This window comes from Neovison vison, chromosome 1 (assembly GCF_020171115.1).
Source record: "Neovison vison isolate M4711 chromosome 1, ASM_NN_V1, whole genome shotgun sequence".
NCBI lineage: Eukaryota > Metazoa > Chordata > Mammalia > Carnivora > Mustelidae > Neogale > Neogale vison.
The window spans coordinates 240,611,468-240,895,535 of record NC_058091.1 but is presented as its reverse complement, the minus strand read 5'-3'; the positions used below and the strand labels follow the sequence as shown (position 1 = coordinate 240,895,535).

The following is a 284,068-nucleotide window of genomic DNA, read 5'->3' as shown; positions in this document are numbered from 1 at the left end:
TCTATCCCCCAATTACAAAACTTGTCCTGAAAAGTAACCAGATCCTCGTAGGACAGTTGAGAATGTGAGGAAGTTCCGCATGGCTGCTTCATAATAAAAAGCTGAACAGGGAGAGAGTAATAGGAGAGACTAATAATAGAAAGTTTAAAGAAGGATCTAGAAATTGTAGTTCAGATTGACACATTGTTGTTAATCTGTGTCTTTCAAGGGCCTTGTCTGTTTCATCTAGTTTGTCGAATTTATTGGCATAAAATTACTCATAATAATTACCCCTATTGCCCTTTTTTTTAAATTTTTTTTTTTTTTAAATTTGAGAGAGAGAGAGAGCATGAGAGAGCACAAGTGGGGGGAGAAACAAAAGAGAGGGAGAAGCAGACTCCCTATTGAGCAGGGAGCCTGACATGGGACTTGATCCCAGGACCCAGAGATCATGACCTGAGTCTAAATCAGACACTTAAGCAACTGAGGCATCTGGGCGCCCTGTCCTTTTAATATCTGTAAGGTCTGTAGTGATCTGATGATATTGGGCCCAATAAACAGAATTGGTTTAAGAAACAAAAAGGGTGAAAAAAAAATTGAGGCTGATTTGACAGACCATACTGAAGCCATAATTCTTCCAAGGAACATTCCACCACCTCAGCTAAGAAATGCAGATGAGACAAGGGGTTGGGGGAGGAAGTTTTTTATGGTTCTAGTGATGGGGCTGTTGGTCAGATTAGCTGCCCATTTGTCTGCAAGCTGCTTTCTCCTCCTATTCCCTGCTCCTTGCCACCACAGTACAGCTGCTGGCCAGGAAGCCTGAGGAAGAGGCTCCCTCTGGAGCTGATGGCAGTGGCACTTTGGAAAGTGCTGGCAGGGGGTAGGCTATAAAAAACAATTTGGTTTGGGAACAAAAGGCATCAATCAAAGCAGTGTCATCAACCCTTGATTTGGATGGGAGAGAATTTTGGGGTCACCTTGGAAGCAGGAAAGGAATAGACAATATCATTTTATCTAGTCATCTTAGTCCAATGGACTCAAGAGTCTAATTTTTAAAAAATATTTTATTTATTTATTTGACAGACAGATCACAAGTAGGCAGAGAGGCAGGCAGAGAGAGACAAGGAAGCAGGCTCCCTGCTGAGCAAAGAGACTGATGCGGGCTCAATCACAGGACCCTGGGATCATGACCCAAGCCCAAGGCAGAGGCTTTAACCCACTGAGCCACCTAGATGCCCCTCAAGGGTCTAATTTAATAGGAAAGCTAAGCATGACTGCTACACAGAGATCTTTTCCTTTAGTCATGTCCTTTGGTGAGGTGGGCGAAAGCTATCTCACTTGCACTTTCTATCTGAAATTGCCAGAAATCCCTGGATTCTACCTTTAGAAGTAAACTCTGTTAAAGGCTCTCATAAGACCAAGAGTTTGTTTTTTGTTTTTCTTTTAAATTTTATTTATTCATTTGAGAGAAAGAGCAGGAGCAGGAGGAGTGAGAGGCAGAGGGAGAGGGAGAAGCCGGTTCCCCGCTGAGCAAGGACCCCCCCCCACAACGTGGGACTCAATCCCAGAACCCCAAGATCATGACCTGAGCCCAAGGCAGCCACTTAACTGGCTGAGCCAGCCAGGTGCTCCAGTTTCTGAGATTTAATTACCTTTTGGAAAGCAAGTAGGGATCTAAAAGGAAAGGCTTAAAATTAGGATAGGGACTGTTGTTAGTGAGGGGACTAACAAAAATAATCCAGGAAAAGCATCTGAAGTCAGAGAAAGAGCAAACAAAGAATTGAGCCATCTCTGAATCAAAAGTCAAAACTTAATGTAAATAGTTCTTAGGAAGAGTTAACTGCATAAAACTCTTAGGAAGAGTTAACTGCATAAAAGAAGTAGCAGTATTTCTGAGCTGGGTAAGTTCTTGTCCAAAGTATCTGCGACACTTTCAGATCATGCTCATATATGTAGCACCCTTCTGCCAGGACCAACACACAACTGCCCTGGACTCTCTCCTTCAAGCAATATTCTGCACTTCAGAATCCCCCAAACAAAGCTGAGGTAGGTACGCCCAGGTGAGACATTATGTACCATGTTTCCTGGCTAAGTGTAAGAGCAGTAACAGGCATGGGGAGCTTCTAGATACCATCCCAGATCTACATGTGTACAGAAGTAAAGAAATAGCTGAACTGTTTAGTTCCAAGTCATTACAGAATTGCATGCTTGCTTGTTTTTTTCTTTGGTCTCTTTGAGTCCTGGAGAAAGGAAATAAATTAAGTGATCTATCTTGGTTAATAAGGATACCACACTATCATTCAGTGTGAAAGACATGCATGAAATCACTAGTACTTAACAAGGACAAATGTGTGCATAATAGTACTTTGGTACTACCTTTTAGTACATCAGAAAATGGTCTTCTCCCCTCTCCAGTTACCCAGGAAGTAAACAAGAAGGCAGTCTTCCTGTTTTCCTTTGCAGTTGTGACCCATAAAATAATTACCTCAAATGTGTCTAAAATTAAAGAATGCAATAGCTAACTATAAATCTTTCCATGTGCATGTATTTTTGTCCATTCCATCTCCAAAATGTATCTCAAATGAGTCTGTTTTCTCTTTCCCCCTCCATTTTTTAAAAGACTTTATTTATTTGAGAGAGAGTGTGTGTGTGCATCCACAAGCACGAGTGGAGGGAGGGGTAGAGGGATAGGGAGAATGAGAGAAACAGATTCTGCTGTGGAGCCCAACATGGGGCTCTATCTCCAGACCCTGAGATCATGACCTGAGTGGAAATCAAAGAGACTGACGCTAACCAACTGAGCCACCAAGGCGCCACCCCCTCCCCACTCCATTTTTAAAAAACAAATGGTAGGTTTGGAAACTGGAACTGATTTCCGGTGTGGAATTTTTCTGCCATACACAATGCTGTCTCTTTTTTAGGCAAGAGTGTACCTCTTGGGGAGGAAATGACCACCTGAACCTCTCACACCTAAATCTCATTGTAAAAACTATTTGCTTTTTCCTACGTGCTCTTGGCCACTGCTCAAAATATAACAATCTACAACTTATCTTTGTTACTAAGATTTTGGTTTGTCTTCCCAATACTGATGCCAAAGCTGTTTTGAAATATAGCAAGCATATCAGTCTCAGGAGGAATACGTCCAGAAATTGGATGGCCTGGGTGGCTCAGTTGATTAAGCGCCTGGCCTGACTTTTTTTTTTTTTTAAAGATTTATTTATTTCAGAAAGAGAGAGAGAGAGAAAGGGAGAACAGTGGCAGGGGCAGAAGGAGAAGGAGAGAAATCCTCAAGCAGACTTGATCCCAAGACCCTCAGAGCGTGACCTGAGATGAAATCCAGAGTTGGATGCTTGAATGGATCTTTTTAAACCTTAGAAAAAATCGCAAAAGCAGTTGAACATGAACACTGCAGAAAAATTTTAAATACAGCTAAGTAAAAATTTATTTTTTAAAAGATTTTTGAGAGAGAGCAAGTGCTAGCAAGAAGGCACAAGCAGTGGGGAGCAGCAGAGGGAGAGAGAGAAGCAGACTGCCCATTGAGCAGGGAGCCTGAAAATGTGGGGCTTAATCTCAGGACCCTAGGATCCTGACCTGAGCTGAAGGCAGATTCTTAACCAACTGAACCACCCAGGTGCCCTGCTAAGCAAAAATTAAAACAAAAGAGCAGGGGCACCTGGGTGGTTCAGGGTCAGATCATGATCCCAGGGTCCTGGGATCTAGCCGCATGGGGCTCTCTGCTCAGCGGGTAGCCTGTTTCCCCTCCACTCTCTCTGCCTACCTGTGATGTCTGTCAAATAAATAAATAAAATCTTAAAAAAAAAACAAACCCAAAAAACAAAAGAGCATATTCCCACCTTCCAGAGATTATATAATAATTATGTAACAGATGGGTATCCTTCCATATCATACCCTACATATATACATATATGTATTTTTTTCATCAAGGAGATCATGCTGTGCATATTGCTTCATAACGTGTTTTTTCCAGTTAACAATCTTTACTTACCAAGACAATACATTTTCATCTCATCTAATACTCAACCTGGATTAAAATTTTCCCAGTTCTCTCAGAAAGGTCCTTTGCAGCTTCTCCTTCTAAACCAGGGTCTAGGGGCGCCTGGGTGGCTCAGTCATTAAGCGTCTGCCTTCGGCTCAGGTCATGATCCCAGGGCCCTGGGATGGAGCCCCGTATCAGGCTCTCTGCTTGGCAGGAAGCCTTCTTTCCCTCTCCTAGGCCCCCTGCATGTGTTCCCTCCCTTGCTGTGTCTCCCTCTGTCAAACAAATAAATAAAGTTTTTTAAAAAAATAAAGTAAAATAAACCAGGGTCCAATTGAGAAACTAGTATTGGTTCTGATTATGTATCTTAAGTCTCTTTAAGTCTAAAGTGGTCCCTTTTTTTCAAGACACCAGTATGTTGAGAAGATGGGATCTCTCCTGCAGATCATACCATTTTCTAAATTTTTCTAGTTGCTTCTTAAACTTATATATACTTAAACTTTTAAACTAAACTGTCTGAACTGTGTATTATAAATGCATCTAGATATATAATATATGCTTAGGAAAACATCAAAACTAAAATTCTCTGTCTTGGAGTGCTTGGCTGGCTCATTTGGTAGAACATGTGACTTGGGATCATGAGTTCAAGCCCCATGTAGGACTTAAAAAAAAAAAAATCCATGTCTTACTTTGCTAACTTAAAAAAAATAATACAGCAACATCTTTTATCAGTCTTCTATTTCTTTATGTTACATCACTGTTAAAGTCATACCCTAAGCTAACAACAACTGTTACAGTATACTGAGCTCCAAAGAGGCAGGACTAGGGCAGGTGAGAGCCAGATGTGCACTGGGTAACTCTGTGTCACACTGAAAAAAATAACTATACACAGGCAAAGAAGATCCTAAGAGAGCAAGAAGCAAAATGCCATTATAGGCACTCTTTGTGCAAACTTTCCAGGAGGACCACAAGAAGCAACAAGATGCTTTAGTCACCTTCTCAGAGTTCTACCAAAAGAGCTCAGAGAGGTAAAAGATCATGTCTACAGAAGAGAAAGGTAATTTTGAAGACATGGCAAATGCAGACAAGGAAACCTACATTCCTCCTAAAGGGGAAATAAAAACAAAGTCCAAGAATCCTGATGTACCGCAGAGGCTACCTTGAGTCTTTTTCTTGTTGATTATTGCCCCCAGATCCAAGGAGAAGATCCTGGCTTATGCACTGGTGATGTACTGGGAGAGACGTGGAGTAACACTGCTGTAGATGACAAGCAGCCTTAGGAAGAGAAGGCTGCTAAGCCAAGGAAAAACAGGTAAAATAGATAAATTGCTGAAATACCAAAATATGAAAATAAGTCTATGTGGCAAGAAAAAAAAAAAAGTCCTCAAAGCTGAAAACAAGAAAAAGAGGATGAGAAGATGGAGAAGTAGAGGAGGATGATAAAGATGAAGATGATGATGATAAAGAGGTGGGTTCTAATTTTTTTCTCATCTCTAAGATATTTAACCTCCCTATACACAACTCACTCCTTTTGAAGAAAAAAAACTGAAATGGAACACTGTGTGAGACTTGTTTTTCAACTGTAGTGTCTTTTTCTATATAGTAAACATACCATCAAATGTGTCTTCAGCTACCCTGTCCTAGTGGCATTTTTAGTGGCCACTACCCTTGCCTGTGTGTCAAGAGGCCCAGGAATTGAAAGCAGGTTTTTCTTGGCACATAGTCTTTTCATCTTCAGTTGTTTCTAACATGTCTTATATAAATTAAACATTCTCCTAACTGCAGTCAAATGCTCTACCCCTGAGCTATACCCCCATCCGTTCTCCTAACTGGATGCCCATTTATGATCACCAAAAAAACATACATTTGTTTCATTAACATTTTAAATACTTCTAAATAAAATCAATTTTCTTATTAGAGAACAAAAATTACACCCTAAAGCTATATTTTACCTTAGGTAATGCTATCTTATGCATAAAACACAGTCATTTGTTTAAAACATCTCTAAAAACAACTCATTTCACACATAGTTATTTAAACCCCTTAGGAAGGTTTGTTTTAAAGTAGAAGCATGTCTTTCACAGTAAGATAGTGATTCGTTCTTTGAGGAACTTCAAGGTTCTTCTGCAGACAGATTGTGACACAGCTTGGGCTTGTTGGGATTATTTTTCAGTAGCCAATCAGCTAGCCAAATCTACGGAAAACAGAGGAAAAAAAAACTTGTAATAAACATTTAAATACATATATTATAAATTATAAATATATATTATGAATGATATAAATAATACACTGTATATACAAACTCACACTATAAGTAGTATAAATATATATCAATTTAAAACTCAGTTTACAGGGGCGCCTGGGTGGCTCAGTGGGTTAAAGCCTCTGCCTTCAGCTCAGGTCATGATCCCAGGGGCCTGGAATCCAGCCCAGCATAGGGCTCTCTGCTCCGCAGGGAGCCTGCTTCCTCCTCTCTCTCTTTGCCTGCCTCTCTGCCTACTTGTGATCTCTGCCTGTCAAATAAATAAATAAAATCTTAAAAAAAAAAAAAAAAAACAACTTAGTTTACAAAATCACTCTGAGAATGAGAAAATAACCATTAAAAAACTGAAACACTTGGGGCACCTGGGTGGCTCAGTGGCTTAAAGCCTCTGCCTTCAGCTCAGGTCATGATCCCAGGGTCCTGGAATCCAGCCCAGCATAGGGCTCTCTGCTCAGCGGGGAGACTGCTTCCTCCTCTCTCTCTCTCTCTCTCTCTCTCTCTGCCTGCCTCTCTTCCTACTTGTGATCTCCATCTGTCAAATAAATAAACTCTAAAAAACAAAAAACTGAAACACTAAGTTTTACATTATGCAAGATTGTCAAGTATAGATCCAAATTGGAAAAGAAGTCAAACTATCTCCTTTTACAGTTGACATGATCCTATTTTAAAGAAAATCCCAAGGAAAGCTATTATAACTAATGAATTCAGCAAAGCTGTAGGTTAAAAGATTAACATAAAATCCTTTGTGTTTCTAAACCATAAGAGACTCTTAATCTCACAAAACAAACAGGGTTGAGGGGAGGGTAGGGAGAGAGTGGTTGGGTTATGGACATTGGGGAAGGTAAGTGCTATGGTGAGTGCTGTGAAGTGTGTAAACCCGGCGATTCACAGACCTGTACCCCTGGGGCTAATAATACATGTTAAAAAAATAACAAAAAAATTTAAAAAATCTTTTGTGTTTCTATATATCAGCAATAAACAACCCAAAAGGAAAATAAGAAATCATTTCCATCCCAGTAGCATTAAAAAACAATTTAGGAGTACATTTAACTAACTTGCATACTGAAAACTATAAAATGTTGCTGAAAGAAATTTAAAGTCCCGAGTAAATGTGAAGATAACCGGTGTTCATGGATACAAAGACTTAATACTAATTTTTGCTTTTTTAAAAGATTTTATTTTTTAAGTAATCTCTACACCCAACGTGGGGGTCAAACCCACAAACCTGAGATCAAACATCCCATGCTCCACCGACCAAGTCAGCTAGGTGCCCTGGAAGACTTAATACTGTTAACATGTCATTACTACCTAAAGTGAGCTACAGATTCAATCTAATCCTTACGAAATTCCCAAAAATGTTTTTGCAAAAATGTTAAAGTCAATCCTCAAATTTAATGGAATATCAAGAGGCTCTGAATATACAAAACAATCATGAAAATGAAAAATAATTTGGAGAATTTTCTGACTTTCTTCTTCCTTTTTTTTTTTTTAAGTTTTTCATTTATTTACATAATTTCTATGCCCAAGGTAGGGCTCACACTTATGACCTCAAGATCAAGAGTCACATGCTCTTCTGACTGAGCCAGCCAGGCACCCCACCTTTTTTTTTTTAAGTAAACTCTACACTCAATGTGGGGCTTGAAGTTGTGACCTGGAGCTCAAGAGTCACATATTCCACTGACTGAGACTTCCAGGAGTGCCCTCTCAGCTACTTTTAATCAGAGTATAAAATGGTATAACCACTACAAAATTTGGCAATACTTACCCAAATTTAAATTTTTTTTAAAGATTTTTTATTTATTTATTTGACAGAGAGAAATCACAAGTAGGCAGAGCAGCAGGCAGAGAGAGAGGAGGTAGCAGGCTCCCTGCTGAGCAGAGAGCCCAATGTGGGGCTCGATCTCAGAACCCTGAGATCATGACCTGAGCAGAAGGCAGAGGCTTAACCCACTGAGCCACCCAGGCACCCCCTTACCCAAATTTAAAACGCACACATCAAACACATCAAAACATTCTTTTATAAAAAACAACATTATTTTTTTACTAGTATTTCCATTTGTAGGAATTTATTCATAGATATATGGTATACAGACATATGAATGAAGATATTCACTGTTGGCAGTTCATGTAATAAAAGCGTAGAAACAACATAAACTACCTTCTATATGTGACTAATTAATAAACTGTAAAACATCAATTCAAGAGAATGCCATGACCTGTTCTTTTAAAACAGGGCAATTTTGGTTGTGGTGTTATTTAATAATTCATAATATATATTGTGTAAATAAGGTAAAAGGAATTAAATGGCATATTTACTAGCTAGCATTTGTAAATGTACATGTTTTTAAGTAAAAATATATATGCTTATATATGTACAGATTTTCTCTAGTGAAAGGATATACAGAGACTGCTAAGAGTGAATGACTCCAGGAAGTATAACTGAATGACTGAGGAACAGAAATAAGAATGAGAGTTATTTTCATGATATATCTTCTTGTAACTTTTGAATTTCATACTATATTTAAATATTGCTTACTAAAAAAACTGTTCTAAATATTACCTACTCAAAAAACTAATTAGAAAAGAAAGTTAAGGGCAACATGTTTTTAAAAGATTTTATTTATTTATTTGTCAGAGAGATAGAGAGAACACAAGCAGAGGGAGCGGCAGGCAGAGGGAGAAGAAGGCTCCCCACCGAGCAAGGAGCGCAATGTGGGACTCAACTCCAGGGCCCTGGGATCATGACCTGAGCCAAAGGCAGATAGATGCCCAACCAACTGAGCCACCCAGGGGTCCCAAGGGCAACTTTTTTTAGATTTTCATCTGTTTTGAATTATAATTCTACCTTTTAAATTTTTTTTTAATTTCTTTTTTTTTTTTTAAAGATTTTATTTATTTATTAGAGAGAGAGAGGGAGAGAGAGCAAGCACAGGCAGACAGAATGGCAGGCAAAGGCAGAGGGAGAAGCAGGCTCCCTGCCAAGCAAGGAGCCCGATGCGGGACTCGATCCCAGGAGGCTGGGATCATGACCTGAGCCGAAGGCAGCTGCTTAACCAACTGAGCCACCCAGTTAGGCTCCATGCCCAAGCTGAGACTTCAACTCACAACCCTGAGATTAAGTCATGTGCTCTAGTAGTAAGCCAGTCAGGTACCCCTGTACTTTTTTATCTCTTTCCAAATGTTATAATCTCTGTGTGAAAAGCCTTATACTCAAAGATGTTTCTGTTACACTATTTATGATAGCAAATAACTCAAATAACAAAAGAAGTATGATAAGGGTAATAAAAGAAATCACTTAACTATTAAAATAATCTCTATAAAATATATATTTAAATATAGTGATATTTATGGGATATATGTTTATGTATAGTAATAGAAATAAAAAAATAAAACCTGAGCCAAGAAAAAACAGGACCAGAAAAGACAAAATAATAGCAGTTAATATTTGAGCACATATGCAACAGACACTCTAAGAATTTTACATGCATTCATATCTCTTGGTGTGTGTGTGTTTTTTTAAGTAGGCTCCAGAGGTGTTTGAACTCACAACCCTGAGATGAAGAGCGGAGTTATTATCAAGAGTCAGATGCCTAAACAACTAAGCCACCCAAGTGCCCTCACATAAATTTATACATTTAATCCTAACAATACTCCTACTACATAGGCAGGTACTAATCTATTTGCATTTTACTGGTGAGAAAAACTCAGAGGTTAGATGTCTGGAGTCAGAGTTGAATCTAGGCAAGATGACTTCAAAGACCATGTTTAGAAATGGAACCAGGGGTATCTTTTTATCATCTTTATATATATATTTTAAAGATTTTATTTATTTATTTGAGTGAGAGAGAGCATGAGCGAGGAGGTCAGAGGGAGAAGCAGACTCCCCATGGAGCGGGGAACCCGATGCGGGACTCGGTCCCGGGACTCCAGGATCATGACCTGAGCTGAAGGCAGTCGTCCAACCAACTGAGCCACCCAGGCGCACCTATCATCTTTATATTTTTCAGTAATATCAGGTTTCCTACTAAGTAAACTATGTTATTGTCACAATGAAAAGGAGTTATTAAAGAAATAATCTGCCTAGGGGCACCTAGCTGGCTCAAGTCAGTAGAGTGTGTGACTCTTTGTCTCAGGGATCATGAGTTCAAGCTGCACATTGGCCGTAGAGATTACATAATATAAAAATAATAATAATAACCTTATCTTTTGTTTTTGGTAAAAGTGACAAAGTTAGTATGAGAGATTAAATCTTTTGTCTTCCAAAGGGGATTCCCTTTCAGAATGGGAACACAGGCTGGAGATACTATTTTGTCAGGGCTGATATTAAAATAACCTTCCCTGAGGTGACTGGCTGGCTCAGTGGGAAAAATATGCCACTCTCAATCTTGGGGGTTGTGAGTTCAAGCCCCATGGTGGGCATATAGATTACTTTAAAAAAAAAATGAATGAAATAACCTTCCTTGATTATCTCTGAGTCTTCAAATGAGTGGGAGTACCTATAAGGAAGAAACAAGGAAGACATTTGGCCCTAGATACCATCCTCGTTCTTCCCACCCAACTATTCTTCCACCTGACTGAGCAATATTGAAGTATCTAGGGATGTAAATAAATACAATGTTTTAAATATGAAAACTATAGACAATTTCTTTATTGTGAATAAAAAGATTTCTTACAAAAGGATCTGCTGGTTTCTCCTTACAAAGTGCTGTGAGTCCTTCAAGCAGAGTTGGTGTTACATATAAATTTAAATAATCCTTAGCAGCTTGTCCAACTGGAATGGGTTCAATAATCACTGCAAATACAAATGTATTCCCTTTAAGACTAACACAAATAATGAAATATAATCATTACAAAGAAAGAAATTTTAGTGGCATGATACTTATAAAGGTTTGTGTTTTGTTTTTTTAACAAAAGGAAAACAGAACTAGATACATAGCATACACAGTGTGTTCAAAAACACACAAGCACACACAGAGAAATAATAAGACCACATAAGACTGGCAAAAAAATATATATCAAAATGCTAAGGCTGGGGCGCCTGGGTGGCTCAGTGGGTTAAGCCTCTGCCTTCAGCTCAGGTTATGATCTCAGGGTCCTGGAATCCAGCCCCACATCGGGCTCTCTGCTCAGTGGGGAGCCTGCTTCCCCACCCCTCTACGCCTGCCTTTCTCTCTGCCTACTTGTGATCTCTGTCTGTCAAATAAATAAATAAAATCTTCTAAAAAAAGCAAAAAAAAAAAAAAAACCTAAAAAACCCCGCTAAGGTTGATCATGTATAGGATTCTGATTATGTTTTCTACTACATCCTTGTCTGCATTTGCATTTCCATATTTTTTACAGTAAATATTACAATGGACAATGTCGTGAAAAAGAAAAATATGAATGAAGAATTTGAGAGGCAGAGCATACCCTCCCCATAAGAGATGCTTAATCTCAGGAAACAAACTGAGGATTGCTGGGGGTAGGAGAAGGAGGATAGGGTAGCTGGGTTACGGACATTGGGGAGAACATGTGCTATGGTGAGCACTGTGAATTTGTAAGACCAATGATTCACAGACCTGTACCCCTGAAACAAAGAATACATTATATGTTAACTTAATAAATAAATAAATAAATAAGTAAATCTATCTACTTTTAGTGGATCTCTGATCCTTGCCACTTACAAATAAATATATACATATATATATGAAGAACATGTAAAATCTAGGCAATTAATTCATTTCAACAATTAATTCTTCCCGACATAATGGCAGGCACTTTACAAAGTGGCATAGATACAACAGTGAATAACACATAGTCCTTGCTCCCTTATAAACTACTGAATATACACATAAAAACTGTTTTTGTGTGCCACATTCCTACTCTTATTTTTCAGGTTTTTTTTTTTTAAAGATTTTATTTATTTATTTGACAGAGAGTGATGACAAGTAGGCAGAGAGGCAGGCAGAGAGAGGAGGAAGCAGGCTCCCTGCTGAACAGAGAGCCCGATGTGGGACTCGATCCCAGGACCCTGAGATCATGACCCGAGCTGAAGGCAGCGGCTTAACCCACTGAGCCACCCAGGCGCCCTATTTTTCAGGTTTTTAAATAAATTTTTTAAGATCGAGGAAAATTTTAGTCTTATTCAAATTTTAGTCTTATTCAAATACTAATGTGTGTCAACCAGACTTGCAGTACAACAAAGAATTTATTTATACCAAGAAGAATGTATTTTATAAGTAAGTCTTTTGAGGTTGACCTCATTCAATGGGCAACTTTTTTTTTTTCCTTTAAATAGCTTTATTAATGGATGAGTTTTCCAGGGGATAGGGACTGATCTTGGGAAGAAAGAGGTACTTCCATGGAAGGCAGGGAAATAGACCACTTGCTCATGGGTCAAGGGGCCCAAGTGGGATAGAAGGGAGAAGGACAAAAGGAGTGATCGGGACCTAGCTGACAGACTATTTTCATTTTTATATGTCATCAATGGGCAACTTTTGATAAAGATGAGAATGTGAAGCTGCTGGTCTCATGTCTTCAGATATAAATCATCACTGGCCCAAGGAAACAGAGCTGGGAAGACAGATTTCTGTGTGATTAGTGTATGGGCTCAGTCCCAATGAGACAACTAACAATGCGAGAGTCCTTCATCAGGATGCCAGGAAAAGTTAGATGTCTTAAAGGACTTGAGTAAGTTTCCCTTCCTATTAGTTTCATTACAGCACTCTTTTTTTTACTGATCACTGTAATAATTTTGTTTTATTTTGGTTACACAAATATTTGTCATGTGTCTCTTTTACTCTGTAAGTTCCTTGAAAGTTAAGACCACACTGACCATGTTTACTGTACCCTGGACCCGGGCTCTTTGTAATATTTAAAAATGAAAATTGAGGGGTGTCTGGCTAGCTCAGTAGGTTAAGCATCTACCTTCAGCTCAGGTCATGATGCCAGGGTTCTGGAACTAAGCCCCCTGTCAAGCAGTGTTGGGTTTTCCACTTATCAGGGAATCTGCTTCTCTCCCTCCCTTTGCCCCTCCCCTCACTTGTGCTCTCTCCCTCTCTCAAATAAATACAATCTTTAAAAAAAATAAAGATGAGGGGCACCTGGGTGGCTCAGTGGGTTAAAGCCTCTGCCTTCAGCTCAGGTCATGATCCCAGGGTCCTGGGATTGAGCCCCACATCGGGCTCTCTGCTCGACAGGGAGCCTGCTTCCTCCTCTCTCTCTCTGCCTGCCTCTCTGCCTACTTGTGATCTCTGTCTGTCAAATAAATAAATAAAATCTTTTAAAAAAATAAAAATAAAGGGGTGCCTGGGTGGCTCAGTGGGTTAAAGCCTCTGCCTTCAGCTCAGGTCATGTTCCCAGGGTCCTGGGATCAAGTCCCACATCGGCCTCTCTGCTCAGCAGGGAGCCTGCTTCCTCCTCTCTCTTTCTGCCTGCCTCTCCTTCTACTTGTGATCTCTGTCAAATAAATAAATAACATATTTTTAAAAAATAATAAAAATAAAAATGAAAATTGATTATTGCCATTCCCATCCTTAAAAAGTCATTGGTTCCTCATTGCGTTTACAGTCCCACAGGAATCTATACCATGTAATTTCTACTTACATCTCCAACCTCATATTTATCTTCCCCTGATCTTTGTTTATACAACGTGTCACATTCTCTCTTGCTCATGACTTGAGAGAGACATGCTGTTCAATATGTTAGAATGTTCTTCCCTGGATCTCATGTCACTTCGTCAGTTGGGCCTTTCTTATCATAGTTTCTTATAATACCCTAAAATTGCTTTGTATAGCACTTACCATATAGTAACTAATTATACAGTCATTACAACTGTGCAATTATTTGGGTAATTATTGTTTAATGGCTATCTTCTGAACATTAGATGTAAACTCCAAGGGAGAAGGGACCTCATCTATTTTTTGTAATTTTACTAAGAAAATTTATTGAGGCCTATTCACATATAATAAAATTTACCCACTGAAGTATACAATAAATTTTTAGTGTATGTGTGTGTATGTGCAATCCAGTTTTAGAACACTTCACTACCCCAAAATGTTCCCTTGTGCCTATTTGCAATTTCCCATTCCCATCCCAGCCCTTGGCAAGCACTGAGCTTCTATTTCTAAAAATTTGCCTTTCCTGGACATTTCATATAAACAGATCATGTATGTTGTCTTTTGTGCCTGGACTCTTTCAGCATTATGTTTTGAGTTTCGTCCATGCTGTAGCGCATGTATCAGTATTTTTTTTTTAATTGCTGAATAGTATTCTATAGTATGGCTATCCAAGATTTTGTTTAAGCATTAATAGATAGTTGAGTTGTTTCCAGTTTTTGGCTATACTAAATAATGTTGCTATAAACATTCACATGTGTCTTTATGTAGATTTATGTCATCATTTCTCTTGGATGGGTAAATTCTAAGAGGAGCGGAAATGCAACAGAGTTACATGGTAAGCATGTTTAACATTCTAAGAAACCACGAACTGTTTTCCAAAGTGGCTTTATCATTTTACAATAATGTGTGAGGATCCCAGTATGTCTTTATCCTTGCCATTGATTATAATCCATTGGAGTGGGTATGCAGTGGTATTTCACTGTGATTTTAATTTGCATTTCCCCAGTGATTATGTTTTAATACTTTTTCATGTGCTCATTAGCCATTTGTGTATCTTTTATGAAATGCTTATTCAAATCTTTTGCCTGCTTTTTAATTGTTTGCCTTTTTAAAATTGAATTAATTATAAGAGTTCTTTATAAATCCTATAAAAGTCCTTTATTTTATATGATTTGCAAATATTTCCTACCAGTCTGTGGCTAATATTTTCAATATTTTTAATGATGGCTTTTGAAACATAAAAACTTTTTATTTTGATGTAGTCTAACATACCAATATTATCTTTTATTCATCGTGCTTTTGATATCATATGCATACCCTTTGTCCAACTCAAGATCATGAAGATTTTCCATGTTTTCTTCTAGCTATTTTTAGCTCTCATGTTTAGGTCTATGATCCATTGTTGCTACGTTTTGTATGGGGGTGTGAAACAAGGATCTATGTTCTTTCTCTCTTTTTACATGTGGACATTCAGTTGTCCTAGCACCATTTGTTGACAAGACCACCCTTTCTCCATCAAATTGTCTAGGTACTTTTGTTGAAAGTCAACTGACTATAAATTTAAGGATTTATTTCTAGATTCTCAATTGTGTTTCATTGATCTATATGTCTAGTACTATACTGTCTTAATTACTGTGGTCTCATAGTAAATTTTGAAATAAGATTAATGGAAGTTCTCCAACCTATTTCTTCATTTTAAAAATTGTTTTACCTTGCCTAAATCTTTTGCAATTTCAGATAAATTTTAGAATCAGCTTGCCAACTTCTACATAAAAGAATGTATGGATTTTGATAGGAAGTGCATTAGATTAATTGATCAATTTGGAGAGAACCACCATCCTGATAATACTGACTGTTCTGATCCATCAACATGGGACTGGCACAACTATTTTATTTTATATTATTTTATTTTATTTTTAATTTTATTTATTTATTTGAGAGAGTGACAGTGAGAGAGAGCATAAGCGAGGAGAAGGTGAGAAAAGAAGCAGACTCCCCATGGAGCTGGGAGCCAGGACTCCAGGATCATGACCTGAGCTGAAGGCAGTCACTTAACTGACTGAGACACCCAGGCGCCCCTGGAACAACTATTTATTTTAGATAGCCTTTCAGTTTTCTCAGTAATGTTTTATGCCTTTCAGTGTATAAGAATTGTACTTCTTTTGTTAAAATATTCATCTTTGTATTTCTGGCACATAGAAGGCAATTCAATAAATTTGTTGAAGGAATAAAATATAGCAAAGCTTTGAATTAGCCATCTCTTTTGAAAGGGAGAGGTAAGGGTGCTACATTTTTCAAGGGTTAGGAACTCTGAATATCTTTGTGACTTTTTTGAGTGAAACATCCTATAGGGTTTTGCACTTAGTTCTTGACTGACCTCTAAGCAAGAGAGAGCTCATATCCTAAACTCTGAGAATTTACTCAAAGAACTTCGTATTATCATAGCAGAAGATCTGCAGTGTGGTAGGTAATTAATCATTTATATTTATCCCACAACTTCTGCTTCTCAAATGTCTAATTATGTCTCTTAAACTCATGTCTAGAAGACAAATCAATAGGTAAAACCAAAGGTAATCTAAGAGAATAGCTTAGGTATATAACCCTATGAGTAAGAAAAGCTTCTAAAACAAAACAAAACAAATGAACAAAAACTAGAGAAAATAAAACAGTAATAGCAGTTAATAGTGGAGCACATATGCACCAAACACTCTAAGAATTTTACATGCATTTATATATTCAATTAAAATTAAAAATTAAAATTAAAATTAAAAATTAATTTAAAAATTTAAATTAAAATATAAAAATTAAAAATTAAAAAAAAGAAATTAGATCAGTCAGAATAAAATATTTAAGTAGGTAAATCCTTTTGTGTACAAATAGCTATAAAACAGTTTTTGTGGGGTACCTGGCTAGCTAGGTGGGTGGAGCATGCAACTCTTTTCTTCTTTTTTTTTTTTTAAAGATTTTATCCATGTATTTGACAGACAGAGATCACAAGTAGGCAGAGAGGCAGGCAGAGAGAGAGAGGGAAGCAGGCTCCCCGCTGAGCAGAAAGCCCGACGCGGAACTTGATCCCAGGACCCTGAGATCACGGCCCGAGCCGAAGGCAGCGGCCCAACCCACTGAGCCACCCAGGCACCCAGCATGCAACTCTTGATCTTAGGGTCATGACTTCAAGCCCCACGCTGGGTACAGAGATTACTTAAAAATTTAAAAATAAAAATAAGAAAAAAAAAAACCCCTTTAAATCAGTTTTTTAAAAAACAAAACAAAACTCAGTTTTTATTTAAGAATCAGGACTTTTGGGGCGCCTGAGTGGGTTAAAGCCTCTGCCTTCAGCTGGGGTCATGATCCCAGGGTCCTGGGATCGAGCCCTGTGTCAGGCTCTCTGCTCCGTAGGCAGTCTGCTTCCCCCCAACCTCTCTCTGCCTGCCTCTCTTCCTGCTTGTGATCTGTCTGTCAAATAAATAAATAAAATCTTAAAAAAAAAAAAAAAAAAAGAATCAGGACTTTTAGGGGTGCCTCGGTGGCTCAGTCTGTTAATCATCTGCCTTCAGCTCAGGTCATGATCTGGGAGTCCTGGGATAAGCCCCACGTTGGCAGGCTTCCCACTCAGCGGGGAGTCTGCTTCTCCCTCTTTCTCCGCTCTTGCTCTCTCTCTGTCCTCCCCTCTCTTCCTCCAGGCTCATGCTCTCTCTCTCAATAAATAAAATCTTAAAAAAAAAAAAAAATCAGGACTTTAAAATCTCCAAGACAGATTTCAGTTTTCTTTGAATAAGTATCAGTAGAAAATACTGAAGAATAGGCCTAAATGACTCAAAAGAAAAATAACAGGCCAAAAAAAAAAAAAAAAAAAAAAGAAATTCAAAGCTTCCCAATGCTTTACATCTTTTTCTTTACATCAGAAATCACCAAATTTTCTTCTGGATCTAAAAATATTGATAACAAACTAAAAACCTCAATGTTGTTCCTTACTATGCCCAGTTCTAAAAGGTTTATGACTTCCATAACAGGATGGAAACAAAAAACCAGTCTGAGACCTACGAATTTCATAAATGCGTAAGCATTCATTAGGCAAACAGTAAAGTATTAGAAAAAGTGGGAAATTTATCACAATTTCCAAGGGAGAGTCTTTTTTTCATGGGTAACAAACTTTACTGGTGCATTAGGGAGCACCTAAGGAATTGCAACAAAGGAGAAGAGAAACCCTAAACATGGCTAGTCTAAGAGAAAAGAAAGAAAAAAGTAAACTCTCAACAGATGCCCTACAGGACACAAGTTAGTTCTAAGGAAAATAATGAATTTTCCATTCTTGGCCTCAAGTTTGTAAGTAACTGTAACTTCAAAATATGACAAAATATACTGGAGAAAAACCCTGTTATCTTCCTTCCCAGGTGCATCACCCAAATAAAAGAAAAAGCAAACAATAGTGAGAAGCACTTGACTAAATTACTCATCAGCAACTCACCTTCAGGAAACATGAATCGAATTTCTCTTTCTGCTGCAGCAAAATCATTGCTCCCATGAAGTGCATTCCTTAGGTCATCTGTGCCATAAATTGCCCTTAGACTAAAAGTAAGTTAGAGATGATGACCATCCAGTGTGATATCCTTTCCTTACTCTTTACATATGCATTCTACTTAGGAATTTTACAAAAGCATTGCCACTTCTCACATGTGGAGGTTTTAATCTATTTTGAATTTTAGCTTAAATCTACCTAGGTGAGGGTCAAATATATTTAAATCTGCAATAGGATACACCGGGAAATAGGAGTTCTCTGGGTGAAGAAGAGGTGTTGTTTTGTGAGAAGTGAAAAGGCAAAGTATATTAAAAAATGCAAGAATTCAATGTCCTTGCATTTCCAAACTTTAATGATAATGCTAAAAATCTGTTTCTCTGGCCTTCTATAAACAATATTATTTTAAAAAGCCATGCCAATATTCTTATGAAAAATCCTACTTAGGTGGCAGTTTAATTCAAGGAGGAGAAGAATTAGTCTAATCAAACACAAATCAACATTCCCTGAGACCTTTTGGTGTATTTGCTATTAAGATGGACACTTAAATAGCTAAAATGTAAAACTGACCCCACCCCATCCCAACCAAAAAACACAAAAAAGTTGTCTTAGGAAAATTTCAACTGAAAAGATATTCTTATTACAATGAAATCACTTTTGGTTTTGTTGTTGTTGTTGTTTTCTTCTCATTTTTATACTTGGATTCCACTTTTCCCCCTAGGAAAGTTACCTGTCTGGGTGAGTCTCTTTAGCTACTAAGGTATTACTTGGTCCCAAAAGTTCTTTCCAGTAAGAGATGGCTTTATGTCTAGCTAATATCATGACAACAAGTGGTCCAGAACTCATGTAAGCTGTTAAATTGGGGAAAAACATCTTCCCATACTGTTCCACATAAAAGTTACTACAGTGCTCAGGGCTGAGATGCAGTTTTCTTCTCTATAAGAGAAACAAAGTCAACAAAAGTATTTCAAATGACAGTTCAATAATAACTCATTAAATAATTAATAACTTGAAATTAATACAAATTTGATTATAAAATTGAGATTTTTTTATTATGAAGAAATGGAAAGATAAAGTTAAATGTAGACTATAAAACTTCTCAAAGGTATTTAACCAACTGTCATGTGCTGTTGATGTGAATACAGACTCATGCAGCCACTGTGGAAACCAGTATGGAGTTTTATCAAAAAACTAAAAATAGAAATACCAAATGATCCAGTAATTCCACTACTGGGTATTTACCCAAAGAAACAAAAGCACTAATTCAAAAAGATATATGCACCCCTACATTTATTGTACCATTATTAACAATAGCTGAGGGGAGCCTGGGTGGCTCAGTCATTGAACAACTGCTTTCAGCTCAGGGCATGATCCTCAGGTCCTGGGATCGAGCCCCATGTTGGGTTACCTGCTCAGTGGGAGGCCTGCTTCTCCCTCTTCCAATCCCTCTGCTTGTGTTCCCTCTCTCACTGTCTCTCTCTTCTGTCAAATAAATAAAATCTTGAATAAAAAAAAAAAAACTAGTAGCTGAGACATGGAAGCAACCCAAGGATCAATCTACAGATAAGTGGATAAAGATGTGGTATATATATACACAATGGAATATTACCCAGCCATAGAAAGGAATGAGATTTTGCCATTTGTGACACTATGGACAGACCTAGGGGGCATTACAGCAAATGAAATAAGTCAGACAGAGAAAGATAATTACCATGATTTCACTGATATGTGGAATCTAACAAAACGAATGAACAAACTCTTAAACAGAAAACAGTTGGCAGAGGGAATGTTAGGAGGAGGCAGGGGTGAAAAGATGAAGGGAATTAAGAGGTAGGAACTTTTACTTACAAAATAAGTAGTAAGTCAGAGAGATTAAAAGTACAGCATAGAGAAAAGTGTTAATAATATTGCAATAATGTCATGGTGCCTGGGTGGCTCAGAGGGTTAAAGCCTCTGCTTTCAGCTCAGGTCATGATCTCAGGGTACTGGGATCAGGCCCCGCATCAGGCTCTCTGCTCCTCTCTCTGCCTGCTTCTCTGTCTACTTGTGATCTCTCTCTCTCTGTCAGATAAACAAAATCTTTGAAAAAAAATAAAATAAAAATAAAAATTTCATCTGTTATAATGTAAGCCCTTATCACATGCCCCTTAACAAGGAAAGGAAGCCACCTGCTACAGATATGCTGTCTAATGGAGCATAATTATAAAAATTAAGAGCTCCTTTTACACTAAAATTGATGAGGGGTACCTGGGTGGCTCAGTCCCTTAGGTACCCTTAAGGGTACTTAAAAATAAAATCTTTTTAAAAATTAGATCAAGTAGGGATGCCTGGGTGGCTAAATGGGTTAGGCCGCTGCCTTCAGCTGGGGTCATGGTCTTAGGGTCCTGGGATAGAGCCCCGCATCCGGCTCCCTGCTCAGTGCTGGGACTGCTTCTCTCTCTGCCTCTGCCTGCCTCTCTGCCTGCTTGTGATCTCTGTCTCTCTCTCTCTGTCAAATAAATAAATAAATAAAATCTTTAAAAAAATTAGATCAAGTAAAATTTTTTGGAATTCAGGTGAATATTTTCACAAAGCTAACCTGTATTAAATAATATCAGAAAGGCAACCATTAGTTTGTAACAAAGGAAATACTGCCACCTATTGAAAGGATGCATCATTTTTCAGGTTTTCTCTAGATGCAACAAGAAAGCCTAAGGAATAGACTTCCAACTACAAAAAGGCCATTTTAAAAGTTTATGATACAAAGAATATTGTACAATTCCACTTACATGAGATATCTGGAATAGTTAAAGTCAGAGAGACAGAAAAAGCAGAATAGTGGTTCCCAGAGACGGGGAAGAGGGGTAAACAGTTAGTGAGTACTAAGTACAGAGTTTCAGTTCCAGATGATGAAAACGTTCTAGAGATGGATGGTGGTGATGGCTGCACAATAAAAGGAATGTTAATACTGTTCAACTATACCCTTAAAAATGGTAAAATTTATGTTGTGTATATTTTTATCACAATTAAAACAAAAAAGAGGGCGCCTGGGTGGCTCAGTGGGTTAAGCCCCTGCCTTCGGCTAGGGTCATGATCTCAGGGTCCTCGGATCGAGTCCCGCATCGGGCACTCTGCTCAGCAGGGAGCCTGCTTCCTTCTCTCTCTCTCTCTCTCTGCCTATTTGTGATCTCTCTCTGTCAAATAAATAAATAAAATCTTAAAAAAAAAATAAAAAAAAAAAACAAAAACAAAAAAGAAGCATGCAACATACCAAAACTTTCTTTGGTACGAAATTTACTGCTGACTTGGGAAAGTGTTAAGCATTAGTATTTTTTTTTTAAGATTTTATTTATTTATTTGACAGACAGAGATCACAAGTAGGCAGAGAGGCAGGCAGAGAGAGAGGAGGAAGCAGGCTCCCTGCTGAGCAGAGAGCCTGATGCGGGGCTCGATCCCAGAACTCTGGGATCATGACCTGAGCCAAAGGCAGAGGCTTTAACCCACTGAGCTACCCAGGTGCCCCTAAACATTAGGATTGATGCTAATTAACATTCAAGGACCAGCTACTGCAAAACAGTGCTTGTATCTGTTCTTATACTGAAATTCATATAATCAAGAAAAAGAAATTTGAGAAGTTACAAAACCATCCGATTCGGTATTATCCTATTTTTCTATTATTTAAAATTAAGATGTGTCAGTATTTGTGATTCTTAGGCATATTTAACATGAACTACTTAAGGTTTTCACTAATTATTTTAAAAAGATGGACTTCTAAAAAAATTTAAGTAGAATAGCTTTGTCTTTTTTTTTAATTTTTAAAAAGATTTTATTTATTTATTTATTTGACAGAGAGAGAGAGAGATCACAAGTAGGCAGAGAGGCAGGCAGAGAGAGAAGGAAGCGGGCTCCCTGCTGAACAGAGAGCCTGATGCAGGACTCAATCCCAGGACCCTGAGATCATGACCTGCGCTAAAGGCAGTGGCTTAACCCACTGAGCCACCCAGGCGTCCGAATAGCTTTGTCTTATTTGTATACTTCATTTAATTGTTTTTTTCCCCCAAACGTAATAGGTTGTATACTTACAGGGATAAAATATTCAAAGCACTATAAAAAAGTATATACTGTGGGGGCACCTAGGTGGCTCAGTAGGTTGGGCCTCTGTCTTTGGCTCAGGTTGTGATCTCAGGGTCCTGGGATTGAGCCCCGAATGGGGCGCTCTGCTCAGCGGGGAGTCTGCTTCCCCTCTATCTCTCTGCCTACTTGTGATCTCTGTCAAATAAATAAATAAAATCTTTTTTTTTAATCTTTTTTTTTAAGTATATACTGAACAATTACATTCCTATCCCTGTCCTAATCCACCCTGATTTTCCTTGCTCTCCAATAGGCAACCATTTTTTAATCTCCCAGTGTTTCATTTGCAAATATTGGCAAACATGAATATGAATATGTTGCTTTTCTCTACCATAAAAGATTGCTGTACACAGTTCTGTCACCTTTTTTTCCCATAACAGGACATGGAGAAGTTCCTCTTTTTTCATTTTACAATTAGTTGCAGAGTATTCAATTTTATAGCTTCATCAGTCTATTTAACTAATCCTTTTCTTAAGGTTTTTTAAAAAAATATTTATGTATTTATTTTTGTGAGAGAGAGAAAGAGACCACAAGCAGGGGGAGAGGCAGACAGAGGGAGAAACAGGCTTCTTACTCGGCAAGGAGTCAGATGTGAGACTTGATCCCAGGACCTCACCATCATGACCCAAGCTGAAACTTAACTGACTGAGCCACCCAGGTATCCCAAGATTTTTTTCTCAAGTAATCTTTGCACCCAAGGTGGGACTTGAACTTACAACCCCAAGATCAAGAGATACATGCTCTACCAACTGAGCCACCCAGGAGTCCTTATTCAAACCATCTCTGAATGCTAGGTTGTTTTCAATCTTTTGCTCAAAAATGAATAATGCTCTGGGTGACAGACATTAAGAAGGGCATATGATATAATGAACACTGGGTATTACATAAAAGTGATGAATCACTGACCTCTACCTCCTCTGAAACCAGTAATACATTCTATGTTAATTAATTGAATTTAAATTTTTAAAAGTGGAAAAAAATGCTGCAAAAAATAATCTGTATATATGACACTTCATATTAATACATGGGTCACAGGAGGAATTCCATCATTAGAATTGCTGAGTCAGGGGCACCTGGGTGGCTCAGTGGGTTAAAGCTTCTGCCTTTGGCTCAGGTCATGATCCCAGAGTCCTGTGATGGAGCCTGCATCGGGCTCTCTGCTCAGCAGGGAGCCTGCTTCCCCCACCCTCCTCTCTGCCTACTTGTGATCTCTACCTGATAAATAAATAAAATCTTAAAAAAAAATTGCTGAGTCAAAGGGTAGATGCATTTATAATACTGTTTGATAACTGCAAGATTCCCTTCCATAGGGGTTTACCTTTATGATTTTGCTAGATGGTATTTTAGTTATTGGGTTTTTTTTTAAGATTTTATGTTTAAGTAATCTCTACACCAAATGTGGGGCTTGAACTCACAACCCTAAGATCAGGAGTTGCATGCTCCACCAACTGAGCCAGCCAGGCACACCTCAGTGTTGTTTCATTTTCTTTAAATTTTTCTTTTTTCTTTTTTTTTTTTTTTAATTTTTAATTTTTATTTATTTTTTTAAATTTTTTATTTTTTATAAACATATATTTTTATCCCCAGGGGTACAGGTCTGTGAATTGCCAGGTTTACATACTTCACAGCACTCACCAAAGTATATACCCTCCCCAATGTCCATAACCCCACCCCTTTCTCCCCACCCCCGTCCCCCCCCTTTTTTTTTTTAAAGATAGATGTACGTATGTATGTATGTATTTCTATGACAGAGACAGACAGAGAGAGAGGGATTATATGACAGAAACAGGCAGAGAGAGAGGGAACACAAGCAGGCCTCCCCCTCAGCTGGGAAGGAGTCCAATGGAGGATGGGGGCAGGTAATCCCAGGACCCTGGGATCATGACCCCAGCCAAAGACAGATGCCCTACCAACTGTGCCACCCAAGCAACCCTGCTCTACCCATTTTCAATGGATTTTTAAAATCTTTTTCTAGGAACTCTTTATATATTTAAAGATTAGCCCTTTGTGTTATGAATTGAGAATCTTTCTTTCCATGTTTGTCATGTGCTTTCACATTTTGACTTTATGATATTTACTTGGCTATGTTAAGTTTTTTATGTTTACAGACTTGTCAATCTTTTCTTTTATGGCTCCGAGATGATAAGTCACAGTAAAAAACGGCTGTCCCACTCCAAGAATAAAAGAAATTCATGCACCTTTTCTTCTAGAATTTATATCATTTTTCCCTTTTTTTAAGTATTAAAGATTTTATTTATTTATTTGCCAGAGCAAGAGAGAGTGTGTGAGCACACAAGCAGGCAGAGTGGCAGGCAGAGGCAGAGAGAGAAGCAGGCTCTTCTCTAAATTCCCTAGAATTTATATCATTTAATTTAAAAATATTTAAATCTTAGATCTGCTTGGAGTTTACCCTGATTAAGGGTAAAAATCCTAGCAATATTAATTAAAGGGGCACCTGAGTGGCTCAGTTGGTTAGGCATCTGCCTTCAGCTCAGGTCATGAGGCTCAGGTCCTGGGGCTCTAGCCTCGAATTGGGCTCTCTGCTGAGCAGGAAGCCTGCTTCTCCCTCTCCCACTTCCCTGCTGTGTTCCCTCTCTCGCTGTCTCTCTCCCTCTGTCAAATAAATAAATATAATCTTTTTAAAATCTTATAATCTTTTTAAAAACTTATTAAAATGTTCTTTATCTAAGTCTTTTAAATATTTCATTATACATTCCTGCACTACTTCCTTACACTTTCTTGTTATCATTCTTACTCTGAGCCTTTACCTATCCTTCTAAGATCAGCTGAAATCCCTTATTTTTCCTGAAGACAAAGTTTTTTTTTCCTTTTTATTTATTTTTGAGAGAGAGAGGAAGAGAGGGAGAGAGAAAATGTGAGCAGGAGGAAGGGGCAGAGGGAGAGGGAGAAGCAGACTCCCTGCTGAGCAGGGAGCCCAATTCTGTACTTGATCCCAGGACCCTGAGACCATGATACTTAACCAACTGACCCACCCAGGCACCCCCGTTTTCTTTTTAAAAACACTGACAAAATAGATAATATGAAACTATACAAATATGAGAATGAAAAACCCTATAATTTCAAATAGGGATGATATAAAAAGTATTTAAAATATTTTCATTATATTTGATAATCTTTAACAAGGCTCTTTTTACATACATTTTCAAACCTCTACCAACTGAAGAATAAGGCTTAAAACATTAAATGTTTTTAGTAATTGAAAAATAATACCAACAGTCTAAAGTCCATCAGTTGAGGAACAAGTAAATAAATTGTCATTCATTCAGAGGGGAATATTACACAGAACCGAAGAAGAATGAGAGCAATTCAGCCATACATACTAACATGGAATGCTATCAGAGCAACTCTGTAAAGAATCAAGGGAAGAGGACTGTCCTGTTTCATGGGGGAGGAAATGTTTGTAAATGCTTAGAAAAATCCTGCAAAGGGGCGCCTGGGTGGCTCAGAGGGTTAAAGACTCTGCCTTCCACCTGGGTCATGATCCTAGGGTCCTGGGATCAAGCGCTACATCAGGCTCTCTGCTCAGTAGGGAGCCTGCTTCCCCCAACCCCCGCCCCCCGCCCGCCTCTGCCTACTTGTGATCTCTGTCTGTCAAGTAAATAAATAAAATCTTAAAAAAAAATCCTGCAAGAACAGAAAGCATTAAGAAGATGCCTTTCCTTGGAGACTGAGACTTGGGTGTTAGAGCAGAGGGGGAAAAGGAATTTTAATTCTCATTTTATATCCTTTTGAAGTATGAAAAAAATTAAAACTAACACATATAACTTTTACACTTTAAAGTTAAAATAAGGGATGCCTGGATGGTTCAATGGGTTAAGCAGCTGCCCGTGGCTCAGGTCATGATCCTGGGGTCCTGGGATAGAGTCCCACATCTGGCTCCCTATTCTGCAGGAAGCCCGCTTCCTGAGCCTGCTTCCTGTCTGGGGCTCACCCTGCTTATTCTCACCCTGACACATAAATAAAATCTTAAAAAATAAATACATAAAGTTAAAATAAACCTAAGTTTAGTACTCAGTTCTAAGACACTAAATAGGTTAACATATTTAAGCATTTAAAAAAAATTTTTTAAGAGATTTATTTGACAGAGACAGTGAGAGAGAGAGAACACAAGCAGAGGGAGTGGGAAAGGGAGAAACAAGCTCCCTGCTTAGCAGGGAGCCCCAATGCAGCCAGATCCCAAGACCTGGGATCACTACCTGAGCCTAAGGCAGATGCCCAACCGCTAAACTACCCAAGCGCCCCCATTTTTTTTTCTTAATGAGCAAAGAGAGAAAAAGAAACATGATCACCATGCCCTGAGTTACCTGAACAATAGTGAATCCAGATCTGAGAATGATATCTTGTATCTCCTCCTCTTTGTCCACAATATCCGGTTTGATAATAGCCAGAGTTTTTTCTACATATATCTGAGGTGGGGGCATTGATATCTCCATTCTGTCTTTTCAGGGTACAACTTAGTAGATTCTCCACAGGTATCAACTGCAACGACATGCATCGTCCCACCCCAAATTTAATGTAACCGTGATTAAAAACAATATTACTAGGCGCTTGGGGCGCCTGAGTGGCTCAGTGGGTTAAAGCCTCTGCCTTCGGCTCAGGTCGTGATCCCAGAGTCCTGGGATGGAGCCCTGCGTCGGGCTCTCTGCTCAGTAGGGAGCCTGGTTTCCCCTTTCTCTCTCTGCCTGCCTCTCTGCCTACTTGTGATCTCTGTCAAATGAATAAATAAAATATTTTAAAAATATATATTACTAGGCGCTTGATGTTATTAACTTATAGTTACAAACTGCCGAATCTTTTTCTGTGAGCAGTGTCTCAGTAATATCAGTCTGAGCGCCTGGCTGGCTCAGTCCAAGGAGCACGTGACTCTTGATCTCTGGGTCTCCTGGGTTTGAGCCCCAGGTTAGGGGTTAGGTTTTAGGTTCATAAATGAACTTTAAGAACAACATAATTTCTACTCTATGTCTTTTTTTTTTTTTTTAAGATTTTATTTATTTGATAGGCAGAGATCACAAGCAGGCAAAGAGAGAGGAGGAAGCAGGCTTCCTGTGGAACAGAGAGCCCGATGTGGGGCTTGATCCCTATGTCTTTTTTTTTTTTTTTTTTTTTCCTTAAGATATTTATTTATTTGCCAGAGAGACACACAGTGAGACACGGAACACAAGCATGGGTGTGGGAGAAGGAGAAACGGACTCTCCCCTGGGCCCAGAGCCTGGGATTGTTAACTGAACTGAAGGCAGATGCTTAAGGACTGAGCCACCCAGGCGCCCCTCTACTCTACCTCTAATTCGTGCCCTTGGTTTTCCTAAGCGCTTTCACTGAGGTCCAGAGGCCAAGGGGTAGTCTGAAGGTCTTGGAAGACCGGACGGGCCTCTCTGCAGCAACTCTCCACCCAGGGCAGGTAAGCCGCCTCCGGTCCCCGCCCCTCCTGGAAGTCCACACACAGGATCAGGTCTGGTTAGAAAGCAGGAACCCCAGGTCCCAGGGCCTTTCCAGGCTCACTCGCAGTCCCGAGTACAGCCCTCATTTGCGCACTCACCCCAAGCCAACTCCTGCCCGGCTACCGCCGCTTGTTGCTAGGAGACCCAAAGCACAGTTCAGGGACGGCAGCTGCAGAGGGCCAATCCCAGCACAGTGCGTAACAGACTGGGTGGTTCTTTTTAATCAAGGGAAGGAGCAAGCCTACACCTGTCTTTATTCCCCCTGCCAATCTTCGAGCACTAGACATTTTCCAACATTTTCCTCATCTCATTTTACCCTCCTAGCCATTTAAAGGACGCTTAAATTATATCTTTATAAATAATGAGACAAATTGTAGACACTTTCCCCTCATCCCCCACCATCCCGTTTCAGATAGCATATATAAGAAACCCACGTCAAATACCTTACGGTCATTACACGAGATGTTGTCCCCTTTATTCCCAGATTCTGTAATCATTAAAAAAGCAATCTTCAACTTGTGAAATAACATTTATTTATAGAGCAGTTATAAGAGGCTTAATTTAGTTACATCTAAATCAAGCCTTTGGAACAAAGAAGTGAGGAACATTTATGGCATAACCCCAGATCTCAGCTTTCCCCGTTTTATATTATGTCCACGACACCTTTGACTCTTTGGTTGTGAGTTAACACATTTTTCTTACTAGAAAAGCAACAGAAAACTGGTAAACAAGTACTGGGATCTTCTCTGAGTCTCAGTAAAAGGTCCCAAATCCAGAAAAGGTCAGGACAGCAGCTCCTGGTTATCCAGACGTTTTCCATCATCCACATAGCTGGCTGGTTCTCATTCCAAACTATTTAAGTCTCTTCTTTTGTCTAACCAAATACTCAGCACCTACAGAGTCAAGGCAGATAGCAAGCTATGAATCTTAAAAACTATGGAGATTTGAACGCAATTTTCTTTTTCTGCAATGAGGTTTGACTATGCTTTTTTTCCTTTTAAATATGCTCCTTCCTAGAAAAGAAACTCCCAAATGTCTTCTGCCTACCATGTCTTACCCCTGTAGATGGGACAGTGTGAACATACATTAATATCAACAGGTATAGCTTTGGTCTGCATGTTTAACCCTCTGACTTGAGGCCCTGGAAACAGGAGCTCCAGTTACTTATCTATCCCCATCTCTCTTGAGACTCTTCCACTGCTGCCTATCTTCCTATACTAGTTTACTTCACTATTTATGAAAGCTGGAGGCTTGGAGTTTTCCAAAGCAGTAGGTACAATGTCAATACCTCAGGGCCTTTAACCATGTCTAAACATAAACTCTGAGGGTGCCTGGGTGGCTCAGTGTGTTAAGCCTCTGCCTTCAGCTCAGGTCATGATCTCAGGGTCCTGGGATTGAGCCCCACATTGGGTTCTCTGCTCAGCAGGGAACCTGCTTCCCCCTCTCTCTGCCTGCCTCTCTGCCTACTTGTGATCTCTGTCAAATAAATAAATAATTTTTAAAAATAAACAAAACAAAACATAAACTCTGAGAACACAAGGTCACCTTAACATCGCTCTTATTCTCACAGACTTTCTGAAATCAGATTCCAGAGGTTGTACTCCTTTTTCTTACAGCTCGCTACATACAGTACCTGAATCTGCTCTAAGACTTCTCGCTGCATCTCCACAGCCATATGGTACACATGATGATCAGAGTCATTGTACATCACAGCATTCTGAAACATCAGCATCAGGTCCCGCTGGAACTGAGCCATGGTACGAATACGTCCCTTAGACAGATTCCTTTTCAGGCTAGTTAGGTCCATGGGTCTGCAGATGGCCAAAAGAAACCAAAGGAAATCAAAACCTTTATGTGGGACCTAACATGCTCTCTTAGAGAACCAGCTCTTAATTCCCACCAAATAATAAAATAGCAACAGCAGCTAACATTTGGTTTTTTACAATAGGCCAAGTGCTTACCTTGCCAAGTACAAGGTACTTTGTATATTAATTCACTTGACCCTCTCAGTAAACTTAAAAAAGCTAGGTACTTTTATTATCACCAACTGGCAGTGGGGAACCAATGCTAAAGAGGTTAAGTACTTGCTCAAAGTCACACAGCTTGAATTCCAATTTAGAAGCAGCCTGACTCCAGAGGCCACAAGCTCTGGAGGCCAGAGGCCACTATACTCTACCCCTTTAGGAGGGGTACTGGCCCCACATACCAAAGTTGTAAGGAGACCCATGATTAGTCTGTCACAGAGGAGTTACTGACTATTCAATGTGTAGTCCTATATAAGTTGTTTAATCTGCTGCTCTTACTATATACTCAAAAGCTAAGAATTTTTTTCTTCTTTTTTAGAAAAGAGTGTGAATCAAGTGAATGTTTAGATAAATAACTAATGAGACACAGAAGAGTCCGTATATAAGGGAAGACATAACAGTGTAGAAAGAGGACTGAACTAGTAGGTTAAGAATCTAGGGTTTAGTTCTAGCTCTGCTCTTCACTGTTGATCACCCCAAGTCATGAGCACCTCTGAGCCTTACTTTCCTCATGTATAGAATGAGTCTTTCATTGTCCAAAGGTGCTTTCCTGATCTTTTATACTCTATTAAAACACTGGTTTATGACAGCATTTTTAATGAATTATGCTATAAAAATCCAAAATAGTGCTATCAATGTTTATAATAGCCATTTGTATTACCATCTTTGCCTTAGCATACTTATAACGGCTTGATGAATATAATAGTATTCTTTTTAAAGCTTTGGTCCAAAAGATTGTACCAAAAGCTATCAAAGGCTATGGGAGATTACAATGAGTGGATGTTACTTAAAAATCAATACTAAGGGGCGCCTGGGTGGCTCAGTGGGTTAAGCCTTTGTCTTCGGCTCAGGTCATGATCTCAGGGTCTTGGGATTGAGCACCGCATCGGGCTCTCTGTTCAGTGGGGAACCTGCTTCCCCCTCTCTCTCTGCCTGCGTCTCTGTGCACTTGTGATCTCTCTCTCTCTCTGTCAAATAAATAAATAAAATGTTTTTTAAAAATCAATATTAGGGGCGCCTGGGTGGCTCAGTGGGTTGGGCCGCTGCCTTCGGCTCGGGTCATGATCTCAGGGTCCTGGGATCGAGTCCTGCATCGGGCTCTCTGCTCAGCGGGGAGCCTGCTTCCCTCTCTCTCTCTCTCTGTCTGCCTCTCCATCTACTTGTGATTTCTCTCTGTCAAATAAATAAATAAATAAAATCTTTAACCAAAAAAAAAAAAAGAACATATTAAAAAAGAAAAAAGCCTATTATTATCCTTTTGTTCCCTGCATTCTTTCTCAAATGAAGACCAAGATTACCATTACTTTATAAACTTGTTCAGATATAAAATATATCTTGAGTTTGTAAGTAATCTAAATGAAATAAAGAAATGATCAGGGCACCTAGCTGACTCAATTGGTAGACCATGTGACTCTTGACCTTGGGGTTGTGAGTTTGAGCCTTATGTTGGGTATAGAGATTACTTAAAAATAAAGTCGAAAGGAAGGAAGGAAGGAAAGAATGAATGAAGGGAGGAAGGAAGAAAGAAAGAAGGATGGATGGATCAGAAATAAAGTTTGAAAGACAGATAAAGAAGCAACCAACTGTTCTTGACCCCTTTTCCACTGACCTTTTCACCACGTCCTTGTATCCTGGGGCCTGCCTTTCTGACACAGGCTTCAGAAAAGGACTGCTGAACCTGTTAAAGAACAAACTCTGAGAGAATGAAGAAACTCTGGAAAGTCATTCAAATGAGAAGAGGGACTGTGAAGGCCAAGAGTGGCTTGGAGACCTACCTGTGACTGGCAATCATCTTCCAGACTGGCAGGAGAGTCTTCTTAAATAACAAGTGATCCTGAATAGGGTCACTCTGGCCTATATCAGACCTATACGATAAAACAGGACAGAAAGGAAACAGTAACTTCACATACGGTATTCTGTCTCTCCCAGGTAGGTAAAAAGATTTCCTCATTATATAGTGCTCCTACTTAATATGGGAAGGAACTAACACCAGAAATTAAAACATATTTAATCCTTCCATAAGAGAACCCAAACACTACAAATATTCTCTTACCGGTCACTATTACCTAATGAAATAGTTATTTTCTACTATCAATCCACAGTTGCTTCTGTCTTTTGGACTCTTGCTGATTTGCTCTTCAGCACTTGTGACTCTAAAAAACTGGTGTATGAAAGTAGTCTTTGTTCACTGATGCTCCCCAAGTGTGGGGTACATAGTAAGTGCTCACATATTTCATAGTATTAAGTATTTTGGAAATGAATCTGGTCCTATGTTTATGCAGAAACATGCCACAGTAATAAGTATTTTTCCTACATTTCCTGAGAAGGAAATACTTGGTTATACATCTTAGGGAATTCCCTTATGTTTCATCTGAATTCTATACAATTTACATATTTCTCCTTTTCACTAACAAAATACCTAAAAAAAAATTCATTTTTCCTCATGGTTCTTCCTTCTCTGTGCTAAATGGTCTAGTTATTTTTTCTTCTAGGTGCTACTGTCCAATGTTTTATTTCATCTTATAATCTTCCCAGTTGACAAGTTTTCTCTTTATTCTAAAGTTTAACATTATGTTATACTTCTTACTTAATATATTGCATTAATCTCTCAAAATGGGTTCTTCTTACACCTAAAGTTTCACACCCTCTTTGTGTTTTATATACCATACGGTGTGTGTCCATTCAAGCACAACTCACATCTCATTTTATCTTTCTCCAAGTTGAACAATTCCAAACAACTATCCAGTTTCAGGATATGGTATCTCATCTGCATCTAAATTATATACACAAAAATCAACTGTCCTTAAATCCAGAACCCTATCAGAACAAGGCATTTAAAGACCAAAACAAACCTCTTCCTTTGTTTTTGGTCAGTTGACCAGAATGAGTAACAGTTCCTTGGTACCAGGGCATTTTTGTTCATATATCCACACAAACAGTATTAAGTTTCCATTATATGAAAGGTACTGCCTTATAACTTTCCATTATATGATCATAATTGATCACCTTTGCAATATTTTAAGAAATAATCCCTAGCTTACCTGTATTTCCACCTATTTGGAAATGCATGCCAGGCAACAAGTAAAAACATGGGAACGGAAAGCACCTGCAGGCTTAGAGTGGTGCTCCACAGGTTCTACTTCTATTTTTTCCTGAGAGTTAGAACCAACTAAGGGGAACCAAGAAAAGAGGAGCCTGGAGAACGTCTATCTTTCAAAGTAGTTTTAAGCTTGCCTGATTATAACACAAAATCTCAGCTTTCTATTTCCCTTAAGTCATCTGGCCAAGGAGACTCAATTTCTATTATCTATTGCTTTCTAATAAATATTCCATGTTTATCCTAAATCCTAAAATAAGAACGTGGATTTTGCCATTCAAGGTACTAAAATGTCATGAGATAAAATGTCCCAGATTAGAGATTTCCCATTTTCTGGAAAGTCATCATATATGCCCTCTGTTCATACTTACACAGGGCATTACAGAAAAGCAAAGGAAGCAATTCTTCAACAACGTAGGTATTAAGCTATGTTCTACTTGCATAACAGAATTTTGAAATCTGCTACTTAAAAAAACAATACTTCATGCTATCTTCTCTCAGTATATAGTTACAAGACCAGGCCCAGAAAAGGAACTATTTATAACCATAACAAAACATTTTTTTCCCTCTGATTTAAAGAGAAATTCCTGGGCACCTGGGTGGCTCAGTGGGTTAAGCCTCTGCCTTCGGCTCAGGTCATGATCTCAAGGTCCTGGGATTGAGTCCCACATCAGGCTCTCTGCTTGGCAGGGAGCCTGCTTCCTCGTCTCTCTCTGCCTGCCTCTCTGCCTACTTGTGATCTCTATCTATCAAATAAATAAATAAAATCTTTAAAAAAAAATTCCCTTTACTAAAAAAAAAAAAAAAAAAATAAGTTTCCACAGTTTACTCTTTAGCTTCATAATTATTTATAAGAAGACAATTATACAAACAATTTCCCAGGATCTGTGAAAAAGAAACAAAGGAGGGGCGCCTGGGTGGCTCAGTGGGTTAAGCCGCTGCCTTCGGCTCAGGTCATGATCTCAGGGTCCTGGGATCGAGCCCCACATCGGGCTCTCTGCTTGGTGGGAAGTCTGCTTTCCACTCTCTCTCTGCCTACTTGTGATCTTTCTCTCTCTGTCAAATAAATAAATAAAATCTTTAAAAAAAAAAAAGAAACAAAGGAGATCAATACTTCAAAATAATTTTTAATTACAAGTTACAAGGAATTGTTTAAGTATTTTTGAAAGAAGTACAGTTTCAGTATTAGACTTGAGGGACAATCTGAATGGCAATGTTTCCTGAATAAATACAGTAATTAAAGAGAAAGTTTATTGAGGCACCTGGGTGGCACAGTCGGTTAAGTGTCCAACTCTTGGTTTTGGCTCTGGTCATGATCTCAGGATTGTGAGACCAGGCCCCACATCAGGCTCTGTGCTGAGCGCAGTCTGCTAAGGTTTCTCTCTTCCTCTCCCTTTGACCCTCCCTGCCTCACACACACGCATGCTCTCTCTCTCTCGAATAAATAAATAAAATCTTTTAAAAAAAATAGAGAAAGGTTATTTATGAACGAGATTCTCAATGTCAATGAAACTTTTTTTTTTTAAAGTAGGCTCTTTGCCTAACATGGGGCTTATACTTACAACCCCAAGATCAAGAGTCACACACTCTACTGACTGAGTCAGCCAGACGCCTGAAACAGATTTGTTTCATAAGAGGAAAACATAGACTTCTATTTATACAATAAAGTTATATTTATTCTATTCCTAGTGTTCTCCAAATTTTAATTTTTTTATTAATTTACAAAAGTAATCCATGTTCGTGGTAATGAATTCAAGTAGGCATAAACAGAAGTAAAAGTGTGAATCTTAACAATCTTGGTAAAAATCCATACTTACAACTTTGAAGAGGTAGCACGGCTGAAAAGGATATCCACCAGAGGAGTCTCCTGAATGCTGAAGCCATCATCACACTCACCTGAAGAGGGCTGGTCTTCCACCCCTGACACATACCCTTCACCCTGGTCCTCCTCTTTGGATTCTTCCTGAACCTCCCCAGGGAATGCCAAGAAACAAAGAAATCTTCAGAAAGAGATTTACTATCTGCAAGGTAATTTTACTTGCATGGGGTAAATGAAGGCTGACTTTAAGGTGGAAAGGGTCAATTACATAAAGCTATACAAGAGATTGGAGAAAGATGACTTAACCAGACCTTAGTCAATGAATTCTTGTTAACAGTTTGGCCAGAGAACTATGATTCTGTATCCCAAGAAAAAATAAAAGACCAATATACTAATTTCTAGATGGATGTTGTATCCTTTTAAAACTGTCAGTATGACTTGTGGCCCTGGAGTTGCTAGACTAATATTCAACATAATGACATTCTAAAGTGTATCGATTGCTCACTGTGAGCCAGGCACTAAGCGAAGTGTTTTACATGAAAGGTCTCACTTCAACTTCACAGCAAATCTAAGGTAGAGAGAGCACCACTATTCCATTTACAGTGAAAAAACATTTATAGTTAAGGGTGCTGAAACCTGGATTTGCCCCCAGGAACCCAAACTTTCTGGGGTTATCCTGCATGCAGTAACTATGTGTTCTGCCTCCCTGGGTAGAGGACCAATAAGCAAGCTGGTTTAAGTTACTCACTCACCTCTTCACTCTCCGTGGTTAGTGGCTGAATTACACAAATATCTGAGGGTGCTGAAGCCACCTCTGGCCTTCCATTTTCTCCCAGTGACTTCTCAAATACCAAGGGGTCTACTCTTGCTGAAGGCTGTTCAGGCTCTCTGCATGACTCTTCTTTCTCAATAGCTTCCATTTCCCTTCCCCTTTGTTGTCTGGTACCAGATGAAAGACAGCAACCTTCACTTGATTCTTTGCTGCTAATGCACAATGGCTCCATTAAATAAGCTACCTGTAATCATAGTATGCATAAGAACACCACTGGAAACCATTATCTATATATCAATAACGTTACATGATTACATTGCCACTATGACTCAGTTTGAGATGCAAACAGATTAATTCATTCCATCAATTAAAATGTATAAAAAAGGGGTTCCTGGGTAGCTCAGTGGATTGGGCATCTGCCTTCAGCTCAGGTCATGATCCCAGGGTTTTAAGATTGAGCCCCACATCAGGCTCCCTGTTTAGTGGGGAGCCTGCTTCTCCCTCTCTGACACACCCCCAACTTGTGCTCTCTCTCAAATAAATAAATAAAATCTTAAAAAAAAATAAATAAGATGTATAAAATAACTCAGATACCCAGACACTGAACTAGTTGCTAGGAACCTAATAGTAAACAAGATAGATATATTTCTTGCCTCTTCAAAGAGCTTGTGCTCTAATTTTTCATGTCAAGTGTCAACTCTGATCAACTGGGAGTGGTAGTCAAGAAAACTGTTGAAAATTTTTCCTCCACAGACTTTGCGGAAAGAAGTAGCAACACATAATATGGATTTATCTTAACCTAGGTTCTCCTGAATGTGTGAAGTTGCCACATAAATATAAACTATCCAATTCGGTTTATCTCTGGCCTTCAGCCCTAAACCAGGGTAATAAGGACACTGTAAAATATTGCCTTGAAGTCATAATGTTATAACCTTCCAAGAGCTCGGGTGTCACCTCCCATGACTCTGAAAAATGAATTGCAACAGATATTCATAGGGCAGTCCACTTCCTATGACCTTGGGCTCCTTAAGACTGGGATCTTAGGGCGCCTGGGTGGCTCAGTGGGTTAAGCCGCTGCCTTCGGCTCAGGTCATGATCTCAGGGTCCTGGGATCGAGTCCCGCATCGGGCTCTCTGCTCAGCGGGGAGCCTGCTTCCTCCTCTCTCTCTGCCTGCCTCTCTGCCTACTTGTAATCTCTCTCTGTCAAATAAATAAATAAAATCTTTAAAAAAAAAACAAAAAAGACTGGGATCTTAGAACATTCAGTCAAAAAGTACATATTCAGCACATATTGTGTATTAGCATGAAGTCCTAGAGACGTAACAATTAACTTAGTTCCTGCCACTGTGGAGCTTGCATTTTAGTAAACAATATTAAGAGTGGTAGAAATGTATGTATGGGCAAGCATTCTCTTAGGAAGCTGAGACTCTCCCAACTTTGGAAATAACGGTTCCCCATTACCTCAGACAGAAAGTGGAGGAGATTCTGACGGCTGACTTCCTCTGCCTCTTCCTGAGATTCCTCACTGCCTCCGTCCCCCATAAGCAGCTCACTAGGTTCTCTCCCTGGGCTGCTTTCCTCTAGTTCCTCAGCCCCTGGCTCCTCAGTTTCTCTCCAGCTGCCCACATCGAGATCCAGACTGGAATCCCATGAGCTGAAGAGGGACCTGCAGTCGTTGCTCAGCTCAGAGTCATTGGGATAGTCTTGCTCCGAATCGAACCAAACCCACTCACGCCCCATCTGTAAATACACAGAAGAATGCATTAAATTCACTCATACCGCTATTTCTAAGGCATTTTCATCTCCAATCTTCAGTACAAAGTTGAGGGATCAGAAACTTCTTTCTACTCACCATTACAAAGAATAAAAGCTAACTGAAGGGAGACATCAGGAGACGAAATGTTTGTCATTAGGAATAAAATGAAAAAGCCTCATGTCAAACAGGGTAACAGAGGTATTACCCAGTAATTTCTTCTTGAGTTTCCTCATACTCCAGAAGGAATAGGAACATAGCTAGTTGAACAAAATTCTTCTATCCCCAATCACCCCTAAACTCAACTGGAAGACAATACATTTGAGGGATAAGAGATATTTTGCTAAGTGTATAGACATTTTTAATCAACCACTGAATCCTCAAAACATACTTTAATATCATCTGTGGCATTCTTCCAGTCATAGCCAACTCACTTCTCAGAATGAGTACAGTATCAAGTTTTAAAAGTATCTTCCCCTCCTCTCATTACACTACACTATCCTGGTTTTCTTACCCCTTTCTCTTCTCCATTTTTAAGTAGGCTCCACACACAGCATGCAGCTCAGTGTGGGACTCAAACTCATGACCCTGAGATCAAGACCTGAGCTGACATCAAGAATCAGACTCAACTGATTGAGCCACCCTGGCACCCCTCCCTCCTCTCTTTCACCAGCTGCAAGAAATCCTTCTTTTATGTTCTTGTCTGGCCTTTGCTTCCTTATTAATACTTAAAATAATGTCGCATTTTGAGGTTTCAACTTTGATCTCTACTCAAATAGCTCCTGTATCTCCACCTTTACTTCTTATGTGCATTCTGGTCTCATTTTTCCATGTATGCAAAGGTGCTATACCATCTGCTTTAACATTTCTAACTAAAATCACTTCTCTTCCTGAATATCTCCAAAATCATTTTCTTTCCCAAACTCCCTTTTCCCTCTTATCAACACTATTTTCCTAATCCTCTTTACTTCTCTTATATTCAGTCAACAAGCCCACTTATCAATTTCCATCCATGGTAACTTTTCTCAATGCCCATCCTCTGTTCTAAATAAGTGCCAAAACCTCCTCGTCAGTTTCTTGAGCTTTAATCCAATGTGCTGTAAAGCACATCTGTCACCTTCTCTACCAACCCAAAGTCTATATCCTTTAATGGATCTCCTCTACAATTTTCTCTCATTTTTAGGGCTTCATGGCTTGTACCACATGCAAGTTTATAGACTGCTTTGGGAATATACTTTCTCTTTTTTTTTTTTTTTAAGTAGGCTCCATACCTAGCATGGTGCCCAATGAGGGACTTGAACCTGAGATCAAGGCCTAAGCTGATATCAAGTCAGATGCTTAACCGACTGAGCTATGTAGGCACCCCTGTATTACAATTACTGATCTTCTAATTCTTAGATTGACTGACTTCCCTTCTGTCACCCCACAAGACTGTGTCTTCTACTTCCTTAGCATCCTAACAAGCTTCACAGTTTAAGCCAGAAAGATCAGTAACTTCTATTATCTTTCTTAAACACATCTTTTTCAAGAAAACTCAATGTACTAGACAATACCCTATTAATGTCCATTTCTGTATAATATAAGGCTCCTAACTGGTTTACCTCATGGAGTTAATTTTTACTTAGTAACAAAAATTGGAATAAACTCAGATGATAAATTTCCCCTTAAACTGATTTTAGCCTTCAAATAGCAATGAGTTATAAAATACACAAGAACCCTACATATAGAATCAGGAAGGAAATAGTATCATACTGTCCTAGAAATGCCACCTGCTAAGATAGTACACTAAGTAGGACCAATGTCTGAGATAAAGGTCAGTGCTACCTCTGTCTATGCTCTAATATTCATTAAAAGCAATACCATAAACAGAACTCTGAAAACCTTAAGTTTTCCCAAAACATTCAAGAAAAGCTAAATAAGATTATCCTCAATACACAATGCAACACTTTGTAACAATTATAAATTCAATCTTGATTACTTACCTTCTCTAGGCGGTTGAATAGTTCATATTATAATACCACTTCCCCCCCCAATCATCTCATTTCCACAGATGATATAACAACTATCATGCAGAAAAAAACTCAAGCCTCTCACACACACACATACACATAGAACACACCAAAGGCTAGAGTTTTCTTTTCTTTCACTTTATTGTGTACACACACACTTCACAGGTGTTTTGTTTTAAAAAGTCTGTACACTTCACCAGACAGTACAAACTAGCTACAATCTGCTAGCTACACACTAGGACATTAACATAGCCCATGATTTTTGCCCTACAACAGGCAATTGTACTACTCCAACTCTCTGAGAGAGTTTCCCCAGCTCATGTCACATGGCCCAGGTGCCTCCTCTTCTGTAACTTCCACTTCTGGAACTGGGCCGACCAGCCCAAGCTCTATCTTGTTTACTTCTACTTCAGGTTCAGCTCAAGGAGGATACTCTGAAGCTTCACTTTTTCATCTTCATATCTGCTTCAATGGCACAGCGGCGCCCCCTGGTGCCCCCATCCTAGATGACAGGCAGACAAAGAAAGGGAGCATGAGTGAGTTGATCAGGAGGTTAAGAAAAAAGTTGCAACAATGCTGGGGATGTGGTATCTTGGGGAAGAAGGAAGAGAAATCAGCAGAAAAATCCAGGAAATGAGAGGTACAGATCTGTCTTCCCACAGAGTGGGCTAAAAAACTCCTGGCAGTAGTTTGTGAGAAGAAAAGCAGGACAGACTATTTTGCTCCTGCCCACCACACAGGTCACTGGGGTTTCACCTGGGGTCCCAAAGAATGACTATCAGTCATCCCACCCAGGCCCCAAGCTGTGTTCAAAGAACAGGTAGAGTAAAAGAAAGGTGGGAGGGTCAGAAAGGGGAGTGGATAGTGAGATTCTTGGCTAACATACCTGTCCAGCTGTTGGTCCCTATAAGAAAGGCCTTTCCTGCAGACTGACCCTGGCACTAGTTCCCTAGCACCTCCTGACAGTTGTTTTCCATGAGATCAGGACAATCAGAAGGCTTCTTTCCATTTGCTGCTCTCTCCCTGCAGCCCAGCTCCTTCCTCTTGTGCAATACTTTGCTGTCTTCAATAGATAAATCATCCTATTAACCAGCTTTGCAACAGCCAGCCAATTGCTTGGGGATCCAGAGTCACTGTTGCAGGCCAGTAAGAAAGAAGGGAGATTACAGTGTTCCGTCCGTGGTACAGGCTGATGCCTGTAGGCAAGATGAATTAGTGAACACTTGTGCTGGGCTAGGCCATATTTTTACATTTCTAACATGCAAGGACTCAAACTTTTCAGACCTCATGAACATAAGCTGCCTTTGAGGCGACATTAACAATAAAAATACCACCTTGCATTTGTTTAACACTTTAATTTTTTTCAAAGCCAGTTCCATACCTTGATCTCATTTTATCCTCACAACATCCCTGTGAGGTAGGCTGGACAGGTATCTCATTATATTAGCGCCATCATACAGATGAGGAAAACAAGGTTACAAGAGATAATCCAGTGAGTTTAAGATCATGTGGTTTTCGAGCTGACGCTCTTCCATTACATCATGCCTTAGGGCCCCATAATGAACAGAGTCAGAGGGTCATTCAATCCACAGAGGAAAACAGTAAGTCTTTAGGACTAGCTTTACTAAGTATATCGCTAATTCTACCAGCCACTACTGTATGCAGTACTCATCGTTACTAATATCCTTAAATTTACTGAGTATTTGTGTATCAGGCATCAGTCTTGCAACTCAACATTAGGGGAAGAGGAAAAATAATAATGTGCTGAGTATCTGCTGTATGAGGAACACTTATAAAAAGCCAGCTAGCAGCTGCTGTTCTGAGCAATCTTATTTGCAAGAAAGGAATTGGCAAAAGGTGGAGTCAAAAATGAGGAGCAGGTGTATCCTAGATCCTTACCAAGAATACCTCATTTCAGTCCAATGAACTCATAAATAGTCCCTACCCAGCCCACACACACACACATGCAGAAAGACAGGAATGCAGAAAATGAGACAGATTCTTATTCAATGACCTGAATAAAGAGAAGTTCAAGACATTGCCACAGTCTGCATGTTGGATTTCCCTCTGCCACCCACCCCCAGCAGGAGCTGAGAATCTCTGTGGCAACACCACCCCTTGCAGCCATTCAATACTTACAAAGAGAGAGAGAAGGAAGGCAGGAGAGCCCATGGGGACACTGTCCTGTTAGAGGACAAACAAACACTGATCAGGTTCCACAGAAACTCTCAGCCGCAAGCACCCCAAACCTCAGGACAGAGACACAAGCACCACACACACGAAGACAAAATTTAAAAACTCAAGAACAAGAGGAAAGAGATCCAAAAGCAGTCTAGCCATTATGCTTTCTGGAGCAGGAAATGATGGTCCCCAACTGCTGCAAAAGTCATTTCTCCCACCTTGTAAGCACTCACCCAGAGATATTAATAATCCACTCATTCAGCTCACAATTTCTCAAGTGACTGACTGGACCTTTCAGTCACAGCCAAGTGTTTTCGACGCTTGGATGAGTACATCCAAAGATTTATATGTCTATACACCACTGGAATATAGAAGCCCAGCAGTCACCAAGTACCAAGTAGTAATCTACTGCTCCTTGGATGCTTCAGACTTCTAGCTCTGGAACACTGGAATACAGGCTTTTTCTTGGTCTCCTCACCTTCTCTGAAGAATCTTGTTTCCGGGTAGAATCTCTCCCTCGAAGACTTTTAGCACTGATCCCAGATTCAGACGTCTGCATAATCAACTGTGTGGCAAGGAATTGCTACAGGGAAAGAAAGACAGTTGGCCCCTGAGACCTGATCCAGTAGGAAGAATTAAGACACCTTTGGCTTTGTAAATAGGACTTCACTTAATATCTGTTTGCAAACAGCATTCAAATAGTTCTCGACTAATTGAAAGTTTAGCGTATTAGGGTTTCATTCTAGTGAAAGGATCTAAATACCAAAATATCTCTTTTTTGGCTTTTTGGATAGAATACAGAATAAATCTCTCTTAAGAATGAGAAAGAGAAAAAAACCAAATGAACCAAAGGCTATTAGGTAATTTAATTTAGCAGACTAAGCAGATACAGACAACATCCCTTGAAGTTCAATATCCCAAAGGGTGCCAGACAGTGCAACTATAAGACAGAAGTAGATTATCTGTGATAAAAAGGAAGAATAAACCATTTGTTGAAGGTCAACTATGTATATACTTAATGTAATTTAAAAATATGCATTCACAGGGCACCTGGGTAGCTCAGTGGGCTAAGCCTCTGCCTTCGGCTCAGGGCATGATCCCAGGGTACTGGGATCCAGCCCTGCATCTGGCTCTCAGCTCAGCAGGGAGCCTGCTTCCCCCTTATCTCTCTCTGCCTGACCCTCTGCCCACTTGAGAGCTCTGTCAAATAAATAAATAAATAAATAAATAAATATATGTATATATATATACACACACTTATGGAATCACCATTCTATAAAAAAAATTATTCCCCCCAAATATTTAAAAGCTTCTGGAAACTGAAGTATTTACCCAAGAAAGGAAGAATATTCTCATAACTCTTTTACCAATTCAACCTGAGAAAACCAACATGAATCCATCAAGAACAAAATGTTCCTGTGTCCCTGAAGACTATTCCAATTAAAAGTCACCAGCATCCTTCCCCAACATCAGTATGAATCCTTCCCCTGAGTATTTTCATTTCATCCTTGTTAAAACACTAAAGATCCTCAAAGTACCTGAATCTGCTCTAAGACATCTCGCTGCATTTCTACTGCCATATGATAGACATCATGGTCCGAGCTATTATACATTACAGCATTCTGGAACATCAGCATAATATCACGCTGAAATTCAGCTGTGCTGCGGATCAGTCCATTTTCAATGTTTTTCTTAATAGTTGACAAATCCATAGGCCTAAAAACAAAACAACAGCAGCAACAGTTAAGTGGAGGGGAAGAGGACTCAAATGGATCCAAATATATTATTATCACACAGATCTTCTCATATATACTCTTAGTCTTAGCTGTCAAGACTGAAATGCCAACCGCTCATCCCACAACATGCACTTAATCCAAAAACCAAAGTCAATCTTTATAGTAAGTATTGGCTAGGAAAGGTAATAAAGAGGGTTAATTCTTGTAGACTATCTTTGGTGATCCAGCCACTGAAATGATCAACTTACCACTTGGTCACCTTTACTCACATCAAAAATGCTTGATTTAAACATATCGTCTATAGTAAAAATCCACTAAGACTGAACAACTTACAATTCAGGCAAGTCAGCATGCTGAAAGGATAATGGCTTACCTCTGTACAATGCTATGGTAGCCAGGTGCTATATCATCTGTAACAGGCTGCAGGAAGACATTGGCATATCTGTCCAGAAAGAATAAGGTGCAATTACTGACTTACTCTTCAGAAGCACAGGTGAGGGAATCTGATTTAAGTAGGTGAAGACTTTAAAAGTCAAAGCCACCAATCGCATATAAATCCACCCAGACTTCTTTCTAGTCACTGAGGAGGAGCAGGAGAAAAACTCCTAGGTGACTGGTAAAACTCACCTATGATTAGCTGCAGCTCTCCATACAAGCATGATAGCTTTCTTCCAGATTTTCTGTGCCTGAATAGCTTCCTGATCTTCACTACAGACAGAGCTGAAATAAAGAAACAAAGGGGTCCTACTAGGCATTAAGTCCAAAAAAATTAAAATAAAAAAATTAAAAAAAAAATAAAATTCCTAATCATTTCTTGCCAACTATTAGCTCCAGGCCGGGAGGAAAGAGAACAAGATAAAGTAAGAGCAAAGGAAAAGATCCTCTCCTACTATCTTGACCTCAAAGAAGAATCTCAGATACTCACAACTGTGAAGATGCAGGGCTGCTGGGAATGGAGTCTGCCAGTGTATGGGACTGCAACGTAGCATTGTGAATGCTAAAGCCATCATCACTCTCGCTCACAGGGGGTTCATTATCCATTTCTGACAAATAGCCTTCTCCTTGATCTTCTTCCTTAGCCTCCTCTAGGCTGGCCGCTTCACTGACTCCATCTTCCTCCTCATCCTCACCTGGGGCATCCTTAGACACAGTGTGTTCCGGTCAACAAAAGCAAGCAAAGCTATCCAGCAAAGCATCTTTAAACATGATCTTTTGGGTTAGATCAGTTCTAGAAAACGGCCTCACACTGCTTCCTGACTGAGCCCTCTATCACTTATACTACCATCTACGTACACTCACTGATCAAGTAATACAGAACCTGGACAAAGAATAAGACCCAGGATCTTTTTAAAAGGAAGAAAAAAAAAGCTACTTACTTAAGACTAAGCTAAGAGGCGTTCCTTCTTTCCCCTTGCTCTTGAGAGGAATTCTGACCCTGGATACAAAGTTATCAAAAATAGTTTTTATTTTGTGTCTCCTCTGATGGAGCAAGCTCACATCGCATTACTTTAAATCTGTTTGTTACTACCACTTTAGTAATTCTAAAAAGAAAATTCTGGGTAATTTTCTTTGGACACTGTAACTAATAATCTGATTTCTTACATGTTCTCCCTGACTCTGGCATCCCTATTTACTCCAAATCACTCTGGAAGTATCAAAGCTTCATTATGCATTATGTGCAAAAGAAAGCTCTGTGTGATGTTCACAAACTCTTTCAGATGGGAAGCACATGTGGCCACAGTACTGCCAGTATGCCCAACTATCCACTGCAACTTTTCCCCATGCAACTCCTTAACCAGTCTCATCTCAGAGAGTAAGATGTATGTTTACTGTAATTTCATTAAAAAGGTAGTGCTATCGGGAAATCTAGTCACACAGCAAGAGGAATAAAGAAAAGTCTGAAATACCTTTATCTGGCTTCCAAAAATAGTCCCTGATTCTTCTTTCAATGAGTCTGCAGAGGAGAGAAAGACTACCTGAAGATTTTTCCACCTTAGCCTTCCCCTTCCTATGGACAATAATCCCCTGCAGCTCTCCTTTCCATGCTGACCTATTCTACCTCCTCTACTTGCCCACAACCCACAATCCCTCAGAAGCCAAAGCAAAGGATTTCAAGTTAGTTACAGAGTACAGAATTCCTGGCCTTACTATTTACCTGACATTTCAAACTTGTGCTGAGTCTCTGCCTCTAAAGGATCTTCGATGGGATTGGAGCCATGTGATGGAGACAACATGCTTTCAGGAGATGCCTGAAGACCAAAAAGAATAAATACTCTAATTACTGATACATCACTTCAGCTGACACAAGTTTATTTTTCAATGATGAGACTACAGAAGAAATTCTAAGTCCTACTCATGTAACAGGAATCTAATGGTCACCTTACAAGGAACAGGATAAGCATATGTAGCAATAATCATACCTGTGGGCTATGGACACATCAACCATGTGAAAATTCAGGAACTCAAGAGGAAAACCAAAGGCCTGAACAGTCACTTCTTACCTAAGGTATAGCCCTCCATCCTCCCAGCCTCTGATTTTAAATACCTCTGTCTTCACAGTTGTAAGTGGAGTCTCATCGCCTTTCCCACTGGGAACATCAGCTTCAACAATCTCTCCAGTGGCAATACTTCTGGGTTCCTCATCTAAGTCCTGACTCCTGAGTTCTGGTGGCTCCATACTTGTGGCTGGAACAACTCCAGCTACTATTTCTGGACCTGAGATGCCTTGTTCTGATTCTGCAGGTTCCATTTTAATCTCAACACTGGGCTCCCTGATGTCTACCAGTTCGTGGATTCCTTTGTTTTCCGTTTCCTCAAAGTCCAGCCTTTCCTGCTTTACTGTCATCTCTGGTGCAGGCAGAGATACTGGCTTTTCCCGCTCCTGCTGGATAGGGTGCTCCCAGGGGCCAGGCAGGGACTGGGGATCATCATTCTCTTCACAGAACGACAGCGCCGCTTCTACTGCTGCCACATCCAGCACTTCAGGATGATCATCCACCTGTCCCATAATACACACACTGTTGAATTCACAGAAATAAGCCCAAGTCCCTCAATTCTGTTAGCACCAAATGAGATGGCCTCAATCTGTAGCTTCTCTCTCCATCTTCTCCATATAGTAGAAGTAACCAATGGATAGGTTCCTGTCCTGAACAAACCAGTAACTTCAGGATAGCTGGGCAGATGACTCATGTGAGCACCAAAGGGCTTTAGGACTAAGGAGATAGAGACGGGCAGAAACAGAACTGATTGTTTATTTAATTCTTACTATAAGAAGTAAGGAGAGGCTGAAGAGGGAAGCCTATGTAGGACTCATGAGAGATTCTTTTGGGCTTTGCGAAATACTTACCTTGTCCTCAATGATGGCAATAATGTCTCCAACAGTCTCAAAGTCCAGCTCTTCACCTGTGTAGGACACAGCAATATCCATCTTCTCAGCCAGATCTAAATCTTCCTTCCCATCTATACTGGGAGCCTTTGATCCCCCAGGGGCCTCTGCTACCCCTGATCGGAAACACTCTTCTTTGATAGAATTGATGATCATGGAGATTTCACTGCTATCCATGGAAACAGTCACAGTATGTGGGTCCCCCACAGCCTCCATGGGGACACAAGTGTCAGGCTGACTCACTGAATAATAGGAAGAGAAAAACATTTCAGAACCTTATTTGATACCAAGTGACCACCTTGAGACCAACCAAGGCTACAGACAGATGTCAAGCACCCATACATTTAAGCTCAGAAAAAGTAATCTTAGATCGACATCTTTGTATGTTTTCTTGACCCCAGTTTTATCTAGAAAGTAGGGTGAGAACATGTTCTTAAGTCCACTCATATTTATACACTTAGCCTTTTCCCCCAACGCGTAAGTGCCCACCCACATCTTCTCAAATTCTTGTTTTTCTAAGGATAAAGATGGTATGTGTCCATGGAGAACAGAACAGAAGCACTGAATTGGAGTTGATGCTCTTGGGTCTGCTCTCTCTAACTGAAGCTCGAGAAGAAATTCTGGACCTAGTGGCTGCTCAGGACGCAGGTCAAGGACGCACCTGGAGCTACACTCTCAGGAGTGGAGACATCCGGAGCAGAGGATGGTGCTGGCAGCGCAGGCATCATGACAATGGTAGCCTGAGACACAGACTCTACAGGGGGTGGCACAAGTTTAACTGGAGGTTCACTGGCAACAGTAGTGAAGGAAGCGAGAGGAGTGGTGAACTGTGTAGGACCAGCTTCTAAAAGCCGGGAAAGAGTGGGAGCACCTAACAAAGAGGTACATAAAACGAGGTAAGAGGAAAGCACATGAACAAGAAGCAATAGCCACTTTAAGACTCAACCAAGAAAATTTTTAGTCTCAAAGAATGAAAAGAAACTTCTCTGTTGAATAAGATTATCTATACCCTTACTTTTCCCAACCTTACTAATAAAGATCTTCTTCCAAGTTAGGAATGACCCAAACCACTAGAACACACAGTTTGTCAAAAATAGGTGGTAACTTTTTTTCCCAGAAGAAAATTAAACAGTAACAACAAAACCATGAAAAATTGATATGAATAAAACTGTCACTTCTGCAATTAAGCATGCCATAAATCACCCAAATCCAATACCATTCAAATATCCCTATCTAAGGTTTGATATTTTGTCAAGTTTTTTCTTGCTTTACTTTATCTATCTCTATCTCACTTAATTCTCATGACATCCTTATGAAGTACACACACTGCAATTAATAAAAGAGGAAACTGAGGTTCATGCGTTAAATCATCTACCCAAGGCCACAAAATCAGTATGCGGCAGGCTTGACACTAAATCCAGTTCTCTGGCTTCAAATCTCAATCCCCTGTCCTATAACCTCAGGTATCTCTAGCACTTTTCCATAATTTCACAAGCCCCGGGGAAGCAGTTTTACTACTAACTTCACTCTTCTCTTTGATATCTATGCTGTGGTCATCCAAAGCTATCAGTACTTTGAAAATAAGAATGGATTTACAACCTGGGGCACTACGTGGTTTAACAAGTGAAGGAGCACCAAAAAAAGTTGGGCTTTACATCTACGACTGACAGTTGCTTACTACTAAAGGCTAGAAACCAAAGACAATCAACACTAAGATCAACATCTGCGAAGTAAAGAGGGCAACAGAAAAGTATTGACTTACCTGAGGCAGCAGGGGAGGCCGCAACAGTGTTGGGTGTTTGCTGCATTTCCCCACCATGTATCATGGGAAGAACCCCGCCTACCTCCAGGAGGACACCTGTACTGTTCAAGTGGCCAGAAGCCACAGCCATTTCACTCTCATTGACCTACCAGGGAAGAATAGAGGTGAAGGCTACACTCAAGCTTTCCTTTACTACCACTTCCCAAAAAACGCTCCAGCAGTTGACCAAACTTCATGAAGTTAATATCCAAAGAGAATAATTTCAGACCCAAGGGAAGCTCTAATTTTTAAAAGTTATTTGACAAGAGTTCTCTGGAGAAGAGAACTGAAATAATTGTGGTTTCAGATAACTCAGGACCCAAGGATACTATCAACTTATTGGTTTTTTCTGTTTTTGTTTTTTAAATTAACATTTAATTAGGAGATCTCTTTCTCTTTTGAACTTTTTTTTTTTCCATGTTATATTTTAGGTCCCAGGCACTCCCTTCCAAAGTACTAAATCACCACAGCTCTCAAACACCCACAGAAGTCTCCATACCAGTCTGGGGCTAGTAGGCAGGAGGCTGCCCTTCTTCAAGAGCTCTGACAGCAGAGGGGAGGGGGGTGGAGTTGCTTTCTGTCCAAGCATCTTTTTCTGGGGTGAATCATCTGTTACTGGGGTCATGGGGGCTTCTAAGGGTGCAGAGCCTGGAGGAAGGGTGTCAGGAATCCCAGGAAACGAGGTGACTGGGGTACTCGGCAAAGTCCCAGGGGTTACCTAAGAGACAACAGAGAACCTTTATCTGACTTCTCAAACTCTGGAAGGTTCCCTACTAATCTGGATGGGTTAGTGTGTCTAACTATTTCATTATTAGTCCTGAGTGAAACTGCCCAGAAACCCTCTACCCCTCCTGCTCTCAGCCACTGCACTCTTCCCCACAGTTTTTTCTCTTCTACCCACTCAAACCCACAATGACCCAAACATTCCACCCAACCTGTCTTTTACAATCTGCTTAACCACTACCAATATTCTATTTACAAGAAAACTTACTTCCACAGAAATTTTATAAGACTAGTTTACTTACAAATAATTCTTAACATCGTATTTTACCTATCTCCCAAAAGGTCACAAGGCTCAATGTTTTTAGGTCCATGCTTATCTTAGAGCACAGAATATGGTACTTTAAGTCTTTCACATTCAGACCAAGAGAAGAAAATGACTCTAGGCCAAAGTCGTTTCCTCATCACTCAGTTCTCTGCTGGCTTATTGCCCCTTTGCTGATCAATTCCTGCAGATGAAAACATACTCACTCCAGAGGAGGCCTCTTCCATAGTGGTTGCAGTCAAGTCTCCAAGTGGATAATCACCTCCTGGGGAGGCAGAATCTATAGGAGAGCGGACCATCACAGTGGGTAATCTCCGAGGGGGTGTTTTTACTGCTTGACGAGCTAGAACATAAAAGCCAACAATTACTTAGTCTTTAAGATTAAATAAATGAAAGCAGACACTACTCTGCTCTGTTATAATAAAGGACAAATGGGGATGCTGCAGTAATTAAAGCTGCATTATGAGTCTGGAGTAGAAATCTTTAACACTTCTGGGAGACAGGTAACTTTTTAGATTAATTTTTCCAAAGCTTAATTCTCACACTAAGCAAACTCACTAAACTATCTCAAAGGTCCTGAGATAGCAAAGTGGTTCAAACATCCCTCAATAACCTCTTTGACAATTTATTAGGTTTCTGCTTTTAACAAGAAAGAAAGACCTCACTGGCTCAAAGCATGTATTCCTAGACTTAAAAATGCTTAAGTTCTTATCCAAAGAGTGGGCTATTCCTAATCTTACAGGACTCTGAATTCTAAAAACTTAATGATGTTCAACATTTATTTTAAGCCTTTGTGTCCTAAAATGACCCAAAGTCTAGTGATAACTGAGCAGAAATCATTTTCCAAGAGTTTCTTCCTGAATAAAAAGGGATGTTTTTACTCTGGTAAAAGAGAAGAAGATACAGAAAAGTATACAAGTAAATAAGCATCAGTGGATTCTATCTTACAATGTAGTCTTCAGCTGTTACCACCATGCAGTATCCTATAGTTAATGGTTAAACAGAGTCACAAGGTTCGGTTTACCCTGATATGCAGCATCTGTAGCCTTCCTCTTTACTTCCGCCTCCTCTTCCTCCAATTTCTTCTTCCTAAAGAGAGAAGTAAGAGTAAGATCCTAGCCAGCTCTAGTTCCTCTGTAGGTCACAGTACCCTACCCTCACAAGGAAATTCTCTGCCAGGCTAGCACTTTCTTTTTTTTTTTTTTTTTTTTTAAAGATTTTATTTTATTTATTTGAGAGAGAGAGAGACAGTGAGAGAGAGCACGAGCGAGGAGAAGGTCAGAGAACGAAGCAGACTCCCCATGGAGCTGGGAGCCTGATGTGGGACTCGATCCCGGGACTCCAGAATCACGCCCTGAGCCGGAGGCAGTCGTTTAACCAACTGCGCCACCCAGGCGTCCCCAGGCTAGCACTTTCTGAAGGAAAGGCCTAAAAGAGAATCCTTAGTAGCATAACAGGGTATGTTTTTTTACAATTTTTTTTTAAGATTTTACTTTTAGGTAATCTCTACACCCAATGTGGGGCTCAAACCCACACCCTCAAGATCAAGAGTCACATGCTCTGACTAGCCAGCCAGGCACCCATAAAATGGTAAAATTTTTAGTGTACTCCCTAACTCCCAGCTCTTCATAGGCAAACTAAAGCACTTTTCAAGTTAAAACTAAGTTATGGCCTCACGTTGAAATATTCCATCACATTACCTTCTACAACTCACTACCCCCTCCCAGCTACTAGACCACTCTGCAGCTTCTCCCTTCCAGAATCACTCAAATCTAAAGGGGTGGCAGATAGAGTAGATAAGCCAGATTACTTGAGGTGAAAACAGGATAAAATGAGAGAGATGTGTACAAAAGGAAGAACAATATAACCCACATCACAATGTCATTGCAAAGCTCATCCAGTCTGCTGTCCATGTGCCCAGCTTGAATTAGTTCTGCATCTCTTTTCAGCCGTCTAGAAAGAGAAGGTAGTTAACTGGGATTTTCAGTCTACTATTTAAAAAATTCTGACCGGTATAAGAACTCAGCGCCTTTAGTCTCTCCCAACCACTTCATATTTCCTCTCTGATAAGTACCTATATTTTTCTTGGGTTTCCTTTATCACTTTCTTTAGCTCCTCAACTCGTTCAGCAGTCAATTTCCGAACAATGACATCTTCAACGGTTTCAACCACTTCTCCTTTTTCACCCCGTTTCCGTCTGTAGAAAATTTAAAAACAAGTATTTTAATAGAAGAACATCTATTCCCACTCCCAACTGCTTTCTTTGAGTCTCTCCACCATTTAACCATAGATAACTTCTGCTCTATTTTTTAATCACCCAGTAATGTTAATAGATATAAAGCAGACTTCCACAGTAGACACTTTCCACTAAAGAGACGTAGCTTGAATGTCTGGCTTTGTACTCACTTTGGGGTCTCAGTGGTCTCTAGAAGCTCTGAGTACTGGGAAGCACAATGCTATGGAAAAAAAGTAAAAATATGATGAACAAGCCTAGAAAGAAGCAACTTTCAAAGTTTTACCATATCAGACTAAGGCTTAGAGAGATCTCTATTAAGATATGAGTGGCTTCTGGGGTGCCTGGGTGGCTCAGTGGGTTAAAGCCTCTGCCTTCAGCTCAGGTCATGATGCCAGGGTCCTGGGATTGAGCCCCGCATCAGACTCTCTGCCCAGCAGGGAGCCTGCTTCCCTTCCTCTCTCTCTCTCTGCCTGCCTCTCTGCCTACTTGTGATCTCTGTCAAATAAATAAATAAAATCTTAAAAAAAAAAAAAAAAAGGATATGAGTGGTTTCTAGGAGGGCAAATTACTCTGCAGTCACATCAGTCAAAAATACACAATACTGGGCGGTGCCTGGGTGGTTCAGTTGGTTAAACATCTGCCTTCAGCCCAGATTATGATCCCAGAGTCCTGGGACAGGGTCCCGCATCAGGCTTCCTGCTCAGCAAAGAGTCTGCTTCTCCCTCTATCCCTCCACCCTGACTGCGAACTCACTCTCTCATACTCTCTCTCTCAAATAAATAAAATCGTAAAAAAAATCCTAAATACCAGGACACAGAAAAAAGAGTCTTCTGACCTAGAATTCATATATTTGGGGAAAAACAACCCAACAGCCAATATTGACAGTTAGTATCTACTGAGTAATTACCATATGCAAAGCACTGTGCTAAATGCTTTATAGGTATTACCTCAACTAAAACTTTACAACAATCCTGAAGCAACTTTTGTCTATTTTACAAATGAGAAAACTGAAAATCATGGTCCAGACGCTAACTGAAGTCATATTAAACCCAGATCTTCTAACTCCCAAGCTTAGCCTTGTACATATTATGTTACACAGATAAGAAAGTTTGTAATATGAACACACATGAAAGAACTGGCAAACAGTGGGAAAAATGAAAAGGTATTCTCAACTATGCTATCTCTTCATGGCATTAAAGCCTTACAATTAAAGGGCAGGGCCCAGAAGGAAACTCACTTCACATCTCTTAAGACTGCTCTAGGAGCGCCTGGGTGACTCAGTGGGTTAAGCCTCTGCCTTTGGCTCAGGTCATGATCCCAGTGTCCTGGGATCAAGCCCGGAATCGGGCTCTCTGCTCAGCAGGGAGCCTGCTTCCCCCCTCTCTCTGCCTGCCTCTCTGCCTACTTGTGATCTCTCTCTGTGTCAAGTAAATAAATAAAACCTTATTAAAAAAAAAGACTGCTCTAAAAGAGCACTTGCTTGAGAACTTACTTTTTGAGAGAACCAGTCTGGAGGGCGGCCAGGTTCTGCAAACGGCTTGATTGCTCTGCTAACTGACACCCTACGCAAAATGAGAAAACCATTATTACACATGAAACGGGGAAAAAAGGGTGGCCGGGGGGGGGGGGTATGCTAAGAGTTCAAGGTTTGGAGTACAAAAATTAGAATGATAAACTGCCACCAGGAAGTATTCTAAAATATGTGACTATGGAAAATGACACAACCACTTAAAATTTGTTTGGCGGGGGGCGGGGGGGGGGAACACCTGGGTGGCTCAGTTGGTTAAAACGCCTGCCTTTAGCGCAGGACGTGATCCCAGTATCCTGGGATCAAGTCCCGCATCACACACCCCTTGCTTAGTGGGGAGCCTGCTTCTTCCCACAGCCCTCCCCGGCTTGTGTGCTTTCTCTCTCGCAAATTAAAAAAAAAAAAATTTTCATTTAGAGGCAAAGTATCATTGCCAAACAGTTTTCCTAGGTGATATATTTCCTGAGTGAAGTGAAGGTATTAGAACCTTGTACATTATCATTTCTGTGCATTTGGGCAAGTATTTTTATGTTGATTTTGGTCCTTTTGAAAGAGATGTGTCTTTTGAAAAACAATTTGTAATGTATTCCAGACTAAAAAGTTATCTTTTGATCCACTAACACAACTCCTAGAAATATATTATTAAAATAATAATCTAACAAAGAAGCACGTACCAAGAAGAAAGCACCATACAGACTTGATCAAACAACAAACAGTTAAGTTTTTCCTAAATGCCTGCAGGGGATATTTAACTTATGGCATTTCACCTCTATAAAATATTAAATAGGCCATAAAAATAATTACGAAATATATGTGGTAAAATGAAAATATATACCACATAATATTAACTGAAAAAAAAAAAGACACAACTTTCTACTATGATGCAATCATACAACCTTTTAAAAATTTGTAAAGACAAAAACCAAAAACAGACAAAAATAAAAACAGGACTAGAACAGGATCAAGGAAGAGTGTAGGGCTTTAACTGTATCTTATGTTTATTTCTTTAAAAAGATCCAAAGAAGGACAACTGGATGGCTCAGTTGGTAGCGCATCCAACTCGATTTCATCTCAGGTCATGGTCTGAGGGATCTGAGATTAAGCCCTCCGCTAAGCTCAGAACCTGTTTGAGATTCTCCTCTCTCTGCTCATACATGCTCTCTCTCTAATAAATAAAATTTTAAAGTCTTGAAAAAGATCCAAAGAAAACATGACAAAATATTAAGATTTGTTAAATCTAGTCTGGGTACAGAGATTCTCTATATTATTCTCACACTTCTCTTGGTTGAAAGACTACATAACTTTATTTTTTAAATGTATTTTTTAAAGACTACTGATTTGAGAGAGAGAGAGCGCACACATGAGCTATGGGAAGGAGTAGAGGGAGAGGAAGAAGCAGGCTCCTTGCTGAGCAGGAAGCCCGATGTGGGGCTCTATTCCAGGACTCCGAGACCATGACCTGAGCCAAAGGCAGGTGCTTAACCAAGTGAGCCACCCAGGCGCCCCAACTCTTTTCCTTTAACAGTTCAACAGTTCTATGAATACTATTAGCAAAAAATAAAGTTTGATCCATAATTTACACCTTAGACCAAGAAAAGCCCCAAATGAATCAATAATTTAAATATTTTTTAAAAATTTTACCATGAAAGTATTAGAAGAAATCAGAGAATTATTTAATAATCTCAAACTAAGGTAGAACTTTCTAAATAGGTCAAAAAAAATCTAGGAACTGTTAAAAAAATTAGGGCCACCTGGGTGGCTCAGTCATTAAGCATTTGCCTTCAGCTCAGGTCATGATCCCAGGGTTCTGGAATCAAGTCCCACATAGAGCTCCCTTTCAGTGGAGAGCCTGCTTCTCCCTCTCCGTCTGCTGCTCCTCCTGCTTGTGTACACACACGTGCACGAGTCGCTCTCTTTCTCTCTCTCACTGTCAAGTATATAAATAAAGTCTTAAAAAAATATAAAAAATTAATAAGCTACATTTTAGAAGTCTTAAGGTAAAAATGGTACCATAAATAAAGCCAAATGGCACACTGGTTTTAAAAAAAACTATCTCATAGTTCAAACAAATGGCTCATCTCCCTAATATGTAAGGAGTCCTTCCCCAATTACAGAGAAAGACTAATAAACAGAAAAATGGGAAAAAGCAGTTTACAAAAAAAGAAATACAAGTGGCTCTTTAACACATGAATAGTCAACCTCACCCGTCATTAAGATTAATGTAAATGCAAAACATGAGATTTCTCACCTTTTATAATACTGTCAAACATCAAAAATATCTAACAACCAGGACATAGAAAAAGGGGCATTCTGATACATTACCGATGGGAATATAAATCAAAAGAACCTCAGAGTAGACAATTTGAAATATTTATCAAACTCTATGAACACCTACATTCTTTGACCCAGTAATTCTGCTTTCAGTTAATAAATAACTATGCAAGGTTGTATCTGTATTAGCAAATGTCCATCAATACAGTACTGGTTTGTTTTTTTTTATTTTTTAAAGATTCTATTTATTAGAGAGAAAGAGCACAGCGCAAGCGAGTTTACAGCAAGGGGAACGGAAGAGGGGAAGGGAAAAGCAGGCTTTCCCAGAACAGGGGAGCCCGATGCAGGCTGGATCCCAAGATTCTGGGATCATGACCAGAGCCAAAGGCAGATGCTTAACCAACTGAGCCACCCAAGCACCCCTTGAGTACCAGTTTAAAAAAAGAAGTAAATAAAAAAGAATACCAGGAACACCTGGGTGGCTCAGTTGGCTAAGTGTCTGCCTTTGACTCAGGTTGCGATCCCAGGGATCAGGTCCCGAAATGGGCTCCTTGCTCAGCAGGGAGCCTGACTCTCCCTTTGCCTACTGCTTCCCCGTGCTCTCTCACTCTTTCTGACAAACAAAATCTAAAAAAAAAAAAAAAAAAAAAAAAATTTTTAAAAAGAGTACCAGTCAAATCATAGATGACATTAACAGTGGTGCCGTGGAATGCCCAGCTAGTTAACTACAAAAGAAAATTATTTCAATAAAGGATCATTTGACATCTAAAAAAAAAAAAAAAAAGAGTACCAGTCAAATAAATTATAGTTTATCTGTATCAATACCATGCAGCTGCCTTAAAAAAAAGGAATGAGAGCTTCATATATTAAGTTAAATTAAAAAAGAGAAGCAGCAGCAAGAACAGTATGTATAGGGCGCCTGCGTGGCTCAGTCGGTTAAGCCTCTGCCTTCTGCTCAGGTCATGATCTCAGAGTCCTGGGATGGAGCCCTGCATCAGGCTCTCTGCTCAGCAGGGAGCCTGCTTCCCCCTCCCTCTCTCTGCCTCTCTGCTACTTGTGATCTCTCTCTCTGTCAAGTAAATAAATAAAATCTTAAAAAAAAAATAATAGTATGTATAGTATTAAACCATTTCTTTTTATAAAGTAGAGGGAGAAAAAAACACTTATTCATGTATATAAAATTAATATTGGAGAAACACAAGTAAATGAAACTCTAAGAAAATGCTAACACTGGGAGATGAGCTACAGTGACAGAAGACACTGTGTACCATTTTGAACCTTCTGACTTAGAAGAACCTACCTCCTCAGAAAAGAAAAACAATTTAAAATATCAGGGTGCCTGGGTGGCTTAATGAGTTAAGTCTCTGCCTCCAGCTCAGGTCATGATCCTGTCAGGGATCGTGCCCGCATCGCATTGGGCTCTCTGCTCAGCAGGGAGCCTGCTTCCCCCTTTCTCTCTGCCTGCCTCTCTGCCTACCTGTGATTCGAATAAATAAATAAAATCTTAAAAAAAAAAAAAATCAAAGTTTTGGGGCACCTAGGTGACTCGGTCGGTTAAGTGCCCAACTCTTGATTTCAGTTCAGGTCATGATCTCAGGTTTGTGAGACTAAACCCCGTGGGGCTCCATGCTCAGCAGAGGAGTCTGCATGTCTCATTCCCTCTTCCTCTGCCCCTCCTCTACTCACTCACTCTCTAAAATTTTTTTAATTTTATTTATTTGACAGAGAGAGATACAGCAAGAGAAGGAACACAAGCAGGGGGAGTGGGAGAGGGAGAAGCAGGCTTCCTGCCAAGCAAGGAGCCCAATGCTGGGCTCAATCACAGGACCCTGGGATCATGACCTAAGCTGAAGGCAGATGCGTAACAACTGAGCCACCCAGGCACCCTTCTAAATATATATTTTTTAAAATAAATAAAACTCCATTTTTACTTAAGTATTCTTATACTATTTTTAATCTAATTTATCAAATTAGTGTGATTTATTTTGTCTTGGGGTTTACCATTTAATTTGGTTCAAGAACAACTACTACCTAGGATACCCAGATTTCACCTTTAAAGTTATTTGAGGGGTGCCTGGGTGGCTCAGATGGTTGAGCAGCTGCCTTCAGCTGAGGTCATAATCCTGGAGTCCTGGGATGAAGGCCCACATCAGGCTCCCTGCTAAGCCTGATTCTCCCTTTTCCCCCTACTCTGCTCATTCCCTGTCTCTCTCTCAAATGAATAAATAAAATCTTTTTAAAAAAAGTTATTTGACGGGGTGCCTGGGTGGCTCAGTGGGTTAAGCCTCTGTCTTTGGCTCAAGTCATGATCCCAGGGCCCTGGGATCGAGCCCCACATCAGGCTCTGCTTGGCGGGGAACCTGCTTCCTCCTCTCTCTCTCTGCCTGCCTCTCTGCCTACTTGTGATCTCTATCTGTCAAATAAATAAATAAAATCTTTAAAAAAAAAAAAGTTATTTGAAAAATAACGCTGCAGAAATGCTAAATGTGATCAATAATGGAAACCTTAGCAAACTCATTTGAACAATTAAAGTAGTAGAAATGTACCACATAGACACAAATTTGAAAATTAAGTAATTACAAGACTTAGAGGACAATTAAAAGGTGTCCTTAGGGGTGCCTGGCTTGCTCAACTGATAGAGCATACAACTCCTGATCTGGCTGTAGGGAGTTCAAGCCCCACCGTGGGTGTAGATACTACTTTAAACAACAACAAAAAAAGGTTTCCTTAAATCTTGAGGAAAAACAGAAAATGTTAAAAATAAAAGAGGGGTAGGGGTGCCTGGGTGGCTCAGTGGGTTAAAGCCTCTGCCTTCGCTCAGGTCATGATCTCAGGGTCCTGGGATCTAGCCCTGCATCAGGCTCTCTGCTCAGCGGGGAGCCTGCTTCCCTCCCCTTCTCTCTGCCTGCTTGTGATCTCTCTCTCTCTGTCAAATAAATAAATAAAATCTTTAAAATAAATAAATAAAAAATAAAAGAGGGGTGCCTGGGTGGTGCAGTCAGCTTACATTGTGGTTTCAGCTCAGGTTTCAGGTGGTTTCAGCCCAGGTTGTGATCTCGGGCCTGGTGAGATGGGATCCCCATGTGGGGATCTACTCAGCACAGAATAGTAGGCTTGAGGCTCTCTCTGCCCCTCCCTGCCTCTCCCCTTCCTAGTAGGGTCTTTCTTTCTTTCTCTCTAAAATAGATCTTGTCAATCAGAAAAGGGTAATTATCATATGACCTCACTCATATGTGGAATTTAAGAAGCAAAACTGGATCACAGGGGAAGACAGAAAAAAATAAAATTAAGATAAAATCAGAGAGGGAGACAAACCATAAAAGATTCTTAATCACAGGAAACAAACTAAGGTTACTGGAGGGAAGGGGGTGGGAGGGATAAGATAACTAAGTGATGGACACTAAGGAGGGCTACTCATGTAATGAGCACTGGGTATTATATAAGACTGATGAATGGGGGCACCTCAGTGGCTGTCATTAAGCATCTGCCTTTGATTCAGATCATGATCTCAGGGTCCTAGGACTGAGCCCCCCACTGGGCTCCCTGTTTAGTGGGAAGCCTGCTTCTCCCTCTGCCTGCCTCTCCCCACTGCTGGTGCTCTCTCGCTCTCTCAAATAAATAAATAAATAAAATATTTAAAAAAAGGACTGATGAATCAATGACCTCTACCTCTGAAACCAATAACAACATTATACATTAATTGAATTCAAATAAAAATTTTAAAAAAAGAAAGGAAGAAAAAATAAATCTTTTAAAATAAATATAAAAAAGGGTATGCACTAGAAGTAAAAAGTTGGAAACCACAGTTCTACTTTATGGTCCTTAAAAAGAAATACTGAGGGGCACCTGGGTGGCTCAGTGGGTTAAAGCCTCTGCCTTCAGCTCAGGTCATGATCTCAGGGTTCTGGGATCGAGAGCCCCGCATCAGGCTCTCTGCTCAGCGGGGAGCCTGCTTCCTGCCTCTCTGCCTACTTGTGGTCTGTCTATCAAATAAATAAATAAAATCTTAAAAAAAAAAAAAAAGAAAAGAAAAAAAAGAAATACTGAGTGCCAAGACAGTATCAATAGGGAAAGAAGAGTGTGGTTAACAAATACTGGATAATGGGACATAGCTATGTTAAAGAGACCTCTGCCTTACAACATATACAAAAATTAATTCAAAATGGGGTGACTGGCTAGCTCGGTTGGTAGAGCATGCAATCCTAGATCTCAGGATCGTGAGTTCTATCCCCAACTTGAGAGTTGAACCTACTTTAAAAAACAAACAAATAAAACCCTGAAAAGGATCACAGACCTAAATGTGTAGAGCTAAATCTATAAAGGTTTGACAAGAAAATACAGAAATAGGGACGCGTGGGTGGCTCAGTGGGTTAAAGCCTCTGTCTTCAGCTCAGGTCATGATCTCAGGGCTCTGGGATAGAGCCCCGCATCGGGCTCTCTGCTCAGCACGGAGCCTGCTTCCTCCTCTCTCTCTCCGCCTGCCTCTCTGCCTACTTGTGATCTCTGTCAAATAAATAAATAAAATCTTAAAAAAAAACAAAAAACACAGAAATAGTTTCTTAGCTATGACACCAAAAACATAAGCAACACAAGAAAAAATAAATTGGACATATCAAAACTGAAAACTTTGTGTTTTAAGTGATACCAATCAAGAAAGTAAAAGGACAGCACACAAAATAGGAGAAATATTTGCAAATTATCTGACAAGCAATTTGTGTCCAGAACACACAAAGAATGCTTAAAACTCAGTAACAGTAATAATATAAAGAATCCAGAGGATTGGGGCACCTGGGGGTTGCTCAGTGGGTTAAGTGTTTACCTTCCACTCAAGTCATATTCCTGGGGTCTCAGGATCGCTGCTTTGCAGGATATCAGCTTCTCCCTCTGCCTCTTCCCCTTCCCCCCATTAAGGCACTCTCTGTCTCTCTCTCAAATAAATAAATAAAATCTTAAAAAAAAAAAAAAAAGAATCCAAAGGATGAGAGCATTTTTCTGAAGAGATATAAATGACCAATAAGCATATGAAAATATGCTCAACATTAGTCATCAAAGAAATGCAAATCAAACCCACAAAGAGATACCATTTCATACCTACTAGCAAGACACACACTAAGTGTTGTCAGGCATACGAAGAAATTGGGGCCTTCATTCATTGCTTGTGGGAATGTAAAAAGAATGAGGTTGTTTTAAAAAATAGTTCAGGGGCACCCGTGTGGCTCAGTCATTAAGCATCTTGCTTCGACTCAGGTCATGATCCAGGATCCTGGGATCCTGTCAGGCTCCTTGCTCAGCAAGAAGCCTGCTTCTCCCTCTCCCCTTGTTTGTGTTCCCTCTCTCACTGTCTCTGCCAAATAAATAAAATCTTAAAATAAAATTAAAAAAAAAAAAAAAAAAAAAGTTCAGCTGGAGGCACCTGGGTGGCTCAGTTAATTGAGCCTCTGACTCTGGATTTTGGCTCAGGTCTTGATCTCAGGATCCTGGAATCAAGCCCTGAGTTGGGCTGCAAGCTCAGGAGGAAGTCTGCTTAAGGAGTCCCTCTATCACAAAAAAAAAAAAAAGAAAGAAAGAAAGAAAGAAAGAAAGAAAGAAAAAAAGTAGTCCCTCTAACCCCCTGCTTGTGAGCTCTTTCTCTCTAAAATAAATAAATAAATATTTTTTTAAAAAAAATTAAGGAAATAGTTCAGATGGTCCTCAAATTACAGAATTCCATTTGTATGAAATTTCCAGAATAGGCAAACTACAGAGAAAGAAAGGAGACTGAGTATCTGCCTGAGGGTGGGAGTGGAGGTGAATGCTGGGGAGGTGGAGATTGTACAGTGACAACTAAGGAAGCGGTAAGAGATTTCTTTTAGAAGTAATGAAAATGTTCTAAAATTAGACTGTGAAAATGGTCACACAACTCTTTGAATATACTAAATTATGTGTATATACTAGGTTAATTTTATTTAATTTGAATTAAATCTCAATAATGCTGTTAAAAAAGAAATACTGCTTAAACGCTAGTATGATTAACCACAGGAATCCACCAGTGTAATAAAAAAATACCCGAAGTTTCTAACACCCAAGAATGTAGCTATCTTAGATACCTTACCAGTTTTGATCTCCACTCCTCATAACTGAAGAGGCTAAACAGAGCTTCTCTCGGATGGACCATGGCTCTGTAGGGCCAGTACTCAGCAGCTTGTGTTCTAAAAGGAGAAAAGTCTTAGAGAACAACTACTGAGGCACTAGTTCTAAGGTCCAAAGGAAGGACTAAAAGCCTAATGCAAAACATCCCACCTTGTAGGAACAAAGTGAGTTACTACACACAATCTTGATTTTCACCTCTGTCCTAAAAAATCATCACTATTCATTCCCTGCAAATTGCGCTGAATAGCTGTCAAAACATTCTACTTCGTCAAATGACATGGCTACTTTGTTTTATTCTAAAAAGGCAGGGGAGAATGCCAGCGTAAGAATAAGACAGTTCTCCCGAAAGGCCCAGTTTGAAGACTACTTGATTCCAATTTGAACGCCAGGGCTTCATTCCCAGGATTCCCAGCAGCCGCTCCCCTCCCCCATCCCGCGCCTCCTGCCCTGCCTCCTTCTTAGCATAAACGTGTTTACTTCTCTCCATACTTCAACCTCCCTCTAGCTGTCAGGCCTAAAATTAATTCTCAGCTAAGTGTGCGAAACAGGAAAATGGCTCAGATCCACATAACGCAACTTCCCTAGCGGCCGAAATAGTTAAGAGTTAAAGTACCCCATTTCTCTGGGAGATAGACCACGGGCCTCACAAACGCTGGCTAGAAACGAACGGCTGAGAGCCGGTTACTCCCTATGGCTCACAGAATCTCTTGGTCTGCACACCCAGGTCTCCTGAGACCCTTTATCTCGCATTCCGCAGAGTTCCCAAACACACAAGGATTCGCTGAGCTGCTTCTCTCAAATCTCCGCAGCCTCCCTGAGACACAACACCCTGACTTCTTCTGGGCCTCTAATCATTAGTCTTCACGATACGGCCAAGCGCAGGTCTCTCAAGACCCTGAACTCTTGGGCAATCATTGCTCCTAATCCCCAAACGTGTAACAGAAATCTGGTACCTAGCCTGTGGTCTAAAAGGCCTTCCACGCAAAAACAGCGGACATACTTACTACCCGTTCCTGTCGCCATCTTGGCCCTGAAGTCTACAGCCCCCTCAGGGAAGACGGTCTGGCACCGCTGATGCCCGGGAACTCTGGGAAATAGAGTCCGGGATTTGTTCGCGATGCCTCCTGGGAAACGTAGTCCCATCCCCAGGATGAACAAGCCTTAAACCAGGGTTCTTGAGTGCTCCTGGGAAGGAATGTGCTAAAGAGGATGGCGCTGAAGCCTCAGAATATCCTTTAGGTTTCTTAGAAAGAAGCTCCTAGGGTGCAAAGAAAAGTGTTAAGCGCGAAGAACTGTAGGCGGCCCAAGTCCAAACGCCGTCAGTTGGTAACCCGGACCCACATTAGAAAGCAGAGGTCAAGCCAGAGCAAACGGTCTACCGGGCTCATCCGCCCCCTTTCCTTGCGCTGATTGGCAGCTGCAGGCTTCGCGATCTGATTGGCCGAACGAACGCAGCGCGTAATTTAAAACATTGTATCAGTAACAAAGGTGCGCCTCGTGGGTGGAGTTGTGCTCTCAGACGGCGAAAGTCCAGGTTCGGCAGCAGGGTGTGTTAGCCGGTACCACAGGAGGAGCGAGTGTCGCGTCTTCGGTGAGTTTAGGGCTGTGCCAGAGCCCAGCTGCGGTACCAGTTCTTGCCCTCGAGGGATAGGCTTTTAGAAACCGAAGCTGCCGCCACCCCCCTCCCCCTTTCTTTAATACCTCTGTCCTCCCTTGGGGCCTAGAGTGAGGTTGGAGAAGGAGTCTAAGGCAAATATACCTTCTCCTCTACACCGGTGAGCGAGGCACCCTAGTTAGTGTATGGCCTTCTGCTTTTGGAAAAGCGAGGTATCTTCATTCTTTTTGGCGGTCGGAAATGCCTAAGACAGGATTACGTGATTAACTCCTTCTCTTACCCCCTATCCCTCTACTGGCATTTGAAGGAATAAGGGAGTAGGAATTAAGGCAGCGAGAGGAAGGTGTCCTGGGGCAAGGAAATTGTTTCTTAAAATTTGCAGCCCCTTCTGGTCCCTTAAGGTTCCCCTCCCGACCCACTCTTGTTTCTTTGTAGACCTAAGCTGCCCCTGCTGTCATGTCGCAAGGGATCCTTTCTCCGCCAGCCGGCTTGCTGTCAGATGAGGAGGTTGTAGTCTCCCCCATGTTTGAGTCCACAGCTGCAGATTTAGGGTCTGTGGTACGCAAGGACCTGATATCAGACTGCTCTGTCATCTCCACCTCCCTGGAGGATAAGCAGCAGGTAAAGGAGTTGGACAGTGGCTTGTCAGCAGAAAGTGATAGCCTCAGTCTACCAGTTGTTGTTAACAGAATTAGTATGAGGTCAAAGACAGCAATCCCAAGGGTCTGAGAGATCAATTCAAAATTAGGAGCAGGACAAGTAAAAAATGTAAATTTGTGTGTCCATAAGAGCTATTATTTGCATTCCATTAATGAAAGATATTCGTGTGCATACTCAGTCCTATGAGGGAAGGCTAATAGTTCTCTTCTTCACCGTGAGGCCTAGATGTGTTAAATAATTTGCCCAATACCATATTGCCATTTAGTATGTTTTTAATATCAACTGTAACTTCCATTTATGGAGTCTTTATGCCAAACTGGGGTTTCTCAGCTGCAACATTATTAACATTTGGGACCAGATAATTCTGTTTTATGGGGCTGTCTTGTACCTTAAGATGTCTAGCAGCATACCTGGCCTCTACCCACTAGATGTCACTAGCTCCTTCCCACTGTGACAACCAAGAAACTTCCCCTGACGTAGCTAAATGTCCCTTGGCAGGGAAATAGTGCTTGTTGAGCACAACTCTACTAGGATGTCTCCTCTTTTATAGAGAAAATTTCATGAGAGCAGGAGCCTTGGTAATATCCCTGACTGTGGACTAGCAGAGCATTAGAGTTCCCAGGCCAGTGCTCGCTTCGGCAGCACATATACTAAAAAAGAGTTCCCAGGCCATAGTAGGTAGATCTCTAAACGTCTGTTGAATGAAGTGGGTTCTATTATTAACCCAGTTTTATAGATATGGAAACAGAGGCGGGAATCTAAAGAACTTTTTCAAGACGTCATACTTCTAAATGATGGAATTGGAACTCAAATTTAGGTTCGTCTGCCTCCAAGGTGCTTAACTACTATGTTTTGCTGTAATACCACAGTCTGATTTGCCTACCAGTTAACCCGTTCTAATTCAGAAAGTCATTGTGGTAGGCCATGTTTCCAGGATACTGAAGACAGTGAAGGTTGATAAAACAGTGAAAAAACCCATGTGGGTTGGAATGATTATGGAGCTATAGAGTAGCTTTCTGTACAGACATTTGAGGTGAAATGGAGGTAGTGTTAGCAAATTCTCTGGAAATAAGCTATGTTTGCCCATCTGCTTGGAAGTAACTGCTGATTCCACCCTGGAATTCTGCCACAGGTTCCATCTGAGGATGGTACAGAGAAGGTGAAAGTATACCTGAGAGTTAGGCCCTTGTTACCTTCAGAGTTGGAACGACAGGAAGATCAGGTGAGTGTCTAAGGCGGGAGGATTTAAGATAGAATGATGCAATACAGTAAAGGTTCCCGGGATTGTTTCCTTCTGTGATTTTTTTTTCTTTTTACCCCTTCTCAGGATTGTGTCCGTATTGAGAATGTGGAGACCCTTATTCTACAGGCACCCAAGGATTCCTTTGCCCAGAAGAGTAATGAGAGGGGAATTGGACAAGCTGCCCATAGATTTACCTTTTCCCAGGTATGGAGCTACTACTTTATGAACAAGAACCAACATATTAGGGGCAACTTTATTCTCTCTTTAGAGGGGAAGCTTTTCAATTGATCATGAGATCCACTACATGTCTATAATTTTGGGGACTCGTGTGCAAGTCAGTGCATCACATACTTTATGTGCATTAATTCCCAACATTTCCCATTATTATTATCATTCTTGTCCCTATTTTCCTGATAAGGATACTATGACTCAGTGAAGGTTATGTTGTTGAATCGGTAGTGTTAGGCCTTGCATCTAGAATTATCCATCTCCAAAGCCCACACCTGTGATTACTGTGTTGCTCTAAGGCCCACACAATGGCCTTGGAGACTACTGAAGATCAGAGGCAAAGACCAGGGTACGATCCCTCCATTCCTGATAGTACCTGGAAATATTTGTTGATTTGGATGAAAGAGGCACTGGCAGAGAGCGGTTTAGTTTTCAGTGTTTGGAGAGCATCTGGCAGCACTGCAGGAAGAGGTTGCTTGAGTGGTCTCCAGAGCCAGTCACCCAGGAAGGGACATATCTGCTGGCTCTGGACAGGAGGCAAGTGGGAAATGAGGAATGGGCTTCTGAGAAATTGGGTCTGTCTCTAGATCTTTGGGCCAGAAGTGGGACAGGCATCCTTCTTCAACCTGACCGTGAAGGAGATGGTAAAGGATGTACTCAAAGGGCAGAACTGGCTTATTTATACATACGGAGTCACCAACTCAGGGAAAACCCACACAATTCAAGGTGAGTGAGTACTAGCCCTCACAGAATTGCTGATTGGCCTGTAATGGTGCTTTTTTGTTTTGTTTTGTTTTTAAGATTTTTAAATTTATTCGTTTGAGAGAAAAAGATAGGGAGAGTGCATGAGCAGGGGGGAGGAGAAGAGGGAGAAGCAGGGAGCTCGACATAGGACTTGATCCCAGGACTCTATGGGATCATGCCCTGAGCTGAAGGTCAGAGGACAGACACTTAACCAACTGAGCCATACAGATACCCCTGTAATGATGTTTTTGAATTTGGGAAGAACACTCAGCTATCCATCTTTCACTGTGTTTCCAGGTACCATCAAAGATGGAGGGATCCTACCCCGGTCATTAGCTCTGATCTTCAATAGCCTCCAAGGTCAACTTCATCCAACACCTGATCTGAAGCCTGTATTCTTCAATGAGGTAATCTGGCTAGACAGCAAGCAGATCCGACAGGAGGAAATGAAGAAACTGGCCCTGCTAAGTGGAGGCCTCCAAGAGGTGAAGTGCTAGGTTTACAGAGGTGGGGATAAGAGGACAAATCTGTGGAAAGCAGTGTGCTTATTTTCTCCCTGGGCCCCTCCAGGAGGAGCTGTCCACCTCCTTGAAGAGGAGTGTCTACATTGAAGGTCGAATGGGTACCAGCACCAGCTTTGACAGCGGCATTGCTGGTCTCTCCTCCAGTCACATGACCAGCAGTAGCCAGCTGGATGGTATGTACCATGACTGGACTTTGTACCAAGTAACAGTAGAAACCCACTCCCTTGCTCCCAGCAGCTGCCAGATGTATAGATCAAAGGTTTCAACCTAAGCTGCTCCTTCTAAGGCCCCCACAGGCCAAAGGGGAGATGGACTACTCTAGAGTTGATGCCGTGTACATGGGCTTCTTCCCCAGAAACGAGTCACCGATGGGCACAGCCAGATACTGCCCCTGTGAGTGTCCCTGCTGATATCTGCTTCTCCATCTGGATCTCCTTCTTTGAGATCTACAATGAACTGCTTTATGACCTGTTAGAACCACCTAGCCAGCAGCGTAAGAGGCAGACTCTGCGGCTATGTGAAGACCAGAATGGCAATCCATATGTGAAAGGTATGGGAAGTTGGGGAGGCTGCCAACAACCCTGAAAAGGGACTTGGGAGAAACCTGGACAAGTTAGGTGCTCCCATCTTTTGTGCGACTTTCTCTTTGCCTCAGATCTCAACTGGATTCATGTTCAGGATGCTGAGGAGGCCTGGAAACTGCTCAAAGTGGGTCGTAAAAACCAGAGCTTTGCCAGCACCCATCTGAACCAGAACTCTAGCCGCAGGTGATGGGCTGTGGGAGTCAGCTTTTCATAAGTTCTAGGAAACAATAGTCCTCCACCTAGTCATGGAAGATACACAGTGACTTTTCATTTTTTTTCTTGATTTCCAGTCACAGCATCTTCTCAATACGGATCCTGCACCTTCAGGGGGAAGGGGATATCATCCCCAAGATTAGCGAGTAAGTTTTTCCCTTTAGAAATGTGGGCTGATGGGGCGGGCGCCTGGGTTGTTCAGTGGATTAAAGCCTCTGCCTTCAGCTCTGGTCATGATCCCAGGGTCCTGGGATCAAGCCCCACATCGGGTTCTCTGCTCAGCAGGGAGCCTGCTCCCCCCGCCCCAAACGCCCTGCCTGCCTCTCTGCCTACTTGTGATCTCTGTCAAATAAATAAAATCTTTAAAAAAAAAAAACCACAAAAGTTTAGAAATGTGCGCTGCTTCGTTATAAATGGTACAGAGGCAGGGGTTAAGGGAAGTCCCCAAGAGTTATTACTTTTATTAGAGTCTTGGTCTGCTTTCTTGGGTACAGAGATCCTTGGTGGGTCCTCCCCTCCTGAGAACTATGTGAAGGGCTGGAAAGCTCATAACATGTGGGGTCCTTATGTCAGATCCTGTCCACCATTCAAGGTTGTCACTCTGTGATCTGGCTGGCTCAGAGCGCTGCAAAGATCAGAAAAGTGGTGAGCGACTAAAAGAAGCAGGAAACATTAATACTTCTCTGCACACCTTGGGCCGTTGTATTGCTGCCCTGCGCCAAAACCAGCAGAATCGGTGAGCTTCTGACTGTAAACTGTGGGCTGGGATGGTCTGGAGCACTGCAGCTTGCTAAGAGACCTCCTGGTCATTACTGGAGATGGTGCTGGGATACTCCAAGAGCTGGAATTCTTTTCACAGCTCTGTTCTCTGATCCTTTGCTAGGTCAAAACAGAACCTGGTTCCCTTCCGCGACAGCAAGTTGACTCGAGTATTCCAAGGCTTCTTCACAGGTCGAGGCCGCTCCTGCATGATTGTCAATGTGAATCCCTCTGCATCTACCTATGATGAGACCCTTCATGTGGCCAAGTTCTCAGCCATTGCCAGCCAGGTAAGAAGATGTAGGTGCAATGGTTGTGCTCACTTTGGGCTGGTACCTTTATTTAAGGAATCTGCTAGGGAATAGTTATGAATTCACTTGATTTCCCACCCGCTCCATCCCTAGCTTGTGCACGCTCCACCTGTGCAATTGGGATTCCCATCGCTACAGTCATTCATCAAGGAACAGAGTCTACAGACATCTCCCAGCTTAGAGATGGGAGCTAAGAGAGATCCAGGCCTTGATGATGACACTGAAAATGACACTGACATCTCCATGTATGGCAAGGAGGTGAGAATGCAAGAAAGCTCTGGGGTAGCAGCTTGATGGCTACATATTTTCCATGCTGCCTTCTAGGTGGGCCTTTACCTTTGTGGGGCATGGACATCTGATCACTTGTGAACTGTGTGTCCCTCCAGGAGCTCCTACAGGTGGTGGAAGCCATGAAAGCGCTGCTTTGTAAAGAACGGCAGGAAAAGTTGCAGCTGGAGATGCAGCTCCGTGATGAAATTTGCAATGAGATGGTGGAACAGATGCAACAACGGGAACAGTGGTGCAGGTATCAGCTGAGTGACCGCTCTTGGTCTGTCAACTACACCAGAGAGAGAGTGGGGAATAGGGACTAGGATAGAGTTGTGCCTTAAGCTCTGTTCTCCAAACTTACTCCTCCAAATCTTCGCTCCCTTACCTTTTCTTCTCCTTTTAAAAAGAAAAACTTATTATTGGGGCATGTGGGTGACTCAGTTGGTTAAGCTTGACTCTTGATTTTTGGCTCAGGTCATGATCTTAGGGCCATGAAATGGAGTCCCCCCCCCATTGGGCTCTGCACTGGGTGTGCACCCAGCTTTAGGCACTCTCTTTCCCTCTCCCGCTGCCCCTCCCTGCCAACTTGCTCTCACTTTTTTTTTTCTTTTTTAAGATTCTTTTTATTTATTTGACAGAGATCACAAGTAGGCAGAGAGAGAGGGGGAAGCAGGCTCCCCGCTGAACAGAGAGCCTGATGTGGGGCTCAATCCCAGGACCCCGAGATCATGACCTGAGCCAAAGGCAGAGGCTTTAACCCACTGAGCCACCCAGGCACCCCTTGCTCTCACTGTCTTAAAAGAAGACTTATTATGGAGTATAACTGACACCAATATTAGTTTCACACGTACAACCTAAGGATTTGACAATTCCATACATTTTTCAATGTTAACCACAGTTAAGTGTAGTCATCATCTATCAGCCATAACATTATTACAGTGTTACTGACTATACTCCTAATGCTGTACTTTTCATCTCTGTGACTTATTTATTATACAATTGTAAGTTTTTACCTTTTAATTCCTTTTACTGATTTCACCCATTCCTCCCACCCCCCTACCCCCGGCAACCACCAGTTTAGTTTATTCTCTGTATTTAAGACTATTTTAAAAAATGTCTTTTAGATTCCACATAAAAGTGAAATCATATGGTATTTTGTCTTTCTCTGACTTATTTCACTTAACATAATTTCTCAGTCCACAAAAAAATAATTTTAGTTCATCCATGTCATTGCAAAAGGGAAAGATTTCATTCTTTATGGCTGAGTAGCATTCCATCGTTTGTGTTGCGTGTGTGTCTTTGTGTCCCCATCTTCTTGTCCTGCTCCGTTTCCGATCTGGGTCGGTTCACCCCTCCTTAGGCAACCTGGTGGTCTGGTCCCCTGCTCCCAGGAAGTCACCATATTGATGCCGAACTTAGTGCGGACACCAGCATAGTGCACTATAGCCCTGAACTCCTGGGCTCAAGCGATCCTCCTGCCTCAGCCTCCAGAGCAGCTGGGACTACATGCACACTCCACCATGCCCATACCCCATCTTTTTTATACATTTTTCTCCTCTGACAGTGAACATTTGGACACCCAGAAGGAACTATTAGAGGAAATGTATGAAGAGAAACTAAAGATCCTCAAGGAGTCACTTACAAGTTTTTACCAAGAAGAGCTTCAGGTGAGTTGCCCTGAAAGCAGCCTCAACTGGCCACTGATTCCCATCACTAGCTTGTCTGAGGTAAATAGATTTTATAAACTCTGGTAGAGGAGGAATATGTAACTCAGTTTTTTCCTAGTCTTCTTGTACTGTATAGGTGTCAGTCTATGAATTAAGGGTTGGTTGACCTTGAAATGGTTTAAGTGTTAACAGGCTTTTTTTTTTTTAATTTTAAGACTTTGTTTATTTGAGAGAGAGAGCAAGCATGAGCAGGGTGGGAGGGGCAGAGGGAGGAGAAGCAGACTCCCTGCGGAGTGTGGAGCCAGGACCCAGAAGATCACTACCTGAGCCGAAGTCAGACTGAAGTCAGGTACTTAGTCGGCTAAGCCACCCAGGTACCCTGCTAATGGGCTTTTCAAGCATAACTGTTAGGGAAGGTTTTGTTCACCGTTCAGTCATCTGTTCCTGCAGGATTTGCCTGACTCTGGATAGAACTGTGCTCTCTGCTTCCCTCTTAGGACCGGGATGAGAAAATTGAAGAGTTAGAAGCTCTTTTACAGGAAGCCAGACAGCAGCCAATAGCTCAACAGTCAGGGTCTGAACTTTCCCTTCGGCGGTCACAAAGGTTGGCAGCTTCTGCCTCCAACCAGCAGCTCCATGAGGTTAAAGCTAAACTGGAACAGTGCAGAGCAGAGCTAAACTCCACCACTGAAGGTAAGGAGAGAGGACAAAAAGCATAGGAGTGGTTCAGAGAAGAACTATTCTTGAAACTTGGGCCTTCAGATTCCCAACTCCAAGATAATTTTCTCAACTCTGAGCTACATCCCCTGACCTTTCACTCTAGGATGCACATGACCTCCCTTTTTATATTTGCTGCAAATATAAAAGCTACTGTTAATTCAGTTAAGAGGTAAGTCCAAGGCTAGAAAGCCTACATGTTGAAGTTTTCTTGTTTCCTTCCCTCAGAACTACAGAAGTATCAGAAAATGTTAGAACCACCACCCTCAGCCAAGCCCTTTACCATTGATGTGGACAAGAAATTAGAGGAGGGCCAAAAGGTAATTCACACCTTTCTCTGTTACCAAGGATCTTACCTAAAGCAGCTTCCAGCCCTCTATCCATGGTTCATGTGAGGACCAGGGTTATTGTTTTTTGTGCACAGTCCGGCAGAGTGGTTACTTCATTAAGCTGACTAGCCTTCTAATTTTACTTCTCTTCAAGTGGCTATTCAATTCCTTCAGCTCATTATCTTGGTTGATCTTGGCCACAATGTGGTTCCTACTCTTATTTTTTTCAGAATATAAGGCTGCTGCGGACAGAGCTTCAGAAACTTGGTGAATCTCTCCAGTCAGCAGAAAGAGCCTGCTGCCACAGCACTGGGGCAGGAAAACTTCGTCAAGCCTTGACCACTTGTGATGACATCTTAATCAAACAGGTCAGGGCACCTTATATATATATCTCCTTCTCTCCCATCAGCCTACTCTAGAACATATGTGAGAAAGAGGAATGAGAAGCAGAAGAGAAAGACAGAGGTTTGGGGGCTAGTCTTAAAGGAATAAAATTATTTATTAAGTACAAGGTTACTAATCTAAGTAATCTATAGGCATTTTCTGTTATAACAAACCTATGGAAGTAGATCATATTTCACCCAAAATGTGTAGATTTTAAGGGGCATGTGGCTGGCTCAGTCAGTAAAGTTTTATCTTGGGATCATGAGTTCAAGCCCCACATTGGGCATGGAGCCTACTTAAAAAAATAAAACTCTGTATTTAAAAAACCAAAAAAGCCAAAATGCATAGATTTTATGAAAGTGTTATTTTACATACCACTAAGACAAAACACTAACAGTTAAGCTATGACAATTGTCATCAGTAAATGCACCCTGATTTCAGAGTGCAAAAAATACTTAGACTAAGCACAGCTTTTTTTTTTTTTTTTTTAAGTTTATTTTTGGTAATCTGTGTACCCAGCGTGGGGATCAAACTCATGACCTGAGACCAAGAGTAACATGCTCTACTGACTGAGCCAGCCAGGGGCCCCTAAACACAGCTCTTAATACATAGGCACTACGGCTCTTGGAGGTTAAATAAACTTATTCAAGCTCATGCCACATATTACAAAATGTCCTTCTATTCAGTGCTATTTGTTTGGGTTTTAAAGAAAACACTCCCTACTCAATGATAAGCTCTTATTTTAGAGAATTAATCTTTGTAAAAACAGTTGTTAGTAACTAGGTAGTGGGTGGCACCTGTTACCTTGCACTTTAGTTTCTCTAATACACCAGACCAAAATGTTTTATTTAATTTTATTCATCTTCCTTAGGATCAGACCCTGGCTGAGCTCCAGAATAACATGATGCTAGTAAAACTGGACCTTCGGAAGAAGGCAGCATGCATCGCAGAGCAGTATCATACTGTACTAAAACTCCAAGGCCAGGCTTCTACCAAAAAGCGCCTTGGTGCCAATCAGGAAAACCAGCAACCAAACCAACAGCCCCCAGGGAAGAAACCGTTTCTTCGAAATTTACTTCCCAGGACACCCACCTGCCAATCAACAGACTGTAGTCCGTATGCCCGGATCCTGCGCTCACGGCGCTCCCCTTTACTCAAATCTGGGCCTTTTGGCAAAAAATACTAAGGCTGTGGGGAAGGAGAGAGCAGTCATTGCCCTGAGGCAGGTCACTGCTTGAGAAACAGGTCTCTTAAAAAGCTTTACCAATACCTGGAACTGTATCCAGAATGCAATATATTTACACTATAGTTATTTTCCTCCCTTTTGTAATATAATCAAATATGTAATCTCATGCTTTTTTACTTATATGGTTTCTATGCACACAAAGTTATATTAAATAAATATACTGTTCACATTTTTTATGGGTTTCTTTCACATTTTTTGATTGAATTCCAAATTTAACAAATTCATTAAAATGGGACTTTTAAAACAGGGAAAAAATTGAAAATTAAACATCATTTGGGCCCCTTGGAACCTTCAACAGGAATGGCAGTAGAGATATGTAACTAGTGGACAGCTAAACTAAGAAAAGCCTTGTAAGAAATGAATCCAAGGGACATTAGGTACTCTAATGTCCTTAATATAAAGTTATATTAAATATATATGTACACATATATATAAAATATAAAATATAGATACCTTAATATAAAATGAAGTGTCGTTCCTGAAGAGGTGACTAACAAACTTGTTCTGGAAATAACAAAGGAAGGCTGGGCCCTGAGCTCAGAATAATCTACAGCATAAATACAGTTCAAATTTGTTACAGAGGACATTATAATCCCAGCATATTACCTCCTATTGGAGGTAATATAATATTGAGCATATTACCTCCTACTGAATACACATGACAGCCCTGAAACCCTCCAAGAATATAGCAAGAATGATTCTCTTTACCTTATCTAACAAGTGAAGTTGGAAAGAACCATTTTGTTGAAGATAACAGAGGGGGGAGAAATATAACATCAAAAATATTTATTACAACAGACCAGCTTGAAGTGAGTTTATTCTTGTCTATATAGTCACAAAACATAACACTCTTGAATGTCCATGAAATTATCTATTAATCCTGCCTCCTTGATTTGCTTTAGTAAGGGTATAGCTAACTCCATAGGCTCTTTTGCCATCAATAGTTCCCTAAAAAGTAAGATTCTTTTTGTCTCTTCTTTGATTCAAATCTAGTAGGCTCCTTTCTATTTGAAAGCTTCTACGGAAAGTCCTTAAAATGATGTTTTAGAAGACTGTCCCCACAAAGCAAGAACAAATGTATAGCTTCACTCTGTTCAAATCTTACCTCTGACAGCATAATCATGTTCCTTAAATTCAAGAATGATGAGATCATGTCTATCAAGTGCCCTGACCTCCCTAGGGTACACATTGCCCCGACTGCCTGCAGAGGGTAGAATGGCACACTTTTCTCCTTTCCATGCCTCTCTAAGGAATCTCTCACTCCCAGCAGCATTGAAACTTTGTTCCTGTAAGCCTTGCCTGTGCTAAAGTGCTGTTAAAGGGATGTTTTTTAGAGGGGAAGAGGTCTGGGAAGAAGGCCAAGATCTGAAGCCACTCTCTGAACAGAAGGGAAACAGAAGTGCTTCTAACTGGCAAAAGACAATTTCTGTTGCCAGGATTCTTCTGTCAGTCTAGACCAAAGGTGATTCTATAAACTGTCCCCAAGGAGCTATTTCCATCTGTATAAACAAAAAAACCAAGGTCCTTGGAAGAACAGACTTGGCCATTCCTTACACGGAGGTAAGGCTTAACATGGGTCTAGTGATGTGCTGGCTTGAAAGCAGCCAACTATGGTGTGACTGAAGACAGGTTGAGTGGAGAAACTCTGCGTGTGGGAGTGTTGTTAGCAGACAGTGAGGCAGGGAGGAAAAAGGGAGCAGGCATCTCAGTAGAAGGAGTCTCGCCTTGGTTCCGAAGTTGTAGGATTTGCCGGAGCAAGGCCTTCCCTTCTTCCCGGGTCTGAAACGAAGTCAGGCAACTGTTTCAAAATATGTCCAAAGCTATTCTCAAAAATAAGTTCTAAAATGCTGATATTGAAGTGTCACGGGTCAAGGTAGCCTTTCCACTTCTCACCCATCTTCCATCCCCAGGTCACAGTAAAGATCCCAAGTCTGAGCCTAAAATCTAAACCCTTTAGTAAAGAACTGCTACTCACATCATTGAATGCACAACACTTTTGGGCACAAGTTGAAGCTTCATCCCATAGCTTGCACTTAAAATAGTACTGGGCCAAATAGCGGAAAGCAGTGCTTTCCTCCAGGTGCTCCACTATTTCCTAGACAGGGAAAGCAGGAGTGACTGAGGTGGTCAGGATGAGATCAGCAACCTAATTCCGATGCTCATGACACATACCCCACAGGAATAGATATCTTGGATGTATTTGATGTAACACTGGGCAGCTTGTTCTGACTCAGTCAACTGTTCATGAAGCCTACAAAATAAATTGGTCTGTAAGTACAAATTGGATCTCAAAGCAAGCTAGTGATAAAAGTAAAAACACATGATATACCATACCAGAGAAGCCAACAGAAATAACAACAGCATTTCACTCTTTTCACTCACTTTGCCAGTTTCACCAGAGCCATTTTTTCCACATCTCCCACAGCATAAGCTCTCCAATAACACTGTCAAAAAAAAACAAACAAAAAACTGGTCACTTTGACCAATGTCCCATGTGCCATGGCCTACCACATAAAGGCCCAAGTGTTATAAGCCACCCAGAGGTGTGGATGGACTTGCAGAATGCAAAGCATTTTTACTAGACTGATAGGCGCACTGATAATGTCAGTTCTTCTTTGCTTTTTAGACTATGAGTTCATAAATACTTAAGACTTTCATATGTAGATAGATCAGCATGAAGGACCATTAGAGCAGAGAGCCCAACCGTTCATCCAAACTGCTAATTTCCGCTCCAATTCTGCAGAACCCAATTACAGATACCTTTTTGGCTTCCACTAGTTGATTGAGTTTCTCATAACATTCTCCTAAAGCAACCAGCATACGAGAATCATTGGGCCTAAGAAAAAAGAACAGGCAGTCTGAGCAAAGCCTTTAAAAAAAATCTAAAGTCCAGGACACCTGGGTGGCTCAGTTGGTTAAGCGGCTGCCTTCAGCCCAGGTCATGATCCCAGCATCCTGGGATAGAGTCCTTCATCGGGCTCCTTGCTCAGCAGGGAGCCTGCTTCTCTCTCTGTCTCTTCCTGCCACTCTGTCTGCATGTGCTCGCTCCCTCTCTCTCTGACAAATAAACAAATAAAATCTTCAAAAAAAAAAAAAAATCTAAAGTCCCTCCTTAAGGAAACACCATCACCGACCACTATTTCAAATCTATACAGTGACTGATCTTTAATACAATACTTCATATAACTGTATTATTTTGTGTTCACACTTAAACTATTAACCCATTAGAATACATTACATAAAAAATGATCAAAAAGCATACGGCACGTTTAAACCCAGGTCTCTAAGAGTCAAAACCATTCATTCACTGTGATTCTTCAGTACCTATCAAAAGGTAAAGTATGAGCTCTTCTCATAACAAACACATCATTCACCAGACTTACCGAAGTTGATGGGCCCGTCTATAATAATAAAGGCAATAAAATGGCATCTTAAGGATTTCATAGGTCTGTCCAAGCCCATACCAGGCTCTGTAGTCCCGTTTATTGACCTCAATGGCATGTCTATAAAATGCAAGAGAGACTGGTTAGAGGGCAGAATCAAGGTTAGCGACTTATAGGCTCAAGAGAGGCTCCTAACATCACAGTAATCCCCTCTACCTCCCTCCTCAACTAGAAACTCACCTATAAGCCTGAATAGCAGCAGATGTGTTCTTCATCTCCATGTACTCATGTCCCATCAGTGTCCAGGCCCCAAGATACCGAGGATTCAATTTCAGGGCTCTCTGGAAATATAAGGCTGCTTTCTCATGCTGAGAACGCAAACTATAATAATTGCCTGATTGAAAAATAAAAAAATATATATATGAATAACTAGACAGGTAAAAATATAAGTTCACTAAAATAGCATTCCAGAGAAGACATGAAACTATAACCCACTCCCCCAAAGTGTCTGCAGAAAAGCCAATTTATACAAAGGGAACATCATCATTATCTTGGGAAATATACTGCATCTATCACACATTCTGGTTTAAAAAAAAAAAAAAATTCCCTAACACTTAAAAGTTTTTCTTCAGTTTATTTCATCTGAATATAGCATTTATCCACATTTTCTTTTTTCCTCCATTTTTAATTTTTATTTCTTTATTTTTAATTATTATTATTATTTAAAAGATTTTATTTATTTATTTGACAGACAGAGATTACAAGTAGGCAGAGAGGCAGCAGAGGCGGGGGGGCAGGGGGTAGCAGGTTCCCTGCTGAGCAGAGAGCCCAATGTGGGGCTCGATCCCAGGACCCTGAGACCATGATCTTGGCAGAAGGCAGAGGCTTAACCCACTGAGCCACCGAGGCGCCCCTACATCATTAGTTTTTGACATAATGTTCAACGCTTCTTCTTCTTCTTTTTTTTTTTTTTAAAGATTTTATTTATTTATTTGACACAGAGAGAGAGATCGATCACTGGTAAGCAGGCTGGGGGACAGGGGAAGCAGGCTCCCTGCTGAGCAGAGAACCTGATATGGGGCTTGACTCCAGGACCCTGAGATCATGACCTGAGCCAAAGGCAGAGGCTTAACCCACTGACTCACCCAGGCACCCCATGTTCAATGATTCTTTGGTTAGGTATAACACCTAGTGCTCATCACATCACATGCCCTCCTTAATTATCCACATTTTCTTAATAAAGGGTAGGGACACCGGGATGGCTCAGTCGGTTAGATTAAGTGTCTGCCTTCCACTCAGGTCAGGATCCCAGAATCCTGGGATCCTGTCCCGCATCAGGCTCCTTGCCCAGCGGGGACCTTGCTTCTCCCTCTGCTTGCCACTCCCCCTGCTTGTGTGCTCTCTCTCGCTCTCTCTCTGACAAATAAATAAATAAAATCTTTAAACAAAAAACAACAATGAAAAAAAGTAGGAAATGTCTGTAGTTATGTTTTAGCTTGATAGTTTTCCAACTATATTCCTAGGTTTCTAAAGAGGTCCTCAAAGGATAAAAAGGCAGAGCTCTGAGCTCCTCTCTTCCACAAGAATCAAAGCAGGTCTATTAGCATTGGTCCTGAAGAGAACAAGTGAAAGTTTTTGGCATTTTTTGAAAGATTTTATTTGCAGAAAGGGTATAGAAGCCATCTGTCTTATGTCAATCGGGAAATGGATAAACAAAATGTATATCTCTGAACAATGGAATACTAGTCAACATTAAAAATGAAAGAATTGGGGCGCCTGGGTGGCTCAGTGGATTACGCCTCTGCCTCAGGATCAGGTCATGGTCTCAGGGTCCTGGGATGGAAACCTGCATCGGGCTCTCTGATGAGCGGGGAGCCTGTTTCTCTCCGCCTGTTTCTCTCTCTGCCTGCCTCTCTGCCTACTTGTGATCTTTCTCTCTGTCAAATAAATAAATACAATCTTTAAAAAGGAAAGAACTACTGATACATGCTACAACATGGGTAACTTTGGAAACAGCTAAGTAAAAGAAGCTTATGAGCTTCTTTACACAATAAGATTAAATATTCCAAGATTCCATTTACATGAAAATTTCAAGAAAAGGCAAAATATAGAGTGAGAAGGCAAATCTGTGGCTGCTGGGGAATACAAGGGGGACTGACTGCAAACACATTCAAGGGAACTTCCAAGGGTACCAGAATATTCTAAACTGGATTTATGGCTATGGTTACACAACTGTACAAATTTATAAAAATTCACTGAATTGTAACCTTAAAGTTGGTAAATTTTATGGTATTAAATTATACCTCAACGAAGCTGGGTTTTTTTCAATAAAGCTCTTTTATTACAAGGTACACATTTCCAGTTATAAAGTAAGTAAGTCACAGACTACAAAGTACAGCATAGGGAATACAGTCAATAATACTGTAATAACTTGGTATGGTGACTATGCTTATTATAGTGAGTGTTCAGTAATATACAGAATTGTCAGGGCACCTGGGTGGCTCGGTGGGTTAAAGCCTCTGCCTTCGGCTCAGGTCATGATCTCAGGGTCCTGGGATGAGCCCTGCATCCGGCTCTCTGCTCAGCAGGGAGCCCGCTTTCCTTCCTCTCTCTCTCTCTCTGCCTGCCTCTCTGCCTACTTGTGATCTCTGTCAAATAAATAAACAAAATCTTAAAAAGAAAAAAATACAGAATTCTCAAATCTCTGTTGTACACCTGAAACTAATATAACATTATACTTAATAATAATTAAAATAATAATTTTAAAACCCCACAAATCCTGTTTCTGTTGTAGCTATGAAACAAAATGTTTCTAACAGTACAAATGAAAAAATAACCTAAATAGTCATTAGCTAGGGAGTAGGAAAAGGGAAGGAATGAAAGCTATATGTATCAACATGGCACATTTCTAAGCCAAAATACTGATTTCGCACCCAGGAAAAGGGATATAGCCCTATGTAAGCCCTAGGTGCTAAAGGAGTGAGGATGACAGAGACATTAAATAAGTCAGAACAAGCCAAGTTTTCAGCAATGACCAAGTAAATGAGATTTGGTTGTTTTGTTTTGTTTTATCTTATTTGGAAGAGCCAAAGTATAATGAAGGTTACAACATGCTAAGCAACCTACATTGCTCTAAGTGCTTTCTAGGCATTATCTAATCCTCATGACAATTACCTGAGAGAAGGATCTACTGTTTATGTCTTTATTGAGGAAACTACAGCATAGACAGGTTAAGCCCAAGGTCACTCAGCTAGTTACTAGTAGAACCAAGATTTAAACTGAGTAGCCTGATTCCAGAGTCCAAACTTAACTACACCGTTCTATAGTATATGCTGTTATATATATTTAAGTGCTGCCTCTCAGAGATTGGGACTCTAGAAAAGACACAGAGGGAAACAATCAATTGGTATCATGACCTAAGAGGAAAAGCAAGAACTAAACAAACAGGAGATCCCTGCCACCACTCTATTCGTAAGAGAGTTCATTCTTTCGGGTCCTCAGTTTCTTTTCTTCTCTCCATTCTTCTTTCTCCTTTTTAATTCCTCTGAACTGGCTACAATGTGAAAGCTGAAGTATATTTTTTAGCCATGAACTAATAATCCTTATTTTTTATTTTTAAGGTCGGTGGGCTGAATTCAACAAATATTTATTTACCAGGTCAGGCACTGTGCTGGCCATTTATAGATATGCTGAGAAAAAAACAGTTCATTACGGAGTTCACCTCAAGGGGCGCCTAGGTGAGCTCAGTTGGCTAAGCATCTGCCCTCACCTCGGGTCATGATCCCTGGGGCCTGGGATCGAGCCCTACTCCCCAACTCAGGCTCCCCGCTCAATGGGGAGTCCACTTCTCCCTCCCTCCACCTTGTGCTTTCTCTTGCTATCTCTCTCTCTCTCTCAAATAAATAAAATCTTTAAAAAAAGAAAAAGTTCACCTCAAATGATTATTTAAAAAAATGAAAAACTCCTATATCATTACTCCTCAGATATATGTCTTCTTTTATTTTAATTGGCTCTAGGTCAAGAGGTGAAAAAAAGGATTGTTCCTTATCTCCCCAACCTCTGTTTTCTTTCTTCAAGTACAAGGCACTGTTGCCCATCTGGTTACCCAGTTGTCAAATCCTGTTTCTTCTATTTCCTAAATATCTTCTAAGTCTAATAGCCTCTCTCCATCCTTCCTGCCAATACCTCAGCGTAGGCTCTCATCATTATCCCTAGACCAGATTATTGCAAAAATCTCCTAGCTGGTCTCCCCGACTCTAGTCTTGCCCTTTTTCTAATTCTTCCAGCACACTGACTACAGTCATCATTTGAAAATGAAAATCTGAGAACTTTCATCACTCTCTGATTAAAAATTCTTCAGAAGACTCCTACCACTTTCAAAATAAGTTCCAAATGTTCAGCAAGGCATAAAAGACTCGTCAAGATCTGGCCCCTTTTTGAACATTTCCACCTCCCACACCATGCTTCCAGACGAGGAGCTCCTTCATGCCCAATGCCCATTTCATACTTCAGTGCCTCTGCAGTGCAATGCCCTTCCCAAGTCAATCCTTTTCCTTCCTTACTGAACTCTTTTACTTCTGCCCAGCCTTCAAGGACCATCTTCTCAAGAAGACTTCCCTAATCATACGCTAAATTAGGTATCTTTTATATGAACTCTCTCAGTATCTTTAGTTTATCTCAATCCTAACACTCAACCCATTACATTATAGTTATTTTATTAGTATTCCTCAATAGGCAATTAGGGTAGGTACTATAATACAAAGTATAGTGCCTGGCACTCAGAAGATGCTCAAAAGATGTTTTCTGAATAAAAGAGAGTTCTACCCTCATAACAGACTTTATCTTTTCTTCATAATGCTGACACTGAAAAGATCACTAACTCCCACTCTCACATTCCAATAGTTCCTGTTACATTTTTATTTTTAAGATTTTATTTATTTGACAGAGAGACACACAACGAGAGGGAACAGAGGCAGCAGGGGTGGGAAAGGGAGAAGCAGACTCCCTGCCGAGCAGTGAGCCCAATGTGGGGCTTGATCCCATGACTCCAGGATCATGACCTGAATTAGAGGCAGCAACTTAATGACTGAGCCACCCAGGTACCCCCTATTACATTTTTTAAATGCTTTTTTCTCATACTGAACTACAACTTCCTCAAGAGCTAGAAATAGTGAATTGATGGACTGAAATTCTATTGGTTTAAGAACTTCCTGACCTAGGGGCGCCTGGGTGGCTCAGTGGGTTAAAGCCTCTGCCTTCGGCTCAAGTCATGATCCCAGGGTCCTGGGATCAAGCCCCATATCGGGCTCTCTGCTCAGCAGGGAGCCTGCTTCCTCCTCTCTCTCTGCCTGTCTCTCTGCCTATTTGTGATCTCTGTCTGTCAAATAAATAAATAAAATCTTTTAAAAAATTTTAAAAAAGAACTTCTGACCTAGAAAGATACAAATGTATGATCTCAACGCCGGGTGTATGATCTCAACGCCGTGTGATCACACACCCAGCAACAGATATCTCCCTTTGTTTCTAGGGTACTGAGGCTTTCAATCACAACCAAGCTTACTTTCATCCAAAAGTGGCTACTGATGTGTTGATGTCAACTGATGATCAGGTCATACTAGTGTGGTGGAGTACATAGGGCCATGGTTCTCAACCACGGATAAGTCTAACCTCAAGATGTGACAGTTATCTGCATACATTTTTGGTTGTCACAACTGGGGGAAGAGGTTTGGTAGCATCTAGTGGGTAGTCTGCTTCTCCCTTTCCCTCTGCCCCTCCCCCTGCTCGTGCTCTCTCTCAAATAAATAAATAAATAAATGTCTTTTAAAGAGGGGGAGTTTCTTGATGGTTTCATCCCTTGTAGTAATATTTATTCGAGAAGCCACCTCTATTCAGGTGCAATCGCAAATAAAGACTTTAGCCAAGTATGTAACAGCCTTCCTGGTAAAAGGAGCCTCAAAGCTCACTATGGGACAGTCCCTGACTGTAATGACTTCACATCAGGTGCAGAGTGTCTTAGAAACCAAAAGCCACCAAGGGATGTTGGGAAACTGACCTTTTTCTTTTTTAAGATTTTATTTATTTATCAGAGAGCAAGAGTGCACAATCAGGGACAGCTGCAGGCAGACCTGGCAGAGGGAGAAGTAGGCTCCCTGCTGAACAAGGATCCCAATGCAGGATTTGATCCCTCAACCCTGGGATCATGACCTGAGCCGAAGGCAGATGCTTAACCGACTGAGCCACCCAGGCATCCCATGGGAAACTGACTTATTAAACACCAGGCAATGGTTATAGATATGCCAGAAATAATACTTAAAACCTGTCAAACTTTAAATCCAGCTACCCTTATGCATGGACCTGACCATCATAACCTCTATAGAGCATAACTGTTCAGAGGTCATTGATCTTGCTTATTCTCGTCAACCAAATTTAAAAGATTCCCCTAGGGGTGCCTGGGTGGCTCAGTGGTTTAAAGCCTCTGCCTTCAGCTCAGGTCATGCACCCGGGGTCCTGGGAATGGGCCCCGCATCGGGCTCTCTGCTCAGCGGGAAGCCTGCTTCCCCCTCTCTCTCTGCCTGCCTCTCTACCTACTTGTGATCTCTGTGTGTCAAATAAATAAATAAAATCTTTAAAAAAAAAAAAAAGATTCACCTATCAAAAATGCAGACGACAGTTGGTTTACCAATGGCAGCTGTTTCATGAAAAAGGGGTAAGAAAAGCTGGGTATGCTTATGCGATAGTCAGTCTAACTCAGACTGCTGAGGCCAAAGCCCTATCAGCAAACACGTCTGCCCCAAAGCAGAATTTGTAGCTCCCACCTGTGCTTTGCAATTGGCAAAAGCCTTAAAAATATTTATACTGACTCCAAATATGCCATCCTAGTCCTATATGTCCATGGTGCAATTTAAAGAAAAGGGATTATTATCAAGCCATAAGTCCCCCATCAAATGGGCCTGAAATTCACACAAATTCAAAGGATGACCCTACAAAACAAAATAGCCCTTAATATCCTGACTGCAATTCAAGGAGGCCCAGTATTAGATGGCCGGCTCCTGGCTGGGACTCAATGGCTTACATGACTAACTTGTGGCCACTGCTCCCCCAGGCTGGATAGGCCCAGGTACTCTGGGTTTTGCCTGGATGCATGGACGCATTATTAAAACCATTACCAACCCAGCTAACCTTCCAAATTTAAAACAATGGTGGATATGTCCTGTGTCTTGTTGGTATGACCACCTAGCATCCATCTTTGTTCCCTCTTTAAGACTGGAGGATGTTGTTTGACACAAAGAAGCTCTTACTAAGTACATGGTCAAATCCCTAAATGACACTCAAGATAACATTTCTCCACTAATACTGAAGTAATACAAATGTGTAAGGCAGCTTTACAAAATAGAATGACATTAGGTGCTTTAAGTCTTGCATAAGGCAGAGCCTGCACTATCATAAGAACAGAATGCTGTGTATTTATTTCAAATAATCACAAAAATATTTCTGGGTTTTTAACTGATATGAATACTCAAAATGGTGCTTTAAATGTTCTCTTTCCTTTAGTGACTGCTTTAAACTCCTGGATTGGAGGAGAATTATAGTCAACTATTAAGGATCTCTTTACTGGACTTCTTTATAGCCATACTCCTCTTAATGCATGGTCTTTTTCAGTATCTCTCTGCTTGGTGCCAAGACTACACCTACAATGACTTCACATGAACAGATGACCCCTTCTACTCAAGGAAGTTCATATATGTTAACTGTGTCGGATTCAGCTGCCTCCCCTTTCATAACTCCCCTATATGTTCCCCAACTGAACAATGTTGACCCTAGGTAGGGGATCGCTACACCCCTACTCAGCAGGAAGAAGTTACAAAAGATGAGATCTTCCACCTTCAACAACCTTGAAGATTTAAGGGTCAAAATCGTTCAGGGGGGAAATGATGAGAAAGCAGAAGGCAATCTGAAGACAAAGCATAAACTGACAGCCTACAACCTCCCCTAAACCCCCATTCCAGGGTGGGACATGTGTGATTTTCTTCCAGGAATCTCCCAACTATCTTAAAGTTAATACCTTGCTAGAGGGGAAAACAATCTTAACTTGAAAATGACAAGGCCTTCAGTATTTTATAGGTCAGTCCTCTTTAGCATATGAAAGTTCTTTTGAAACCTCCCTTTTCCTTCCCCCAACTCCAAGTATATAATCCCCACTCCTCAAGACCCCAGCACAGCAGTTCTTTCTGCCCACAGATCCTGTACCCCGATCTTTAATAAAACTGCCATTTTGGGGCTCAGTCATTAAGTGTCTGCCTTCAGCTCAAGTCATGATCTCAGGGTCCTGGGATCAGGTCTCAGGGAGCCTGCTTCTCCCTCTTCCACTCCCTCTGCTTGTGTTCCCTCTCTTGCTGTATCTCTCTCTTTCAAATAAATAAATAAAATCTAAAACAAAACAAAACAAAACAATACCATTTTGCACATGCACACACATACATCCACACCCACAAAGATGGTTCCTGAAACTATTTTTATATCAACAAACAGTGGCCACAACTTATACAATAGAAAATGACTGCATAAAAATGATGCCACATCTATGTAATACCGAATAGCTATCAAAATAATACAAATCTAGATGTACTAAATAAAATGATAGAAAAGATAAACAGTTAAAAAAGAAAAGAGGAAGTTATAAATCAGTGTTTATAATGATACAGTTTTGCAAGCAAATTATACACACACATGCACCCACACTCTCATTTTTAGTATTCACACAGCAAAATATTCTGGAATCATGTTCACCAATCTTGGAGGAGGGATTATACCCAGTTTTTACATTCTACAGTCTATGATTTTTGTTATCCTTGATGTTTTTATACCATTATTCTTACATTTATATTACTTATAAGGAAAACAAATCTTAAAAGAAAAAAGTAGTCTCTTACCAATTACACAGCATGTTTCTACACGATATTTATCTATCTCACAGAGGTTGTGAGCCAGATAACTCAACTCAGATTTCATGCTCTGGAAGAAAAAAGAAAGACAATCTAAGCAAGAGTAAGGAACTCCGTGAACTATATTTCTCATGGCTAATGCAACCCAGTGACAATCCAATCCTGGAGATTAAAGCACAAAAGAGCTTGAACAAGAGTAAGCAAAGAAAGCAGCTCACCCTGACATAAAGAAGGTTGGAGAATGTGTCCATATTTTCAATCCTATAAGGGTCTTGTTTCCTTAGCTCATTAAAAATAGATAGGGCTTTGTCAATATCTGTAGAAAGAAGATAAGAAAGTTTAGAAAACAATACAGTGCTACCTTCAGGATTTGATGGTATTTCATTGTCCTTATTCACTCACCTCTGATATTGTGATAGGCAACTGCAATTTGGGAAACAATATATGAGCTCTTAGAGAAGCCCACATCAATGAGATTCTGATACTTTTGCAGGGCCTCCTCTATCAACTGCAACTCTGTGTATATATGAGCCAGAAAAAACTCTTTCATCCAGGTGTCTGGCAAAGACAGGAACTTCAGCTGCCAGCAGGAGAGAGAGGGACACACTTAATATACTTTGACCTCTCTCCCAAATGAACATCAAGGAACTATCTTTATTGTCTAAAGAAATTTATCACCAAAACTTTATGAGAACACCTAACAATGAACACAGGGCAATTCAATTAAGTGAGCAGGACTCACAAGCACAATAGGAAGGAATGACCTAGTTGAGGAAGACTTCAAAGAAAAGATAGGATTTCAGGTGAGTCTTAGAGGATGGTTAGAATTTGAAAAGAAAAAAGAGAGAGGAAGAGGAAAAAAAGAACATTCTAAGCAGGGAAACAACATAAACACAGGCAAAACAATCCTGATGAGTGTACGTAAATAGGATGAGGAAACTAGCCTAGTTTAAGGGGAAGCTAGGTGCTCAAAAGTAGTGAAAAAATAAGACTGAACTAGTAGGGCAGGTACTATGGTGCAATAGCAAGTGGGATGCAACAGGAGACCACTACAATTTTGGGCAAGAGAATGACATAATGACATGGGTGTTTTAAGAGTAAGTTTGAAAAGAGTAAACACGATAGCTTGGGAATGGGAGTGTATAAATGGAAAAGCTAGAGAGAAAAGTAGCTATTAATTACAAGTAATTCAAATCTATGTTGAAAACCAAGATGGCGAAGAAAACCAAGAGAAAGAGATGTATATAAGAAGAAAACCATGGTGAGGTCTGGCAAATGACTAGACATAAGAAGAGTAAGAGAAAGAGAACAAATATGACTGACAGCATCAAGACTGGGTATCTTGAGAAACAAGTGATGCTATCAAGAGAGTCTCTCAAGCTGGGAGGAAGAATGAGAATTTGTCAGGCAAAATCAGAAACTTGGTTTTGCATATACTGAGTTCAGAGATAAAACAAACTTTTAATAAAAGTCTATCAGGCAGTTAGAGATAATGAATAAGAACAAACCAAGATAAGATTTCAGACACAGATTTAGCAACACATACCATTATTAGGGGAAATCAACCAGCCTTTGGCTCTTCAAAGCCAACAAAATGAAGTGTATTATCAATTCCATTAACTACTGAAGAATGGCAAAATAAACTCTATAGACAATGTCCTCTAACAATGACTAATAAAAGGATTGCTTTGATAAAGCAGTTTCCATATACATTATTTCATTAACAAATCTATAAATCTTTATGGAGTCCTAGGACAGCCCAGAAGAGACCTTAAAAAGGTTTTTAATATAATCCTTGAAGTCAGAGAAACCTTTCCTATAGCATTTCTGGAATAAGGAAACAAAGTATACTAACATTTAGTTTATACAACAAGTTACAGTAGAACTCGAATGTGGAAACATGAAATAAAGAGAAGATAATCTAACTATACATAAATACAACAGCAACTACCAGCCAAGAGCCAGACATTAGACTTTCAAATGAAGACTGAAATTCCAACAGTGAAAGAGATTACAGAAGGAGCAAAGACCTAGCTACAAGCAAAGGTTTAGAAAACCTCTCTCCTCCCATCCCATTACAGAATTACATAAGACTTGGAGCAGAAGTTCATTCATATAAATTTCTCAATTTACCATCTCTTTGTCTGTAATCAAGTTACAGAGTTCTAGCCAGGCTCCCCAATGCAAAGGCAAAACATGAGTAGCCTCCACAAACACATCAATGGCCTCTTTCACCAGGTCCAGTTTTCGAAGCACCACACCATATCTAGGAAGGCAAGAAACAATTACAGGAGAAGTTAATGTTTCATAACACCTCCTCTCTCTCAGGAGAAAATGTTATAGAAAAATCCAAATTACTCTGACACTTACAAATAAAGGCCAAATCCATCAAGTTCACGAGCCTGGTGTTTTTTGCTGAGCTCCACTCTCAATTCTCTAAGTGCCTCATTTTTTACTTGTCCTTTCTCCAACGGACCTAGAAAACAAAATCTCACATCTAAGGAAAGACTGCCAATGCTCATTTCATAGATCTAGACATTCCCTTTGGCATCAACCAAAGTTACAACTGGAACTTACACCAGTTATGTAAGAATGCTGAGAAGTGGCCAACATCTTATACAATCCATTTACTTTGTTCTAGAAATTACAACTGATAAATGGTCTGCAGTCATATGTTGTTAGATCCACAGAGGTTGTTTGTTGTTGTTGTTTTAAGATGTATTTATTTATTTTAGACAGAGAGAGATAGTGTAAGTGGTGGGGGGGTGAGGGGAGAGAGAGAGAGACAGACAGTCAGACAGACAGAATCTCAAGTAGACTCCCAGCTAAGCATGGATCTTCTAGTGGGGCTCAACCTGAGGACCCTGAGATGATTCAAGCCAAAATCAAGAATCAGACACCCAACTGACTGAGCTACCCAGGTGCTCCAGGCCGGCAGAAGGGTTTTAAAAATTTGAAAGTTATCAATGTTTAAAAATCACAAGCCTCAACTAAAAATCAGCGTTTTTAGCTTCAGGTTCCAAAGAACAGTGTAGGGCCAAGGGAAGAAAGTCTTGATAACACTAGGCCCACATTTCCTTAAGGTAGTCCTCAGCCGGAGGTATGTAACAAGCAGGAAGTTGTGCTCCCCAATTTTTAACAGTCCTCCTAGGTCCACTTCACACATTTATAACCTGCCTGGCTCATGTAGGCATTTAAGTGTACAACCCCTGCTTTAGTCCAAAAGATAAGGGAAAGAAATTCATACCTAGGCTATCGACTGTTTCATCGTCCTTCTTCTTTTCTCCAGACTGTAAGAGAAAATCAATAGAAAGGTATTATCTCAGTTTATTTTGAAACTCATTCTAAAACTAGCAACCTGACTCCAGATAAAGGGCCCAAGTCTAACCAAATGGCAAATACTACCAGCCACTGCTCTTATTTTTTACTTTTTAGAGATTTATTTATTTCAGAGAGGGGGGAAGAACAGAGGAAGAGTCCTAAGCAGATTCTGAGTACAGAGCCCAACATGGATCCTACAACCATGAGATCAAACCAGAATGGAAACCAAGAATCAGAGACTCAACTGACTAGGTCACCGTGGGGCCCCACAGTCACTACTTTTAAATAATTCAAGGGCTCCCGAAGGTTAAATCTGAAATAATCCGAGTACCAAAATAATTAGGTAAAGTACTAAATAACAAACAATTACAAATATATGAATCTTTGATATTAAATAAATAAATGGAGAAGAAGGGGAGGAAAAGCTCATGTATAATATAGAATGCCAAGTGGCAAGTAATAAATGTAGAGAAAATACTGGTGTGGAAAATCATCACTTTGCAACATCACTTTAAAGAATACTTCAGGCGGGGCACCTGGGTGGCTCAGTGGGTTAAGCCTCTGCCTTCGGCTCAGGTCATGATCTCAGGGTTCTGGGATCGAGCCCCGCATCGGGCTCTCTGCTCAGCAGGGAGCCTGCTCCCTCCTCTCTCTCTGCCTGCCTCTCTGCCTACTTGTGATCTCTATCTGTCAAATAAATAAATTTTAAAAACTTTAAAAAAAAAAAAAGAAAAAAGAATACTTCAGGCAAGGGGCACCTGGGTGGCTCAGTGGCTTAAGCCTCTGCCTTCAGATCGGGTCATGATCTCAGGTCCTGGGATCAAGCCCCACATCAGGCTCTCTGCTCAGCGGGGAGCCTGCTTCCCTCCCTCTCTGTGCCTGCCTCTGTGCCTACTTGTGATCTCTTTCTCTGTCAAATAAATAAATAAAATCTTTAAAAAAAAAAAAAAAAAGAATACTTCAGGCAAGAATCAACAATGACTGTTTAGGTTATTGACATTTTATGGCTATCACAAAAAATAATAAAATAAATATCCCTATTCATATATCCTTGTGCATATATTGAAGTATTTCTTTTTTTTTCTTTTTTTATTGAAGTATTTCTATTTGACAAGTTTCTTAAAAGTAGAATTGTCTGGTCACAGTATTTCATATGGACATAATCTGCCAAAATTGATTTCTAAAACCACTTTATGAACTTTTACTACCAAAATAGGGAGTCTACTGCCTCACACATTTGTCAATAATGAGTATTATCAGGGCACATGGCTGGCTCAGTCAGAAGAGCACACGACTTATGATCTTGGGCTCATAAATTATAGATAGAACTTAAAAAAAAAATTGTCAATTTTTAAAAAAGATTTTATTTTTTGAAGTAAGCTCTACACCCAAAGCTCTACACCCATGAGCTCAAACTCATGACCCTGAGAGATCAAAAAGTCACATGCTCCACAGAATAGCCAGAGGTAGCCATCCTTACCTCTGTAATAGGCACCCAGTACCCTGTGGATACTGTCATTTTTTAACTTTTTTTTTGATACTTTCTTTATTACCGTTAAGTATAAAGTACATTTAACAAGAAGACTACTGCTAAACTATTTTAAAGATTAAAGTTCTCCCCCTTGGTGTTAAATATGGATGTTTCACTGAAGGCAGAATGACATCTTAAAATGGTCCTCACCAGATATCTGGAATACATGTATAGAAAATAGGCTTTTTTGCTATTGCAGCCATGCAGGAAATGTGCTGCGCGATCATACTCCTTAACATCAAAGTAGGCTTTAGCCAGGGTGTAAGCATCCATATCCTGGGCATCCTCCTAGAAGAGAGATAAGTTTATGTAAGTTTAAGTAAGTTTATATAAGACAATAAAAATTAAAATTCAAGAAGCATATTCATTAACAAAAAAAGAAGTATACCCATTAATTTCAAGATGTAAGAAAAAGTATTTTGTTCCTCCCAAAAACCTAGCATATATATATATTTATTTACATATACATATATGAATAAATTATTTTGTATATTATTTTATTACAAACTAAGGTTATGGAAATTTTTAAAAAATTTTATTTATTTATTTGACAGAGAGGAGACAGACAGAAAATGAGCAAGGGGAGGGGCAGAGGGAGAGCAAGAGGGAGGCTCCCCAATAAGCAGAGAGCCAAATATAGGGCTCTATCCCAGGACCCTGAGATCATGACCTGAGCTGAAGGCAGACACTTAACTGACTGAGCCACCCAGGTGCTCCCTACGGTTATGGAACTTTTTTTCAAAATAAAAAGTTGGGGAAAAAAATAAAAATTTAAAAAACTAAACCAATACACTCAGAAACGTGTACTATTTCTTTAAATGTAGTGGGAGTTGCATAGACTTTAGTGTTAGGGACCTGCATTCAAATTGCGATTCCTTAAATTACTGGTTTCATGACATTAATAGGGAAGTTACCTAGCTTCTCTGAGAATTCCTTTCTTTTTTATTTTATTTTTTTAATTAAAATATTTCTTTTTATTTATTTGACAGAGATGCAGGACTAGATCCCAGGACCCTGGGATCATGACCTGAGCCGAAGGCAGACGCTTAACAACTGAGCCACCCAGGTGCCCCTGAGAATTCCTTCTTTATCAGTAAAATGGAGCAAGTAGTAGAGATTTGAGGAGGAAATAGTGGAAACATCATGGAAAATGTCTAGCATTAATATCTGATATTTGCCTCTTCTAGTCTTTCAAATATATACAAAAATGTAATATAGTGGGATGCCTGGGTGGCTCAGTTGGTTAACCGTCTGCCTTGGGCTCAGGTCATGATCTCAGGGTCCTGGGATGGAGTCCCGCATCAAGCTCCTTGTTCAGCAGGGAGTTTGCTTCTCCCTTCGCCTGTCTCTCCCCACTACTAGTGCTCGTTCTCTCTCTCTGTGACAAATAAATGAATAATATCTTTTAAAATATGCAATATACTGTGCAATTACTTATGTTTTTTATACTTCAAAAAGTTTTGACATGTTAGTATTGCAAAAGGTACAGAACACAGACATAATTCTGTATGTAAATAAAAGAGATGATGCATATTTAAGTAAAAAAGCATACAATCCTCACAAATTCTAGGGGTAAGTTGTTTAAAACTTTAATAACTTCATTCTCCTTATCCCTCTTGCTGCAAATATTATCAGAACAAAACCAAATATTATCAGAACCAAAACATCCAGTGTTTCCTTCATTGGAACAAGTTCTAAATATATCCATTCAGCTTAGGAGTCTAGTGGCTTTTTTTTTTTTTAGTTTATTTATTTATTTGACAGAGAGAGAGATCACAAGTAGGCAGAGAGGCAGGTGGGGGGGGAGCAGGCTCCCCACCCAACAGAGAGCTGGATTTGGGGCTCAATCCCAGGACCCTGGGATCATGACCTGAGCTGAAGGCAGAGGCTTTAACCCATTGAGCCACACAGGCACTCCTCTAGTGTCCTTTTTCATATCCTCTCACCATTTGCTTTTTTCCTTCCCCATCCCCTCTCATCTCCAATATACCTTCTGGAGTAGGAAATACTCATGGTTTCTGGGGTCAAGAAGTGGCATCTTCAGGAAAAACGAAATGGATTATGATGAAAATCATTCAGACTACACAGACTATGTAAAAATACCTGCTATATAGATCATATATGAAATATATTAGTATCTCATTTAATTTTCTCTATATTCCCTTAAAGTAGATACTATTATTATCTGCATTTCACAAATAAAAAAACTGTGGCTCATCATATTATGTACGTTGCCCAAAGTCACATGTGTAGCTGAGATTTGAACTATTTGAATCCAAAGCCAATTTCACACTGTTGTTAAAACCTTTGAGTCTTCTGGGTAGTCCTGGGTGGCTCAGTGCGTTGAACCTCCTCTTGATCCCAGGGTCCTGGGTTCCAGTCCCACATCCGGCTCCTTGCTCTGAGGGAAACCTGCTTCTTCTTCTGCCTACCACTCCCCCTACTTCTGCGCTCTCTCTCGCTTTCTCACTCTCTGACAAATCTTTAAAAACAAACAAACAAACAAAAATTTTGATCCTCCTCATCGTAAAGAACATTGGGTTGGGCTACAAAACCTTAAAAGGCTTAAGTCTTTTAAGGACTGTTTACTAATTTTCTCCAGCTTAAGTAAAGCACCACCAAATCTTTACAAAGATCAACAAATCCACACTGATAAAATCGCTTAGAACATTCAGCTCTTTAAATGCTTGAATTCCCTCCACAAACATTCCTGATAAGCATTATGGTCCCATCCAGCGACAGTGCACTCGGTAACTCTTCGGGTTGATGAGGAGCGCAAGCAGAGATGGAAATCCTTACCTCTGTAATAGGCGGCGGCGGCTGCAGCTCGGCCAGAGGCAAGGCGGGGAGGGAGAAGGCCAACTCCGCGGACCTGGAACACCCAAACTGAATTAGCTCCACGGACCCCAAGGCCAAGGATCCAAGTCCAGCCCATTTCGACCCCGACATCTCACCATTTGCTACTGTGTAGCAGGCCCCGCTCCCGGGTAAGGCCTGCGATGAGTAGCAGCTGCTTCTTAATTTCTCGCAAATTTGAGAAATCGCTGCTGGGTGGCAAGACGGGGATCACCGCAGCAGTCACAGCCACCGGGACTACAGACGGACTAGCAGCCATTTTCCTGGCTCGTCACTCCAGCCAATCACCAGCGATAATACTAGCGGTCCGCCTGCACCAAAAAAGTCTGCCAGATATTGGTAGGCTTCTGCTCCAGAATGTCCAATGAGAGGTGTGATTTATCTTGACGTCACCAAGAGGCGGGGAAAGAAGGGACAATCCCATCTCCGATTGCTCTAGAGCTACTGGGGCGGGAAAGTTAGAGAAGAAAGAGAAGATGCTAGGGGGAGTTTTAAAAACGCAGTATTTCGGGGCACCTGGGTGGCTCAGTGGTTTGAGCCTCTGTCTTCGGCTCAGGTCATGGTTTCAGGGTCTTGGGATCGAGCCCCACATTGGGCTCTCCGCTCAACAGAAGCCTGCTTCCCCCTTTCTCTCCGCCTGCCTCTCTGCCTACTTCTGATTTCTCTCTGTCAAATAAATAAATAAAGTCTTAAAAAAAAAAAAAAGCATTGTTTCTGGGCGGTACAAAGACCTACGAGTAAATGGAATAGGTGGGTTGGATGGAATAGGTGGGTTGGGAAGCTGGGGCTGGGAGTTGGAGTAAGAAAGGGTGCAGAAGGGAAAATGCCGGGGCGCCTGGGTGGCTCAGTGGGTTAAGCCTCTGCCTTCGGCTCGGGTCATGATCTCAGGGTCCTGGAATCGAGTCCCACATCCGGCTCTCTGCTCAGCAGGGAGCCTGCTTCCTCCTCTCTCTCTCTCTGCCTACTTGTGATCTCTCTCTGTCAAATAAATAAATAAAATCTTTAAAAAAAAAAAGAAGGGAAAATGCCCTGCCCCTTAGTGGTGATGTGGTTGGACAAGAGAGTGTTGTCTGTATGCAGATTCTGTACTATTGGACGACGAAATGATGTAAGTGTCTAACAAGACTGCCCGGTAGCTTCTGGATTTTACCTTGAGTAGTAGGCTATATGGCCTCAGGTGAAGAATCGTTCCTCTTTATCCACCCCAGGGGTTAAGGATAGTTAACATTAATGAGGGTTTACCCTATAACGGGTTGTCTTTTTACAAGTGTAGTCTGGTTTAACCTTTAAAACAGCTCTATGATAGTCGTATCATCCCAATTTTACAGATGAAATGGAACTTCAGGATGTTTCTATCACTTTTCCAAGGAGAGAGCCTAGATTAAAAGCCAGATCTACCCCTAGGGTTCTTTTTTTTTTTTTTTTTTTAAGATTTTATTTATTTATTTGACAGAGAGAAATCACAAGTAGATGGAGAGGCAGGCAGAGAGAGCGAGGGAAGCAGGCTCCCCGCTGAGCAGAGGCGCCCCGGCATTTTCCCTTCTGCACCCTTTCTTGCTCCAACTCCCAGCCCCAGCTTCCCAACCCACCTATTCCATTTACTCGTAGGTCTTTGTACCGCCCAGAAACAATGCTTTTTTTTTTTTTTAAGACTTTATTTATTTATTTGACAGAGAGAAATCAGAAGTAGGCAGAGAGGCAGGCGGAGAGAAAGGGGGAAGCAGGCTTCCGTTGAGCGGAGAGCTCAATGTGGGGCTCGATCCCAAGACCCTGAAACCATGACCTGAGCCGAAGACAGAGGCTCAAACCACTGAGCCACCCAGGCGCCCCTACTCCTAGGGTTCTTAAACATTATGTGAACATTCTCAACAGTTTGTTGTTGTTGTTTTTAAACTTTTCATAGTATATATGACTTTACCAGCTCTCTTGAGAATTTTTCAAATCATTTGTTATTCCTTGCGTGTTATATATAAGTGCTTTTAGGTTAAAGTCTTTTGTTTTAGATTAGTATATATAGTATATATATTACATCTATATGTAATGTTAAAAATTGTATTATAAAGTCAACTTTATTACACTGTAATATACAGTATGTGAGGCAGAATTGTTTTTTTCGTTACACAAATGATGTACACTTTATACTTGTTTTAATAAGAACAAAAAGCATGATTTGTTAGCAAATACAAAAATTGCATTGTATCATACCCCTGTGTATATTTTCTTTTTTCCTTTTCGTTTCTTTTTTTTTTTTTTTTTTTTTTGGTCAGAGAGCCCTCACATGCAGAAGCAGGGGGAGCAGATGGCCATGAGAGAAGTAGACTCCCTGCTGAGCAAGGAGCCTTCTATGGGACTTGATACCAGGACCCTGGAATCATGACCTGAGCCAAAGGTGGACACTTGACTGACAGAGCCAACCAGGAGTCCCACCCATGTGTATATATATTGAATATAAACTGGATATATACTGACATAGAAAGAGATGTGATTGTTTATGGCCTTATAAATGGTCAAATAATGCTTTCATGACTTCTTTAGAATTCTTACATTTTTCCCTTTAAAATATCACGTTTTTTAAAATGGTATATGATTTTATAAATTTTTTTAATATTTTATTTATTTATTTGACAGAGAGAGATCACAAGCAGGCAGAGAGGCAGGCAGAGAGAGAGGAGGAAGCAGGCTCCCTGCTGAGCAGAGCGCCCGATGCGGGCCTTGATTCCAGGACCCTGAGATGATGACCTGAGCCGAAGGCAGCGGCTTAACCCACTGAGCCACCCAGGCGCCCTGATTTTATAAATTTTTATGTCTTCTTTTTAAACAATAATATAGAGAAGATTTCAAATGCTTTGGCAAGACAACACATTTTGGGCGCAATCAGTCTTTTGTCCCAATAAATGAAAACCTAAATTGGATAGAATTGTCATACATTTTTTACACAATAATTAAGGCCATAGTCGTTCTAGTAGTATCATTACCTTGTATTGTTTTTTAATGTAATGTCATATAATATTTATTCCTATACGATCCCTCCTCTCCCAGTCCCTTCTATTACATGGATTTTGTAGATTTAAAAGATTTTATTTATTTCTTTGAGAGAGAAACAGTGTGAGAGAGAGGACAAGTGGGAGGATAGGGCACAGAGGGAGAGGGAGAAGCAGACTCCCGTGTCGCTCCATCCCAGAACCCTGGATCATGATCAGAGCCCAAGGAAGATGCTTAACTGAATGAGCCACCCAAGTGCCCCCATAGCTTTCTATTTTTCTAAAATTTTATTTATTTAATGTATTTATTTGACAGAGAAAAAGAGCACAAGCAGGGGGAGAGGCAGAGGAAGAAGACCTTAGGATCATGACTTGAGCCGAAGGCAGACACTTAACTGGCTGAGACCCCCCAGGCATCCCTGCCTCTGATAATTTTTAATTGAAAATTGGAACTCAGACTGCCTCAGTGCAAGTCAGAGGAAAGAAAACAATCTCTGTTTTTATTATTTTTTTTAAGATTTTATTTATTTATTTGACAGACAGAGATGACAAGTAGGCAGAGAAGCAGGCAGAGAGAGAGGGGGAAGCAGGCTCCCCGCCGAGCAGAGAGCCCAATGCGGGGCTCGATCCCAGGACCCTGAGACCATGGCCTGAGCTGAAGGCAGAGGCTTCAACCCACTGAACCACCCAGGCGCCCCCAATCTCTGTTTTTAAACAGTACATGAGAAGCGTCTGGGTGGCTCAGACTCAGCAGGGAGTCTACTTCTCCCTTTCCCCCTCTCGCTGCTTGTGTTCCTTCTTCTGCTGTGTCTGTCTCTGTCAAATAAATAAATAAAATCTTAAAACTAAAACAAGCTAGGGTTGCCTGGGTGGCTCAGTGGGTTGAGTGTCTGCCTTCAGCTGGGGTGGTGATCTCGGGGTCCTGGGATTGAGCTCCACATCAGGCTCTATGCTCAGCAGGGAGCCTGCTTTGCCCCCCTCCCCCACTGCCTGCCTCTCTGCTTACTTGTGATCTTTCTGTGTCAAATAAATAGCTAAAATCTTAAAAAAAAAAAAACCACCTAAAACAAACTAAACAGCACCTGAATGAAAAGATAGTGATGTGATGAGGAATTAAGAAGTCACAATTATGGTTGGGATGCACAAGCTCCTCTCCCATTGGAAGCCTATTAACCCCTTCCAGAAACCAAAGTCAGAGACCTCAGTCTCTCATTATCTCACCTACTTCGGAACAAGGACTCTCCCCTCTGCATAATATTCGACAGATAGCTTGAATGGGAGAAGAGGTGAGAGGACCCCAGAGTTTGATCCCTTCCCTACAGTCAGAGATTCTGCTTTCATTTTATGAGTCCCACTGTGTCTACTTACTGGTCAGGATGCCTCCTTCTAAGTGTGCACAAGGACACATCGCCAAGCCAACCCAGCAGGCAACCTTCAAGCTCACAGGATGGGTCTCAGAGAGCAGAGCTGCACTCAACATCCTGATGCCCAGTGGCCTCAACCAGGGGCTCAGACCTAGGAAGGGAGATGACCCTAGAACTTCATTTCCTCCAAGGAGATTAGTATCCTAGGCTTAACAACACAAAGCAGGAAGGTGCTTGTTGCCACCTAGTGAGTACTTGATAAACACTTGACGAACTGGATATAGAGCTTAAGAGAAACTGTAGAGGTACACAGCTGCCTTTGATACCCCTGCTGAAAAGAAAATTACCCTGTCAGTGAAGAAGAAAAGGAGAGAGGGAGAGAAAGATTTTAACACATCTCTTGGCTGATTCTTGTGTACTTTAACTGTCTTTTCTTTTGATTCTCACAATAGCCCTCTGTGATAGATTACCAACCATCAGTATCATTGCCCTTCATTTGATGGCTGGAGAGTTTTAGTGACTACTGCTGGTATATAACAGAACCACTATTTGAACCCATGTCTCTCTGATTCTCGCGGTCATGTGCATTTCCGTTATAACACAGAGTTCTTCTGTCAGAGAAGAAATTATTTTAAAATGGGGTCCCTGAGTGGCTCAGTGGGTTAGGCCTCTGCCTTCAGCTCGGGTCATGATCTCAGGGTGCTGGGATTGAGCCCTGCATCGGGCTCTCTGCTCAGCAGGGAGCCTGCTTCCCCCGCTCTCTCTCTCTGCCTTCCTCTCTGCCTACTTGTAATCTCTGTCTGTCAAATAAATAAATAAAATCTTTAAAAAATAATAAAAATAATATAGAGTGCCTGGGTGGCTCAGATGGTTAAGCATCTGCCCTTGGTTCAGGTCATTATCCCAGGGTCCTGGGATCAAGTCCCACATTGGGATCCTTGCTCCTTGGGAAGTCTGCTTCTCCCTCTGCCTCTCTCTCTCTCTCTCTCTCTCTCATGAATAAATAAATATAATCTTTAAAAGTAATAAGAAAATAAAATAATAAGGTAAACAAAAATAGCTTCTGTTTAGGGACTTACTACTATGCCAAAGTCTGTTAAGATTTTACATAGATTATCTCATTTGATCCCTACGCAAACATTACCTCATTAAATCTCACAGCAAGCCAGTAAAGTGGGTATTGTTCTTACTATTTCTATTTTATAGATAGATATGCTGAAGTCCATAGAATTAAGTATCTTACTCTAGGTTTCATAGCGATTAAATGTCAGAGGGCACAAAGAAAAAAATTCTTTTTTTTTAAGATTTTATTTATTTGTCAGAGAGAGAAAGAGAGTGAGCACAAGCAGGGGGAAGGGCAGGCAGAGCAGACAGAGCAGGTAAGCAGGCAGAGGGAGAGGCAGGCTCCATGCTGAGCAGGGAACCCAATGCAGGACTCAATCCCAGGACACTGGGATCATGATCTGAACTGAAGGCAGACATTCAACTGACTGAGCCACCCAGGTGTCCCGAAAAAAAATTATTTAAAAGGAACAGAATGGAAGAAAAGAATGTACAAAAGAAGGAAAGGAAAGGAGAAAAAGCAAAGGGATAGAAGGCGGGGAAGGAAAGAGAGCTGATGACAGTGTAAGTGTGTCCATAGGGTGGGGGGGCTTCTACAGAACCCGTATGTAATGTTTTCTCCTAATCTGAGTAGTGGGTCATGAGTGTTTCTTTTAATATTATTCTTTAAACTGGGGGCATCTGGGTGGCTCAGATGGTTAGGCATCTGCCTTCAGCTGAGGTGAGGCTCTCCAAGTCCTGGGATTGAGTTCCCTTGAGGTTCCCTGCTCAGAGCCTGCTTGTGCTCCCTCTGTTTCTCTTTCTCTCAAATGAATAAATAAAATCTTTAAAATATATATATTATATATATATTATAATAATATAATAAATGAATAAATAAAATATTTAAAAATATATATTATTATTATTTAAACTGTACTTATATACTGTATGCTGTGTATAAGCACGCTTAGGCACTATATGTGATATAAATATATGTTTCACAATTAAGAATAAGAAGGGAAGTATTCCAAGAAGAATAAGAAGTTGCTAAATACAACGAAACCCTGAAATACAATAACCTAGGCCCTAATCCCACACTCGTCACGTGAGACAGCATCAGTAGCAACTTCATCTAGTCACGTGCTGTGCCACTTACAGCTTACCGGCTGCCCTTGGGGTGTGTAATACCGTGAAGGATGATGACACACCTGAGGTCTCTCCTGGAAAAATCCGCTGTGTTCCCTGCTGTGATGCAGGCTCCGGCCAACAGATGGAGCCATTTCCTCCCTACCCTCTCTTCAAACTGCTTATGAGGAAAAGCTGTTGCTCAAAACTGTGTGGTCCAGGGATGGGAGGACTGTGGCCATCACCAGACACCAGAGGCTAAAGAAAGGCGAGGGTTGACTACTGCCAAGAAGAATTTATTATATCTAAACCTGGTGAGGACTGAAAGAACAGTCAGTTCCAGCAGAGTTTGGGCCATATCAACCTTATAGGGGCCAGATAACTCTTTGTTGGGGCTAGGGGAGGTGTGTCCTGTGCATTGTAAGATGTTTCATGTCTCTGGCTTCCATCCACTAGATGCTAGAAGCATGCCCCTACCCCCAGCTGTGACAACCAAAACTGTCTCAAAGATGGTCAAATGGCCTGGAGGCAGAGGACCCAAATCACTTCTAGTTGAGAACCACAGGTTCACACCCAGTGGTGGTGTTGGGACACAGTGGCCTATATAGAATGGAGTCCTGGTGACCTTTGCGGAATGTACTCTGTCCTAAAAACCCAGTTTCCAATGCTCTGGAGTTGGAGGAAGGCCTTTAAAATAAGGTAACTAACACCCCTCACCTAATAAGTAAGAAAAGCTAAGAGGGTCTCAAAGAAAAGGGGGGGAGGGGAGAATGAATATGGAGTTGAAACCCTTATAGTTAGGACTGGACTGTGACAGTGGAGGTTATTTTTATCCTCCACTTTTTTTTTTTTTAAGAATTTATTTGTTTATTTGACAGATAGATATCACAAGTAGTCAGAGAAGCAGGCAGAGAGAGAGGAAGGGAAGCAGGAAGCAGGCTCCCCACTGAGCAGAGAGCCCAATGTGGGGCTCAGTCCCAGGACCCTGGGGTCATGATCAGAGCCAAAGGCAGAGGCTTTAACCCACTGAGCCACCCAGGCGCCCCTTTATCCCCACTTTAAAGATTAAAAAAGGAAGAAAGAGGAGCACCTGGGTGGCTCAGTCATTAAGCATCTACCTTTGGCTGCGGTCATGATCCCAGGGTCCTGGTATCAAGCCTTGCATTGAGCTCCTTGCTCAGCAGGAATCCTGCTTCTCCCTCTCCCACTCTGCCTGCTTGTGTTTCCTTTCTCACTGGTTTCTCTCTGTCAAGTAAATAAACAAAATCTTAAAAATAAATAAATAAAAAGAAAGAAAGAAAATCTGAGGCTCAGAGAGATCAAGCAAATTGCCCAAGGTCAAACAGTTAGGAAGGGATAGAATTGGGATTCAAACCTAGGACTATCTACCAAAACTTATGCTGCAATTTTGGAACTCCAAGAATCTTATCTTTCATTTATTCATTTTTTAAATTCATTCATCCATGCATGTGTTCACTTACAACCATTTAATTAGCTCTCACTTCATGCCAAGCTCTGGGAATAGAGTGATGAATGAGACAGTCAGTCCTCACATTCATTGAAGTTGTCTAGTGGGGGGATAAAAACGATAAATAAACGATCACACAAGGAATTATATAACAGTTATGATAAGAGCAGTGGAAGAAAAGCTTACAGAGCTGTCTGTACTAGCTCTCCCTGGGTATGTGCCTTTTTGCAATATGACTTTTTTTTTTTTAAGATTTTATTTTATTTATTTGAGAGAGAGAGACAGTGAGAGAGAGCATGAGCGAGGAGAAGGTCAGAGGGAGAAGCAGACTCCCCATGGAGCTGGGAGCCTGATGTGGGACTCGATCCCGGGACTCCAGGATCACGCCCTGAGCCGGAGGCAGTTGTTTAACCAACTGCGCCACCCAGGCGTCCCTGCAATATGACTTTTGTTTTTTAAGATTTTATTTATCTATTTGTCAGAGAGAGAGCACAAGCGGGGGGGCAGCTAGCTAAGGGAGAAGAAGGCTCCCCACTGAGCAAGGAGCCCGATGTTGAGCAGGGAGCCCGATGCTGAGCAATAGATACAATGAAAGAGACATTGTTATGTGACTTCTAAGCCTTGGCCTCTAAGGACCCTGTAGCTTCTACTGCCAACCTCTTATTGCCTGAAAACCACTATGTAGGAAACCCCCAGTTTAGCCTCCTCGCTGTCCCAGACATTCCACCTGTCCCGGCTGTTCCCAGCATTCTAGCTGAGGCTCCTGACATATGAGCGAGGCTATCCAGGAAGAGCTAGCACCCAGTCAACCCAACAACTGATGGCAGCTGCACTTTGCCAGGTCACCCCAGGCAAGATGGAGCCCAGTCAAAATCACAGAAGTATGAGCATATGCATCGTTGAAGGTGGTTTGTTACCCAGACAAAGAAAAGCCATTCAAAGCCCTACCCTGGTGTGGGGTTGGGGCGTGGGTTTTAGGGTGGCTTCCTTGAAAACATCAGATTCAATCTGAGACCTGGGAGTAAGTAGGTGTCAGCTGGGAGAGAGTGGGAGAAGAGTACCCAAGTGACATAGACACCAGTTTGAAGGCCTTGAACTAAAAATGAACTGTGGAGTGCTCACTTTGGCAGCACATATACTAAAATTGGAACAATACAGAGATTAGCATGGTCCCTGTGCAAGGATGACGTACAAATTCGTGAAGCGTTCCATATTTTTTGGTGCAAAAACAATGAATACTGTTACACTGAAAAGAAATTTTTTAAAATTACCTATATATATATATATTTTTTTAAAGATTTTATTTATCAGAGAGAGTGAGGGGGAGAGAGCAAGCACAGGCAGACAGAATGGCAGGCAGAGGCAGAGGGAGAAGCAGGCTCCCTGCTGAGCAAGGAGCCCGATGTGGGACTCGATCCCAGAACGCTGGGATCCTGACCTGAGCTGAAGGCAGCTGCTTAACCAACTGAGCCACCCAGGCGTCCCTAAAATTACCTATATTTTAAAACTTCCATCTTAAAAAAAAAAAAAAAAGAACTGTGGATGTATGAGGACCTAAGCAAGGAATGGGCAGCACAAGATGGTGTGAAGAGAGAGGTGAGCTCAACACTGTAAGCAATGACCAACGTGTGGAGTGCTTTACTGACTACACACTGCCCATCTCCAACCCCAGATCTACTTTTTATAACATTCTGGATACACCCACAGCCTGTTCCAAGCATGTAAATTTCACATACCCTATATGTTGAAGAATTAAAAAGTTGAAAATATAGATGGACATTAACCTGGCTCCCAGAAGCTGGGGAAAGGTTGAGTCACAGTCTTCTGGGGATGAACAATATGAAGATGACAAGGCAGCCTGAGCACAGGGGGAAAAAATGTGTTTTTAATAGCTGTGATGACCATCTAAGCTATTATGGCCGCCACTTTCACTGATCTAAGCTCATTCTTAAATGGAAATTTACTTGAAAAGCCCTTTCTTTGCATAATGGAAAGACAGGCTTGTCTAATTCCATTTCCCCAAGGTAATAGCCCCAGGGTGTAATGGGATGCCTGGCTACCAGTCCTGATTTTCAGGGGCTCCCTGGGTAACCCCCTTCTCCATGTCCTTTATCCCTGACTCAGGAAAGTCCCCCTAAGGATGCCTCACCTCCAAGGTCACTGCTGAGAACTGTAGGGAAGAGGGAGAATTGATGGGACTGACATCACTGTGTTGTTCATTCTCCTAGGGAAGATGATCCAGCAGGAGCTCCCTCAGCAGGGGTACCGTGCTGAGCCTGATGGCCGCAGACTTCCCATTAGGCAGGCTTTCCCAAGGACAGCTGCAAGATCCCACAGCCGGGCCATGGGAGGAGGGCATGCTGGGTGTGGCTCCATGCTTATGGAACCTGGACGCTCCTGCCTTTTCTCCTGTTGGGAAGAGGGTCCTACCGCTCGGCCCTACCAAAGAGGGTGGGGTTTTTTAACTATAAAAGTGAATATTTGCGCAGAACAACACAAGGGGTCACAAAAAAATTATACATTTAAGAAAACTGACAAATCCCCAAAGCATGACAAAATCCAGGGAGGAAAAACCATATGCATTTATTAATTAACTGCCTGACATACCTCCATAATACATTTTCCCCTACGTTTTAGGCTGCAAAGTTTAAAAAATTTTTTTTTGAATTTTATTTATTATGCCAGAGAGAGAGAGAGTGCACAAGCAGGGGGAGCGGCAGGCAGAGGGAGAAGCAGGCTCCCTGCTTAGCAAGAAGCCCAGACACAGGACTCCCTCCAAGGACTCCAGAATCATGACATGAGCCAAAGGCAGATGCCTTAACCCACTGAGCCATCCAGGTGTCATTTTTTAAAAATTTTGAATCCTGGGCTGCTTGGGTGGCTCAGTGGGTTAAGCCTCTGCCTTCGGCTCAGGTCATGATCTCAGGGTCCTGGGATGGAGCCCCATCGAGCCCCATCGAGCCCTGGATTGGCTCTTTGCTCAGCAGGGGGCCTGCTTCCCACCCCACCCCACTCCACCCACACCTGCCTCTCTGCCTACTTGTGATATCTTCTTTAAAAAAATTTTTTCGAATCCTTTCTCTTCATCAATCCTGGCTCACAAGAGCTTCCTTTTGTTTTTCTTCTTGTTGTTGTTATTGTTGAAGTATATGATACATACAAGTACATATTTTCACAGGTGAAAAGTGCAGCACTGTGAACAATAATGCAAATAGATCCATTTTTTAAATAAAGCCAGAGCAGCCATTTGGAGGAACTGTCTTGCACGTTTTGTTTTCTAAATCTTTGAACAGGACCAAATCTCCAACATCCCCAGAAGTCAGCAAGAACGAGAAAATCCTGTTTGAAAAGACATGGACTTTTCCCTAATGACTACTTCACCTGACCAATCAATGAAGTACAAACCCAGTCCTCCTTATCAGCACCAATGAACTCGTCTTAGAAACAACTTACCTCCTCTTTCTTTTCTCCCTCTTAAAAACCCGAGTCTACCTCCTATAATCAGGACACCCTTTGGGGTTCTACACAAATCTATGTGAATGTTTGCAAAGAGTTGCAATTCTTTGATCCCAGTGCTTTGGTTTTGAATTGGTTTCTTGATTTTAGGTGGACATTCCAGTTCAATAATATTTTTTACATATGCATACATTCATATAACCACCACCCAAGATATAGAACCTTTCTGAAAGGTGTCTACTCTTAACCCAATTTTATTACTAAATAATACCATTTTTTTAATATTGGCTGAGGTCCACGTATTAGTGCTTTATGTGCATGGTATCGTTTGATCCTCACAACAAAGGACTGTCATCATCTTCATTTTACAGATGAAGAAACTGAGGCTTCGAGAATTTAAATACCTTGCCTAAGGTCACCCAAAGAAGCAGGTGCCAGTGTTGCACTCGAACCCAGGTCTAGCAGACTCCAAGGCCCATGGGCCCAAAAACACTGTCCTAGCAGGGTACACCTACTGGCACCACTTCAAAGTAACCTCCGCCTCCCCCATTTTTGTTTTATTTTGCTTATGTTCTTTAAAAGTTGGATAGAATAATCTCCACTCCCAGTATCACTCCTCCTGCAAACTCAGGGCCCGATTTCTCTCCCCTGACATCCTTGGATGTCTACTGTCCCATTTTTTCTGAAGACCACAGGAGCCACTCTGGTGGGCTTTTAGCCCTCCCTGGGAAAACAGAATAGCTCACACACTTTCCCAGGGTCCATAGGGGAGAAGGTGCAGCTGAGAATTGGGCATGCTCTTTATCTGGAGTTGGAGCAGAAATGTCACAGGCTTTGGAGTCATGTGGTCTTTGGACAAGTCCTGCTTCAACTGCTACCTGGCCAAGTGACCATGAGCAATTTGTCTTCTCTCTTAGAATGACAGTTTCCTCATCCCGAATAGGAGGATATTAAGAGAAGCTTGCTGATAGGGTTGATTTGAGAATGAGATGAGATCACGTCAGGCATACAATAGGTACACAAAGACTGTTGCTTTTCCAACAGGCACAGGATCTCATGTCCTTTCACACATGCCAGATTACCAAGTGGGTCCAGGACAGGAAAACAATCAACCACAATAAATTTAGAAGTGGTGGCAAATAAAAATAAGAGATAGGGGAGAAAAAAAGCCAGGGAGGTAAAAGACCCAGGCAGAGAGAATGAAGTATAAACTGGGAGTCCTGAGTTGGCACCCAGGCTCTGGATTGAGCCTTTTCTGGGGCAGCCTGGCTCTGAGCATTTAGACTTCACTTGTCTTTGGATAGCCTTCCAGATAGCTCACAGCTTGCATATGACTACTCCCAGACCCACCTGATTGTTGAAGGCTAATAAAATCCTTCTTTCTCCCTTTCTCCTTGCTCTGCCCCTGAAGCTTAGGCTGGTCCTAAACAGTTCAGTAAACTCCACATGGGTGACCTCATATAGATGTGGCACCTGGTTTAGTCCAGGCTTCAGCCAGGTCACACAAAGACATGCACGAAAGACCTTAGCAAGAGAAATGGAACTTTTCTCCTGTGTTCCTAATTTGGGTTGGTAGACAAGAAGGCTAAACCCATACCCCTCCACACTGCCTGAAGGAGAAGAAAAATCATGAGTATCTATTGACTGAGCAGCACTGGTGGTGGGGTGGGGAGGGACAAGTATTTAGGCCCACTTGTCCAAGTCAAAGCTAACCGCTATGCCTAGTTTTCCATAACCCTCACAACTTTGGGAGGGAAGAGTGTTATTTCCTCCTTTCCGTCTAGGAGGAAATTGGGGCTCTAAGAAGTTAACAGCAATGTCACAAGGCCAGTGGGTGACCAAGCCAGGATCCAAACCCAGTCTTATCTTAAGGTCTTGTCCTTTTAACAAGTATCATTTCCATTTAGGTTAACCTTTGTAGTAAATGCTAATGTTCCAAGTTGAGAGTTGAAGATTCAGAGAAATTTAGCAACTTGCCTGCAACCACAGAATTATTGCTTGGCCTCATTACTCCCATTGCTAATCTCCCACATCTCTGTCGTCTGCTCTCAAGGAGCCTGTCATCCTTTGCTCGGATTGGAGCTAGCGGGGTAAGTGTCCATCTCTGATTTGCTCCCCTGTGGTGCCGAGTGGGTACCTGGTTGTGGCTTCCATTTTTAGTCAGTGCTGGCTAATTGAAACTAATCCCAAATGGCTTCCAGAGCCTCTCTTCAACTCCTGCCCCTTGGGGTCCCTTGGGTCCATAGCAGTGTGATGACCTCAGATTGGGCCAAAGGCAATAACCAGGAGCTGCCGGCATCCAGCCTGCGGTATCAGCCACAAGGCCCCAGAGCAAGTCTGATTTAATCTCATAATGGAATGTGACTCAGATAAGGCTTTTATCAATCATTCCTGGGCTGTGGGGAAAAAAGGACCATCCGAGAATCATGAAGGCATGCTTTCTCCTATCCTGGAGCTGCCCAAAGGTATCCAAAGGCCTGGCCCTACTGGAAGGCCCAAGGGAAAGTAGGGGTATCAGGGGGCACTTGGAAATACTTGGCTCAAATTTTCAGGACTGAGGGAATAGGTGGGAGAGGAGGATAACTGGTGAATCCATATATTCAGGCAGAGAAGACATCAAATCCTAACACTTAAAATAATAATAATAGCAGCAATTATTTATTAGGCATTGTACTAAGCATTTAAATGCCTGTCAATAGATACTATTTCGTCCTTATTACAGAAGAGGAAATCAGACTCAGGCAGGTAAGTTACCTGCCCAAGTTCACACAGTTGCTGGAAGGGGAGAGCTGGGATTTATACAGAAATCCTCCCGATTTCCTACCCTCCTGCCTCACCCTGGCACTGACGGCCCGGACACAATCACTCTTGTTCACACACTCCTACGCCCCCAGAATTTGCTAGCGCCTCACAAGCTTATCCTTTTCCTGGAAGAATTCCAGAAAGCTTTATACAACCACAAGCAGCAGCCTCCCCATCACCCCGAAAGGAAGGAAGTAAAGGATAAAACAAGGTAAACTGACCAATCAGGAGCAGAGGGACTACACACCCCCACCCCCCAAACCCCAGGGGCAGACTCAGCAACGGAAAGTGGAGTCTGGCCTTCTGCCAACTGCTTTCTGTGTCCCTCGCTCCCTTCCTCAGCCCCAACCTCCCCACTCTTGCCTCTCATTTTCTCCTAGATCAACTTTACTTTCCAGGTCCCTATCCCACTGGCCTTGTTCATTCAAGAACACTTCTAAGTAGCCACTATTAGCAGTAGACTAGGGATTCACCATCTTTACTAGACAGGAACATGTACAATGCAATTTTAATAGTAATAATAGCTAATACTTACTGAGCACTTACTATGTGCCTGGCACTTTACTTTCATTTTGAGTTTGAAGCAGGCAGAACAAACAGTAGCTTTTTTTTTTTTAAGATTTTATTTATTTATTTGACAGAGAGAGAGATCACAAGTAGGCAGAGAGTCAAGCAGAGAGAGAAGGGGAAGCAGGCTCCCTGCTGAGCAGAGAGCCCGATGTGGGGCTCGATCCCACGACACTGAGATCATGACCCGAGCCAAAGGCAGTGGCTTAATCCACTGAGCCACCCAGGCACCCCCAAACAGTAGCTTTTATGTCAATTACAACAAGACTAAGTCAGACAAGGGAAGAGCATTAATATTCCATGAGCTCTTGCTATGTCTTAGGCTGGGAGACAGAGCAGCATGGTAACAAAGAACTTGGGCTCTGGGCTCAAGCCAACTTGGGTTAGAGATCAGTTCCATTACTGCCTAGCTGTGTGTTTATAGATAAGCTAACTCTCTGAGTCTCAGTTTTTCCATCTATAATATGTAAATAATAATAGTTCTTATCTCCTAAGGTTGAGAGGATTAAAGAAGTGATTTGTATAAAGTCCTTAGCAAATTCCCCAACAGGTAGTAACCAATGAATGTAAAGCAATTGTCACTGCTTATTCAAATAACAGGAGGGTAAAATAGCTAAATAATTCCAAAATTCTTGAATAAAAGATTTATTCATTTACTTTAGAGAGCCAGTGGCCTGGGGTGGGGGTGGGGGAGTAGGGAGAAAGAGAATCCCAAGCTGACTCCTTGCCGACTGAGCTACCCAGGCACCCCCAAACATTTTTAAAGCTCTTCAGGCCTAAGCAGGAATTTCTTTATGTTCTTGTTTAACTGCATCGTTGTAGGTGACTGGACTTAAAATGACTGAGGTCTTAGGGGCTTTCCCAGTCTTTCCAACTCCTGCTTAGAAGCAGGCCTGACTGGAGCTGTTATAACAGCAATGATTTGAGGAGAGCACACATATTTCTAAACATCTGGGCTTGGGTATGAATTGCCACTGGAGAGACAGAAGGGAGGTCTTTTTGGATTTGTGTGCTTCCTATATTAGTTTGCTAGTGTTTCCATAACAAAGTACCACACACTGGGTAGCTTAAACAGTGGAAATGTACTGTCTCACAGTTCTGGAGGCTGGAAGTCCAAAATCAAGGTGTCAGAAGCTTGGGTTCCTGCTGGAGGCTTGTGAGAGAACCTGTTCCAGGCCTTTCCCCTGGCTGGTGGTTTGCTGGCAATCTTTGGTATCTTTGTCTTGTAGAAGCACCACCTTGATCTCTGCCTTCATTTTCGCCTGACATCCTTCCTCTGTGCTTGTCTAATTCCCCAACCCCCCTTTTAAAAAGATTTTATTTATTTATTTGACAGAGAAAAAGATCACAAGTAGGCAGAGAGGCAGGCAGAGAAAGAGGGGGAAACAGGCTCCCCGACCAGCAGAGAGCCCGATGCGGGGCTCAATCCCAGGAACCTGAGATCATGACCCAAGTCAAAGGCAGAGGCTTAACCCACTGAGCCACCCAGACACCCCTAATTTCCCCCTTTTTATAAGGATACCAGATGTATTGTCTTATATGACCAATCTACTCCAGCAGGACCTCATCTTAACTACATCTGCCTTGGCCCTATCTCCGTTTTTAAATTTTAATTTTTTTATTTTTCTTTTTAAAAGTTTTTATTTACTTACTTTACACAGAGAGAGAGAGCACAGCAGGGAGAGCAGCAGGCAGAGGGAGAGGGAAAAACAGGCTTCCTGCGGAGCGGGGAGCCGGATGCAGTGCTTGATCCCAGGACCCTGGGGTCATGACCTGAACCAAAGGCAGATGCTTAATGACTGAGTCACTGAGGAGTCCACCGTCCCCATTTTTTTTTTAAGATTTTATCCTATCTCAGGGCGCCTGGGTGGCTCAGTGGGTTAAAGCCTCTGCCTTGGGTTCAGGTCATGATCCCGGGGTCCTGGGATCAAGCCCTGCATCGGGCTCTCTGCTCAGCAGGGAACCTGCTTCCCTTCCTCTCTCTCTGACTGCCTTTTTGCCTACTTGTGATCTCTGTCAAATAAATAAATAAAATTTTTTAAAAAAGATGTTGTCCTATCTCTCTCTCTTTTTTTAAAGACTTTATTTATTTATTTGACAGACAGGGATCACAAGTAGGCAGAGAGGCAGGCAGAGAGAGAGAGGGGGGAAGCAGGCTCCCCGCTGAGCAGAGAGCCTGATGCGGGGCTCGATCCCAGGACCCCAGGATCATGACCCAAGCCAAATGCAGAGTCTTTAACCCACTGAGCCACCCAGGTGTCCCTCTTTTTTTTTTTTTTTTAAATAAATAAACTTTCCCTTTCTAAAAAAAAAGATTTAATTTATCTGTTTGAGAGAGATCATATGCAGGGGAAGGGGAAGAAAGAATCTCAAGCAGAGTCCCCGCTGTGCATGGAGCCCAATGTGGGGCTCAGTGTGGGACTCGATCCCAGGACCCTGAGATCATGACTTGCGTGGAAATCAAGAGTCAGACGCTTAACAGACTGAGCTACCCAGGAGCTCCTGCAACGGTTCTATTTCCTACTAAGATACTTCTAAGATACTGAGGATTAAGGTTTCAACAAAGGAATTTTGGAGAGGTGCAATTCAACTCATAAAATGCTAGCACTTCTCAATGAGGCTCATGACCTCAAACTTTTGAAACTTTCAGAATTTGCTGGTGTTTCTTCCTGTGGCTATTTTGAAGTTATAAATTTTCGGGGTACCTAGGTGGCTCAGTCATTAAGCATATGCCTTCAGTTCAGGTCCTGATCCCAGGGTCCTGGGATCAAGCCCCATATCAAGCTCCCTGCTTGGCGGGAAGCCTGCTTCTCCCTCTCCCACTCCCCCTGCTTGTGTTCCCTCTCTCACTGTTTCTCTCTGTCAAATAAATAAAATCTTCTTTAAAAAATCACCATTTTAGGGCGCCTGGGTGGCTCAGTGGGTTAAGCCGCTGCCTTCGGCTCAGGTCATGATCTCAGGGTCCTGGGATCGAGGCCCGCATCGGGCTCTCTGCTCAGCAGGGAGCCTGCTTCCTCCTCTCTCTCTGCCTGCCTCTCTGCCTGCTTGTGATCTCTCTCTGTCAAATAAATAAATAAAAATCTTTAAAAAAAAAAAAAAAAAAAAAAAAAAGAAAAAATCACCATTTTACTTTCTTTTTTTTTTTTAAAGATTTTATTTATTTATTTGACAGAGAGAAATCACAAGTAGGCAGAGAGGCAGGCAGAGAGAGAGAGAGAGGAGGAAGCAGGCTCCCTGCTGAGCAGAGAGCCCGATGCGGGACTCGATCCCAGGACCCCGAGATCATGACCTGAGCCGAAGGCAGCGGCTTAACCCACTGAGCCACCCAGGCGCCCACCATTTTACTTTCCAAAGCTTCCAAACTCCTTTTCAGTCCTTTGATGACAGTACTGAGGTCTCAACATTTATTCAAAAAATTACTTACTGAATAGGCACTAAGCTCTGAGAAACATAACAACCAAGATCCAGTCCCTACCTTCACAAAACTACTAAGTTGAGTGGATACCAGAGCATTTACTTGTTTATAAAAATAATTATGTTTATTTTTTTAAATTTTATTAAGTTTAAGTAATCTCTACACCGACGGTGGAGCTCGAACTCACAACCTCAAAATCAAGACTTACAAGCTCCTCTGACTGAGCCAGCCAGGCATCCAGAGAGCCTTTACTTTAATTCTAATTTAATTTTAGAGCATGTAAGTCCTTGAACCCCACCCAAGCTTAGTTCCTCAACATCATTTTAGAAACTATAAGATCGTGTAATGCAATTCTTTGGGAACTTCCAGGCACTGTTGCAAATCAAACAATTTGGGACTCAGTACAATGACAAAATGGGAAAAAAGGTTTCTTGACTAGTTTCTTGTTGACACTCTCGTTAGTAACTGGTCTGACCAATTTGTGCTTATTACTTTTCTGTCATAAGGGTTTGTTTTACACAAGCTCATTCCTAAAAAGACCACTCGAGTTTTTAAAGAAGCATTTTTACCTCATAAAGGAACAACATTGCTCTCATCCTAGCATGGTCTCTGTAGCTCCAAGGAAAAGAGATGTTCGCATGTTAGCCCAGGAAAAGGTGGGCATTAATGGTTGGGTACAGACTGCATAGACTCCAAAGATAGGAAATTAGCAAAGGTAAGCTTCATGAAACTGAAAAATCACCAGGACCAGAGCCATTTCTCTTTTTCACGTGGAGTAAAGCTAAGTGGTCTCTTCTTTGTATTTCTCTTCACACCTCTCCTTATCAGTTTTCTCAGCTTATCCATGAACTATACACACTTCAAAATGGTGGTACTTGCTCTGGAATCTACAGGACTCCCCACAGTTGACTTTTTCAGCTCCCAGGAAAGGAATCTGATTTGTCCTTAGGTTAAGAGTTCACTCTCGGTCCAATCAACAGTGGCCAAGGGGAGAGAGTACAAACATGGATGCCCAGGTCTAGCTTTTTGGCAGGGACTATGAGTGGGAACAATTCCTGAAGTGGACCATGGGCAACAAATAAAAACATTTGATTTGTAGGGGTGCCTGGGTGGCTCAGTGGGTTAAGCCGCTGCCTTCGGCTCAGGTCATGATCCCGGGATCCTGGGATCGAGTCCCGCATCGGGCTCTCTGCTCAGCAGGGAGCCTGCTTCCTCCTCTCTCTCTGCCTGCCTCTCTGCCTACTTGTGATCTCTCTCTGTCAAATAAATAAATAAAATCTTTAAAAAAAAAATTTGATTTGTAGAGAGTTCTGAAGACTATAATGACCTAGTTGACCAGACTATTTTATTCCAAAATACTAGCTGGTGGGTAAATTTAGTTTGTTTTTTTGTGGTTGTTATGTGTTTTTTAAAAAGATTTTATTTATTTATTTGATAGACGGAGATCAAAAGCAGGCAGAGAAGCAGGCAGAGAGAGAGGAGGAAGCAGACTCCCTGCTGAGCAGAGAGCCCCATAGGGGGCTTGATCCTAGGACCCAGGGATCACGACCTGAGCCGAAGGCTGAGGCTTTAACCCACTGAGCCTCCCAAGTGCCCCAATTTGAGTTTTTTTTTTTTTAAGATTTTATTTATTTGAGAGACAGAGATACAGTGATAGTGAGAGAGAGAGTGGGGAGGAGAGGGAGAATTAGGCTGTCTGATGAGCAGGAAGCCTGATGTGGGGCTTGATCCCAGGACTCTAGGATCACGACCTGAGCCAAAGGCAGGAGCTTATCTAACTGAGCAACCCAGGAGACCCTGATCCTTCGTGGATAAATCTGTGAACAATTTAATCATAGGTATCATTTCTTATTTTTTTTCTTTTTTAAAAATTTTATTTATTTATTTATTTGACAGAGAGAGAGATCACAAGTAGGCAGAGAGGCAGACAGAGAGAGATGGAAGCAGGCTCCCCACTGAGCAGAGAGCCCGATGCAGGACTCGATCCCAGGATGCTGAGATCATGACCTGAGCCAAAGGCAGCCGCTCAACCCACTGAACCATCCAGGCGCCCCATGGCTATCATTTCTTAAGCTCTCACCCTAGCATCTAAATTAATCTTCACAGCAAACCATCCCAGGTAGGTATTATCATTCCTGTTTTAACAGATGAGGAGAGAGGCTCAGAAAGATTAAGTGAGAAGTAGTCAAGTCACAATGAACTGGGATTGAAACCTGGATTTATTTGACTCCAGATCCTGTGCTCTTCACTTCTAGGGGTACAGGCTAATGTTATTGTGGTAAGAAGCGATTTTTTTTATTTTTATTTTTTTTAATAGAGAGAGCAGGGCAGAGTGGGGAAGGGCAGAGGGAGAGGGAGAGGGAGAATCCCGAGCAGGCTCCATGCCCAGTGCAGAGCATGATGCAGGGCTCCACCTCATGATCATGACCTGAGCTGAAATCAAGATTCGGTCGCTTTCCTAACTGAGGCACCCAGGTGCCCTGTAAAAAAGCAAGCTGAATAAGTTATTCAGCTGCTGAATAACTTCCAGTGAAGTTCCTTGATCAAGGGTACAAGTGGGACTTCACAGCCCCAGGCTCCAGGCTGTGGTTGCTGAAGACCTGATCTGCTAGCTGCTGTTCTTCTGTCATTAGGGGCAGTTTCTGGTCTCCTGGTTCTCCCGTGTCACTGGGATTGTGTAGGTTAAGAAGTTCCTCTTCACAGCTACCAATACACCTTAAATACCCTTCCCTGACAAACTGTGGCCTCTGTACCCCCTTTGCAGGTAATAGGAGATAACCCACCCCCCTCCCCAAGTTCAGAAAGAGAAGCACAACAAGGATTTCTGGTTCAGGGACTAAACTACCTCCTTTAGACTTGGCTTCTTTTCCATTAAGATTGAAAGTTGCATATCAATCAGGAGAAAATTGCCCTCGGGACCGCTGAGCAGACATCTTCGCTCAAATCAGGACCTGAATGTGTGCGTCAAAAGCATCTCACAGTCTCATTCATTGCCAACCAAGTCTCTGGGGCGGTTCAATTGATTTAGGAGCATTCACTCAGATCTAACAATCATGGCACACATCTTCTGCTGCTGGGCCAGCCCTCTGATTTCTACTTATCACTCATTGGTCCAACGGGCAAGGTGAATCTACAGTGTAAGAAGGATGATGCTAACGAATGAACAACAGAGCTGCTGTCCTCCGCCTTCCAGGATCACCAAGACGAACAAAGAGTAGGTACTAAAAATTCTGTCAGGTTTTGAAGGAGTTAGGGAGGATATAGTCATGGAACATCTACCACATGCCATTAGTTCATTGAATGTTCACAACTCTAGTTACTATCTTAAATATTAACTAAGATTCCATTAATATCTTCATTTCTAGGCATAAACAATATTTTAGCTATGGAGAGTAGAATTTCTTTTATTTTTTTTAAAGATTTTTATTTATTTATTTGATAGAGAGAGAGAGATCACAAGTAGGCAGAGAGGCAGGCAGAGAGAGAGGGGGAAGCAGGCTCCCCGCTGAGCAGAAAGCCCGATGTGGGGCTCGATCCCAGGACCCTGAGATCATGACCCGAGCTGAAGGCAGAGGCCCAAACCACTGAGCCACCCAGGCGCCCCTGGAGAGTAGAATTTCTTAAATATAAAAATAAATAACAAAAGGTTTTATGAGTGTACCATTAGCTTTAAAACTGATTTCTCTCACAGAAGAGACCTGGAAAGAGCTCTCTGGCTGGGGTGGTTAAATGGTTATCACTTTGTTACTGTTTTAGCCACTCTCATCTTCCATAAAATCCTTTAAGCACACCGTCTTGGTCAGACAGATCAGGATTGAAATCACAGCTCTTACAGTCATCAGGAAAATGAATTCCCTATAAGTATTTCAGACAGAGGGAACTTAATACAAAGAATTTAACACTGTGGCCACTCGGGTGACAGAAGAACTTTAAAGCCAAAATGGGGAAAGTGAGGTAACCCAGAGATTAGCAAGAGCAGGGAACCACTACCACGCTGGTTTGGAGGCCAAAGGAAGGCCCCCAGAAGCTGTCAAGGCAGGAATACTGGCTCCTTCTATCCTCAGCCCTCCAATCAGTGGCTACCATTGGCCAAACCCAGCCAAAATCCAGCTGACAAGGGAGCCTGGGAAATGCAGCCTGATGGGAGGTGGGATGGGGGTGGGGGGTGGTCCACCTGTGACACAGAATATCAGAAAGGGGACAATGGATCTGAGGGTAAACAGGCAAATGATGGGCCCAGCTCTTGCTTGTTTCAAATTCCTCCTTCATAATAAATGATTTTTAAAAAGATTTTCTTTATTTGTCAGAGAGAGAGAGAGAGATTAAGAGAGCACAAGCAGGGGGAACAGCAGGCAGAGGGAGAAGCTGGCTCCTTGCTGAGGAAGGAGCCAGATGTGGGACTTGATCACAAGACCTTGAAATCATGACCCGAGCCCGAGGCAGAGGCTTAATGGACTGAGCCACCCAGGCCCACTATAATAAATTATTTCAATCCCACGGGGTTGTTCTAAGAATTAAAGGAGCAAATCCAAATAAATATTAGCATGGTTCCTGGCACCTAGAACAGAGTCTACTGTAATGAATTTTGCCCTAGATGGAAAAACTAGGATTCAGACAGATTAGGTAGTCTATACAAGGAAAGAGCATGGGAGCTGGGAGATGGCTGTGATGTTGGGGAGGTCAATTCATTTCCTCCAGTCTTCATTTCCTCCTTCTACCAATTAACTCACTGCTGCTGAGGGGATTCCTTCTTTCTGCAAATATTTCCTGAGCACCTGCCTCGTTCCAGGCTCTGTGGGTGCAGGCCCACACTGCCTCCCCACCCAGAGTTTGCAAGCTGGTCAGGAGAAACACACTGACCAGGAAAGTTGCACAGATCGCACACATATCATGAGACTGTGATAACGGCTAAGAAGAAGTAAGTGCTGGGAAGGGTGGGTTGCAGGATGGCCTGGCCTAGTCTGGGGAGGTGGGGCGTTTTCCCTGTGACTGAGGTCCACCGGGCCTGATGGATGAGTGGCAGTGGGCCCGGTAAGGAGGTGAGGAGCAGGGTCAGAGTGAGTTGGGAAACTGCAGGAGGAGCTCCCCCGCTATGTTTGAACGGTGACCCAGCATCGTGGTGCTCGCTGCTTTCCCAGGGTCAGGCCACGAAGCTTCCCTGAGATGACCTCCGGCCTCCCACGCCTCGCACCCAGCGTCTTGCGGAGACTCCCGGCCGCGCAGGCGGTGGTGCCCTCCCCGCCACAAGCCCTTCCCAGCAGAGCACAGCGTCCGGCCCTAGCCGCGGGACCCAGGCGCAGCTCCCCGGCTCGGCCGCACCGCGACCCGGGAGGCCGCTGATCCTCAGCTAATGCGTATCGCATTTTTGTTGAATTCGGCCCCGGGCCCGCGCAGAGAGCGCGGCGGCGGCGCTGCCAGAGCCTCTTAATTCCCTTTGCATTGATCCCGCCGTTAATGACATAACCTTCTCCCCTAATTAACTGACAACTGCATTAGGCGGCTCGCCTCCCCGCACGCTGCCTGCGGCTTTGCCCATCGCGGCTCCACCCGCGCCATGGGTGGGAGAAGCCCGCGCCAGGGGTGGGAGTGGGGAGCTGTCGGTACCGCCCTAACTAAACCCAGGGCCCTGCCAGGGGCATCTGAGGTGGGGGATAGCGTTTCAGGGTTTGAATGTCCCTGCCATCCTGATCGGTCAATAATCATTTGCATTGTTTATGCTATTGTTGTCTACTTTGTGCCAACACTGGGCAGAGCACTTAACATGCTTCAGCTTGCTGATTCATTATGACGACCCAAGAGGGGGATGGAGGAATTTGGGGCTCAGAGTGGAGGAACATAGAAATAACCAAGGACGTTCAGCAAGCTACTGAGGGAGTTGGGACTCCCACCCCTCCCTACCCAAGCTTGTGACCTCAACTCCTACTAAACTTTCTAGCCTCCGAGGTATAATTTAAACTGGATTTAAATGTGAAATTTAATTTTAAACTAAATTTAAATGTGAAATATACAAAATGCGAAATGCTTAGCCGACTAGCTGGCAGATAATGAGCACTCAATATTTATTTTAGTGTAACTTATTGAAACACTGACTGGGGCTTGTTCTCCTTTGCTTCCCCTCACTGAATGCCCTTCTCAATCAAACGGTAGATTTATAATCCTCTGGGCCATAGAGAAAGCAGAGGCAGCTGCTGTGGTCTCTTACCCAATACAGGGGTGTCAAACTGTGTACTTCAGTGTAATTTACAAAGGATTATTCCTCCCTCCCCTTCACACACACACAGAGGCACAAACAGAAATATTACCTTTAGTTCTGTTTAAGATATGTCTTCTACTGCCTACTACATGCAACCAGTATAGACTAGGGGGTTTGTGATAATGGGGTAAATCTGAGAAGGATCTTTTCACATGTTTTACAGATGACCGAAATGATCCACATGTCACTGTTTTACTCTGATTCTCTCTGCAACCTGGTTTCTGGTCCTCTATTTTCATGTTGTTGTTAATTTAAAAAAAAATTCACTTATTTATTTGCGAGGGGTGTGGTAGAGGGGCAAAGGGAGAGATTCTCCAGCAGACTTCCTGCCTTTGGGATCTCTATGGGGGCTGGAGGCTCAATCCCACAACCCAGGAGCTGGTGACCTAGCCCAAAGCAAGAGTCTGGTTAACCAGAGTGCGAGGCAAGAGGCTTAACCGACTGAGCCACCCAGGTGCTCCTGTATTGTGTATCTTTTTTTTTTTTTTTAAAGATTTTATTTATTTATTTGTCAGAGAGAGAGCAAGCACAGGCAGACAGAGAGGCAGGCAGAGGCAGAGGGAGAAGCAGGCTCCCTGCCGAGCAAGGAGCCCGATGTGGGTGGGACTCGATCCCAGGACGCCGGGATCATGACCTGAGCCGAAGGCAGCTGCTTAACCAACTGAGCCACCCAGGCGTCCCTGTATTATGTATCTTTAAAAGTCACCTCAAATCTCTTCTGGGACAAGGCAAAATATGAAAAAAATATATTTAAAATGAAATGGGTGAAATAGCAGTTCAAGCATTTGGCCAGTATTCATTAAGTTGAATTGGCATTTCCAAGAGAGGAAGCTGAGGCTGAGAGCGGCTCATGGAATTGTTCCAGCAGGACAATAAGACTTCAGGACTAGGACCCCTCCGTCCATGCTTCAACCATCACCTCCCCTCTTTTCTTGAACTTACTAAGGGTCACTTCCTCCCACATGCCTGACATCTCCTACTGTCCACTTCTTGCCAGAGAAACCTGGATTCAACAAGTCCCTGATACCCAACACCAAAGTAAATATTAGATCATATATTCCCGGCCAGCTATTTCCTCTTCCTCTCTGACAAATCTATCAGGCACCACTTTTTAGCAATAGCTATTTTCTAGATAAGAGACTGAAGCTTCACAGGATTAAGCAATTCTCTTGAACCTCCCCACCCCCAATAAATAGTTTTGCTGAGATTCAAGCCCAAATCAGGCTGGATCCACTTTCCATTGTACTCTTTTCACTACAACATGTTTTCTTGAACTAGAGAGCTGTGTTTCCTAATACAGGCTTGACATGTAATTCCTGAAGAATTAAGTGATCTGATTTGGCCTAGGAGGGAATTCTCTTCCCCTATAAGGGGTGGAGGAGGGTGATAGGGAGCCAGCCTGAATCAGATGGTCTCTTTCAGAAGCCACAAGGCGGCTTTGTGATAGAGGCTGTTAAAGGGCACAGGCAAAATCGGCCTGGGGCAAAAGTTAGGAAATGAGGCAAGCGTCCTAAATGCCAGGCCCACCACTGTTAAGAGGGAGGCTTGAAGGGGAAAGGAACAAGATTGCCTCTCTCCAGACATCACAGTGTGTGATGTGCTTATCTCTTGAGTGTCCCTCCCTTCCTAAAACACTTCTGTTGCCCATCTCTGTCTATTGAGCTTCTCTTATCCTTTAAGATTCTACTCAAATGCTGCCTCCTCCAAATGAAGACCCTCATAAATGGACTGTCCCTTCCTAAGCAGTCTCCTAGACCCTGCATCAAATGCACTTGCCAGTGATTAGCTGTGGGACCCTAGGCAAGAATTAACTTCTAGACATCTGTTTCCCCATCTGTAAAATGGGGATAACAGTGCCTGCCTTCGGAGGGCTGTGAGGAAGTTTCAACTGGATTATACACGTGAGATAAAATATTAACTATTTATTCATGGAATACACCTCTACCGAGGAGCATGCAGAGAGAGAAAAGATTGTGCAGAGATGGCTGTTTTGTATATACAATGCAGAGACAGACGGGGAAAGAGGATTTTAAGTTTTGCTGTATATTTTTTCCAAGAGATGGTGCAATAATTATTTAGATTTGCTTCAGATATTGTGGATGCCAGATTGATACCATGTGGAGACGAGCCCCTGAGGCAGCTCAGCTTTAAAGAAGATGTACATGTAAAGCTCTTAGTGCGGTGTTTGACACATACCAAGTACTCAAATAATTGTGTCTTTATAACTTGTCTGTCTCTACCAAAAACTTGTCTTCATCTCTGTGCCAACCTATGGCCTGCCCTACATGGCTACCAGTGGGTGCTCAACAGGAGGAAGCCTCCATGGGAACCCCAAAGCCAACCAAAGTCTGGGAAGACCATATCCCAGAACAAACACCCTGATACTTAAGCTGACCACAGGAATGGAAGCAGGATCAGTACAGGAAGGGGCTCTTTCCTGTACCCCGCTCTGGGGGATGGGCTCTTCCTTTCTCCTTGTCACTGTTCCCAGCCCAGACACAGGCTCACTTCATCCTCTCACCCCCACAGACTGACCTCTGTGTCCTGGGATGTCACCGAGGGGTCAAGGCACCATGGAGCTCCCAATGGCCAGAGATGCCAAGCATGCCAGGCCAGAACTCTTCACATCAGTTCTCCAGGATTCCTGCCTTTCACAATAGCAGCTCTGCAGTTGGATGTGTTTGTGTAGAAGACCCCTCTCCCAGGACAGCCAGGCGGGGGGATGAGTGATAGTAAGACCTGGGAGCACCTTCCCTCACAGAACTCCAGTCACAGCACACTACTTGTCATTCCTTCAACACTTCCTGCACTTTCCAGTCTCTGTGTTTGCTCACCGTGGTTTTTGGGGGTGCCCTTCCCTGCTTTCTGCCGAATTAATCCTACTCATTCTCCAAGGTCCAGCCCAAATATCTTCTTTTCCAGGAAACCATATCTACATCCTAAAAGAGCCCCTCCCCTTTATCCCACACTCCTCATTGTAGCCTCTGTTGTAATTCAGGACATAAGGTCTCACCCCAACACTGCACAAAAGTGATTTGGATCAAAGATCATGCCTGGGAGTCAGGGAGATAGAGGTCTGATTCCTGCATCAGTCACTTGTCAGCCCTATATTCTTGGACAAGTTGCTTGGCCTTCTTAAGCCCCCGCGTAAAATGGGGGAAAAAGTGGGACAGTTCTGAAAAGTAAATGAGGTAATGCTCATTAAACCATCAGCATCATGCTTTGCATACATGTGGCTCTTAATAAATGTGAGTTGTTAATATTTTTTGGGCTCTCTTCCACCTTTAGACCCACCCCCACAGTATGCCACTCAAGGCCTTGACCAGCTCCATATGTGAAAGAGGAATCTTACTGGACCAAGTCTCCCAAGTTCCAGATGTGAAGAGGCTTCCTCCTGAAAGAAGCAGAGATACTGAAAAGAGACTGGAATTTCTGACAACTGGGATCCCAGGAAAGGAAAGGGTAAGAGACCATGATTGTTGGTCGGATGGAATGTAGAGTTGAAGATGGAGAGTTATCAGCCAAAGAAACAGCAATGCTTTCATCAGGGGGAAAAGTCTTTTCTTTTGCCCTCTATGTTCAGTATCTGGAAGCCTGTGAATTAAACTAACAAAAGGCAGATTAACAGGAGAAAAGATAAAACTTCTATTAATATCTACCTGCGTGGGAGTTTTACAGAAAAGAAGTGAAACTCAATAAGACCCAGAGTTAGATCAGGTGTCTTGTGTGCCCTTCTAACAAAGTAAAGAGGGTTTGGGGCCAAAGGGCAATAAATTGTAGAGAAGTGAGAAGGAAATATATGGGGGAACTAATGGAAGAGAAGGGCTATTTTAGGAAGGTCTGCTTATACAAACTCATCTTGGTGTTGACTCCCCGTCTTCAATTACGCCCTGCTTTCAGGCTGTTAAGGGGAGGGCACAATACTCTTCCTGCATCTGTTGCTTCTCTACTGCCTTCAGCTCAAAATAATCTTCACGCCAAAGTGCCATATTTTGGAATGGCATACTCTGATCCCCTTCACTTTGCCTTCCTCTTCAACTGCCAGAAACAAAAATCTAACAAAGCCTCTTTCTGCAGCCATAAAGAACTGCTACTCAGATCTAGCTCCAAGCGTACTTCTCAGACCCAAAGGACCGCAGCAACTGGCCTGTGTTCCTATATTCCCATCCCTTCAGGGATGGGAAAGCTTCAGGGTATCCAAAAAGGAAGCTCAGAGAAGACACTCCGAGGCCAAGAAGGAAGCCACTAAAAAAGCAAAGCTGGGCTTTGGGTGATTAAGATCCACCCCAATTCCCGGACAAGAGTCTATGCCTTTGGGGGTTCTGCTGAGCCACACTGTGTTCTCTGAGAAATGCCCTCCACTAACTGACCTGAGACCCTGTAATTACTTTAGTAGTATGTGGCTCTGTTTCCTTTACCAAGCTGGTAGGCCTGGGACTGTACCTCGATCCAGAAAGGCCAATCGAGATCCTGTGCACGGACAATCAGATTTTCTGTGAATTTGGAACTAAGATGGGAGATCATTTAAGGTGAATTCACTAGACTTGTAAGGTCATGCACAAGAAGCTGGTCTGCAGAGAGAATGAAGCAGATGGTTCAAGATGTCTAGGCCTTCAACAGAGGGCCAATCAAGACTGGCTCCCAACTCACCATTCTCAGTACAAGGCCTGGCTGAATTTCCTGGGATTGGAGTACATGACTTATCCCTTTTACTAGGTAATTCCAATGATTCTGTTAGCCAAAAGATCCCTGACTAAGACATTGACTTTCTTTGGGGTGCCTGGGTGGCTCAGTTGGTTAGGCAGCTGCCTTTTAGCTCGGGTCATAATCCTAGAAACCCAGGATCGAGTCCTGCATCAGACTCTGGGCTCAGCGGAGAGTCTGCTTCTCCCTCTGACCTCCGTCCCCACACCCCCACCATGTTCTCTCTCTCACTCATTCTGTCTCTCAAATAAATAAATAAAATCTTTTTAAAAAATTGACTTTCTTTGACTCCATGTCTTCTTACCCAAGGTCCCTCAGACCAGAGATACAGACCCAGAGCTCTGGCTTCCCTTGGAGTTCAGAGTTTGAATAGTGAATGTCCCAGGGGCAGCCCCATCTAGAATTCAAACCACAATTGGAAGGAGACCCAGCACCATCACTCCCCTGCTCCAGAACACCTGGTACCCAGAGATGCCCTCCCAGAGGTGGTAACAGTAATACATACTCATTACTGAATACTCATCTATCAGATGCTATACCAAGTATTATTTCCAGTCCTCAAAAGAACATGAATTGGTTTTTTAAATTGGTTTTAAGTATTTTTACTATTATCTAACTTAAATATACATAGAGAACAAAACGAGCATAAATCTCTCATGCTTATAAGCTTTTCTAGAAATAGAAAGCCAAAAACTTGCCAGCCAAAACCATTAAAATTGATATAAACAATTGAGGTCCAGCTGTTAGAGTCCTGGGCTGCCCCTTCACCACAGTGATACCCATCAGTGGTCAGGGAAAGGTCTTGAAAAATACTCATAACCTGGCACAGAGCAAAGGCTTGCTAAAGGTTTGTTGAATGAATGAATGACTGAATAGGTGAGTATGAAGATATTCATTTAAAAGACAGTCTGCTCTACCCCCAGACTGTGGAGAAGCCTGTAATTCAGCACTCGCTATTTACCACTGCAGCCCTTGGCCCTTCCCTCCTTGTTACCCAGGAGCTAGTCTAATGGCATTCACCATTCCACTCAGCCAGCATACCATTAAAAGCTTTTGTCCAGCCACTGTGCCCCCACCCCAGGTCTTGGCTCTGGGCCCTGGGCTCAGGGAGTGGTCTGGTTGTTTACCAGAAATTTGGACCCTCTTCAGAGAAAAGCACAGATGACCTATTAGTCTAATTCAAGCACTTAGCAAGGAATGACTGTACCATTCACACCCCCAGCCCCAGGCTAATGGAGCCAAAGCAAATGGAGAGGCTTTGCCAGCTCAGAGATCTTCCTGGGAGGGGAAGTAGGGGAAGGTCTACCCAGAGCCCTCACTGAAGTTTGCAGGGTTGCACGCTGGCCAAGCATTTCCTGGGAGCAGGGTGGACTATGGTGGGGGGCGGGGAATACAAGAACATTTAAGGAGAGGCTTCCCTATTTCACCCACCATTCTGACAACAACTACACACATCCCACCCCCAGTCACCTCCTCACCACCTTAAAACTTGGTTGGGAGAAGAATGGGAGGACAGTCAAAATATCCATCTGGTTAAATAAACCACATATGAAGGAATAACATCCACACAAGTCTGTGTTCTGCAGCTGATAAAAAGGGTGATGCAGTTCGAGCTCCATTTAGGCATGCTGAAAGGTATCTGTGCCTCACACAAGGATACCCCATTTACATAAAATTATACATACCCACCGATTCTCATGTGCAGATATGCAGAGAGCATTCGGCAGTTTGTGGGTGGGATTTTAAAGATTTTACTTTCTTCTTTATAATTGTCTGTATCATCCAAATCTACAAAAACCACTTACTATAATTGCTACCTTTTTTCAGTTCTTACTATGTGTCAGTCCCAATGCTTTCACATGGATTATCTCATTCCTTATGAACTGGGTTCTGCTTTTTTGTGTTACAGATGTAGATAGTGAGGTCTAGAAAGGTTGAGCCTGAGGTCATATAGCTAGTAACTGACAAAGTCAAATGTTGGAGGACCAAATAAATTAATGCATGTAGTAGGGGCTCGATAAGTGAGGGTTATTATTATAATAACTCATCATACTACCTCCTTCTTCTTGTCTTGTCTACACCCCTGATCTGGTATGTAAAAGATTTGAAAACAGGATCTGAATTATTACTTCAGAATCTCCTACATCCAGCACAGTGCCTGAGAGCCAGCCCTCATGAGATGCTTATGGAAAGAATGAGTGAATGAATTAATAGGCAAACTTCCACAGCTCTATAAATATATTTTCCCAACTACTTTGTTTCCTTATCCCAACAGGATTGCAAATGAGATCAAGGGCCAGTCTCTCCTTTCCTCTGGCCCCCATTATGGTCTGGAGCAAACAAAAAACGTGCTCCATAAATGCTTTGGTAGGCTAAGGACACTCCCCCTCTTAGCTGCTGTGGCAAATCCCAGACAGTATTCTAGAAATAGCTGGATCTGGGACAGATACAAAGTCAACAGCTTCCCATAAGCTGTCTGTTCTTCCAACTCCATGTCAAGTGCACAAAGAGGTTGAGAGACTTGCTGGAAGTCACACAGCTTCCAGTGGCAGGGTTGCTGTCTCACTTGGCCTCTACTCTTGTGTCCGCAACACCCTTAATTCTGTATAAATTCACAATGTGAGAAAGTAGGAAAAGAGCAAAGTCTTTAAGACAAATATTTAATCATGATGCAAGTGGCTGGGAATACTTTGGGACAGGAGCAGGAAGAAAGCCAGACCCAAATGGTCTGGCTCCTGATGCTCAAATGCTCTGCAGGATCCCCAGGAAGGGTAGGCAGCAGGTTCTCATCTCCTGCTGACAAAGGGGTAGGAGTCTTGCCCCAGCCTTCCTCACCATGGGGAATGTCTTTCTAGGTCCCCATCAGAACATCCAGCCCTGCCTACCTGGAGAATGCAATAGAGAATGACTGATTGGCTAGAGCCTAGGTGATTCTGGTGGGCAGAAGGAAGGGATTAGGAGAGAGCTTTGTAGAGGTGATCTCCACCAGAAGATAGGACTAAACCATGGCCACCAAGTCCTAAGGAACGGCAACCTGAGTCAGAAGCAGAGGGATTGAGAACTCAGTCAGTTTCTACTACGGCCCCATCTGGAGTCAGCTGGATATGAGTGTGCAGTCAGGGTCGCCATGTTGTTTACTGCACCTCCTTCCTGATGCTGCTCTTTCCTTAGCCCTTGCAGGCTGCAGGTCAGGCTGGGTGTGGTAGAGGGCAGAGGGGCCCAGAGGAAGTCCAGTTACCAGAGGCTCAGGAACAGAATCAAGGGAAGCATACAGAAGAAAAGAGAGGACACCCAGGGTTGTGGTCTCAGAGCAGGGTTTTTGTTCTGTAAAAGAAACGGAATGGAGTCAGCTCTACCCCGTTCCTCACCTTGGCCTCAGTCAAGGCCTTGCCCCCTCCCCTGAGGTATCCATTAGAGGACTATGGTATTCATGACCACAGTGAGGTCACACACTCTATCCCCTTCTCTGGGTTTCCCCCAGGTAGTCCAGTAAAGGTAAGACGTGTGTAATAGAGGAGGCCCTACCTGACGTTCCATCACGGGAAAGGTGGAGTCTTCCCAGTCCTGAGAGAAGAGTTGGCTGTGAAAACGCATCTTAGCTGCAATGGCCTCCACTGAGGAGAGGAGAGAAGGTAAAATGCAAGCAGGCAAATGACAGAGATTTCTTAGGCTCCCATGGAAGGGACCCTGGCATATAGCAGGGCAGTGGGGAGTGGGCTATTGTCTCATTTTGCTTGCTTATTCCTTGAGCTAGAGAGTGTCCCTGGGGCCAAGACAGATAGAACAGGAAGCTTGGGGGGTCACTCAGGGGATGGGAGAAGGAAGAAGGCCTACAGTGGAGGAGATGTAAACCTATGCTGAGGAGAGGGCAGAAGATGTCTGCAGGAGATGGATGGAACCAGGGTGGACCACAGAGTTGACCCTTTTCCTCTGCCTGGATCCAGCTGACAGACCCATGGGGGCCGGAAGCAGATGAACACACTCACTAAGGCAGGGGTTGTGGGAGAAGGACTCTTCCAGCTGCTCGCACTCATCCTGCAGGTTGCCACTGCCTCGGCAAGTGCAACTTAAGGCAACACTGGTGTTGACATTGCTGACAAAGTTGGGAGTCATGGCAGTCCCTGTGGAGTGAAAAGAGGATTGTCAGGGCCTCGGCTGACCCAGACTCAATCCCCACTCTCTGACACCTGTCTCAGGACTGCTCCATATGGGTTCAATCTCCAGAGCATTCTCACCCCCACAGCTGCCCACCCTGTGGGCTCCCTTCACGTGGCCCCCAGCCTCACCAATCAGCCCCATGTATGCTCGCAGACATCTGGAATGTTCTGTTGCACAGGTCCCTAAGATGTCCAGAGGATGGCAGTGGGTTTGAAAATCCACCAGGCGAGATCTGGAAGAAGGGAGATTTTAAGAGTCTTCATTCAAGGTCTGGCCTGCAGCCTTCCCCCCGGCAACCCCTTTAGCAGACATACCCATCTTCATGCCAAAGCCTCCTGTTTTCAGGGCCTGGCCCAGGGCTTCCCCCTCAGTGAATCCTATTCTTGTCACAATTAAATGCACTATCACACCATTCCTCACAGCATACCACTTTGAATATGGGCTCCATAATACCTAGCTATGAGATTTTAGGCAGCTTCTTTAAACTTAGTTTTCTCAACTGTGAATAGAAATGAAAACAGGACTGGGGCGCCTAAGTGGCTTAGTTTGTTGAGCATCTGACTCTTAATTTTGGCTCAGGTCATGATCTCAGGGTCATGGGATCTAGCCCTGCATCAGGCAGTCTGCTCTTCCCTCTCCCTTTGCTCCTCCCCCATTCTCTCCCTCTCTCTGTCTCAAATAAAAAAGTAAAACCCTTAAAAAAAAAAAAAAAAAGAAAACAGTACTTCCTCATGGGTTTTTGTGAGGATGAAATAAGAGATTGCATATACAGCATTTAGCATAGTGGTTGGTACATACCAAGTGTTCATTAAATGTCAGATATTGGGGCGCCTGGGTGGCTCAGCAGGTTAAAGCTTCTGCCTTCCACTCAGGTCATGATCCCAGCGTCCTGGGATAGAGCCCTGCATCGAGCCCCCCCCCCCCATTACACTGGGCTCTCTGCTCAGCAGGGAGCCTGCTTCCCTTCCTCTCTCTGCCTGCCTCTCTGCCTACTTTAGTGATCTCTGTCAAATAAATAATAAATAAAATCTTTTTTAAAAATGTCAAATATTGTTATTATTCACATAGATCCTATGATAGGTAAAGCTGGCTATCTTCAGGTGATAGAATTATAAGTCTGTCTTTTTCTGTACATACTTCTGTGATTTTCTTTACATTTTGCCAGGTTTATTTCTACGTCACTCCCACCCAAATGCAAATTCCTTGGAGGGACAGCTTCTAAGTCAACTAGCCCAGCACTTGCTACATAGTTAGCACAAGAGGCGGTGTAGCTGAACATTAGGCCGACTTCGCTCCAAACCTCCTGACTTACTACCTGGATGAACCTCAACAAGCTGTGTAAACTTTCTCTGCTCCGGTTGCTTCTTTGTCAAGTGAAGATGATAGAAAAAAACAATACCATCTATCTTACAGGGTTCTTGACAGTTTACATGAGTTAATACATAGTAAGCACCTCAAACAGTCCCTAGCCCCTAGTAAGTCCTCAGTAAGTGATGGTGTAACAATGATTGAGAGCTTTTGTGTAATATTTTAGAGAAGAAGGAAGTGGAGCTCAGAGACATTAGGCTCAAGGTTACAGAGAAATAAGGGTTAGAACCAGGCTGCAAAACAAGGTTGGGTGACTCTTGTTGTCAGTAAATGCTACTTAAATGGATGATAACTTCAGTATGATGAGTGTTTTATCCTGAAGAGGCAGAGGAAAGCCAGATCAGAATTTCTGCAGAATATGTATCAAACATCTTACAAATCGTCATGTGCTTTGATTTGGTACTGGCATTTGTAGCAACATGTCCTAAGTAATAATTAGATTTGTGCACAAAAATGAACAAGCGTGATATTTATTGTAGCATTATTTATAGCAATAAAGAAATCAACCTAAATATCCAGCAATAGAGGAAGGATTAAACAAAGTATGGGGCATCCATAAAACGGAATACAATGCAGGCATTTAAAAATCAAGTTGTCCAAGGATAGTAAAAGACAAAATAAGCACCACCATTTATTGAGCACTTACTCTGCATAAATTATGCAATTTAACTCTCACCAGAATCCCGTGAGATCTGTATTATTATCCCACTTTTTACAGAGGACTAAGAGGAACGCTAGGTTAACTGATGGAGTTTTAGGTTCAAGTGATGGGCTCAAAGTCACACAGCCTCAGGTTTTAAATTCAGATCTGACTCTGGAGCCTGTGGGCACTACTATCCTATACTGCTTCCAAAGAAAAATGCCCATGAGATATACACATAAATTAAAAAAAAAAAAAAGGTACAAATATATTTCTAGAATATCGTTTTGTTTATCTGTATACAAAAAAGGCTGGAAGGAAACCCTCCCCAAAGGATGTAGATCATCTTCAGGTGATGGATTTTGAGGGCGCTTTTGTATTTTTTATATTTTCTGAACTTTTTACACAAAGATTTTTTTGTTTTTGTTTTTTATTTTTGCTTTTTTGTTTTTTGTTTTTGAGAAAAGGGTTTCAGGAAATACTGAAGGGAACTACGGAGTGAAGTCTTTCCACGGTCTCTGGGCAGCAAACCCAGCCCCGCACAGAAAGGCAGCCAGCCGGCCAGGAGCGGTGTGCACGGTGCCCTCGCCCACCCTGCCCGCCCACACCTGGCACCAGCACCTGCACAGCGGGTCAGAGATGCAGACGCGCCGCAGCTCCAAGCAGTTGGGGGCCCCGGACGGCAGCGCGCAGCTGGGAGCGATGGTGTTGCGCCTGCGTTGCCCACAGCCCTGGTCGGCCGGTGCGCACGGGCACAGCAGCAGGCCCTGAGAGTGGGGCTCCGACGCCTTCTCAAAGAAGGCGCGGAGCTGCCGGAGGCAGGTGGGGCGTTGGCAGCGGGACCCCGAGCACGCCTCCCCATAGGCCTTGCGCAGCCGGTCACACTTGTCATTAAGAGTGCACAGCATGGCGAATTTGAGGCAGAGGTCTGAGTCTGGGGGGAGAAGGGCACCAAGTCACCAGTCGTCCGTGCAAACGTGCAGCCCAGTTTTGCTAGGAACCCCTGCAACCCTCCGATTTAACAAGGACAGTGCTGGGGATAGGAGGAGAGCGAGGACTATCCGGAATTCTACCACTACTAATCCATGGCTTTCCCCCTACCCATAAACTATATCTGGTATTTGTGAGCTTTCCCCATCTTATTCCTCAGCTTGCCTAGGTAGAATAGTAATAATAATAATAATAAATAAAAGGAACAGAAGCTATCTATTTATCTATCTATCACACTTACTTATCTAGAATTAAAGTGGCCAGAAAGCTCACCTGAAACTCCTTCCTCAGTCCCATGCAGTGAGTGAAGACATCTCATGGTGGAAACCATTATCTAGAGATCCCATAACATTCAAAAGCACTTTCTGAACCACAGAAACAGATGCAACCAAATTCTATTTAGAATTTTTGTTTTGTTTTGCATCCATTTTGCCCAGTTTTAATAACACCTGTCTGTCTTTAATGATTGATACATGCATAAAATCTCCCCATAATTCTGAGTCTTGGGAAATTATGGTCCTATTACTATAACAGCAATTCTAGCAGTCAGAACAATGGGGTGACTGGAACAGGTTATTCCCAGATTCCTTGTTAACTAAGAGTTTATGTATAAATCTCCATGCTTTTCTCTGAAAATTCTATTTCCGATATATAGGACTGAATGTACAACAAAGCTCACATCCTTCTCAAAAAGCAAGTGCATGCGTGTGTGCTCCTCCTTTCCAATTAACACAACAGCCCCACTTTCCTGAAAAACATGCATTTTAGTCCTTCCCAGACAGATGGCTCCCACCCGGAGTCAACCCTGAGGAGTCACATTCTCTCTCACCATTTTCCCTGCCCAACACCTCACCCATCCCATTAGAATGGTTTGAAAACAAGCAATTTCCTAGTCTTCAGGGACAAAAAGCTACTTTCCTGGCTGCCTAGAATAAGGGTAAATACTTCACTTCAGCATATTTTTTCTGGGCCTGTTGCCACTCCATCAAACCCTTTGTAGAGACCCATCTTTTGGAACCCGGGAGCCCTAATGGCCTCCCTTCAAATGCCTCCCTAATACCTATTGCTCTTTATTGACTCATAAGATCACAGCATGCCTCCATCCTGACAAAATGCTTCTTTAGTTATCTGGCAGACTAGAACTCTCCCCCAACTCACCCTCTGGTTTGTGTTCCCCACCAGCAACCCTTCCTCTAGGGTCCAGGCTCACCCCTCATGCCCCAGCCCCAGCTTGCTGTCCACACCTGGTTTGAGCATGTTCAGTTTGCTGAGATCCATTTTCCAGGGTTTTCTGGTCACTGTGTCTTCATAGGGGGAAACATCCAGTTCAAAGTCACCTAGAGACAAGGTGACAAGAATCCTGAGGACTGGGCTGGGGGGTGGGAGCAGGAGGGACTGGGCCTGCTGCGTCAGCCCTCAAAGCCCTGTGGAAAAAAGGAAAAGCACAGTCTCTACCTAACTAGTTGCAAGCTGTTTAGAGGTGAGAAAAAAAGCAAGACCATAAAGGAAGAGGCTGGGCTCAGTGAATTCACTGGGTTTAATGATAATAATAAAGCTACTATTTGTTGAGTACACTGTGCACTGGGCACCATGGCATCAGTGAAGAAGAAGAAAAAAATTCAATCTCAGACCTCCTAGCTGCCTTTGGGTAGAAAAGAAGAAAGGCTGAGAAAGGTTAAGTCACTGGTTCAGGCTCACAGAGGCTAAAAAGTAGAGCTGGGACTTGAAACCTGGACTGATACCAGAGTTTCCACTCCTAACCACTACACACAGGGCCTGTGCATACATAAGCAGGCAAGGGGATTCTGTCTTGTTTCTCTTACTGTTGAGGAAGGAGCTATAGTAGACTCTGTTCTAGGCCTGACCATGTACCTATGGAGATGCATCGCACACCGAGGAAGTGGAAGTGAGGCCTGATCCCAAATTGAACCTGAATGAGAAAAGCAGAGAACTCTGGAAGAGACAATGATCTCAGAGGAAACATACCTTTCCCAGTCACCCTCAGGGTGCTGTGTGCTCCTTAAGGGGACATAATAGGTCTTATAAAGTCATTGCATAACTCATACACATGGTAGGTACTCAATAAACATTGGCTAATGAATCTTGTTGGAAGACAGAGGTGAGAGAGTGCAAGGGGTCACCCAAATTGCCTTTGAGAAAGCATCTTTAGGAGGGAAGAAATATGATGTCAAGCAAATTGGAAAGGATGGTCTGTATATTTGGGAAGACCTGAAAGCTCCCAAGGGAAAATTAAGGAAGGCAAAAGGATCCAGGGAGAAGTCTCTGGGGAAGTTCTTTTTTTTTTTTTTTTTTAAGATTTTATTTATTTATTTGACAGAAAGAGAGAGATCACAAGTAGGCAGAGAGGGGTGGGGGAAGCAGACTTGCTGCTGAGCAGAGCTGATGTGGGGCTCGATCCTAAGATCCTGAGATCGTGACCTGAGCCAAAGGCAGAGACGACCCACTGAGCCACCCTCTGGGGAAGTTCTGAAAGAGAACCAATTAGCACGTGTGGAAGATAAGGAACAAAAAGTATGGTAAATTGGGGGTGCCTGGGTGGCTCAGTGGGTTAAAGCCTCTGCCTTTGGCTCAGGTCATAATCTCAGGGTCCTGGGATCAAGCCCCGCATTCAGGCTCTCTGCTCAGCAGAAGCCTGTTTCCTCCTCTCTCTCTGCCTGCGTCTCTGACTACTTGTGATCTCTGTCTGTCAAATAAATAAATAAAATCTTTAAAAAATATATATGGTAAATTTACTACTGTTTCCAGTTATATGCTGGCTACCCACCCAGAGGACTGTACACCATGGCCCTCCCATTCCTTTGCCATGTGAATTTCAGGCTCTCTATAAGAGTATACATCCACACCCTACTGTAAGGGTTACCCATGTGACTTGCTTTAGTTTGTGGATTGTGAGCTGAAGTGACATAAATCACATCTGAGGTGGCATTTTAAGAACCATCACATTGTCCTGCTGCTGTTCTTTTCCCTCTACCAGTCTGGGTCCTAGAAAGAAGAAGACAGGTAGAGAAAAGACAAAGCTAGCTCAAGGAACCCCACAGCAGATGTATAACATGAGCAAAAATGAAAATTTTGTTGTGGAAGGCCATATATGTGGGGGTTGATTGGTTTTTATTGCAGCATAAACTAACAAATTCTTATTGAAAACATAACTGGTGGGCACTTGGGTGACTCAGTGGGTTAAGCCTCTGCCTTTGGCTCAGGTCATGATCCCAGGGTCCTGGGATCGAGCCCCACATTGGGCTCTCTGCCTAGCAGAGAGCCTACTTCCCCCCTCTCTCTGCCTGCCTCTCTGCTTACTTGTGATCTCTGTCAAATAAATAAATAAATAAAATCTAAAAAAAAAAAGTAACTGGTATCTAGAAGTGAGTACGGCAGTAACAACATAAAACCTAAAATGTGTGGTTTGGGCATTGGGACTGGGCAGTGAGTGGATGGTGAATAAGCTGTTCCAGGGGTATGGAATATGCAGTAGCAATGCATTTGGTAAAATTGTTGCCTGCAATAACCTGGAAGAAAGATGTACTGAATGAGATTGTGCTTTAAGGAAAAGAAGCTGAGAAGCAGAAGTTTCTAGTATGTCTTGATTGCTATTGCCTGCATTTTGCAAGGTACTACAAGAAAGATAAAAGATCAGAGAAGTGGCCAGTTTGCAAATAGGGAGCAAAAAGAAAAACAATCCAGAAATTTGAGGATTTGTAGGATTAAGAGATGCAACTGCTGGGGCGCCTGGGTGGCTCAGTGGGTTGAAGCCTCTGCCTTTGGCTCCGGTCATGATCTCGGAGTCCTAGGATCGAGCCCCGCATCGGGATCTCGGCTCAGCAGGAAGCCTGCTTCCTCCTCTCTCTCTCTCTGTCTGCCTCTCTGTCTACTTGTGATTTTTGTTTGTCAAATAAATAAATAAAACCTTTAAAAAAAAAGGAGAGATGCAACTGCTTTTGCATACTTTTTATTCAAATAGTAAAAGATAAAACTGAGAGATGCTTTGAGTAATAAGGTTGATTACAACTCAGCCCTAGGGCAAAGACTAATTCAATGATACGACTATCATGCTCTTTGTGGAGATCTCTCAATGATTAAGATGGTATCAATAAATCCTGCCAGTTAGACAAATATGTTTGGAGAAAAAAGACTAGGGTAGTGGCTCTCCCACAGAAGCCTAAGAACAAAAATGCTTCTAATTAGGTCTAGAAAGAGACACATCTTGAAAAGAATTATTTGAAAGGCTACTAGCACATGAGGTGACAGAAACCAAAGATATAGAAAGCAATTAAGTTTTGAGAGAGCTGTATTGCTAAAAGCCACCAGCCTGGATTCAAATAGATTCTACTGGAGCCTTTAAAGTCCCAGCATTCCTCAGGTAGCAAGCAAGCAAGCAGAAAATGGTGTTCACTCCTCAAGGAGTTGGGAGTCTCCACAATCCTTCTCAGACATGGCCAAAGAAAATAATGGGAAAGGAAGGACCTGCCAGGGGTAGGGGGGTTGGGCCAAGAGCCCTGGAGAACAATAGATAAAGCAACTCTTCTAAGGAACAAAAGCAGATCCTTATTAAAGAGTAATGCCCACTACCAAGAGAAGATGGCCCTTACAATGGTTATGTGGTGGGACATCAGAACCACTATGAAGCAATGGCTGCTGTGTGCATCCCATTCCTCCCCTTCCCAAGAGTATTCGCTGTGGTCTCCCATCCCTGCCCCACTGTTATATTCAGAGTACATACTGGAGGCAGATGACCTGTCCTCTTTGTCCATAGGTAGCTAGATCAAGAGGAGTCATATCCAGACCTGACAGAGAAATTTTCCCAAGATCCTAGACTGGGAGCCTGATACACTGTTTGGCTAGAAACCTTAGGGTATCTTCCTAAGAAAGTGGGTTGATATACATCTGACTGGCTCAGCTGGAAGAGCATGCAACTCTCTTGATCTGGGGTCGTGAGTTCAAGCCCCATGTTTGGTGTAGAGATTACTTAAGAATAAATCTGAAAGAAAGAAAAGAAAAGAAGGAAGGAGGTTAATATATTTTCCTTGTGGAAGAGAGAGAAATGAGTGTTTTAACCAAATAGTGAACTATGGTAGATTGTATAGTACTTTGTATATTACTTTGCCCTCCCTGTAAGATTATACATCCTCACTTATTGCCATGTGATTTTCAGGGTCTCTTGTGGGAGTATACTTCCCCCTCACCAGAAAGGTCAGGCTTGGCTATGGGATCTGCTTTGTTCATGGAATGTGAGCATAAGTATTTCATGTAACGTCTAAGTAGAAGCTTTTAAAGACATCAAGCGATTCTGTCATTACTTATTTCCCTCTGCCATAATAAAAGAACTTCCTAGACGGAGGCTGTACTTTCAACCTGGATTTGAAAACGAAGAGGACAGATAACACAGCTAACACAGAATATGAGCGAGAACTAAACCTTTGTTTTACAAGTCACTGTTCTGTTATTTTGGTGTAGTCCTGTAAAAGTGGACTAATACAGAAAGCTGTCTCTGTAAAGAGTCAGAGGAAGGTCCTCTCTCTCTGGCTATTCCAGTGTCTTCTCTCTTACCGCATTCTGTCTGGTTAATGAGTATCCTTTCTGTTAAAGGCAGGAGCAGGACACTGCCCACCCCCACCCTCTCAGAACTTATGGATTATGTTTTATTCGGAATCTCTGAATGGGTTAAGACCATTCTCCTCCATGTCCTGTCCACACCCTTCTGCTCCATGAATTGCCCAGGTTGGGCCTCAGCCTGGTTCAGAGTTCTGCCAAGAGGCAGCTACATGTGACCAGGTAAGAAAGAGGGAAGAAGGGAGAAGAGAGGGCAGTGTTGTAGGTACCCAGAAGGATACTGTCAAGTCCTCCCTCTACTTCTTACTGATGTTATATGCAGAGCTTCATTACCATCCCAGTCAGAGTCTACCCATCCGGCCTATATTCTGCAGGATTAAATGACAACCCATGAGAGCCATCTTCCTTAACTTAGTTCATTCTATGATGGGGACCTCACCAAGGCTGCGGGCAAGGTGAACTGTCCAGTAGACGTCCAGGCAGGCAACTTGGTTCTTCATGCGGCGGTGGCATGTGCAGCTCATCAGAGAGCTATTCCTCAGGTGCTGTGCTGCCTCCCTGCACTCCTCAGGGACCAAAAGCTCCTGTGCGGGTAATGGGGTGCTTACACTAGAGGTGCAGGAATTCAGGTGGTGGTAGGCAGCACTGCAAACAGGATCAACCTGGCACTTCCTCCTGGCCTGGATACAGTTGTTCATCAGCCGGCCCTCAGTAGGAAGGGGGTCTGTTGTGGAGGAAGAGAGACCAGGTGAGGCGCACATAAGGTCAGAGTAGCTGACCGGGATTAACAAATTGCAAGGTAGGGTAGGGAGGATTCAAGATAAAACCTTGGGCAGGGACGCCTGGGTGGCTCAGTTGGTTGAGCAGCTGCCTTCGGCTCAGGTCATGATCCCAGCGTCCTGGGATCGAGTCCCACATCGGGCTCCTTGCTTGGCAGGGAGCCTGCTTCTTCCTCTGCCTGCCACTCTCCCTGTTTGTGCTCTCACTCTCTTTCTTTCTCTCTGACAAATAAGTGAATAAAATCTTAAAATACACACACACACAAACTCTTGGGCAGAAAGTCTTAGGGTGGCACAAAAGCCAAAAGCCTTTAGGAAAAAATAGGGAGAAAAGTCCAGCAGAAGTCAAGAATCTGTAGCTGTCACAATTTGGACAGAACAGATCAGATCCAAGAAGAGGTGGTATGAAGAAAGGCTACTGGGAGAAGGAGGGGGATTACTATTTGAAGCTGAGCCTGGTGACCCTGCCAGGCACAGGGAAGAGGACCCTTGGCAGAGCAATGCATGGGCAGGGTTGTTTATCTATACACCAGTTGATGGACATTTGGGTTGTTTCCAGCCTTTGGTTATCATAACCAGAGTTGACAAATGTGCTTGGGAGTGACAGTTAACAACTCTGAAGCTTCCATTAAAAGTCACTTAAAAATATCTTCCAGGGGGAATGGGTTAGTGTTGGAGTTGGGGAGCTTTTATTGATTCTGTCACTCAAGAATACTAAGGCTGGTTATAGTTCAGCCCTCATGGAAGACCCTACAACCTAGGACTTAGCATCCCTATCAAAGGGTACCAGAACACCATTATGTCATCAGTTTTGCAAGGTTAAACTTCTAGGAGTCATTTTTAATTCTTCTCTTTCCTGTTCAATCAAACAAGTCCTACCAACTCCACAATATATCAGGAAACTGTCCACTTCTCTCCACATCTATCACCACCTTAGCTCAAACTACCATCAATTCCTGTTCAAACTACTTCCAAGACTCTTTTTTTTAAAATTTTATTTATTTATTTATTTGACAGACGTACACCACAAGTAGGCAGAGAGGCAGAGAGAGAGGAGGAAGCAGGCTCCCTGCTGAGCAGAGAGCCTGATGCAGGGCTCAATCCCAGGACCCTGAGATCAAAACCTGAGCCGAAGGCAGAGGCTTAACCCACTGAGCCACCCAGGCGCTGCCTTCCAAGACTCTTCATTGGTCTCCCTCTTCCATCTTCCCTCTCCATTCAGCCATTTTTTGTTTTGTTTTGTAGCTTTGTCGAGATGTGATTGACATTGTATAAGCTTTAGGTGTGCAATGTGATGATTTGATTCATGTACATATTGTGAAGTAATCAACCCAATAAGATTAGTTAATACATCCTTCACCTAATGTAACTACCATTTTGTTGTTTGCAGCCACCTTTTTGAATGACAATTTTTTAGGTTGGAAACCATTTTCAGTGAAATTCATGCAACATAAAATTAATGAGCTTAAAGGGCATAACTAAATGACATTCAGTACATTCACAATGTTGTACAACCATCACATCTATCCAACTCCAATATATTCTTGTTATCCCAAAAGGAAACCCATACCAATGAAACAGTAACTCTATATTTCCCTCCCCTCTAGTCTCTGGCAACCACCAATCCTAACTTCTGTCTCTACAGATTTACCCATTTCTAGATATTTCATACAAATAGAATCATAAAATAGGTCATCTTTTATATCTGGCTTCTTTTACCTAACATATTGCTTTTTGTGGTTCATCCACATGGTAGCATATACCAGAACTTCATTTTTTACAGATGAAGTAATATTTCATTGTATGGCTAGCCCATGTTTTGTTTATCTATACACCAGTTGGTGGACATTTGGGTTGTTTCCAGCCTTTGGTTATTGTGAACAGGGCTTCTCTGAACATTCATGTAGAAGTATTTGCTTGAATTCCTGTATAAAATTCTTTTAGGTATATATTTACCAGTGGAATTGCTGGGTCATATGGTAATTCTGTTTAACTTTTTGAGGAACCACCCAATTGTTTTCCACAGTGGTTGTACCATTTGTCATTCCTATTAGCATTGTACAAACGTTCCAATTTCTCCACAAACTTGCCAACTCTTGTTATTTTCTCTTTTGTGTTTTCTTTTAACCAGCCATCCTTACAGGTGTGAGGTGGCATATTACTGTGGTTTTCATTTGGATTTCCCTAAAGACTTATGATGTTGAGCATATTTTGTGCATTTTGTCATTTGTATATCATGTTTGGTAATAATTTTTCATTGAAGTACAACATACAGAAACACGCACTAATCAAAATGTTCAGTACAATGAATTTCAAATTGAATATACTGTGGAACCAGACCTCAGATAAAGAACCAAAACATTACCAGTACCCGAGAAGCCCTCTGCCAGTCACCAACCCCTCTGAAGGGGTTTCCAATTCCTTGGAAACCAATGTCTTGATTTCTAACATTAGAGATTAGTTTTGTCTGCTTTTCCATCATACAATATGTGCTTTTCGTGTCTTGGTTTCTTTTGCTCGATATTATGCTTAGTTCACCCACACTTTTTTTTTAAAGATTTTATTTATTTATTTATTTGAGGGGGAGACAGAGACAGTGCACACACACAAGCAGGGGGAATGGCAGGCAAAGGGAGAAGCAGGCTCCCCACTGTGCAAGGAGCCCTGATGTGGGACTCAGTCCTAGGACCCTGGGATCATGACCTGAAGGCGGATGCTTAACTGATTGAGCCACACAGGCATCCTCACACACACTATTAAGTATGGTTGTAACTACCTTATTTTTATTTTTCTTACTGTATATCATTCCATTGTGTGAATATAACATAATTCTAATGGCAATTGGCATTATATGGGATCATCTCTTAAATACTATAAATGAGATCATCTCATTTCTCTGCTTAAATTCTTCCAACAGTTCCCACGCACTTACTTCCTAGCCCTCTCTTCCTCTCCCACTTCCTTTCACCCACACCAGCCTTCTTTCTGTTGCCACTGAACCAGACAAGCCTGTGTCAACCTTAGTGTTTTATCCATAGCCTTTCTTTCTGCTTGGAATGCTCTTCTCCCAATCTTCATGTGGCTGGCCCTTTCTGGTAATTCAATTTTCAGACTAAATGTCACCACAGAAAGACCATCTCTAACAAACCAATGTAAAATAACCCCCAAGCTACTCTACTACATCATTATTCCAAAACTCTGCATAGCACTTTCATCACTTGATCTTTTTTTTAAAGATTTTATTTATTTATTTGACAGAGATCACAAGCAGGCAGAGAAGCAGGCAGAGAGATAGGAGGAAGCAGGCTCCCTGCTGAGCAGAGACGCCCAGTGTGGGGCTTGATCCCAGGACTCTGGGATCATGACCTGAGCTGAAGGCAGAGGCTTTAACCCACTGAGCCACCCAGGCGCCCCATCACTTGATCTTTTAAATCTGAATTTTTATTGATTATCTCTGTCTCAACTTCCACATGTATCTTAACACTACTCTGTTGCCAGTGCCTAGTACAGTGCTTGTTTTTTTATGAGTTCCTACTATTTACAAGATAACAAAATAACAGAGTAATTCTGTGAGCCACCTCTGTAACTTCTCTGAACCCCTTCCCTCTGTTAGAATCAAAGTGCCAGGGCACCTGGGTGGCTCAGTCGGTTAAGCATTTGCCTTTAGCTTATGGGTCCTGGGATGGAGCCCCATATTGGGCTCCCTGCTGGGTCGGAGGAGCCTGCTTCTCCCTCTCCTCTCCTTCTGCCCCTCCCCATCCCTTGTGTCCCACCCAAATGAATAAATAAAATACTAAAGAAAAAAACAACAACAAAGTACCAAAATTAGGAGGAGCCTGAGTTTAGTTAGTTCAACCTTCTTTTACAATCAAATAATCAAGTAGATTACTTATTAAAATGCAGATTTCTGGGGTGTTTGGTTGGCTCAGTTGGTTAAGCAACTGCCTTCTGCTCAGGTCATGATCCCAGAGCGAGATCAAGTTCTGCGTCAGACACCAGTCCCACATCAGGCTCCTAGCTCCACAGGGAGTCTGCTTCTCCCTCTGACTTTCTCTCCTCTCATGCTCTCTCTGTCTCTCTCTCTCTAAATAAGAAAATAAATAAAATCTTTTTTAAAAATGCAAATTTCTGACCTCATCCCAGAACTACTGAATCAGAGTCTCTGGTGATAATGCCTAGGAATCTGAGTTTTACCAAGTTCACTGGCAAATAGGACACACCCTAAGAACTGGTCATACCCAATGCACAAACAAAAGCAGTATCAGTAGTATTGATCACACCTTTTGCTTCAGGATCTAATAAGCTTCAGCATGGCATTATCACTCTTTATTTAAATTTTTAATATTTCGCTCACCATGGATTTTGGGGGGAGCGTTGATTTTGATTTTTAGTGTAAGTTCTGCTGAAGCGAGCACTGATTTTGATTTTTTTAAAATTTTAAAAAAGATTTTATTTATTTATTTGAGAGAGAGAGAGTGAGAATGAGAGAGAAAGAGCATGAGAGGGGAGAAGCAGGCTCCCCACCGAGCAGGGAGCCTGATCCAGGACTCGATCCTGGGACTCCAGGATCATGACCCAGCTGAAGGCAGTTGTTTAAAATTTTTTTAATTTAAAAAATTTTGATTTTTTAAAAATACTACACTGAAGGGCACCTGGCTGGCTCAGTTGGTGGAGCCCCATGTTGGACCCAGAGATTACTTAAAAAAAAAAACAAAAACCTGAAATATATTTAAAAAAATACTGCATTGGGGCACCTGGGTGGCTCAGCGGGTTAAAGCCTCTGCCTTCAGCTCAGGTCATGATCCCAGGGTCCTGGGATCAAGCCCCACATTGGGCTCTCTGCTCAGCAGGGAGCCTGCTTCCCTCTCTCTCTCTCTGCCTGCCTCTCTGCCTACTTGTGATCTCGGTCTGTGAAATAAATAAATAAAATCTTTAAAAAAAAAAAATACTGCATTACTGGCGCCTGGGTGGCTCAGTGGGTTAAAGCCTCTGCCTTCGGCTCAGGTCATGATCTCAGGGTCCTGGGATTGAGCCCCGCATCGGGCTCTCTGTTCAGTGGGGAGCCTGCTTCCCCCTCTCTCTCTGCCTGCCTCTCTGCCTACTTGTGATCTCTGTCTGTCAAATGAATAAAATCTTTTAAAATAAATAAATAAATAAATTAAATTAAAAATACTGCATTAAAATATTTTTTATCTTGACTACTGTTTCTTGGTACCCCCCTTCACTCATTCACCTTAGTCCCAGTTCTGCCTTCTCTTTCTTTCTTTCTTCCTTCCTTCCTTTCTTTCTTTCTTTTTAAAGATTTTGTTCATTTATTTGATAGACAGAGATCACAAGAAGGCAGAGAGGCAGGCAGAGAGAGAGGGGGAACAGGCTCTTCGCTCAGCAGAGAGCCCGATGTGGGGCTCAATCCCAGGACCCCGGGATCATGACCTGAGCCGAGGCAGAGGCTTTAGCCCACTGAGCCACCCAGGCACCCCGTGCCTTCACTTTCTGAACTTTAGTTGCCCAAATGTAAGGTAAGGAGTTTGGATTAAACCAGTGTTTCTCAAAGGAGGGAAGAGATGTGTTAGGCCCCTTTAAGGGGTGTATCAGAATTTACAAAGGTAATGCATGGTTCAAAAAAGCATATTTGGGGGCGCCTGGGTGGCTCAGTGGGTTAGGCCGCTGCCTTCGGCTCAGGTCATGATCTCAGGGTCCTGGGATCGAGTCCCGCATCGGGCTCTCTGCTCGGCAGGGAGCCTGCTTCCTCCTCTCTCTCTGCCTGCCTCTCTGCCTACTTGTGATCTCTCTCTGTCAAATAAATAAATAAAATCTTTAAAAAAAAAAAGCATATTTGATCATTACATATGTGGAAGATGAAAAAAGCTTTTAAATTTCAAAAAAACTTTAGGGAAGGCATAAGATATTTATCTTTACCAAAAGGGAAACAGGGATTTAAGCAGTGTGAGAAATACTAAATGTTTAAGAGGTTACTTCTGGTAGGTACCCAGTAAGTGCCTAATGAAAGAGATGTAACAAGTCTAAGTCTCATTGCTAAAACTGGACTAAATATTGAGTCACAACAATTGTCAGGAGTAAATCTCTCCTATTTCATAGCTGATGGTTCACTGAGTCTGAACAGAGGTGGATTTGGGAGCAATCACAGCTCAACAAAAGAAAAAGTAGGGGCAATGTTAAATTTCATCATAACAAGAGGGAATTTGCTACATAACTGATTAATTAGGAAGGTGTTTAATGTTTACCCTGATCTTGATGTGCAGCTATACCATTAAGGTTAGTGAAATTTTCTGGGAAGTCAAATCAAACCGATGATACCTTGCTGCCCTGATTTACTGATGGAGTCAATCTGGACAAACCAGTGCTTTCCCTCTCTTCTTCCATACCTGTCTTGCAGTCAAGATTGTATTCCTCCAGTACTACTTTATGGCCCTAGCTGATGGTCCATGTGTGATCACTGCCTCAGGATTTCCCCCACTCTGGCTCTATGCAAGAGTCTCATAATAAGATTCCATGCATGCATCCCACTCCCAAAGGTCATGGGCATGTTCCCTGGAATCATGGATCCCAGGCTACCATTGTCCGGGGAATGGCATGGTCCTAAAACCCAGACCTTGAACTATATATTCCACAAAGTACCTTTTATGTATCTATAATAGGGCAAGGCACTGTGCTGAGCCATCTTCCCCTGTAGCAAGTCTTCTGCTCCAATTAAAACAATAAAAATATATCCTGAAGGGGGGGGGTGGAAGTAGGTTGGTGACAAGAAATATTCTCAAATAATGTTAGCAAGTTCTAGCAGCAGTTTACAACCCTAATTTGTGAGAAGTCAGTTCAAACAAAAACTTCTCTTTCTTCATCTGCACCTAGAGTCCACTTCCCCAGTCCTTGCAGGGAGTGGAAGACTTGAAGCCAGTGAGGAGCAAAGCGCAGTCCTGCTTCTGATTCTTCCCGCCTTCTAGAGATGCTGTCGTGGAAGTGGCCTGGGTGCAACTGTTCTATGTCTGTGCAGACGCTCCTCAAAAGAGGGACGAGGCGGGACTGGGTGATGGGGGGATGGGGAAACGGGAGATGCTTGGGTGTCCCGGCCATGGCTGGCATTCAATCTATAATAGTTCAAAAACTGTATTATGCGTTCAAGGTACCCCCTTCCTAGCACCCTGGGCTTCCTTCCTCCGACAGATGGACACCTGTGACCGGCGCCCGGTCTATGCCTCTCCTCCCCGTAACGCCCCGGCCAGAACCGGCTGGTGGACGCACAGACAACACTCACCGGCTCGGAGCCGCAGAGATACCAGCATCAGGAGCAGGAGCGCGGGCGGCAGTGTTCGCGGGTTTGGAGGACGCGCCATGGCTTGGTCCTCACGCCAGCCGTCCGCGTCCGAGACGCTGTGCCAGCGCCGGGCGCCGCGCTCTCCTCGCTCCTCGCCCAGAGGTTCTGCGATCGGGGCTCCTCCAACGCCGCCTCCCGCCCTTCCTCCCGCGCAGCGCCGACACTCTCCCACCAGGGTCCTGGGCGCCGCCCTCCAACTCCGAAGCGCTCGGACGCACCACAACGCCGCTTCTACTCTAGGCCGAGGGCCGCGAGGGTGGGGATGAGCGAAGTTAGGTGCCCCGGCGACCGCGTGCAAGAGGGTGCTCTACCCGAGCCTGCCCACCTGCGCGCCGCTGCCCACTTCCGTTAGAGAATTCCGCCCAAGACAATTGCGGCAGCTGCCTCCGGAGAGTCCCCATCTCGTGGGCCCAAGTATTTACCAAGAAAAGCACCATTTCTCATTTGCTGGACCCCCACCCCCTCCAGGAACAAGTGAAATCTTGTAGCAAAAGCTGAGCAAGTCAGCATAAGGGCAGTTTCACTTCTAGTATTTATTTTTCCTCTTAGAATTTGCACATCCATGCCTCCATTACCCGTTGAAGAACTTCAGGGGTAAGCTTGGGCTGTTACCATTAACCTATGATTCTGCAAATAGGTCCCAGACAGGTGAAATGGCTGTGCTGAGGACAGTCCTGCGGCCAGATCCCAGGACTTAACGCCAGACTAGCTTCCTCCAAAATTCACTGTCATGAGGGAGGGTGGAAGGATTAAACTCTGTTCAGGTTAGAGAATTACTTGGAGGAACAACAGGATCGCTGAGGATGGTGGCTAGAAAGACCACTTTAGGGGCCTCCTCATCTTCAGGTATGTTTCAGAAAGCAACCTACTCTACTAAGATTAAACAGCGAGGTAGAAACACAGCTTTGCTCAGAGCCCAGGATTTCTACCCACAAGGGTAAGGGTATTTGTTGGGGGGTAGGGTTGATTCCCAAGAGCTCCCAGGGTAAAAACAGAGACACAATGACTTGGAAGAATAACTAAGTGCTTAGGAAGAGAGAGGATGATAAAAGGAAGTGGAGGGTTTCACCCCCAACCCCTGCAGCCCAAACCCTCTCCTCACTTGTGCAGAGGCCTGGCAGAGGGCCAGGAGGAGGGTATTGAGAAGTGCAATATAAACCTCTGAGATTTATTGGCTGCTGCTTCTGAATATGGCCAGCCTGCTGTGGCCTCTGGGGGGCATTTGCCGATATAATCAGCCCTGAAAGAGAGTCATTCCAGCCAGGGGTGTAAATCACCCTTCAAAAGCTGGGAGAGAGACATGTGGCCCTAGATAAGGAAGGAGAGATGTGGCCTCTTGTGCCGTTTCCTCCCTTCTCCTGCCCAGGGGGAGCTAGTTCCTGAGCTGTAATGCACTTTAAATGGAGTTTGGTCTTCGTTTTAATCTCTATCTGCCCTTCCAGTCTTCCAGGAGAGCTGTGAAAGTGAACATCTGGCTCCTCAGCTTTTGTACAGGGCCTGATTTCCCCCAGCTCCATACTACCTCTGTATGTTAAGTCAGAAAGTTGTAGCTGGGCACAGATAGCCCCCACTGTCCACTCCACTCTGGCAATAGTTTCAAAATGGGATTTAAAAGCAAAGGGTAACTTGGGGCACCAGGTGGCTCAGTCAGTTAAGTCTGCCTTCAGCTCAGGTCATAATCCCAAAGTCCTGGGATCGAGCCCCAGCATGAAGCCCACTCTCCCTCTCCCTCTGCCATTCCCCCTGATTCTGCTCTCTCTCTCAAATAAATGAATAAAATTAAAAAAAAAAAAAAAAAGAGGCAGGAGCGCCTGGGTGGCTCAGTGGGTTAAGCCTCTGTCTTCAGCTCAGGTCATGACCAGGGTCCTGGGATCAGCTACATGCTGGCCTCTCTGCTCAGCATGTAGCCTGCTTCCCACCCCCCACCCTTGCCTGCCTCTCTGCCTACTTGTGATCTCTCTGTCAAATAAGTAAATAAAATCTTTAAAAAAAAAAAAAGCAAAGGGAAACAATTTCAAGATTTTATTTATTTATTTGAGAGAGAGAGAGAGAGAGAGAGCATGCATAGCCAGGGGAGAGAAATTCAAGCAGACTCAGTGAGCACAGAGCCTGACTCAGGACTTGATCTTACAATACTGAGATCAGCCCTGAGCCAAAACCAAGAGTCAGGTGCCTAACCAATTGTGCCACCCAGGGGCCCCAATCGGTAACCATTTCAGATGGTTGGGATGCTAGGAAATAGCTGAAAGACCTATGAATCAATAGAGGTTGGGATGGGAGGAGTTAAGAGGTGTCACCTCTGCCCTAACCCTCCTTCAGCAAACAAGCCCAATCAAGTTTGGGTGGCAGGATAGGGTGAGAAAAGGCATGTGCTCAGGATGCATACTCTGAGTATCCATTCAGTGCCATCCCCATGGAATGGACCAGGAAGGCAGGAAGAAACTCAAACTGCTAGGCTGACAGCAATGCCCAATTCCACCTGTAACAGGCCAGCCTTTCTGTGAGAATGAGATGCTGGACCATCTTTCTGTCTGGGCACTGGAGTGGAGAGCCTGACATCACAGGGCCTTGGATGATGATTGGAAGCCAAAGGTAGGGGAGGGATGAGGAAGCCTCTGTAAATAATTATGAGTCCAGGAGTTATATGGACAGCTCTTCCAGCACACCCTCTCCCCACCAACCACATCCCCTGTGACTGCCAACACCTGCTAGATAAGCAGCATTGCCTTTGGGAACCTTGTGGATAATGACAAATGAGCCTGTCCTTTCTACAAAGATGATGCTACTCAGCTATCATTCAATTCAGTAATGTCTTTTGAGACTGATTATGGGTTCAACTTTGAACCAGGTGCAAACATGATTAAGAGACAAACCCTGCCCTGAGAGGCTTTGCAATCCACTGCTTGGGCTCAACAGTCTAAAAACCTTGTATCTTTTTTTTTTTTAAAGATTTTATTTATTTATTTGACAGAGTGAGATCACAAGTAGGCAGAGAGGCAGGCAGAGAGAGAGAGGAAGGGAAGCAGGCTCCCCGCTGAGCAGAGAGCCCGACGCGGGACTCGATCCCAGGACCCTGAGATCATGACCCGAGCCGAAGGCAGTGGCTTAACCCACTGAGCCACCCAGGCGCCCCTAAAAGCCTTGTATCTTATTCCATTTTCATTTGTAATCATGGTTTTCTACCTTCTCTCAAGCCCTCTCTCACTGGAAGCTTTAATTCCTGCTGCTACCCTTACCTAGGGTCTTAGCAGTATGGTGAATAGTTACGAACACAAGCTTTATAGACTGCCTGGATTCAACTGCCATTTTCAACAAAGGCTGGATGACCTTGGGCACAGCACTTAATTTTTCCTTGCTACAGTTTCTGCAGGAGTAAAATTAATAATAGTATCTACTTCATGTAACAATTATCAGGATTACACAAGTATATAGTAAAGAGTTTCTCATAGTACCTGGCACAGAGCACACAGTGAATAAATGCTATCATTCAAAGTAGCAGGCAGGAGGGCGCCTGGGTGGCTCAGTGGGTTAAGCCGCTGCCTTCGGCTCAGGTCATGATCTCAGGGTCCTGGGATCGAGTCCCGCGTCGGGCTCTCTGCTCAGCGGGGAGCCTGCTTCCTCCTCTCTCTCTCTCTGCCTGCCTCTCTGCCTACTTGTGATCCCTCTGTCAAATAAATAAAATCTTTTTTAAAAAAAAGGGGGAATTACATTTCCTCAATTTAAAAAAAAAAAAATAAACAAAGTAGCATGCAGGAGTTAATTTTTCTGTGAACTTGACCTGCTCCCACCACCAGACTTGCTGCCTTGGAGATGGAGGCTACAGTACCTTTTTCCTTTGCTAGTGGGCCAGACTGCATACAGGGATGGGAAAAAAGGGAACCATTCTCTACCTTGCCAGACTTTTGAGGGCAGGAACAGTATAATTGAATACCTGTGGTAATTAAAATTGACAACCCCAGATACACATTTAAAGGAACTGGTGTTTCCTCAACATTTGCCTGAACTGAATGGGGAAGGGGGAAATGTAATCTTCCATACCCCCTCCCACTTTATAATCCTGATGAGAAAAGGAAAATGCTCCTCCCTTCTCTATGCCAGAGGCCAGCCAGGTCCTGGACTAAGACTGAAAACCATGTTTTGTTTTTGTTTTTAAAAAAATGTATTGTAGGGGCACCTGGGTGGCTCAGTGGGTTAAGCCACTGCCTTCGGCTCAGGTCATGATCTCAGGGTCCTGGGATCGAGTCCCGCATTGGGCTCTTTGCTCAGCAGGGAGTCTGCTTCCTCCTCTCTCTCTCTGCCTGCCTCTCTGCCTACTTGTGATCTCTCTCTGTCAAATAAATAAATAAAATCTTTAAAAAAAATGTATTGTATTTATTTGAGGAAAAAAGAGCAAGTGGGGGAGGAGCATATAGAGATGGACAAGCAAAAAGCAGACTCCACACTGAGCATGGAGCCCAACGTGAGGCTCAATCTCATGACCCCAAGATCACGACCCAAGCAGAAATCAAGAGTCAGAGGCCTAAATGACTAAGCCAGTCAAGTCAGTTTTTCAGGCACCCCCTGAAAACCTTGTTTTTTTTTTTTTTTTTTTTTAAAGATTTTATTTATTTATTTATTTGACAGGTAGAGAACACAAGTAGGCAGAGAGGCAGGCAGAGAGAGAGAGAGAGAGAGAGAGGGAAGCAGGCTCCCCCGCCAAGCAGAGAACCCGATGCGGGACTCGATCTCAGGACCCCGAGATCATGACCTGAGCCAAAGGCGGTGGCTCAACCCACTGAGCCACCCAGGCGCCCCTGAAAACCTTGTTTTTAGAAAGAACGGTTTAGAAAGAATCTTCATTTCTTGACTTTATGTTGAACAAATACAATCAGTGTTAGTATAAAGCTAACCTAATATACAACACATGCCAAGGTCTCCCGCCTGGGATCTTAGCCCTTAGTCTCATCTGTGGAGCCCAAGCAACCCGTACAACCCTGACTTCTTAAGAATCTATAATTGAGGGCGTCTGGGTGGCTCAGTGGGTTAAGCTGCTGCCTTCAGCTCAGGTCATGATCTCAGGGTCCTGGGATCGAGTCCCGCATCAGGCTCTCTGCTCAGCAGGGAGTCTGCTTCCTCCTCTCTCTCTCTGCCTGCTTCTCTGCCTACTTGTGATCTCTGTCAAATAAATAAATAAAATCTTAAAAAAAAAGAATCTATAATTGAGGCTCTTATATATTTAACATCTAATACAGTGAATAGAAAGGCGTACTATTCTTTGGTAAGGATTTGGTAAGAGCAAATCCATTCAGGGTATAGACACTGGAGCCATACTGCCTGGGTTCAAACCCCAACTCTACTGTTCATTAGCTGTGTGATCTTAAACAAGAAACTTTTTTTTTTTTAAGATTTTATTTATTTGTCAGAGAGAGAGCACAAGCAGCGGGGAGCGGCAGGCAGAGTAGACAGAGGGAGAAACAGGCTCCCGCCGAGCAAGGAGCCCGATGGGGGACTCAATCGCAGGACCCTGACACAGATCATGACCTGAGTGGAAGGCAGCCACTTAACTGTCTGGATGCCACCCAGGCATCCCTTAAACAAGTTACTTAATCCCTCTGTGTCTCAATTCCTTTACCTGTAAAATGTGCAAAATAATAAGTGCCTGCCTCACAGAATTGCTGTGAAAATTAAATGAGTTTATACATATAAAATGAGTTCATAAAGTCTTGCATACAGTAAGCACCTGAAAAATATTAGTTACTATTATTATTCCTGAAAACAACATGAATCAAATCACATGGCACCTATGCAAAGGGAGGACATTATAAGAAATTATATAGGCAGCAAATTGGAGCCTTTTAGGCAAATACAATTTTTTTTCCACAAAGTAGATAAAAATAATTAAGCTCTAGTTTTTGTTTTGCAACTCCAAACTTCCACTTAATTAAGATTACTGTAATGGGAACATGTGTACCAGTCTCTTCCTGGGGAGGGGGGTTGGTTCCACTTTTCTGGGGAAAACGATCAGAAAATGACCCACTAAGGTAGGCAGTGAGTTAGGGGATCCCTTCCTCATACTTGGAAGTGGAGGTGCTTCAAACATTTTCCTCCTCAGGCCACCAGGAATACCTGTTTGGCAGGGATAAGTACGTGGGGGGTGGGACAGAGGAGCAGAGTACTCCCTTCAGCCATCTGCACCTAATGGGGAAACAGCTTTTCTCTCCTTTCCCCTCCGCCCTTCTGAGCTCTGAGCTCAAGGGCTCAGGGAGAGGGCCAGGTAGCTTTCCTGTGGGCAGAGGCAGATTGGGCGGTGGAGGCAGCAGGCTCTAGAAGCTGCATTAAAGAATACCACAGTGCCCTCTGCTGGGAGGCACACATAAGGCACTCCAGAAGAGCCCTGGCTCCTCCTTGCAGACAACAACAGTCCAGCCACAGCCCTTCTTCCCTCCCGCTCACTTAAAAAAGGTTTCCATGCTCCAGAACTCAGGAAGAGGTCACTTTGGTCTCTATTCTGTCTCATCCAGGCTTCAGAGCTCTTTGTCCTTTTCTTTTTTTTTTTTTTTTTAAGATTTTATTTATTTATTTGACACACAGAGACAGAAATCACAAGTAGGCAGAGAAGCAGGCAGAGAGAGAGGGGGAAGCAGGTTCTCCGCTGAGCAGAGAGACCGATGTGGGACTCCACACCAGGACCCTGAGATCATGACCTGAGCCAAAGGCAGAGGCTTAAGCTACTGAGCTAACCAGGTGCCCATCTTTGTCTTTTTCTAGTCCTGGGCTATCACTCCCACTAGGTTAATATGGGAGAGTGACAATTTTGAGTCAATTCCACTGCCACCCCAGGAACATAGGGGTGTATCTCACTATGAAGACAAAAGCCTACTTGCCTTAACAACTCTAAGAATGTAAAGCCTGGGATAGTGCTGAAGAATGCACTTTAAAAGGTTTCCTTTTTTTTTTTTTTTTTAAGATTTACTTGACAAAGAGAGAGAGGGTGCACAAGCAGGGGGAGTGGGAGAGGGAGAAGCAGGCTCCCTATTGAGCAAGGAGCCTGATGTGGGGCTTGATCCCAGGACCCTAAAATCATGACCTGAGCCGAAGGCAGATGCTTAACCAACTGAGCAACCCAGGTGCCCCTAAAAGGTTTTCTTTAAAAAAAAAAAAAAAAAAAAGGGGCGCCTGGGTGGCTCAGTGGGTTAAGCCGCTGCCTTCGGCTCAGGTCATGATCTCAGGGTCCTGGGATCGAGTCCCGTATCAGGCTCTCTGCTCAGCAGGGATCCTGCTTCCTCCTCTCTCTCTCTGCCTGCCTCTCTGTCTACTTGTGATCTCTCTCTGTCAAATAAATAAATAAAATCTTTAAAAAAAAAAAAAAAAGTAAGTAAAAGGTCTTCCTTAAGTCTAATGGCTCTTGTTTGCTACTTTTCTATCCTTTTATTCCCTACCTTCAGACAGCACATATCTCTACTTCCATCTATCCCAAGTCCTAAACTCATCTCTGAGAGATGGGAAATGAAGTCAAGGAAAGAGATGGGAAATGGGAAAAGTCAAAAGTCTATTGAGGTTGTAGATTAGGAATTTTTTTTTTTTTTTAAAGATTTTATCTATTCATTTGACAGAAAGAGAGAGATTACAAGTAGGCAGAGAGGCAGGGGGAAGCAGGCTCCATGCCGAGCGGAGAGCCCAATGTGGGGCTCAATCCCAGGACCCTGAAATCATGACCTGAGCTGACAGTAGAGGCTTAACCCACTGAGCCACCCAGGCAACCCTAGATAAGGAATCTTTTTAAGCCCAACTCAGGCCTATAACCTGCTTTAGAGATGTTAATCACTATGGTTTTCTTTTCTTTTTTTTTTTTTATTTTATTTATTTATTTGACAGAGAAAAATCACAAGTAGATGGAGAGGCAGGCAGAGAGAGAGGGGGAAGCAGGCTCCCTGCTGAGCAGAGAGCCCGATGCGGGACTCGATTCCAGGACCCTGAGATCATGACCTGAGCCGAAGGCAGCAGCTTAAACCACTGAGCCACCCAGGCACCCCTCACTATGGTTTTCTGAACCTAGTTATCACGGAGTGCTGAGTGTGGAGCATACTTTTAGGTAACTCATTCTTGGAATGGTCTAAAAAAGGAAAGCTGGAATATTGCTAAAGAAGGCAATTTAAAAGGTTTTTCTTAAGAGGTGCCTGGGTGCCTCAGTTGGTTAAGTGAGCCCTACCTCGGGCTCTGCGCTGGGCAGTGAGATTCTCTCTCTCCCCCTCTCCCTCTGCTTCTTCCCCTTACCTCACCCCACCCCACCCCTGCTTAAAAAAACAAAACAAAACAAAAGTTTTCCTTACTTCCAGTATTTAGTGGTTCTCAAGCCTCAGCATGCATCAGAATCATTTAAAAGGGAAATAATTTTAAACCCATAATTCTGAGCCCTCAGAGGTCTTGCTTTAGTAGGTCTGCTGTGAGGCCTGAAAAATTTACATTTCAAACAAATTCAGATAATGCCTATGATCCAGAGCCCAAATCTGAGAACAAACGGTCTAGAGAAAAGCACCTTAGCCTCAGCTGTATATCAAGATTGTTACACCTTTGTCTAAAGGAGATGAATTTGATGATCTCTTCCTTATAAAGATTTTCTAGGAGTAGAAAGGGTTCACAATCAAATTTCTCATTCTGCAGTGTTTATTTTCCCACTTAAGAAAAAGGGAGAGAAGTAAACACAGAAGGCAAGTACAGAGAAAAAAGTTGGACAACTCTGTTGCAACAGGCAGGAACCCAGGGAAAGAGCTGGCCGGCTTGTGAGAGGACTTGTCTAAATGGAAAGAGAATGCAAACACTTCCTGAAGCAACATAAATCTCCATGTAACTGAAGGCCACACCCTTCTAGAGCCAGCTCCAGGACTCAGTCACCACCCAGCAGCTCTGCTAAAACCAACCCCCAGGCCTGGAATTTTATTAGCTTGGCAGCTTGTTGGCTTGCAAACATCTTCTAACAATCCTGGGTTTAGTCATATACAACATGGCTTCTTTCTGCTCAGTGTTTCTACTGTGTCTTTTGGTGACTCCTAGAGAGCCAATCACTGACCCACTATCATGGGCTCACATCCTTCACCAGTAAGGCAATCTGCTCCTGCAGCTGCCGCTCCCCTTCCCATGCTTTGCTTTGGCTTCGACACCTCAGCAGCTCAGCCTTATGGTCTTGATGATGCATAGGACAGTAGCTCTGTGGTTCGCACAGCTCCTGAAAGGTAGGGGACAAAGTAAGGGATACTCTAGTCTCCAGAACTTTACTAGATTTAATAGAGATGCTGCTGGTGGTAGCTAAGAAGGAGCAGGAGTTTGTTCCCGGAGGGCTTTGCAGGCCCTGGAAGTTGCATGCTCAAGTTGGCTCCCCCAAGCCTGAGCTCTCCTGTTGTTGCCCCATGTGGCCCATCCTTTACCGTATATTCTGGAAAGAAGTCTCTGTAGCCCCCCTTGAGGATATATAGTTCTGGGTAGTACAATGCAGGATACTGATTCAGAGCCCTGTCCTCTTGTCTCAGAGAGCGGCACCTTTAGAGAAAACCCAGAGGTGGGTGGGGTGGAGAGAAGCAAGGTCAGGATTCCATGTGTCATTCACTGGGGAGGGGAAGGAAGAATTGACTACGGGTAACCTAAAAGGACCTCCAGATCTCACTGTCCTTGCAAAACAAGATTCAAGCAAGTCACTCTTTCTCCTCTTCATTCCCAATTCTTTTTCCTTCACTGCTCCAAACTTTTTAAATTTTAGAAATCTTTCTTTCTACCCCTTAACTTTAAACTACAATGGAAAGAATGCATTCATTCATTCCAATCTCTGCCTGAGCTGGTCTAGGAAGTCTCCATGGTTTTAAGTCCCAATTCAAGGTCCATTTCTAACACCCACCCTACCCCATATACACACTCACATTCGGGGACCCCTCTCTGAGGAGAATTCACAGTGGAACACGATGATTATTCTTTTCTGGGTGTTGAGAGGGACAATGGGCTTCTTCAGAAAGAAGTTATACAGTTCTTCCTGACTGTACAAGTTTAAGGCTTCCTGTAGAAAAATTTCAGTATTTCTTTAAGGGCCTGTGGATAGTTCCAATACTTAGAAATAACTGGGATACCATCTTGGAATATTTGGGCCAGGAAGTCTAGACTATAAGCACTTTCAGGACACAGGATCTAATTTATCTCTGTCTATCCCCAAAGTCTAGCATAGAGCTTGGCATGTAGTAGGTATTCATTGAATGTTTGTAGATCTGACTGCCCCCCCCCCAATGCATAGGAATCATTGTGAAGAATGTCTATGAGTGTCTGCAAGGTTCTTCTCCGTCCTTAGATAAATATTTTAATTCCAAGTAGGAGCTCTTGGCTCCAATAGAATAAAGGGAGATTGGTCTAGGAGGGAAAGGGAAAGTAAATTGCTCAAGGTTTACAGAATTAGAACAAGAATGAGGACTTGCAGCCTTGATGTGCTCCAAAAGTAGAAGCTCTGCCCTGGTTCTGGAGTTCATAGGACCTATGTCCATAGGCTCTACTCATTAAAGAGCTACCTCCAGCCCCTTCCCACTAATGTAACCTTACCCGGATGTGTCCTCCCAGGTACTCATATGGATAGCGGCAATCGATGATATAAAACTTCTCAATCAAGCTCTGGAACTTCCCTGACAGCAAGGCAGCCACCTACAGACATGATGATTGAACACCCTGTTCCCTATCACTCCAGGAGACAGGAGTCAATCACATGGTTCCTGATTTGCACTCCCTTTAGTCACTCAGAATTTCACTGGATGCCCAATCTCCAAAAGTCACTTATATTTGAAATGGGGCAATGGCTCATCCCTACCGCTCATTCAAAAGGATAAAATACGAAATGGTCTTTTTGGAGCACCAAAGTAGCTGGTATTGCTGAGACATCAGGGAAAAACATATTCAAGGCACTCATCTGGAGGCAGGTGTGGCTGCAATCAGCCTCTCAGAAGACACCAAAGGGCTTCTGCAGTAGTACAGGGAGCAGGGAGCGATTCTGACTTTCCAAGACGAAATGGGAAATGGTTCCATCGTAAAGGAAGCAAGCAAGTCTTTCAGAAAAGGATATGGAAGAAAAGGGTTGATATCCTTGAGATACTTGTAGGAGTGCAAATTGGTTCAACCTTTCTGCAGCGAACTTTGTAAATGGAAACATATTTACACTTTGAACCAGCAACTTCTTTCCCAACATCTTTAGTGAACAGAAAAGTACACAAATTCATGGCACAACAGTCATCTCAGCCATTATTTTAGGTTATCAAATAATTTAAATATTAGCTCAAGTTATCAAATAATTTAAAAAGTTACAAATAACTTAACTATTCAAAAATGGGGGTTAAATTATACATGCCAATATATATATATAGCCATTAGAATGATAATATAGATTTGTTTTACTGAGGTAGAAAGATGTTTACAATGTCTTGCTACCCTTCAACACTACATGTTCATTATGATCCTATTTTTATCAAATATATTCCAGAATAAAATCTGGAAGGCCACAAGGAAACTATTACTAGTGGTTATCTTTGGTGGTGAGGTAGGGTGACCAAATAATAATTGCACAAACTAGGACACTTTTGACAGTGAAAGAGAATACTATTAATAATTATCATGCACTGAAAGGTGTCAATGGGATTGTAATGCCTAAATCAGGATGTAAGTTTGCCCAAACTGAGTGATTTTAACTTTTTTCCTTCCCTCCCTTCTTTCCTTGCTTGCTTTCATAACAATTATCTATCATTTGTTTAATTAAAAACAAAAGCAAAAGAATGGGATAAATGGGAGTTCTTTAACACAGCTTCAAGTTGAATGAGAAGCCTATGTGAGTGAATATAGTGAAATACAATGGAAGTGGGGATTTTAGGGACAGAACAGACCAGATGGTAGCTTATGTAACCAGTTACCATCTCCAGAAATCTGCTTACTGTTTCTGGGCTGATGTACTTCAGATCTTGGTGTCTCCCTGACACGGTTGGCAGCGCATATACCTAGAAATACCCAAGAACTGAAATAAGAGCAAGTTTTCTAAACCTCAATTTGAGATCAAAGACCTATATATTGTCCTTCTTTCCAAATGACCTTTAAAACTCAACATGTGGGGCACCTGGGTTGAGTTTTCGACTCTTGATTTCAGCTCAGGTCACAATGTCAGGATTCTGAGATTGAGCCCCACGATGGGCTCTGCACTGGGCTTGGAGCCTGCTTAAGATTCTCTCTCTCCCTCTCCCTCTGCCACCACCCCAGCCCCTGCACGTGTGTGCTCTCTCGCTCTCTCATTCTCAAATAAATAAATAAATAAATAAAACCCCAGATGCCTTCAAAAGAATCAGTAGTCTCCATAATGCACATATGCAGCAATTCCATTTCTATGAAGTGATTCTAAGGAATGAATTAAGGACTCACACAAAGTTTTAGATTTAGCTACCAAAAAAAAAAGCTACAAATATGCCCATCTTGGTATACTTCATAAGGAAAAATTGTAGAAGTAAATATCCTACAAGAAATTATGAGCAGGGGTGCCTGGCTGGCTCAGTCAGTAAAGCATGCAACTCTTGATTGTGGAGTTTTGAGTTCAAGCCCCACATGGGTATGGAGATTAACTTAAACAGTTTTTTAAAAAAGGTAATTTAAAAAAAAATATGAGAGGGCGCCTGGGTGGCTCAGTGGGTTAGGCCGCTGCCTTCGGCTCAGGTCATGATCTCAGGGTCCTGGGATCGAGCCCCGTGTCGGGCTCTCTGCTCAGCCTGCTTCCTCCTCTCTCTCTGCCTGCCTCTCTGCCTACTAGTAATCTCTCTCTGTCAAAAAAAATATATGAGAAACAAACTGAGGGTTATGGTGGGGGGATGGCTAAGCCTGGTAGTGAGTATTAAGGAGGGCACATATTGCATGGAGCACTGGGGTGTGGTGCGTAAACAATGATTCTTGGAACATGAAAAAAAAAAACAAAATAAACTTAAGATGTTAAAAAAATAAAAATAAAAAAATTATGGGCAGCCCAAAAAATGAAATACTGTACTATTAAAAATACAAAATGATGAAGCTGAATTGTTTATTGACATGAAAAGATGTTCCCTGGGCGCCTGGGTGGCTCAGTGGGTTAAGCCGCTGCCTTCGGCTCAGGTCATGATCTCAGGGTCCTGGGATCGAGTCCCGCATCAGGCTCTCTGCTCAGCAGGGAGCCTGCTTCCCTCTCTCTCTCTGCCTGCCTCTCCGTCTACTTGTGATTTCTCTCTGTCAAATAAATAAATAAAATCTTTAAAAAAAAAAAAAAAAAAAAGATGTTCCTGATACACTAAATGATGAGGAAAAAAGCCAGTGGATCACAAAACACATAAACTATTTTTTGTGAAAAAACAAAAAAATGTATTTGGGTATGTGTAAGTGTGAAAACACATAGAAAAAAGTCTGGAGGAGTATGTACCAAGATGTTAGAAGCAATTTTATATATATATATATATATATATATATATATATATATATATACATATATACACACACACATATATACATACACACACACATATATGCATGCATATATATACATATATGCATGTATATATATATATATATATATATTTTTAAACTTCTATGTATTTATTTGAGAGAGAGTAAGCCAGAAAGAGAGAGAGGGAGAGAGAAGGAGAAAAGGCAGAGGGAAAAGCAGACTCCCCGCTGAGCAGGGAGCCCCATGGGGGACACAATCCCAGGACTCTGGGATCATGATCCGAGGCCAAGGCAGATGCTCAACTGACTGAGTCATCCAGGTGCCCCCAAAGCAATAATATTTTTATAAGACTTGAGGTATATTTCATTTTCTACTTTTTCTATAATGACCAAGTATTATTTACATAGTTTTAAAAGATATTTTTAACGGGAAAAAAGTAAAATGCCTCATGTTTCCCCACTGCTCTGGATTTTCCCAGAATGAATAAGAAATACCTTCTCACTAGAAAGGCTTGGGGTCTAAATCTACCACCAGAGCATCTTCAGTTTATCATATAGTCCTTGGTGAGGATGCATAATTATACCTAGTGTCCTCTTTAGGTAAAGAAAAAAAAGACTCAGACCCAAAATGATTCAATGGAATATAAGATGAATATAACCAAACTCACCTTGGAGAAATCACCAATCAGAGAGCCCTGGTTAGAATCTTCCTCCAGCATCTGAATGACATTAATGTCACAGAGAGAAACTGTCTTCTTTAGACCTAAGCCCTGAGGATGACAAGAATCCCCCCACTGCCAATTTTCATGTTAAAGATTTAAAAACCAGGAGTGGAGACTTATTAAAAACATGTACACCCTTTGAAAAAAAAATGCAAAAAGATTTGGCTGTAAAAATCAATATCCTAGCAGGTTTATAATAGAGAAAGATTACTCATAAATAAGAGTCTTAGTTAAGCAAATCATATTTCACACATTATATTCCTATTATGCACTATAAAGTTATATTGTAGATTAATTTCATTGTCACAAAAATAAATTCATGATATCCTTAAGAAAGTGAGAAAACTCATACTTTGTAATACCACTTTATTATTATTATTATTTTAGATTATATTTATTTGAGGGATAATGAGAAAGAGCGAGCACGGGGTGGGTGGCGGGGGGAGCGGCAGGTAGGGTCAGAGGGAAAAGCAGACTCTCTGCTGAGCAGGGAGCCTGATGTGGGACTTGATCCTGGAATTCCAGGATCACGACCTGGGCCAGACTCAATCATCCAGGTGTCCCATTCTGCTTATTTTTTTTAGATTCTATGTAATACCACTTCAATAAAAGAAAAAAAAACCTGCATCAAAGAGTCTCAAAGAATGTACACCACATGTTGACAATAATTGTCTCTGGTCTATGGGATTATGGGCATTTCACAACAGCTTCTTTTGTTTATGTATAACTTCTATACTATCATATGCTGATTTTATAAAATAGTATTCAGATTTTTTTTTTAAAGGAGGGGTAGGGAATGACAACTAAATTTTTTAAAAGTTGCCTCCTACCAAACCAGTGTGCTTCATTATGCTGTTTCTGTCAGAATACAGGTAAAACAGCAGTAAATATCCCTACCATTCCAGGTTTCCTTGTGTCCTCTCAAATCTTATAAAAGAAGGTTGGGAAGAAGTATGCCATAATTATTTTCAAAAGTATAATATAACATATTTATTGTTAAATATTTTATATATGGGTACAATGTAAAAAAGACAAGGAAGACATAAAGAACAAAGAGATAAAAGTAGAAGTAATGAGAAAGAAGACGAGATATCCTAAAATAATCCTCATATCAAAAAAGCAGATAATACAATGAGATAGAGGATTAAACAGATTCTTATCTTTAAAAGTTCCTACCTTCCTGAGCTCTTTTTGGTTAGAACAATACTCCTTTTTTTCTTTATCTGGTATTGGGTTGTTCTTGAATTTTACCACCCGCTTCAGTCTTGGCCTGTTCAAATTCTCTGGCAACGAAGGGGAGCGATACAAGGAGCTTCTGTTCAGAGATGCCTGTATGGGAATATCAACCCCATATGTTCTTACTCCTCTATGTGTGTCTGCATGCCAGTAGCATGAACATCTTCTGCAAACTTGTTAGAACTGAAGAATCCTAGATGTTGAGCCTCGCCCCAGACCTACTGAATTAAAATCTGCATTTTAGCAAGCTACCCCAGTGATTTCTAGCAACACTCAAGTTTGATAGGCAAAACCCTAGGTATGCAACCATTCTTCCCCTCCTCATTAATATCTTTCTTCTCAGAGTACATGATGTTCCATCTCCCCAAGATGTATTAAATCTAGCCAAACAAAATTCACCACCTGACCATCTTAAATGTACCAATTCTTGTAGAAGAAAGCAAATGCAAGCTCGGTTCCTCCAGGCAAGTGAAAATCAAACCAACCAACCTAATCCCAGTTTCTCTATGGGATCCTAAGACTAACAATCAAGATTTAAGGACCCCAACAAAAATGAAGATGACAAACCAAAAAGGTCAGCCTACGTAAAAAGTACTAAGCAGCAAGAGTATGTGTCACTTTTGGGGGACAGTAATTTCTTTGAGGGAGAGAGAAAAAAATAACTTGGCTTTCTTATAAAGCGGGTTGTTAAAGGGAAAGAAAAATAGCAACATAAGCATCATGCGAGGGAAGAGGGAACACCAGAATCTAGTATCAGGATGACCATTACAGGGTTGATACTATGAAGCCCATTGGGAAAAAATGGATTAAATACCATGAGGAGGGCGCCTGGGTGGCTCAGTGGGTTAAGCCGCTGCCTTCGGCTCAGGTCATGATCTCAGGGTCCTGGGATCGAGTCCCGCATCGGGCTCTCTGCTCAGCAGGGAGCCTGCTTCCCTCTCTCTCTCTCTGCCTGCCTCTCTGTCTACTTGTGATTTCTCTCTGTCAAATAAATAAATAAAATCTTTAAAAAAAAAAAGTAAATACCATGAGGAACTGGCCTTGGAAGTTACTAACTCAGACTAAAGTACAAGAAGATGGACTACTGTCTCCTTGAAAACCATGATTTTAGTGTTATAACCAGAGGCAGGGAGAAGTATTAAATGGCCTCTGATAACAACTTTCAATTAATCTAAGATCATTTTAAAATTTTAATTTTAGTAATCTCTATATCTAATGTAGGGCTTGAGCTCATGACCCCAAGATCAAGAGTCCCATGCTCTATTGACTGAGCCAGCCAGAGACCCTTCAACTAATCTGTTCCCAGATACCCTCTGCCCTATATGAAAGCCAGAAGTTCCTACTTTATACACTTACCTCACTAACAACTATGGATTGATTTAGAAGGGGGGCTAAATAATAATTGAACCATAACTAAAAAATAAGTTGATGGTCAATGGTTTCTGGGAGAATAAAATAAAAACATCAATATTTTACTTTATAGTAACTGTATCTATTACTGTGTTTGTCACATCCGTGGTCCCATCTAAGGGAAACTCCATTGTTCCCATTACCAGCTGAAAGTACAGTTCACATTTTACGAACCAGTATTTTACACCTACCTGTCCCCTTGGATCCTTGTAGTCAACTCCCTTTGTCCCCACAAACCTACCCAGAGCCACTGACCAGCCCATAGTGCTGTTTGTTGTTGTTGTTGTTGTTTTTAAAAGATTTTATTTGACAGACAGAGATCACAAGTAGGCAGAGAGGCAGGCATAGAGAGAGGGGAAGCAGGCTCCCCATTAAGCAGAAAGCATGATGCGGGGCTCAATCCCAGGACCCTGGGATCATGACCTGAGCTTAAGGCAGAGGCTTTAACCCACTGAGCCATCCAGGTGTCCCCAATAGTGCTGTTTTGACACATCCATTTAGTAGCCTAGAACATGTAAAAATAATCTGGGCCAATTAGGTTCTCTTTCCTGGGAGTCAAACTTAGAAAATGGCAAAATAATTAGGCAGCAGCAGAAGCCAAAGCTTAAAAGGAAAAGCCAAAAGATACAGTCAAGGCCATGAGGCCAATGATGAATGCATGGATGAACCAAAGTTACAGTGGCAGAAGAGATGTGGTGAAAGTCCCAGGAATAGGCTACCTAGACTTTTTTCTTTAATTTTTATTTATTTATTTATTTATTTGTCAGAGAGAGAGGGAGAGAGAGTGAACACAGGCAGACAGAATGGCAAGCAGAGGCAGAGGGAGAAGCAGGCTCCCTGCCAAGCAAGGAGCCCAATGTGGGACTCGATCCCAGGACGCCGGGATCATGACCTAAGCCGAAGGAAGCTGCTTAACCAACTGAGCCACCCAGGCGTCCCAAGACTTCTTGACAGTCTTCCCTTCATATAACTTCAATTCTGCCCTGAGAAGAATGCAGGAAGAAGCCAGATCAGAACTTCAAATTTAAGGGCCTTAGTGCAACCTTTGTTTCTTTAAACCAAAAAAGCCTTTCTAGAACACACCAAATTATTAAGCTAAGGGCTTATTGTATTTTATTATTTTTTAAAAGATTTATTTGTTATTTTAGCGGTGGGAGGGACAGAGGAAAAGGGAGAGAGAGAATCACAAGCATACTCCCCACTGAGTGCAGAGCCGGATGCAGGGCTCGAGATGCCGGGCTGGATCTCATTACGCTGAGATTACAACCTGAGCCAAAACCAAGAGTCAGACACTCAACCAACTGAGCCATCCAGGCTCCTCTAAGGGCTTATTGTTAAGAGTTTGGAATGAAATAGCTACTAAGGGAAATATTTCCTTTGTTTTTTGTATTATATCTAAGAAATCTTTACCTAACCCAAGATCACAGAAATTTTCTCCTATGTTTTTTTCCTTCAGATGTTTTATAGTTTGAAAATTCATATTCAGGTCTATTATCCATTTTGCACTAATTTCTACATTAGGTATAAGATATGGATTGAGGTTTTGTTTTTCATCTAGATTTTCAATTGCTCCAGCACAATTTGTTGAAAAGACAGTTTTCTCCATTTAATTTCTTTGTATCTTGGTCTAATTATCAATTGACAATATATGCATGAGTCTATTTCTCAAATCACTATTCTCTTGCATCAACACTTTAGTTTTCTGGTAGCTATTATTATCATGGTGATAATAAAGCTGATAAACATCTTCTTGAGTTTCATATGGTCTAAAGGCAAGAATCCTGAAATAAATGATAGGAGAAAACTACTTTAACAAACAGAAACAGTCACTACTGTTCTGACAGATTCTTCCCAGAACATTTATATCAAAACAAATGGAAACTTACTGCAAAGAGCATACGTGTTCGGTCATGAAGGGATGATGATAGTGAGGGTACTGTAGCTATGTCTAGACACAAGTTTCCCAGTTCTCAGAAGCAGGGGTGGGGGGAACCCAAGACCAGCTGGCTTAGATTGCATTCAACATCTAACTTTCCTTTCCTCCAACATCTTAGAGACTTTCTTTCTTTAAGGAATCAATGAACACTTTCTGGGAGTTTTAAGCACTGAAAAGACCAGGTAGAAGAAAAGGAAACTTGCTAAGCTTGATTCTACCTACAGATTTTTATAAAAAGGTGTAAATGAATAATCACTGTTTTGTAAACTGAGGTGGCATCACCATTTCCTCATGGCCTACACACTGTTCAATATATACAGACTTGCTTCTGTTTGTACTACTCTACTGTTCTTGTCAAGATTCTCAACAATCTTCATGACACCGTATCTGACACTTCTTTAAACATCTATCTTTCTGAACTTCATAGTGGCTTCCACTGAGTTGGCTATGGCCATCTTCCTTGGCTTCAGTGTCACCTCCTAGTTTAGTTTAATGCTAGTATAGGCAATCCCTAAACTAAAAGAACCATGATGTTTCTACCTCTCTGCTGCTCCTTCTCAGTCTTCTTTGTTAGGTCTCCTCACCTACCAAACCTTTAACAGATGTTGGATTCATCAGGGTTAGGTCCTGGTCCTTTTTTATTCCTCACTTTTGCCTTATATGACTTTTTCTACCTGTGAGTTCAAATTTTCCCTCTATACAGATGACTCTCAAATATCTGTTTCCAATCAAAACTTCTGCTCTAATTTCTAGATTTCCATAGCCACATATTTGCTTGATAATTTCTTTCTTTTTTTTTTTTTAAATTTTATTTATTTATTTGACAGAGATCACAAGTAGGCAGAGAGGCAGGCAGAGAGAGAGGAGGAAGCAGGCTCCCCGTGGAGCAGAGAGCCCGATGTAGGGCTCGATCCCAGCACTCCGGGATCATGACCTGAGCCGAAGGCAGAGGCTTTAACCCACTGAGCCACCCAGGCGCCCCTGCTTGATAATTTCTGAGTACCTACTAAATGATAGAGCAGTGAATAAGGGAGTGGAAAAATAAACAAATGTACTATGTGTTTTTAGGTAGCAGCATGTTCTACAGGTAAAAAAATAAAGGAGAATCAAAAGACAGGAAACAAATTTGGGTTGGAAGAGTTGTCAGGAGCGGCCTCTCCAATAAGATGACATATGTGGAGAAATGAAACTAAATTTTGCCCAGGGGAAGAATGTTCCAGGCTGAAGGAATAACAAATGCAAAGGCACTGGTGAGACTAGCAAGGCCAGTAATGGTCACATTTGGTATTGTACCATTTTTAGAAACCTCAAAAACTAACTGAAGCAATACCATAAACCAACTAGAACTAAGAGACATCAGCAGAACACTGTACCCAACAATAGAATGTACATTCTTCTCAAATATACATAAAATGCTCTCTAAGATAGACCATATGCTCTAAGTCATAAAATAGCCTCAATAAATTTTGAAGGACTGAAATCATACAAAGTAAGTTCTCTAACCATAATGGATTCATCAGAAATTAATAACAGAAAAAAAATGTGGAAAATTCGGTTAAGTGAAAATTAAACAACACACTCCTAAATACTCATTGGGTCAACAAAGATCTCAAGGGAAATCAGAAAATACTTTTGGATGAATAAAAATGAAGACATGACACACCAAAACTCATGTTAGGATAAAGCTAAAGTAGTGTTTAAGTGAAAATTTATAACTGCAAAGGCCCATTATAGAAAAAAGAATGATCTCAAGACAATGACCTAACCTTCCATCAAAAAAGAAACTAGGGGTGCCTGGGTGGCTCAGTGGGTTAGGCCTCTGCCTTCGGCTCAGGTCATGATCCCAGGGTCCTGGGATCGAGCCCCGAATTGGGCTCTCTGCTCAGCGGGAAGCCTGCTTCTTCCTCTCTTTTCTGCCTGCCTCTCTGACTACTTGTGATCTCTCTCTGTCAAATAAATAAATAAAATCTTTAAAAAAAAAGAAAGAAAGAAAGAAACTAAATCCAAAGCAAGCAGAATCAAGGAAATAAAGATCAAAGCAAAAACTTAATGAAGTAAAGAACAGAAAAAAGAGAAAACAACAGAACCAAAAGTTGATTATTTGAGAAGATCAATAAAATTGATAAATTTTAGCTAGACTAACCATGAAAAAGAGAAGACTCAAATTATTGAAATTAGGAAAGAAGGAACATTATTAGCAATTTTTCAGAAATAAAAAGGATCATGGGGGATACTATGAACAACTATGTATCAATGAATAAGAAAACTCAGATTAAATGGGCAAATTCTTAAAATGACAAAAACCACTGAAACTGACTCAAGAAGGAACAGAAAACCTGACCAAACCTACAAAAAGTAGAGATTGAATTAGTAATTTAAAAACTCCCCACAAAGAAAAGCCTAGGTCCCAATGGCTTTACTAGTGAAATTGGCCTAACATTTTACACACATTTTTTTTTTAAGATTTTATTCATTTATTTGACAGACAGAGATCACAAGTAGGCAGAGAGGCAGGCAGAGAGAGAGAGAGGAGGAAGCAGGCTCCCCACCAAGCAGGGAGCCCGATGCGGGACTCGATTCCAGGACCCCGAGATCATGACCTGAGCCGAAGGCAGCGGCCTAACCCACTGAGCCACCCAGGCGCCCCTGACCTAACATTTTAAAAGAACAAAAAACAGGGGCACCTGGGTTGCTCAGCTGTTAAGCATCTGCCTTCAGCTCAGTTCATGATCCTAGGATCCTGGGATCAAGCCCCACATCAGTCTTCCCACTGAGCAGGAAGCCTGCTTTTCCCTCTCCCCTGGCTTGTGTTTACTCTCTTGCTGTCTCTCTCTTTCAAATAAATAAATAAAATCTCTAAAAAACAAACAAACAAAAAACCCACACCAATTCTACAGAATTCTTCCAGAAAATTTAAAAAGAAAGAATTCTTTCCAATGATGAAAGACATTACAAGAAAAACAAAACACTAAAGATTAATATCTCTCATGAACAGAAATATAAACATCCTCAATAATATTTCAGCAAATCAAATCAACAACATATAAAAAGGAAAATATATCATAACCAAATAATGTTATCACAGGAATGCGAGGTTGTTTTACATTCTAAGATCAATGTAATTAATCACATTAATAGGTTAAAAAAACTCACATGATCATCTCAATAGATGCAGAAAAGGCATTTGGCAAAATCTATTACCTGTTTCTGCTAAAATCTCTTAGCAAACTGAGAATAGAAAGGAACTTCTTCAGCCTGACAAAGGGCACTAGAGGTGATACCTTGGTGAGCATGGGTGGCTCAGTTGGTTAAGCAGTTGACTCAATCTCAGGTCAGGTTTTCATCTCAGGGTTATGAATTTGAGCCCTGTGTTGGACTCCATGCTGGCTGTGGAGTCTACTTTGGGGGGAAAAAAAAGAAAGAAAGAAAGAAAAAAGAAAGAAAGAAAGAAAGAGGGGCACCTGGGTGACTTGGTTGAGCATCTGTTCTTGGTTTTGGCTCAGATCATGATCTCACAATTGTGAGATCAGGTCCCATGTGGCGCTCCCTGCTTTAGCACAGAGTCTCCTTGAAAATTTTTCTTTTTTAAGATTTTTATTTATTTATTTGTCAGAAAGAAAGAGAGAGCACAAGCAGGGAAAGTGGCAGGCAGAGGGAGAAGCAGGTTCCCCAGTGAGCAAGGAGCCCAAAATGGGACTCAATTCCAGAACCCTGGGATCATGACCTGAGCCAAAGGCAGATGCTTAACTGACTGAGCCACCCAGGTGTCCCATCTCCTTGAGATTCTTTCCCTCTTCCTTTCCTCTGCTCCTCCCTCTACTTGCGCTCTTTTGCTTTCTCTCTCTCAAATAAATAAAATCTTTTTTAAAAAACCCTCATAACTAATATCATACTCAATGGAGAAAAACTGGATGCTTCTCCCGAAAGATCGGGCAAAGTGTTCTCAATAAGTTTTAAGATTGCAAATGAGTCTTGATACCAAAGAACTGGAGAACAGAAGAACTGGTCTAGGAGATTAATACAGGAGGGAGCAAAAGAGAGCCGATTCCTGCAGGAGCAGACAAGAGGAGATGCTTCCATGTGACTCAGGGGTTTTGCAAAATGTTTACAATGACCTACTGGGCCCTACATGACTTGTCCTGCTACCTACTTTCTAGCCTCAACTACCACTGTGCACCTGCTTACTTTGCTCCAGCCACCCTGGCCTTCTTGCTGTTCCATGGAACATGCCTAGCACACCCCCACTTCAGAACCATTACATTTGATCTTTCTTCTGTCTAGAAAAATTCATCCCTTCTTAACTGTTTGTTTGGCTCCCTCACTGCTTCAGATGTCTGCTCAAAGATCTGTGAGGTCTTCTCTAATCTACGAAACCTATCAAAAATAACTCCCACTCTACTCCAGTCCAATCCAGGTACTCCCTATTCTCTTTATCCTGCTTTTTTACCATAGTATTTTACCATCTGTCATATTATAAATGAATTTGTTTCTTTATCTATTTCCTCCTGACTAGGATGCAAGCTCTACAAGAGAACAAACTTTACTATGTTATTGTGTTCGGTACTGTATCTCCAGCATTACCAGATGAAGGAATGATTGAATGAATGAATGAAGAGGAGGAAATGCAGAAGGGAGAGAGCTTCAGATAGGAGGAGGGACACTTATACAGTATAACAAGAGGGATGGCAGTTATATGGATATGAAAGCAGATAGGATGCTATATTTGGTGAGAGAGGTAGTTTTCTTCTAACTGCTTATGTTTTCTCTTTGAAATAAAAACACGTGGAACTTAACGTGTCTAAACTCATCCATGATCGTATCCTTCTTTTACAGCCTGTCTGTTCTGTATCCAAAACACCTTCTGAATTCATCCACTTCTTTCTCTGTAGCCACCACCGTAGCCTAGGCTACAATCAACCCTTCCTGAGACTACCACAATAGCTTCCTATCCTACTCTTACCTGCTTCCAACAGCCTCCCTCCTTCAAACTCTTAATCCTTCCTACTCTTCTTTATCCAGCAACAAGAGTGGTCTTCATAAAACAAACTTATTATTCCTCTACTGAATATCCTCTAATGGCTTCCCAATGCACTTAGAATAAGATCCACACACTCACCATAGCCCTAAGGCCCTGCATGATCTGTCTCCTGCTTACCTCTTCTGTCCCACCTCAGGCAACTCTCCCCGTCCCTCACAATGGCTTCTCAGTACCTTGTACCCACCAAGATCTACTCAAACTCGGGACCTCTGCACCTACAATATTCCCTCCTCATGGAATGCTCTGGCTCTAGTCATGTCGTGTATGGTTCCTACACAACTAGAGTGACCAGCTCACCCAAATTTGTCTGGGACTTTCCCAGTTTAAGCACTGAAAGGCCCAGGTCGTAGGAACCTCCTCAATGGCAGGCAAACTGGGACAGTTTATCAACCTGTTCTCAACTAAATCTCTCTTTCTCAAGGAGGCCTTTCCTATTTATTCCCATTTATGTATTTATTTTTAAAGATTTTATTTATTTGTCAGCGAGAGAGCACACAAGCAGGGGTAGCAGCAGGCAGTACAAGCAGAGGGAGAAGCAGGCTCCCCACTGAGCAAGGAGCCCAATGCGGGACTCAATCTAAGACCCTGAGATCATGACCTGAGCCAAAGGCAGACACTTAACCAACTGAGCCACCCAGGCGTCCCTATTTATTCCCATTTAAAGGTCTCCTTCTATTAGTGTTTATCTCAGTCCCCTTTTTGTTTCCTTCATTACACTTGGACAATTTGCAATGATTAAGTTATCTTGTCTCTTTTGGCAGTCATTTGCAATTTGGCTAAAGTTAGACATTTAGTAATATCTCAAATTTAATGGGGAGGCAGCCCTGCCTCCTGATAAGGAGGCCAAAGGGGGACAAATAATCCTTTTTCCATTCTCTTATAATCAACCAGATATTCCTGACTGGATTTTGAAGATCGAAGAATAACACAAAAGCACAGGGTTAGCTGAGTCTTTTTTTTTTTTTTTTTTTTTTTTGGCTGGGTCTTTTTTTTATGGCTGCAGCACCACAGTGGAGAATATAGTAGGTGGCAGCAAATGGTCCTAAGCAGTATGGTCCAGCAGCAGGCTGGATGACCTTCTGGGGCAAGGGGCCGGCAATGGTAACACGGAGTATCCAGCCAGTAGGTGGTGACATCCCAAGCACAAAGACCCCACAGCAGCACTTGGCCTTACCTTGTTTTCCAGCCTTCCTGGTAATTCTGAGTTCTTCAATACCCTCCAGAAAATCCCTTTTCTGTCTGAGGTAACTAGAAATCATTTTCTTTTATTTGCTACCAAGAACCTAACTAGAACATCTATTAACTTGTATACACTTTTGTTGTTGATGTCTCCTTGACAAGAATATGAATTCCAAGAGGGCATAAACCTAGTCTGTATTGTTCACCATTGTATTACCACTGCCAATCACAGGGCCTGATACCTAACAGGCACTCAGTAAATATTTTTTAAACGAATACATCAGAAATCACTAAGGTTATACAAATCTCCTTGCTTTCTCAGGTTTCTATTTCCATTTAGCATCAAAGAGATAAACCCAATAACAAAAATCCCTACGTTTTTTGTATTCTAAAATCTACTGCTCTGCATATTCCTCTACAGTGTATCCTCAACTGAAAGTAATGCTGTAAGAGTCACAATGCATTAAAATGTGCAAATAAGGGGACTTAATATTTTTTAAACACCAAAAAAAAAAACCCTCAAAAAATACCTCACAGCCAGAAGCTATTCTTCTATATAAATAAACAAAATTTCCAGATTATTTGCTGGGGTCAGTCTATTTTAAACCTACCTTTCTATACTGTCTGTATTATACAACTCAGAATGATGTTTCTAAGATGATGAAAAGATCTTCATCAAGGAAAGATTCAATCATGTCCTCTGTACTGTACTTATTGTTTCACAGAAGAGATTAAACACATTAGATAAATTTTCAACAAGAAAACTGAAAACAGAAAATTTTCTTTTTAATCAACATTAAATTTAATTACTAGCTAATACTAGTTGAGGACTTAACTGTATCAGCTAAATTTTGGAAATATGAAAACTAACATATATTTGTATGTGAACTAAATGTTCACCTTACATTGCTTCCCCCCACCCCCTGCCTCAGAAGGCCTAGCAATCTTTCCCCATGCTAACTATCCCTAAACTTGTTTTTCCACAGATCTACCCTCCATCGTCAGTGAGTCCTCAAAAAGGTTTGTTTCAGGAAGGTCACTATCAATTCTCCCAATATCCATCTTATCTCTTTCAGATTATACCTTGGTTCTGTCATTTTTCCCACAAACTGCTGACATTAAAACAAAACAGGATTTAATACTGTGTTATATAGCAGGGTGCATCAAAATCACTTAGAGGGACTGTTAAAACAAACTGCTGGGCCCCACCCTCAGTTTCTGATTCAGAAGGTTGAGTTGGGGCCCAGTCATTTGCACTGCTGAGAAATTCCTACCTGATAATGATGGTGCTGCTCCAGGGACATACTTTTAGAGGGTTCTAAAAATGGTTCTTGCCATTATAGTAATACTAATGACACATGGTAATCTGTACTGGTTAAAACTGAAAAAAATTAAAACTTCAGTTTCTCAGTGGCACAAGCTAATTTTAAATGCTTCAAATCCATGTAGTGGTTACTGTATTGGAGAGATATAAAACATATCCATCATCCCAGAAAGTTTTACAGAACAGCAGTGTTCTAGATAATTGATTCACCACCATTCCTAACACTTCAATCCATTCAAACTCTGGGTATTCAACCTTACCAAACCTATGCAAAAAGCAAATGTCAGGATGCCTGGGTGGCTCAGTTAGTTAAGCATCTGACTCTCGATTTTAGCTCAGGTCATGATAATGATCTTGCGATCCTGGGACTGAGCCCTGTGTCAGGTTCTGAGCTCAGTGCAGAGTCTGCTTGGAATTCTCTCTCCCTCTGCCGCTCCCATGCTTGCTCCCTCTTTCTCTTTCTCTCAAATAAATAAATAAATAGATAGATAAACAAATAAAAGCAAATGTCACTATTACATGTTCCTGGGACAATTTTTACCTCCCAGGCATATTCAGTAAAAGACACCATGATACTGGTAAAAACACCAGCTCGGGAGTCAGGCAGATCTCTCAGCTTAAATCCAGACTCTACCAATGGCTAAATTTGTGACCTTGGGTAAGAGCCTTTATTCCATGGTCTGATATTCTCCTCCTAAAACATGATAATATTAAAGAAAAAACAAAAGGGAGAGAAGAAAAAAAATAAAGGGGCATCATACTCCTATTTCAGGATTGACATGAAAATTAAAAGCAATGATGGATATAAACAACTCAGCACACAGTGCCCAGTATGAACAGTCAATAAATGGAACCTACTCTTATTACCTGCCTCTCATTTTTCTTTTCCATTCTTGTCTCCCAACACACTACTCAAAACACTAAAATCCAGACTACTTATTTCCCCATTGCATACCACATTCTAAAAACTGAAAACCCCTCAGAGAGGGACTTCACAACTTCTTAAATACTTGCACCAAGCTTCTCCTGCACTCCACATTACCCTCTCAGTAAGCAGGGACAAAACAAAACAAAAACCACCACAACAAAAAAAACCCCTGCAACCCTCCACTTCCTCTACCACCAAGAATTCAAACTTGTCACATCCTCAAACTAACTAAAATTTCTGCTAGCTTTCAAAGTTTCTAAACCAGAGGCTTCTTCCTCCTTGGCAACTTTCAACCACATTGCTGTTCTTACCTTACTGAGTCTACCCAGTGAGACATTTGGCTCCTTATCCAGGCTTTGTTTGATTCATCATCATCTACTTCTCTGCTACTTTTTTTTTTTTTTTAATTTGTTAGAGAGAGAGAGAGAGCACAAGCAGGAGGAGCAGCAGGCAGAGGGAGAAGCAGGCTCCCTACTGAACAAGAAGCCCAATGTAGGACTCAATCCCAGGACCCTGGGATCACAACCTGAGCCGAAGGCAGACGTTTCACCAACTGAGCTACCCAGGTGTCCCATTCTTTGCTACTTTCACAATCACTTATGCTAACTCAATCCCATTTGATGTTTTCATCTGCCAGTGGATACCTCTAACGTTCAATCATCCCTGGAGCTCCAAAGTCTCCAATCTTGCTTCTAGGCAACAGCACACTATGCCATGCAGGTCTATCACATTAAACCTTACAAATGTCACTTTATTAGCTTTTTAATAGTTCCTTTCTGAGGTTTCCAAAAGTTGATTATGACTTTCTCCAAATTCTTTAAGACTGTCACCTAACACTCTTCCTCTGAGTCACAGATTACTGCAACTTTCACTTTGCTAAGGACATTAAGGCCATCATGCATCCCTTCTCTACCAGTCTTTATAACTCCATGCATTTTGGACCTTATACTACAGTAATTAAGCACTTTTACTACACTACATTATAATAATTAAACATTAGTAATTGGCAAGTATTGTTCTAAACACTTTATGTATAATTAACTCATTTAATCATCACAACAACCCTATGAAATCGTTATCAAAGCGTTTTCTTTTTTGTAGATTAAGGAAGTGAAGTATATGGGATGCCTGCATGGTTCAGTTGGTTAAGCATCTATCTTCAGCTCAGGTCATGCCCAGGGTCCTGGGATTGAGTCCCGCATTGGGCTCCTTGCTCACTGGGGAGTCTGCTTCTCCCCCTGCCTGCCACTCTCCCTGCTTGTGTGCGCTCTCTCTCTGGCAAATAAAGAAATAAAATCATTTTTTGTTTTTAAAGATTTTATTTAATTATTTCACAGAGAGAAACAGCAAGAGAAGGAATACAAAAAGAGGGAGTGCTCAATGTCCAAAAGAGAACATATCTTACTCTTTGAATTCCTCCTTCTTTTCAAATTCATTGTAGTGTCAGCACTGCTCTAGTTACTCAAAGTTAAAAGCAGCACCCTACTAAACTTCTAGATCCTTCCTTTTTTTTTTTTTTAAAGATTTTATTTATTTATTTGACAGAGAGAGATTACAAGTAGGCAGAGAGGCAGGCAGAGAGAGGAGAAAGCAGGCTCCCTGCTGAGCAGAGAGCCCGATGCGGGACTCGATCCCAGGACCCTGAGATCATGACCTGAGCTGAAGGCAGCAGCCCAACCCACTGAGCCACCCAGGTGCCCCTTCCTTTTTTTTTTAATTAAAGATTTTGTTTATTTATTTGACAGACAGAGATCACAAGTAGGCCGAGAGACAGGCAGAGAGAGAAAGAGAGAGAGAGAGGGGAGGAAGCAGGCTCCCCATGGAGCAAAGAGCCCGATGTGGGGCTCGATCCTAGGACCCTGGGATCATGACCTGAGCTGAAGGCAAAGGCTTTAAGCCACTGAGCTACCCAGGCACCCTTTAGGTCCTTTTTCATACCACTCTGTCATCCACAGCACTTTTGAGAATCTTGTCATTATCTTGGGTATTGGTTTGCTTACTTACTTATTTACTTAGTCTATCTTTTAGACTAGAATAAATATAAATACGAGCTCCATGGAAGTAAGGAATCTTGACCATCTTAATCACAACTCTGTCCTCAGTTCTGGTATAGCACCTAACTCATATCAGTCTCATAATAAATATTTACTGAATGTTGTTACAGCTTACATTTGTTTTTATTAACAATAAATTATTATAAAGTGTTTAATACTTATCATATTCACAACAATCCTACTGAGGAAATATTTCTCATTATTATGTTCTCTGTTTTATAAATGAGAAACTGGGGTGCCTTTGTGGCTTGGTTGTTAAGCGTCTGCCTTCGGCTCAGGTCATGATCCCAGGGTCCTGGGATCGAGCCCCACATCAGGCTCTCTTCTCAGTGGGAAGCCTGCTTCTCCATCTCTTGCCTCTCCTGCTTATATTCCCTCTCTCACTGTCTCTCTCTGTCAAACAAATAAATGAAATCTTTAAAAAGAAAAAATGAGAAACTGAGCTTTATACTGGTTAAGTGTCTTTCTCATGCTCTTAACACTAAATAAGAGAATGAGGACTAGAATCCAAGAACTCAACTATATGACATTTGCCTATTTAATCAATAAATTTAGAAACACTCTCATACACATATTCGCTTCACAGAAATGAAGTTGATTTAGAAAAGCCAAATACCTCAGAATCTACCTTTGGCATATATGTACATGACCAAAAAGCCACAGGTTTCAGGTATGCCTCCCAGTGACACAGGGAGGATATATTGTAAAATAGCTAAAAATCATGCTAGGTATGTTCCATCCATTACTGTTCTTCTGGAGGCATCACTTAGACTGAATTACTTTGAGGATGATGTATTCAAACTACTAACTGGAACCTTCTCACCCAGCAGTAATACGATTCGCACAGCTGGGGACACCTGGAAGGCTCAGTAGTTGAGCATCTGCTTCAACTCAGATCATGATCCCAGGGTCCTGGGATTGAGTGCATCAGGCATCCTGCTCAGCAGGATGTTTCTTGCTGTTTCTTGCTGCCAAATAGTAAATAAATAAATAAATGCCTATAAATAAATAAATAAATAAATGGATAAATAAAATAAAAGCCTTAAAAAAAGAGAGAAAAGAATCCCACGGTTACCAATACCCTGTAGTATTCAGGTGGCCCTTAGAGTATAGAGACCATGTCTTCTTGATCTCTGTAGACCTAGTACAGTGGCTAAAACCCAGGAGATGCACAATATTGTTTATTCAAGAATGATGGAATAGGGAAAATACAAAGCTATCAGACAGTATCTTACCTTGGCCTCTTCTTGATCTTCCAGAGAAAACTCCATCAATTCATCAGACGTCTCCTCTGCCTGATCTTCTAGTTCTGGATTTTTATCCAATTTTGGAAATGTAGTAATGGGACTGCCCAGATATTTCATTTCACTTTCCAAAAAGTTTCCATTGTCCTGCCAATTATATGGACAATATTAAAAACTCTTCAGGACCCCTTACATTATACCATATATAAAAATTAATTCAAAATGAATCAAAGACCCAAATGTAAAAGCTAAAACTATAAAACTCTTAGAAGAAAACAGTTGGAGGGGCGCCTGGGTGGCTCAGTGGTCAAAGCCTCTGCCTTCGGCTCAGGTCATGATCCCAGGGTCCTGGGATCAAGCCCCACATCGGGCTCTCTGCTCGGTGGGGAGTCTGCCTCCTTCTCTCTCTCTGCCTGCTTCTCTGCCTACTTGTGGTCTCTGTCTGTCAAATAAATAAATAAAATCTTTGGGAAAAAAAAAAAGAAAACAGTTGGAAAAGTTCATAACATTGGATTTGCCAATGATCTCATTAACATGATACTAGAGCATGGGCCAACAGAAGACAAAAATGAACAAATTGAACTTAATAAAATTAAAAATTTCTGTGCATCAAAAAATACCACCAAGAAAGTAAAAAGGCAATGTACAAAAATGGGAGAAAATATTGGCAAACCATATATCTGATAAGGGATTAATATCCAGAATATATAAAAAACTCATACAGTGCAACACCAAAAAAACAAAGATTTTTAAAAAGGTGCAGCTGAGGAGTGCCTGGGTGGCTCAATCGGTTAAGTGGCTGCTTTCAACTCAGGTCATGATCCCAGAGTCCTGAGATTGAGCCCCACATGGGGCTCCCTGCTCAGTGGAGAGCCTGCTTCTCCCTCTCCCTCTTCCTGTCACTCTGCCTACTTGTGCTTTATCTCTAATAAATAAAAATATTAAAATAAAAAAATATGCCACTGATATGGATAAAGAGTATTGTGGTTCCCCCTCAAATACAGAATTATCTTATAATCCACAAATTCCATTTCTGGGTATATACTCCAGAGATCTGAAAGCAAGGATTTGAACAGATATTTGTATACCAGTATTCATGGTAGCACTATTTGCAATTGAAAAAGGTAGAAACAACCCAATGTCCATCAACAAATTAATAGATAAACAGAATGTTATACCACTAATTGTCCAAAAGTCAAATTCACAGAGACAGAAAATAGATTAGAGGTTACCAGGAACTGGAGGGAGGAAGGAATAGGGGAGTTATTTTTTAATGGGTAGCGAGTTTCTGTTCTTTTTTATTTTTTTTCGTTTTTTTGTTTTGTTTTGTTTTGTTTTTAAGATTTTATTTTATTTATTTGAGAGAGAGAGAGACAGTGAGAGAGAGAATGAGCGAGGAGAAGGTCAGAGAGCGAAGCAGACTCCCCATGGAGCTGGGAGCCTGATGTGGGACTCGATCCCACGACTCCAGGATCACGCCCTGAGCCGGAGGCAGTCGTTTAACCAACTGCGCCACCCAGGCGTCCCGCGAGTTTCTGTTCTAAATGATGAAAAAAATCTGGAAATGAATAGTGGTGATGATTGCACAACATTGTAAATATATTTAATGCCACTGGATTGTACACTTAAAAATGGTTAAAGTGGCAAATTTTATGTTATATATACTTTATCACATTAAAAGATACACACATGCAGGCGCACGCGCACACACACACACCCCATAGAAGACTTAATCAGTAATTTACCATGCTCTAAGTCTTCCCTTTCTCCAAGAAATCAAAAACCTGAAACATGGTCAATATAATCTACTTATCATGGGCTATGTTAAAATGACTTTTTCCTAGGATTGAGGTTAGACCCTAAACCCATGGAGTATCTTGAATCCACTGTCTACTAAAAGCAACTGAGTGTCTGGGTACCTTAAGACTCCAGTAGCTAAATGGACAAAGGGCACGGTCATTTAATAGGTAAAATGTACATGGCTAATATTCACACAAAATCACTACTAATTGTTTTTAACATAAAATAAAATATTTATCAATCAATTAGCAGTTAAAAATAATCATTTATCCAAAGACCTATAGATTGTTAATGAATATTTATTTTCCTACAACATTTTTGGAAAGAAATCTGACTATATATATCAAAAATCTTAAAAATAGGGACGCCTGGGTGGCTCAGTTGGTTAAGCGGCTGCCTTTGGCTCAGGTCGTGATCCCAGCATCCTGGGATCGACTCCCACATCGGGCTCCTGGCTCCGCGGGGAGCCTGCTTCTCTCTCTGCCTCTGCTGCCACTCTGCCTGCCTTTGCGCTCTCTCTCTCTCTCTCTCTCTGGCAAATAAATAAATAAAATATTTTTTAAAAAAATTCTTAAAAATATACTCTTTAGGGGTGCCTGGGTGGCTCAGTTTTTAATTATCTGCCTCAGCTCAGGTCATGATCCCAGGGTCCTGGGATCAAGCCTGCATCAAATTCCCTACTCAGTGGGAAGCCTGCTTCTCCCTCACCCACTCGCCTCTACTTGTGTTCCCTCTCTCACTGTCTCTCTCTCTCTCTGTCAAATAAATAAATAAAATCTTAAAATATATTTATATATACTCTTTAACCTCATAATTATAATTCTTGGTACTAATCCTAAGGAAAATATTTTGAAATACAGGTAAAGACTGATGTTCAAGAATTAACATTATAGGGGCGCCTGGGTGGCTCAGTGGGTTAAGCCGCTGCCTTCGGCTCAGGTCATGATCTCAGGATCCTGGGATCAAGTCCTGCATTGGGCTCTCTGCTCAGCAGGGAGCCTGCTTCCTCCTCTCTCTCTCTCTCTCTTCCTGCCTCTCTGCCTACTTGTGATCTCTCTCTGTCAAATAAATAAATAAAATCTTTAAAAAAAAAAAAAAAGAATTAACATTATAGGGGCGCCTGGGTGGCTCAGTGGGTTAAGCCACTGCCTTCAGCTTGGGTCATGATCTCAGGGTCCTGGGATCGAGTCCCACATCGGGCTCTCTGCTCAGCAGGGGGCCTGCTTCCCTTCCTCTCTCTCTGCCTACTTGTGATCTCTCTCTGTCAAATAAATAAATAAAATCTTTTAAAAAAAAAAGAATTAACATTATAGCATTATTTGTAAAAGCAACATTTGGATAACACTGTGTCCAAAAATAGGGAATTTTGTAAATTATGGTTCATTTGTTAGAGTAAAAACATCCATTAAAAAATAATGTTTACTAGGAGTTTCAATATTAAGTTTAAAAAAGTGGGATATAAAATTATATATATGTAATATGACTTCAACTTTGTAAAACTATACACATAGTTAAAAGATTGTAAAGAAGTAAGGTAAAATGTTGGGGCGCCTGGGTGGCTCAGTGGGTTAAGCCTCTGCCTTCCGCTCGGGTCATGATCTCAGGGTCCTGACATCGAGCCCCGCGTCGGGCTCTCTGCTCCGCAGGGAGCCTGTTTCCCTTCCTTTCTCTCTCTGCCTACTTGTGATCTCTGTCTGTCAAATAAATAAATAAAATCTTTAAAAAAAAAAAGAAATAAGGTAAAATGTTAATAACAGATTTCCCTTTATGAGATAGCTATTTTCTTTTTTATATTCTTGTATTTTAAAACCATTTTCACAATGGGCCCATTGTACTTTTAAAAATTAGGGTAGGGGGAAAAATTAGGGTGGGGAAAACAAATAAAGAATAAAACAGAAAAATTTTAAATGCCCAAGAAATTTTTTCCCTCCTTAAATTGAAACAAATAAAAAGATCAGGGGATGAGTCTCCTCCTTTTCCTAGAGTTACTTCTCCAACCCCTTTTCTCACTCAAGCCAGCTTAGAAAAATTCAAAGGGTTGTAAATGCAGATCTGCAACCTTACATTCCACAACGCCTCAGCAGACCCTTGATGAGGATGTTCAGTGACTCACCAGTAGAGAAAGGGGAGACATGTAAGGCCCCCCTTGTCTCGTTTGAAACTTCAGGCTCCTGGGTGCCCACCACTCTGAGGACTTCAAAGTGTTGTTCTCCTGTAGTTTTTTAAGAAAAACTACATGGGCTGGAGGAAGGCAAGTGTCAGCAAGCCCTGCCAAACACATTTCATCAGATGAAGCCATGAATAACCCTCACAAAACACATTAAGTGTAATCAAGGTTGATCCTATATCCTGATGATACAAATTACGGCTTGAATTTGATGTATGATATATAGCTTTGCTTTGGAGGATACTAACTTTATAATCACAAGCCAAAGAAGGGGAGGAAGAGGGGAGTCCAACTGGGGAGGAGATGGTGAGATTTTTAAAAAGTGATCAGGAGAGTATCAAATCAAGAAAAAGCTGATTAGAACAGCCAAAAACATGGATATAACTTAGTCAATGTGAGAAAAGAACAGCAGCTATCTTTTATAAATACTGACCTGGGAGAAAGGATAGGAGGCAGGAAATAGAAAAACATGGCTAGAAAAGGGAATTAGTTGAAGGGATTATTTAGACAATTATCTTAGTGATTAGGTGGTTCTGTGGTGCCCACTTCAATTTAGAACTGATGGAGGGGGACAGCTGGGTAACTCAGTCCATAAGCATCTGACTCTTGGTTTCAGCTCAGGTCAGGATCTCAAAGCCATGAGATCAAGTCCTGCCTCAGGCTCTCCATTCAGCAAGGAGTCTGCTTGGGGATTCTCTTCCTTTCCCTCTGCCTACCCCCCACCCCCCACCCCCACTTTCATTCTCTTTCTCTCTCTAAAATAAACACTTAAAAACCAAACCAAACCAAACCAAATCAGTTCTTTTGAACTGATGGAGGGCCTGAGGCTCAAAAAAAGGCCCATGGCTTTCTCAGAATTCAGACTAAAAAAGATGGACTAAGAGAGAAATAAGAAATAAAGCAGAGGCATATATGAAGCCATGCAAAGAGTATGTTAACAACTTATATACATTACCTTTATCCATTAAAAAAAAAAGTTCTAAATTCCCAAACTACAGTAACAGATTTTTTGTCCTTAAATTAATCAACTGAACATGGGTAAAAATGTTGACTTGGTGTGGAAGACTCAGAGCTCTATTTCTATTCTAGGGTCAAACCTTAAAGAGAAAAAACAAACCATAAAGAATTTTTTGCCTGGGGCATCTGGGTGGCTCAGTTGGTTAATCCTCTGCCTTTGGCTAAGGTCATTATCTCAAGAGTACTGGAATGGACCCCGGCAAGGGCAATGGGCTCTGTGCTCAGCAGGGAGTCTGCTCTCCCTCCCCCTCTGCCCTTCCCCCCTGCTCATTCCCTCTCTCTCTCTCTCTGTCTCTCATGGTCTCTCTCAAATAAATAAATAAATAAAAATTTAAAAGAAAAAAATATTTTAAAAAAGAATTTTTTGCTTGTAGTGATGCAGTTTGCTTGTCTGTACAATGAGGCATAAGGGTTCTAAGTCTCATAATAATACTGATGAGTTGCTCCCCTCACAGAAAGAAAAGTGCTACTGTATCTAGGTTTACCACTCACATTTTCTTTATTTGTGGATGAGCTACATATTGCATCTTTCTTCCTGTTGCCATGGTCCAAAGCACTTGGAGTGCTACAATGCAGCTGTGTCTACAAGAGAATGTTTTCTGAGAAAATCCAGCATCCTTGGGCCACAGGTAAGCTGGAAAGTCTCTGTCTCCCACCTGAGAAACAAACCCAAACCCAAGAAAGAGACGCTACTCACTGGGCCACATTTTGTAAGGTGCTGCTGATGATTCCTGCAGACCAAAAAAAACCTGACAGTCAGTTAACCCCCAAATACTGTTTGGTTATTTGTCAGTGGCTTGGGGCATTACAACTTTTCCTTCTTCCATGCTAGAAGCCCTATACCTAGTTGACGTGTTACTTTCAGTAATAATATGTAGGGTGCTGAAAAAAAAAAAAATATGTAGGGTGCTGGTAAATATGAAGATGTTGAGTGACATCCTGGGGATAAGGTCCTCATTTGATATATATACATCAAAGATGATGAGTTTGTCTTACATCTTACATACACATAATTGACTAATTCTCCAGCTTTGGCTATTTGGAGCTAATACTTATTTTTTAAGAATTACTATCCTTCCTACCAGGATTTTATCTAGTCTACATGGTTTAGGACATTTTAAGCAAATCAAAGAAACTACAAGAAATTCAAAGTGAAATTTTCTCATGTATTATTAAAAATAATCATGGAGGGGCACCTGATGGGCTTAGTCACTGGAGCATTGACTCTTGATCTCGGGGTTGTGAGTTTAAGCCCCATATTGGGTGTAGAGATGACTTAAAAATAAAATCTTAGGGGTGCCTGGGTGGCTTAGTGGGTTAGAGCCTCTGCCTTTGGCTCAGGTCATGATCCCAGGGTCCTGGGATCGAGCCCCACGTCGGGGTCTCTGCTCCATGGGGAGCCTGCTTCCTCCTCTCTCTCTCTCTCTCTCTCTCTCTCTGCCTAGTTGTGATCTCTGTCAAATAAATAAATAAAATTTTTAAAAAAAATCTTAGGGTGTCTAGGTGGCTCAGTTGGTTAAGCAACTGCCTTTGGCTCAGGTCATGAACCCGGAGTCCAGGGATCAAGTCCCACATTGGGCTCCCAGCTCCAGGGGAGTCTGTTTCTTCCACCGACCTTCTCCCCTCTCATGTTTTCTCTCACTCTCTCTCTCTCAAATGGATAAATAAAATAAAATCTTTAAGTATTTTATTTATTTATTTGACAGAGAGAGAGAGAGATCACAAGTAGGCAGAGAGGCAGGCAGAGAGCCACCCAGGTGCCCCTAAAATAAAATCTTTTAAAAAATAAATAATTCAATAAAAATTTCAAAAGTCATAGAATGCTCTCACTAGTGCTCATAGTGGCACCTAATTCACCTAAATATCAAAGAATAAAGTTCTAAGAAGATTAAAACAGTCAAATGGAAACCTAAGAAGTTAAGAAGTTGAATTAAAATTACTTTTCAGGGCGACTGCGTGGCTCAGTGGTTGAGCAACTGCCTTTGGCTCAGGTCATGATCCTGGACTTCCAGGATCTCATCCCGCATCAGGCTCCCAGCTCCTAGGGGAGTCCGCTTCTCCCTCTAACTTTCTCCTCTCTCATGCTCTCTCTTTCACTCATTCTCTCTCAAATAGATAAATAAAATCTTTTAAAAATTAAATAAATAAATAAATAAATAAATAAAATGAAATTACTTTTCATTCCTGAGGATTCCCCCAGTTGAACATGTTAGATCTCCAACAAAGAATCCCCATGAATAATAATAATAAACATTATAAAATGTTTGGCATGTGCTAAATTTCATCCTTACAAGACCAGTTATGGGAAGTATTGGTATTATTTCCATTGTTATTTATTACAAATGAAGAAACTGAGGTCCAGGGAAGTTCAGAAACTTTTCAGAGTCATAGCTGGTGAAACAGTAAACTACTGGAATCTAGATGCTCTAACATAGCCCTACTCACATGCAGGTAACAGGCGCTGCCTAAACGTAATATATCATTTTCTTTCATTTTTTAAATATAACACAAACTGTTTGTAGTGGTTAAAATTAACTATTTAGATCTGGAAAACTTAAAAAAAACTTTCAAAGGAAGGATCTGGGCTTTCAAGCCCACTTACACCCAAAGCAAAAGGTTCTATATTCTATAGAGTCTGTGTAGGATAAAATCTCTGTGCCACTGCTGAAAAGGTTTTAGCATGGGGTTCATTTAGCAACAGAACTTACATCTCAGTTAAATGTATTTCCCGAGGTCCTTTAGAATCCAAGTGACCTGTAATCAGATGGAAAGAGTTATTCTTGTTCATGCATTCTGTCTTTCCTTCTGGTTTTCTTCATTTCTTAATTTCAAAAGCTGATGTTTTGAAAACAAAGGCTCTTGATAAGTACTAAGTATATGGTACAAGGTACAAGTTCATGAAAACTTAAGAATTTATATGTGTCGCAAAGAAAAAACTGCGAAAACAGGGCCCTACCCTAAACAACAGAGATTTTTTTTCTCGTGAGTAGAAAATGATGCTTATCACTCAGGAAATCTGAAAGTAGAACAAATACTAAAATGGCTGACTAGTTACTCCTTTTGGACTCAGACTCTACAAAAACAAAAGAATTAGTTAACAAATATTTATGTTTGTTTCTTTGCCTTTCCTCAGATTAGAGTAGAGCATAAGATGTCTCGTTTTAATTACTACTTTCATTCCTACCATCAGTTAGTCAACAAAATATTCCTTTCTAAATTTTTCAAATGTGAAGTGACTCTTATTAATGATATTACATTTCTCTTCTTGGCTTATTCTCAAAAATCCACTAAGTACTCACAGAATTCTAACTTCAAGGATCTCTACCGACTTTTACCACCTTCTATCTCTATCCAACTACACTGTCCTCTCCATTAAAAGCTGTCTTTCCCTTGAGGTCTTTACCTCCTTTCTCCTTACCAGTTTCATCAAGGTCTTCAGAAGTGGTAAGCTGACTGGCAGACATCTCTCCACCACCGCTAAGATTCGAAAGATCAAGGCAACATTTCGGGGTACCTCTATTGAGACACAATAGTACATCAAGATTCCTATTTGGCTGTAGTATCCTTAAAAGGCAAAGATCACATTATCCTCTTCATCTGAAACGCCCCTCAATAGTCATTCACACCATCTGAACAGTGTCCAAATAAATCTAGCTGCTTTTTGGCAATACTTCAGAGTAGGCTGAGAAAAATCTCCCATTTTTCTCTACCCTAATAATTTGCATGTCATTTCCACCTCACCAACAGAGTGAGACAAGTAATTTTTTTAAATTCGAGAACCAAAGATTGTTGGCTGAAGTCAATCTTGACCCCACAACTTCTCCCCTAAGCACTGTGAACAAAAACATTTGATTTCTCCTTGGAGTCTCTAGTATTTCTCAGGTCTATAACTCTCCAACTTTGTTTGCCAGCTGAGGCATCAGAGCATGGCATGACCAGAATTTAAAGAATAACATTAATATTAATACTAATAAAACAACCAACTCATTTAATGCAATAGAGTTTTCAAAGACTTGTGCCAGACATCACATCATTTGATTCTCACAAGATCGTGGTAAGATAGGAAGAGATTATTTCTATGTCATAAAAAAGAAACCTGAGACTCAAGGGTAACACTGTTAATGAAGGGCAGGGTTTAAAACTTCACCTCTGATCTTTGAGTCAGGATAATTTTTTAAACACTCAAAGGCTATTCAGGAAAGCAAAGGAGATAAAGTGTGAAAAGTGAATTTACCCAGACAAAACGCTTAGGTTTGCAGAATCACCAAAGAGTTTGTTCACCGGAGTTCTAGGGAGATCTGGACAGGTGGTAAAGGAAGTGTCTCTCTCCAGGAGCAGGTTTAATATCTTCCTCCGACTGGATCTAAAACTGGGTCCAGAGCTGGGGCATTCCTCCTCTCCTGCTGATGAAATGAATTCTGCAGACATGGCCTCTGAAACTTAAGGAAAAAAAATAAATAAGTAAAGCCTAGCTAAGGGGCGAACCTCATCTACATAGGTACTCCACAGACTGTCCAGTGTTCACATCCTCCGCCACTCTTCCCAGCAGTGGCCTGGCGGCTCTTACTGGATTCCAATTCCAACCGATGAATCACACACAGATCCGCCTGAAGGTGAAATCACACGTGCTCCAAGCGGCGTGACCTTTTCCTCCGAGCCTGGACTTAACTAGAAGCAAACGTAGGATTTTTTTTCCCCCCTTCAAGTCAGGTTGGCAACCTAACGTGGGACTCGAACTCATCACCCCAAAATCAACAGTCCCACGTTCCATCGACTGAGCCAGCCGGGCCCTCCAAACCCAAGATTTTTTTTTTTTTTCCTTCAAACCCAAGATTTTAAAAAAGGAATGAAAAGATGGCTTTTATTTGTTCGGGGGCTACACAGCTCATGGCTCATGGCAAGGAAGGAATTCAGGTCTCTTAATTCGCGACAATGACTATTAGGTCCCCTGAAGTTCTGTTTGTGAGACGCCGACCGGACCTGAGGGGACTCTAGGGTCTCTGATTCCGGTGGAGAAGTCTCCGCGCTTACCTCAGGAGAAACGGAAGGGGGAAGTCACTCACAAGCGAAGCCTTGAGTAGAATGAAAAGAAATCTGAGGGAAGGAGTTAATTAACCAGATTACAATTCTGCTTCAAGACAGGATAGGCTCGAGTCCAGGTTTGCCTTTCTCTCAGGAGAGGGTCAAAGTTACAGCCTCCGTGCAAGAATATCAACAGTCACAAGTCCCGGCTGTTCAAACCTTCCGCCTTCCCCATAAACCTATCCCATTCGCCTCAAAACTGCGCCAGCCAATCTGCGCGCGTCCGCCAGACCACCCCCCCCCCCCCGCTTCACGGCCAATCGTTTGGCTCTACATCACCAGGCGTGAGCTTGCTTTGGAAGGAACACAATATGCCCCGCCCCGCCGTCAGAGAAAGATGCCCATTGGCCCATCAGCGTACGGCTAGTCCCGAGGTAAGCCCTGCCGCGCTGAGTACCTGGCACACCATTGGCTCTCTCTCTGGCCAATCGCCACAGCCTTTCCGAGCTCTCCATTCCGTTAGTCCCTCCAACCCCGGGAGATTTAAACTGCACTTCGTGAGCAATTATCACTCTGTAGGATAATATCTGGGGAGATTTGTTTGGATGCAGGGTGTTTTAAACGTTTCTCTTTCCTTACTTCTTTCTTGTGTGGTTACGTGGGTCTTTTCCTCTTCGTTTTGCTTGACTTCCCTTGGAGATATGGAGCCTTTTCCACTGGGATGGCAGATGTTGAGACGAGACAGGTGTGTGTGCTCAAGCTGAGCAGCACTGGCCGCTTCCGACAGCGTTCCTTGTTCCGTGTTCCTTTTATAGCGCGGCGTCTTTTAGATGCTACGTTGTGTAGGATAAAGGAAATTTCTTTTGAGAGTTGTTTATGGAAATGTGGACACTGATGAGGTGGTGTTAAAAAAATTCTCCCCCCCCCCCAAAGTTTATTTGTCTTTGTAATCTCTACACCCAATGTGGGGCTCAAACTAAGGATCCCAAGATCAAGAGCCCCATGGTCTTCTGACTCAGCCAGCCAGGCGCCCCAAGAATTTATTTTTGTATTTTTTCAAGAATTAACTCTTTTTAAAAAAAAATATTTTATTTATTTATTTGACAGACAGAGAACACAAGTAGGTAGAGAAGCAGAGAGAGAGGAAGGGAAGCAGGCTCCCCAGCGAGCAGAGATCCCCATGCGGGCTCCATCCCAGGACCCTGAGATCATGACCCGAGCGGAAGGCAGAGGCTTTAACCCACTGAGCCACCCAGGTGCCCCAAGAATTAATTCTTAAAGTTGAAGATTTGTGGGAGTACTGGTGTGCATAGATAAAACAAGATTTGCCATGATTATTAGCTGATGGGTAACTAGGGATCACTACTCTCAACGTTTAACTTACATACTAATCATCTGGGGATTTTAAAATGCAGGTTCTGATTCAATAGGTCTGAGTTGGGCCCAAGATTCTGCACTTGTAACAATCTTGCAGCTGATGCTGATTTAGGGTCCTGTGACCCTACTTTGAGTAGGAAAACATTATACTGTGCTCTTCTATTTTTGAAATTTTCCATAACAAAAAAAAGTTCAAAATAATCTGGAAGCTCTTTAAAATGCAAGCCTCCAAAATGATGATTCAATAAGCTGAGGGTGGGATCTAGGAATTATCTAAGCTCCCAGGGGCTACTCGTGCTGTTGGCTTGCAGACCAGTCTAAGAAACAAATCAGAAATACAACCTTTATCTTTGAGAAACAGTTAAGTCAGATATACAACCTTAATCTAGTGTCCGCATCTTGGTGGTGGTACAGTGCAGTCAGCCAGGTTTTATCCTAATACTCTTTCATCTGCAGAATCTGCTTCCCCAGAAAGGAAGTGTGTGAAGAGTCTTTGTTCTCTGGGATTGAGATGGTGAGTGTGGGAGTCAGCACAGAGCCCTGTCATACCTGGTGAGTTTGAAAGCCAGACTGGGGGTTAAGAAGTATGTGGGGGATGAGTTGGTTTCTGCTTTGATAACCATAATCACACTTCATGGTGCCACTGTATACTTCCCCCACAGGTGGGAGGTAGAGACAGATGAAACTGTTCTACAGCGGCGGCAGAAACAGATAGATTATGGCAAGTGCACACCTGGTTACCAGTGTTTCCTGCAGCAGGTCCCCAAGTGAGTGCAGTTGTGGGTGGTCACAACAGCAGTGTCATCCAAGTGGCTTTGGTTCAATGTAGGGTGATGGAAAGATACTAGAATCTGAGTGTTCTCACAAAGTTACATCATTACAACTAATTCTCTTGCACTGTAGCCCCAAAATAAGTTTTCAAGATTTTTTTTTCAAATAGAACAAATCATACTTGGCCAATGAGAATTTTTAGAGTTCTATTTAGTTTGCTATGAAGTTTTTTCTTTCTAACCATTTTTACCTCATACCTCCAGCTGACTTCACTAATTACAACATACTTGCCTAATTACATGTAAGTTTCCATGCATACATGCATACTAAGTGTATAAAAAGGTAGCATGTATTTTAAAGAGATGTCAGATATTGTCTTTATATCTACTTTGACTTCTGAGAGAGTTGAAATATCTAAATTATCTTTCCTAGAAGAATTTTAGGAAGTTAGGTGCTTAATCCCATCTGAAGATTTATTTTTTCTTTTTTTTCTTTTTTTTTTTTTTTATTTGACAGAGAGAGAGAAATCACTAGTAGGCAGAGAGGCAGGCAGAGAGGGAGGAGGAAGCAGGATCCCTGCTGAGCAGAGACCCCCGATGCAGGACTCGATCCCAGGACCCTGAGATCATGACCTGAGCCGAAGGCAGAGGCTTTAACCCTCTGAGCCACCCAGGCGCCCCTGAAGATTTATTTTTTCTGATTAAATTGAGGACATTGGTCCTACCTCCCTCTCAGGAAGTCCCTGAGTCTCCAAATTCACTGGATAAACAATGAGCTGTGCCCCTTTATCTTGACCTGAGTCTGACACATATTTGTCATTGCCAGGGCCAAGCGACAGCCAGGACTTCACCCTCAAACACCAAACAAGAAGAGGAGATACAGCCGTCGCTCCTGGGATGCCCAGATCAGGCAGTGGAGAAGAGCCCTACATTCCTGGGACCCCCGCCCCGCCCAGCCAGCCTCTGCAGGGCAGAGTGTCTGAGGGGTGTGTGCATTATTCTTGGTTTGTTGTTTAAGTGGTGGACTGAGCCCAACCTCTCCTCAATTTGCAGAGGTTTAGCTTTTACAGGCTGAAAAGGGAGAGTCTGAATGAGGTGTGTGTTCCTCTGACTCTGCTACCTTCCTAGGCAGGGAATGGAGGAACTCTTAGAGCCAGTGGGTTCCACCCCTTTGGATGACCTCCTGAATAACTGGTTCCAGGCTCTGGAACCCTCACCAAATCCAGATGGAGGCCAGAAGGGAGCCCAGGTAGTATCCTCTTCTAAAACCCATTGGAGCAGGTTTAGAAATAGGGTCTGGCCCATGAGGTAAACATTAGATGGTGTTCATGGTAGTATTTGAAGAAAAATGGGGCAGCAGGAAACAATAGGACATAAATAAAAAATTTGAGAACTAAAGGTGACATAAGGAGATTTAACTGTAGTTGGTAATGGTGGGAAAGTTGGGTTGCATTGAAGGTTATTTTATACTTGATGAAAGGTGTATCTTCCTTGGAAATGAGAACTTGAAAGGTGACATGAAGGGTTTGGGGTGTTTATTTTTCTTTTAAGTGTCTCAATTTATTTCCATGTTTCGGAATAAGCCAGTACTAACCTTACTTCTTCTTTTCTTTTTTTTAAAAAGATTTTATTTATTTATTTATTTGACAGACAGAGATCACAAGTAGGCAGAGAGGCAGGCAGAGAGAGAGGGGAGGAAGCAGGCTCCCTGCCGAGCAGAGAGCCCGATGCGGGGCTCAATCCCGGGACCCTGGGACCATGACCTGAGCCGAAGGCAGAGGCTTTAACCCACTGAGCCACCCAGGCGCCCCCTAACTTTACTTCTTATTCTCAATTATTGAACTTTTTGGGACGCCTGGTGGCTCAGTTGGTTGAGCGGCTGCCTTCGGCTCAGGTCATGATCCCGGCGTCCTGGGATCGAGTCCCACATCGAGTCCCACATCGGGCTTCTTGCTCAGCGGGGAGCCTGCTTCTCCCTCTGCCTCTGCCTGCCATTCTGTCTGCCTGTGCTAGCGCTCTCTCCCTCTCTGACAAATAAATAAATAAAATCTTAAAAAAAATATTAAACTTTTTTTAAAAAAATTTATTTTTTTATTGAACTTTAAAAAAAAAGATTTTTAAAATTTATTTGACAGAGAGGTAGAGAGCACAAGTAGGCAGAGTGGCAGGCGGAGGGAGAGGGAGAAGCAGGCTCTCCACAGAGCAGGGAGTCCAATGCAGGGCTCAATCCGAGGACCCTGGCATCATGATGACCTGAGCTTGAAGGCAGCTGCCAACTGACTGAGCCATCCAGGCATCCCAATCACTGAACTTTATTAAGTATGGTTAATAATAAAAATGAGTATCACCAAGTGGTGAAAATCAAGGGCTTTAGAGCCTCAAGGAGTGTATTGTTACATTATCTTGGCCCACCACATGGGCAATCACTTAATCTCTCCGACCATTTCATCTGTCAAATAGGGAGATTTGTCTCATTTGATAATTCTAAGCAAAAAATGAGAATACATATTTAAAGTAAGTAGTATAGTGCCTGGCACATAGTGCTCCACAACAGCAATTATTGGAAACCATGTCTCCTATACTTCATGGCCTCTTTTGCCAAGGGATTTGAAATGTGCAGGTAAAGGAAATGTGCAGTGCATCTTCCCTCCACCCCCATTTTCTTTTTTTTTTTTAAGATTTTATTTATTTGACAGACAGAAATCACAGGTAGGCAGAGAGGCAGAGAAAGAGAGAGGTGGAAGCAGGCTCCCCGCTGAGCAGAGAGCCCGACTCGGGGCTTGATCCCAGGACCCCGAGATCACAACCCAAGCCGAAGGCAGAGGCTTTAACCCACTGAGCCACCCAGACACCCCCACCCCCATTTTCTTGATAAATAGCTCACTTTCCCTCTACTCTTCTTTTTCAGTTTGCAGATTTGGTGGCTCCTGCCTACTCCCTTCTCTGGCTCTGTGAGGAAGAGCCCCACCACTGGTTCTACTTTCTAGCTCATCACAGTTATATATCTGTCCCAGATTTGAGTGGGACACAAAATATTTAGAGAAAACAGATGTCTTTCAAGGGACATGTTGCTAAGTGTAATAGTGAAGATTACTTGCATTACTGCTACTTCCCAATTAAAAAATAATCTTAAACTGCCCTACAAAGAAATCACAACACGAAGGCATTGTTTAAAACTTCTTTTCCCATTTTTGTCTGCTTTTCTAAACCTTCTTTGATAGCTGAGACTCAAATTTACATAAGAACCAGTAACCATTTAGCTGTTCCCCAACCTATTCCCTACTAACGTCTATGTTCAGTCTTTTCAAAAAAGACTTAAACTTTGGCTGAGGTGGGAGGTGGTGGTAGTGGTGGAAATTTAATAACGGGCGGCATCCTCTTCCTAAAGAGGAAATACAAAGCTATCAACATCTTTTACACAAGCTGCCTCTTTCCTTCCTCCCTCCCGTTCTGTCTTAAGGAAAGTGGTCCAGCTGTAACCACCATACTCCCTCCGCCCCCCCACCCCCGCAAGCAACTGAACCGCCTATGATGTCATAATCACAACCCCATTACCTCATCCTGCTGGGGGGTGGGGGTGCGTAGAAGAAGGAGGAGGAGTGAACAGCACTGGGCCCACCTCGGCTTTACAAAGTGTTTTGGGTGAGGGTTAATTACTGAACCAATTGGGAACGGCCCCGCAACCGTTACAAGTCTGAGGTTTATAAGGCTCTAGGCGATCGGGCAGCTGGAAGAGGGGCTCCTGGGACTCAGAGCAGGCCCTAATCGGCTCTTGGACTACATTTCCCAGAAACCTTCACGCAGCGGACGGGTCCTCTGTTGGCGGAAGGGGGATTCCTTCTGAGAGGCTGCCGTAGAGGGCGGGACAGGAGAGCAGGTAAGAGGAACTTTGGCTATTTCTGTTACGTGGCCCGAATGGAGTAGGGAACCGTACTGGGCCAATGTCGGAACCGAGGGCGAGGGGAATGGCTTTGTTTACCTTCGACCGACACGGTCTCCCCCGCGGGTTTGGAGATGTGCCGCCAACTGGGCCCGTCCACCTTCTGCAATATTTTGGAGGGGGTGACTCGATAGTGAGGAAACCACGTTCATCCCTAAATCAAAGATCTTGGCTCATTCCCGGCATCACTTTCTAAAAAAGACTTTGAGAGAGAAATGACGCGGGTTCGAGCCGCCGCGGACGGTTCAGGGAGATTCTGCGATCCAGAGCGATCCCCCACTCTCCTTAGAGGCCCGTTGGTTCGTGCCGGCGCCTTTTAAGGGCACCGTGGGGCGAACTGAGCGCTCAGAGCTGCTCTGGCCGCGGCCCTGGGAGCTGAAGGAGCCGCGGTAGGTGGCGAGGGCAGGTGGCGCTGGGGCCTCGGGGCGGGCACCTCGACCGTCCCTCCCTCCTTCCCTCTTTCCCTTCCCCCAGCCCGGTCGCGCGCGCTGCATGGCCTCTCTGGACGCCTCCGCGGGGAGAGCACGGGACCTGGTGGGGGAGGGGTTGGCGGAGTGCTAAGTCCCAGACCCTCTACATCCCCTGCGTCCTGAGTTCGCTTCCCGCGGCCAGATGATGGAAGCTGATTGGGAAGAGGCGAAAGACAGCCCCCCTGAGCGAGCCCTGGTGCCCCCCCTAGGGGCTAGCGGACGCCCCATGCCCCACCCCGCAGGGACAGGCAGGGCAACCGAGGGAGAGGTTGAAGACTGGGGGGGGGGGGGCTACCCCTTTTGCTTCTTCATCCGGGTGGGGGGAGGGGTGCTCCCCACTTGTCACCCCTATCCCCGCCAGAGCCATATGGAGGAAGAGCAGTCAGTTCCCACTTACCTGTTCATGCACCTTCCTGCCTCCCTCATGTTTTCCTTTAGTGTCCCCCAGAGGTGTGGGTCTGGGACCTGGGGGGAAGGTCCCCAGGGGATTTGTGACTCTCCTCCCCCTTGGTCTGACTTGATCCTAGGTTCTCCAGGTTTCAGCACAGCCTCAGCATCCCTAAAACCCGAATGTCAGGGGCTCCTACCATCCAATAGGAGATGGGGTGGGGGTCCAGTCTTTATTTTAGGGGGCTGATAGTGGAGGGAAAACCTGGATTGAGAGTTGGGCCTGGTGGGGTGGTGGGGAGGGCCTAGCGGCCTGCTACTCTGTGAAGGGCTGAGCCCTGTGCCAGTTGTTAAGCTGAGAAGTTTTAACTTGTTTAGTGAACGTTCAGGGCTGCCTCTGCTCCTCAGATATACAAAATGGAAGGGAAGGAAGGCGGCAAGAGAGGGTTTCTTACACTTTTTTCTATGCCTGCCTGAGAAAGAGGAGGCCCCTCGCGGAGCTGGTTTGCCTTCTTTTGTGTCCTGGTTTGATTCCTTATGGCTTCCGTTCTGTTCCCCCTCTCAGCCTGGCCTGTTTTAGGAAACTCAGGCTGAGAGTATCAGTTGCGTGGTGGTAGTTGCATTGTTCCAATTACCGCCGTGTGTGGCCACATCCCAACAATTAAAATGCAGAAAAACACAAAATCACTCTCTTCACTTGATCCCAGAGAGGGCTGGGAGTTCGCTGTTTGGCCAAATGCCTCATGAAAAGCTTGAAAGAGTTTGCTTCACTCCCTGCTCTTCATGACTGGTCAGCCTGAGGCCTGGGATCTCTGGGGTAAAAGCTTGCAATTAGGCTCCCTGTCTAGTTGATCTTTTGGGGGCAGAGTTAAGAAACCAAGAGGGAAGTGATATAAGCTTTAGCTTTTCCTACAAGAACATAGGGGAAGCCACTGAAGGGAGCTCTCAGGAAGCTGGAACTTCATTCAGGGTGGTAATAATAATTATGCATGAAAATGATAGTTAACTGTAATGATGATTGACTTCTCCCACAGCTTCCAAAAAACTACAGATACATCTACATGTAGTTCTTTGCTCTTCCTTACCTACCTCTCTCTGAGGTGGGAATGTGGTAGAGATGATTCCTTCTTTTTGCAAAGTAGAAAGTGATCTGCCTCCAAGGTCACAGGAGAGCTGTTTTGGGCTTCCCTAGGTGTTCAGGTAAGGGAGGTTGGCATCCAGCCAAATAGATAAACCCAATTGCCGCCTTCATCTTAATGATACTATCACTTGTGGCATTCTTAGGCTGTATAGAGCAACAAACAGGAGGGTTTGAGAAACAGCAGTCTGTGTGGACTCCTGATTTGTACAGGCTGGATGATATGCTTTTTGCATTTTTAAAAAAAGATTTTATTTATTTATTTGACAGACAGAGATCACAAGTAGGCAGAGAGGCAGGCAGAGAGAGAGAGGAGGAAGCAGGCTTCCCGATGAGCAGAGAGCCCGATGTGGGGCTCGATCCCAGGACCCTGGGATCATGACCTGAGCTGAAGGCAGAGGCTTTAACCCACTGAGCCACCCAGGTGCCCCGCTTTTTGCATTTTGATATTTTGTGTTATAGTGTACCTGTGACAGATTAATAAGACAGATTTTTTTTCTGCCCATTTTACACATAGGTTAACTAAGGCCAAGGAAAGTAAAATTATCTCCCAGAACTGTCATAGCAAATTGGAGCAAGACTTAGATTTCTTGATGTTTGTTGTTTCTACTAGAAAATGCTGCATACACTCTCTGATGAGCTGTCTGCCTGCTGGTCATTTCTGGGAATAGGCAGAACCATATGGAAACACTAGGTTATCCTCCTCCTCCTCCATTGAGCAAGGTCCCTCAGGCGATTTTGTGGGCTTGAAGCCTGTTCTCTGATGGAATTAGTTTGCTTATACTGAAATTGACCATGAGAAGGAGTCTTGATTAATTGAATGCATGGTCTTTGAGTAAGATCAAGCTAAAAACTTACTTGAATGAAGTCATACAGTTGTTATTTTTAACATGTATAGAGTAATGTAATTGGAAGAATCCTGGTACCATTTCTATCTTACCATTTTGTAAGAGAATACATACAGTATGTGTTGCAAAACAACAATAAATCAAACATTCAAGGTAGGGGAGAACATAAAACCTTTTTCACTTTGGTCTGAATCAAAAAGTCATTCCTACAACCAGTGCCCCTCCCTGTTCCCTGTTACTATTTCTGTAGTTTAGGAAAAGGGTACTTCTCTGTTTCTGATTGGAAGATAAAATATTGGGGTAGTGAGGATGGAAGTAACCATTAGGGCTTCCCTTTTTCACGTGAGCTGTTTTTAAGTGGTGCTGGTACACTGGTTAGACAAAGCATAGCATGAACCAGGTTAAGATTGGCAAATAGGTTTCAACTTGCTTGCTAACTCCAGTTCATTTTACTGGTTAACTGGAGTGCCAGGTTCAGGGTGTTTCTGAGGCTGTATTGAGGCTTAGCAGGAAAGAGTTAGGATCAAATTAATGATGTCTGCCAGAGGCCTGGCATAGGGATGCTGTGGTATGTGTGCCATGCATTTTCTACCTTTGGGCCAGGTACATCTCTAATATCACTTGGGGCTGGTCCCTCTGTAATTGGCAGACTCAGCAGGCATGACTGGAGAGGGAAGTCCCAATGGTGCTAGAATGGTGCTGCAGTGGCAGAAGACGGCTCACGAGTGAGGTCTGGAAGAACAACAGGGAAGACATCCATCATTTGCTCCAAAGTGTGCAAGTCAAATCCTGGGGAGAATCATGATAACCCTGATCACTGAGCAGCTACAGAAGCAGACTCTGGATGAGCTGAAATGCACACGCTTCAGCATCAGTCTGGTAAAAGACCAGTCTTCCTGCTTCTCTACAACCCCCTCCCCCTTTTTTCTGAGGCTGTTTGTTGCTACTACTTTACCCATGTCCTGTGCCATGTGAGTCATGGTACTTATACTGGAAGAGCCTACTAAAGACTCAAAACCCAGCCCAAAAGGAAGGGGGCAGGTATTCTTCCATTGATAGAGAAGGGACACCAAAACTTGGGTGGAGAAGGGTTTGAGATATTGGAAGGTACAGATTATTTTACTCACTAACTTTGGGAAGACAAGAAGAAGAGAACATTTAGGAGTCCCTCACATCCCTATAGCCCATGAATTCCAGGGGTGAGCTCAAGAGGCCTTCCTGGAAATCTGTATCCTAAACCTGAATCATGATGGATATTCTCTCTCTCTTAGCCTCTGCCTGATCATGCAGACATCTCCAACTGTGGGAATCCTTTCCAGCTTGTGTCTGGTAAGGCACTGTGTGTGTGTCTGTGTGTATGCCCGTGCTTCCATCCACACCTTTCTTGCACTGGTTTCCAGTGACCCCGGCTAGCTAGCCTACCTCCACAACTTTCTGGCGAGGATTACCTGCTGAGATTGATGCTCATTTCCATTCTACTGCGCCAGCATGGAAGTTATTTGTTTAGTTGGCTCTTAATCGAGCCTTGATGGGACTTTTATAATCTGGTTTTATTTATTTGGTTGTTTATTTTTTTGTCCCCCCCAGTCTGTTTTTTTTAAATAGGTAATATGTTCATTTAGTTCAAAAATTTTTAAATAATAAAAGTTTATTAAGTTATAGTGAGAAAAAGTCTGCTTTCTCCATTCATCTCTCACCATCTCCGTAAAAGCAGCTCTTGTTATTACTCTGTCTTTCCATCTAGAGTTTGTTTATAGAAATAGAAGCAAATATAAATGTATTTTTTTATTCCTGCAAAAGGTTGCATATTATATTTATTATTTGTACTTTTTTGTAAACTTAACTATAATATAGCCAGAAGATCTTTCCATATCAGTGTGTTAATTTGAGTGTTTCTTTGTGGGTGGCCAGACACAAAGGAACATGAATAGTCTTAGGGTTTCCCAAGCACAGGTTCCACATCAAAGGCCTTTCCTACACTGTTTGCATTCTCTGGAAATTAAAATGATTTTTTACCTGCTGGATTACCTCTTACTCCTTGGCAGCCCTAACTCTTGTCTTGGTGCTGGTGACACATGGGAAAGGGAAAGACTAAGGAAGAGGACCATAGGCCTGCTTTTTTTTTTTTAAGATTTTATTTATTTATTTGACAGAGAGAGATCACAGTAGGCAGAGAGGCAGGCAGAGAGAGGGGAAGGGAAGCAGGCCCCCTGCTGAGCAGAGAGCCCGTCGTGGGACTCGATCCCAGGACCCTGAGATCATGACCTGAGCCGAAGGCAGCGGCTTAACCCACTGAGCCACCCAGGCGCCCCCATAGGCCTGCTTTTTACAACTTGGGGCTGGTGGGTAGGGGAGCAGAGTAGGGTTAGGTGGAGTGAGGGATGAGCAGGGCAGACATGCATTTGCTTCTCTTTAATTGGTCTACCTTAGAGAGAGAGTGGCAGGCAGTATATGAGACTGTTGTCAATTTCAGGTGGTTCCTCATAATGGAGGCAGTATCGTATAGTAATTAAGAGACTTGGCCTTAGCATCAGACAGACCTGGGTTTGAATCCTCCTTTGGTCATTTCATTCCTATGTGACTTTGGACAAGTTATTGGACTTCTGTCATCAAATAGGGATAATAATACCTACCTCATTAGGTTTTGGAGAAACCTCCCATAAAGTGCTCATTACATGGTGTGGCAAATAGCCCTTAAAAATATGTTAGCTCTCTTTAATACTATTTTTATTGTGAATGCTTTCCAGAAGGTGCTTCCTGGAGGGGCCTGCCCCACTGTTCCTGTGCCGAGTTCCAGGACAGCCTCAACCTCAGCTACCACCCCTCAGGCTTGAGCCTGCACCTCAGACCACCCAGCCCGGGAAGTTCCCCACAGGAGCAGCCCCTCTCCCAAGTCCTAAGCCCTGAACCCCCAGACCCAGAGAAGCTTCCTGTGCCCCCTGCCCCTCCATCCAAGAGGCACTGCCGCTCACTCTCAGTGCCCGTGGACCTGTCTCGCTGGCAGCCAGTGTGGCGGCCCGCCCCCTCCAAGCTGTGGACTCCCATCAAGCACCGGGGCAGTGGTGGAGGGGGTGGGCCGCAGGTGCCTCACCAGAGCCCCCCGAAGCGGGTCTCCAGCCTCAGGTTCCTCCAAGCTCCCAGTGCCTCTTCTCAATGTGCCCCAGCCCACAGACCCTACAGTCCCCCTTTCTTCAGCCTGGCCCTGGCCCAAGATTCCTCTCGACCCTGTGCCACCTCCCCGCAAAGTGGCTCCTGGGAGAGTGATGCTGAGTCCCTGTCACCTTGCCCGCCCCAGCGCCGCTTCTCTTTGTCACCCAGCCTGGGCCCGCAGGCAAGCCGCTTCTTGCCCTCTGCCCGGAGCTCCCCTGCATCCTCCCCAGAGCTGCCCTGGCGACCTCGAGGCCTCCGCAATCTTCCCCGAAGCCGCTCACAACCCTGTGATCTGGATGCCCGCAAAGCTGGAGTTAAGCGGCGCCACGAGGAAGACCCCCGGCGGCTGCGGCCTTCTTTGGACTTTGACAAGATGAATCAGGTGGGACCAAGTAGGACTAGGGAAGCTTGGTTGGGAGGAGGGAGACTATTCCGTTTTCCCTGAGAGCTGTCCTCTAGTTCCATGCACTCCTGAAAGGTTTCTTTCTTTTTTATTTTAAAAAAATTTTTCTTTAGTTTTTAAGTAGACTCCACACCCAGCATAGAGCCCAACACGGGGCTTGAACTCCGCATCCCGAGATCAAGACCTGAGGTGACATCAAGAGTCGGACACTTAACCGACTGAGCCACCCAGGTACCCCTGGCAGGTTCTTTTCTGTTTAAGCTTTTGCTAGGGTGATTTACCATCCTGGTTGCCCACGACTGTACCCATTTTAGCACTCAAAGTCCATGTCATGTGCCACTCCATTTCGAGAAAAACTGAGGTGAGACCCATGTTAAATCTTCTAACAGGAATTCCCAGTTCTGTTAAAGGCATTTTCCCCTCCATTCTATGGATGCATAAGCCATAAAAGTCCCATCAGCAGTGCCCTGCCCCTTCTTGACCTCAGGGCTCATTTTGCCACTTGTCCTTCATTGCTTCCCTTGGGTCTGTGACGGCCTAAGCAAAATGGGTTGCTGCCATCATTCACATTCAGCAGATGTATTTTGACTTACTGGTGTGGTACAGCTGTTGTATGCATGTGCCCACTTTTTTCATACCCTTCCTTTTAGTCCACCAGGTCACAAACCTCTTTGAGAATCTACATGCTTATTCATAGAGTCATTCCTCCAGCGAGTCAGCAGATGTTACTGAATACCTGTTACGTACCAGGCTGTGACTAGGCACTTACAATATTATGAAACATACAGATAATATTCCTGCCCACAGGAAGCTTATTAATGAGCCCCTAATCTTGAATCTGATAGAAACTATGGGCTCATTTCTCAAAGAATTTGGAGAAAATATAAATAATAAATTCATAAAATTTATTTATATTTTTATATATAAAATATGTATTATATAATTTATATATAAATTATAATTTATAGGGACGCCTGGGTGTCTCAGTTGGTTGGACGACTGCCTTCGGCTCAGGGCGTGATCCTGGAGTCCCGGGATCGAGTCCCACATCAGGCTCCCAGCTCCATGGGGAGTCTGCTTCGCTCTCTGACCTTCTCCTCGCTCATGCTCTCTCTCACTGTCTCTCTCTCTCAAATAAATAAATAAAATCTTAAAAAAAAAATAAATTATAATTTATATAATTTTATAAAATTATAAATAATTTATAAAATAAATTTATAAATTATAATATGTAGTTCACATATTTCACCCTCAAGCCAAAAACTCCTTTTCTTTTTTTCCCTCTTAAAAGATCTTATTTATTTGACAGAGCACAAATGGGAGAGCGGTAGACAGGGATGGGGAGAAGCAGGCAGAGGGAGAGGAAGAAGCAGGCTCCCTGCAGAGCAGGGATCCCAGTGCGGGGCTTGATTCCAGGAATCTGGGATCATAACCAGAGCTGGAGGCAGACACTTAACCAACTGAGCCACCCAGGTGCCCCAAGCTTAGGACTACTGCCTGCAAGAGTAACCAAGAGGGACACTTGGAAATAGCTTGGACCCAGGGTTTTGTGGAAGTTGGTATCTTTTTTTGCAATCTTAACTTTGTTGTTTGTTTGACAGAAACCATACTCAGGAGGTCTCTGTCTCCAAGAAGCAGCCCGGGAAGGCAGCAGCATCTCTCCACCGTGGTTCATGGCCTGTAGCCCCCCACCCCTCTCTGCTTCCTGCAGCCCCATTGGGGGTTCCTCCCAGGTGCTGAGTGAAAGCGAAGAGGAGGAGGAGGAGGGGGCCGTGCGGTGGGGGCGGCAGGCACTGAGCAAGCGGACACTGTGCCAGCAGGACTTTGGGGACCTGGACTTGAATCTAATTGAGGAGAACTAAAACTGAGAGGCTACTTCCTGGGGCCACACAGACTGACTCTCTATGGCTACTAACAAGTGTCGAGGCCCCAAGGCCAGGGGCCCAGCCTGGGAATGGGGGTGAGTGGAGGGCTCCGACTCAGGGCAGCCGGAAATCTTCTCGCTCCAGGAAGCTCGACCATGCCAAGAGACTGGCCGGGACAAGATAAACGGAGCTGGTGGCGGGAGGGACAGCCCCAGAGCAGACCCTTCCCATGGCGGCCCTGAGTGTGAGTATCCCTGCCACTGAGAAAGCAATGGGCAGGGAAGGAAGGGGTCTGCTGACCCCAGCTCGGGGAATTTCACTAGCCCCTTTGCTTCAAAAGGGCACTTGTGTCTTAGAATTTGGCCAGGGTGGGGGGTTCATTCAGCCTCCTTGGAGAAAATGTGTGAGAATGTGTGTGTGCGTGGGAGTGTACTTGGGGAAAGGTGTGTTTTTGTAGCCTTAGGGAAGGAAGGCAGTTGCTCCTTAACGGCAGAGCATCATGATACCCCCAGGATCTTGAATTTTCACAGGATAGCAGGCTTATTCAAGGAGTCAAGAGGAGGGCACCAAGTTTTTCTTTTTTCTGGGTAGCTCTGGAACCAGGCTTATAATCCATAAGCACCACTGGCTCTGCAGAGGATTCTCTTTGGGGTATGGCAGGGTCTTTTAAGTGCTGTGACCCCAGCTAATGGTCTTTTTCTTAGGCCCATTCCCTCCCCTAGGTAGATCTAATATTAGGACTTGGAGAGGGTTCTTTATATTGATTCTGAGCTGACCTTTTTTTCTTATCAGATTGCCTAGGCTGTATACAACCTGCCTTTGTGTCTAAGTAGATGTAAGTGCATGTGGGCAACTGAGGCAGAGTTGGGGGGGTCCATCTTCTTCTTTCCCTGTCTACTGATGGGACTCCCCCCCCCCCACTCTCTGAGCTTTGAGGGTTGAGAACATGGAGGGAAGGCTCTGTATTGGTCCCCATCATCTGAGGCCCAAGGGCCTATCTGCAGCAGAAGTGGCATTCAGTGCCCACTAACCATGGGTAAGCCCATCCCAGTACTGCCCTTTGGAAGCAGACTGTAGAGAAACTTGTTAGAAGATCCAGGCCTAACCTCTTTTCTGACCTGCTTGAGAAAGCGGAAGGGGATGTCAGCATTTACCAGTTTGCTTGTCTTCCATTCCTGCCAGGAAATGTTTATTTGCCTCTAATTGGACCTGAGAGACCTCAGGGAGGTTGAGGCTCACTGAGGGGTTGGCTGAGGATGTGTAAAGCAAAGGCTATGAGAGGCAGCTGGGAGTTTGTTGTTGTTGGATTGAATTCCCCCCCACTTTTTTTTTTTTTGTTTCTCACCCATAACTTGAGCCAGGACAGCAGGTCCCAGTGGCTGTGGTAATGGGTGTAATAGCTGCCGGACTCTTCGTAGGCCTGGCACCAGTGGAGGTATATACTGAAACTGCTGCCAAATAACTTGTGAGGCTTTATCCAGCTCTGGTTGACCCTGCACAACTGAATTGGACCTGCCCTTCAGGTTTATTGGAGGAAGGAGATTCTCTTCAATTTCCAGGGTGTCTTAGGATCCAATTCCTCATGTTAGGGAAGAAGACCAAAGCCCATATGTTTTCTTCCTCATGGAATTGAGCCTGTCATTTTCTTGGTTTCCCACATATTGGATAGGAGTGTCACTGAGGCTGCAGTTTCCTCACCTCCGCTCCTGAGGAGGTGGCCATTTGTTCTTGAGCCTCTGGCTCTAGAGGTTCTACCCTTCCAGGGCTCTTCCCCTTCTCCTGCTAGTTACCAGGTATTACCAGTGAGCTACCAGGTCTGTGGGGGGCCTGAAAGAGGCTCTCTGGAGAATCCAGGGAAACTGGGAGCCCAGGAGTTGCCCATCCTTGGTTTCATCTCTCCCTTGGCTCCTCTCCTTTTTTAGGCCATAATTTCCCTGGTGCCAGCTTCTTTGTCTTTTGGGGCATCCTTATCCCTGGGCTCTCTGCTGCATATTGGCTGTGCTAGCTTCTAGTAGGCCACTGGCAAGGCCAGTGGGGTCTCTGCAAGCCCTAAGCTGAAGAAATGAGGGCAGTTTCTGCCTCTACTCTGGCTTCCCCAAAGCCCTAGGGGTGCAGTTCTTAGAGGAGAGGGTCTACAGATACCATATTTGAATTCTATTACTTTAATATCTGGAAAGTTAAACTAGTTGAAACTGTCATCTTGCTTCCCAGTCTAAGCACCCATGACCCTGGTACAAGCCTTTTCAAGAAATGGTTCATTTTGCTTTACACAGTAGATCTGTTCCAACAGTTCTGTGTAAGCCAGATGCTATTTTGCGATGCATTTGGACTGCTGACCATTTTAAAAGCAGCCTGTGTGATTGCTTCTTTTGTAAAGCAAGCAACCTCCATCTACTTTAGCTGTTTTGACTATTCAATTTTCACATATTGGGCTTACCCAGAGTGGAGCACACCTTTACAGGGCTGTGGTTGACGCTGGGTAGACATCTGCATCTGTGTTGTGTGTGTGGTGTGGCTGACCGGTAGGTGAGTATTCCTGCGTGTGTGAGTGAAGCCACTCCCAGGCTGGTGCTCTCCTCCTGTGCCCGGTGACTGCCCAGTGGCAGCTCCAGCTGCCCTTCACTCCCACCTGCTGCCAAAGTCCCTGTGCTAATGGGATTACAAATACAAAAAGTGGAAAAAAATTTTTCGTAAACTTTGTTTTATATTAAAAAAAATCCATTAAGTCTGTGTGTGTTAAACATGAGGTCCTGCCTCTGTGGCTGTGTTTGAAAAAATAAAGTTTTATTAGAATAATTCATTTTCCCAAGCAATCTTGTGTACTGCAGTGTCTTCTCCCCTTCTCCACAAAAAAAAAGGCAAGGAGGAAGCAGGGAGAAGGCTACCTAACTCTAACAGCCCCCTCCTCTAGTGCATGTCTGGGCCTTCACCCTTGGAGGGCGGTATCTGATCCTTAGGCCCTTCAAGGCATGGCAGTAATATCCTGGGGCCCAGGCTTGTGTTAGGCCTTGGTTATTTCTGGCAGTCTGATTTGGTCTTTGTTTCCCTGGTACTTATCTCTTCCCTACGGTCACTCTTCCAACAAGTTGAAGTCAAGTATTTATACATTCTAGTTCCCTGAGGAATGTTTGATGGTCTAGTCAGGAACTTGTCTAGATTGGTTTGTAGGCTTTAGGAAGGGGAGAGAAAGCAGACTGAGAGACTTGACCGGGAATCTTTTTCTAGGAGTTTTCACATCTTATACCCTAGAGAGATGGAGATTTCATCATCAGAATTCAGATTCTAAAGACCTAGGCAATTTCTCCATTCTAAAAATTATCCTAACAGCAGAGCTTCTCTTTTATTCTAGAAGTTGGTATTTTCCATAATGCTTCAGTTTGGGTTGTTCGTGTGTTAAGGGAAGCTGTGTGGTTCATTCTCTTTAGACATTGCTATTCTACCCTTTCTCCTATGTTAGCATTCTTCCACTTTGTGTGGGTGAAATGTAGTTGCTTAGAGATCCAGGCAGGAGCCTCTGTCCCTGAGGCATAGCCTTTCTTTACTACCAGTTGTGGTGCTGACTTGCCAGGCGTAAGAAGAGTCAAGTTGCTTAGCCTCCGTCCCAGTTTCCTGCTTCAAATTTGTGGCACTCATTGTTGAATACCAATGAAGTGTGCAGGAGGACAGGATTGGCTTGATAACCTGGAGCAGGAACTTTTGAGGGGTTGAAAGTACACTCTAAAAAGAGGGGCAGTTGTCATCTGCCCCCCAAACAAAGGAGGGGTTTGAGAAGGGTGGGGCTTTGGCATGTGTTTTAAAGGAGGCTCAGTATTAGAAGTTTTTCTGCTTCTTTAAAACTGCTGCTGTTTCATTTCACCTACTGTTTGAGCAAGGGTAAAGTTTGAACATCTAAAGTGACTTTGCTTTTTTTCAAACCCTTATGTTCATTTTGTTGTTGTTGTTAGGTTTTTATACTGTTTATTTTCTGTAAGGCAAAGTGAGATTTCATTTTTCATTCTTGAAGTCCTGCTAGTATAGGAAAGAATGTAAATTCCATGAGGACAAGGGTTTTGTTTAATGTTGTATCCCCAGCACATTGAAAAGTTACTGGCACATGAAAAGACCTGCCATATTTGTTGAATGAATTTCTCATCTTTGCCTTCCCATCCCTGAACTTAGGCACATTACTGTCTCTGGTGCTGAGAAACCAGTTTTGAACACTGGGGCAATAATTAGAGCTCCATACAGGAGAAAATCCCAACAGTGAATTTTGGTAGAAAACTTGAAGGGCAGCCACCAGGTCTTAGGAATTCACCCTTGTTCTCCTCTTACCAACTATAGTTTGTGGGCCAGGTGCTTTGAGAGATGTCTCTTGGCCCAGGAAAGCATTTTGATTTAGGCCTCAGGTGAGATGGAAGTTCCAAGGTATAGGGAGAGAAAAAATTCAAGGAAATGTTTCCTTAGTGCTCCACAGGGTTAGTTCTAGAATGACTTCCCAAGAGGTTTCATACTTTTTCTAAAGTCAGTAGTTGCTGCCTACTCCCTTTTGGAGCCCTGGACCTTTGCTGCAAGAAAAGTATGTCAAGGGTAAAGAAAAGGTATAGACAGGAGTTAACTGTGTAGGCACATAAGTCTTAGAGAAAAAACCAGCTACTACTCTGTAGGGCAGATCATTGAAAGAAATGGTTACTTTTTTTTTTTTTAAGATTTTATTTATTTGACAGAGATCACAAGTAGACACAGAAAGAGAGAGGGAGTAGAGAGAGAGAGAGAGGAGGAAGCAGGCTCCCTGCCGAGCAGAGAGCCAGATGCGGGACTTGATCCCAGAACTCTGAGATCATGACCTGAGCCGAAGGCAGAGGCTTAACCCACTGAGCCACCCAGGCACTCGAAATGGTTACTTTTAGGATAACAATCAAGGATTGTTTCTAGACCCTTTGTCTTTCTGGTTTGTATCTACTTCCATATATACTCATTCTGCATCCATAAAACTATGCAACCTGTGCTAATCTGATACTACCAATGGTAATGATTGAGGTTTCCCATTGCCTGGTGTGTAAGACCATCTAGACCAAAATTTCAGTATCTTCCCTTCTCTACTGTCCCTTTTCTGTCAGGAGTTATCAGTCTCCCATACCTATATTAAATGAATTGAGATGGGAATGATGGGATTTTCTTTGCCCCCACTCCCACTACTTGCATGGTAAGATGAGGTGCTACTGAAGCAGAGAAGAGAATCTCTTTATTGCTGGTCTCATTCCAATTCCCCTCAAAGTTTAACTGAGAAATACCTGTAACTAATAACACTGGCAGACTTGGAAAGGGAAGAAGTTCCATGACTTTAGGTCAAAATACCAGGATGTTGGAAGCACATGGGCCTTCACCCAGTGGGAAGAGTGGTATTACAACCTCCACAGGATGTAGGTCATTGGTCAGTTGGAAAGGAACCCATGAGGTACTGGTAGTATAGAATAGGATGGTACTATGTTCTGGACCAGTGAAAAGAAGGATATTGTGTCCCATGGACCAATGGGGAAAGTTTCCTAAGAGATAGTGACAGGAATGGTAGGACCTATTTTCAGGATAGGAAATCAGTAGGTATTGGGGCGCTAACTGCTTGGCTCAAAACACCAACCCTAGTTGCCTTGCCCCTGAACCACCCCCCCCCACCCCCAGTAAAAGTCTTTGGTGTCCAAGGCGGCTAAGCTAAAGCCTACTCACATATGGTACCCCCTCAGAAGGAAGGCTGGGACCAGGATGGTGCCATGGAAGACTGAAGGACCTGCCCACTTCCCCACCCCAGCCGAAACTGCAATTCCCCTCCCTGCCACAGGGGGCACTGCAGGCCCCGGGGAGGTTGGGGCGGAGCGCTGCGAGGGGCCCGGAGCTGCCGCCCCGCTCCGGAGCGCGGGGGGCGCTGTGCGGGGCCCGGGCTGCGGCTCCGCTCCCGGCCACGGGGGGCGCTGCGCGGCGCCGGTGGTTGGTGGTGGCTGTTGGGGGGGGTGGGGGGGAGCCGCGGCCGCGGGTGGTGCGGAGGGAGGCCTTGCGGGCGGATCGGGCGCTCAGCGGCAGAGGTGGTGGGAGGCGGCGGGCGGGAGCGCGGGTCTGGCCGGCCCTGACGATGGCGGACGCCGCGGCCTCCCCGGTGGGCAAACGGCTGCTGCTTCTGTTCGCGGATACCGCGGCCTCGTCCTCGGCCTCGGTCCCCGCGGCGGCGGCGGGCGGAGATCCGGGGCCTGCGCTGCGCACTCGGGCCTGGCGGGCCGGCACGGTGCGGGCCATGAGCGGGGCGGTGCCCCAGGACCTAGCGGTGAGTGGCGGCCGAGGCGGGCACTTGAGGCCGGGGCTGCTGGGCCTGCGGGCGGCCTCCCCGGGGGCCTTTGTGAGGGGGCGGTGGGGTGGGGGTGACCCAGTTCCGCGCCCCCAGATCTCCCTAGCGCCCCCCACCGGCTCCTCAGCACCCCTTGCTCTGGCCGGCATGGCTTCCGCGTCGGGGTGCGCGCCCCGGTTTCCCCCGGGGGGGCGGCCAGGGCGCCAGGAGCTGCCGCCTCCACGCGGGAGGCCCCGCCTCCTGAGGGACCCCTTTCTCAGCGCCCCCCCCCCAAACACGCCTTGGGAGCAGGCTCCCGAATTCTGGGAGCTCGGGCCCCTCAGAGTTCGACTGGTGCTGTAGCTGCGTCCTGAAAGACGCGGACCTGTAGTTCCCAGCCTCCCTGGAAACCTGCGCCCTGTTCCCTTCCTCCCGGAGCCCCGAGTGGGGCGGGAATGTGGGCAATTGTGGGAGGCACCGAGGCTGCAGTCGGAGCTGCTCGGGGCTTTTTTATCTGGCAGTTACTTCCTTCTTGTCTGAGCCGGGCTCGGCCTGGCGGTCTCCAGAAAGGCCAGCTCTTGGGATTCTCTTAGGGCTCCTTTCTCTTTGAGCTTTTGGGTGACAGGAGCTGCAGTTGTGGCTGTTTTTGATAAGTTTGAGATGTGTCTTAGCAGCCGAATGGGGCTGCTTAGGTGGTGCTTTTTTGCTCCCTGCTCGGCCCTGGGAGAGGTTTTGTTTTGAAACTTTGTGTTGGAGCTTGGGCGCTTTTGAATACTTGCCTTGGTATATTTTGTGATTAAAGTTGTTCAGTAAAATAGAACTTAACTAGTATTTGGGTGCGTTGTGTTATTTTTGCTAATGTGGCGGCAAAATACTGTCTTTGAGCTTTGGCAAGCCCCTATAGTTCCTCATTCTGGTAGCGGCCCTAGCTTCTCTGTTAAGATACTCTTAAAATAGGGAGATTCTTTTGGAATGTAATACATCAGCAGGCAGAAGGTAAATTTTCGTGATGAACTTGCTCCTGCAGATATTGTATTTGCTATAAATTGGAATGATTTGGAGGGATTTGATATTAATATTGTAGGTTTCTCATACCCATTTTTCTATTTTTTGATTAGTCGTGTTAGGCTTTTTCCTCTCCCCCTTATCAAGCTTTATGGGTTGTTTGGCTTGCGGCTGGCTTAGCCTTTGCTTCTGCTACTTGAGTTCACATTCTTTGATCTTTCTCCATGCTAAATAAGAAAAGGCTGCTTGGACATTTATGAGGCTTCAGTGGGACGAATTTGTAAAAAGATACCAGAAAATATAAGGGAATGAGGATGATGATTAGGAAGGGGATTTGGATTTAAATTCCTCCGTGCTTTCTTCAAAAGACTGCTTTCTAGGTTGAAGTGGGGGAGAGGTGTCTCTCTGAGAGCCAGTAATTCACTCCCATAAATGCAAAACATAATGAAGATCCACCATTATATGCATACTTTGACCTATGGCCTACCAAGCCCTATCTTTTCAGTCGGAATTTTATATTCTAGTTGTTTCCACCATCAGATGAATTGCTAATGAGCTCTGCACCTGAAATGGCTACCCATTCACTTTGTTTTTTGCTGGGCTCCCTAAGGGCAGAGGTTTTTGAAGCTCCCTGAAATGCTGGACATCTACTAAGCTAAATACTGAATAATTTTACCACTGGCCTCATTGAATTGGTTTCTCAAACCAAGTAAAAAGTTGCAGTGATTCTTGGAAATTAAAACCAAGCCTATGTTAGAACTGTTGAGGTCTTGCATGGAACTGTATACATACAGAAGCAAAGGCAGATTAGGGTTTTGAGGATAAACAAGCTTGTCCTGTGTATTTATCAAGGGATGTAGATGAGAAAACAACCACAACCAAAACTCAGAGCCTTTAGAATTTTTCACCAGTTTGCAAAATTGCTCAAGAATTGCAGGTGCTATATTGAGTTTCTGTTAATGACAATGACTAGTCTAGGATGAGAACTGGACGTTTGTTCTTCTTTTTCATTAAGAGTTTTCCTTTGGACCCTAGACATGTGGGCCTTACCAATTTGCACCACACACCGTAGTAAACACAACCGTCTTCCAATCAAAAGTGTTCTTCCTGTACTCAAGGGTGGAGTTTTCAAGCAGCTGGTCTGTGATTGGGCAGATTTTCATTCAGTTAGTTTAAGATGTTTTCAGGCATGCTTGGTTTTGAGTAATGCATAGCAGGGCGCCCCCTGTTAAGGATGAGTAATTGAGGGTTGGATGAATGAGTTTTTGAAGTGATTGAAAACACTTCTCAGTTTTAGGCTCCATTAATACCCCCTTTCTAAATACTTTTTAATGCTGAAATGTTTCAAAATGTAGCCCTTAACCCTTTTCTGGAAAACAATACCAAAGCCATGTACTACCTTAAAATGAAATATGAAAAACAAAAAGTCAGGGTCCTGTTGATTGGGAATTTTCTTGATAAGGATTTTATAGTGGCCATCTTCATCAAAGCTATGCTAACAAGTAACTACTGAGATTTTTAGATGTAATAGGGAAAAAACCTCCTTGCCCTCCATGGAATAGTAGTTTTATTTGTGTTTCTAAATAGGCTAGTTTTTTTTAAAAAATAGTCTTGTTGCAAGATTAGCTTAATGGATTTTTATGCATTTATTTTCTGACTCTTCAGTCTGTCGTCTTTGTGTTTTAAATCATTATTGGTTCACATGAGTTGCAGAGACCTTGGGACCTTCATATATGTAGGGATGGTAGATAAAACACCAAAAAAAAAAAATGGGTTTTCCTTTTCCTTTTTTTCTCTGTGTGTGTGTGTGTGTGTGTGTGTGTGTGAAAAATCAAGACTTCTGGTTTGTCGAATGTCAAACAACGAAAAGTATACACAGGGAAAGCCAACAATCTAGCTCTCACAGGCTTCCACTTGTAAAAGAAGGCTTTGCTCAACTTAACAGTAGTACAAAAAATAGAGAAATATTCATCTATATACAAAAGGTTGCTTTTTTTTTAATCAGATGGTATCACACTGCACGATATCTGCAGCCTGCTTCCCCCCCCCCTACTTTTTTAAGTAAGGACTCTGGCTTTTTTTGTTTTGTTTTTTTGTTTTTTTGTTGTTGTTGTTTTTAATTTTCTTTTTAAATAATCTCTATACCCAACATGGGCTCAGAACTTACAACCCCCGAGGTCAAGAGTTGCAGGCTGTACCACCTGAGCCAGCCAGGTGCCCCTGTCTTTATTTCCATTCAACATTATACCGTGGGCATCGATACCTATAGATCTTACTCATCCTTTTAGGTAACTACATTGTATTTCATAGAATAGATGTACCATCATTTGTTCTGTCATTCCTCCTCATGCTGTTCAAGATATTGAAAAAATTTTTGGTATTACAAATAATACTGTGGTTAATAAACTTGGGCGTATATCTTGTATAATTATGGTTTTATTTCTGTAGTTTAGATAGATTCAGGAGTGGGTTAGGAGCTATAGGAGTATATGCATCTTTTATTTTATTAGGTAATGTGAGGTTATTTTCTAGTAAGATGATAGCATTTCATAATCCCACCAGCATTGTGTGCATGCAGTGCTGCTTTCCCTTTTACCTTTGCCATCATCAGTCTTTGTCATTTTTGGCACTCCAATGGGTGAAGAATAATACAGCAATTTCATGACTACTAGTTTTTTTCTATGTTTATTGGCTGCCATGTTTTGTTTTCTTTTTTTAATGAGTTCTATGGCTATCTTTTGCCCATTTGAAAAAAAAAATAGGAGGTGTCTTACCACTCTGTACAAGTTCTGTGCATTTTCAGGATAGGAACCCCTTTACTTCACAAGTGTATTGCAGTTATTTTCTCTTCTTCATCTTCTGACTTGATGAGTTGTCTTGCCATATAGAAAAACAAAATGTTTATGTTATAAACAGATCTCTTGGACTTTTCTTAATGGCTTCTGGGTTACTTGCTTGGGGATATCTCCCCTATCTTGAGCCTATAGAAATGTTGTTCAGTTTTTCTTTATTTTTTTTTTTAAAGATTTTTATTTTATTTATTTGAGAGAGAGAGACAGTGAAAGAGAGAATGAGCGAGGAGAAGGTCAGAGAGCGAAGCAGACTCCCCATGGAGCTGGGAGCCTGATGTGGGACTTGATCCCGGGACTCCAGGATCACGCCCTGAGCCGGAGGCAGTCGTCCAACCAACTGCACCACCCAGGCGTCCCAGTTTTTCTTTATTTTTACCTTGAGATCTATGGTCCATCTGTAATATTTTTGCAAATGGCATGTGAGGTGGGGGATCTAACCTGCTTCCTACTGAGTAACCAATGATGGCAGCACCAGTTTTATTAAGTAAACTGCCCTTTTCTTGCTGTTTCTTAGAATTAATTGATGCCTTTATTAGCACTGATTTGTTTTGAATGTGTTGATCATAGCTATCCAGAACTTGGAAAAGGAGTGAAAGCATATCTGCCTTATTTCTTTATCCCTCAATCTTTCATCTTTATCTGGAGGAAAGGTGGACTCAAAAGTACTACTTTCCTTTGATTCCAGATAATGTAGTAATTGTAGCAGTGTCCAGACTAGTACCATGTTTCTTCTGTCTGGGAGTCTTCCAAGAGGAATGAGAGCTTATCTGGATCTGCCGTATTGTTTTACATCGTCCTCCTAGTCTCAGGTTAGGTGCACTTTAAAATACCTCTCTACTTTGTTTGTAGGTAATGTAATGATTATAATCAGGTCCAGGACAATACCATATTTCCAGTCCACAGTCTCAACCTGTGTTCACACAAACCTAGAACTCCAACCCTAATTGAAATGGGAATTTATAGATGTTAATGATCATCCTTAAGTGTCCTTTTCTTATAATTTCAGAATTCAATAAAAATCTGCATGATACATGATACGCTGTTTATTAAAGTAAATAGTATATGGTTTGTGGATCAGTGTAAGGTTTAGAGAACTTTAAATAAAAGTGAGATTGTATACATGAATATGTAATGTTTAAGTGTGAGCCCCTCTAACCGCACATTTCATCTTAATTCTCTTAGAGGAGGAGATCTATTTTTGAGATATTGAACCATCCTTGAGTTTTTCAGGCACTCAGGTGCTTCATATTGTTCTTTTCTTTTTAACTTTGTCTTGTGTGTATAATTGTTAACAGTTGTCTCTTACTTTGTGTTTGCATTCTGTTTATTCTAGAGCTGTGCAGTATATTCTCCAGTGATCACATACACTTGTCATTTTGTCCATCCAGCATCCTCTCCCTTTACTACACAATCAGATCTTTCCTTTTAATTACCCACTTATTTCTAAGAGTTCCTTCACTGATTCCCCACCTGCCAAGGACTCATTCCCGCCTTCAGTACTCACTTGCTGAGTTCTTATTTGCAACTTGTTCTAGCTGATTCAGTTCCCCACTTCCCTTCCCCTAAATGGTTGGGTAAATAACGTGGCCTTTTCTGTTGTTAGTGATTTTCTCAACAGCCCGAGTTGATTCCTGTAGGCTTTGCTTCCACAAGGCCTGGGGGATACAACACCTGTTGCTGCATCTCAGTTTTCCACTCCCTTTAACATGTTGGTGGTTTTTAAGCCCTCCCTACCCCACTGCCCCAACTGCCAAAGTGTCTTTTACCCTTGTTCTGTAGATGGATAAAACCTGATTGTTCAGTAGTGACTCATATAGTATGACCTCTCTCAGTTTTGCAAGGGCAAAAACTCCATTTTTGTATGTGTGTTCAGGGATAATCAGGCTCTAGGGAACTGCTTCTCACTAATCAAATTCTCTGGAGACTGATTCGTAAGTTGTCATATAAGGTTATTAATTTACAGTGGGAGATACACCTATCCAGAGATCTGCACAGAGCCCCCTCCTGATCTACTCAAGAGACCAAATTACAGATAAGAAGGACCCTTGGTGTGCAAAGAATCGAATAGGGGAAATTGGGTGTTGCCAAAAGGATATTTATAGCAAGCATCCCTGATTCAGTGATCTTGCACTTAATACTTTCTGCCTTCTACTGCTTTCTTTCTTTCTTTTTTTTTTTTAAGATTTTATTTATTTGTTTGACAGCGATCACAAGTAGGCAGAGAGGCAGGCAGAGAGAGTGGGGGAAGCAGGCTCGCTGCTGAGCAGAGAGCCCAATGTGGGGCTCCCAGGACCCTGGGATCATGACCTGAGCGGAAGGCAGAGGCCTTAACCCACTGAGACACTCAGGGCCCCCTCCCCTTTGCTTTAATGTTAACCATTGAAATCCTATAAGGAGAAGAGAAAGCCTGTCTGTTCCAGGTTCTACCAGTTCTGTAAAGCCTGTCTGAATCTCCAGCATGCTGTTTTTTTTTCTTTGCTCCTTTAGTACTTTGTTATTTGCCTCTTTGGAATATTAATCACAGTTTTTCTTCTTATAGATAGATAACAAGATATATAGCTCATCTCCCCTACTAAATTTTAAGTTCCATCAAGAACAGAACATGCATTTTTTCTGTTATTATTTTAAGAGGCCTTTTCTGACTATCATATCTTAAAAATAATATTTAGAAGCCGGTATTAGATTAAGTTTCACATCTGATTTAATATGGAATTTCTACTCTGTGGCTTCCTGTTATAAGGTGTTTATAATTGACCTTTAATTTTTGTGTTACATATTTCTGTTGATATGGACTCTGCTAATTTTTTTGTCTTGAGATTCTTGGAATCTTAACTTGGGACTCCAGTCCCAGGTCCATTGTCCCCTGGTTTTCGTGACTTACATCTGACTTGTTAGATTAGAAACATTAGATGTTTTATTTTTGTGATTCTCAGGTAATGCATGCCTATGATACAAAAATGAAGAAATTATTTTGAGGGTAATTTTAAAAGTAGCCTCTGTACATCACAACTGATTAGAAACTGCTGTTTATGTTTTGACATCTAACCTCTTTTTTAGAATTGTTAAAAGTCGAATTCATACTGTATTTTCAATTTTGTTTTGCTTTTTTACTTAATGTAGTAATTTTCCTGTGTTACTGAAAACTTTTGTATATTGTGATTTTAGTTTTCTTTGTGCCCTTATTTATTTTCCAAAGATAACCTGTATTGCTCTCATAACTGAAAGGAAAACAATAAAATTGTCTAAGAAAATTCTTACAATTTTTATTGGCTGGATAATTTATTTAACTGTTCCTCTTTCATTGACTATTGAAATTGTTTCAGATTTTAGGCTTTACCAGTTATGCTGTGTTGAGCATTTTTGTGACTAAAGCCTATCCTGTGTTTAGGGTTATTTCCTAGGATTATTGCTGAAGGTATTATTATGGAGACACGGAGTGTGCACATATTTAGGATTCTTGATAGATAACGTTTTTTTCTTTTATCAGTTATAATCAGACCAGTAGTGTGAGTTTCTTATGGAATGCAAGTTTATCCGGAGCCCAAAGTCTGCTAGGCCTTTTATGCTTTTATTTCATTTAATCCTCAGACAATCCTTTGAGATACTTACTGTCCCTATTTATAGTCAAAGGAAGTGAGGCGCAAAGAGGCTAAAGTAACTTGCCCTGGGCTACACAGCTAAGAAATGAGGAAGTTGGGATGCAAACCCAGATCTTTGTGATGCCACAGGCCCTAAAAACACTATATATGTATATATGCTTGAGTTTTTATTCTCATTATCCCTACAGTACTCAAGTACTTAACATCTAATTTATTGTGGATATTAGAAAGTAGGGGGAGGTTTGAGGTGGTGAATAGGGTTAATTGTTAGGAAGCTATCTCATAATCAAAGGAACCATATAGAGAAAATTGCTTTTTGTTTGAAAACTCTGCTGTCTTCTTTTTTTTTTTTTTTTAAGATGTTATTTATTTATTTGACAGACAGACATCACAAGTAGGCAGAGAGGCAGGCAGAGAGAGAGAGTGGGAAGCAGGCTCCCCACTGAGCAGAGAGCCTGATGTGGGGCTCGATCCCAGGACCCTGGGATCATGACCTAAGCCGAAGACAGAGGCTTTAACCCACTGAGCCACCCAGGTGCCCCTGAAAACTGCTGTCTTCTAGACATGCATCATTCCCCACCTTGGCTGTCGAGATATCCCACAGTTTTGTAAAGTCATTTTAAAAAAAATATTTTATTTATTTATTTTGACAGAGTGAGAGAGTTCACAAATAGAGAGGCAGGGGTTGGGGTAGGCAGACCCCCTGCTGAGCAGAGAGCATGATGCGGAACTCCCATCTGAGGACCCTGAGATCAGGGAGGACCCTCTGAGATTAGGGCCCAAGCCGAAGCCAGAGGCTTAATCTACTGAGCCACCCAGGCACCCCTGTAAAATCATTTGAAGTGGACTTTACATTTTGTTTAGAATCGTTAAGAAAACAAAATTCAACTGGTAGATTTTATAGATCTTACTGGCTTTTTTCGACAATAACTGAATCAGACAGCAACCCTTGTGGCTAATAGAAAGGAACTCCAGAGAGCTGTGCAAAGTGAAAGACTTCTATAGGCAGAAGGAGGTTGGACAAAGAAGTTATTCTAGCAAAGAGCTGATTGTTTCAGACAAGGCCACTTTCCTTGAGGGGGGACAGTAGGGGTCTATCAGGCTGATTACCTCACTAGTACTGACCAGGTAATTCTAGATTTACTGGTTTAAGATTCCATTCTCTAGAGAGGTTTTGTTGTGGTTTGATGACCTGGGCTTAGCACAGGTGACTCCATTTTGGACCTGTTGTCCTTTTTGAACAAAATGTGGGTAGAAAATTGGAAAAGAAAATTTAGGGACCGTGGGAGTTGAGTTAGTCTTCCAATTCTCTTACTCTCAGTCATCACCATATCCTGTTACTTTTATCTCTGTGGCTTCTCAAATAAACTTTTCCCTTCATACAGCCTTATGGGGTTAGGCCTTTTTCATCTCTTTCCTGCATTGTCATGGCTTTGTAATTGGTCTCCCTGCCTTTAGTTTCTTCTCTTTGTAATTAATCTTCCACCCTGTTCCCAATGTTCATTCTTTGCCTTGTAAAAAGTAGTGAGTTGCCTGGGTGGCTCAGTCATTCAGCATCTGCCTTACAGCTTCGGTCATGATCCCAGAGTCCTGAGATCAAGCCCTACGTCGGGCTCCCTGCTCCACGGGAAGCCTGCTTCACCCTCCCCCATTCCCCCTGCTTGTGTTTCCTCTCACTGTGTCTCTCTCTGTCAAATAAATAAAATCTGAAACAACAACAACAACAAAAGAAGTATTATTTTAGCATTACATGAATACTTTTTTTTTTTTTAAAAGAAGGAGCATTTACTTATTAAGGCTAAAATACTGTTATCCCTTTTGTCCCAATCCTTCCCTTCTCTCACTGCTACCCCTCCCCCAAAGCTGCAACCAGCTTCTTTTTTTTTTTTTTTTTAAGATATTTATTTATTTGACAGAGAACAATTGGAGGGGCAGAGGGATAAGCAGACTCCCTGCTGAGCTGGGAGCCTGATGCAGGGCTTGATCCTAGGACCCTGAGACCACTACCCACGCTGAAGTTAGATACTCCACCCAGATGCCCCTGCAGCCAGCTTTTTTGCATATAATACATCTTGGAGATCTTTCCTTGTTAGTGTTTTAGATGTACATTTTTTAAAAACTTCTCAGTACTGCTTCATAGTCTGAGTAAAGTGTGTTTAGCCATTCATCTAATATTAAAATACTTTGTAATTTTTATTTTGATCTATTTTAAACTGAGCATTGAGAAGTTTTTCCCAAAAATGGTATTATCTTTATGAAGCATTTTACGATGTCTTCCCCCTGCCCCTTTAAAACTATCAGTGACTCCCCCAAAGCCTATTTCTGGGAACGTTAACCCACATGTGTCCAGGGTAGCAGGCTTATGAAAATAGCTAGGTGACAGACCAGAGGGTATAGTGGAGATTGGTAACTGGGGAGTGCAGACACTGCCTAAAGATGTTCAGTGCAGGGGCGCCTGGGTGGCTCGGTGGGTTAAAGCCTCTGCCTTCAGCTCAGGTCATGATCCCAGAGTCCTCCGATCGAGCCCCATGTCGGGCTCTCTGCTCAGCAGGGAGCCTGCTTCCTCCTCTCTCTCTGCCTGCCTCTCTGCCTGCTTGTGATCTCTGTCTGTCAAATAAATAAATAAATAATCTTTAAAAAAAAAAAGATGTTCAGTGCATATTAAAAACAAACCAACAACAACAACAACAAATCCCACTCTGCTGGCCAAACAAGACACCTTTGCCACCAGATTTCAATGCATCATGCACTAACATGCCAATCAGAGCCCTTACAGCTTACTTACTAATCCTATGGCTGCTGCCTAGAACACTCAATCTACTTTTGTTTCTTTTCCTTTGTACCTGCTGTAAGTCTTCTCTTCTTTCTTTGCCAGAATGCTTGTCCTTTAAGACCCAGCTTGGGTACTACTACCTTTTCTGTGAAACTGTTCTAGTTTCTCAAGGCAGATGCCTTTTCTGGCCTAATGTATCATGTTCCAATCTTTGTTACTGCCCTTGTTACATAGCTCTGTAATCATTTCTTTTTTTTTTTTTTTTCATTTAAGGTTTTATTTATTTGTCAGAGAGGGGAGAGAGAGAGCACGAGCATTAGCGGTGTGGAAAGGCAGAGGGAGAAGCAGGCTCCATGTTGACCCCAATGTGGGACTTGATCTCAGGACCCTGGGATCATGACGTGAGCCAAACGCACAGACTGAGCCACCCAGGTGTCCTGCTCCGTAATCATTTTGGGACTTTTTGTGTTTGTTTTTTTTTAAGATTTTATTTATTTATTTGACAGAGACCGACACAGATAGAGAGGGAACACAAACAGGGGCAGTGGGAGAGGGAGAAGCATGGTTCCTGCTAAGCAGAGAGCCCAATGCGGGGCTTGATCCCAGGACCATAAAATCATTACCCGAGTGGAAGCCAGATGCTTAACGACTGAGCCACCCAGGCGCCCCTCTGTAATCATTTCTGTACCTCTCTGTTAACTCATCTGAGTTAACAGATGAGTCCCTCCTGTCAGTTGCTAGCTTTATTCACCTTGGTATTCTTGGCCCCAGTAAATGCTATGCATTAACATAAGAAGTGTTCTGTTTCTGTTGAGAGTAAATAAATTTTATTAATTGTAGGAAGAATGGCCTTAGGGAGAAACAGAATCCAAATTGATGATTAAACAATAAACATGAGGGGCGCCTGGGTGGCTCAGTGGGTTAAGCCGCTGCCTTCGGCTCAGGTCATGATCTCAGGGTCCTGGGATCGAGTCCCGCATCGGGCTCTCTGCTCAGCAGGGAGCCTGCTTCCCTCTCTCTCTCTCTGCCTGCCTCTCCATCTACTTGTGATTTCTCTCTGTCAAATAAATAAATAAATAAAATCTTTTTTAAGAAATAAATAAATAAATAAACATGAAAACTTATATTACCCATGTTACTACTGTTGATATTATCAATCTTAGGAGAAATTAATTGATCTTTTTAAAAGATTTTATTTATTTATTTTTTTAATTTTTTATTTGACAGAGATCACAAGCAGGCAGAGAGCCAGGTGGGGGCGGGGGTGGGAGGGTGGGGTGGGGTGGGGTGGGGTGGAGCAGGCTCCCTGCTGAGCAGAGAGCCTAATGCGGGGCTCCATCCTGGGACCTTGAGATCGTGACCTGAGACAAAGGCAGAGGCCCAACCCACTGATACACCCAGGTGCCCCCAAATTAATTGATTTTATTAAAGAATTTCTTTTATTTTAATGTCACTAAAATAAATGTAAATCACTTAGATACCATAAAAGGAATTTTGAAATAAAAACAAGAGTGTTACCACTAACTTTCTTTAATGAAATATTTTACATCTAGTCCTTGGATTTTAGCTGTAGCATGTGTAGTTCTATTTGCTACTTCTAATAGTAAAAATTTTTAAAAGACTTTAAGTAATCAACTCAAACTGTCTTAGTCTTATTCTGTTCAGTTGATCAACCTGCCTTAGTCATCTCTGACTCAGTCCAACCACAATCATTGATTTTTGTTAGTTTATATCCCTTCCCCTGTTCTGTGGCCTGGCCACTACCATTTTAAGAGTTCATATTCTAGGTAATTTGATCTGAAATGATTATTTACTTATATGTTCTAACTTCTTCCATTACTCTAGGTAGGAAGTAAAGCACAGTGCTAGGGCCAAAAATAAGCCTCGCTGTTCAGAGAATATGTTTACATTCCATATTGCTCTTTATTTTCCTTTTTCTAAAGACTTACTTTGGAGAGAGAGCAATCAAGTGAGTGGTGGGGAGGGGCAGAAGGAGAGGAAATCCCAAGTGGACTCTGCAATGACTACAGAGCCCTATCTTACCACAGGGGGCTCCATCTCAGGACCCTGAGATCAGGACCTGAGGTCAAACCAAGAATTAGACGCTTAACTGACTGCGCCACCTACGCACCCCTCCATATTGCTCTTAGAACAAATTCATATTGTTAGCTGTGAGGTATAGCTTGATCCCAGAGCATAGAGCACTGCTGTTCTTTTCAAAGTAAATACTTTATTCCATATATGTCCTTTGCCCAGGTGGATTGAGAGATAATTTCCCTTAAGTTAAGTGAGATCTGGCTTTCCAATAACTGAACTTTTCCCTGATGTTTTCAGATAAGTGATGACAGGATTTCTGAATCTAAACTTTATGAATGTTGAAGTTCTTTTGTACTAAGAATAAAAATTGTTACAGCTGTAGTACAATGACTTCTTTCAGCATTCTTGTATTTGTGAGTTGCTATATTTTGTGCCTTATGGGTTGATTTCTTTTTATATGGTTGGCAGATTAGAACTGCAGTGTGGTGCCTGGCCATCACTCAACATGGACCCTCAACCTCTGTTTTTCTGAGTGATGCCCAGTACAGGGCTGTGTCACTCAGAGTCACACACAGCCAGGGCATTTAATACTTCATGCTTCTTTACATGTCATGCAAGACCTTGTGTGTCTTTTAGCCACCTCCTCCTCCTGACATCAGTTATGTAATGGTACCACTCTTGTTCAAAATCCAAGTCATTTTTGCATTTTCCTTTACTCTTTTATCCAGCCAGTCATCGAGCTTGGTGATAGAACTCATGGGTTCTAATAAGCACAAGTCATTTTTTTACTAGTCTCACTGTTCCCACTCTGGGTCATGGAAAAACACTTCCTTTTATCTTCTCCCAACTCCAGTCCATCTATATCCACTGGTAGGTATGTGAATTTCCTTAAACCAACTGCTCTGTTCATATCTTGACCTCAGTTAGAAACCTTTTAATGGCACCTGTGTACATGAATGCACACACACACACACACACACACACAAACACGCAGAAACATCCTCATGCCTCTCATTGGCAGCTGGATGAGGCCCCGGTTTTTTATCCCGGTATTCAGGATCTTCCACCTTGACTCTTAGTTTTTTAGCTTCATCTCCTGTTGCCTTCCTCCACAGTCTGCTTTTATAAGCCTGGCCATCATCCTAGAACTTGATTGGGACTTTTTTTTTTTTTGCCTCAGACCATATAAGTCCCTCAGGACCCTGAGGTGATCTCTCCTGCCTCTGAACATCCCCCATACTTTATTTTACTTTATTTCTCTTTATATTGCCTAAGTAGTGCTTTGCAATTGACCAAAGTGCTTTTGAATCCATTACTTTATTTAAAGTTCACAACCTGTGTGTGAGGGAAGTAAGACAGGTGGGTCTTAACACAAGGCAGGAAGCTAAAGCTTGAGGAGGGAAGAGTGACTTGTCCAGTTTTTTGGTTCATAGAGTGGGGCTAATGCTCAAATCCAAGCCTCCTAGAAGTTACCTCCAGCCTTTGTTTATTGTGCTGCTACTACCTACCTTTCTTGGTGTCTGAGTTTGCCCATAAGTGTACATTTGATTATCTCTTTCTGGTTGTTTGCAAGTTATTTGAAGTTGTGTTTTATTCCCTTGGAATATATGAGTGAGCCCATTCATATATTAAATACGTTGCAATTCAGTGTTCTCTTTCTCTGTAAAAAATCATTCTTCTGCTTTCTGAGCCTTGTTTCCCCTTTGTGTGTGTGTGTGTAAGTAGAAGTGAGCTTACTTATTATAATAAACTAGAGCTTTATATAATTAATTTAATTTCTGGGATAACTTTTCAGCAGTGCACTCCATATCCACAAGTATGCATTGCCTGTGAAGAGATTAAGCCTAATGCTAGGCTACTGTGAAGTGATTTCACACTTCTCAAGTGTGTCCTGAAATTTCATATAATTATACCTATAATTTTGTATATTGACTGGATGGGAACATGTATACCAAGAAAAGCTGATATGAATTCAGCAACAGTTTTAATAGATTCAAATTTTATTCATTCTATCAACATTTTTAAAAAGATTTTATTTATTTATTTATTTATTTGCGATGGGGAGGAGAGCACAGAGGGAGAGAAGCTGACTCCCTGTTGAGCAGAGAGCCCGATGTGGGGCTCAGTCCCATGACCCTGAGATCATGGCCTGAACTGAAGGCAGACGCTTAACCAACTGGGCCACCCAGGTGCCCTTATCAACATATATTTTAAAAATAATAGTACATACATATAGAACACATGTAGTACTCACTATAGGAAATGCTTGGTGCCCCTACTACTTAAAATCTTGGTAACTTCATGTTTCCTAGTTGGAAGTCACTATTATACGGATTTTGGCTTTGTCCTACATCACTCATTGTTGCCTTAAGAAGCTTCTTGTGAGAAATGTCCTACAGTGCCAAACGGTTGGAAAAGCATTGCTTCCCTGGGTAATTGCTTTGTTTTCCTTTTAGACAGTGGGAAGGGCGCTTGGCTTCCTTCCTTGGTTAGAACATGCGACTCTTGATCTCCAGGTTGTAGGTTTAAGCCCCATGTTGGGAACAGAGTTTAATTTAAAGAAGCAAAAGAGGGACGCCTGGGTGGCTCGGTTAAGCTGCTGCCTTCGGCTCAGGTCATGATCCCAGCATCCTGGGATTGAGCCCTGCATCAGGTTCTTTGCTCAGCAGGGAGCCTACTTCTCTCTCGCCTCTGCCTGCCACTCTGCCTGCTTGTGCATTCTCTCTCTCTCTCTCTCTCTGACAAATAAAGAAAGAAAGAAAATCTTTTCAAAAAGAAAAAGATGTAGAAGGTGGGACCTGTGCAGCTGACTTCCCATTTTCAAACTGGCCTTTAAGAAGCTTAGAGCCAGGGACGCCTGGGTGGCTCAGTTGGTTAAGCAGTTGCCTTCGGCTCAGGTCATGATCCCAGCGTCCTGGGATCGAGTCCCGCATCGGGCTCCTTGCTCGGCAGGGAGCCTCCTTCTCCCTCTGCCTGCCTCTCTGCCTGCCTGTGCTCACTCTCTCTCCCTCTCTCTCTGACAAATAAATAAATAAAATCTTTAAAAAAAAAAAAAAGAAGAAGAAGAAGCTTAGAGCCAAAAACATCACTCAGTCAAATAGCCATATAGATCCTTAGGGCCAGCTTAAGTCTTCTGTTTTATACTTTGATAGTGACTTCTGTTGTAGTTTTCTTGGTCTTGATTTTTTTCATTTATATTTTATCATCTTATTGCTTGTGTTTCCCAAAAGGCAACTAAAACTCTGTGAAAATGAACGAACACTCTAGCCCTTCTATGACCAGCTATATCTTAGGACCTGGGTATATCTATTCTAAGTACTGATGCCTATTTGCATAGGTCTAGCTCTATATGCTGCATGTGAAACATGCTTAGAAGTCACAATTTATATAGAAAAGCCAAACCTAAGCATGCTATTTATTAGAAAAATGTAGTTTCATTTAATATGAATCACTTTCCTAAACTTCTTACACTGTCTGCTTAACCATATGTCAAAAGGTGGAGTGTCTCTTGTGGAAGCAAAGCCTTGTTGTTGATAATAACATGCCTCTCCTAACAGGTATGAGATCACTTCAGGCAGGGGTAATTTAAAAAATTCACACACAGAACTGGGAGGGCAGCTTTTTTTCCTCCCACTGTTTATCCTTTTGAGTTTTGTACCATGTGCGTATATCACCTATTCAAAAAATTTATCAAAGAAGTTCACATTTTCAGTAGAAGTGTAAAAAAGTTTTGTCCAGCCTATTAGACCATGAGCTCCTTGAGACCAGGAAATGTGTTCGATTTCTCTATTTCTGAACCTAGTGCAGTGCTTTATACATAGTAAGCCCCCAACTGGTGTGCATTAGATGTAAATTGGAAGGCAAGAGTTAAGATTTCGATAGGATCATGGCTAAAAATTGTTAACTGTGGATGTGCCTCTTTAACTCTGCTACCTTTTTAGAGTGTAGCTGAGCGCAGCTTCCTTGCTGTGAAATAAGATTTTTTTTTATTGAAATTCATTAAAAGAACTTAAAAATGGGGCGCCTGGATTTCTCAGTCGGTTTAGCGTCTGCCTTTGGCTCAGGTCATGATCCCAGGGTCCTGGGATTGAGTCGCCCATTGGGCTCCCTGATCCTCAGGAAGCCTGCTTCTCCCTCTCTCACTCCCCCTTTTTGTGTTCCCTCTCTCGCTGTATCACTCTCTGTCAAATAAATAAATAAAATCCTAAAAAAAAAAAAAAAAAAAAAAGGAACTTAAAAACAACTTAGTAGAGGGGGGCCTGGGTGGCTCAGTCATTAAGTGTCTGCCTTTGGCTCAGGTCATGATCTCAGGGTCCTGGGTTGGAGCCCTGAATCAGGCTCCCTGCTCAGTGGGAAGCCCGCTTCTCCCTCTCCCACTCTCCCTGCTTGCGTTCCCTCTCTTGCTCTGTGTGTGTGTGTGTGTGTGTGTGTGTGTGTGTGTGTGAGTGAGAGAGAGAGAGAGAGAGATGATAGAGAGAAAGAGAGAAATAAATCTCTTTGAAAAAACTGACAACGTAGAATTTTTCCCAGTCACGATTTAATTATTACAGTGTGGGATTTTTCCATATGTGACCTCCAAACTCCTTTTCATCTCTTTTTGCAGATCTTTGTGGAATTTGATGGCTGTAACTGGAAGCAACACTCCTGGGTTAAAGTTCATGCTGAAGAAGTTATTGTGCTTCTGCTGGAAGGATCTCTGGTATGGGCACCCCGGAAGGACCCAGTCCTTGTCCAGGGTACTCGAGTCTCAATCGCACAGTGGCCAGCCCTGGTGAGTGACTTACCGGCTTGGAACATATTTGGGCTTTACTCCTAAGATTTTATTTATAACTGTAACTGTGGTATTTATCCAACAGCTGAACTCTTTAGAATTTCCAAAACTCCAGGCTTATCCCTAACATATTTTTATTCTGAAGTTACTAAAGCAAAACTGGGAGATCTTTTCTCCTTTCTCTTCTGAAACTTACTTTGTTTTATTGAAGTATAATTAACATATAGTGTTTATATTAGTTTTAACTGTGTAATATAATGATTCAGCATTTCTGCATATTACTCAGTACTCATCATACCCATCATACTCATGGTAAGTATACTCTCAATCCTCTTTATTTTACCCCTGCCCCCGACCTCCCTCCCTTCTGGCAACCACCAATTTTTTCTCTGTATTAAAGAGTCTGGGTTTTTTGTCTCTTTTTTCCTTTGTTCGTTCATTTTGTTTCTTAAATTCCACATATGTGTGAAATCATATGGTATTTGCTTTTCTGTGACTTGTTTCGCTTAGCATTATACCCCCTGAGTCCATTCATGCTGTCGCAAATGACAAGATCTCGTTCTTTTTTATGGATGAGTAATACTCCATTTTATGTCTGTGTGTGTTCTTAATCATTTATCTTTGGATGGACATTTAGATTGCTGCTATATCTTTCCTATTGTAAGTGACGCTGCAAGAACCATAGAAGTGCCTGGATCTTTTCAAATTAGTATTTATGTTTTCTCTGGTTAAATGCATAGTAGTGGAATTAATGGATCATCTGATGATTGTATTTTTAATTTTTTGAGGACCTTCCATACTGTTTCCCACAGTAGCTGTAACAGTTTACATTCCCACTGACAGGGCAGGAGGGTTCCTTTTTTTCCACATCCTCACCTGTTATTTCTGGTCTTTTTGATACTATCCATTCTGACAGGTCTTTGATGGTATCTCATTGTGGTTTGATCTGCATTTCCTCGATGAGGAATGATGTTGAACATCTTCTCATGTGTCTGTTGAGCATCTATATGTCTTCTTTGGAAGATTGCCTGTTCAGGTCCTCTGCCCATTTTTAATTGGATTATTTGAGGATTTTTATGGTGTTATGTATTTTGGATATTGACCCCTTATGTAATAGATCATTCTGCAGATACCTTCTCCCATAGAGTAGGTTGCCATGTCATTTTGTTTATGGTTTCCTTTGCTGTGCAAAAGCTTTTTATTTTGGTGTAGTGTTGGTAGTTTCTTTTTGCTTTTGTTTTCCCTTTCCTGAGGAGACATAGCAAGAAAAATGTTTCTATGGCCAGTGTCAACGAAATTACTGCCTGTGTTTTCTTTTATGGTTTCAGGTCTTAACAGTTAGCTGTTTAATCCACTTTGAGTTTATTTTTGTACTGGTGTAAGGGAATGGTTTAGTTTTATTCTTTTGCATGTAGCTGTACAGTTTTCCGAATAGTATTTGTTAAAGAGACTGTGTTTTCCTTATTGTGTATTCTCATGTCCTTTGTCATAGATTAATTGATCATATGAGCTATAAGCATGGGTATATTTCTGGGCTCTTTATTCTTTTCAATTGATCTTTGTGTCTAATTTTGTGCCAGTAGTGAAACTTTCTATATTAGATAATATTTGATACTTTTGTCTCTAAAAATTTTTTTCACCTTTAGTGCCTTCTCCTAGTAAGGTTATGAAACAATGTAATCCTTAAAGTCTTTTCTTTCCATAAGAACTCATTATTTTCCCCCAGCTAGATAAAATTGTCATACAACATTATACAAGTTTGTGAACAACATGATAATTTGATATACATATATATAAACATATATATTGTGAGATGATTGCCACATAGTAAGGTCAGTTAATATATCCACTGGTTCACATAGTTAATATTTGGTATATGTGTGGTCAGAACTTTTAAGATTTACTTTCTTAACAACTTTCAGGTATACATTATTGTTAACTTTAGTTACTGTCCTTACATTAGGCCCCCATAATTTATACCTGAAGATTGTACCATTTCACCACCTTTACCCATTTCACATTCCCTCTGACCCATGGGAATCACCAGTCTCCACTATATCCCTGAGTACCTTTTTTTTTTTTTTTTTTTTTTTTTGGTAGCTTCCACATGTAAATGAGATCATATCTTATTTGTCATTCTGATTTATTTCACTTAGTAAAATACCCTGAAGTTTCATCCCTGTTGTTGTAAGTAGTGGGCTTTCCTCCTCTTGATGGCTGAATAGTATTCCTATGTGTGTACTCACCATGTCATTTTCCTTATCTGTTCATCTGTCACTGGATGCTTAGGTCATTTCCATGCCTTGGCTGTAGTGAATAATGATGCAGTGAATGTGGGGGTGCAGGTAATCTTTTGAAATTTCATTTTTTCAGGTATATACCCAGAAGTATATGATGACTGCAGCATCATATGATAGTTCTGTTTTTAATTTTTGGAGGATCCTCCATGCTGTTTTCCACAGTGACTGCACCAATTTACATTCCCCTTCATTGTGCACAGGGGTTTCCTTTTCTCTACCTCCTTGCTATCCTGTTATTTTTTTGTCTTTGATGATAGCCCTTCTAACAGGTGGGAAATGATGTCTCCTGGTGGTATTTATTTGCATTTCCCTAATGATTAGTGATTGGCAGTCCCCTCCCCACTTTTTTAGAGAGAGAGAGCGCTCTTGGAAGTTGGGGGGGTGGGCAGAGGGAGAAGGAGAGAGAGAATCTCAAGCATGTTTCATGCTCAATGCAGTGCTTGACGTCAGGACCCTGAGATTATGACTTGAGTAGAAATCAAGAGTCAGACAGTTAACTGACTGAGCCTCATAGGAGCACCTATTCAGCCCCTTTTTGTGTACCTTTTGGCCATTTGTATATATTTTTAAGAAAAATGTCTATTTGGGTGATTTCCCCATTTTAAAAATTAGACTATGTATGTTTTTCCTTTGAATTGTATGAATTCCTTATATATTTTGGATATGAATGCTTTACCTAATATATGATTTCTCCCATTCCTTATATTGCCTTTTCATTTTGTTGGTCATTTCTGTGTGTAAGTTAATTTGTTATGGTTTTGCTTGTTTATTTTTGCTTTTGTTGTCTGTGCTTTTTTTTTTTTTTTTCCTGAGTAAGTTTTTGTTTTCTGAAGTCTGACAAAATAGTGCTGTTGGGCGCTTCGGTGAGTCAGTAGGTTAAGCCTCTACCTTCGGCTCAGGTCATGATCTTAGGGTCCTGGGATTGAGGCCCACATGGGGCTCTCTGCTCAGCAGGGAGGCTGCTCCCCCCACCCCTGCCTGCCTCTCTGCCTACTTGTGATCTTTCTCTCTTTGTCAAATGAATAAATAAAATCTTTTTTAAAAAGTAGTGCTGTTAAGTTTAATTCTGAGAGTATCCATTTGTTCATATCCTATTAGTAAAGTAAAGGCATAAATGTTTACTTTTTAGAAAAATCTAATTTTCCTATGGCTAACCAGAGTCCATAATATTCTAAAGAAATATATTTTTTGTATTGATTATACATATCATTATTTACTGTACTGTCTTTTTTTTTTTTTTTAAGATTTTTCTTTATTTATTTGACAGACAGAGATTACAAGTAGGCAGAGAGGCAGGCAGAGAAAGAGGAGGAAGCAGACTCCCTGCTGAGCAGAGAGCCCGATGCGGGCCTCAATCCCAAGACCATGGAATCATGACCTGAGCGGAAGGCAGAGGCTTTAACCCACTAAGCCACTCAGGCGCCCTGTCTCTTCGTTTTTAAGGCCATTTCCAATTGAACTTTTAGAAGAAGCTCAAATGGACCTGGGCCCCTGGGTGACTTCTGTAGGCTGTTTATGAAACAGCAATATGAATTTACCCAGGAACATTTATACCAGTGATTATTTTACAAGTCTCACTAAGATTTCAGGAGTTCTAGAGAAAATAATGGTTTAAGTGTTTATTCTGGGAATTTACTGTAATTTAGCCCTCTTGAAGCCTGACAAGATTAGTCAGATCCCTAGAGGGATTGAGGAATTTCTCATTCTTTGTGCCCTTTTTAGCTGTAAATAAGAGTATTGAGCTGACTTTCTGCTTCTAGTTTGTTCCTCTATTTGTGGGGTAGATGCTGTGTGGGGAATGTTTTTAAGGACTTATGCTTTAGTTTATCTGTATTTACTGGGGGTGAAATATATTAATTTTGGGTATTTTCTCTGAAGTTAGATATGTGGCTGAATTGTTGTCTATTTTCTTGTGCAAGCTCTAATCCATTTCTTGTCCTTTGTCTTTCACAGACTTTCACTCCCCTAGTAGATAAACTTGGTTTGGGTTCTGTGGTTCCAGTTGAATACCTTCTGGATCGAGAGCTTCGTTTCCTGTCAGATGCTAATGGATTACATCTGTTTCAGGTACTTAAACCAGTTGCTCTAGTCTTACTATTATTTTTCTACTTGCTGGTTTTTTTGTTGATTATAAATATGTTGCCCCTTTTGTTTTAGCATTGAAAGAAGTACTTCCTACCGATAATTCCCTGTGCCTTTTTTTTTTTAAGATTTTATTTATTTGCTGGAGAGAGAAAGAGAGTGCAGGCAGGGGGAGCTGCAGGCAGAGGGAGAAGCAGACACCATGTTGAGCAGGGAACCCAATGTGACACTCAATCCCAAGACCCTGGGATCCTGACCTGAACTGACGGCACATGCTTAACCGACTGAGCTACCCAGGCGTCCGTGCCTGTACCAAGTTTCTGTGCTACCACTCAGCTAGTTTATTCACTAGTTGAGGCTTGTTTCCTCTCCTACATACCTACCCTGCCCTGAAACCGCTTAAGACCACAGTCCTAAGGGTCTTCTCAAAAGTTGGCTTCCCAGAGGTGGCTGCTTGTATAACTTAAGGATACATGGGTCATTGGCAGAGAAGCTGGGAGTTTGGGCTGATTCCAAGGAGCATTAAATATTGAAGAGCTTAAGTTTATCTCTATTTACAAAGAAAGGGGTAAGTTAATAGTTTAAACAAACTAGCATCCAAGTTAAAGTTTCAGAATTTATGGATGTTAATATTTATTTCTTACTTGTAAGATTTACTGTCTGAAGATTAAAAATTGGGAGACTTCTAAGAGTTTTGCTGTCTTATTGAAGCAGCCAAGGACAGTTTTTCCTTAACTGTGTTGTGTGAAATATTGATGATGATTTCTTTGTTGATATGTATTCCTCCCTCTTCAGGCCTCACTCCCTCTCGCCACCCTTGCTTTATTCATTCTTGCAGTACTAGTACTTCTGTGAGTAGGCACTCAGTAAATGTTGGATAAATACCAAAATATGCTAAAAGATTTACATGGAATAGGATATTTTGTGGTCAGATATGTGTGAGAAACACTGACCAAAACAAAGTTTTTTCTTCCATGCCTTCTCAGAGCCTTTAATATACTATTGTGTATAGAAATATAGAGTATATCATATTTCCTAAACCTGACTGATACTAGCCTCATTATTTTTTGCAGAACATCTCATTAGACTAGGGTTTTATAGAGCATTCTTTGGCCACACTGGCATAGCACTCCTCAAGGGTATGATTTTTCTAATCTGGTTAGGAACTATTGCTATTCATTTTAATATTTGGTTGTTTCTTCCTTTATCTTTACCAGATGGGAACAGATAGCCAAAACCAGATTCTTTTGGAGCATGCTGCACTGAGAGATACAGTTAATGCTTTGATTAGTGACCAGAAGCTACAAGAGATATTCAGCCGAGGTAAGAACAGGTGTTCTTCTGTCCCTGAATCCTGAATCAGGTATGTGATCAGTGTTGAAAGTGATAGAATGGGGAAGATACCATGCAACTCTAAACATTTGTGCTGCTTTTTGTGAGGAGAGTCAAGAGTATCCAATTAGCTAGATTTCTAGAACAGTTTGAAAAAATAAGATCTCACTCAGACCACTGTTTCCTCTTTAAATTAAGACATAATATCCAGTTTTGTTGTGAGTTTTGTTCTGTTGTGTTTTTTTCCCCCATTTTTAAAATATTTCTGAAGGATAAACTTTGGGAACACCTGGGTCGCTCGGTTGGTTAAGCATCTGACTCTTGTTTTCAGCTCAGGTCTTGATCCTTGGGTCATGAGCTCAGGTCCTGCACTGGGCTCCTTGCTGGGTATGGAACCTACTTGGGGGAGAAAAAAAGGACAAATCTTGTACTAGACACAGTGTTAAGGTACTAGAGCTAGAGAATCTTTGCTGTTATTGAGCTCATTGTCTATGAGGTTCTCAAGAAGTAAAGACTATAACACAAATAACAACTTAGACTGTAAGGTATGTTCATAAAAGAAGGTGTCCACAGGGCGCCTGGGTGGCTCAGTGGGTTAAGCTGTTGCCTTTGGCTCAGGTCATGATCTCAGGGTCCTGGGATCAAGTCCCACATCGGGCTCTCTTCTCAGCAGGGAGCCTGCTTCCCTTCCTCTCTCTGCCTACTTGTGATCTCTCTCTGTCAAGTGAATAAATAAAAATCTTTAAAAAAAAAAAAAAAAAGAAGGTGTCCACAGACTGATTCACCTTAACAACTTGTTATTTTTTAAAGAATGCGAAGGAGAGAATTATTAGCTTTTTCCAGTTCAGATATAGATTTTGCCTGAGATTCCACATAAAGAGTAGACGATCCTTTCCTTCATGTTGGACATCTACTCCTCTTCTTTCTGAGCCTCTTGAAAATCATGATTTTCAGTGAAATAGGGTCTTTGATTCTCTTTTGTCAAACTGTATCTGAATGGGTAAAGGTAGGAAAACTGGTTTATTGGGGGAAGGAGAGTATCAGGATAAAGTGATGTTAAATAATCAAGGAAAAATATGGAGGCAGAAAGAATGTGAGGAAAAAATGGACAGCAGAGAGAAGAAAGTTGAGTGGACAGAATGAGAGGGAGTATGTATGGAAGTATGTATAGAAAAACTGAGGAAACTTAATTATTGTTCTGAGAGATAATAATAATTTAAAATCAGTAATAATTTAGCTATATAGTCTCAAATATATGAGATATGGAGATAAGAGAAACTGTCCTTCGAGAGAAACTATTCTTCTTAGAGGGCCAGCTGAAATTGCAGGATAACATTACCTGCTGATAAAGTAATAGCTTTTAAAACTCTGTGTTCCTAGGAAGACAAGTGCTATATTTGTTCAGTGCTATTATTAGTGCAGAGCCTGGAAACTTCATAAATTGAACTATCCACCTACTGTTACTGAAAGTCAGCAGAGTGTAAATGATTATCTATTCCTATGGTCGCTTAACATACTAGTATACTCAAGTTACTCGCCTTCCATTTTTTTATATGTATATATCAGATCAGATATGTCTGATAGATTTTCTTACTACCTGTAGTTTTTGTTTCTAAGTTTCCTTTCTCTTCCCTGTATTACTTCTACAATGGGAAGATTGAGATAAGGTGAAATCAGATCTGGGAGATGCTAAGAAATCTCCAAAAAACAGAATTTACAAAGATCACTGGGAAAAACTGTGTTTTTGTTTTTAAATTGCTGAGTATGGTAAATCTGAAATTGTTCATTTATTCATCTCCATAAGAGAGAACTGAAAATGCTAAATATTTACACTGTATAGTTTTCCTTATGCTTTTAGAAACAATCATGAACTATAGCTTAGCCAAACATACTCAGTACTGACTGATCTCTCCTTTAGGTCCCTACAGTGTCCAAGGTCACAGGGTCAAAGTATACCAGCCAGAGGGGGAAGAAAGTTGGCTCTATGGTGTTGTAAGCCATCAGGACTCCATCACCCGTCTTATGGAGGTCTCTGTAACAGAGGTGAGGTTTTGATTAATTTCCTCTAAGATTCATCAATCCCCTTACGGAGGGTGGTGTAGAGGAAAGGAGCATTTGACTTTGTATTGGAAGACTCAGATTCTATCTCTGGGTCTTTCACTTAATGACTGTGTGACCTTGAGAAAGGCTGTTCAACTTTCTTAACCTCATTGTTCTTATCTGTAAATTAAGAGATAATTAGGTACTCCCCCAGCCCCACTTCAGCACTGTTTGGGAACTGAGATTATATATTGGAAAGTTCTTTGAAATCTGTAAAACATTAACGTAAAAATGTGAAGTGGTATTGGCCTTATTTTATCATATCCATAAAGGTTACTAGTTTAAAATTCAGTCAGTGAGGATTTGCTTCCGTAATAGTTAACACCACTCCCGTGATGCTAAAAAAAAAAAAAAAAAGAATTGTTTCTAATGAACTAAAGAAAAATAAAGCACAGCATCTAGAGCTACCTGGAGAATTGTCTAGGAAAAACAACAGATAAGTGTTTTGAGGCAAACAAATGTATTCATGCTATCTTTGAATTGGTTTCAGATTTGCCCTTAGCAGTCATGTGTAATATAAGTGTAAATAATTTTACTTAATTCCTTACTGAGTTTTCAAGAATATTACTAATTAATCTTCATTTTAAAATGTGAGAAATAGGGGCGCCTGGGTGGCTCAGTGGGTTAAGCCTCTGCCTTCGGCTCAGGTCATGATCTCAGGGTCCTGGGATCGAGCCCCACATCGGGCTCCCTGCTTGGCGGGAAGCCTGCTTCTCCCTCTCCCACTCCCCCTGCTTATGTTCCCTCATTCACTATGTCTCTCTGTTAAATAAATAAGTAAAATATTTTATAAAGAAATCAATAAAATGTCAGAAATACATATAAATAAAGTAGATATTAGAAAACCCTTTCCCCTAGGCAAATATCACTCCCCTCATTGGTAACTACCATTAATAATTTGGTATGTATTCCATATTCTTTGAAATATCTTGCATTTGTGTGTTGTAATATTTGCATGTTACAAATTTATGTGATAAGCATATGAGCCATACTTTATTAATAAATGAGAATATACAATACATAAAGTTCTATAATTTACCATTTTTACTTAGCTGTAGATTATCAACATCTTTCTATGTAAATATACATAGAAATTTGCCTTATTCTTTTAAGATAGATGCATGCTATTCCACTGAATGTGTATATTATAACTAGTTTAATCTAAAATTGATGGACATTTAAATCATTGCCAGTATTTTCAATAATACAAATAATGTGGTGAATATCCTTGAACATATATTATTATATACTATTTTGCATTACTTATTGAAATAAATTTCTAGGTATATAATTGCTAGATCAAAGGATATGCATATTAAATCTGACCGGGTATCCTTTCAGCTGCTTCTCAGTATTTTTAGTGTTTATTGATAGAGTGGTTCTTTTAATGATTTTTGGTTTTGTAGATTTTTTACTTTCTGATATGTACAGAATAGGAAGATTTTAGAGATGTAGAATATGCAATTAATGTCCCTGAAAGAGACACTTGGGCCTTGAACTCAATTCATTCATTAATTTAACAAATATTTGAGTGCTCATAATATTCCTGACCTTGTTCTGGATGTTGTTATTCTGCCAGTGAATGACATAGTAGAGAACCCTGCTTTCGTGGAGCTTTCATCCTATTAGGGAAGTAGAAATAAAGAGATAATTACATGGATTAGAAGAATACATAATTAAGTCTTTGGACAATGCCTAAATCTTTTTTCCCCCCCTTTTTCATATTTTCTGCTATCCTTCTCCTACTTTAGAGTGGTGAGATCAAGTCCGTAGATCCCAGACTGATCCATGTGATGCTGATGGATAATTCAACTACTCAGAGCGAGGTATAGTAGTCGACTGAGTCTTTGGTCAGACTCATGGTCTTTATTTATCTTGTTATGCAGATTCCTCGTGCGTGTGTTACCCATGGATGTGCTTTGGGCTTCCACTCTGGCCACTGTACATTTCTTGCTCTCTCCAAGTCTTGTCTGGTTAAGAGAATATAGTCTCAAGAAGTGTAGTTGGAGCAAACCCTTTTAATCATGGCTGTGTTGCCTAACCATTTTAGGATTCTACAGCCTAACTATTCGTTCAGGACAGATATATTTGGTATATGTGAAAGATACAGTAGACAGCTAAAGCTGTAATAAGCAGTAGTAATATCCATAACCTGCCTAATAAGAAATGGAGAAGTTGCATCCTTTTTCTTTCCATTAAGTGGTGGTGAGCTCCAAGAAGTCTGAAATTTTGTATCCCAAGAAGAAATAAATCAAACAGGTGCCTAGCTAGTTCAGTGCTCAGCACACAGTGGATTACTACAGTGATTCAGACCAACTCTTGGTTCATTCAGAATTATCATAACCCAAAAAAAGATACGTAATAAACCTGTGCCTAAACCAATCAAGGAATGCCATGTGAATTTCTTTCATTAAGACATTGACAAGATAGCCATCTAGCCACATGTTCCTCGTAGTCTCTTAGCAGTTCTGTAATATTATCGTCTTGGCCATTCCTGCTAAGTGTCTGGTTCTCATCTTTATCCGGTCATTCTTGACTTGATAAAACAGAATCAAGTTAGGAAAAGAAGAATCATGGTTAAATTTAATAGCTCTTTACTATGTTATTATATTGCTACAACTAGGATATGTCTCTTGACTGTTTACATGACTAAAAATATCTTTTACTTTAATGGGTGTTGGGCCCATTTTTATTCCCTTTCTTATTTCTTTCATTCATTAAGTACCTTTTATATGCCATGCACTGTTCCACCGGTCAGATATATCTAGAGAGTACTGGGCTCCATATCTTATGCTGTCTACTCACATGTGAGTAGCTCACCGGAAGAAGATATACATAGATATTAGTGCTCAGGGAGGTTGCAGTGAGCTGAGATTAGCAACTTGGCTGGATGGATAAGACGTAAGATTTCTGTGGTTTTCAGGAGTAGATTACCAAAAGTATGGGGGAAACAGAAGTAAATCTTGAGCTTGGTTAAGAACTGTAGAAGAAATTTAAGGGAGAAAAGATGGAAATGAAGGCATCAGAGAAAAAAAAAAGAACAGAAAAACTAGAACTGGCAAGAAATATAAAATTTGAGGAAGTTGCAGATGTCAGAGCTATAATGCTACAACAAAAATACAGATCTGTACAAAGAAGCTATAAATATTCAGGCACACCAAGATTAGTTTAATGAAGTTGGTGAACATTAATGGCTAAATAACTGTGTCTCACTAGCTTATTGCCACTCCAACACGTTATTGGAGTAAAACTATCTGAAAGTTACCTGAATGAAGCTTAAATAAAAGCATTCCTTCATAGTAGGATCCTGTTCTCATAATGTTCTAGATATAAGTTCTTTCAGCACAAAGATTGCTGGAGTGTTCTAAGCCACCTTCCCCTTGTTCTTGCCAGGAGAGGAGTTTATTTAGGGATAGGAATTGTGTCTTCTAATCTTCCATTTTTCAAGGTTGCTTGGCCTCTCAATTAAGGCACAAGTTAGATTTCATAAGATAGGCTGAAATTATTGGAAGAGCTAAGGGGTTTGGCTGGCTGTTTGGTCTATGGTAGCCCGCCTGTTTTGCTTTCCTTTGTCTAACACTTTGAAATAAGTTCTGGAGATTGTTTGGATATTTAGGGTGCCCACAAGAGCAATCCAGACCTACCTATGTTGGACACACTTTTTCTTTGGTCACAGACACAAATATTGGTCTTTCTATTCTTAAGTTGTCACCAGTTTTTTTAGTGACTTCTGGATAGAGGAGATTTTATATTTCAGTACTTGAAATGCCAGTTTCACTCAAACAAGGATAAAAATACAAAATAAAGCAGATTTCTTTTTACACCAAGGGGCAAATGAGCTCCCATCCTAGCACTAATGGTCTTCTTTTGTAAACTAAATTCCACAAATCTTTCAAACCCTCAAAAAAAGCCCATTTGAGGAAGACTTTTATTTAAGGGAAAGTTCACCAAGTGAGTTAATCTCTCCTAACCATTATCTTAAATACATGTGTAAATTGAGTCATAGGAAGATTGGAGCTTTCTGACTGAGGGGATATCTTAGAGCTGGCGTTCGAACGGAGCAATCTGCCTGCTTTGATTTTCTGCTTCTAGAGATGGGAAAGAGCTAATGGTTTATGGTTTTCACAGGATGGAAGGTTCCTTATAATAAATCTTTTTTGAATTTTGTTTTGTAGGGGGGTACGTTAAAAGCAGTAAAATCTTCCAAAGGAAAGAAGAAGAGAGAGAGCATAGAGGGGAAAGATGGCCGGAGGAGAAAAAGTGCTTCGGACTCTGGGTGTGACCCTGCATCAAAGAAATTAAAAGGAGACAGGGGTGAAGTAGACAGTAATGGGAGCGATGGAGGTGAGGCGAGCCGAGGGCCCTGGAAAGGAGGGAATGCCAGTGGAGAGCCAGGGCTGGATCAGAGAGCCAAGCAGCCACCGACTACATTTGTCCCCCAGATTAATCGCAACATTCGCTTTGCCACTTACACCAAAGAAAACGGCAGGACTCTGGTGGTACAGGATGAGCCTGTAGGTGGGGACACACCTGTACCTTTCACTCCATATTCTCCAGCCACAGGTCAAACATCTTTGGCCCCAGAGGTGGGTGGAGCCGAAAACAAAGAGGCAGGAAAAACACTGGAACAAGTTGGCCAGGGCATTGTGGCTTCAGCAGCTGTGGTCAGTACCGCCAGCTCCACCCCAACCACGGTGAGGATCTCAGACACTGGCCTTGCAGCAGGGACTGGGCCGGACAAACAGAAAGGCGGCCGGTTACAGGCCCCAGGAGAGGTGAGTTGTTTCAGGGGCAGATTTGCAAGATTTGGGTTCATTTTCTTACCCTACTTTAATGTTAACACATTAAATAGCATCTAAAATGCCACAGGGAAGGAGCATTTCTGAGGTTTGCTTAAATTGTACTCTGAACAGTCCTTTACTGCTCGTTGGGCAAATGTGTATATTTTAATAACTTTATTAGCTCTTAAAAGTCACCTGAACAATTGCACTAATCAAAAACTGATTATAAAACCCAGTTTAATGAGATGCTCAAATAGATCTGGTGGGGAATCTTTTTAATTCATTTATCTATTTAGTTCACATAGTGGTTGAGCCTCTACCAGGCCTATGAGAGGCAAGGTTAATGAATTATAGTGTTGGTAACAGTGAACACTATAATTAAGGCTATGTGAAAGCGACTATTACCATCCCCTGTTTTTAGTTCATCATTTTCTGTGATATTTTCCTTTGAGACTAGGTTTCTTTCCATGATTTGATATGGCCATAAAAGTTTCTTTTTTCTTTTTTTTTTTTCTAACTTATTCTTTTTAAGCCTTACCTGGAAATTTTGATGGAATTAATCACAGTAGTATCCAACTTACTATGTTATTTTTCCAGTATACATGTTCCTTCCTGAAATGGAACTTCTGTTAAATACAAGTTAGCATCAAGTTGGCTACCCAATCAAATTTGAAACACTATCAAAATCATTTCTTACATGATGCTAGTCCTTTTTTTTTTTTTTTTTTTGAGACTGGCTGTTTCCTCAAGTTGGAATATGAAATACAAAGACAAAATACTAAATGATTTTTTAAATTACATATAGGAAACTACTGTGTGCTAAGTACTGTATATTATAAACAAAGAATTGAAATCCCTGTTTGAAGGAGCTCACATCTTAAGATGGAATCATTTTAGGTGTAACAGTGCCCAGTAAAACATGGCATATATATTTCACCTGACTCCTTCCTCTCCTGAAAGATGCAGTTTGTGAATCCTTAGTGTGCAGGGATGGGGAGGGAGGTGAAAGGTCCAGGCAGAAGAGGAGAAGGCCTATAAAATGGAAATTTCACGCTATTCATGGTTTGTCCTCTATTGACCAGCATTCCCAAGATAACTAGGTGAGGATCTTATGTGGATTTCCACTGTGTGTAAGTCATCAAATTAATTAAAATCCAGTTCATGTCAAAGGCGATGTAGATGTAAAGGGGGATTACAAAGTAGACCACATTTTATATGCTGCAGGAGGAGACACACTGAATGCTGTTATTCTTGGGGTAGCAAAGCTGAATAGAGAAAGTTTAAAAGGGCATTTTTCCAAACAGGTTGGAGAAGTTTCTGTGACTGTACCAGTGATTTTGGTAATGTGTCGACCTAAGTATTGCCCTGGGATCTGATTTAAAAGTACAGAAATGGAAATTTCCACTGTGAAGTCAAATCTAAAATAGGGACACAGCCCCCAGGAAATTTCTTCTTGCCCTAAAAATTAAGGTGAAATCACTTTGTCATAACTTTCTTACAAGAAAAGGATTTAAAATTTAATCATTTGAAGGAAAGTGAAAGGCCATCCAAATTAGTTTTCATTCATGTGTATATTTTTATTTATTTATTTATTTGACAGACAGAGATTGCAAGTAGGCAGAGAGGCAGGCAGAGAGTGGGGAAGCAGACCCCCTGCTGAGCAGAGAGCCCGATGTGGGTCTCCATTCCGGGACCCTGGGATCACGACCTGAGCCGAAGGCAGAGGCTTCAACCCACTGAGCCACCCTGGCGCCCCAGTGCATTTTTTTTTTTAAGATTTTATTTATTTTAGAGAGGAAGAGTGAGCAAGAGAGGACAAGTAGGGGGATTAGCAAAGGGAGAGAGAGAAGCAGGGTCTCCCCACTGAGTAGGGAGGCCGAAGCAGGACTCGATCCCAGGACCCTGGAATCATGACCTGAGCCAAAGGCAGATGCCTAACCGACTGAGCCACCCAGGTGTCCCAACACTTTAGTGCTTTTAAAAGTTTTTTTAAAAATATGTCATGCATGTAAACCTGGCGATTCACAGACCTGTACCCCTGGGGATAAAATTATATGTTTATAAAAATTTTTTTAAAATGTCATGCAGCACTTCTTTTTAATTTTTATTTTTTAGATTAATTTATTTCAGAGAGAGAGTGCCTGAGTGTGGGGAGGGGCAGAGGGGAAGCAGCTCCTTGCTAAGTACTGAGCCCACTGTGAGGTTTGATTGCAGGACCCTGGAATCATGACCTGAGCCAAAGGCAGAGGCCTCAACCCACTGAACCACCCAAGCACCCCCTGTATATTTATTTTTAAAGAGTAACTTTAGTAGTGAAACCTGAGCTACCCATGCTGGATTGTTGGAGTCGTGCAGGTGTCAAGGCTCCTGCCCAAATTCTGCTAATGAAATTACAGCCAGGGTGGGTGGCTCAGTCAGTTAAGTGTCTGCCTTTGGCTCAGGTCATGATTCTAGGGTCCTGGAATCAGGGCCTGCATCCTGCTCCCTGCTTACCCAAGGGTCTGCTTCTCCCTCCCCTTCTCCCCTCCCCACACTTGTGTGTTCTCTCTTTCTCACTTTCTCTCTATGAGGTTAATAAATTCTAAAAAAAAGAAAGAGAAAGAAACAAAAGCTGGTCATTAGGGTGTGTCTTTCTATTCTCTTCTTTATTATTGGGAGGACATTTAAGGCAGTAGTTGTTGATTGGTGGGAAGGAAAGGAAAAAGAATAATGGGGCGCCTGTCTGGCTCAGTCAGTAGAGCGAGTCTTGATCTCCGAGCCACACGTTGGGTGTCAAGTTTACCTTTAAATAAATTAACAAACAAACAAACTTCAGGTTTTTAATTCAGAAATGCCATGAAGCAGCCTCTGTAGCAGATGTTAACTGGAGGCAAGCCACAGGTACCCTGTGTGGTTCTCATGTGCCTGTGCCACCCTCAAAGTCCTAACCTAGACTCTTGCATATTTAAAGAATACCTTAAGTAAACAACACCCCCCTTTTGGACAATAGCCATTTCCTTTATCTGGAATAATTTTTTGAATTGTGGAAAAGTAACCATTAAATTTACCATTTTAGGAGTGCCTGGGTGGCTCAGTGGGTTAAGCCTCTGCCTTCGGCTCAGGTCATGATCTCAGGGTCCTGGGATCGAGCCCTGTATCGGGCTCTCTGCCTGCCTCTCTGCCTACTTGAGATCTCTCTCTCTGTCAAATAAATAAATAAAATCTTTTTAAAAAATTTTTACCATCTTAACTATTTAAAATGTTATAATACGTGGTATTTAGTACATCCACAGTGTCGTGCAACCGATAGTACTTTCTAGTTCCAAAAATTTTCATCATCCCAGAAGCAAGCCTGATACCCTTTAAGCAGTCCTGAAATAATTTTTGTTACCAATGTTTTAAAATGAATGTCTAGAGATAGCAGTCTCTCCTACCTGAAAGTTGATTTTAAGTGTTCAGACCTGGATGTGTATATGAAGGGGATCCTGCCCTTCTTTACACACACACCTTTTATTCACATGCAGAAGTTAACATTTTCGGGGCGCCTGGGTGGCTCAGTGGGTTAAGCCGCTGCCTTCGGCTCAGGTCATGATCTCAGGGTCCTGGGATCGAGTCCCACATCGGGCTCTCTGCTCAGTGGGGAGCCTGCTTCCCTCTCTCTCTCTGCCTGCCTCTCTGCCTACTTATGATCTCTGTCTGTCAAATAAATAAATAAAATCTTTAAAAAAAAAAAAAAAGAAGTTAACATTTTCAAGGTGAAAAAAAAAGGAATGTTTTTTCATTCTTCAGTTTGTTATGCTGAGTACTTAATGTTTGGTGGGTGTATGAGTATCTGTAGTTCTTCTGTTTGGAGGCTTGTTAGATCCTAATGATAACAAAAGGGTTCAGTGATGAGTGTGCTTTTCTTTTTTTTTTTTTTTTTTTTAAGTTTTTAATGTAGGCTCCATGCCAGGCATGGAGCCCAGTGCAGGGCTTGAACTCACAACCCTGAGATCAAGACCTGAGCCAAGATCAAGGGTCAGATGGCTACCTGACTGAGCCACAGAGGCTCCCCATGAGTGTGCTTTCTATAATTTAATGTCTTTAGGTCTAACTTTAATTGAAACAGATATTCAAGTTTTAGGTTGATTTGGACTCATAAATAAATGGCCAGATTCTAAAACAATCCATCTTGGGGAGTTTCAGACTAATAAAGAGAAATTTTTCCTTAATGTGCAGTGGGCTTGTCATGGGATGGAAGTCACTTTTGTAAGATGGGCAGGTAGTTTAAATTAATCAAAACTTTTAAATAAATCAAAACTTTGACAATAGCTGAGGTCATTGAAGTGGATTAATATTACAGGGCCCCTAAATTCATTTCATAGTAAAAGCTCTGTCTGTCTGTTCAGGAACCCTTTTCTTCTGCTCCTGGTAGAGTTTCCATTGCCAAATAGAAACTAAGAAGCCTACACAGCCTCCTGGAGCTATGATAGCCAGTTGGCTAACAACCAAGGGAGTGGTAGGATGAACATCCTGCTATCTCTAAGAGCTCTCTTGTGTTAAAGATGCCCTCTATGTGGTGGGTGGCAGGTTTCTTCATTAATGCTGGTGAGATGTAGTTTTAAGAGCAGTTTTCATGGAATTGTAGGAGAGAAAAGTTGATTGGACCCACAAGAAACATTTGCCTAAGTCCAGAAAAGAGGTGACAGGGTTGTCAAGAGAAGGCAGCATCACTAACTCTGGCTATCTTCTTTTCAGAATTCAAGAAATACCGTTCTGGCCTCTTCTGGATTTGGAGCATCTCTCCCAAGTTCATCACAACCTTTGACTTTTGGAAGTGGAAGGAGCCAGTCCAATGGGGTTCTAGCCACAGAAAACAAACCTTTGGGCTTCTCTTTTGGCTGTAGCTCTGCACCAGAGTCTCAGAAAGACTCTGATCTCTCCAAAAACTTGTTTTTTCAGTGCATGTCCCAAACCTTACCCACCAGTAACTACTTCACTACCGTTTCAGAGAGTTTGGCTGATGATTCCTCCAGTCGAGACTCATTCAAACAAAGCCTTGAGAGCCTGTGTAAAGGCAGATCCACTCTTGGAGCAGACACTAAATCAGGCTCTAAGGCTGGCAGCTCTGTGGATCGGAAGATGCCTGCAGAGTCCATGCCCACCCTCACGCCAGCCTTCCCACGGAGCCTCCTAAATCCCCGCACCCCAGAGAGTCATGAAAATCTATTTTTACAGCCCCCTAAACTATCCCGAGAAGAGCCCTCTAACCCTTTCCTTGCATTTGTGGAGAAAGTTGAACATAGCCCTTTCAGCAGCTTTGCATCTCAGGCATCAGGTAGCTCTTCCTCTGCTACCACAGTCACCTCTAAAGCCGCAGCCAGCTGGCCCGAGGCTCACTCCTCTGCAGATTCGGCATCCTTAGCAAAGAAGAAAACCCTCTTCATCACAACTGACTCCTCTAAACTGGTGTCCAGTGTTTTGGGCTCAGCTCTTACCACCGGAGGTCCAAGCCTCTCTGCCATGGGGAACGGCCGCTCCAGCTCGCCCACCAGCAGCCTCACCCAGCCCATTGAGATGCCTACTCTCTCCTCCAGCCCCACAGAGGAGAGGCCAACTGTGGGGCCTGGGCAGCAGGACAATCCCCTCCTCAAAACCTTTAGTAACGTCTTTGGCAGGCACTCAGGCAGCTTTCTGTCCTCCCCAGCAGATTTTTCACAGGAGAACAAAGCTCCTTTTGAAGCTGTGAAAAGGTTCTCACTGGATGAGCGAAGCTTGGCTTGCAGACAGGATTCGGACTCCAGTACCAACAGTGACCTGTCAGATTTGAGCGATTCTGAGGAGCAGCTGCAGGCCAAGACGGGCATGAAGGGGATTCCAGAGCACCTAATGGGGAAGTTGGGCCCCAATGGGGAGCGAAGTGCTGAGCTATTGCTGGGCAAAGGCAAAGGGAAGCAGGCCCCAAAGGGCCGACCGCGGACCGCCCCCCTGAAAGGTGATCTTGCTGGGGTTATCCATTGCCTTGGCTCTGGCACTGGCCTCGAATGCCCGCCTATTGTGCTCCTGGGCAGCAGAAGCCCTTCCTTTGATGGAAAGTTCTATAATCACGTGAAATAAAATAGCCAGAAGGGCCCAGTAGAGGCCCCTCATTCAACCTTATGGTTCAGGGCAGGATTGCATCTAACCCAGCAGCGTTACTAAAGAGGGATACTATCAGAAGAGGACCCTTGATACCCCTTTTGCTCAGGAGCTCTTTCCTGGTGTTTTTCTCATCTCTTTCTTCTCTTTGGCCCATCCTCTTTAATTTAGAGGAGATACTGCGTACAGCCTTTCATAGAATTACTTTAGCAAAAAGATTCACCCCTCAAATTTGCTTCTCTCTGTTACACATATAAAGTTTTAACACTTCTTCCAAAAGCCATTAACTCCGATGCTGTGAGGTTATGGTCCAGAATTACATACGGGCAAGTACCTAAGAAAGTTGAATGGTGAAAAGTAACTGTTGTCATTAGGAATTGGTATCCTAATGGGGGTACAAGAGTTGTTGTTAGTAGAATAGTTGTATCCCCAGAGGCTAGAGGCAAGTGGCTACTTTCTGCTTTCTTGGGTTTTTCTCACCCATGCCACAGTTGTTTCCTTGCAATGGGACACTGCCCACAAATTCTCTCCATGGTCCTTAGCTTCCAGTTAAGCCTCTTTGCTCCCTCCCTTTCTGTCAAGGGTGGGTCTGGTAGGCACAAGCCAAGCCACGGCAACGAAGAATGAGCCAGGTCAGGACAAGAATGCAGCACCTGGAGGATCATGTTATTGGGTCTCAATATCAATCATGACCAGCTGTTTGTCCCCCTTCACTTTTCCACAGTTGGCCAATCAGTGCTGAAAGATGTGAGCAAGGTGAAAAAGCTGAAACAGTCTGGAGAGCCCTTCCTGCAGGATGGGTCCTGCATCAATGTAGCCCCTCACCTGCACAAGTGTCGGGAGTGCCGCCTGGAGCGGTATCGGAAATTTAAAGAACAGGAGCAAGACGATTCCACTGTGGCCTGCCGCTTCTTTCACTTCCGGAGGTACCCAAACCCGTCTCTGTCTCCTTCCCAGTTTCCATTTCCCACTCTTTCTCTGAATCTCACATCTTTTCTTTGTTTTCCTTAACCCCTTGGTTCTGGGGTCTTTGCTCTGCCATAGGAGCCACTCAGGTGCTTGGGTTGTGAAGTGACTGGTGGCTTTGTCCCAAGGGAATTGAAGCTGAACAGTCTGAGCTGCAGGCCCCTGAGCTTTATACGTTATTCCTAACTTGGGTTCCATTTGAAACCAGTGGTATAAGCAAAAGGATGCGTGTTGTGGTGTATATGTGCCTGACCACTTACTCCTTTTAGGTACTAAAGTAACTTGAAGGGCGCCTGGGTGGCTCAGTGGGTTAAGCCTCTGCCTTTGGCTCTGGTCATGATCTCAGGGTCATGGGATCGAGCCTTGCATCAGGCTCTCTGCGCAGCAGGGAGCCTGCTTCCCCCTCTCTCTTCCTACTTGTGATTCCTCTCTCTGTCAAATAAATAAATAATATCTCTGTCAAATAAATAAATAAAATCTTAAAAAAAAAAATAAAGTAACTTGACTTTCTGAGAAAGGAAGAGGGAAAATTAGGAGATAATGGGAATTGTCCTTGAAATAGAGATAACTGACAAATCCTGGGAATGTCCCCTGCTTTTACCTAACAAATGCTTTTAGTCACTTTTCTTCTGCTTGATAAACTTAGAAATTCTTCTTCTAATTTCTTCTGAAGATTTTATTTATTTATTTGACAGAGAGACAGTGAGAGAGGGAACACAAGCAGGGGGTGTGGGGGAGGGAGAAGCCGACTCCCCACTGAGCAGGGAGCCCCATGCAGGCCTCCATCCCAGGACCCTGGGATGATGACCTAAGCCAAAGGCAGAAGAATTTCATCTAAATGACCTTTCAGGGATTCTTCATTTGTAAAATAAATCCAAATGATTTATCCACGTAGTATGAATTCACTCAGCAAATATTTACTGAGCACTTAACTGTGTGCCAGACATTGTTGTGGGCCCTGAGGGTTAAACAGCATATAAAACCGTAAAGATCCAGACCTTAGGAGGTTTCTGAGGAGGCAGATTAAATACTTATTTAATAATAATAATTAATAATTAATAATCAACTAATAATTGATTAATTATAAGTCATGTTAGCTGATAATAACTATGAGAAAAATAAAGACAGAAGAGGATTGAAGTAAGGGGAGGTTAAGAGAAGCTGTAGTTTAAATAGGATGATTTTAGAAACTCAGATTTGTGTAAACACCTTGAGGAGGCCAAGGAGTAGTTTGCACATTTTCCTGGGAGACAAGTATTCCAGGTAGAAGGCACAAGAGCAACTGTCCCAAGGCTGCAATATTCCTGGTATGCTTGTGGAGCTAGGGTGGCAAAAAGATAGAGTGGGGGAAAAGATAGATTTGAGGTCATAGAGTTAACAATGGGTCCATTTTTTCTTTTTTTAAGATTTTATTTATTTATTTGACAGAGAGTGACAGCAAGAGAGGGAACACAAGGAAGAGTGTGGGGGAGGGAGAAGCAGGCTTCCTCCTGAGCAGGGAGCCTGATTAGGGACTTGACCTGAGTTAAAGGCAGACACTTAACAACTGAGCGACCTAGCTGCCCCATCTGTCCATATTTTAAAGGAATACTCTAAGGGCCTTGGCTTTTGTGTTGAAAGAGAAGTCACTGAAGGTTTTGAGCTGATGAGTGACACTGGGGAATGTTTTAAAGGATCACTGTATTTGCCTTCTTGAGAATAGATTATATTGAGGCAGAGGCAGAAACATGGACAAGTAAGGAGGTTGTTGGAATTATCCAGGTGAGAGGTGATGGTGGCCTGCTGATAAAAGTGATGAGTCTGGTTGGATTAAGGATATATCTTGAGTGGGTCCCTGGGTGGCTCAGTCGGTTCTTCCTCTGCCTACTGCCCCCCCCTGCTTTTGCTCTCTCTGTTTGTAAAATAAATAAATAAAATCCTTTTAAAAAAAAAAAAAAAAAGGAAAGAATATATTTTATATAGAGATATATGTATATATATTTTTTAAAGATTTTATTTATTTATTTGACAGAGAGAGAGAGATCACAAGTAGGCAGAGAAGCAGGCAGAGAGGGGGTGGGGAAGCAGGCTCCCCACCGAGCAGAGAGCCCGATGCAGGGCTCGATCCAGGGCTCAGACCATGACCTGAGCGGAAGGCAGAGGCTTAACCCACTGAGCCACCCAGGCGGCCCGAAAGAGTATATTTTAAAGGGAAAACTCATATGATTTTCTGATGGGTTAGATGAGGAGTATGAAAGAAGGAATGAAGTCAAAGATGTTTCTATAGCTTTTGACCTAAAAACTGGAAGAGTGGGATTGCCATTTACTGCTAAGGAGATTTCTCCAGGAAAAGCAGGTTTGGGGAAGAAAAGGAGAAGTTTAATTTGGGCTTTTTAAATTTGAGATGCCTGTTAAAATTTCTAGATGAAGATGTTGAAAGGGCAGCTGGAAACTTAACTCCTGAATTGAGGGGGAAAGTCCAGGCAGGAGGTTAAAAATTTTAATGTCACAGGGTATTTAATGCTGTATCTCTGGGCACCTGGGTGGCTCAGTTGGTTAAGCATCTGCCTTCGGCTCAGGTCATGATCCCAAGGTCCTGGGATCAAGCCCTGCATCGGGCTCCATCTTGGTGTGGGGAGCCACCTTCTCCCTCTTCCAGTCCTCCTGCTTGTGCTCTGTTAAAGAAAGAAAGAAAGAAAATCTTAATTTAAAAAAAAAAAAAAAAAAAAAGGCTGTGTATCTGCTTGAGGAGTCCAGGTGTAGTTAGAAAAGAGAAACATTCCTAGGACCAATCCTGAAGTTCTGCAATATTGAGAGACTAGAAAGATGAGGAGGAGCTGGTAAAGGAGGTTCAGAAAGAACAGCCAGTAAGGTGTCCTGGAAGGCAGGTGAAGAAAATATTTCCAGGAAGGAATAATGAACTGTGGCAAATAATGGGGATTGAGTCGGGTCAGATAAGGACTGAAAATGATCATTGGATTTAAGGGGGCAAATGACCTTGTCAAAAACAGTTTTGGTATGTCATAGTGGGGGAAAGCCTGATAGGAGCCGATGAAGAGAAAATAAAAGGGAAGAGGAACTGTTGACAGTTTAGACAACTCTAAAGAAATGTTGCTCTTACAAACAGATAAAAAGAGGAGGGTGTGGGATTGAGAGGATTTTTGAGATTGCAAGTTTAAATACCAGAGTGATTCAGTAGGGAGGAAACCAGAAGATGTAGACAAGAGAGTATGTGATGTGATGCCTATGCAAGAGGATAGGATGTAGAGCATAGGTGGTGAGATGAGTCTTGGCTGGGACCTAGTTCATTCCTAGCAGCAGCAGGTCAGATGGAGGAACATGAGCACAGTTGCAGGAAGGCCTGGTAGTATGGTGGGGGGAGCTTACAGGACATCTCTTCTGGTTCTTTGTATTTTCTCAGTGGAATACATAGCAAGGTCCTTAGGGGAGAAATTACACTAGAGGTTAGAAAAGAAAGGTGAGGATATGAAACAGGCATCTAGGAGAATGTGCATCAGGAAACTGTTGTGACTGGGAGGCAACATGAAGGGCTCACCTGACTTAGGTAGACATGAATTTCTTTTTTTTTTTTTTTTTTTTTTTTTTAAAGATTTATTTATTTATTTATTTGTCAGAGAGAAATCACAAGTAGATGGAGAGGCAGGCAGAGAGAGAGAAGGAAGCAGGCTCCCTGCTGAGCAGAAAGCCCGATGCGGGACTTGATCCCAGGACCCCGAGATCATGACCCGAGCCGAAGGCAGCGGCTTAACCCACTGAGCCACCCAGGCGCCCCGGTAGACATGAATTTCAAGTGTGACAGTGAGCATGGCTGTTTTCCTCTGGTCATGGTCAGTGGTGTGGGTGCACGTGTCAAACAGGCAGATAGAGAAATTGCAGGGCATTATATGAGGACAGCTTTTTTTTTTTTTTTTTTTTAATGTTTTATTTACTTACTTGTCAGAGAGAGAGAGTCAGAGCAAGAGTGAACACAAGCAAAGAGAGCAGTAGGCAGAGGGAGAAGCAAGTTTCCTAGCTGAGCAAGGAGCCAGATGCGGGACTGGATCCCAGTCTTGACTTGAGCCAAAGACAGACGCTTGACTGACTTGAGCCACCCAGGCATCCCCTGAGGATAGCTTTTTATTTTTATTTTGTTTTATTGTTTAAAGTACCCTGCTTTATGAACTTATTTATTTCTCTTTTTAAGATTTTATTTATTTGACAGTGAAAGAAGGAACACAAGCAAGGGGATTGGGGGAGGGAGAAGCAGGCTTCCCACTGAGCAGGGAGCCCGATGCGGGGCTTGATCCCACAACCCTGGGATCATGACCTGAGCAGAAGGCACACGCTTAATGATTGAGCCACCCAGGCACCCCTGAGATCAGTTTTTTTTTTTTTTAAGATTTTATTTATTTATTTGACAGACAGAGATCACAAGTAGGCAGAGAGGCAGGCAGAGAGAGAGAGAGAGGAGGAAGCAGGCTCCCTGCAGAGCAGAGAGCCCAATGTGGGGCTCAATCGCAGGACCCTCAGATCATGACCCGAGCCGAAGGCAGAGGCTTTAACCCACTGAGCCACCCAGGCGCCCCTGAGATCAGTTTTTTAAAGAACGCAGACATAGTAAGTGTTCACAGGTCTTTCTGCTAGTGAAGAGAATGCATACTGTGTTGATCAAATAGAGTAGAAATTTTTTCTTTTTCTTTAAGTATGTCTGCATCCAGTTTGGGCATTGAACTTGCAACACCAAGGATGTTGGATGCCCTTCCACTGGAGCCAGCCAGATGCCCTCCAGGGTGAAAATACTGCATGCTGATTGCTCTTAAGTCCTACCTAATGTTTTTAGCTCCTACGGGCGTGTGTATCAGTAGGTGTGTATCAGTTTGCATGGCTGCTGCTATTTACCATGTATTTGATTATCTACCTTCCTATCTCAGGTTGATCTTCACTCGGAAGGGGGTGCTCCGTGTGGAGGGATTTCTGAGTCCCCAGCAAAGTGACCCTGATGCCATGAACCTGTGGATTCCCTCTTCCTCCCTAGCAGAAGGAATAGACCTAGAGACCTCAAAATACATCCTGGCTAACGTTGGGGACCAGTTCTGCCAGCTTGTGATGTCCGAGAAGGAGGCAATGATGATGGTGGAGCCACACCGTAAGACACCCTCTTGCTTGTTTTCCTGGCACTCCTGCTTAAGAACTTTAATTTTTTGTTGCTTAGAGGAGGAGTGGTAGGAGAGGCAGGTGGCATTTTCTGTGGATGAGCTAAGACTGATAAGACTTTTCTTTGTAGCAAACTAAGTAGCTGAGGCCCTAACTAGATCCAGCAGACCTCATTATTCCTTCCTTGACCCCTGTCTGGGTTTGGGTCACCCTGAATATTTTCAGTTTGCTTTGAACCAGTTTGTGATAGTAAGTGATACATGGTTTGTGAATAGATGAAGTGCTACTGGGTACCATGTTTCGCACCTAGACCCCACCATTGTTCACATATTTTTGATATTTCATGTCTGTGAGATATTATACCCAAGGAAAATTCTCCTGTGAAAATTTTCCATACATTTCAAGTGAAGAATCCTCTTACTTCAAACTCCCCCAAATTGAAATTTTTACATTATCTTAAGTAAAAACATGGGGCATTTGTTTTCATTGACACTTGTTCAGAAATATTAGCAGTAGCATCTATTTTCTTTCTCTTAACATTTATAGAAACACTGACTTCTTACATCTTTGAGTTTTATTGCTGGACAAAAACAGTTCAAGTAGCAGTCAGTGGATCTGGGGTCTTTTGCTGTTATTCACAATGATCAACGCCAACAATATTCCTCTTCCTCTTTCCACCAGAGAAAGTGGCATGGAAGCGAGCAGTGCGTGGTGTACGGGAGATGTGTGATGTATGTGAAACAACTCTCTTCAACATCCACTGGGTTTGTCGCAAATGTGGATTTGGGGTCTGCCTTGACTGTTACAGGCTCAGAAAAAGCCGTCCGCGCAGTGGTGAGCAAATATTGTCCTGTTCAGTTCTAAAGGTAACCTGTCATTGGAGGTATGGGACTTGAAGCCAGAATGGGTTTGTGCCCCTTCTTGAACTGCTTAGCTTCCCTCATTTTTGTTGCATTGTGAGGCCTTAACAGTTGCCAATATTCCAGCCTGACTGGGTAGGCTAAAAGAAGCCAAGAAGGGTTATTCTTTACCTTCTGTTTTTTCTCTCTCTCTTTTTTTTTTTTAAAACAACATCTTTATTGATGTTACTATATAACTCACATGCTCTAAAATTCACCCTTTTAAGATGTACAATTCAAAAGTTTTTAGTATATTCTCAAGGTTGTGCAACCATTTCCACTATCAAATTTCATTCTGGTTGCTCCAAAAAGAAATGTTGTACATAATAGCAATAACTATATTCTCTCTCTACTCAGCCCTTGGTAACCATTAATCTACTTAATGTCTCATCTCTATAGAATTACCTGTTGTGTACCTATCTTATAAATGGAATCATACAATATTTGGCCGCCTTTGACCTTTTACTTCAGCATACTGTTTTAAAACTTCATCCATGCTATAGCACGTATCATTAACTTATTATTTTGTATTGCCAAATAATATTCCATTGTATGGATCTACTACATTTTGTTTATCTGTTCTGATGGACATGTAGGTTGTTTCCATTCTGAGCTATTATGAAAATTACCACTAGGAACATTTGTGCACAGGTGTTTTGTGTGAACATAGGTTTTCATTTCTTTTGAGTATATGCTTAGAGTGGAATTGATGGGCTATATGGAAGTTCTACATTTAACCCTTTCAGGAACTGTCAAATTGTATTCCAGAGTAGCTACATCATTTTATAATCCCACCAGCAATGCACAAGGGTTCCAGTTTTTCCCCTCTTTCGAACACTTAATATTGTCTGCCTTTTTTTTTTTTTCCCAAGATGTTATTTATTTATTTGATCTCTGGAGAGAGATCGCAGGTAGGCAAAGAGGCAGGCAGAGAGAGGGGGAAGCAGGCTCCCTGCCAAGCAGATCCCAGGACACTGAGATCATGACCTGAGCCAAAGGCAGAGGCTTTACCCACTGCGCCACTCTGGTGCCCCTGTTGTCTGCCTTTTTGTTTATAGGAAAGAGTCCCTATCACATTGTGTGATTTTAGTTTGCATTCCTTGCTTTATCTTACTACTTAACCTGAAAACCTTCTTGCCCCTTGACCTCCTCATTCTTCCCTCTTCTGAGATACTCTGCAGCCATTGGAATCCAGTGGTTTAGAGCTTATGCTACTGGGATTTGAAACCTCCTTTCACAGCTTATTACGCCAACTGTGGTATCTTGAGCTAGTTTCTTAATCACTAGAGTCTCAATTTCCTTATCTATAAAACAAAAGGTGACATGAGTACTTCTTTCTCGGCATTGTTGTGAGGATTAAATGAGATATTTAAGTGGTTAGCACAGGGCCTAACATCCACTACCTAACTGTGTGTTACGTAGCTATCAGATCTTCCACTTCTGCCCATGAAAGGTTAACTTCCACAGGAATTGCCCTCCTGCCATAAACAAGAAAACCAGACTAAATGTATGAATCCACAGTTTTAGACATTGGACAGCAGGCAGCATGAATCTGTGATCTGTAAGAGAAGGGAAGAACCAAGGCAAATCCTACAATTTCTCCAGTTTACTGCCTGTAGACAGTTTCCAGGCTGCAGTAGAGGGAAGAGCAACTAAAACCGTTGGCAGTCTCACTGAGCTGAGACAGAGATCAGAGTCTGAGAAGAGTAAGGCAGTGTGCTAAAGACCTTAGAGCTGCACAGAAAGAACAGAGCAGAGAGCGCAGAGCGGTCACCTCGGTTTTTGGCTGTATAGTGATCTGCACATATACGAGGCCCAAAAAGGAACCTTCAGAAACCAAGTGACGTAATAATTTCCATAACTTACCATTTGTATTGCTACCAGAAAGACACTGGGAAGAGTTCAGAAGGGTCACAGTTTGACAGTGGGACCAATGTAGTTCCAGAATAAAGGGGGCTCTGGAGATAACATAGTGTAAAGCAAGCCTAGGAAGGATCCGACTGATCTGCAGGCTACTTAACTATGCACCAGACTAAAACCAAACATTCTTGAAAGGATTACAACAAAATCCAGCATTCTGAAACATTAAAGTAAAAAAACTCTGCATTTAGTCATGAAAAACCAGGAGGCAACTGGCTGGCTCAGTAGAGCATGGAACTCTTGATCTCCTCAGGGTAATGAATTTGAGCCCCACACTGGGGATAGAGTTGACTTGAGAAAGAAAGAGAAAGAAAGGAAGGAAGGAAGGAGGAGGGAGGGAGGAAGGAGCAGGTATGAGTCTCTTTGGTGCTGGACAACTACTTGCAAAGGAATGAAACCAGACCACTGTCTTATACCATACACAAAAATAAACTCAAAATGGATTAAATAACTAAATGTGAGACCCAAAACCATAAAACACATGTAAGAGAACATAGGCAGTAATCCCTTGAGTATTGGCCTTAGCAGCATTTTTCTGAATATGTTTCCTCAGGCAAGGGAAACAAAAGAAAAATAAATTGTTGGGACTATACCAAAATAAAAAGCTTTTCCACAGCAAAGGAAACCATCAACAAAGCAAAACGGCAGCCTCCTGAATGGAAGAAAATATTTGCAAGTGATATATCCAATAAAGGGTTAATATTCCAAACTATATAGATGACTTATATCAATGCCCCCCCCCCAAAGCAAAAACAAAAACAAAAAATCTGTCTGGTTAAAAAATGGGCAGAGGACCTGCATAGACACTTTTTCAGAGAAGGCATACAGATGGCCAGCAGACACATGAAGACATGTTCCACATTATTCCCATCAGGTAAATGCAGACCAAAACCACAGTGAGATCCTATGTCACACATGTCAGAAGGGCAAGTATCAAAAAGACAAGAAATAACAACTGTTGGGGAGAATGGAGAAAAAGGAACCCTCATGTGCTATTGATGGGAATTTAAATTGGTGTAGTCACTATGGAAAACAGTATGGAGGCCCTCCAAAGAAAATGGATATGCTAATTCAAAAAAATGTACCACAATGTTTACTGCATTGCTGTTTACAATAGGCAAGATATGGAAGCAACCCACGTGTCCATCTGTTGATGAATGGATAAAGAAAATGGGAGGGGAGGGTATACACATATGTATCTCCATACACATGATGAAATACTACTCTGCCATAAATAAGGACATCTTGCCACTTGGAACAACATGGATGTACTTAAAGAGTATTCCACTAAGTGAAATAAATCAGACAAAGAGAGATACCATATTTTTCACTTATATGTGAAATCTCAAAAACAAAACAGGGACACTTGGCTGGCTCAATCAGACCATACAAGTCTTGATCTCGGGGACAAGGTCAAGCCCCACATTGGGCATAGAAACTACTTAAAATTCTTTTTTTTTTTTTAAGATTTTATTTATTTATTTGACAGACAGAGATCACAAGTAGGCAGAGAGGCAGGCAGAGAGAGAGAGAAGCAGGCAGAGAGCCTGATGTGGGGCTTGATCCCAGGACCCTGGGATCAGACCTGAGCTGAAGGCAGAGGGTTTAACCCACTGAGCCACCCAGGCGCCCAAAAAAAAATTCTTTTAATTAAAAAAATAATAAAGGGGTGCCTGGGTGGCTCAGTCAGTTAAGTGTCCAACTCTTGATTTCAGCTCAGGTCATGATCTAAGGACCATGAGACTGAGCCCCATGTCAGGCCCTACGCTGGTTTTGGAGTCTGCTTAAGATTCTCTCCAATAAATAAAATCTTTCACAAAGCAGCGGGAGGGTACCTGAGTGGCTCAGTTGGTTAAGTGTCTGCCTTTGGCTAAGGTCATGATCCCAGGGGTCCTGGGATCAAGTCCCACATCGAGCTCCTTGCTCAGTGGGAAGCCTGCTTCTCCGTCTACCTGAGACTCCCCCTGCTTGTACTCTCATGTTCACTCTTACTCTCTGACGAATAAAATCTTTCAAAAAAAGATTCTTTCCCTCTCCTTTTGCCACCCCCAACCCCACTCACATACTCTTGCTTGCTTGCTTTCTCTCTAAAAAAAAATAAAAATAAAACCAAAATGAACAAATAAACTCATAAATAAATGCAGAGAACAGACTAGTGATTTCCTGAGGGGAAGCAGTGGGAGGTGAGCAAAATAGGTGAGAGGGGTTAAGAGGTACAGAGTTCCAGTGATAAAGTCGTCACAGGGATGAAAATTACGGCACAGGGAATCTAGTCATTAATGTTGTAATAATATTGTTTGGTGGCAGATGGCACCTACATTTGTCTTGGAGAGCATGGAGTAACGTATAGAATCAAATCATTATGTTGTAAACATGAAACTACTTCAGAGTATCAACTATATGTCAGCTATGCTTCAGTAATAAAAATTTTAAAGTAAAAGAATAATCACATTCGCAAAAAAGGCAGGATAATATAACCAGTAATCTGTGGGAAAGAAACCATCAATAGAAACAAATCCAGAAATGACAGTGATGATAGAATTACTGTTAAAGGACCTTAAAGCTGCAATTATAAATGGTATAAATATATTGAAAGACATAAAGGGAGACATGAATATGATGAGTAGAAAAACAGAATACATAAGAGACCCAAGTGAATCATCTAGGTATGAAAAATCTCTTTAAAAAAATTTATACTAGGTGGGATAATGGCAGTTAGACACTGCAGAAGAAACTGAAGTTAGACATAACAGTAGAAACCAACACTGAGGACAGAGAGAAGAAAGACTTAAACTTATAAATTGAAGAGTGCCATGTTGAAGTATAGGAAGTATCAGGCAGTTTATGAAACAAAATTGTTGGGAGTTCCAGAAAGAGCAAGGTAGGAGGACAGATAGAAAAAGATATCTGAACAAATAAAGGCACAAATTTTCCAAATTTGATGAAAAAGCTATAAAGCCACAAATCCAGCAATTAATCTCAAACAGAAGAAGCATTAAAACCACCCAAAACACATCAAAAACCACCTTACTGGAAAGCAGTAAGAGAAAGAAAAAATCTGAAAGTCACAAGAGGGTAAAAAAAACAAATTATATACAAAATAACGAAGATAAGAATGACAGCCAACTTGTCAGAAAACTATTGATACAGTAAGGGAATTCAGATTTACACAAAGGAATGAAAAACTTCCTATGTGAAAAATATGTAAGTAGATATAAAAAAAATATTTAAGTAGATATGAAAGGCGTTCTTATTTTTACTTTTTCTAAAAGTTGTTTAAAGGAAAAGTAACAATGTAGTGAGGGGTTGATAATATATGTAAAATTAAAATATGTAGTAATAGCACAAAAGAAGGGAAATGGAATTAGTTCAGTTTTACAGGGGTCTCAGGGAGAAGAGTGGTATAATATTTGAAGATAGACTGTGTTAAGTTAGAGACACTACAAACCTTAGGGCCAATAGTAACAAAGAGGTATATAGAGCTAATAAGCCAAAAGTAGAAAATCAAATCATAAAAGCAGCTAGTTCAAAAGACGGGACAAGTAAACAGATACATAGTATATCTTGTATTCAGTTTTCTTGGGGTCGGTAGCACTATTACAAAAACAACAACCACCAAAAAACCTGTCCATAAAGGTCTTTGACGGAGTGATAAATTAAGGTTGAAAAGCACTGAACCTAGGTATAGGTAGGAGCATCCTTATATAATTCAAAAGACTGACCTTTTCTCCCTGAGATCAGGAGCAAAGCAAGGTGTCTACTTTTCACAATTTCTCAACTCTAAGCTGGAGTTACTATACATTTCTACACATCAAGAAATAAAAGCATACCCTTCCCACACCTGCACCCCCAAAAAAAGCATATAGACTGGAACGAAGAAAAATATTTTTTTATTTCCAGGTGACATGACCATCTGTGTAGTAAATACCAAGTAGAGTGCCTGGCTGGCCCAGTAGGAAGATGTTGTGACTCTTGATCTCAGGGTCATGGGTTCATGCCCCATGATGGGTGTAGAGATTTATTTTTTTTAACTTTGTAGTCTTTTTTAGATTTTATTTTTAGGTAATCTCTATACCTGCTGTGGGGCTTGTATTCACAACCCAAGAGTCAACTTCAGGAGTCATGTGTTCTATGGACTGAGCCAGCCAAGCACCCCAGATGTAGTGATTATTTTAAAAAAAAAAATTTTTTTTTAAGAAGAGAAAGAAAAAAAGCCTAAGAAATCTACAAAAAAGCGACAAGAACTAAAATGTGCGTTTAGCAAGATTGCAGGACAAAACACAACAAAAATCAATTCTATTTCTACATGCTGTCAATGAGCAATTAGAATTTGAATTTTTAAATCACTCCTTTATGGCAGCATCAAAAAAACATGAATTGTGTAGGGATAAATGTAGTCAAAATGCAAAAAATATGCGCATACACTGAAAACTACAGTTGCTGAGAAAAATGAAAAAAGACAAAATAAATGCAAAAATGTGACATATTCATGGAAAGAAGATGGTGTACTAAGATGTCACTTCTTCCAAATTAATCTATTACATGTAATTCAAATCAAAATCCCAGTAGACCTTTTTGTAGAAATTGAACAAGCTGATTCTAAAATTTTACATGAAATCAAAGGACTAGAATAATGAAAACAATTTTGAAAAAGAAGGCAGTTGGAGGATCTATACTACTTCATTTTTTCTTTTAAGATTTTATTTATTTATTTGACAGATCACAAGTAGGCAGAGAGGCAGGCAGAAAGAGGAGGAAGCAGGCTCCCCACGGAGCAGAAAGCCCAATGCGGGGCTTGATCCCAGGACCCTGAGATCATGACCCAAGCCGAAGGCAGAGGCCCAACCCACTGAGCCACCCTGGCGCCCCATACTACTTCATTTTAAGAGTTACAATATAGCTACAGGAATCAAGGCATTGTGGTAATACAATTAAACAGAAATAAGTACACATATAATCAGCTGATTAGTTAACAAAGGTGCCACAATAATTCAGTGGGGAAAAGATAGTTCTTTCAACAAATGGTACTGGAATAACTGTGTATCCATATTCGAATAAAATAAACTTAATTTTTACTCATGTCATATATTAAAAGTTAGCTTTTAAGTAAATCATGGGCCTAAACATAAAAGCTAAAACTATAAAACCTCCAGAAGAAAAAATAGAAGATCTTTGTATCCTTGGGTTGGGTAAATATTTTTTAGATAGGACACAAAAAGCAAAAAAAAATTATCAAATTTGAAAGCTTTTGCTGTTCAAAAAAACAGTCTCAAATAAAAAGGTAAGCCACAGACTGGGAGAAGAGATTGACTGATCCCATATTTGTTAAAGGACTTGAATCCATGGGGCACCTGGGTGGCTCAGTGGGTTAAAGCCTCTGCCTTCGGCTCAGGTCATGATCCCAGGGTCCTGGGATTGAGCCCCGCATCAGGCTCTCTGCTTAGCAGAGAGCCTGCTTCCTCCTCTCTCTCTGCCTGCCTCTCCACGTACTTGTGATCTCTGCCTGTCAAATAAATAAGTAAAATCTTTAAAAAAAAAAAAAAAAAAGACATGAATCCACAATAAAGACGTCTTAGAACTCAATAAGAAGACAAATTTTTAAAAATTAACATATAATGTATTTATTTCAGGTGTGTGATTCATCCTTACACAATTTACAGCACTCACCACAGCACATATCCTCCCCAGTGTTCATCATCCAGCTACCCAAATCCTCCAACCCCCCTCCATTCCAGCAATCCTCAATTTGTTTCCTGAGATTAAGAGTCGCTCATGGTTTGTCTCCCTCTCTGGTTACGTCTTGTTTCATTTTTTTCCCCCTCTTCCCCTATGATCCTCTGCATTGTTTCTTAAATTCCACATATCAGTGAGATCATATGATAATCAGTGGGAGATGTTCCTCTCTGATTGAGTTATTTCACTTAGCATTATACCCTCTAGTTCCATCCATGTTATTGCAAATGCCAAGATTTCATATTTTTGATGGCTGCATAATATTACAGACAACCCAGTTTTTAAGTGAGCAAAAGATTTGAACAATACTTTACCAAAGAAGATAGATAATAGAAAATTAGAACCATAGTGAACAATCCTTGTATCCACTTGGAAGGCTAGAATTTTAGTGACTGATAATACCAGTGTTGCCAAGGATGTGGAAAAACTAGAACTCTTAAAATTGCTGTAGGAATGCACACTGATAACCTCACTTTGGAAAACCTGTATGGCCATTTCTTATAAACATTCCCTATGACCCAGCATCCCACTTCTAGGGATTTATGAGAGAAATGGAAACATGTCCACCTAAAAGATTGTACTTGAATGTTTATAGCAACTTTATTCATAATAGCCCCAAATTGGAAACAATCCAACTGTTCACCAGCTGGTGAATGAGTATATTTTAAAAAAAAAAAAGTATATCCATACGATGGAAGAGTATTCAGCCATTAAAAAGGAATGATTACTGATAATGAACATGTACACGTAAATCTCAAATCATGCTATCTGAAAGAAACCTGACACAACTGACTACTGTATGCTTCCATTTATATGAAATTCCAGAAAAAGCAAAACGTTAATATTAGAAAGTTGATCAGTGGTAGCCAGAGATTATGAAAAGGCTTTGACCACAAGCATAGGACTTGAGGGAACATCAGGAAGGGAGATGGAAAGTTCTATATCATGAAGGTGGTGGTGTTTATACAGTTGTATACATTTGTCAAAATTACATTGAAGTGCACACGTAAAATTGTTGAATTTTTTGTATGTATATACAATAAATAATAAAACAATGAAGCAGATTCTTTGAAAGTTAGATGTTGTCTTCTCAGGCCCGTGAGAAAGTTGGCCTATAGGATCTGAAACTCTGACTCACTGAAAAGGATATATCTTGTGACCCTCGTAAAATAAATGAAGTTCTTTCATTTGTTTCAGAGACCGAAGAGATGGGTGATGAAGAGGTTTTCTCCTGGTTGAAATGTGCAAAGGGGCAGTCCCATGAACCAGAGAATCTCATGCCCACACAGATCATCCCTGGCACAGGTAAGGGAGTTCTTTCAAAATTGGGGAAAGAAGGGCTCCTGGCTAGCTCAGTCAGAGGAGTGGTGGTTCTTGATTCGGGGTTGTGTGTTTGAGCCCCATATTGGGTATAGAAATTACTTAAATAAACCAAAAAAAATACTAAAAATAAAGAACATTTGAGGGAAAAAAGTGTTTTTAAATTAATTTAGGTATAACTCACACACCATAAAATCTGGTGAGGTGGTTTATCCTGGCCAGATTTTGTTTAGCCTCCCCAGATTTTTCTGACAGTTTGAATCGTTAGATAGCTGTTAGATTTTATGCAGCCAGTGCACACACTTTGACTCACCTTTCTGGTTGGAGACATTGGTTACTTTTTGACGTAATATTTTACATTCCTGTGGTTGGTAGGATCAGAATAGAAGAAGTCGCAAATGCTTCTAGAAAGACTTTTGATTTTAGGTTTGTAAAAATCCACCTAAAGCTAATCAAATTTCTTAAATCCCTGAAGAAGGCAGCTTAACAGTAGGAATGAGTGATCCTGTTTATGTCACAGTCCTAGCTTACTTCAGTGAGTCCTCCAAAAAGTTTCCAGCTTCCATACTTCTGATAACACATAACATTGAAGATGGCCAGTCTACTATCTATATTCTCCTCTGCTGTGCAAGGGGCACTCTGGATCCTTATACCCAGTGCCTCCAAGCAGAAGGGTTCCCGCAGTGCACTAGTAGGATGGCTGCTCCCTGCTGATCTAGCATTGGTTAAATGTTGATGTTAAGTTTGCACTGGTCTGGTTTTTTTCTCTACATTTTCTTTTTTGTTAGGTATAACTTAAAGTATACAAATCTCAAGTATACAATTCAGAATGTTTACCATGCTTTCGAACATTAAGGAATCTAACCCTAGAGTTTCTTCTACAGGTCAGCTTGCTAATGTTTACTAGAAGAGGGAGTGTAGGTTAGTAGTTAAGAGTACACAGAACTTTAGGGCTAAGTATACCTTAGCTAAACTGTTAGTACTTCCATTTACCAACTATGTGTGCTAGAGCAAATGACATAAACTACTCTGAGTATCAGTTTCATCATCAGAAATTGAGAGTGTAGGGACCTGGCTAGCTCAGTCAGTGGAGTGCAATGCTTGATCTCGGGGTTGTGAGTTCGAGCCCTATATTGGGTGTAGTGATCACTTAAAAAAAAAATACAATCTTTAGGGGTACCTGGCTGGTGCTCAGTTGGTAGAATATGCAACTCTTTTTTTTGTTTTTAAGATTTTATTTATTTGACAGAGATCACAAGTACGCAGAGAGGCAGGCCGAGAGAGAAGGGAAGCAGGCTCCTTGCCGAGCAGAGAGTCTGATTTGGGACTCCATCCCAGGACCCTGACACCATGACCTGAGCCAAAGGCAGAGGCTCAACCCACTGAGCCACCCAGGCGCCCCAAACATGCAACTCTTAATCTCAGGGTCTTGAGGTCTGGGTGTGGAGCCTGCTTAAATAAATTTAGGGGTACCTGGGTGGCTTGGTCAGTTAAGCATCTGCCTTCGGGTCCTGAGATCTAGTTCCACGTCAGGCTCTATACTCAGCCGGGAGCCTGCTTCTTCCCTTCCCTCTGCCTTCTGCTCCCCCTGCTTGTGTACTCTCTCTCTCTCTGTCAAATAAATAAAATCATAAGTAAAATCTTTTTCAGAAAAATTGAGGGTAAAGGCTACCACCTCACTGAAATGTGAAGTGGTTGCCTTTTACCTTTACCTTTAAGGGTTGAGGAGGGTAATATAAATGAGATCCTTAATATAATATAATATAAATATAAATGAGGGTAATATAAATGAGATCCTTAGCACAATACCTGGCACATAAAATATTCTGCGGCTTTCGTTGTTGCTGTCTGTCTTCCAGCTCTTTACAATATTGGAGACATGGTACATGCTGCCCGGGGCAAATGGGGAATAAAAGCAAACTGCCCTTGTATTAGTCGGCAGAACAAATCTGTGCTGAGACCTGCTGTCACCAATGGGATGTCACAGGTAAAGTGGTATGTGCGGGTATAAGTGAGAGAAACTTCACCTCTTAGTACTGGGAAGTGCCCCCATTTTCACCTGTGTTGTCCTAGGCTACTGTAGGATACCTGAGGAATTAGGGGATGGAGAAGTGTTTCTAGAGAGAGCCCCAAAAATGTTACTCAGGGATTTGATTCCCTCTGCCTGGTATGAGTTTCTCTTCAGTCATTTTAAAACCATTTCAGGCTGGGTTGATAAATAGCACAAAGAAATTCTCTGCATCTTGTCAAGATTTACACTTTAGAGTCCTTATATAGGTGAGAAGTATAGAAAATGTTACTAGGAAGGCAGTCCTATCTGTGTGCATGGTCCCTGTCCTTGTCATGTTAGGTACTGAGGACAGAAATGTGAAGACTGGCCTGCTGAGCTGGGATCATTCTACCCTGAAAACAATGCCAGGCCTCCAGAGAGGCAGTGGTTTGCTCATTGCTCTGTCAGAGGTGGAGGTCATTCCGGTTTGATGGTAACTGTTTTGAACAAGAGGCTGTTTTTAAAACACATATGCACACCCACACCCATACCCCTACCTGCTTTCCAAGAACACAACCAACACATGGTCAGGAGGAGCCGCAGGAATTAAGGCTAATCATCTGGAAAATTCAGTAATAGAACAATAAACATTTATGGATTATTTATGTGTGCCAAACACTATACCAAACTCTTTGCGTATACTATCTCATTTAATCCTCAGAACAGCTTAATGAGCTTAATTTCTATTAAAATATTTGTTACATTCAACTGTTCTTTCCACAGAACCAAGTTTCTGACACATTGCAGAACTCCTTAAATGTATGGTAAATTAATGAATGAATGAAATAGCAGTTTATGGGACAGTTTCACATTGTTTTCCCAGACTTTTTCAGTGTCAGCAGCCCTTACTGTGTTTTTTGTTTTTTGTTTTTTCCTGTGCAAGGACAGCACTCTAACCATGTTGGCCTTCTATGCTTTAGCTTCCTAGCATAAACCCTAGTGCCTCTTCTGGAAGTGAAACCACCTTCTCAGGCGGAGGAGGAACGGCAGCAGTAACGTCAGAGACCGACCATGTTCCGAAAGCCGACAGCACTGATATCAGATCTGAGGACTCTCTGAAAGCAGAGAGTTCAGCTTCAAATAGCAATAGTGAGCTAAAAGCCATCAGGCCCCCTTGCCCCGACACGGCTCCCCCCTCTTCTGCCCTGCACTGGTTGGCAGATTTAGCAACTCAGAAGGCTAAAGAGGAAACAAAAGGTAAGATAAACACAAGCCTTTGCCCTGCCTGCGGGTGGAACACTTGAGTTATTCAGGGATTCTTCACACTCACACATTACCATCCACATTTATAAAGCATGCTGCTTGCTTTCTCTTTCACATAAAATAAGGGAATCTCCTTCATTTTCTTTCTAGAAGTGGAGCTTTTTTAAAAAAGCACATGCCTGGGCTTTACCCCAGACCTCTTTAGTCAGAATTAATCATAGAGTTTTAATAAGCTTCCATGTGGTTCTGTTATGCAGCCAGGTTTTCAGTGGGCACAAAGTCACCTGGGGAATTGTTAAAAATGCGGATTCCTATGCCTCACCAGAACTATTAAGTGACAACCTCTTAAAGAACTATCAAGAATCTCCATTTCTCGTGATCACTCCAGGTGATTCCCCTACAGGTCTTCTGAAGACCCCCTTGTAAAGACACTGTCTTAGCAAGTAAGGGAGATGAAAGATGGATGGGAACAAGAAGAAGTTTGAAATTCAGATCGGGGAAAGGAAGAAAGTAGTAGGAGAGCTTCTCCTTGGCCATGATCCTGCTCTAGTCATACCTGGTCAGGCTTGGTCCATATGAAACTATATGTAGTTTGGGGGGCAGGAGTGGGGAAAATCTGCTCCTTCCCACTTGGCTGATTTTTAGGAGTCAGTTGCCTGTTGGATGTTCCTTATGATGCCTAATACTGTTCCCGGTTATGTCCTTACAGAAGCAGGGTCCCTGAGGTCGGTGCTCAGTAAAGAGTCTCATTCACCCTTTGGGCTGGACTCGTTCAACTCCACTGCAAAGGTCTCTCCGTTGACTCCAAAGCTTTTCAACAGTCTGTTACTGGGTCCCACTGCCTCCAACAACAAAACCGAAGGCTCTAGCCTTCGAGACCTCCTTCACTCCGGTCCTGGAAAGCTTCCTCAAACCCCCTTGGACACAGGCATACCCTTCCCCCCCGTCTTCTCTACATCCTCAGCAGTAAGTATCCTTTCTACAACTCTAGCCTTTTCCAGTGAAGAGCCATTAGAGATCTGATAACTGGGTTAGAGTATGTTTGGGTCACTTGTATTCTCTACATTGTGTGTCCAGTTAACAAGATCTTTCTTTACATTTGAGTTTGGGGAATGTTTGAGATCCCTTTAAATCATGAAAATTTTTTGCCCTGTCAAGAAGTCAGTAAAATTAAGACATTGAAATTTTCACTCAGCAGAAATTACTATTTTCTTGACAATAATGGGCATTATTATTTTTTTTTAACCTAGGCAGTATATCCATGTTATCTTCTCTTGGATATCTAATAGACACCTCAAACCATGTAACCATGTAACACATGTAAGACCACATTCCTGCCTCATCTTCTGCCCGTAAGCCTGCTTCTCCCTTAGTTTCCTCTCTTGGTAATGGGCATTTGCATTCTTCCATTGCTTGGCTAAAATCTTGGAGTCATTCAGGACTCCCATCTCTCACATTTCATATCTAATCTGCCAGCACATCTTTAAGTTTGATCTTTTTTTTTTTTTAAGATTTATTTATTTGACAGAGACCACAAGTAGGCAGAGAGGCAAGCAGAGAGAGAGGAGGAAGCAGGCTCCCCCGCTGAGCAGAGAGCCCAATGCAGGACTCGATCCCAGGACCCCAAGATCATGACCTGAGCTGAAGGCAGAGGCTTTAATCCACTGAGCCACCTAGGTGCCTCCCAGTTTGATCTTTAAAATGTATTCAGAGTCCACTCATTTCTCACTGGCTCCCCCATTTCCTATCTGGTCTGAGCCAGCATCCTCTCTTTCCTGTGTATTTGGAGTAAACTCCTTACAGGTCCCCTTTATTTCTTCCCTTTCCACTCTATATAGTCTGTTGTCAACACAGCAACTAGAGTGATTCTTTTAAAATATAAGTGATCTCCTAGCCATGATTTATGTCACTTCTGCCTAAACTCCTTTAGGGGCTATACTCCTAGTATAAGCAGAGTTCTTTCTGTGGATGATAAGACTCCATCCCTGTCTGTGCGTCTTGCCTACACTTCTCTGACTTCACCTATCACTCTCCTTGTGCAAGCTGCTCTTGACTACACCCACCTTCATATTCTTTGAACGTAACAAGGCAGGCTCCTTCTTCAGAGCCTTTGCATTTGTCCTTCCACCTGGAATGAACTTTCCCATGTAACCACAGACTTGCTTCATCACTTTTGTCTCCTCCCTCCTGAAATGTCACATCCTGTAAGCCTTCTTCTTAAATCACCCTTTTTAACTGACTGCACCACCCAGACGCACCCCTTTAAATCACCCTTTCTGGGTGCCTGGGTGGCTCGGTGGGTTAGGCCACTGACTTCGGCTCAGGTCATGATCCCAGGGTCCTGGGATCGAGTCCTGCATCGGGCTCTCTGCTCGGCGGGGAGTCTGCTTCCTCCTCTCTCTCTCCGCCTGCCTCACTGCCTACTTGTGTTCTCTCTCTGTCAAATAAATAAATAAATTCTTTTGAAAATAAATAAATAAATAAATAAATAAATCGCCCTTTCTAAAGTCCGTCACACTCCCATCCTCCATAACTGTTCTCCCTGAATTTGATTCCATAGCATTCACTACCGTGTTTAATTTCTTTTCTGTCTTACCTTTCCTTAATGAATTTTTAGCTGTTCTATTTACTTTTAAATCACTAATGCTAGAGTTTGATACATAGTAGGTGTTTGTTAGCATTTACTGAATGAAGGAATTCACAAGATAGAAAATTTAAAAGATAGAGTGAGAAGTCTCCTTCCTGTCATTGTCTCCCCACCACCTGTTTTCCTTTCTGGAGGTCAGTCATCATCGTTTCAGGGGCTTTACTCTCTCTCTCTCTTTCTCTCTCTCTCTCTCTATATATATATATATATAGTTTCTTCTCCCTGTTTTTACATACATGTTCTACACCTTGCTCTTCTGCTTTCAGTCTGTATTATCTTTGAGATCATTTCAAGCAAGTACATAAACATGCTTGTCATTCTTTTTTGTGATTAATGGCTGAAATTCAATGAATTGTGGGTTGTTGAGCCCTGTATGAGGTGAATATTTGTTTCTCTTTTAGATTCATGAATTTTTAAAAAGTCACTTTTAGCTCTGTTTTATTTGTACATGCTCTGTCAGTTCTCCTTTTCCTTTTTTAGTTTTCCCAGGAAGTTACATGATTACATGTACTCTGTACAGATAATGATTAGTGATATTTCAGGCATAGGAATATCAGGTGTACAAAAGCCCTCTGAGAGGGGCGCCTTGGTGGCTGAGTGGATTAAGCCTCTACCTTCAGCTCAAGTCATGATCTCGGGGTTCTGGGATCAAGCCCCGTATCAGGCTTCCTGCTTAGCAGGGAGCCTGCTTCCCCCTTCTCTTCCCCTGCCTCTCTGCCTGCTTGTGATCTCTGTCTCTCTGTCAAATAAATAAATAAAATTTAAAAAAAAAAAAAAAAAGCCCTCTAAGTTGTCACCTTGATTTCTGAACCTGAGCTTTCCCATCACCTGAAGCATGTGAGAAATTCTCACTGTGGTGAGAAGTGGGGGCAGAATTGGGATTAGGAGACTTCTTTCAAAATATACGTTTCCAATTGAATACTTTGGTTTACCCCTCTATTGGGGTATACTCCCTGGTTAAAAAAAGCACTGCCTTGGGGCACCTGGGTGGCTCAGTGGAAGCCTCTGCCTTCAGTTCAGGTCATGACTCCCAGAGTTCTGGGATCAAGCCCCATATTGGGCTCTTTACTCGGCAGGGAGCCTGCTTCCCTCTGTCATCTCTCTGCCTACTTGTTATCTCTGTCTGTCAAATAAATAAATAAAGTCTTTTAAAAAAAAAAAAAGCACTGCCTTGATAAGTCACTTTATTACTTAACTGAAGTATTGTATCCCTTGGGCATACTAGCGAGAAAAAACATTTATAACCTTCAAAGTCAATGATCTTTTCCACTCAGCTACAGAATTTTGTGATCCCTGTGGTCTCCATGCAAATCCTTAATACCAGGCTGGATGCCAGAGATATTTCTTAGATCTCCAGTCTCCTGAGGCAGAGGGGATCTTTTTGTACTTTTATAAACGTAAAGCGTGATCTGAAGGACAGGAAGATTTAAGATCTTGACTTAACAGACCCCGCCCTTCAATTACAAAAGGCGTTTCAGTAAGTTTTGTGAAACTTAATGAGGTAAATCAGAACTCCTTCTTGTGAAGACAACTGGGAGACAGTTTTATGAATGCTCTTCTCATGGCACCTCAGTCAGACTTACCCAATGGAATTGTGTGTGGCAGGGAGTGAAGAACAAGGCCAGCCTACCCAACTTCCTTGACCACATCATTGCCTCGGTGGTAGAAAATAAGAAAACCTCAGATGCTGCAAAGCGGGCCTGTAACTTGACTGATACCCAAAAGGAAGTGAAGGAGATGGTGATGGGGTTAAATGTGCTGGACCCCCATACCTCTCACTCCTGGCTCTGTGATGGCAGACTTCTGTGTCTTCATGACCCCAGCAACAAAAATAATTGGAAGATCTTCCGGGAGTGTTGGAAGCAAGGCCAGGTAAGTAAGAAATAAGCAGTTAGCCAGGCCGGTTGCTTATCCACCATAGCTGCCAGGGCATTTTCAATTCTGTCTGGGATCCTTTTTGCCAGGGAGAGTAAGACATAGTAAGTTCGTTTCAGACAGCCTTGCTACTTCAGGTTATCTTGGATTTAAAAAAAATCAGAAGATTCCTAAATATATATCGTGTTTCCTTATATTTCTATAATTCGATATATTATGTAGCTCTGTGTTCTTAAAAGGGCAGTTGAAATTTCTGTGAAGTGGCGACTGCCATTAATGACAACTCTAGAGGAAAATCCTTAAGTGTGACATAGGGGTAAGGCAAAGGTGGGTGGAAGTGAGTGGTACTTTTCTAGGTAAATATTTCAAGGCCACACAAATTAGTGATAACACTAATTTTTATACTTCAGCAGGTGCTTGAGAAAGGGGGAGGTTATGGAATTGTCTGGATAGTTTTTCATTCTAGATGTGAGGAAGTATTCTCAAAGGTGGATTTTTCAGCTTTTTGTTCTCTTACCCCAGCATAGTGGTAGATACCAGAGCAACAGAAGTGATTTCTGTGGCCTGCCTCCCAGGGTGAGAATCAAGAATAATGATAGAGTAGAAGTAGTCTCCATTTCCTGCAACTGCCGTGTTCAAATCTTAAGATTCTGAAACTGGGAAAGAACAGTAAATCATGGTAAAGAAGACTACATTGTCCCAAGAAACCTCTTATTCTGTCCCTTAGCCCTGAGCTAAAGGTATTCCTAAATGGTTCTGATTGGGATATTTTTGTTTCCACAGCCAGTGCTGGTTTCAGGGGTACATAAAAAGCTCAAGTCTGAACTCTGGAAGCCAGAAGCCTTTAGCCAGGAATTTGGGGACCAGGATGTGGACTTGGTGAACTGCAGGAACTGTGCTATAATTTCTGATGTGAAAGTTCGGGATTTCTGGGATGGCTTCGAGATTATATGCAGTAAGTAGCTTTGGTAATGGCTGACTGAGCATCTCTACACCCATCACTACCCCTGGACTCAAAATAAATCTTCTTGGCATGTGGCAGTGGTGGGGGGGGGGGTGTTGGTAGAACATACATTCTGTCCTGGTGCCAACCAGGGAGCTCTCATGGCAATCACATGGCTCCCAGAGCACACCTGGGCATAAGCCCATGTTCCCTTGGGCTGTGTGGAGCACTTCACTGAGGAATAGGGTGGAATCCCTGTGAGATGGAAAAAAATATAGCCTGTACTAAAGCAGTAGGTGAGGAAAACAAAGCCCACATAGTCCGTTATGACAGGTTACAAGTCTGAAAATTGAAGTTCAAACTTTTGGTCACTGAAAAAATCAGGCAGCAGCCAAACTAGCAGATTATGGGAGTGCTTTCTGTCTTCCAGAGCGATTAAGATCAGAAGATGGGCAGCCAATGGTGCTTAAACTCAAGGACTGGCCTCCTGGGGAAGATTTTCGGGACATGATGCCAACAAGGTTAGTAGACCACAGTGAGTCATCTTGAGACACGGGCCTTCCTGGAGCATCTCAAAGTAATTATAGGAAAGGGGACTTTGTGCTTTTTTCCCCCGTAACAAGTTAAGTCATCTTTCCTGATCTTTTGTAGGTTTGAAGATCTAATGGAGAACCTTCCCTTGCCAGAGTATACCAAACGAGATGGCAGGCTCAATCTGGCCTCTAGGCTACCCAGCTACTTTGTAAGGCCGGATCTGGGCCCCAAGATGTACAATGCCTACGGTATGAGGGAGAAGCCCTATTGCCCTTTTTGGACACTGCCATTCCCCGTTTCACCTATAGAGGGAGATATTTAGGCAGGGTCATTTGTAGAGCTAATGGAGGGCAAAGTGACAGGAAAAAAAAAAATGATAGAAAAGTTAACAATGTCCAGGATGATTTGGGGTTTTCTTTGTATTGTTTTGTTTTGTTTTAGAGGGGGAGGGGCAAAGGGAAAGGGAAAGAGAGAGAATCTTAAGCAGGTTCCATGCCCAGCATTGAGTCTGTCGCAGGGCTTGATTTCATGCCCCTGAGATCATGACCTGAGCCAAAATCAGGAGTCTGTTGTTTAACCAACTAAGCCATCCAGGCGACCGTGTGTGTGCGCGCGCGCTGTTTTTTTTTTTTTTTCCTTTCTTTTTTAATTTATTTATTTATTTATTTATTTTTAAGAAGATTGATTGATTGATTTTAGAGAGTATATGAGCAGGGCAAGGTGCAGAGGGGAAGGGGAGGGAAGGGGAAAGAATCTCAAGCAGAATCCGTTCTGAGCATGGAACCTGACCCAGGCTGGATCTCACAACCCTGAGATTATGACCTAAGCTGAATCCAAGAGTTGGACATATAGCTGACTGTGCCACCTGGGAACCCCTATTTGTTGCTTGTTTGTTTTATGAGTTTATTTGTTTGAGAGAGACAGAGATAGAGCATGATCGGGGGCGTGGGAGGGGAGGAGGCAGAGGGAGAGGGAGAAGCAGATTCCCCACTGAGCTGGGAGCCTGACTTGGGGCTCAATCCCAGGATCCTGAGATTGTGACCTGAGCTAAAGGCAGATGCTTGACCAACTGAGCCACCCAGGTTCTTCTCTCTTTTCTTTCCTTTCCTTTTCTTTCTTTTTTTTAATTTTATTTTTTACTTATTTTTAAGATTTATTTATTTGAGCGAGAGAGAGTCAGCAAGAGCACAAGTAGGGAGGAGAGGGAGAAGCCAGCTCCTTGCTGAGCAGGGAGTCCAGTGTGGGGCTTCATCCCACATGATCATGGGATCATGACCCGAGCTGAAGGCAGACAACTGACTGAGCCACCCAGGCGCCCCTTTTTCTTTTCTTTTCTTTTCTCTAAGATTTTACTTACTGTTTGTTTATTTTAAAGATTTCTTTACTTTAAGGTAATCTTTACACCTGTCATGGGGCTAACCTTAAAACCCTGAGATCAGGAGTCACATGCCACATCTTTTGTCATATTGTCATATTGATTTGTCAATATGAATTTGTCATATTGATTTATGTCACATCTATAACTTGTCTATCTCCAATAATTGGAAAGTTTCCTATCAAATATTCGGTGTAAGAAGACATGATTCTTAGTTTTTAAGAGTCTTGATTTAAAAAAAAAAAACAAAACAGTGAAGAGATCTGAGTACCATGCTACCCAGCCTGCTCTTTGTGGAGTCAGAGTAGGACCATAAATCACTGTGAAAGCCAAACTTCTACTGAATGTCAGTAATGCCCATATCAGTTTTGCTTTTTAAGGAGAGATTGTTGTGGGGGGTGAATCAGTTCAGTGCCCAAATTTAATGATAGTGTCATCCGAGCTAGAAATCAATCTTAAAACACTAAAAAAGAGATGAAAAGAATGATTTCTTAATATATAGATAGACTTCACTCTCCCACTGTTACCCATTTAAGAACATCTTTGAGTATGTTTGCACTTGCAGGGTCTCTGTGGATTTTTCACAATATTGCCCTTTCACCCTTCATATCCTCCTTTTCTCTCAGGCTTGATAACTGCGGAAGATAGAAGAGTTGGCACAACAAACCTTCATTTAGATGTGTCTGATGCAGTTAATGTGATGGTGTATGTTGGGATCCCCATCGGGGAGGGTGCCCATGATGAAGGTATGATTTCTAGAAGCCATACTTCAGGATGGTGAGGCTTGGCCTCAGGAGTAAAATCGGAGTCTTCCTCCTCACTTAGAGCCAGTGGTTTCTTCTTAACTCTCTTCAAGACTTGATGCATAGTAGGCACCCAGTGGATGTTGCTAGATGAAAGGAGGTTCTAGGAGAGAGGAGAGGTATTTGTGTATCTTTGACCGGTCATCTTTATGGGAATGCTCCCTTTTCCACTAAGTGTATAGCATCAGAAAGATGAAGGAAGGAGGAAGGATCACCTGGCTCACTTGGTCCATCAGCCAGATCACCTGTGAGGTGACAGATGATAAGGCCAGCTCACTGGCACAGAATCAAAGCATCACAGTGATATTTTGCTGCATTTGCACTCCCTCCATCTCAGTGTAAACTTAATATGTGTTAATTATGGACATTTTAGAAAGCAGAAAATTTTAAAGAAAAGTTAACTCAGAGTCTCATGGTTCAGGGATTATCATTGTCATCATTATGGTACATTTGCTGCCACAATTTTGCTTTTAATGCTACACACCTGCAGATCTTTCCACGCTATTGTCCTTTAAGGGATTAAAGTAGACAAGCATTAGAAGCTGACCCTCTTAACTTGTCAGAGATGCTTTACATTTCATGGCTTTAAATCCATAGAACCCTTGAGTTTGAAGAGGTCTTGAGGAAGTGTATGGAGTCTGTCTACTTAGAGTGGGAAATGACCTGCAATTTGAACATAAGATGTGGCTACACAGTTTGAGCAGGAAATAGTTTTAAAAGAAAACTCTACCCTCCAAAATGCTGAGTTTCTCTTCAGTAAAGAAGATTAGGGTTTTTCTTCCTGTGTATAGGAAGGTTAGACAAATTTGAGTTTTGATTCTTTGATTCTACTTTATATTACTCCAGAGAGATTGAGAATTGTAGAGATTAAACTTCTTTGAGTTGGATATTTCACTTGACTCAGGTACTGAAATAGCTTGTTACACTGAAAAGTAATTTTTTCTGTTTTCAGAGGTACTCAAGACCATTGATGAGGGGGATGCTGATGAGGTGACAAAGCAGAGAATTCATGATGGAAAGGAGAAGCCTGGTGCTTTGTGGCATATCTATGCAGCCAAGGATGCAGAAAAGATCCGGGAATTGCTCCGAAAGGTATGCCCCTGAGTTGGCTCCCAGCTCCCAGATTAAGGTTCTGGGATGCTGCTGACAAAGCCTGCTTTGGGTTTCTCCTGTGCAGTCTCTTGGCTTTAAAGACCTGTACCTTTTGTCAGAATTCCCTGAAGGTGCGGTGCCTGGGTGGCTCAGTTGGTTAAGCCTTTGGCTCAAGTCATGATCCCGGAGTTCCAGGATCGAGTCCCGCATCAGGGTTACAGCTCTCTGGGGAGTCTGTTTCTCCCTCTGACTTCTCCCCTCTCTCTCACTTTCTCTCTCTCTCTCTCTCAAATAAATAAATAAACTCTTTTAAAAAAAAATCCTCTTTAAAAAAAAAAATTCCCGGGACGCCTGGGTGGCTCAGTTGGTTGGACGACTGCCTTCGGCTCAGGTCATGATCCCGGGGTCCGGGGATCGAGTCCCGCATTGGGCTCCCAGCTCCATGGGGAGTCTGCTTCTCCCTCTGATCTTCTCCTCGCTCATGCTCTCTCTCACTGTCTCTCAAATAAATAAATAAAATCTTAAAAAAAAAAAAAAAATCCTTGATGGTGTGAATCCACACCTGGAGGATGCTGAAGAGAACAAAGCAGATTTGGCCCACTAGGGACATTGCCTCTATAAGCGGCATTTATGCTGTTGGCAATATTTATGTATTGATTTTTCCATCTGTGGGCTTGGTTATGGCTTCAGGTTGGAGAAGAGCAAGGCCAAGAGAATCCCCCTGATCACGACCCAATTCATGACCAAAGTTGGTACCTGGACCAGACCCTCCGTAAGCGACTCTATGAAGAGTATGGTGTGCAAGGCTGGGCCATTGTTCAGTTCCTGGGAGATGCTGTCTTCATACCTGCTGGAGCCCCACACCAGGTGGGTTCCACTTGGTTCCATGGGCTTCTGTATTTCTGATTTTCTTAGTAATCTAGAAAGAGGTATAAGTGGCTGGATTGGACTGGCTGTTCTTTTTTTTATTTTTATTTTTTTTTCATTATGTTCAGTTAGCCACCATATAGTACATCATCAGTTTTTATATATAGAGTTCAGCAATTCATTAGTTGCGTATAACATCCAGTGCTCATCACAATACATGCCCTCCTTAATACCCGTCATCTCGCTATCCCATCCTCCTACCCCCTCCCCACTGAAGGACTGACTGTTCTTAAACTGCTGTTTATTTTTTGCTTTTTAGTTTCCTTCTGTGTAATTTTAAATGCACATTTAAAAAATTTTTTGAAGAAGGGAGACCATTTTTTAAAAAGTGAAAGTCGCAGCTCACCTCCCTGTGCCATACCCCTATTCGGTCCCTTCATCCTGCCTTCTCCAGAGGTAGCCGGTGGTTAACAGTTCAGTGTGTATTTCTCCAGATCCTTTTCTGTACAATTACCAACACTTTCATATATAAATTTATACTCGCAATTTTTCTGCACTTGTTTTTATGAAAATGAAATATTGGAAGTATTTCTCAAGTTTGGGGGTTTTTTTTGTTTGTTTTTTAAACCATATCATAGATGTTTTCCAGGTGTTGCTGACTGTGGCTCTTCTCCCTCTGTACTTTTCCCTTCCCAGGTACACAATCTATACAGTTGCATAAAAGTAGCAGAAGATTTTGTATCTCCAGAACATGTAAAGCACTGTTTCCGCCTGACACAGGAATTCAGGCATCTCTCTAACACTCATACAAACCATGAGGATAAACTGCAGGTAAATAACCCCTCCATCACCCCTCCCTCCTCCTCCCACCTCATTCTGTCTCCTCATCTCCTACTTGGCTACATATGAAAAACGCACATTCTACATCAGTCCTCCTCACATTTCGCTTTTAGAGAATACTCATCTTTCAACATAATCATTTCTGCCATCACCTTCTCTTTCTCTCCCACCGGGAGATAGAGTATTTAGTGCTGATAACTGACTGGATTTGACTTTTCCAGTCAGGTGGCAAAAGCAGTGTGACAGTGTGTTACAAGCATGTTTCCAAGAAGGGCACCTCCCCAGAGCTGCTTCTCACAGTACATTTTGGTGCAGATTCAATTCCCTAAAGCCCCGCTAGGACTGCAGTTCATGTCCCTGAGAATTACTGGGTGCTGCAGTGGCATTTAAAGAAAAGAATAAGGAAGCAAGATTCCCCGGGCAGATGTGCAGTCTTTCTGCCACCGGCCAGTAGATTCAGTCACCTTCAACCCTGATCTGATCTTTTTTGCTATTCCTTTTTTAAAATTTTTAGAACAGGGGCGCCTGGGTGGCTCAGTGGGTTAAGCCGCTGCCTTCGGCTCAGGTCATGATCTCAGGGTCCTGGGATCGAGTCCCGCATCGGGCTCTCTGCTCAGCAGGGAGCCTGCTTCCCTCTTTCTCTCTGCCTGCCTCTCCATCTACTTGTGATTTCTCTCTGTCAAATAAATACATAAAATCTTTAAAAAAAAATTTTTTTTAGAACATTTCAGCCATAAAAGTTGTTAGACAAAGTCCGTTCACATGGATAGAATAGGTAACACTGATCCTATAGATAAAATGCATACATATTTTAGACATCACTGCCATCAGGTCTACTTGGGATGTGTCACCTCCCGCACTCCCAGTCCTCTGTCACTGCTTAATTTTTTTCTGTAGTATTTTTCACTAACATTATGCATTTTATCTATTTGTTTCTATCCCTACTAGAATGTAAGCTATTTAAGCCCCATGAAGGCAGGGATTTTACTGTTTTATTCACTGCTTTTCCCTAGCATAATATCTGATATGTACTAGGTACACAGTAAATACTTGTTGAATTAGTACAAAAATTTAATAAAGAATAGCAAAAGGGGGCTGTGTGCCCATCATTCAGGTTAAGAATTAAAGCATCGTATACATACAGACAAACAATATTAACACACAGAACAACTGCATTATTGAAGGTTCCGTGTACCCTTCCCCATCCTGTCTCCTTACTTTCCCTCCCCAGAAATCATCACTATCTTGGTTTCAAACTCATTTCAGCCTGTTAACTTAGTGACTGTTCTTCCTGCTTGATGTGTAGATTGTGTTCCTCTTAGACAATTAGAAAATACATACAAGCACAAAGGGAAAAAATTTCCAATAATTTTTTTTTCCTGCCCACTGTTGTTTTAGTGCATTCCTGTTAGTTCTAGGACCTTAGGCAAGGTTCTTGACCACCAGACCTTGGTTTCCTCAGTTTCTCATGGGTAAAAATGGAGATATAGTAGAATCGACCTCGTAAGATGTGGAAAGGATGAAATGAAAGTCCATGTAAAAAGCTTAACCCATAGGTGCCTGGGTGGCTCAGTGGGTTAAGCCTCTACCTTTGGCTCAGGTCATGATCTCATGGTCCTGGGATCGAGTCCCACACCAGGCTTTCTGCTCAGCTCGGAGCCTGCTGTCCCCTCTCTCTTTCTCTGCCTGCCTCTCTGCCTACTTGTGATCTCTCTCTGTCAAATAAATAAATAAAATCTTAAAAAGAAAAAGAAAAAAAAAAAGCTTATCGGTAGTGCCCAGCACTTAACTAAGCACTTAGATGAAAGTGATTATATAGTCTTTCAGTCATTCTTTTCTGATTATAGACCTTTTAGCCTCTGTGATTTGTGAATCCTCTTTGGAATTGATTTGGGAAGTATGCGGTGCTCGCTGACAGGTTTCCTCATTAATTAGTCTTTATAGGCTGTGTAAAACATATGCTTTTGTGGGGCTCCAGGGTGGCTCAGTCAGTTCAGTGTCTGCCTTCAGCTTAGGTCATGATCCCAGGGGCCTGAGATCGAGCTCCTTGCTCACAAGGGACTCTGCTTCTCCCTCTCCCTCTGCCTGGTGCTTCCCCAGCTTGTGCTCTTGAGAGCGTATGCACGTTCTCTCTCTCTTTGTCAAATAAATAAATAAAATATTTTTAAAAAAACACACACAACATACATTTTTGTTTGAGAATATAATATGGGGCCACCATGAACTGACTGCTGATTGCTCTCTCCAGGTGAAGAACATCATTTATCACGCAGTGAAAGATGCTGTTGGCACCCTCAAGGCTCATGAATCCAAATTGGCAAGGTCTTAGGCACGGAGAAACTCCAGACTCCCCTGTGAAGCAGGTCTTTCACTCACAACACATACAGGGAACGGCGGGGCTTCTCTGCTGGAGCAGAGGCCCTTCACTTGGAGCCAGTGTGGTCAGTATTAACAAACTCTCCAGCCACTCTTTTCTACGCTGCCTCAACACTGAAGGTTGACACAGGAAAGTCGCACTGTTCACACACACAGTTTCAGACTCCAAGCCAAGGGTGCCACATCCCCATCCTGTGGTCTTTTGGGACTCTGAATTGCCTGAACGTTGCTGGGCTTTCCTGCACATTCTCGTGACTTGAGATCCATGGAAACTGGGAATGTAGGCACACCTTTCTTTTCTTTTTTCTCTCGTGCCTAGTGAAGTGGGAATCTGTTTGGAGGTAGGGGGAATCCCATAACTGGTACAAGTAGGGGCTAACTGCTTAAACATGCCTGGTGGAAGCCTGACAGTGTCTTTGCACGTGACCTCTGACACAGCCCATCCCAGGAGACGGGGTGAAGCCATTCCCCACAATCTCTCCCATGAACACTGGAGTCTTACAGGACCCAGGGAGAACCCACTGCTTTTCCCAGGAGGCTCCAGGATTAGGAAATGTGTGTATTTAGTGGAAAATAGGTTTGTAGTGAAATAGTTACTATTTCATGAAAGTAGATATTTTTAGAATTTTTGAAATACCACAGTTGTTTTCCTGGATTATGAGGAAAGGCACATTACATTTAGTCTTCCTTTCGATAAAAATCTTTGAAAAAATATGATTTTTAGAAATCAACTGCCCATTATAGCACAAAATCAGCCAAAGCAGAATTTAAAAGAATTGGCTTTTTAGGATTCTTTTAGTTTTCTTCCCCTCCCATCTCAGTCGTATCTTGTGGGAACAGCCAATTGAGAAAGAACTTTATCGTGTCTGAGCTGTGGTGTGTTTTACAAATATGCACACTCATGACACAGGAACCATTTTCACCTATTACCAGCGTTCCCTTGGGACTCCTCTTACACTTCCAAATGCTAAGGAAAGTTTGATTTCCTACATGAGGCTTTTGGTTTTTGGGTTTTTTGTCCAGAAATATTTTAAGCAAAACTTTCCAACTCCGTGGAGTTTTATTAAGAATTTATTTGAAAATTATGGAATTCATTGGCCCATAGATACATTTGAAAATGTATCTATCTTCTTTCCAGCTGTACTGTAGTGCCCTGCAGGCTTGTTTATATGTTCACAGTTATTTTTTTTTTTAATAAATGTCATTTACTGTAGAATACTTTTAATTTCACTTTCTGTATTTTAATTTTGTTGAAGGGCTGATTGGGATTTCCATGTTCTTATTAAAAATCTAACAAATCTGTTTGGAGTGGACTAAATTCTTCCTGTGCCAGCCATTCTAAAAAGTGAAGGCAGGTTGAATGAGGGTTGAAGATGGAGGATGGTTCACTTTCATATCTTCATTACATTGCTGCTTCCGATTACCCTTTGCTTCCTGAATTTGAGCCTTTTTGAGAGCGGAAAGTGCCAGGTCATTGTGGTCTGTGGGCTTGGGGTGGGGGGTGGTGAAGGGAAAAGGTCACATGAGTTAGAAAGTGGGAGAAAAGATGGGTTTTCCACAGTTTATGCTGTGTGAATGGATTGGGAAAGGTGAGGTCTTGATCTTCCTGCAGCAGTCAGGAGTGAGGGGGATGGGGGATGGCATGAGCAAGGTTTTGGGCAATTAGTAACAGGGTTCCTCAAAGCAGGTGGCCTGGCTGCCCACATAGGAAACTTGTGCCCCTGGATCCACCTCAGAGTTGATGGGAAAAGACCCAAATGGGTTTTGTTTTGTTTTTTAATCGAGCAGTAACTAAAATGGCTTGAGGAGTGAGGACAGACTACATTCCCATTAGAAAAGGCCTTTTGAAAAGGAAGTTTTAAAGAATAGCAAGAGGGGTCATCAGAGGCTGCTTCTCCAGACCCTGTTGGAAAACATCTTCCAAAGTGTTTGAGCCTGGAAATACAATTATCAGGGTGGAAATAGACCATTGTGTGGTTCAAGGATACTGAGTTTGAATAGGACCATAACTGAAATACAGAACTCTGAGCATGTCCTTTCAGCCTGGGTGGGCATGGGTCGAAGCTGTGATCACCAGAAGACTTACACCTCCACTTAAAGAATGCAGAAGCTTTGAAATGGGACAGGAAAGGAAAGCTTTGGGGAGAAAAGGGGGTTGCAGAGGTTGGAGCTTTGTTGCTTTGGTGAAAATCAGGAGGCGGGCTAGCCTACATTCTGGATATAAATGTCTTCAGAATTAGGGCATACACTGCTGCCAGCGTTTGCTGATGGGGGTGGAACTGGAGCTCCTGGATCCATCTCCAACCTAGACATCAGGCCTCCAGCCCTTCTGTTTAAAGAGGGTCTGTCCTGGGGTATTCCCCTTGAGAGCACGGGCTCATTACCCTGCAAAGTGGAGCAAATGACAACCTAAAAAAAGCAGATGGGGGGGTTCCTTCTCCAACTGGGATGGTTGGTGATGGCCAAAAAGGGGTAAGGTGGACAGGTGCAGCCATCCTTGACTTCAGGAGTTGCTGGGCGGGTGTCTTTACAGGTCCTGTAATGGGGGAGGACAGTTTGCTGGTCAGCAGTTGGGAGATGTGGCCTGACTAAAGTAGATTTTATGAGTTACATCTTGGCAGCATGACTTGGTGGTTTTGTGACCTTGGCAAATTACTGAACTTCCCTAAGCATCCCATTTCCTTATCTTCAAAATGAGGATAATTCTAACCTCTGTCATGTGGAATGATAGTGAGGATTCCGTGAAATAATGCGGGTAAAGCTCTTGCCTCAGGGCCTGGCCCTTAGTAAGCACTGAATAAGTCATTCCTCAGGGGATGTTGAAGCCTTTTCAGCCTGGTGTGGTCAAGGCAGGAGGGCTAGGATCTGGGGATTAGGATGTCAGGATGGAACCTGAAGGCCTGTGAGGACCTCAAACCAGGGCTTGGAATCCAAGAAAGAGGAACAAGCGATTAGAGGAAGGCAGGGTGCTGAGGGTCAAAGGCGCATGCCCGGTGGTAGCAGGTGCAGGGGGGCGCGCCGCCGCCGCCACCACAGCCGGGGCCTCCCCTTTAAGAGCCGCCACCGCCCACGGCCCGCCGCTGCGGCAGGGACCTCCCCTTTAACCGCGGCTGCTCAGCGCTCCGCGGCCCCCGCGGCGGCTGCTGCTGCTGCGGCTGCTGCTGCTACTGCGGCTCCTGCTGTCGCCGCCGCCGCCGCCCGACCTCCGGCACCTGCATCCTCGGCCCGGGCGGGTTCCCCCGGCCCTCGCCCCGCCCGGCCCCGCCATGGTGTCCTGGATCATCTCCCGCCTGGTGGTGTGAGTGCGGCGGTGGCGGGGTGCGGCCGGCTGGGAGGGGGAGGGGGAATAGGGTTGGGGGGTGAGGGGTGTGTTGAAGCCCTGGATGGACCGCTCCGTGGCTTCATACAACAGTCACCTAAGGCACATCGTCCCTATTTGGGGTCCCCGGAGACGAGACATGGGGTGTAGGACCTAGGACTGGAGCGGGGCATATTAGAGGAGCCATAGCACGCCCGGCTTCTCATCCCTTTTATTTTTAATTTTCTTGCACCTTTGCCCTCCCTCATCCCAGGGCTGGGCAGCGTGGCCTGATTTATGAGGGGAGGTGGCATGTCCCCTCCCCCACCTAGCAGATGTCCGCTGGAGGGGCAACTCAGACCTGGGCCCTCCTCTCCCTGCGGGGAGAGAGCTAATGGCAGAGTGGAAAGCAAAGCAGGGCCTCTTCATTCCATAGCTTGGGGGCATAGCTAACAGCCTTGGCCTCTACCCTCTTCCACTATCAGGACACTGGAGATGAGGGCACTTGCGCTAGAGTCCCCCCAGGGAGGACGTCTGGGTATTGGGAAGCAGAGATCCCCGGAGGACAAAGTGAGGGAGGGAACCGGGAGAGGATATGTGTGTTCAGCCTGGATTTGTGAAAGGCACAGAGGGGACTGCGTTAGGTGGCCTTCATTCCAAGCCAGCCACAGTGTGGAGCTACGTCCCTGCCTCCTCTCCCTGGGCCCCAGGAGGGAAGGCTGCTCCCACACCCCACACTTTGTCCTTGAGGAGTCCGCCCCCACCCCATCTCCACAGGTCAGTTCAGAAGCGTCCTGTTCTATGAGGCAGGTTCCTGTGAGAACAGGCACTACCCACACATTGTCAAGCAGCTGGGCCTGGGAGGGGCTTTGCCTGGGCCTCAGCTAACCCCTGTCCCGGCTTAGGACCCTGTCCCTCAGCCTCCACTGTAGGGGACTGACAGCCCAGGGTTCCCTCCCTCTTGCCTTCTTCCCGTTCAATTCTGTTAGATGCTTGTGTTCTGGCTCCCTCTAGACCTACCAGGATCTCCCTTCTTCCTCCCCCATCCCACCACAGAGGGAATCTTGGGGCCTTGTGCCTCCCTGTGGCCTTCAGAGTGGCTGCTTTTCTTACCTGGACGAGCTCCCTGAGGGCATCATTCCTCTTATTCCCTCACCTGTGCCCTTTATGTGGTCTCCAGTGGGGTCACTACCTGGTTGTACTCCAGCCAGAGTCTCCAGCCCAGCCCTCCCCCACCCCCTTGAGCTTGGTTCCAAGGCTGCTTACATGAGGTAATAAACCTTTTTGCCCCTCTAGGGCCTCCTGCCCCTGTGCCCTCTGCTCCCCAGGTCCCCAGGGCCACAGTGGTGCCTCTGACTGCCACATAGAGGCCCTGTTAGGCGGTATCACATTCCCTTACAGACCTGGCCTTTCCCAGCCTGGCTCTGTTAAGGGCAGATGGGTATGAGTGAGCACCATATCTGGAGAAGGAGACACCTATGGTGGTGACCGGACCCCCCCCACACACACTCTCCATGATATGTTTATGCATAACCAGCAATTATGGCTAAAGAGACCACACTGGACCATCTGGCCTCTGGGTCTTTCTTCACCTAAGGGATTGGAGAAAACCTGAACAATAAAGGGGAAAAGGCATCACCCTAACCATCCAGAGGCCTCTACGCTTGTGTATTACCCAAGGCTGAACTACTTTGACCATAACCACTGATCTGAATTCATCAGTCCAGCCGATGTGGCACTCTGGAGTTCTGTCCTTCTCCCCTTACCTACCCAGGGACTGACTGATGCAGAGCTGGGAGGGAGAGGCCACTGCTCTTGGCCGAGGGGACCAGTAACCCTGCCTGCCTCCCTAGGCTCATCTTTGGCACCTTGTACCCAGCCTATTCTTCCTACAAGGCCGTGAAGACAAAAAACGTGAAGGAATATGTGAGTTTGTGACACTTCATCTCCCATTCCACCCACTACATGGCAGAGATAGGGGAGGACCATGGGTCACATTACAGATGGGGTGACTTTGTACCAATGTCTCAGCACTAAGGAGACCCTGCTTTCAGAAGGTTCCTTTGTGTCCCTTTCCCCCAGGCCTGGTGGGATCCACAGGCAAAGTTGAGATCCTGAGTGTCCCTTCCCCACCACACCTCCAGCATAGTTGGCATCAGACACAGTTCCCTTGAGACCCCAGCTGACACTATCCTCTGTGCCTTCAGGTGAAATGGATGATGTACTGGATCGTCTTTGCCTTCTTCACCACAGCTGAGACGCTCACGGATATTGTGCTTTCCTGGTGAGGTCCAGCATCCCCACCCCTGCACCCCAAGGTCAGGGTTTAGGCTCTCTACCCCACCAGCCAACCAAAGATTGGTTGGAGCCCCCACAGTCCCATGGGGTCCTGAATAGCTACCCTCCCTGACATAGGTCTGGCTTGATCAGTAGAATAAGAGAAAGAGCCCCCACCTTTCTTTCTGGTGGCAGCCAAAGCACCCCCATAGAATGCAGATTATAGTTTTGTAGGTCTCAGTTTCCCTGTTTGTAAAATAGGACTCAGTCTTGTAAAGTTCCAATGCTAGGATTTCAAAGCACTACTAGACGATGTTACGAGCACTTGGAGGACAGAGAATGTCTTAATTGCCTATATGTATATTCACAGCAGGAGCTCAAAAAATGTTTATCGGGGTGAGTATATGCCTCTTGGAAGAGAGGACTAACAGCACAGAATATTGTAAGACAAAGAGAAGAGAGTTTTATGGAGAGGTAGAGGAAAAAAGATGACTGCCTTTGTAGATTGTAAGGACCAGTGGCCTTTGAGAAAAACAGTTTTAGCAGAAGTTGAGTGGGGTCAGATTAGGAAAGAATAATGGGTTAGAAATTGAGGACAGTGAGCATATATGCTTCTCAACACAAACAAAGCAAAAAGCTTTGTGAGAATGTAGGAGATGTGAAGGAGTCTGTGGCCTAAGGAAAAGGAGCCAGGGAATGGACAACAATCCTTAAAAGCAAGAGGCATGTCATGACAGCAAGGGACGGGAGTCTTCCTCATGAGGGGGGAGGTCAGGAAGACAAGGGGGTGAGGACCCAGGAGCAAACCCCGGGCAGAGGAGTCGGAGTCTTTTGTCAGAGTAAGATGCCTAGAACTCTAAGAGTAAAGTGTGCAGAGAGCCACTGCTGGGGGTTGGGGTGGTGGTTAATTCTTGCTGGGGGCACTTCTCACCAACCCACTTGGAGTCTCAGCTGAGCCTCCCATTCTCCTGGAGATGAGAAATGCCCAGTCACCCGAGCCACGTGGGGACCCCAGTGCACTAAGGGGTGGGGGGCTAGCCAAGGTCTTGCAGGGGATCAGCTCACCCCCTGAGTCCCTATCCCAGGCTCTACCACTTGCCTCTCTCCCACCAACAGGTTCCCCTTCTACTTTGAGCTCAAGATCGCCTTTGTGATATGGCTGCTGTCCCCTTACACCAAGGGCTCCAGTGTGCTCTACCGCAAGTTCGTGCACCCGACACTGTCCAACAAGGAGAAGGTTTGCCCCCACTCTCAGCTGACTTCCTCGCCTTCCCCAGGCCGAGGCAGCCTAGTGCCTGTAGCTGTGTACATTTGTGGCTCTCCCTGTGGGTGCCCAGAACCTGAAGTGATCTGCCAGGGCCCTGGCCTCCTGGAGCAGGCTGTGTGCCTTTGTCCAGGTGTGAACAAGGGCAGGGCAGGGCCTGGCCAGTGGAGCCCACCCCTCACCTCCCACTCCTTCCCCTCCAACCCCTCAGGAGATCGACGAGTACATCACCCAGGCCCGAGACAAGAGCTATGAGACCATGATGAGGGTGGGCAAGAGGGGCCTGAACCTGGCTGCCAATGCCGCGGTCACAGCTGCTGCCAAGGTGAGATGGGGGCAGACCCAGGCTCCCAGGACTCTACCTTGCCTGTTTCATGCCCATGGCCAAGCCCCTTTTTGTTTACCCTGTCCTTGGGGCTCTGCCAGCTCCGGGCTGTGTGATTTCCACTCCCTGGGCCAGATTCCTCATCTGTCCAAAGGGATGGTGTGTGGCAACGCCACCCTGTCCGTGCTGCTGTAGGACAGGGTGAGGACAGTGTGGGGAAAGCACTGAGCTCGGGGACTGCTTGTGCTCCATGGTAACCTCTCTCTCCACCCCGCCCCTTCCTCCGGTTCTCCCGGTGCGTGGTGGTGACCCTAGGGCCAGGGGGTGCTATCAGAGAAGCTCCGGAGCTTCAGCATGCAGGACCTGACCCTGATTCGGGATGATGATGCGCTGCCCCTGCAGGGGCCTGACAGCCGGCTCCGATCCAGCCCCGGCAGCCTCCTGGACACCATCGAGGACTTAGGTACAGGCAGGGCTCCAGGCTGGGAGGGCCAGAGGGCATGGAGGCCAGGCGAGAGAGCCGCCAGACCTCTTCTCTCCTTTGCTCCCCCAAAGCAGGAGATGACCCTGCACTGAGTTTAAGGTCTAGCACGAACCAGGCAGATCCCCGAACAGAGACCTCTGAAGATGATATGGGAGACAAGGCCCCTAAGCGGGTCAAACCCGTCAAAAAAGTGCCCAAAGCTGAGGTGAGAGCTTGTGGACATGGGGAGGGGATGTGAGCCTAGGCTGAGCCCTCTGACATCCTCTCTCCCTCCAACAGCCACTGGCTTCCAAGACACTGAAGACCCGGCCCAAGAAGAAGACCTCTGGCGGGGGTGACTTGGCTTGAGGTCCTGACGCCCCACAGGCTGCAGAGCCCCTGCTCCATCCACACTGTGCCAGTAGCCCATGTGTCTCAGGCCCCAGGTCCCCTCCGATGGCTGCCTGCCCAGTGACCACTCCTCTGGAGGGGCTTGGAAAAGAGGAGGGAGGCCCTGCTGTGGGGGTGGAGGGTAGCAGCTGGAGGAGTTGCTGAGGACTGAGCCACCCAAGGAGGTGGGGGCTCCATAGAGCCAAATTGCTATTCTCCCTGCTCCAGTCCTGTCCCCACCCACCCAGTGCCTTGCTGAAGACCATGGCCATTCCCTTTTCTGAGGTCCTAACATGCCCCCACTGCTCTCTCTGGGGTGGGGGTGGGGGGTACTCACAGCCCAGAATGACCAGAGGTGGGCCTGAAGGTACCTGGGAGACCGGAAGGAGTGGAGAAGGCTTCAGAGAACCTGGGCAAGAGCTCAGGCCTTAATGTGTTTTTGAAGGACCAGGATGGCCAGGCCAGAGCTGCAGTTGAGGGTACTGGGTAGGGCTGTGTGCTATATGTCTCCACTAAAAAGAAGTGGGGTTCTGGGGGTGTGTGTGTGAGAGAGAGTGTGTGTGTGTGTGTGTGTGTGTATTTCTGGGTCTAGGGCTGGGGGGGGGGTTGGGTAAAGGACTTTCCTGCCAGCAGCTACCACCCCCCACCTCAAGCCCCTCCCTGCTGTCGGCCGCCTTTCCTACTCTCAGACCACCCTGAGAGGATGGGATTCTGAGGGCCTCTTACCTCCTCCTCCGCCCTTGATAGCCTTTCGCCTCTTCCCCTTCCTGCCCTGCCCCTGTGCTGGGCTCCTCTGCCTCAGGGCCCACTGTAGAGGCCCCTGCTGAGCCAGCTCCTTTCCTCGTCACCTGGGGGCTCATCTTCCTTTTCCCCAGAGCCCTCTTCCTGTGCCAAGCAAACTGGGCCCCACGTGAGCAGACTCTTAGGAGCCCAGCCTTTGCCCCCACACTCGACCCCCGCTTCTGCCATGGCTTCGGTCAGGGCCAGGAGAAGTGTGTGAAGAAAAAAAAAATTTAGGAGCCAAAAGGCTTCCAATTCTGTGGAAAGAGGGTGCCCATTGGACCTTTGGCCCTGGATGAGCCAATAAACTGAATTCTGGCACCTCATGCGTTTCAGCCTCTGTGCTTTGTTCTCACCTGTCCCATCCACAGGTGAGAAGGACCTCAAGTGAAAAGCAGAGCCCAGCTGTGTGGGGGGGCGGGGGAAGATGTCGGACTGTGGACCCCAAGAGTTCCATTCTCCAAGATACGAGATGGGCTTCAGCTGGTCCTATCTGGGGAGATGGTTTGGAGGCTCAAGGTACAGCCAGGGGAGGGTTGCCTTGGTGGTTCAGTCAGTTAAGCGGCTGACTCCTGATTTCAGGTCAGGCCCTAATCTCAAGATCCTGGGATCAAGCCGTGCTCAGCAGGGAGTCTGCTTCAGGATTTTTTTTCTCTCCTCTGCGCCTTCCCCCTGCTTGCTTGCCGTTCTCTCTCTCTCTCTCTCTCTCAAATAAATAAATAAATCTTTAAAAAAAAAAAAAAGATACAGCCAGGACAGTAGAAGGGATCAGGACTTGAGGGCTGGGGCCCCAACCCTCAAGGTTGTCTTGTCCCTCAGAATCCTGCCCAGAGACCTCCTGCCCCAGTGGACCTTCCGGTACCTCATAGAAAGTGCCGGTGTAAGCTTTAAGGACAAAGACCTTCATAAGGCTCCCAGGGAAGGATGGATAGGATTTGGGGGCTGCTAGGCAGGGCGGGGGGATTAGATGGCCACAGGGCCCAGAAAGGCTAAAGAATGTTAGAGAGGGGAGCTGTGAGCCAGAGACTCTGAAAGGAAGAGACAGGTAGGCTGAGGGGAAGACTGGGTAATGGGGAACCAGCCTCATAGTGTATGTCTGACCCTGAGGACAGAAGGAGGACAGGACCAAAGGCTGGGGCCAGAGAGGCCATCCCTGTGGCACCTGGAGGGAAGCCTTGAGCCTTGGGCTGGGTTGGAGGAGAAAGGGAGCGAGGGGGGGCATATGGGGTCTGAGTCCTTGGGAGCTAGAGCCAAGGCCACCAGGGGCCAAGGGGCACAGCCAGCTGGGAGTGAGACCTGCAAGGCAGTGCCCAGAGAAAGGGAAAGGATGGCACAGGAGCAGTGGTAGCATGGTAGGAGAAAAACAAAGGAAAAGAGTGGAGAGGGAGGGGGTAGAGAGAGCAAGGCAAGGAGGAGGAAAGGAGAAGGGAGCAGAGAAACAGCCGCATGCACAGCCTTGTGGAAGGAAAACGGAGGCAGAGCACAGGGTGGGGCACAGCGTGTGTGGTGGCTTGGCCCCAGGTCTGCAGAAAGTCTACCGACTTTCCTGTCCCTTCCCCAGCATCACAGAGGTATGTCCTCCTGCCACACTTGTGCTCAACTGGCCAAGAACCTCCCGAACTGACGTCGCAGTGAAGGTGAGGCGAGAACGGTCCTTTTCATCTTCCCTAGAGTCCTCCAGTCAACAGACCTTGGAAGGTTATTCCTTTCACCACTGGCCTCTGGGCAAATTGGCCCCTTTCTTTCTCTGAAAGGAGAGGATGTGTCAGGGTAGAATTAAGGAGAGAGACTTGCTTGTTCTAGAAAGATCTCCAGAGAGTAAGATGCTGCAGTTTCAAGCTACCAGCTACCATATGGTCAAGAAACCAGGTTAGGCCCTCTCTAACCTAAATCCCATTTGCTGCATAACATGAACATGTGCAAGAGCGCGCGCGTGCACACACACACACACACACACACACACACACACACCTGCAGTGACCGGTGGCTAAGGAGGTCACTGCCAGTTTCCCCATGCCAGGCTCTCTGTGCACATCTGGGTTTCTCTGTGTCAACAGGAACATGCTCAGATTTCCAAGCTCCTTAGTCTGTTGCCATGGGAACATTCAGTCAGTCTCCTAGAACTCGGCACTGGGCCTGGCCCCTGTGGTGCAGGGGAGGAGAGGAGAGATGGAGGGTGACAATGAGATGGAGGGAAAGGCTCCTGGGAGGGGCTGGTGGGACACATTTGGGTCAAGGTGACATCTTGCTATCTCATTCCTTGGGACCACCTGCCCTCTCCCGTCTGTCTCAGTAGACCTCTAGGCCCGAGCAGTGGTGAAAAGATGTCAGAACAGAGGCTAGAGCTCTGTGGAGGATTCTTGATCACTGCCTGGGTCACCAGGGGGTTATTGAGGGATATTAGCTTTTGAGTGGGAGCTGAGGTCCGTCTAGCCCTGTGTCCCATGCTCAAACCATCTTGGGGACACTGGGCAGCCCTCCAGGCCTGAGGTCCCTGGATAGAATGTCCTCAGGGCTGGAGCTGCTTTAGCTGGCTCCCCCTCCCTTTCTTGTGTGTGTC

General features: G+C 42.5%; 11 protein-coding genes, 1 non-coding gene and 1 pseudogene across 23 annotated transcripts; 7 read left to right on the top strand and 6 right to left on the bottom strand.

Annotated features, from left to right (window-relative positions):
• Positions 1–5,292, top strand: part of LOC122891255 — a 6,171-nt pseudogene extending 879 nt beyond the window's left edge.
• Positions 5,293–6,006: 714 nt separating this feature from the next.
• NME5 (NME/NM23 family member 5) lies at positions 6,007–28,062 on the bottom strand. 2 transcript variants are annotated; one of them, XM_044226857.1, is made up of 6 exons: positions 28,021–28,062; positions 26,789–26,963; positions 19,084–19,289; positions 18,306–18,406; positions 10,913–11,031; positions 6,007–6,170 (listed from the first exon to the last, which is right to left on the bottom strand). In XM_044226857.1, exons 2-6 carry the CDS (start codon positions 26,915–26,917, stop codon positions 6,090–6,092), a joined length of 636 nt encoding a protein of 211 aa, XP_044082792.1. In that variant the 5' UTR covers positions 26,918–26,963; positions 28,021–28,062; the 3' UTR covers positions 6,007–6,089. The 2 variants fall into 2 exon arrangements, with proteins under 2 accessions (XP_044082792.1, XP_044082784.1); XM_044226849.1 differs by having other exon boundaries at positions 27,763–28,048.
• Positions 28,063–28,365: 303 nt separating this feature from the next.
• On the bottom strand, positions 28,366–37,775 carry LOC122891289 (bromodomain-containing protein 8-like). Its single transcript, XM_044226837.1, has 7 exons — positions 37,096–37,775; positions 35,615–35,878; positions 34,861–35,006; positions 31,722–31,811; positions 31,556–31,624; positions 29,556–29,733; positions 28,366–28,815 (listed from the first exon to the last, which is right to left on the bottom strand). Exons 1-7 carry the CDS (start codon positions 37,396–37,398, stop codon positions 28,765–28,767), a joined length of 1,101 nt encoding a protein of 366 aa, XP_044082772.1. The 5' UTR covers positions 37,399–37,775; the 3' UTR covers positions 28,366–28,764.
• Positions 37,776–39,518: 1,743 nt separating this feature from the next.
• Positions 39,519–62,802, bottom strand: BRD8 (bromodomain containing 8). 4 transcript variants are annotated; one of them, XM_044226803.1, is made up of 22 exons: positions 62,713–62,802; positions 61,671–61,767; positions 53,273–53,342; positions 51,951–52,000; positions 51,619–51,741; positions 51,417–51,497; positions 50,569–50,633; positions 49,751–49,887; positions 48,999–49,217; positions 48,461–48,605; positions 47,360–47,569; positions 46,660–46,940; positions 45,859–46,311; positions 45,469–45,562; positions 45,221–45,267; positions 44,239–44,453; positions 43,941–44,033; positions 43,687–43,755; positions 43,116–43,293; positions 42,056–42,160; positions 41,536–41,580; positions 39,519–39,898 (listed from the first exon to the last, which is right to left on the bottom strand). In XM_044226803.1, exons 1-22 carry the CDS (start codon positions 62,729–62,731, stop codon positions 39,839–39,841), a joined length of 2,856 nt encoding a protein of 951 aa, XP_044082738.1. In that variant the 5' UTR covers positions 62,732–62,802; the 3' UTR covers positions 39,519–39,838. The 4 variants fall into 4 exon arrangements, with proteins under 4 accessions (XP_044082738.1, XP_044082746.1, XP_044082754.1 ...); XM_044226811.1 differs by having other exon boundaries at positions 62,709–62,766; XM_044226819.1 differs by lacking the exon at positions 48,999–49,217.
• A 426-nt stretch (positions 62,803–63,228) lies between these two features.
• On the top strand, positions 63,229–73,374 carry KIF20A (kinesin family member 20A). The gene is made up of 19 exons (XM_044226777.1): positions 63,229–63,299; positions 63,759–63,944; positions 65,116–65,205; positions 65,311–65,430; positions 66,042–66,180; positions 66,496–66,683; positions 66,769–66,895; positions 67,078–67,272; positions 67,378–67,489; positions 67,597–67,665; positions 68,112–68,255; positions 68,403–68,568; positions 68,683–68,847; positions 68,976–69,115; positions 70,424–70,526; positions 71,024–71,219; positions 71,472–71,563; positions 71,803–71,940; positions 72,828–73,374. The coding sequence occupies exons 2-19, from the start codon at positions 63,780–63,782 to the stop codon at positions 73,140–73,142; spliced, it is 2,664 nt and encodes an 887-aa protein (XP_044082712.1). The 5' UTR covers positions 63,229–63,299; positions 63,759–63,779; the 3' UTR covers positions 73,143–73,374.
• A 627-nt stretch (positions 73,375–74,001) lies between these two features.
• Positions 74,002–93,536, bottom strand: CDC23 (cell division cycle 23). Its single transcript, XM_044226789.1, has 16 exons — positions 93,334–93,536; positions 93,179–93,251; positions 90,530–90,667; positions 88,775–88,817; positions 87,898–88,003; positions 87,661–87,793; positions 85,930–86,107; positions 85,746–85,843; positions 85,516–85,597; positions 76,826–76,979; positions 76,586–76,705; positions 75,963–76,038; positions 75,585–75,646; positions 75,375–75,453; positions 75,178–75,297; positions 74,002–74,981 (listed from the first exon to the last, which is right to left on the bottom strand). The coding sequence occupies exons 1-16, from the start codon at positions 93,492–93,494 to the stop codon at positions 74,811–74,813; spliced, it is 1,794 nt and encodes a 597-aa protein (XP_044082724.1). The 5' UTR covers positions 93,495–93,536; the 3' UTR covers positions 74,002–74,810.
• An 8,795-nt stretch (positions 93,537–102,331) lies between these two features.
• LOC122897632 lies at positions 102,332–102,435 on the top strand. The gene has a single exon (XR_006382575.1). It is a non-coding gene; the product is annotated as a U6 spliceosomal RNA (small nuclear RNA).
• Positions 102,436–124,976: 22,541 nt separating this feature from the next.
• Positions 124,977–143,346, bottom strand: GFRA3 (GDNF family receptor alpha 3). Its single transcript, XM_044226766.1, has 8 exons — positions 143,191–143,346; positions 135,578–135,862; positions 130,815–130,907; positions 129,202–129,514; positions 126,701–126,804; positions 126,401–126,535; positions 125,940–126,028; positions 124,977–125,738 (listed from the first exon to the last, which is right to left on the bottom strand). The coding sequence occupies exons 1-8, from the start codon at positions 143,267–143,269 to the stop codon at positions 125,649–125,651; spliced, it is 1,188 nt and encodes a 395-aa protein (XP_044082701.1). The 5' UTR covers positions 143,270–143,346; the 3' UTR covers positions 124,977–125,648.
• An 8,188-nt stretch (positions 143,347–151,534) lies between these two features.
• Positions 151,535–183,982, bottom strand: CDC25C (cell division cycle 25C). Of its 4 annotated transcripts, none has more exons than XM_044226707.1 (15): positions 183,780–183,982; positions 182,983–183,187; positions 182,167–182,264; positions 181,457–181,502; positions 179,446–179,479; positions 179,241–179,330; positions 177,678–177,776; positions 173,756–173,911; positions 158,592–158,744; positions 157,362–157,487; positions 155,175–155,237; positions 153,802–153,900; positions 153,138–153,271; positions 152,652–152,763; positions 151,536–152,452 (listed from the first exon to the last, which is right to left on the bottom strand). In XM_044226707.1, the coding sequence occupies exons 2-15, from the start codon at positions 183,174–183,176 to the stop codon at positions 152,303–152,305; spliced, it is 1,554 nt and encodes a 517-aa protein (XP_044082642.1). In that variant the 5' UTR covers positions 183,177–183,187; positions 183,780–183,982; the 3' UTR covers positions 151,536–152,302. The 4 variants fall into 4 exon arrangements, with proteins under 4 accessions (XP_044082667.1, XP_044082642.1, XP_044082649.1 ...); XM_044226714.1 differs by having other exon boundaries at positions 157,362–157,463; XM_044226732.1 differs by lacking the exon at positions 153,802–153,900 and having other exon boundaries at positions 151,535–152,452.
• Positions 183,983–184,349: 367 nt separating this feature from the next.
• LOC122891234 (oocyte-specific histone RNA stem-loop-binding protein 2-like) lies at positions 184,350–188,957 on the top strand. Its single transcript, XM_044226755.1, has 6 exons — positions 184,350–184,515; positions 185,604–185,699; positions 185,810–185,914; positions 186,744–186,894; positions 187,050–187,166; positions 188,826–188,957. The coding sequence occupies exons 1-6, from the start codon at positions 184,376–184,378 to the stop codon at positions 188,955–188,957; spliced, it is 741 nt and encodes a 246-aa protein (XP_044082690.1). The 5' UTR covers positions 184,350–184,375.
• A 1,218-nt stretch (positions 188,958–190,175) lies between these two features.
• On the top strand, positions 190,176–200,931 carry FAM53C (family with sequence similarity 53 member C). Its single transcript, XM_044226742.1, has 5 exons — positions 190,176–190,246; positions 193,350–193,579; positions 193,972–194,029; positions 195,448–196,232; positions 197,855–200,931. The coding sequence occupies exons 2-5, from the start codon at positions 193,502–193,504 to the stop codon at positions 198,113–198,115; spliced, it is 1,182 nt and encodes a 393-aa protein (XP_044082677.1). The 5' UTR covers positions 190,176–190,246; positions 193,350–193,501; the 3' UTR covers positions 198,116–200,931.
• A 3,254-nt stretch (positions 200,932–204,185) lies between these two features.
• On the top strand, positions 204,186–274,011 carry KDM3B (lysine demethylase 3B). Of its 2 annotated transcripts, XM_044226687.1 has the most exons (24): positions 204,186–204,407; positions 221,277–221,444; positions 225,698–225,811; positions 227,044–227,149; positions 229,077–229,201; positions 231,010–231,084; positions 233,434–234,033; positions 238,756–239,992; positions 240,860–241,061; positions 246,012–246,226; positions 246,916–247,068; positions 255,984–256,091; positions 257,966–258,093; positions 259,077–259,353; positions 260,069–260,325; positions 263,612–263,878; positions 264,665–264,836; positions 265,255–265,345; positions 265,476–265,606; positions 267,360–267,479; positions 268,489–268,628; positions 269,319–269,495; positions 270,192–270,326; positions 272,584–274,011. In XM_044226687.1, the coding sequence occupies exons 1-24, from the start codon at positions 204,219–204,221 to the stop codon at positions 272,662–272,664; spliced, it is 5,268 nt and encodes a 1,755-aa protein (XP_044082622.1). In that variant the 5' UTR covers positions 204,186–204,218; the 3' UTR covers positions 272,665–274,011. The 2 variants fall into 2 exon arrangements, with proteins under 2 accessions (XP_044082622.1, XP_044082629.1); XM_044226694.1 differs by lacking the exon at positions 267,360–267,479.
• Positions 274,012–275,955: 1,944 nt separating this feature from the next.
• On the top strand, positions 275,956–281,834 carry REEP2 (receptor accessory protein 2). Of its 4 annotated transcripts, none has more exons than XM_044226677.1 (8): positions 275,956–276,009; positions 277,863–277,935; positions 278,217–278,293; positions 279,403–279,523; positions 279,762–279,875; positions 280,197–280,338; positions 280,434–280,564; positions 280,639–281,834. In XM_044226677.1, the coding sequence occupies exons 1-8, from the start codon at positions 275,978–275,980 to the stop codon at positions 280,705–280,707; spliced, it is 759 nt and encodes a 252-aa protein (XP_044082612.1). In that variant the 5' UTR covers positions 275,956–275,977; the 3' UTR covers positions 280,708–281,834. The 4 variants fall into 4 exon arrangements, with proteins under 4 accessions (XP_044082612.1, XP_044082605.1, XP_044082596.1 ...); XM_044226670.1 differs by having other exon boundaries at positions 280,431–280,564; XM_044226661.1 differs by having other exon boundaries at positions 280,191–280,338.
• Positions 281,835–284,068: the final 2,234 nt, after the last annotated feature.

Coding starts and splice junctions, on each gene's coding strand:
- NME5 (XM_044226857.1), bottom strand. CDS start 26,917: ATGGAGATATCAATGCCCCCACCTCAGATATATGTAGAAAAAACTCTG. Junction 18,407..19,083: donor AAAGAGACTCACCCAGACAG/GTAACTTTCCTA, acceptor ACTTACTTTTAG/TCTAAGGGCAATTTATGGCA. Junction 6,171..10,912: donor AGAAACCAGCAGATCCTTTT/GTAAGAAATCTT, acceptor TGTTTTCCGTAG/ATTTGGCTAGCTGATTGGCT.
- LOC122891289 (XM_044226837.1), bottom strand. CDS start 37,398: ATGCATTCTTCTGTGTATTTACAGATGGGGCGTGAGTGGGTTTGGTTC. Junction 35,007..35,614: donor TAACCACGGAGAGTGAAGAG/GTGAGTGAGTAA, acceptor GGGGAGGTTCAG/GAAGAATCCAAAGAGGAGGA. Junction 29,734..31,555: donor TACAAGGACGTGGTGAAAAG/GTCAGTGGAAAA, acceptor GGCCATCTGCAG/ACCCATGGACCTAACTAGCC.
- BRD8 (XM_044226803.1), bottom strand. Junction 51,498..51,618: donor GAAACCCAAGAAAAATATAG/GTACTTATCAGA, acceptor TTCTCTTTCTAG/ACGGCTGAAAAGAGATGCAG. Junction 41,581..42,055: donor AACAAGATTCTTCAGAGAAG/GTGAGGAGACCA, acceptor GTCCTCTAACAG/GACAGTGTCCCCATGGGCTC.
- KIF20A (XM_044226777.1), top strand. CDS start 63,780: ATGTCGCAAGGGATCCTTTCTCCGCCAGCCGGCTTGCTGTCAGATGAG. Junction 66,896..67,077: donor CAGCAGTAGCCAGCTGGATG/GTATGTACCATG, acceptor CTTCTTCCCCAG/AAACGAGTCACCGATGGGCA. Junction 67,273..67,377: donor TGGCAATCCATATGTGAAAG/GTATGGGAAGTT, acceptor TCTTTGCCTCAG/ATCTCAACTGGATTCATGTT.
- CDC23 (XM_044226789.1), bottom strand. CDS start 93,494: ATGGCTGCTAGTCCGTCTGTAGTCCCGGTGGCTGTGACTGCTGCGGTG. Junction 88,818..90,529: donor ACATGTATTCCAGATATCTG/GTGAGGACCATT, acceptor TTTCTCTTACAG/TCTGGAGAAAAGAAGAAGGA. Junction 75,647..75,962: donor AACTAGTGGAAGCCAAAAAG/GTATCTGTAATT, acceptor TTTTTTTGACAG/TGTTATTGGAGAGCTTATGC.
- GFRA3 (XM_044226766.1), bottom strand. CDS start 143,269: ATGGCGCGTCCTCCAAACCCGCGAACACTGCCGCCCGCGCTCCTGCTC. Junction 129,515..130,814: donor ACTGAACATGCTCAAACCAG/GTGTGGACAGCA, acceptor TTCTCCCCCCAG/ACTCAGACCTCTGCCTCAAA. Junction 126,029..126,400: donor CTCCCACAACCCCTGCCTTA/GTGAGTGTGTTC, acceptor TCCTCTCCTCAG/TGGAGGCCATTGCAGCTAAG.
- CDC25C (XM_044226707.1), bottom strand. CDS start 183,176: ATGTCTGCAGAATTCATTTCATCAGCAGGAGAGGAGGAATGCCCCAGC. Junction 182,265..182,982: donor AACCTAAGCGTTTTGTCTGG/GTAAATTCACTT, acceptor GTGTCTCAATAG/AGGTACCCCGAAATGTTGCC. Junction 158,745..173,755: donor AAGATCAAGAAGAGGCCAAG/GTAAGATACTGT, acceptor ATTCCCATACAG/GCATCTCTGAACAGAAGCTC.
- LOC122891234 (XM_044226755.1), top strand. CDS start 184,376: ATGCAGGGTGTTTTAAACGTTTCTCTTTCCTTACTTCTTTCTTGTGTG. Junction 185,915..186,743: donor TTCCTGCAGCAGGTCCCCAA/GTGAGTGCAGTT, acceptor TGTCATTGCCAG/GGCCAAGCGACAGCCAGGAC. Junction 187,167..188,825: donor GAGGCCAGAAGGGAGCCCAG/GTAGTATCCTCT, acceptor CTTCTTTTTCAG/TTTGCAGATTTGGTGGCTCC.
- FAM53C (XM_044226742.1), top strand. CDS start 193,502: ATGATAACCCTGATCACTGAGCAGCTACAGAAGCAGACTCTGGATGAG. Junction 193,580..193,971: donor CACGCTTCAGCATCAGTCTG/GTAAAAGACCAG, acceptor TCTCTCTCTTAG/CCTCTGCCTGATCATGCAGA. Junction 194,030..195,447: donor TCCTTTCCAGCTTGTGTCTG/GTAAGGCACTGT, acceptor AATGCTTTCCAG/AAGGTGCTTCCTGGAGGGGC.
- KDM3B (XM_044226687.1), top strand. CDS start 204,219: ATGGCGGACGCCGCGGCCTCCCCGGTGGGCAAACGGCTGCTGCTTCTG. Junction 241,062..246,011: donor CGCTTCTTTCACTTCCGGAG/GTACCCAAACCC, acceptor TTCCTATCTCAG/GTTGATCTTCACTCGGAAGG. Junction 260,326..263,611: donor TCTTCTCTACATCCTCAGCA/GTAAGTATCCTT, acceptor TGTGTGTGGCAG/GGAGTGAAGAACAAGGCCAG.
- REEP2 (XM_044226652.1), top strand. CDS start 275,978: ATGGTGTCCTGGATCATCTCCCGCCTGGTGGT. Junction 276,010..277,862: donor ATCATCTCCCGCCTGGTGGT/GTGAGTGCGGCG, acceptor CTGCCTCCCTAG/GCTCATCTTTGGCACCTTGT. Junction 279,876..280,190: donor CGGTCACAGCTGCTGCCAAG/GTGAGATGGGGG, acceptor TGGTGACCCTAG/GGCCAGGGGGTGCTATCAGA.